Consider the following 270,215-nt stretch of genomic DNA (forward strand, 5'->3'; position numbering starts at 1 on the left):
TCCTGACCTCGGGTGCTGTCTATGTGGAGTTTGCATGTTCTCCCTGTGACCAGGTGGGTTTCCTCCAGGTGCTCCGGTTTCCTCCCACATCCCATAGATGTGCAGGTCGGTAGGTTAATTGGCCGCTGTAAATTGCCCCTAGTGTGTGGGTGGGGGGGTAAAATCTGGGGGGAGTTGATGGGAACGTGAGGAGAATAGAAAATGGGCTTAATGTAGGATTGGTGTAAATGGCTGGTTGATGGTCAGCAGAAACAGTGGGCTGAAGGGCCTGTTTCCATGCTGCATGACTATAAATTGAACAATGCACAAATTTTAGAAATCCTTCTCTTAAGCCACCTCTAATTATCCCCAGCTGGGACCCGAATAGTTTAGAAAGGTTTAGTGCAACTTTCTTGCTTTTGGATTTGATGCCTCTGTTAAATAAAAAAATATTGCAAAGCCTACACTGACCATCAGCTACAGTCCACCCTTAGTTCATTAAAGAGGGAAACTGCACTCAGCAGAGAGAAGAATTTTTGCTCGGTTGAGCGGATGAGGTGCTGAGGTTTCTGGTTCAGAGCTGCTGCTGTTGACCGGGTTCTGTCCTCGTTTACAGGCTGATGTTGCTGAGCTGCAGCTGAAATTGGAGAAACATCAGATCACTCTCAAGGAAGCACAAAGAGGTACCACGTCCACACCTTGTTCTGTAATGAATAAAAGAAATCCAAGGCCAAAGATTAATGGAAAAAAATCTGATGTATCAGAAAATGGGTAGATCCTCAAACTCTTGAATCAATGTGACCTGTTATTTGTCCAAACATTTTGAAACTTAGAACCACTCTGACATTTTGAAACTTCGCAGTCATTTTTTGACATTTATGTGCGTAATATCACACAGGCTACTTAATATTCATGCTTTACGCTGATTGTTATGTAAGAGATGGGAGTAGGAGTGGGACATTTGATCCTTTGAGCTTGCTCTACCATTCACCAAGATATCTTTCTATCTATCTACCTATTTATTTATTTATTTATCAGTCACATGTACATCGAAGCACAGAGTGAAATGTGTCTTTTTATGTTACTGAGAATGTGCTGAGAGCAGCCCGCAAGCGTCTCCACTCTTCCGACGCCAACATAGCACGCCCACAGCTCCTAACCTGTACGTCTTTGGAATGTAGGAGGAAACCGGAGCATCTGGAGGAAACCCACGCAGACATGGGGAGAACGTACAAACTCCTTACAGACAGCGGCCGGAATTGAACCCAGGTCGCTGGTGCTGTAATAGTGTTACGCTAACCACTACACTACCATGCCACCCTAACGGCCGGATAATGGCCAGTCTTTGACTTCAAGGCCATTTCCCTGCCCTGTCCAGATAATATTCAGAAATTTATCAACCTCAGTTTTGAATGAAGTCCCCATGAAAACAGGAATCCAAGGGCTCACCACACCCTGAGTGAAGAAAGTTCATGGTCAGCTGCTTACTGAGGAAGGAATGTCACCCGAGAGGCAGAGAATTTCCTGCCACTTGTCACAAAGTGACAAGGGATTAGGGACCAGCAGAATGGGAGAGTTTCACAAAACAGTTCCAGAAAAGATTGTATAGTCTCCCCCCACCCCCCCCACACCCCAATTCATTTTCTATGTAAACTAGGAAGACCTGCAAATCTTTTTCATTAATTCCATCTTTCAAAAAAAAGAAGCACTTCACTGTGTGTTTCGATGTACATGTGACTAATAAACATACCAATGGAAAATAGGAGGTGTTAGATTGTCCCCATGTCATACATGCCAATTGAAATTGCTATCCATTGATCCTATTGGTCCAGGCAGATTATGAGCCATGAGGTGTACTTCCCCCGTGAGCTATACTGTAAGGAGCAAAGTTAAATTTGGAGACACAACAGGCTGCAGATTCTGGAATCTAGAGCAACAATCTGCCAGAGGAACTCAGCGGATCTGTGGAGGGAAAGGAATCGTTAATGTTTCAGATGAAACCCTGCATCAGTACTGAGAGTGGAGAGGGGAGACGGCCAGTATAAAGACGAGAGGGGGAGTGTTTGATCTGTTGTGTTTCTGGGCAGTGGTGACCTGCAGGACATAGGGACAGCAATGGTGATGCTGCTGAATATCAGGTAGATGTGGTTGGACTCTTACTTATTGGAGATAGTCATTGCCTAGAATTTGTGGGACATAACTGTTGCTGTGTATCAGCCCTTGCTGCATGCAGGCAACGGCTGCTTCATTTACTGAGGAGTTGCAAATGAAATTGAACATTCTGCGATCATCAAAGAAGATCTAACTTCATCAAACAGGGAAGGTCATTGGTGAAGCAGCTGAATGTGGTTGGGCTGAAGACACTGCCCTGAGGAACTCCTGTCATCATGTTCTGAGGCTGGAGTGTCTACTGATTGTGTGTGAGTCCATGCACCTTGCTGACAGAGGTTAGACAGAGGCCAGCAGGTGATTGGTGGACCGAGGAGGGGTGAAGGATGACGGGCAGATGGAGCCAGGTAGGGGAGGGGTTGGATTTGGGAGACGGGCAGCTGGGGGATAGCTGGAGGGAGATAAGAGAAGGGCAGATGGGAGCCGAGAGGGAGGAGGGGAGGGTGACAGTGGAGACAGGTAGGCAGTTGATAAGCAGGAACACAAAGGCTACCACTATCAGCAAGGAAGGTGATAATGGGGAGAGGTATATGGCAGATGGAACCAGGACTAGGTTGGGGGGGGGGGGAGGAGCTGGTGGGTAAAATGAGTGGGTAGTGGGTGGATGGAACTGGGAGGGGGAGGGGAAAAATGGGTGATGGGGGCAAGACAGGGCAATGGGACAACAGTGAGAGGACTAGAGGAGGATCGGAAGGGGGGTGTGGGGGAGGAACCTACTGGATACAACTTGTATCATGCCTTCAGTGGTGTCACAGCAGAAGGTCCTTATTCCTGTAGTGGGATCATCCTGTGCTTGTGACTGTATACCAGAGAAAGGACTTTAACGTGAAGGTAAAGGATTTAGGGAAGCCATCCCACTGAATCATTTTATTAAAGGAATTCAACAGGTTTCTGGTGGGTCTCCACATTCATATAATTTACCCCTGATACTCTGAGACAGGAAATTGTCATGGCAACCCAGGAGGCAGAGTGAGTGAATACGTGATGATGATGTGACAAAGTAATTTGCCTCTCACCTGATGTTTCTGTAGAACTTCTTGAGATACAAGTCCAGCAGCTGGACAAGGTTCGAAGGACTCACCACCTGGAGAGGAGGAGACTGAGAGAATACCATCAGACGCAGATAAGGCAGCTCTTGGTAAGGATACACTGGTTCCAGCGGTGAGAGGTTTCTATCGTGGGCCGTGCCAGTCATAGACAGCATTCTGTACAGCACCTAGTCAAAAGCTTTTTGAAGATCCTGATGCACCACCACATCGGAAGAAGATGGAGGGCATCTAAATCTAAAGGGCAGAGGTACAAGGGGAGATGTCGGAGGTTCAGAGGGCGGTCTAAGGGGGACATTTTGCACACAAGGGGGCAGTTGGAATCCGGAATGCACTGCCTGAGGGGGTGGTGGAGGCAGAGACTCTCACAGGGTTTAAGAAACATCTAGACAAGTAGTTGAATCACCACAGTATAGAAGGCTATGGACCTGGTAGTGTAAATGGGGTTAGTATGGACAGGTGCAGCAGTTGGCATGGATGTGCTGGGAGAAACGGCCTGTTTCTATGCTGGATGACTCAATGACTCTATGACTAAACCCTCGGAGAGGATCTAGGAGAGACTCATCAGAATGGTATTGTTGAAGAAACAGGCCATAGAGTCCTAGGGTTCTACAGCACAGAAACAGGCCCTCTGGTGCATCTTTCCGTGCCAACTAAGTTGCCTGCCTGAGCTAGTCCCATTTGAAGTTGACCCACATCCCTCTAAACCCTTCCTATCCATGTACCTGTCCAAATGTCTTTTAAATGTTGTAATTGTTCCTGCCTCTACCACTTCCTCTGGCAGCTCGTTCCATAAACCCACCACCTTCTTTGTGAAAAACCTGCCCCGCAGATCCCCTTGAAATCTTTCCCCTTTCACCTTAAACCTATGCCCTCTGGTTTTGGACAACCCTACCCTGGGGAAAAGACTGTGAACATCCACCTTATCTATGTCCCTCATGATTCTGTAAACCTCTGTAAGGTCACCCCTCAGTCTCCTTCACTCCAGCGCCAGCGACCCGGGTTCGATTCTGGCCACTGCCTGTAAGGAGTTTGTACGTTCTCCCCGTGTCTGCGTGGGTTTCCTCCGGGTGTTCTGGTTTCCTCCCACATTCCGAAGACGTACAGGTTAGAAAGTTGTGGGCATGCTATGTTGGCGCCGGAAGCGTGGTGATGCTTGCGGGCTGCCCTCAGAACACTTTATGCAAAAGGTGCATTTCACTGTGTGTCTCAATGTACATGTGACTAATAAATAAATCTTATCTTAAATCATATTTATTTAAAAATTCATTTACAGGGTATGGGCAAAACTAGCAGGTCAGGCATTTATTGCCCTTGAGAAGGGAGTGGTGAGACACCTATTTGAACCGCTGTTGACCTTCTTGTGAAGGTGCTCCCACAGTCCCCTTGGGAAGATAGTTCCCAGATTTCAATCCAGTGATGATGCAAAACTGGCAATGTATTTCTCAGTCAGAGTGTTGGGTGCCTTGGAGGGGTGCCTGTGGATGGTGGTGTTCCAATGCACCTGCAGTTCTTGGTGGTAGAGTTTGCAGGTCTGGGAGGTGCTATCAGAGTAATTGCAGTGTGTTTTGTAGACGGTACACACTACAGCAACTGGATGCTGGTGAGGGAGGGACTGAACATTTAGGATGGTGAATGGGGTGCCAGTCAAGCGGGTTGCTCTGTACTGGATGTTATAGAGTCATAGAGCACAGCATGGATACAGACCCTTCTGCCCATCGAGTCCCTACCAACCATCGGTCTCCCATGTTCCTGAGAGTTGTTGGTGCTGAGGTGGAGGGGATTCCATCACACACCTGCGCTCTGCCTTGGGAATGGGGGAACAGCCTTGGGGAGGGTCTCAGTTTTTTTTAAACTGCCCTCATGTGAGTTTTGAAAACCTAGGTGGGGAAAAGCTGTCTCCAGTGGCAGAAGGTAGAGGTGCCAGTTGGTGAAGCAACCATAGACAATCTGTACTCTTCGAGTAGTGCTGGGGGCTTTTATACCTGTGGACGGGGCTTTGTTTAATGTCTCATTTGAGGAACAGGAATGAGAGGTTTGTCTGTTTATGACAGACAATGGAAATTAGGTCCATAGTCTTTGGGGTTTAGAAGAACGAGGGGTGATCTTGTTGAAATCTATAAGATCCTGAGGGGGCTTGATGTTGAGATGTTCCCACAAGTGGGAGAGTCTCGAATGAGAAGACGTGGTTACAAGGTTTGGGCGTGGTCATTTAAACCTAGGTGTGTAGGAACTTTTCGCAGAGATACCTTTATTAGTCACATGTACATTGAAACACACAGTGAAATGCATCCTCTGCGTAGAGTGTTCTGGGGGCAGCCCGCAAGTGTCGCCACGCTTCTGGCGCCAACATAGCATGCCCACAACTTCCTAACCCTTATGTCTTTGGAATGTGGGAGGAAACTGGAGCACCCGGAGGAAACCCAAGCAGACACACTGGGAGAACGCACAAACTCCTTACAGACAGTGGCCGGAATTGAACCCGGGTCGCTGGCGCTGTAATAGCGTTACGCTAACCGCTACACTACCGTGTCTGCCCAGGCTGGTGAATCTCTGCGATTCTCTGCCCTTTGGTGCTGGGGAGGCTGGATCACCGGGGGAATTTAAAGAGGACGTAGATAAAGTTTTGGAAGGTCAGGGAACTGATGGCGATGGGGAACTGGCACAGAGGAGGGGATGAGGCCTGGGGCAGATCAGCCTTGAATGTTAAATGGTGGGTCAGGATCGAGAGGCCGAGTGGCCTACTCCTGCTCCTGTTTTCTCTTGTACCTGTGCAGCATCCCCTCTGCGCCCCACCGGAGTATGGATACACACTCGGTACTTACTTGAACCCTAACCAGGTGGAGGGAAGACACCAACTGAACCTGATCCTCTCACGGTTTCCTAGCACTTCCAAACTTTGAAGAAGGAAGCCATTTGGCCCATCAAGTCTGTGCTGCCTCTCAGAGCCTTCCCATCAGTCCCATTCACCCACACATTTCCCTCTCTCATGTCAACTCCCACACGCTTCTCCAATCGCTCACCTACACACTGGGGACAATTTACAGTGGCCAATTAACCTACCAACCCGCACGTCTTTGGGATGAGGGATGAAACCCAGGTTCGATCCTGATCTCCGGCGCTGTTTGTGTGCACACAGATAGCGCCAGAGGTCAGGATCGAACCTGGGTCATTGGAGCTGTGAGGCAGCAGCTCTGGTGGCTGTGCCACCGGGGTTCAGATCCTGCATTGAAGTAAGCACTAAGATCCAGGGTGGCACTCTGCTGCAGTACTGAGGGAGTGCAGCACTATCAAATGTGGTGTCGTTTGGACGAGATATTAAACTGAGGGCATGCTTGCCCTTTTGCATAAATATGGACATTTCCATGGCACTGTTAGAAGTTCTCCGAATGTCTGGGCTAACATTTATCCCCTAAACAATATAAAAATGAAACTATCTGCTCATTATTGTTTGCGGAATCTTCCTGTGCAGGCTGGCTTTTTTTAAAAAAACTTACTTCAAAAAGTGTTTCATTGCCTGTAGGAAAGTTTTCAGTTGACCAAAGACCCAAGATCTTGAGTCTAGGCTCAAAATGGGGGTCGCATTGTATGTGAATGCAAGGGTTTACACTTAAAGGAAGAGTATAAGCTAATTAAAATGTTTCACAAGAACACTGAGTTTCCTCCCTAGGGTCCTGAAGCAGGAATCTGGGAGGAAGCGGACTGGATGAGTGAGAAGGAGGGATACGGTGATGCTGAGTCAGACCATGACTCCACAAATAAGGTGCAGTGCCTGTTTTCTCTTACAATTGATATGTCGGATGTATAATTACTCTTTTTTTGGACAGGCTGTTAGTCACTGCCTACATGGTCTAATTTCTAAGTGATGTTGAATGCAGCTCTTGTTGATACCCGGTCAACATGAACCAGGGAAACTGGGAATCCTAGAGTGAGGATTAGTTCTATTTTGATTCTGGTGGCTGTGGGTTAAACACCAGCAAACCAGGTGAACTTGGTTTCAATTTTTACATTGTACCCTACTTAGGAATTACATAGAAATAGGCCATTTGACCCAACCATTCCATGCTGGCAGTTATACTCCACTCAACCTTATTTCTGTCTTTCATTATCTAAATCCATTCCCCTCTCCCTCATCAGCTTATCCACTCTCCCCTGAAATGCATTTGTGCTATTTGCCCGTGGTAGTCACTTCTAAATGCTCACCAATGCTTAGATGAAGAAGTTTCTAGTGAATTCTCTCCTGGAGTACTTGGTGACCATCTTATTTTGGTGGCTTCTGGTTCTGCTGGTCCCCACAAGTGGAAGGACTTTCTCAGCATCCATGCTAACAAAACCATTCATCATTGCAAAGACCTCCGTTAGGCCACCCCATGCCCGCTTTTCTCAAGCTCCATTTGGTTCACCCTTTCACTGCTTTGCGTAACACTCTTACTTCTCAAAGTCAAAGTCAAGTTTATTGTCATATGCACAAGGACATGTATACACAGGGGCAATGAAAAACTTACTTGCAGCATCATCACAGGCATATAGCACATTGCTACCTTATCTGGGATCTCCTTGTCCTCTTTTTGTAACATAAGATAAGATTTCTTTATTAGTCACATGTACATCGAAACACACAGTGAAATGCATCTTTTGTGTAGAGTGTTCTGGAGGGCGGCCGGCAAGTGTCACCGCGCTTCCGGCGCCAACATAGCACGCCCATGACTTCCTAACCTGTACGTCTTTGGGATGTGGGAGGAAATCAGAATACCCAGAGGAAACCCAGACAGACACGGGGAGAACATACAAACTGCTTACAGACAGCAGCGGGAATTGAACCTGGGTCGCTGGTGCTGTAATAGTGTCACGCTAACCTCTACAGATCAGAACTGTACCCAGTACTCCAGGTGTGGTCTAACCAAGGTTTAAACAGCACTCTTCCTTACAAGGAATAAATCCTAGTGCTTGGTTTGTGTTCTTTATGTCCTTGTCAACTTATGGCACAACTTTTAGTGATGTGTTCCTCCACCCTAGGTAAACCCACATCTGTAAAGTAATAACTGATCTCTATTGTTCCAACAAACACATCGCACCTCCCATGTATCTGCACTGAACTTCATAATTTACCCATTCGGCAGGTTTATTCACCTCCTCCAGTTGTGGTCCTCCCCCATATAAACCTCTGCTCCTCCCCCTACAATTTGCTCTCAGATTTAGAGCCCGTGTTTGTGGTTCCACAGTCTAAACTGTGAATTGTGACCAGTGGTTGTGCCGGCATGGATATTTTTAATTCCTTCACCCACTGTGAACAGAAAACTTCCATGTGATTGGACATCAGGGCCTTGGTTTCATGTGTGATTAGAGTAATGATTCTAAAGGCTCACAATCACTTATCCCCCAGTTCCCATGCACACTGGGTGCCACTTCTCTTGTTTCCTCTTACGACCAGCAAAGGAACTCTATCCCCACATCCACAGTGACAGCCAGAAGGACTATAGCTTTAACGGAGATATCGGATGAAGGGGATTGCATTAACAGATTGGTTCCAATGGTTTTCAGTCCTGCTCTACGGCAGATGCAATAACTCCAACCATTGGTGTTGATGTTGGCATCAACCATTGACCTTAACACCAACCATTGACACTCATGTTGGCATCAACCATTGACGTTGTCGTCCACCATTGGTGTTGACGTTAATGTCAACCATTGGCGTTGACATTAATCATTGGCTTTGACATCGTTGTCAACCATTGGCATTGATGTTAACGTCAACCATTTGTGTTGACATTGACATCAAACATTGGAGTTGATGTTGGCGTCAGACGTTGACGTTGGCGTCAACCATTAACGTTGCTTGCATAGGTGTGACATCAGACTGGAATGTTACTTATAAACTGCTTTGATCTGGTCCAGGAGCCTGAAATGCAACAAAACGCAGGCAGATCCTTGTGTCATGGAGGCTCTGGTCACTCCTCCTGTGCACTGATCCCAGAAGCTGAAGAGATTGCCCATGAGGAATTGTTGCAGTTGGAAACAGAAGACTCGATGCTATTGGTCTCTGGAGCCATAGGCGAGTGTGCCAAGTTTGCTCAGCTGTTGCACAGTCAAGACAGTGTCAATGGATAACTGTATGACTTGAGTTCAAGTGTTATGCCTTGGAACTGTTGGCCAGTGTAAATTACTCCTTAATGTAGGATAATGGCAAAAAAAATCGAAGGGAAGGGTTAATGGGCAGAGAGAAAGCATAGTTAAGGGGTATAGGGAAATAAGGAGTGGGGGGAATTCCTCCCCTGTGGGCTAGCATAGACCTGATGGGCTGCATGCTCTCCTTTTGTGCCATTAGGGATATAACATGAGAAGATAATCAATTGGCAATGCAGAAATCCTCCAGTGTTTCATTCCTCACTGGGACCCCAAGGGCCAGTGTCTCCCTTACTCTAGCTCAGCCTGGTTTCAGTACATTTTTCTCTTAAATAATCTCCAGCACTCACATTAACCCCTTCCTGTCTGATCAATTACACAGACTCTACAGCACAGCGAGAGAGAGAGAGAGAGAGAGAGAGAGACCTTTGATAAAACTGGTCCACGTCAGTGGTTATATTACCTATGAGTATCCTTCACCATCTTCTTCACAAGTGCCTCAAGTTTCCCTATCACTACCTCAACTTTACGTCTCCAAATGCAGCCAGCTCTGTGGAAACAAGTGTGATATAGATTGGCCTGTTAGTAGTTTCTTAAATTTACACCCCTTATTCTGGACAAACATTGCTCGAATTTTATTGCATTCCTGCATAGTTTTAAACACCCCTGATGAACATCCTCTGTCATACCTTTACCAGAGAAAAGTGCCCAGCCAACCCAGGCATTCCCAGATACTAGGGTCTCTCGGTTAACACATTCTAAACTCTTGCTGCATGATCCCTGATGTACAGAGGCCAGAATTGTTCAGTTATAGTAGATTGTTCAGTTTTAGTAACCTGTACAGGAATGGTTTTTAACTAAACTAACTTCAATGTTTCATCAGATAAATGAACTAAGTTATCGTTATTTTGAAACATTCCTTTTAATTGTTGCTGAGATTAGCGAGTCAACAAATGTATTTTTTTCCACAGGAACACAGGAAAACAGCGAATCACAGTTTGGGTCAGGGGATGATGGTGTGGTCTTACAACCAATGGCAGAGCACGAGGTCGTGGATCCTGACCCAATGGCTGAGGGCGAGGTCATGGAGTCTGACCCAATGGCTGAGGGCAAGGTCATGGAGTCTAACCCAATGGCTGAGGGTGTGGTCTCAGGGTTTGATCCAATGGCTGAGGGTGAAAGATCTGAGTCCACCCAGAGCTCACCTTCTGGTCATATGCCCTGTCTTGATGTGTCTGCACTGGGAATAACTGACAAACTGTGTGACAAGAGCACTCAAGTAAATCTTCTTTCTTCTAATATTAGATTGGCAGGTGCCCCAGATAATTGACAGGTGCCCTGTATGATTGGCAGGTGCCTCGGATGATTGGCAGGTCCCCCAGTAGGGGCGAGTGAGTTGTGGGGGTATTGGCATGTTGCATGTTGCTCAGGCAGTCTCTCAGGATCTTTCACTGCTTCCCCTCCAGTTCTGAGGAGTAGAAATTGCCTATGCATGAATTTTTTTTAACTCTGTGAGAAGTTGCACATCAGCTGTCCCACAGTCTAGACAGAGTGAGGTTCTAGTCCAAGGGCGAGGAGTTCAAGATGATTGAAGACTCTGATATACAGACTGAACACGTATCTATGTGAAACACATGTGTGCAGTCTTTCCACTCCCTTGGCGATATGGCGACATCTCAGTCTATATCTACCAGAGGGTCATGTCAAATAGTGCTTTGTGGCATGATTCCACAGGACCACACGACAGCGACAGAGAGACATCAGCTCTTGGGGTAGCATGGAACTACTCACCGAGACTCCTGTTAGCCTGGCTCTGACCCATGAGACCACGTTTCACAAGAGCATTCCTTTCCACGGGAAGACTGTTTGAATGTGACCTGGGTCCTGCTGGATAAGCATGTGACAGATAGGAGGAATTTTAGGAATTGCCTGCAATCCAGCCACTGTTATAAGGTGCAGGGGACCTGTGGGTGGAGCAAGATTGTGACGTTTGTAGTCTCATGGGCCTCTCAGTGATCCCCAGCCCAGACACCTGGAGATACTCACTGGGGCAGCAGAGAAAATAGGGGCAGGAGTAGGCCACTCAGCCCCTCTAGCCTGTCCCCCCCCATTCAATATGATCATGGCTGATCTATGCTGGCCTTTTCTGTGTGACCTCATCTCCTCCTCTGTGCTAGTTCCCCACAACCCTCAATTCCTTGATCTTTCAAATATTTATCTATCTCCATCTTAAGTATATCTAATGATCTGATTTCCATCACCCTCAGGGGCAGAGAATTCCAGAGATTCACTACCATCTGAGAGAAGAGAGTTCTACACACCTCAATTTTAAATGACCGTCCCTTTTTCTCATCACCCCTTGTTTCTGACTCCCCCACTGGTGGAAACATCTCAACAGCTGCCTATTTAAGCACCTCTAAGATTTTCAGTGTTTGAGCCAGGTCTCTCCTCAATCTTCTAAACTCCAAAGAATACAGACACAAGCTGTCCAGCCTTCCTTGGTAGGACAACCCTCTCATCCCAGGAATGAGCCTAGTGGATCTCCTTCAGACTGTCGCCAATGGTCCTGCATCCACTTGTAGGTAAGGGGACCAAAACTGTGCCCAGTATTCCAGGCACGGCCTCACCAACACCCACTACAACTGTAACAACACCTTCTTATTCTTAAACGCCAACTCCTTCACAATAAAGGCCAACATGCCGTTTGCCTTCTTAACTACTTGTTGGACCTGGCTGCTAAACCTTTTGCACTAGGACGCCCAGATCCCTCTGAACTTCACTCATTTGCAGTCTTTCCCCATTTAGATAATAATCCACCTTTTGACTCCAGAGGTTAGAAATATCTAAAATAGGGTTGTTTTCTCTAGAGTGGCAGGGGCTGAGGGGAGACCTGATAGAAGTTTATAAAATTATATAGTTAGCCAGTGTCTTTTTTCCCCAAGGTTGAAACACCTAATACTAGAGGGCATGCATTTAAGGTGAGAGGGGGTAAGTTCAAAGGAGATGCGTGGGGCAAGTTTTTTTACACAGAGAGTGGTGGGTGCTTGGAATGTGCTGCCAGGGGTGGTGGTGGAGGCAGATACGATAGAGGTGTTTAAGAGTGTTGTAGATAGGCACATGAATATGCAGAGAATGGAGGGATATGAACCCATGTGCAGGCATGTGATTAGTTTAAGTAGGTGTCATTACCTCAATTAGTTCAGCATAATATCTGAAGAGCCTGTTCCTGAGCTGTGTTGTTCTATGTTCTATGTCATGGGTCTGTTAGTGTCATTTCCATGTACTGAGAACCAACTCTGTGGATCCATCTCCCCAACCAGCCACCGCATGTTTGTCTCAAAAAGTAGTTTCGTAATGGCACTTACCAGTTCAAAGCAAGCAATAAGGAAAGGGAAGATAGATTATGAAAGTAAGCTAGTACAAAATATAAAAACAGATAGTAGAAGTTTTTATAATTATATAAAGCGGAAAAGGGTGGTTAAAGTGAACGTAGGTCCCTTGAAAGTTGAGAAGGAGGATTTAATATTGGGTAATGTGGAAATGGCTGAGGCCTTGAATGACTATTTTATGTCAGTCTTCATGGTGGAGGACACGTCTAACGTGCCAAAGAGAGATGTTATGGACGCGATGGGAGGTGAGGACCTCGATACAATCGCTGTCACTAAAGAGGAAGTGATGAACAAACCAGTGGGCCTAAAGGTAAACAAATCCCCTGGTTCTGATGGGATGCATCCCGGGGTACTGAAAGAAATGGCCGAAGTTATAGTAGAGGCATTTGTGATAATTTACCAAAATTTTCTGGACTCTGGGCAGGTCCTGGCAGATTGGAAGACACCGAATGTCATGCCACTGTTTAAAAGAGGATGTAGGCAAAAGGCAGGTAACTCTAGGCCAATTGGCTTAACGTTTGTAGTTCAGAAAATGCTTGAAGCTATCATTAAGGAAGAAATAGCGAGATATTTGGATACAAGTGGTTCCATCAGGTAGACACAGCATGGATTCAGGAAGGGCAGATCTTATTTGACAAACTTACTGGAGTTCTTTGAGAATATAATGAGCGCAGTAGATAGAGGGGAACAGGAGGTTGTTGTATTCTTGGATTTCCAGAAGGCGTTCGATAAGGTGCCACATAAAAGACATCTATAAGATAAGGAAGCATGGAGTTGGGGTAATGCATTAGCATGGATAGAGGATTGGTTAACCAATAGAAGGCAGAGGGTTGGGATAAATGGGTGTTTCTCTGGTTGACAATCCGTGGGGAGGAGGTTATTCTGCAACTGTAGAGGGTACTGGTGAGGCCGCACCTGCAGTACTACGTGCAGTTCTGGTGTCCTTACTTGAGGAAAGATATACTGAGGAAGTTCACCAGGTTGATTCCAGAGATGAGGGGGTTAGCCTATGAGGAGAGATTGAGTCGCCTGGGACTATACTCGCTGGGATTCAGAAGAATGAGAAGGGATCTTATAGAAACATATAAAATGAAAGGGGTAAATAAGACAGAGGCAGGGAGGTTGTTTCCACTGGTAGGTGAGACTAGAACGAGGGGACATAGCCTCAAGATTAGGGGGAAAAGATTTAGGATGGAGATGAGGAGAAACTACTTTCCCAGAGAGTAGTGAACCTGTGGAATTCTCTGCCCAAGGAAGCAGTGGAGGCGACCTCATTAAATATATTTAACACACAGATAGATTTTTGCATGGAAGATGAATTAAACGTTATGGGGAAAAGGCAGATAGGTGGATCTGAGTCCACAGCCAAATCAGCCATGACCTTATTGAATGGTGGAGCAGGCTCGATGGGCTGGATGGCCTCCTCCTCTTCTTATTTCCCACGTTCTTAAACCCCCAGTGCTTGAGCATGGGGACAAAGTGGAAACAAACTAGACTTCAGAGGAAAGGTCCAGCAGACATTTACACTGCAGAGGGGGATTCCCTTTGGTGTCAGATGTGCATTTTAAATCTCAGTTTGATGTTTTTAATAATAAGGCTGATATTAATTAATTTAGTCTGAGTCTTTCTTGGGCTAATAATGAAATTCTTTTAAAAGCTTTTAGTGCATCTGAGATTTTAAATGGCTTTGACGATTTTTTAAAAAAAGATACTGTCATTAGCCTGGACGATGTGTCTTTAGGAGAGGTTGTCAAGTGGACGTCAATGTTTTAGTCCAAATGTATTCCTCTTGGGTTAAGTGCAGCAGACTTCCACCTAATATTAAGAACAGCTGCACGATAACATCTAATAGTCTGGAAAATCTGCCAGTCTGGCACACCAAAGTCCCGAGTGTGCTGGATTAATGGAGTTCTTCTGTAGAAAGGAGGGATGAGGGGAGTGGGAGGGATGGGTCATGATTCATCCACCTGTTAGGATTCTTTCCCATGGTGACCCTTGCAATAGCTCCTCCCACTGCAACCCTGGATGTTGCAAAGCACCGTGCATCCTGTGAAGTCTGTAGTCACTGGTGAGGTGCAGGTAAGGAGGCTTCCGGTTTGCACAAAGCAAAATCCCACAACAGCAACTTGACAATGACAAAATATAAACTCAAGTTTATAAAGTGCAAGACCCACGATGAGATAGATTTATCATGTAAATCAGTAATTACAGTTTTATACTGTTACCCAAGGTCTGTGTACCACATTGTGACACCCCTCCACTTCTATGTGATCTCTGCGTGTGTGATTTCTAAGGAAATTGGCATGACCCTGTTGACCCTCACCAATTTTTACAGGTGTATCATAGAAAGCATCCTACCCGGATGCATCACGGCTTGGTATGGCAAATGCTCTGCACAAGACTGCAAGAAATTGCAGAGATTTGTGCACGCAAACCAGCCTACCCTCCATGGACTCTGTCTACACTTCCCCCTGCCTCAGGAAAGCAGCCATCATAATTAAGGACCCCTGTCGGATAGAAGATACAAAAACTTGAGTACCCGTACCACCAGGCTCAAGAACAGCTTCTATCCCACTGTTATCAGACTCTTGAACAGACCCCCTCTCATACGCTAAAAACTGAACTCCTGATCTCCCAATCTACCTTGTCTTGGCCCTTGCACTTTATTTGTCTACTTGCACTGCACTTTCTCTGTAAATATAACGCTGATTCTGCATTCTGTTTTTCTTTTGTTCTACCTGGATGTTCTTATGTATGGAATGATCTGTCCAGATGGCACGTAAACACAAGCTTTTCACTGTATTTCAGTACATGTGAATAATAAACCAATGCCAGTATAGACAGTTTGATGTTCAGCAGTAAAATGGGGGGTCTTTACCCTTAATATTGACTATCCAACTGCCTCCACAGATGCTGCCTGACCCGCTGAGTTTATCCAGCGGTTTGATTTTTGGTGTTGCGCAGTGCTGAGAGACTCACTGCAGTTACTCTTGTTTCCCTGCAGTGTCCTGAAGGGGGCAGTGTTGAGAGCTGGGAGTCACTGGGCTCACCCAGAGGATCCCATCATGGTGAGTGCAAACACGGGACTCTGGGTGATTTGCACAGAGAAAGACTTACATTTGTATAGTTCCTTTACTATCCTGAAGTACTTTACAGCCAATGAAGCATTTTGGGTTTAATTACTGTTATAATCTAGGAATTGTGGTAACCAAATTGCACAGAGGGATCCCACAAATGGAAATCTGATCATGACCATGGCTGGCACTGATTAATTCACAATTTCCAGAAGTTGGCTTGGGCCAATCACGTAATATGTTTGATTCAGTCTTGGGACGCCACAGGCAAAGCCGTCAGCGTTTCCTGTACCTGATGCACCCTGACCTTGAATATTTACCACCACTAAACCTCCTCAGGGGCAGACTGGGGAAAGACAGGAGGCTTCTTTCCCTCGTGCCTTGGTGGGGTTGGGTGACGATCCATCAGCTTCATGGTCTCTTTCACCAATATTATCTTCCAACAGAATTCACTGTCCTCTGGTGTGACATTGCAACCCTCACATTTGGATGTCTAGTCTGTCCACACGGTCAGTGGCCTCCTGAGATGTTGTGGAGAAATGGGATGTCTCCTGCAGCAGATCAGAAAGGGCAGGTTGCTGTGATATGTCCCACGAGCAGATCATCTTCTCTGAGTGATTTTGAAGCTAAGACACGGGAAAGTGTCTTGGTTTAATGTCTCCTCCTAAATACGGCACCTCTTCCAACAGTGGAAAGTCGGTCTTGACTTTTGGGTTCTCTGGAGTGAGACTTGAACCCACAACTTTCTGAATCAATGCAGGAGTGGTACTCACAGAGCCAGGCAGAGCAATTGTTCATCTGTTTAATCCAGGGAGGCTCACCCCTCTTGGTGTCTATCATTTCAATCCAGGCTCTGAAGTTCGAGCAACATCCTCCAGCTCCGATCTAAAGGTCTCCCTCAGGAACCATCAGATGGTGAACCAGTTCACGGAGACCTTGCACAGAATGCTTCTCCAGAAAGGTACTGTCCCCGATTCCTATCTGTTGCTGCAACTTCTAGATGTTCAGACTGAGGAGGATTTCCACTGAGTTTATAGGCAGCAGGCCCGAGAAGGTGGACGGACTCAAGATCTCCCCTTATTTCAATCAATGGTGGCACCAAAAATTGGTGCAAATTCACGAAAATGGTGCTGGGCCTCAGGCTGAGAAAAGGTAATGGCATAAACTTGGCTTCTACACCTGGAGTTTAGAAAACTAAAGACTGGTTTGATCAGTGACTGAAGGGCTCAAAGTGCAGCTCACAGGAAAATTCTTTTGCAGGAGAATTAACATCATAAAATTAGAGGCAGTTAGGAGGAAACCTGGTTTGCTCACAGAAAGTATAAAGAGAATTTGGAGTCTCTCCCTCAGTGGCTGCTGGGGAACTTTCACCACTGAGATTGATGGGTTTTTGTTGGTGAGAGATGGTTCGTACATTCTCCCTGTGACTGGGTGGGTTTCCTCTGGGTGCTCCGGTTTCCCCCACATCCCAAAGACATGTGGTTTGATAGGTTAATTGGCTGCTGTAAATTGCCCTCACTGTGTAGGTGAGGGGTGGAATCTGGGGGGAGTTGGTGGGAATGTGGGGAGAATAAAATGGGTTAGTGTAGGATTAGTGCAAGTGGCTTGTTGGTGGTTGGGCGGATTCGGTGGACTGTATCTCTCTAAGTACTTGTGGTCATGGGCAAAAGGGAAAAACAGAGGAAAGGAGACACAAAAAATTCTGCAGATGCTGGAATCTGGAGTAATGTTCAATAAGTGCTGGAGGAACTCAGCAGGTCAGGCAGCATCCATGGAGGGAAATAAACAGGCGAAGTTTTGGGCCGAGACCCTTCATCAGGACTGGAAAGGAAGAGGGCAGGAGCCAGAATAAGAAAGTGGGGGGAGGAGCACACGCAGGCAGGGGACAGGTGAGATCAGGTGAGTGGTGAGTCCAGGTGAGGGGGAAGCGGGAGGGGGAAGAAGATGTAATAAGCCGAGAGGTGTCAGAGGAAAGGATGTAATAAGCTGACAGGGGAAAGGAACTGGTAGTTAGGGAGGGCGTCCCAGGAATATCAGCTTGAGCTGGATTGTAATGTGATTACATGTAATGTGCAGAACTGTTGGCTGCAGCTAGTTGGACCTCAACACGTGTACTGAGTCCTGTGGTAAAGTGTCCAAGTATCTGTCTATTGGTATGTGTACAAAACCTGTGTTATTACTACTCTACTGAACATCAGTAAGATCTGATTCCTGTATCCCAATCAAGAGATTAAACGGCTTCCATATGCACTGCCCACAAAATGTTCTGAAGGTATCGTGGAAGGATACATGTCCTCGATGCCCAACACTTGTCAGACTTGACTGCACTTCATGTTGGTCATATTCACCAAGTGAACAATGGGAGAATTCCCAAAGACATTTTCCAAAGAGAATTAATCTCAGGGAAAGGGTCAACTAGGCACCTGCATCCGTGTGTCAATGACATCTGTAAGAGCAATCATAAGATTCTAAACATCAACACGGACAACAGAACACAATGGAACCACAAACTCTGCATAGACCAAAAAAGAGAGAAGCAAAGACTACATGCAGAGGAAAACAGAGCCTACAGGAAGAACAGACACAAATATGGCTGAGTCCACCTTCAAGTAAAGCAGATACCATAGTAATCCCCACTCCAACCAGACCAGGCGCTGCTCTCCAGCAGTCTGAAGACACTTTCTAGGGATCAGATCCATAGTCTACCTGAGGGACCCTTGTGGGAAGAGGTGCTGTGTTGTCACAGCCAATACTGGGAGCTCACACTGGCAATGAGGAAGGGGCTCTAGGCAGGAAAGTGCAAAGGTGGCACAGGAGTCCCACGAACTGATCCAGAGGGCATCTGCCTACATTGGGACTGGCATCTCATTGGCAGAGATGGACGATTTTGGAGGCAGTAGTGAAAGTGATGTCCATTGGCTATGGATTTCTGTTAGACCACAGTAATGCACAGAGGGCGTAATTAAAGGATTCTCTGTTCAGTCTGGCTTTTGACTGTATAACAATGTATAAGCTGCTTTTCCATGGATCTTTGTGTGTGTGAAGTGTCCATCTCCCCGACCCTGCTCCCTTAACACTGGACGAGGTGAATTAGGCTGTGGACCTCCACAGATCTCTGGTGTTTTATGTCCCAGGGAAGCACTTGGGTGCAGCACTTTCTAAATGACTCAGCCAGTTCCATTATGGGCGCAGCTCTCCCCATCATCGAGGACATCTACAAGAGGCGATATCACAGGAAGGTGACATCCATCATCAGAGACCCCCACCATCCAGGTCCTGATGAAGGGTCTCGGCCCGAAACGTCGACTGTTCATTTCCCTCCATAGATGCTGCCTGACCTGCTGAGTTCCTCCAGTGTTTTGTGTTCGTTGCTCCAGATTTCCAGCATCTGAAGTCTCTCTTGTCTCACCATCCGGGCCATGCCTTCTTCCCAATGCTGCCATGAGGCAGGAGGTACAGGAGCCTGAAGACCCACACCTCAAGGTTCAACAACAGCTTCTTCCCCACTGCTGTCAGGTTCTTGAACCGACCTGAAAAAGCCGAACACTGCCCTGGGCTATGCTTCTTTTCCTCTCTCAACTTTCACTAATGCTGTTATGTCTACTTTGTCATGCAAGTTAAGTATAATTCATGTTAATTTAAGTCTGTGTTAACTTACATTTGTTGTGTTTGTAATGTACTGTGCTGCTGCTGCAAAAGGCTAACTTTCATGCCATTTATACCCTAGGTATGTGTCCCTTTGACAATAAACTTGAACTTGAAGGCACCTAACCACAGAGCATCAAGGCAAAATAGGAGTAATACTCAGAGCAACCATCAGATGGAGGCAGAGATCCAATATTTATGAATTACTTCACCTTTTAAGAAAGCACCGTATATCCAGCGTCACTGTCAGCCAAGCGAGGTCTTGGTACTGGGGTGGAGAGCAGTAGTTGGGGTGGGTTGTGATGGTAGATTGAAGCACAAACGTAAGTCATTGGCTTATCTGTAGGACATCCCAGTTCCTTGGTGCAGTGGGAAGACCACAGTGTGCCCAGTAGTGTGCTCCCAGGACAGTGTGGACCACCCTTCCCCAGATGATGTGATTCCGTGTATGCCTGGTGAGGGAATCGCGTCAGGGATTGTAAAGGTGCTGCAATTCCCAGTGGAATTTCTGGAATAATCCAAAACAACCTGGAAAATGGCAACACTGTTTCACACCAGAGGAACTCATTGATTTTCATTGGCATTAAAAACTATAGGAAACTCTGCTATAATGTGTGTTTCCAAAACACGAATTGGTTATAATGTGATTGATAGATTAGGGACTCTTTGGGAAAACCTGTTTAAAATCTGTGCTTTGAAGGCAATTTCAGCCTGTTCTGCTGTAACACAACTTTCTATAACACAAGCAATAAACAATCTGCTGGAGGAACTCAGCGGGTCGGGCAGCATCTGTGGAGGGAAGTGGACAGTCGATGTTTCAGGTCGAGACCCTTCATCTGGACTGATCCGGATTTTAGCATCTGCAGTCTCTTGTGTCTCCATTTCTATAATGCAAAGTTTCTTAGGAATATGACTATAATTTTATAGCAGAACTGCCTGTAGTGTAGGCAGGTAAATGCTAACTTGTTTAATGGTTTTAGATTTGTGCTAATCAAGGGTACTGAGGAATCTGGAGTTAAGGTGTGTGGATTAAGAAAGATACAAACCAGCCAAGATCTAATTGAAGGATAGCACAGGCAGAAGGGCTGAATGTCCTCCTACTGCTCCTATGTTCATTATGGTTGCTCTGTAGAATCAATGTCTAAATGCTACACTTTTCAGGAAGAGAGTATATCAGGGTTTTGTGTGAGGAAGGCAGACTTTTCCGTCCCCACTGCTCAACCTGACAGTGGCCTGGAGTCTCCTCACGAGTTGAGATGTTGATGTTATTACAGGGCTGCACAGCTTGGCCCAACTGTTGGAGGTTCCGGACTCCTGTAACCCTGAAGGACTCCTGGAGATGCATAATTGTCTGCCGATTGTGACAGGGCAGTGCGATGCCCTTCTTCATGGAGTGGTTGCTGGTAAGGGATCAACCCACTTCTGTAAAGAGAATAAATGACAGAATATTTCCATCGCGAGTTGATTACTGTTTCACTATTTATTCTGCTGCCTCAAAGAAAGAAACTATGAAAGGAAGATCTTGAGTTTGTCTTCTAATCTGCACTGGTTCCAGTTACCTGTCTCTCCAACGCTCGCTGACCTTCAATATCCCCAGCACCCCACTTCTTCCTCCAACATCAGCTGAATTCTAAAACTCTGCTCTTCACATCCCTCTGTGATCTCACCCCTCCCTTTCTCTGGAAACTCCAGTCCTCTGACTTGCCTCTGGTCCTCCGATTTGCCATCATGATCATCCCCACATTTAACCCCTCCACCATTAGCAGGTGGACCTAATGTTGCTGTAAACACTCAGCAGGTGAGGCAGCATCTGTGGAGAGAGAAACAGTTGATGTTTGAAGTCTGAGACCCTTCAACAAAACTAGGAAAGAGAGTAAACCAGTTAGTTTTCAGCAGTAGGGAAGCTAGGGGAGGGTTAGGTTGTACTATGGGAATATCTCTGATAGGGTGAGACCAACTGAGAAACCATTATGCTCCTTGTTCTGTCTTATGTTTTGCTAATAGCAGGGTTGTGGGACATGCCCAGCAGGTCAGACTGTACTAATAGAAAGAGAAAGACTGAGCCAAAGTGATGATGGGCAGAAATAGCTGACTCTGATAGAAAGAAAGAATGATTTACGTAAAGTTGGAGAATCTGATATTGAGTCCAGAAGGCTGCAATGTATCCAGACAGAAGGTGAGGTGCTGTTCCTCAAGCTTGTGTTGGGGCCTCATTGTGACAGTGCAGGAGGTCACAAAGATCAAAGAGGGAGTGGGATGGAGAATTAAAGTTATCTACGGTTTGTTATAGTTTCTTGCAGTCAATCTTGGGCCAGTTCTCCTCTCAGCCATCATGACAATATGTCAATCAATAAGTTTGCTTCGGAGATAAAAACAAATTTGCAGTTGGAAGTACCGTTCAGAACCTCTGAATTTCTCAAAGTGCTTGTTGTACCCGCATTCTAGCCTTTTATGACTCATACACTAGGACATCCTGGATCCACTGCACCTCAGAGCTCTGCATCTCTCACCATTTAGATAATGTGCTTCTTTTTTTATCTTACCAATCAACACGGCCAATTTCACGTGTTCACACATTGTACTCCATTTGCCAGATCTTTGTCCACTCACTATAATACTTTGTGGCTTCCTTCTATCCTCTTTATAACTTACTTTCTTACCTATTTTGGTGTCCTTGGCAAACTTAGCAACAATACAGTATCTTCATCCAAGTTATTTATATAAGTTGTTTGAAGTTGAGTCCCCAACACTGGTTCCTGTGGCGCACCACTTGTTTCTGTCTGCCGACAACATTAACAGTAACTGGTGCTTATTGTAAAACGTGATACTATCTCCCAGCCAGAATGGAGGTGATTGGCTTGAAAATAAACCAGTCACTGCTGTAAGGAACTGTGGTTGGTGTTATGTAAGTTATTGCTGTGTACCTATCCTCTACTTATTTAAATTTGCCGGAAAAACAACTCATCTGTTTGAAGGAATCTTTGCTGATGTGGTGCTCGTGATTCGAGAGACTCTGAAATGCTCTCCACCCCCTCCATTTTCAACTCATTGGTTAGTGCAGTGGCATCAGTACTCATTCTGATTCTAACACACCATTTCCATTCCGTGTAGCTTTCTCTGAGCTTCTAGCATCTCCTGTCAGTCCGGGAGCTCTGGAGCGCGAACGCGATCTGACATCACTTGAAGAGGTGGTACCAGAAGTGAGACCATCCTCCAAACTCACAGCCCCGTGAGTATCAAGCACAGCTTCTTCTCATTACATAAGGGCCGTAGAAGTCTGTAACAAAAATCATTTGAATTACATATTTTTTTTAGTGTCTTTCATTGCTTTGTTGATCATTGTTGTCAAGTTTCACCTGAAGCTGTTCCCCTCTTGTATTCTGATGACTAGTACCTAAAACTTTCTACATCAGCCAATGATGTATGTGTTAGAGACATGGTATGCCTTGTCATGTGGTATAAATCTCCCAGCTGAGTTTACCTTGTCTAAACAGAGCATTTAGAACTGAAATACAGCCACAATCAATGGAAAATCCCCACTGGTCCATCTAAAACACTCACACAAGTATGTGGTCATATCTCCAAAAATTGTACTATTTATTCTACAGTAAATACAGTTGGGACATGCCTTTCATTCTACCATCAGTTCAATATATTCCCTTACAGTGCATCAAATGCTATTCACGTTTTCTCCTTAAACAATGCACTCATGAAGCGTTTGAGAGGCTGTTACACAGGACCAGCCCCTCAGAGTCTGGTAGTAGATGGGCCCAAGACTATGGTCCTTCCCCATAAAGCCTTTGCGTTGGTTGCACCAAGCTTCAGTGTATCCCTCAGCACGTACTCCTGCCCCCTACGATGTCCCTGGCAGCAGCGTTCCCTCATGGACACCTCGCTGTGCTGGAAGACCAAGAGGTTTTGGGCAGTCCCGAGTGCATCTGTCACCAAGTTGATGATCTTTCAGCAGCGGTTGATACTTGTCTCGGTGTGTGCCCCTGGGAACAGCACCTAGTTCAGAGAGTCCTCTGTTACGCAGCTGCTTGGGGTGAACCGAGACATCCTTCTCCAGACCTTTTCGGTAAATGTGCAGTCCGCGGAGAGATGGACAATCATCTCATTGTACCACATCCACCTCGAGGGCAGTGTGTGTTGGGAGTGAGACTCCAACCTTGCAGGAAGGATCTGACAGGGAGGGCCCCTCCCACTACCGGCCAAGCGAGGTCTTGGTGTTTTTTGGTGAGTTCTGGCAATGCGATATTCTTCCAAATGGCATTGACAGTCTACTTGGGAAGCTATCCTACAGGATACATGGTGTCCTTCTCCTGAAGGGACATTCTGAGCTGACCAACACCTTCTGGACATGGTCAGCTCAAAGGTCATCACATGGGATAACATGATCTTTTGGGAAAGGCAAACCACCAGAATTCACAACATTGGTCGACTACATGTGGTGGGAACTAATGTACGAGTCCATTGGCCCTGTACAGGGCCTGAATAGTGTCATAGAGCACAGAAACAGGTCCTTCAGCCCAACTGCCAACTAAGATGCCCATCTAAGCTGGTCCAATTTGCCTGCATTTGACCCATATCCCTCTAAACCTTTCCTATCCATGTACCTGTCCAAGTATCTTTTAAATGTTGTTATTGTACCTGCCTCAATCACTTCCTCTGGCAGCTCGTTCCATATACGCACTGCCCTCTGGGTGACGAAGTTTCACCTTGGGTCCCTTTTAAATCTTTCTCTTCTCACCTTAAACCTATGCCCTCTTGGTTTTGATTCCCTTTCCCTGGGAAAAAAGGCTGTGTGCATTCGTCTTATCTCTGCCCCTCAGTATTTTATACACCTCTATAAGGTCACCCCCTCAGCCTCCTACACGCCAAGGAATAAAGTCCTAGCCCGTCCAACCTCTCCCTATAACTCAGTCCCTTGAGTCCCTATAACTCGTACATCTTCTCTGCACTCTTTCCAGCTTAATGACATCTTTCCTATAACAAGGTAACCACAACTGGACACAGTACTCCAGGCAACGCCAATGTCTTGCACAACTGCAATGTAACATCCCAACTCCTACAGTCAGTGAGCTGACTGAAGGCCAGTGTGCCAAATGCCTTCTTCACCATCCTGTCTATCTGTGACGCCACAGAATGAGGTGACTTGTACAAGCTGGAACAGAGTAAAGGCAGACAAATGATAGTAAAGTGCAAGTAAATGATTAAATCCACCAATAAGGCAACTCTCAACACTGGCCTTTGTCACTCGGCTCCAGTTTAGAGACCAAACAGTAACCAGTTCCAGCAGGCATTGTGTCTCCAACTGCAGGTCATGTTAATGATCAATAACAAGAGGGTCACACATGGAATGTGCTGGAATTTGCAGAAGGTAAACTCTGCCCCTCTTCTCTTTGGTTATGTCAATGGAAGTTGGATAAACAACCACAGGGAAGCCGGCGTTAGGGACAGTGAGAGCAATCCAGATTTCTTCCATTTAGGAAAACCCCCTGAACTCTCCAGGTGGTCTTTGTACATCAGGAATTCTTCCACAACTCCGGGAGGTAGCTCCAGCGGGGGAGCTGAGTGTGGGAGTATCTGTGGAGAGAATCACAAGAAAGGGCTCTCCCGCATGTTCAAGCCATGCAAGGCTGCTTTAGTGATACCTCTTCACTTGTTAACTCAACTTTGGAAGCATCAAGTAATTAACAGCATTCAGTGGCAACTTTTGGAAGCAAGTTCTGAATAAAAGTCCTGAATTTAACTCTGCTTATTTTAACTTTGCTATATACCAGGTAAAAAAGTAAAGGATATTGATAAGTTATTTCGTATATCTTGGTCTTTGATTTAAATAAATAAAATCCTACATTTTGGTGAATAAATCATAGAGTCATAGAAACATACAGCATGGAAACAGGCCCACTGAGTCCATATTGACCAACCACCACTCATTTACACTAATCCTACATTGGTATTGGTATTGGTTTATTATTGCCACTTGTACCGAGGTACAGTGAAAAACTTGTCTTGCATACCGATCGTACAGGTCAATTCATTACACAGTGCAGTTACACTGAGGTAGTACAGGTAAAAACAATAACAGTACAGAGTAAAGTGTCACAGCTACAGAGAAGATGCAGTGCAAAAAGGTGCAAGGTCACAACAAGGTAGATCGTGAGGTCAGAGTCCATCTCATTGTATAAGGGAACTGTTCAATAGTCTTATCACGGTGGGGTAGAAGCTGTCCTTAAGTCTGGTGGTACGTGCCCTCAGGCTCCTGTATCTTCTACTGGATGGAAGAGGAGAGAAGAGAGAATGTCCCAGGTGGGTGGGGTCTTTGATTATGCTGGCTGCTTCACCAAGACAACGAGAGGTAAAGACAGAGTCCAAGGAGGGGAGGCTGGTGTCTGTGACGCGCTGGGCTGTGTCCACAAATGTCTGCAGTTCCTTGCCGTCCTGGGCAGAGCAGTTGCCGTACCAAGCCATGATACATCCAGATAGGATGCTTTCTGTGGTGCATCTGTAAAAGTTGGTGAGAGTCAAAGGAGAGTCAAAGCCTCCTGAGGAAGTAGATGCATTGGCGAGCTTTCTTGACCGTGGCATCTACATTTTATTCTCCCTGCCATCTCATCAACTCCCCCCAGATTCTACCATTCACCTACACACTAGGGGCCATTTACAATGGCCAATTAACTAACCAACCTCTATGTCTTTGGAAGTAGGAGCACCCAGGGGAAACCCACACCCAGTCACAGCAAGAATGTGCAAACTCCACATAGACAGCACTGGAGATCAGGATCGAACCCTGGTCTCTGGTGCTGTGAGCCAGTGGCTCTGCCGACTGCATCAAAATATTTCTGTTCTAGTGGAGTTATGCACTTGTGCAAGCCTCCGGTGTAAGGAAGAGAGCCAAGTGATACCACAGTCAGAGAAACTGATCAAAACACTGAGGTTCTGCCACATGTAGTCATGAATGGCAGTGAGCAATTAACAACTAACGGAGGGAGGAGGACCCAAGGATAACCCTGTCCTCAATGGTGGTAGGGCCAGCATGTGAAGCACTCCCAATGCATTTGGTTAAAGTGCTGTGTGCTATCAAGTGGCATTCACAGCAGGTCAAAGGGTAGGTGCCTTGCAGTCAGTGTTTCACCTGACACCCCAAAGCCATTCCTCAATCAACAAGGCATGAGCCAGGAGTGCAATGAGATACTCTCCACTTGGTCAGTGCAGCACCAACAACTCTCAGGAAGCTCACCACCATCCAGGACGTATCAGCCTGCTTGACTGGTACCTCATCAGCTACCCAAAACATTCACTCCTGCCACCACTGGCACTCCACTGGTAATGTGTCCCATCTGCAAAATGCCCTGCAGTTAATTGCCTTGGTTCCACTGATGGCACCTCCCAGACACCAGATGTCTACCACCATGGAGGACTAAGGCAGCAGGCACACATGAACCCCATCACCTGCAGATTCCACTCCAAGTCGCACACAATCCGGATTTGGAAATATGCTGCCATTCCGCTATGTTGTTGGGTCTAACTCTGGAAATTCCTACTCTTTACTGTGGAGCACCTTTACCAGAACATAGGAATCGGGAGCAGGAGCAGGCCAAATTGCTCATTGAACCTGCTCCACCATTCATCAAGTTCACCGCTGATCTTCTACCTTCACACCAGTTTCCTGCACTATCCCCTTATTCCTTGATTCCCTCAGTGCCCTGAAACTTTCAATCCATCATTTTGAATAGTTTATTGTAATGTGTCCCATTACCATAAACTATAAACGGTGCTCCAGAGTAGAGGAGTGCAAAGGTTCACCACCCTCTTTGTGAAGAAACTTCTCCTCACCTCAGTCCCCTATGGCCTACCCTTTATTCTCAAATTGTGCCCCTAGTCCTAGACACCTCTACCACAGGAACATCCTCCCTGTGCCTAGCCTGTCAAGCTCTTAAAGAATTCTGTAAATTTCTCCTCTCATTCCTTTAAAAGAATACAATCCCAGTGTACTTAATCTCTCCTCAGACAGCAAACCTGCCATCCCTGGAACCAGTCTAGTGAAACTTCACTGCACTCCCTCTAAGGCAGGTACATCCTTTATTAGATAAGGAGACTAAACTACACAATTCTCCAGGTGCAGTCTCATCAAGGCCTTGTACAAATGCAATAAGATTTCTTTAATCCTGTAATTGAACCCTCTTGTGACAAAGACAAATATACCATTTGTCCTAATCGCTTGCTGCACTTGTGTGGCAGCCTTCTTGTGACTACGTACAAGAACACACTGATCCTTTTGTACATCAAGCTACACAATCTCTTCACTACTTAACAAATACTCTGTACGCTAAAGTGGATGACCTCTTATTTTTCCACATTACATCCCATCTACCATGTTCTTGCTGACTCACTCAGCTTGTCCACATCTCTCCCAAAACCTCTTGACATCCTCCTCTGTAGTCGCAGTCCCGCCTGGTTCAATATCATCAGCAGACTTGGAAATACTAAGAAAGGTTCCAGTGAAGAAGCCTCATCACCACCTTCCTAAGGACAAGTGAGGACAGGAAATAAATTCTGGCCATAGCAGCAGTGCCCACATCTGGGAAAGTGAACAACTAAAAAAGACTTTCAGCTGAAATGTTTATTTGCATTAGTCACGAATGCAGAAGTTCTTTTCAGGGAACTAATCATAAACCATTTATCTTGATATCTCAGCAATTATCTTCTCAAATTCCCTGAATGAAAATGTTAATCCACCACTAGAATGTGTACCCTAGTGTTCTGATCCTCTGTAAAGGTAGAACTTATTCAACAAGATCAAATTTGCAGGACATGGTGTTACCAAAACTGTATTCTCCCTTGAAACAATAAAAACAGAGCCGTTCTCCAAACCCTCACCCAGTTCACAATTCCATGTCTTTAATTATGCCTTAACTCATTTACATAGCACTTTCTTACGCTCTCAGACTATCCCAGCAGCTAATCGAATTTTGAAGCACATTCTCTTTTGCTTTGAAGACAACAGCTACTTCGATATGGTGAGGTCTCACAGACAAGGAAAGAGATGACAGCCCCAGAGCAGCTCTGCTGGTGTATTGTTATGGATGAATGTTGGACAAAATACAGGGAGAACTCTCCTATCTCTTCAGAAAGTACTGCCATGGAACTTTTTACTTTTACCTAACCTGGCTTTCAGTTTTAATGTGCCGTCCAAACAGTCAGGTGGACTTTACTCCTGTTGACCTAAGCGTTAAAACCCCTTAGTGCTAAACATTACAATTCACTTCCCCAGCTCTTCCGAAGTAAGTGACTGTAGCTCTTTCTGTTCTAATGAGTATGTTTCCTACAACCAATAGGTTCCTGAACCATCAATCCTTGAACTGACCTGCACGACCCTAATCCTACCTCAGCAATGGAACACTATGGACCACCTCTTGCACTACCATGGACTTGTCTTTGATTGTGGTTATTTTTTGCACTAATGTCTTGTTTTACACAGTTTTTTCTTGACTGTCTTGTATAATATATGTATAAATTATGTTCTGTGTGTTGTCTGAAGCTATGTGCTTGTGATGCTGCTGCAAGCAAGTTTTTCATTGTACCCGTACCTCACCGTACTTGTGCACATGGCAATAAACTCAACTTGACTTGTGCCCTGTGTCTCATAGGCTCCATCAAGGACAGAACAAGCAACACGTGGACACAGAAGAAAAAACAGCAGATGCTGGAAATACTCAGCAGGTCAGGTAGCATCTCTGGAGAGAGAAACGGTTAATGTTTCAGATCCGGGACCCTATGTCAGAACTGAGAAAGGAGAAATAGTCTGGATGGCAGAGAAGGAGGGAGGGAGGGAGGGAGGGAGGGCAAGGAAACACAGGTGTCCGTGACAGGGTGAAATAACGGGACAGTTAAGGAACAGTTAAGGTAAGGTAAAGCTTCTGGGCAGCCAGATCATAGAAAAAAAAAATAGAAAAAGAATGGCAGACTAAAATGGCCATTTCTCACAAAGAAGGAGCAACCTACCTAAGAATTCAATACTCAGGGTCACTCAAGTGACTGAGTGCTGATGCTGAGTGTTGAGAAGACCATGTTGTGAACACTAGTTTGGAAGCAGTGCAAGTCAATCGCTGATTCACCTGGAAAGACCGTATTTGCACAGGAAGATTCCGTATGGTGGGAAGTGGAAGGTGGGCATGGAAGAACAGACCAGGGAGTCGCCTTTGAAATGCTGAAAGGGGAGGGGAAGGGAATATGTGTCTGGTGGTGGAATCTTGCTGGAGCTGGCGGAAACTGCGGAGGATGATCCACTGACTGTGGAGGCTGGTGGGGTGGAAGGTGAGGACCGGGGGAACTCAGTTCTTGTTCTGGAGGAGTGATGTGAAACCCAGCTGGGAACAGGGAGAGGATAAAATAAGGAGGGTGGTGGCAAAATCACATTAATGCATCTACTTCAAATCAGCAAACCAAGGTTAATGGATCACCACAGAAACAGCGACCTTTGAAATTTCTTCACGTCGAGACTGGCAGGGCTAGCGTTGTCTAATAGTCCTTGAGAAGTAGATGGTGGACCAGCATCTTGAACCACTGCAGTCCTTCCGATCCAGACCTTTATGCTGGTTGGACAGGGAAAGGATTTAAACCCAACGATAGTAGTGAAACATTTCCATGTTAGGATGAGACATGACCTGGAGTACAATCTGCCGGTGGTGGTGTTCCCTTGTCCTGGCTGGGAAGAGCTTGCATGTTGCAATGTGCATGTTGTAGATGGTACACACTGCAGCCACGGTTTAGGGTGGTGGATGGTATGCTTATCAAGTGGACTGCTTTATCCTGGATGGTGAGAAACAAAGGACCGCAGATGCTGGAACCGAGATGAAAAAACAACAAGATGCTGGTGGAGCTCAGCAGACCAGGCAGCATCCGTGGAGAAAAGCAGACGGCCAACGTTTCGGGTCGGGACTCGCCAGAGAGCAGAGGAGATCACAGAGGGGGAGCAGTGAGAGAGGGACTCACGAAACTCCTGTCGAAGAGAGGAAGAAAACTTCTTCAAAGTGGGAATCCTTGGAGAGACTTCACAGTGGAGCAGTAATACTAGAGAAACAAAGAACTGCAGATGCTGGAATCTAGATGAAAAAGCAACAAGATGCTGGAGGAACTTAGTAGGTCAGGTAGCATCCATGGAGAAAAGCAGACTGGACTGGTCCTGAAGAAGGGTCCTGACCTGAAACGTTGACCATCTTGTTGTTTTTTGTCCTGGATGGTGTTGGGTTGTTGGAGTTACATACATTCAAGCAAGTGGAGAGTATTCTCTCGTACCCCTGACTTGTGCTTTGCAGACAGTGGAAGAGCTTTGGGAAGTCAGGGGGTGAGTTGCTCAAAGCAGGATACCTGCCTCTGTCCTGCTCTAATGGCCACAGTATTTGCGTTTGATCACGGGATACAAGAGACTGCAGATGCTGGAATCTGGAGCAACAAACAATCTGCTGGAGGAGCGCAATGGGTCTAGCAGGAATTGTTGACTTTTTGGGTCAAAACCCTGCATCAGTACTGAGAGTGGAGAGGGGAGACGGCCAGTATAAAGACGAGAGGGGGAGTGTTTGATCTGTTGTGTTTCTGGGCAGTGGTGACCTGCAGGACATAGGGACAGCAATGGTGATGCTGCTGAATATCAGGTAGATGTGGTTGGACTCTTACTTATTGGAGATAGTCATTGCCTAGAATTTGTGGGACATAACTGTTGCTGTGTATCAGCCCTTGCTGCATGCAGGCAACGGCTGCTTCATTTACTGAGGAGTTGCAAATGAAATTGAACATTCTGCGATCATCAAAGAAGATCTAACTTCATCAAACAGGGAAGGTCATTGTTGAAGCAGCTGAATGTGGTTGGGCTGAAGACACTGCCCTGAGGAACTCCTGTCATCATGTTCTGAGGCTGGAGTGTCTACTGATTGTGTGTTAGTCCATGCACGTTGCTGACTACAACGTGCTTAGACCCCCAAAAGTGTTCTGAGGGCTTGTTGGGCTTTAGATGCACAATCAGTAAAGTGGCTGTAAGGTCTCCAAATATGATAAAGCTGAAATCAGGAGCAGCAAAGAAAAGCCTTGCTTAGCGGGCAGGGAGGCCCTTTGGAAGTGGAGTAAAGTAGTGAGTGTGACAGCCTTCTAACACACGCTCAGCCTCAGAAGTGCCATCACTGGGACTTCCAGCAGCAAGAAGGAATCATTACATTTGCAGGTCAGGGTGAAGTGCAATTTACAGCGGAATGGGGGAGATAGAAACAAAATATGTAGGAAATGCTCAGCAGGCTGGGCGGCGTCAATAGAGGGAGAGAAAGTTCAGGTGAATGATCTTTCATTGGAACAGCTGAGAGGTCATTGATCTGAGATGTAAACCCTGTTTCTCTTCCCACAGATGCTGCCTGACCTGCTAAGTATCTCCAGCATTTTTTGCTTTTAGTTCAGATGTCCACATCCCCGCTGTTGTGGCTGATGGTGCCCGTCACCACTCACTGACCTTGATTTTTTGGGCTTGGAATCCCACCATTGCATCAACTAACAAAACCAGCACTTACCACATTGGAAGGAGTTGAGCCAGGAGACAAACAGAAACAACTTGCATAGACTGGGAATCAAAGGCACCAAATTTGGAGTGAAATCAGGAAACATTCTTTATTCCAGGGGTCATGGAAATCAGGAACACTCGCTCCCAAAATGCTGTGAATAACAGAGGTCATCTGTAATTTTCAGAAATGAGATGTTTGTTGGATGTGTGTTACTCATTACAGCACAAAAGGTGGCCATTCAGACCATCATGCCTATACTAGCTCCTGTCAGGACAATGCTGTCATTCCCACTCCCCCCTTGTACCAGGGTAAGTAATCCCTCTCACACCCGTTCGTCAACTCTGCTTTGATTCCTTTGCACTCAGCTGCTCTAGAGGTAACCTCCAGTGGCCAAGTAACCTACCATTGCATTTTTGGGATGTGGTAGGTAACCAGAGCACCCAGGGGAAACACACCCAGGGGAGAACATGCAAACTCTACACTGGCAGTATCTGAGGTCAGAATCGAACACAGGTTGCTGGAGCTGTGAGGCAGCAGCACTACCCGCTGAACCACCAATCTTGCAGGGTTAGTGGATAAATAGGGTAGAAGTGCAAACATAGAGTCAATGGGCTGAAGGGCCTCCCCTCGCATAATAATTCTTCAATTGAACATTAGAATAGGTTCTAGAGGTTGAAAGGTTTCCTCCTGTTTCCTTCTTGGATCTCAATGGGTGTGCACTACTTCAGTGAGTGATTGGGGGAGATGTTTAGCGCACTGCTCCTCATCCTTTGTGTTTGTTTTTCCTCATTGCAGGAGGAACAGAGACACCACCATTCCACACCAGAGAACTTTGGACCCACTCACAACTTCCCTGACCACACCACCGTTTTCTTTACTCGGCTGGACCTGGAGCGGAATCTGAAGGCTCTGCGTCAGGGCCTGGTTTGTGGCCGACTCCCAAAAAACACTTACGAGGTGAGCGGGGATTGACAACTCTTCTTGATGCCAGGTGGTCCAGCAGGCAGACTAGGAAAGGAGCCCGACCAAATCTACAGCCATCTACGGTGAACGGAAATCTAAAAGCCTGCAGACTCTGGAAATCTGAAATTAAAAAGATAATGCTGAAAACACTCGGCGGGTTAGGCAGCATCTGTGGAAAGAGGAATAGAGTTCATGGAGTAACACACACAAAATACTGGAGGAACTCAGCAGGTCAGGCAGCATCTATGGAGGAGAATGAACTGTCGACGTTTTGGGTCAAGATCCTTCATCTGGACTGATGAAGGGTCTCAGTCCCAAACGTCAACTGTTCATTTCCCTCCATAGATGCTGCCTGACCTGCTGAGTTCCTACAGCATTTTGTGTGTGTTGCACCAGATTTCCAGCATCTGCAGAATCTCTTGTGTCATAGAGTTAATGGTACATGTCAGGTCTGATGAGGGGCACTGACCTGGAACATTAGTTCAGTACCTCATGGGTGCTCAGTTTAGGTCCCAGAGGAGACACAAGTGACTGCAGATCTTGGAATCTGGAGCAACAACCAATCTTCTGGAGGAACTCAGCAGGTCGGGCAGCATCTGGGGGACAGAAAGGAATTGTTGGTGTTTTGGGTTGAAACCCTGTATCAGCTCTGCATCAGTCCTGATGCAGGATTTTGACCTGAAATGTCGACAACTCCTTTCCTCCCACAGATGCTGCTCAACCCGCTGAGTTCCTCCAGCAGACTGGTTGTTGGTTTGAGGTCCCACATCTGTTCTGACTCCAAATAAAACCCTGCAGTTGCTGAAGATCTGAAATCAAAACAGAAAATGCTGAAAACATTCAGCAGGTCAGGCAGCATCTGTGGAAACAGCAGGTCTCGAACCTGCAATGCTATTTCTGGTCCTCTCTCCACAGATACTGCTTGATCTACTGGGTGTTTCCAGCATTTTGTTTTTATTTGTACATCTACAGTTGCTTTTGTTTACAAATGGGCCCCAAAGCAAACAGGCCCAGGTATTCTGTAATGTCTACTCCAGGGCCAATAATGTCCCAGATGCATATTATTGCAATGGCCCCATTCTGCTCCGGCAGCCCTGTGCAGGACAGAAAACACTGTGGGGCACACGGTGGGGCTAGGTTTGTATGACATTACACACTGCACGTCTGCAGTTTACTTAAATATCTCGAGTAAAAGGAAAAGTCACAATTTTACATCAGAATAATGCTCAATCCCATTAATGTAAAAAAAAGAACGAAAATGTTTAAAGCGATTGGTGAGGTGCCCTGGTTTGACATGTTTTCCCTGAGTGCAGTGCCACAGATAGAGCTGTTTCTCTGCTGCTTTGAATTATGGGATAGGCTACCCTCCATAACCCAGTCATTAGCAGAGTGAATGCAGCCAGGAGCTGTGTTCTGCTCCGGTTGTGGATACAATGTAGGCTTCCATTATTTTCAGCCACTGACCTACATCTTCATGACCCAAGGAGAACTGGCCACGGCTGTAAGTTCGTGTCTGTAATAGGACGGGGACAGTTGTTTCCTGATGGTATCAATGTCACTGGGTCACAATACGCATATTCATAGAATGGACCCAGTAGCCTCACGAGAGGCCTGGGATGCGAGGGGCTTTTCAAAAGCTTAGTACCCTGGAAAATTCGAACTATTGCGTCTCCTGTGGATGGGCAGGGTTGAAATCCTTCCCTCTGTCCCTTAAGTACTTTTAATTCATTTGATGTAGATATCACTGGCCATTTCCATTGCCCTCCTTACATCACTGCAGTTGTTCTGGTGAAGGTACTCTCATAAGAGCTAAAAGCAATTTCTCCCTGTTGGAGAAATTCAGCAAGTCAAGCAGCATCTATGGAGGCAAAGGGATAGTTGACTTTTGGAATTGGTTTATTACTGTCACATGTACCGAGGTACAGTGAAAAACTTGTCTTGCATACCATTCGTACAGATCAGTTCATTACATAGTGCATTGAGGTAGTACAAGGTAAAATAATAACAGAGATCAGAATAAAGTGTCACAGCTATAGAGAAAGTGCAGTGCAGGCAGACAATAACGTGCAAGGTCATAACAAGGTAGATTGTGAGGTCAAGAGCCCATTTTATTGTACTAGGGAACTGTTCAATAGTTTTATAATGGCAGGATAGAAGCTGTCCTTGAGCCTGGTGGTACGTGCTGTCAGACTTTTGTATCTATTGCCTGATGGGAGGGGGAGAAGAGAGAATGTCCGGGGTGGGTGGTGTCTTTGATTATGCTGCCTGATTTACCAAGGCAGTGAGAAGTGTAGACAGGGTCCATGGAGGGGAGGCTGGTTTTCATGATGTGCTGAACTGTGTCCATAACTCTCTGCAGTTTCTTGCGGTCCTGGGCAGAGCAGTTGCCATACCAACCAGTGTTGCATCCGGATAGGATGCTGTCTTTGGTGCACTAATAAAAGTTAGTGAGGGTCGACAGGGACATGCAAAATTTCTTTAGCCTCCTAAGGAAGTAGAGGCGCTGGTGAGCTTTCTTTGTTGTGTTGTCTATGTGGTTGGACCAGGACAGGCTATTGGTGATGTTCACTCCTAGGAACTCGAAGCTCTCAATCCTCTTGACCTCAGCATCATTGATGTGGACAGGAGCACGTGCACTGCCCCCCCTTCCTGAAGTCAATGTCCAGCTCTTTTCAGGATGAGACCCTGCATCAGGACTGAGAGTATAAAGGGGAGATAGCCAGTATAAAGAGGTGAGAGGGAGGGGTGAGGCAGGGACTGGCAGACGACAGGTGGAACCAGGTGAGGAGGGAGATGATGAGCAAATGCAGCCAGGAGAGGGAGGGGTGGAGTCTGAAGACAGTGGCTGGCGGGTGATAGGTAGAGACAGATGAGGAGAGAAAAATGTGGGTAGATGGAGCCAGGTGGGGGGCAGGGTGGGGGTAACCTACACTCCCTGTGCTCCTTTCTCTCTTCTTCTGGTTCTCCCCTAGGTCTGTCACTCATCACCAAGTTTCATTCCACTCCCCCTCTTGCTTCTATCTGCCAATCACCCACATACTATACCTTCTGGGTCTCCTATCCCCTCCCACAACTGACTCCATCTACCCATCATCCCTCCCTTAATCTGGTTCCATTTATCACCTTCCCTATTTATCAGATCTTCAGCCTCTTGTACTTCCACTTATCACCTTCCAGCCTTTGTTGCTACCTCCAGGTTACAACATCTGCGACCTCTTGTGTCTCTCACAACACCTTGGGTTCCAGGATTTAGACCCAGTGACGGTGGAGGAACGACAACATATTTCAGAGTCAGAATGGTGTGTGACTTAGAGGGGAATCTGTAGGTGGCAGTGTTCCAGGATAGCTGCTGTTGTGACTGACTAAACTGAGCCACATGGAAGATGTAACTGGGAGATATAGAAATCTTTATTCACACAGTAGATCTTCTGGAGAGAGAGTCAAAGAGAATCTCACTCTCCTTACAATGTTTTATACTGTTTAAACACAAAGATAACAATAAATGATTAACTACAGTTTCAATGGCTATAATCATCTACTTTAACATTTTGAATATAGTCAGGTAACTTTGCAGAATTACATAGTTACAATGGTAACACATCCCAACTAGCAGAATCCTTTTGAATATTCAACAGCAATACACAAAAAGTGCTGGAGGAACTCAGCAGGTCAGGCAGCATCCATGGAGGGAAATAAACAGTCGACATTTCGGGCCAAGACCCTTCATCAGGAATACGAATATGAATTTGAATATTCAATACCAGTGTCTGTTCTGTAGGCTTCAAATTCCAGACACCCAAAATATACTCCTTTTGCCACTGTGTTGAGGGATGACTCCCTGAATATACAACTAGACAGAATATTAAGTGACAAAACAGACCTGTCCTGAACTGTGCATTAAGTAGCCTTTAACATGCTTTAATACAGGAGATGGTCACTTTTTAAAAAAATTTTTTTAAATTTTATTTACAGCGTGGTAACAGGCCCTTCCGGCCCAAGGAGTCCACGCCACCCATTTTAAACCCATATTAACCTACCCATACGTCTTTGGAATGTGGGAGGAAACCAGAGCACCCGGAGGAAACCCATGCAGACATGGGGAGAACGTACAAACTCCTTACAGACTGCGACGGGAATCGAACCCCGATCGCTGGCGCTATAATAGCATCACGCTAACCACTACGCTACCGTGCCACTTAACGCCTTCCCTGATCTCATCCTGAAGTTTTCAATGAGCACCAATTAAATCAACATTCATCTATTGTCTTCCCCGCATGGTTTCAATGGTACAGAATCAGAATGTCCCACACCTAATGATTGGTTTCAATCGCCTTAATGTATTAGTTGAAGGTAAATTGTGAACAGGTTTTATTTCCTGAAGACTGGTTCTCATTTTAATTAATCCATAGTTATGCTATCCATAATTTTATAACTCCAGAATAATCCCTAACACCTGCTGCCTTTTTCCTTCCTAGTGATAAATGTTGTGGGTTGGAGAGAGGCTACAAAGAAGTGTTGTTGAATAGCTACACGGCACCCACAGCAGCCATAGTGCACTGGTGATGAAGTGAATGAATGTTTAAAGTCATAGATGGGGTGCCAGTGAAATGTCCTGGACAGCTTTGACCTCCCTTTCTGTTCTCATCACAATCTTTCCTCTCCTTTCCCCATAAATTCCGCCCCTGGCCCTGCCAACACTGATTTCAGAATGTTGCTGCAGTGATGGAGAGCTACGCGGAACTGCAGCAAGAGCGATTGTCTAGCCTGGTGAAGAGTTACAGCAGCTTTGTGAGGAGCTGGGAGGCTGTGAGGAGGACCAGTGTAGGGGAACCACACCGTCGGCCTGTGGTGACAAAGATGGAAGGCCTACAAAGGCAGGTGAGAAGCTTGTTGCGGCTGAAAACTTGAGGCAGAACTTCACTTCAAGTTCTACCAGAATATCACAATGTAAAATCAGAACCTGTAAAGTGAAAACATTATTGAGAACATTTCAAAAATCCCAGCATCCAACGAGGGAGAAATATTTAATGGAGCTTAGAACCTGAGTTCCGTCCCAGACAGTATTCATTCAGGTTATTTATAGCATATATTATAGAAAAGTTTCCAACTCTCCAGATTTGTCTTACAGTCTCAAGCAATTAATTTTTGTCTCTTGGATGTCGCAGTGAGCACCTTGGAGAAATCACTGTAGAATTTAAAAAAGGATTTTTTAAATTTTCATCGAACACTTTTACATGATTGTCATAAAGATATTGGAGATGGGTACACAGGCTGATTAATTAGGTGAGGCAGGAAGTTAGCTGACAAAATCTAAAACAACAATTATCAATTAACAATAAACATTCTTCAACTGAATGAACAGGGCGAATGAACAGTGTTAATGCAACAAGGTTTCATGTGTGGCTTTTGCCTTATTTAAGTGTGATTGTTATTTTCTTTCTAATTGATCTGTGGTCCTGCAGCAGCCTTCTCCTTCGCCTCCCTCTGCTGCCTGAGTCACATGTCTGCTCACACAAATCCTCTCACTTGCCACTACCCCTGATGATCACTTTAGCCAAGGCTTAAGACATGGGCTTTGCTACCTGACTGACTTATTTACACCAGTGAATATTTTGTATTATTGTACCCTGGTTCAATTCCGGCCACTGTCTGTAAGGAGTTTGTACATTCTCCCCGTGTCTGCGTGGGTTTCCTCCGGGTGCTCAGGTTTCCTCCCACATTCCAAAGACGTACGGGTTAGGAAGTTGTGGGCATGCTAAGTTGGCACCGGAAGCGTGGTGACACTTGCGGCTGCCCCCAGAACACTACGCAAGAGATGCATTTCACTGTGTGTTTCGATGTACATGTGACTAATAAAGATATCTTATCCCTTATCTTATAATAATTCAATTTATTCCAATGCATGTTTTGTCAGCTATTAAACAAAACTGTTGCTAACTGTAGGACATCTTATGATGTGAAGCCCGCATTAAGATTTTAAAATCCCCCATTTTAATCCCTTCCTGGCCTTGTTCCTCTTTTCCTCTATAACCAATAACACTCCTCCTCTCCTGCTACATCCTGGCACCACCTCCACCCCTCCACACTCCACCCCACCTGAGCTCTACTGCTCCTCTGCTCCTGGCCTTGTGTGTACTTCCCTTTTCCCATTCTCCCCATCAGCCGCACAGCTTTCTGGTGGATGATCTGTGGTGAGAATTTAAACTGTAAAGCAAAAAGAGGATATACCAAGCACTCAGTAATATTGATAAACATATGGTATATATGACAACATCAAAGTAATCAGAAAATATAATGAACCTATTTCAATATGAGAGGCTGGATACCTGTCACTGTAAACAAAGTTTGTTCCTTCTCAAACTATCCCAGAGGTTGTCAGTTCTTTTCCTGGACATTTGATCCCTACCCACTTGTGTCTCCATGCTTCCCAACAAATCTTTTAGTATGGCAACTTCTTAATATGCTTCCATTTCGCTATGTTAGAGGTGCTGTTTCAGTTGCATGTTTATAAGTTCCAAGCTACCACTGTATCTAGGTACATATAGTAGGGCCCTTGTATTGGACAGAGAGCCCTTAATCTTCCTGATGATAGGTCAATGTGTTGGAATAAATGCTGCACCAGAACAAGTTTGGGATTATAAATTAACAGATAACATTACTTGAATTTAAACAGGTATCCTTTCAGTTGTCACAAACAGTTCTGCACAGATTCTTAGCATTAGCAGTCTTTGAACTGTGATTATGTTCCGCATGGAGACTGCTCTCTTCAGCCCTTCTGTTAGCCTTAGGCTCTTTGACTGAAAACGGTATAAATATCTAATGCTTACATCCTTTCAATAAAGAGAATGAGGTAACTGCTTCTCTAATACTAGGGTCTAGAAGGTACTGTACATTATAGAATTGTTCAGTAAATAACAATGAGCCGTATTGTCAGTTGCCCAGGAAGTTGGACTCAATCTACTTGTAGTAACATGAAACTGAGCAGAGCAGCAACCTCTCTCAGTAGGTTGACGTTAGTATGATTGAAAAGGCCTAATTTCCCAACACAGTTAAAGCAGTTGATTTACTCCTCAGAGAGCACAGTGCTGGCGCAAGGTGAACACCATGTACTCAGAGCGGAGGCTGCAGCTAGCAGCGGTACTGACCACTACACTGAAACAAGTGGAAGCACAGTCGGGCATTTTCTTGATCAAGCCAGTCATCTCATGGAAGAGAAGGTAAATTGAGAGTTAATCCCGGGACACCAGGTCCATTTAATAAGGATCGGAGGGAAGAGATGGAGCGGTGTACTGAAGGTTAAGCCTAGAGCTGCTACCCTTTAACTAGCTCTGTGTAAGTCTTGGCAACATGCTCTCTATCTGAAGGCTCTTTGGGAGATGGTGCCCGGTGTGCTTCTGGGGTTAAGATACTGGACCTAGCAGTGTAGGACCATTGATTCAGGTACATGTGTACAAATCCCACCACAGCAGCTGGGGAGTTTAAAATGAAGTAGTAAAATAAATGTGTAATTTTTAAAAAAATGCAGTCTCAGAAATAGTGACCAAGAACTGTTGTAAAAATTCATGTGGTTCATTAATAACCTCCAGGGAAGGATGTCTGCTGCTTGTACCTGGTCTGGCCTATCCAGACCCTCCAATGTGGTTGACTCTTGACTGCTCTGGGATTGTCAGGAATAGACAGTCAAATGCTGGCATTACTGGCATCCCATGAATGAACGAAATAAAAGCAATCAATAATACAAACAAATATGTGGAGTAAAAAAGTGATAGCTCAAATCAAACCTCTCAATATTTCAGCACACAGAGACAGACACCAGTTATCCCAAAGTTTAGTTCCTTCTCAAAACTTCTCCCAGGCTTTTTCTTGTGTTTTTCCCATCAGAAACTTGTTAGAAATATTTTTTTTTCAAAATCCTTCACAGCTATATTCTAGTGGAAGACTTCAAAGAATTCGGGAGGAACTTGGAGCAGCTGGAATGTGGTACTCGCTATCACCTAGAGTGGTTCTGGTGAATAGGGTTGATCCATTTATGGTGACTGTGAACGAGAATGGAATTGTTGGACATGCTGATGGTGTTAGGTGAAGTCAGGGTGCATCATCATTGTCCTCGGGGGCCCAGTGACTTGTTAGGCTGGACATTTTATGTAAACTAAAAGAACAATAGTTAACATGGTGCATGGTGGTGTAGCGGTTAGGGTAATGCTATTACAGCGCCAGCGACCCAGGTTCAATTCCTGCCACTGTCTGTAAGGAGTTTGTACGTTCTCCCTGTGTGTCTGCATGGGTCTCCTCCGGGTGCTCCAGTTTTCTCCCACATTCCAAAGATGCACAGGTTAGGAGCTGTGGGCATGCTACGTTGGCGCCAGAAGAGTGGTGACACTTCTGGGCTGCCCCCAACACATTCTCAATAACGCAAAAAGATGCATTTCACCAGGAATATGGAAATTTTTTTTACTTGAAGTGAATCTTGTTTCCCAATCTTGCTTTTGGTTTTAGATTGGACTCTACAAGTAAGATCGGCACATGCAGGAAGAACTCGATAAGGAAAGGACGGCCAAGTAGATTGGCCTCAATGTGTTCCCATGCTGCTGTCGGGCTGATGGGAAGTGAACAGATCTTGGGACAGGTACAGAGTTGATGGAGGTGTAGGGGAGAACTATATACAGTGAGGTTTCCCCATTCTGACTCTATATATCACTAATGTTCCTTTAAATAATATTTTCAGAGCAAGCCTTGCATTTATATAGCATCGTTCATGACCTTGGGATATATCAACGTGCTTTGGTTAACGTAGTGTTTCTGAAAGATAGCCAATTTGTGCACAGCAACCTCCCATTAGCAGAAATATTTGGCATAATGATCTGTTTTCAGTTCATTGAAGAAATAAGAAAACTGAAGCAAACAGAAACTGAAGTAGCCATGTACACAATGTAGCTACAAGAGCAGGTCGGAGGCTAGGAATGCTGCAGCAGCAAGCCCACCTTCTAACTCGCCAAAGCCTGCCCACCAGCTACGAGGCTCAAGTCAGGAGTGTGATGGAACACTCTCCACTTGCCTAAATTAGTGCAGCTTCAACAACACTCAGGAAGCTCAATACTATAAAGGACATAGCAGGCCATCCACAACCATTCATACTCACTCCACCCACCGACACACAGTAGCAGCAGTTTGTACCATCTACAGGAGGCACTGCAGCAACTCACCAACACTCAGTAGACAGCACCTTCCTAACCTACGACCACTACCAGCTCAAAGGACAAAGGCAGCAAAGGCACGGGGAACACCACCACCTGGAAGTTGCCCTCCCAAGCCACACATCATCCTGACTTGGAAATATATTGTCATTCCTTTACCATCGCTGGGTCAAAACTCTGGAGCTCTCTCCCTTACAGCATTGTGGGAATACCCACATCTCAAGGACTGCAGCGGTTCAGGAAGGCAGCTCACCACCACCTTCTCAAGGGCAACTAAGTTTGGGCAATTAAATGCTAGCTCAGTCTGTGAAGCCCACGTCCCTTGAATGAATATAAAAGAAAGGGAATCTTTAAAGGTGGAAGGGGCAGAGGAGTGCTTTTTTTAAAGAAATAGTACATTGAAATCATGATTTTATTAATATCTGGAATACGCTACCCAAGGGCGTGGTTGAGATAGGTTCTCTCACAACATTTAGGAAACATCTGGACAAGCACTTGAATCGCATAGAAGGCCATGGACCAAATGTGGGTAAATGGGGCTAGTACAGGCAAGTACAATGGTTAGGATGGATATGGTGGGCCAAAGGGCCTGTTTATGTGCTGTATGACTCTATGAGAGAACAGCTCCTGCCTTTCACATCTACCTGACAGAGCAGGTGGCTCTTTGGTTTAATGTCCCATCCAAAAGAAGGTACCAGAAGGGTGAGGCTGGATTCCGTGCTCAAGTCTCTAGAATGAGACTTGAACCCACAATCTTTGGCTGATTGGCCCTCATGGGAACCAACTCCTTGTGCCAAACAGACTTTGGATGATTGACTTTTCCCTGCACTCTCAACTGAGGAAACCTTGATGGGATGCACAAAGCAGCTCCCTGAGGTGAGGCTGTCCCTGAAACTCACCAGCGGTAGATCTCTTAGAGAAAGGGCCCTGAACGATGGATTCCTTGTAGGTCCATCTGGGGGAGTGGCAGGACAATGGCAAAGCAAGGACAAAGTACCTCAGGGTTAACTGATGCTTATGAGTTACTTTGTTTGCTGTGTACTGTAAAATTCAGATATTCTGCTATCGGAACATTCGGAGATCCCAATGGTTCAACATCTGGCTCACCAGATGATATTTGACACACTCCCTTCCAACTCACCGTTACCCTCTTTCTCATACTCACAGATTATCAGGGTCCAGTTCCTGCATTCACTTTCCATTCGCTGGGGCCCTTGTTCCATGCACTGGGGCTTCAGTTCCCACACACCCTTTCAACTCATTGTGATCCTAGTTCCCACACTCTCTCAACCGGAAAGTTTATTATAATACTGTGTAGCAACTTTTAAAAAAAAGTGAGTTCAAAGTATTTTGGGGTATGAATAGGAATAACATCCAGTAGTCAGGAAATCTACTAGTGCAGCATCACCAAAGTCCCGCGCGGTGCCGGATTATTGGAATTTTTCTCTCGTTTGTTTCCTCCAATTTCCATGTTGGACTTAGCCATTTTATGAGGGGCAGTGCACTCCAGTGGTCTGAAATGACCTGTATCATGGGGGCACCCAAGGGAGCCTCCAGCACGGGTGTTGCCCTCAGCTGCCAGCTTCAGGCCTTCGACCTTGTGCTGGGGTATTTTCCTAACAAGAGTTCCTAAATCATTCTCCCAGAGTAGTGATCCAGTGCCTCAGCATCTCATTCCAAATGAAAAACACAATGATGCTGGAGGAACTCAGCAGACCAGGCAGCATCCGTGGAGAAAAGCAGGCGGTCAATGTTTCGGGTCAGGACCCTTCTTCAGGACCTCATTCTGAAGCTGGGAGTTCCCACCTGACAGTAAAAGGTCTGGTAACCCAACTCCTTGTCACTGAAGGAAGGTGTCACCTGTACAGGTGCAGGTCCATCAGTCAGTGGGTAGTGCCTACTTGCTGAAGGATTAGGTACGCCAGACTCCTTCGGATTAGGATTTCTGAGACTACCAAATGATCTCAATTGGATGGTTTGAGGAAGTGAATTTTGAGGGGGAGAAGAGGGATGGAGAGAACAGGGAAAGATTGAAGATGCAGAGTAAGGAAAGATGATGCATCCAGAATCCCAAAAGAGCAGAGAGTAGATTTTGAAGAGCGGGCTTTATTGGGTTGTCAAAGTTCACCCGTGGTCTGTAATGAATCTGACAACAGCAGAACCAAAGAACTTATGATAAATGTTTTATTAGTTTTCGCTAGCGGGAGTGAGGGATACAGAGAAAGAGTAAACAGTGTAACTGTAGCTCTGTACTGATACCCACTCAAAGAAGACTTGGTTACAGCGTATCTTTATACTCATTTTCATGGGAAAGCTAGGTGGGAAGTTACACTTACACAGGCAATTGTTTACATCAAGTTTTTAGCATAACAAGATATGTCTAAAAAACTACTTCTTTCCCACTTACACCTGGCATTAAAACTAGACAAAACTAATATCACCCCATGCCTGAGATCATTCTTTACTCTGGGAAGCCACTGACAATGAGAAGCATACCATTAACCCTTACATTGCCAGTCGTTAACCCTTGCATTCTCAGCTATCTTTCACAAGGTTAACATGCAGAGTGTGCTATTCCTTTCCCAGCCACTCCGTACTGTGAGTAAAGTTTGCAGTGAAAAGGGCTGGCATGAGAGTGAGACTCGCTCACAGCCTCTGGAGAGGTCAGAGACCACAGGCAAGACCTGCCCCGCCACAACACCACGGCTTCCCGAGATGGACACGAGGGTTTTCTGTGTAACCAGTGCCAAGTAAGTGGAGCTGAAAGGTACACGCTCTACAGCAGGCTGGCTTGTGTTCACATTCATGTCTGTGCGATGTATGTACAGTCACATAGATGATTTCCTTGCATTCAAATTCCCCAGGAATATTTATTTAAGTTCCCTCGCTGCCACAGGAAGATTCAACTTTGTACCTCCAGGCAAGGAATCCAGGCTTCTGCCGATCAATGCAGTAACTTGACCACTGTGCGGCCACCCCTGTGTCAATGCTGGTGATTAATGAATATTGGTTGAGATGCTTGAAACCTCTTGTGCTGTCCTTCAAAGAGTGCTTGGGATCCTTTACAATCTGCCAATGATCTCATCTGAAAGACAGCCACCCATCCCTCCCACACTGCAAATAGACATGGATCTTTCCAGGAGGTACATATTTCCTGGTCCCTCTTTTTCCCTAAATCCAGAGTTCAAATGCTTCAACTCAAGCCTGAAATTCCTGGCCTTGTCATAACCCTAAGAGCCCCAACCCAGCCTCTCTACAGCACTCACAGACAGACACAGCTGTCACACTGGGCTGAACCGCGTATAAACAGGCAGCCCGATCAACTGAATCAAAAATAGGCAGTGATGCAAGGTGGGCTGCTCTCTCCCTCATTTTATACCATCGAGCACACTCTAATTCTGCTCTACTGGTGCACGAGCTGCCAAGTTCATCCTGAGCTGCACCCCTGTCCATTGGTGGAGCCAGTTTAAGAGGAGTAATAACAGATTACATTGGAAAACCGAGTGTTTTATTCCATTTGTGCATTTCACAACAAGGATCTGTGAGTCTGGTTATACCAAAGCAGTGAAATCAGTTGTCAATCCAAAAAAAAATGAAATCAATCATCATCAGCAAAGTGTGAAATTGATCGTCACTCCAATAGAATATACAGTAACTCTGATAATCTGGCATCCTCTGGACTGTTGGTGTGGGGCTGGCAGACGAGTAGATTACTCTCATTAATACCCTAGCACACTTTTAATTCACTTTTTTTTAGATGTTAGACAGTAGTATAATAAATTTTCCAGTGAACTGGATGATTTTCAAGGGGCCTAGGTGAGTTTAAAAAGAATGCAGGAATGGGGCCCCAGTGAGTTTAAGAGGAGATGACTGAGGGCTGGAGCCAGGTCTTGCAGACCTAGCTTCAGACCACCTTCTTAGTCTCCCAGCACAGTGAGATGTCCGTAAGGGAAAGCTGCCGACTGGCACATTCCAGGCTGCAGGAGTACGTGCTGAGGGGCGCACTGAAGCTGGGTGCAGCCAATGCAAAGTCTCTGAGAGGAAGGACCACAGTCTGGGCTCTTTCCACTACCACACATGGAGGGGTGGCGTTGGGTGGGGAAGCCCCTTGAACAATGAAAGGGATATCACCTCAGGGCGCCACGTGAATGGCAATGGTGCTATGTTTTTCTTCTTCTAGGTTCACACTAATTAATGTAATGACCATGAATGTAGAAGTTCTTTGCACTGTTTCTTCCTTTGTATGTATTTTTATTATGGATAAAGTCTATTTTTGAAATTAAAAAAAACTTCTTCACCTGAGGCTTCACCGCTGCCAGAGATGTTCTGGTGTTCATCTTCACACGGGTAGAAATAAATTCTGGATGGAAGTCTTGGTTTTGCTACAGGTGAAATGTTCATAGAAAAGTTTTTGCTGGACATCTTTTAAGCATGTCGAAAGATGGGTCCTGGTGAGTTTAAGGGGAGCGCAGAAACCAGGGCTCTGGTGATTTTGAAGGTAGCACAGAAACCAGAACTAGGTGAGTCAGATAGTGGACCACTGGGATTTCTGAACAACAGTACAGTGGATTATTGGAGTTTTACTGCATATCGAGGATAAAGCCTGCTGTACAGGAAGCATGATGAAAAACACTATGATGCTGGAGGAATTCAGCAGGCCAGGCAGCATCCGTGGAGGACAGCAAGCCATCAATGTTTTGGGTCAGGACCCTTCTTCAGGACTGAAGATAAGAAAAGGGGAAGCCCAATATATAGGGAGGAGTAACAGAGCAGTGATAGGTGGACAAAAGAGGGGAGGTGGGGTGGGGACAAGGTGGTGACAGGTAGATGCAGGTTAGAGATAGTGATAGGCAGGTGTGGGGGAGGAGGGGAGAGCAGATCCACCGGGGGATGGGTCAAAGGTAAGGAGAGAGAGGAAAAAAAAGGTAAAAGTAGAGGCTAGGAAAGGGAAGAAGAAAAATGGTTGGGGGGGGGGGTGTTGTGGGGATTACTTAAAGTGGGAGAATTCAATGTTCATGCCGTCAGGCTGCAAGGTTCCAAGAAATGAGGTGCTGTTCCTCACGGGGGGGGGGGGGGGGGTGGGGGGGGGGGGTGGAGCTGTGAGAGAGACTCACAAACCTCCCGTTGAAGGGAGGAAGAAAACTTCTTCAAAGTGGTACACAGAGGGGGAGCAGTGAGGGAGGGGCTCGAAGCAGTTCTCCAAGTAAGTGAAAACCAAAGAAAAACTGCAGATGCTGGAAATCTGAAATAAAATCAGAAAATGTTGGAAATGTTCAGAAGGTCAGACAGCATCAGTGGAAATACGAACAGCGTTAACACTTCAGGTCCAGGACCCTTCTGAGATTGGACAAAGTCTTCTGGATCTGAAATGTAACTCTGTTTCTCATTCCACTGATGCTGCCTGACTTGCAGAGCATTTCCAGCATTTTCTGATTTGTTTTTACCCAAGTTAATGCACAGTTTAGAAATGTTGTGAATTGTGAGGGAGACAGAAAACACAAGTGGAAATGGGGAGCCATGTGATAAATTGGAATTGGTTTATTATTGTCACTTGTGCCGAGGTACAGTGAAAAACTTGTCTTGCATACCGATCGTACAGATCAATTCATTACACAGTGCATTGAGGTAATACAAGGTAAAATAATACAGAATGCAGAGTAAAGTGTCACAGCTACAGAGAAAGTGCAGTGCAGGTAGACAATAAGGTGCAAGGTCATAATGAGGTAGATTGTGAGATCAAGAGTCCATCTTATCGCACTAGGGAACTGTTTAATAGTCTTATAACAATGGGGTAGAAGCTGTCATTGAGCCTGGTGGTACATGCTTTCAGGCTTTTTATCCTCTGCCTGATGGGAGGAGGGAGAAGAGAGAATGTCCAGGGTTGGTCGGGTCTTTGATTATGTTTGCTGCTTTACTGAGGCAGTGAGGAGTATCCATGGAGGGGAGGCTGGTTTCCATGATGTGCTGAGCTGTGTCCACAATCTCTGCAGTTTCTTGCAGTCCCGGGCAGAGCAGTTGCCATACCAAGCCGTGATGCATCCAGATAGGATGCTTTCTATGGTGCATCGATATTAAATTTAATGCTGAAAGATGCAGCAATGAAAAGCAAAATAATACCAAAATGATATAGAGGTCACAATACCAAAATGATATAGTAATCAAGAGATCTGGGGTCATTTGCACAGAAATCTTTGGAATGGGGTTGGATTGAGAAGTCTAAAAAGCACAAGGGATCCTGAGATTTATAAATAATGGCATAAGAATACATAAGCAAATAAGTCATGATGAACCTTGTGTTCAGTCTGGGCAGCACTCACTAAGAACGATGTGAAGACCTTCGGGAGTATGCAGAAGAGATTTACAAATGATTCCAAAAAAGAAGAACTTTAGACTTGTTCTCTTGGGTTGGGAGAGGATCTGATAAAGGAATTTGAAACCAGGAAGGGTACAATCAGATTAGCTAGAGAGAAGTTGTTCAGGGACATAGAATGAAAGCAAAATAACCAAGAGAAATCTTTTTTAATGAATAAGTGGTTAGAGTCTGGAATGGAATGATAGGAGGAGTAGATGATGGAGATTCAACAGTGGCTATCAAAAGAGAGCAGGATAAGGAATGAATTAATGGGGCTCTGGGAAGTGGATGGGAAAGTGTGACTAGCCAGATTGCTCTTATATACAGCTGGGGCAACACAGTGGCGCAATCCTGACTTCAGGTGCTGTCTGTGTGGAGTTTGCACACTCTCCTGGGTTTCCTCTGAGTGCTCCGGTTTCCTCCCACATCCCAAAGATGTGCGGGTTGGCAGGTTAATTGGCCACAGTAAATTGCCCTTAGTGCGTAGGTGAGGGGTGGAATCTGGGGAGAGTTGAGGAGAATGGGGAGAGAATAAAAAAAGCGTTTAATGTAAGATTGGTGTGGTTGATGACCGGTGCAGACTCGGTGGGTTGAAGTGCCTGTTGCCATGCTGTGTCTCTCTATGACTCAATGACAATTTGATGATATAGCCAAATCTTTGGGAAAAAGACATTTAGCTCATTGAATATACTGACTTAAAATTGACCAAGAATTGACCAAAATTTCCTGTCTCTGTTCCCCCCCCCCCCCCCACCCCCAACCCATGCCAGGAAGAACTATGGGAGTAACATCCAGTCGTCAGGAAGTCTACCAGTCCAACGTCACCAAAGTCCCACGGGGTGCCGGACTATTGGGACTTTTAAAACTGACAGCAAGCTGTGAAAGGAGTCACACAAACAGGACTTACCCAAGGGCACAATTTATGTGGTTTCTTCACAGACTTCTTATGATGTGACTGCAGAATTTTCAAGTCAACAAGTAAGTGTTCACTTGAGTCAGAACAACAAAGTTGACGACGAGGACTAATTTAATCAAGCAATTCCTGGTATCAGAAGCTTATTTGGAAACGGTTGGTATCAGCAAGTAGCAGGGATTTGTGTCAATCAGTTGTCACAGGTGTAAGTTTTGAATTATAGAAGTGGTACTTGGGGGGGGGGGCAAACCTTCAGAACACGCAAGGAAACTGCAGATTAATTCCCTGTACAGATGGGAATGAGCTTCTTGGGTGATTGCCAAGGTGAACTCTGAACAGAGTCTGAATTAGAGAAAAGTACATGTGAGCTGCAGTTACAGTTTAAGAGTTAGAGCTATGTTACGTCATTAGAGTACGGTGGTCAAATCAGTGCATAATGATTTATAATAATATAGCATGTAATTTTGTGTTGTTTGTAATATTCTGTCATTATTTGTAATGCTTTATGTTTTATTAGTTGCAGTGTTTAAACAGTTTTAATAAACTTCTAAAAGAGTTCAGGGTGCCTGCTCTATGAATCTTAACTGGGTTTACCCCACCTGGATGGGCTCAGGATAACAAACAATAGGTATAAGGAACAACTTATTAATGGGACAAATGGCCTCCTTTGCTATAGTGAGCCTCAGGAAGGTTTAACATTAACTACTGAAATGAACAACGGCGGCAGTTTCACTCATTTATTCCCCTGTTCCTGTTGTTGGAGAGTTGCATATATAATCTGTGGAAAGAGGGAATGAATCCCAGTGCTCAGAAGGTAGGAACCATTTTCTGTGTCAACAAACCATCCCCCACCACCATCTTTCTCCACTGGAATCATAGCTTGAACAACTGAGTAAAAAATCTCTGCTTTCAGCCATCTGGTTACAATGACTGACTGACTACAAATCAAGGTCCCCAGTGGATTTCACGGTTCAGATATTAGCAACAATAAGTGTCCTTACCAGGCTAGTTTAAGTGCTGCGCCTAGATGTTAAATCATTAGACTCCCTGGTCTGTATTGCACTGTTTAAATTTTTAAATGACAAGCTGTTTATATCACTTTGTGATTTTGTATAATGCTGCTGGTCTGAAGTGTGAAAAGTTTACCAACATTGTGAAGATCAGGCTGCTGTGAAACAGCTCAGTTGCCTGAGATAAAGCAGCCAAGGATTGTCATAACCCCTGTTCCACCGAATCTCAATTCTCTTTGAAAAGATCCTGATGTGCAATAAGGCCCTTAGTTTATACAGCTTGAAGTGAAATTTCAAATAATTGTAACTATGTCTGAAAATTGCATTTTGAATTGTATTCAATCAGCCAGTGAATTCTGTACAGTGAAACCTCTCAGTCACCAACTGTTATGGTACGTAATGTACTCACTGGGTGAAGCAGACAGTGCCATATGGATCAGATCGTTAGTATTCAGTTCCCTGTTCCGCACATCTCCGCAGTAACACTGCTGACAATGGGAAATCTAGGCTATTGGGAAGCCCTATTGATTTCCTTATTGTGGCTTTTTATTGAACTTCCATCTTCAACCCTACCTGGGTAGCCAGCCCATTTATCTGTCTGTGAAATCAGGACCTGTTTGCTTCTGTGCTTTTGCTGTCTGCATTTATTCACAATCTATTCCATGAATTGTATAATCCAGCAAAATGTCAGCAAGTTTCAACAGGCTTGTTGAATAATTTTCCACCAACACCGAACCTTAAACACTATTAATTGGTTTCTTAGATTGATAAAGGTTTAGTTGAAAAGTGTTTTTTTTAAATTTTGAAAGACGGAGGGAAATCCAAAGAGAGGGCCAGTTGAAGGTACTGTCTCCATACAGACTTCTGGTGTCCAATTTCTCTGCTGTCTATGCAGGAAGCCACTCCAATCGCCACTTACTATAACAATTTGATGAACTTGGATTATGTTTGAAACCTCAGTACATGGGGTGTCTGCGCTGCAGCACTGGGAAATGGCACCATTTGGATTCACGCCCATGGCCTTCCACACTTTGAGTGGAGAGCTGCCAGGCAATAGCTTTCCCAGCAGGATGTTGGGAATAATTCCAAGGAATGTGGATCTGCTGCCAGACAACAGGACAGAATGAGGGGCGGTCAGGGAGCAGGGAAACCCTCTCTTCCACCATGGACAAGGATTACAGAGTGAAAGCCTGCACTCATTCTCTCCCTGCAAGAAGACCAGCAAACATTCATTGTGATTACACTGTTCTTGCACCAAATGTTCAATGGCTAGTATTCCTGAGTATTAAATTCTGCTTTGCCACTGTTCATTGATACTGTTTCTGTTGTTTTTGTAGATCCTATAGTTACAGATGCTTCATATATCAAAACAAAAATTCTGTTTTTACCATATGCCACCCCCCCCCACCCCCAGAGTAATTCAACTGGAACTGAGGATCGAGATGTGGGTGGAAAGGGTTGGAGAGGGATGAATTTGAATCCAGAGGAGGAATGCATGTGGGTGGGTGAGCATCCACATAATAAGGAGACCAGAACTTCCTAATGTGCTTGAACCAAGACTGTAAATACATGTAAGGTAACTTCTCTTCAGCCAGCTCAGTAGTGCAGGGAGTAAAGCTGCTGCCTCACTGCTCCAGCACCTTGGGTTCTACTCTGATTCTGTCTGGAGTTTGCACATTCTCCCACGTGGGGTTTCTCTTGGTGCTCTGGCTTTCTCTGACATGCCAAAGACGCGTGTGTTGGTAGGTTAATTGGCCGCTATAAATCGCTCCTGGTGTGTAGGTGGGTGGTAAAATTGATGGGAATGCAGGGAGAATAGGTTACAGGGATAATTAGTGAGGGAACAGGATGAGCTCTGTGAGCTGGCAGAGACTCAATAGGCCAACCAGAAGGAAGAAAACATAGAAATATGGATGCTTAGTGATAAGTGGGCAGTGCTTGCTGTATGTTGTTTACCATCTATCCACAGACTTTTGTAGGTTCTTTGAGAAGCAGCTGGAACGTTTACAGCAGGGTGCTCAGTCTGAGCAGAAAAAAGCAATACTGCGTCTCCTTATCCAGTCCTCACTGAAGCATGCCGAGGGTCAACTGGAATATTTCAATTCATTGTGGAATTATGATGAGAAATGAAGAGGAAAAGAAAAGTGGGGTTGAGAGAGAGAGGAGGAAAACAATGCAAAAGTAATAACATTTAAATTTATTTAAAAAAAATCTGAAACAATAAGTAAATTCAGAAGGAATGAGTATAAAAGTGCAGTAAAGCTCTAATAATCTGGCACCCTCAGGACTTTGGTGGTGCTGGACTGGTAGATTTTTCAGATCCTTGTATGTTATTTGTCATGGAGTTACGCAGCACAGAAACACTCCCGTCACCCCAACTCGTCCATGCTGACTGAGCTAGTCCCATTTGCCTGTATTTGGCCCATAAACCTTTCCTGTCCATGAAACTGTCCAAATGTCTTTTACATGTTGTAACTGTACCCGTCTCTCCCACTTCCTCTGGCAGCTCGTTCCATACACCCACCACCCTCTGTGTGGAAAAACTTGCCCCTCAGGTCCCCTTTAAATCTTTCCTCTCTCATCTAAAACCTATGCCCTCTAGTTTTAGACTCCCCTACGCTGGGGAAAAAGACTGCGACCCTCCACCTTATCTATGCCCCTCATGATTTTAATACCTCTGTAAGGTTACCCCGCAGCCTCCTATGCTCTGGGGGAAAAAAACCCCTAGCCTATCAAGTATCTACTTGTAACTCGAGCCCTCCAGTCCTGGTAACATCCTTGCTGATTTCTGCACCCTTTCCAGCTTAATGACATGCTTCCTATAACTGGGCGACCAGGACTGCGCACAACACTCCAAGTGCGGTTTTGTATTAATACCCCACTATTAATCTATTTTTTTAGCTGTTACACGGCATAATGTTTTCCAGTGAACCAGGTTAAGTTTAAAGGGAGTGTGAGGACCAGGGCCTTAGTGGCTGGAAAGGGAGCATGGCAAACAACATGTGGTGAGTCAGATGCCAGACTACTGGATATCTGAATAGTTGGATAGCGGATTATTGGAGTTGTATATCTGTAATTAATCAATGCCTGAGCGGTTGGTTCACACCAATTACAACCTACGATGTTATTTAAAATTCACACAGCTGAATGTATTAAGCCCTATTTTATTTGACCACTTTACTCGTTAGTCAGTGTGTAAGACTAGCAACTTTACATTTTTCCAATGCCGGAGTGCTGAAGATCTAGGTACGGCATGCTGTGAAGAAGCTGTTCCAGCATTTAACAGTGAGTGTTCGGATGCTGGAAGATGCTGTCTGCTTTACCCTAAATTAGTACCGAGCACAGGTAGCCTCTCCATGATTATCCAAGCAAAATCAAGGCCAATATATTTTAGAAAAAATTTCAGACACTTGCAAAGGATTTTGTTTTTGGCATGTGGTGCCTCAGGAGTGAGGGATGTTACATTGGCAGAATGAGTACAATTCTGTGTGGGTTATCACGTAGGTGGAGTTTAATGCAAAAGACTGAAAATTCATCTTGAATTTAATGGTGACTGCAGCTTTAATTTACACTTCTGACTATTGTTTTCAGAGGTTGCATTATCATCCTGACACATGCCATGCTGCCTACCTGAAATTACTCAGTCGTGATTCAGGTACTCACTTTGAGCAGAACAGCAAAAGCTTTTGCTTCATTGGAAAGGAAAGTGAACATGTTATTCCGGATCGTGATTACCTCTATTAGGTAGCGTGGGTGTAAAGTGATTTCAAAAGTAATTTAACCTAATGTAGCGCATTCGATTCCTTTCAACAATGCTGGCGATTTGGTGGGGGGGGGGGGGGGATATTACGTCAAACCCTGTCTGCAGATTGGAGTGAGCTTTCCCATATTAATGGCTTTAGGTTCTGAAAATAGTGGGGAACAGTAGCGTGGTCGTCATGTTGTCAGACTTGTAAACTACACCTCCGGTCAATGTTCCAGAGATTTTTGAGTTCAAGTCTCACCACAGCATTTGAAGAATAATCTGAACTTTTAAAAAAATGCTTTCAATAATTTGCTCATTCTTGTGAAGGATCTCCAACTGGAAATGTTAACTCCATTTCTTTTTCCACATATGTTCCCTGAACTGCTGAATTTTTCCAGCATTTTCTGTTTTTGTTTTAATAATTGTAGTGTGTGTAATAGTTGGTCCTGAACAATAATTCCTGCTTTAAGCCTGTCCCACCTTTAAGGATTGTGTCATATGACTAACTGCTTTCCGGTTTGCTACAATATGTGGAGGAAGATAACCTTGAACAAAATACATTGTCGGAGATCCTTGTGTATTGTGTAAGAAACTGTACACTGCTATAGATTTCATTAGAGATAAAACACCACATTCTACATGGGCAATGAGGATAGTGCGGCACAGTGACAAAATCACTGAGGACATTGAGCGACTGATGCAAGCCTGAAGTCCAGAGGAGCACAAGGAACAAGCGATAATGTCTATGAATAAAGAGACAAGTGAAAGACAGAACAAAATGGTAGTTCAGTCCCAGACAGGATTACAATACAGCATGGGAGCACCACCATTCAAATCATGGGGTCATAGTAACAGATAGGTACAGCATGGAAACAGGCCCTTCGGCCCATTGAGTCTGTGCCAACCATCAACCACCCATTTACACTAATCCTACCCTAACCCACTTGATTCTCCCCACATTCCCATCACCTACCCCCAGATTCTACCACTCACCTACACACTAGGAGCAACTTACAGCGGCCAATAAACCTGCCAAACCGCATATCTCCTGGGATGTGGGAGGAAACCGGAGCACCCGGGGGAAACCCACACCGTTACAGGAAGAAAGTGCAAACCCCAAACAGACAGCGCTCGAGGTCAGGATTGGACCCAGGTCATGTGGTGCATGTATGGAGATGGTCTTCGAGGTGAATGACAGGGTGAGGCTGAAAATGTTCAGAATGAGATCAAATGTGAATGCAAGAAGATGATCCAGGTGGTGGAAATAAGGAATGATACTCATGAGATGTTGGTGAAATTATTTCCCATTTAATGAACCACAGAAAAGCAGCCAAATCATTTCAGCCCAGTGACATCAGAGATTGTGAAGAGCTGTAGGTTTGAAACCAGTAATCAGACGTCAAGGGAGATTAATATTTATATAGTTGTTCTAAAAATAACTTTGGTATATTCCTGGATATGGCATTCTGTGAGTGTGGATCAACCGATGAGCACATCCAGTCCAAGTTATTAACCTCGCTGAAGCTAATGAATGGGCACACAAGATAGCTACATCTGTGGAAGTGGCCTCTAAACCTGTAAAGGAATTTTGGCTGGCACACAATGTTACTGCAACTGTGGTATGCAGACCAAAGATAGGAGCTTGGGCATCAAGTCTGGCTCCTGTGGGTCAGGCAGCAAGCCCTGCTCCTGTTGCTGGGGGGAATCACTCAGCTCAGTGTATCACATCAGGGCAGCAGAATTTTTTAGTTGCAAAAAGCAAGGGTACATAGGGCCAAAGAGGGTACAGCAAGCCGGAGCAACAGCCCTCAAGCACAGTTCCAAGGAAGTGAAACATTTACAGTAAGAAACACACGTTTGTTTTCACATAATATTGAATAGGAGCAACATTGTGAGAAGTGCATTTTAGATATCATATACACCACTCGTGATTAAAAAAAAAGTAGCAATTCCAAAATTATGATTAATAACCAAGAATCAGTATGAATAGTGATGCAATTTGCTAATTGCTTCATTGTAAGATAAGATATTTATTTATCAGTCACATGTACATCGAAACACAGAGTGAAATGCGTCTTTTTGCGTTACTGAGAATGTGCTGGGGGGGCAGCCCGCAAGTGTCGCCACTCTTCCGGCACCAACATAGCATGCCCACATATCCTAACCCGTACGTCTTTGGAATGTGGGAGGAAACCGGAGCACCTGGAGGAAACCCACACAGACACATGGGGAGAACGTACAAACTCCTTACAGACAGCGGCGGGAATTGAACCGGGGTCGCTGGCGCTGTAATAGCGTTATGCTAACCGCAGCACTGAATGAAGGAACTGCTTCGTTCAACACAGAAAAAGCTGCAAACACTCAGCAGGTCATGCAGCATCTGTGGAAAGAGAAACAGAGGTAATGTTTCAGGTTGGAGACCCTTAGTCAAAGATATTGCCTGTTCTAATGAAGAGTCTTCGACCTGAAACATTCTCTTTCCACAGATGCTGCCTGATTTGCTGAGTGTTTCCAGCTTTTTTTGTTATTTCAGATTTCCAGCATCTGCAGGTTTTTTGATTTTCATGATGGTACCCAAGCCAAACAAGTCTTTTCAGCTCTGTGAAGATTATAAAGTGACTCTTTGAAGAGTGGTAGGTAACAAACAGTATCTTCTGCCCCCATCGCAAGATTTATATTGCAAATTGGCAGGGGCAGTATGTTTGATATGTCACGTGCCTACGTCTAGTTTAATGTAGAAATGATGAAGAAAGCCAATGCAAATTGACAACTAACACCTACAGGGGCTTGCACTTGTACACCAAGCTACCCAACATGCATATTAATCATCAGAAATGTTCCCAATCATTATGGATAAGATGCTGCAGGGTTCCAGCATGGCCAAAGCCATCAGAATAACATTATAATTGCAACTGTTAAGGAAGAGGAAAACCTTTGGATACCTGAAGAAGTGTTTAGAAGACTTCATCGGCATAATGTCAAGCTTAAAGAAAGAAGATGTGCTTTCCTGTAGAAAGAAGTGAATAATTTATGTTCCTAAGAAGACAGAAATGTCTGCCGCCGGTTGAAGAGAAAGTGGGGCCATGATCAGTTTCAGAAAACCATAAATGTGGCTGAGCTCTAGTCAGTTCTGGGCATGATCCAATCCTACATGAGATTTCTACCTCACTTTGCCACAGTGTGACTCGTCTTATCAACTGTTAAAGATTGAACCATGGTGGTGAGGAAAAGGACAGCCAAGGACTTATTATTGGTGCAAGAAAAACCTCAGACAGTGAATCCTTTAGCATTACACCCGTTGTGTGCTAAAATTTGCTGGCGATGCTTCTTACTAAGGAGTAGGGCAGTGGTCAGCTAGATCTTGGTCAGTAGTCTTGAGAAGCCTATTATTTGAGTCACACAAGATGAAAATAAAAATGTTTGGATGAAGAGGAGTCATTGGAAGTTGTAAAGTTTCACCACAAATTTGCGGTGAGAAGACCATTCATACCAGTAATGAACAATGATCCCTTGTTGCCTGTTCTGGAACTAAAATCTGCTATTCCCGTGAGGGCAGCACCAAGAGGTGAGCCATTCTACTGTCTCTACACAACTATGACATTGAGTACAGAACATACAAACAAAAGTCTGCAGCAGACAGCTTGCCAAGTAAGTACCTTATGAAGAAGCAAATATAGAAAGCATATGTTATATTCTACAGGTGGTAGAAGACATTTTCCCCATGACAACAGTGGAGATAGCTGGAGCTAGCATAAAGACCTGACTTTGATGGAAGTGTATAAACACACGTTAAATGCATGGACTATTCAGAAACTGGATTCAACGAAGGCATTTCATCAAAGATGATAAGAATTGTACACCAATCAAAAATGCATAAAAGGGGACACAGAATACCGACTGATGGAATTGTAAAGCGGGACTATGGAAGAATTCCATGCAGAGTGTTTCGTTATAATGAATATGAAGGCAATGGCTAGAAGTTTTGTCTATTGGAATGACATATACCTAAGTAGATGTAAGAGTCTGCCAGGATTGCAGAACACAACCTCTTAAAGTAACACTCCAGGCATGGAAGTTGTCCACAAGGCAATTCCAACAGGTCTATATTAATTATTATGGAAAAGGGGTGAATACTATTTAGTATTTATCAACAGTCATTCAGAGTGGCTAAAATCATTCCTCTCAACAGGATGCATACACTGTCTTCCAGAAGAGGTCATGACAGACAACGGTCCACAGCTTAGATTGGTTCAGTTTGAAAACTTCTGCAGAGCAAGGAATAATGCACAGGTTTACTTCTCCAGCTTTGAAAAGGGAAATGTGTCAGGTCCAGAATCCCTTGTCATAAACATGAAATTTGGATCCCTCAGCAAAATAGTTGACAGATATGTTTCAATCAAGTCCACTCTTATTCTTTTAAACTCCAGCAGATACAAGCCTAGCCTGTCTAACCCCTCCTCCTAAGACAACCCACACAGTCTATAACCGGAGTCCAGGCACCGGTCCCTGTAAATCACAGCTTGCTGACCTGAGAATGACCAACTTATTCTCACTTTTTTCTTCAATTTTCTTTGCAACTAACAATACAACTGTTAGCGAATTATTTGCTGTACCCACAGCCTAGTCTTTTGCACTTCACGAAACAGGACACTTAGATCCCTTCTTTCTCCAACCAAATGGACTATTTCACACTTTGCCACTCTGCATTTCATTTGCCAGATCTCTGCCTCTGCTTCATATCGCCTTGTAGCCTCACCATGCCCTCAACGGCAATTATATTTTTTTATGTGAGGAGACCAAAACTTTGTCAACCAAACACGACAACTTTTTTGGCCATCAGAGGACCTCCTTTATATTGATGGAAAGCCTCATGTTGTTAAGCCAAAAGTCCTTAATAAAAGATTCTGGTTTGTAAACTTCATTTCTTAACATCAAAGTTATAATCTAGAAACATAGAACACTACAACACAGAACACAGGCCAATCGGACCTTCTAGTCTGTGCCGAAACTTTATTCTGCTAGTCACATTTACCTGCACCCAGTCCATAACCCTCCAGACCTCTCCTGCCCATGTATCTATCCAATTTATTCTTAAAACTTAAGAGTGAGCCCGCATTACCATCAGATGGCAGCCCGTTCCACACTCCCACCACTCTCCCTAAACCTTTCCCCTTTCACCCCAAAACCATGTCCTCTCATACTTATCTCTCCTAACCTAGGTGGAAAGAGTCGACTTGCATTTACCCTGCCTGTACCCAACATAATTTTGGAAACAGAGATGAGATGAGATGTCTTTATTAGTCATACATACATTGAAACACACATTGAAATGCATCTTTTGTGTAGAATATTCTGGAGGCAGCCCGCAAGTGTCGCCACGCTTCCAGCACCAACATAGCATGCCCACAACTTCCTAACCCGTACGCCTTTGGAATGTGGGAGGAAACTGGAGCACCCAGAGGAAACCCACGCAGACACAGGGAGAACGTACAAACTCCTGACAGACAGCGGCCGGAATTGAACCCAGGTCGCTGGCGCTGTAACAGCGTTGCGCTAACCGCTACACCACCGCACCTGCCCAAATCTCCCCTTATTCTTCTACACTCCAAGGAATAAAGTCCTAACCTGTTCAATCTTTCCCTGTAACTGAACTCCTGAAGACCCGCAACATGTGTAGTAAATCTGCTCTGCACTCTTTCAATCTTACTGATATCCTTCCTATAGTTAGGTGACCAGAACAGCACACAAGATCTATGGAATCCCCCACTATATTCCCACCTATGGAATAAATATCTATGGAATAATAAATATCTATGGAATAAGAATAGTTATAACCTATGGAATAAAGTTATAACATATGGAATAATAAATATCTATGGAATAATAATAGTTATGACCTATGGAATAAATATCTATAGAATAAAATTATAATCTATGGAATAAATATAAATTATAAGGAAGGGAAACCTGGAAGCTCCATTGACAACCAAGGCAAGGCGGTCTTGTGACGTCATAAGGTGCAGTGACGTCACGAGCACGGAGGTCACTGATCCGGAAGCGGTCGCGTCCCGGCGGTCGGTGATGCAGAGCCACTTCCGGTTTGGCTTCTTAGGTTTTTCCTTTTCTTCCGGAGGAGGGAAAAAATACACAGAAACAGCGGAGGGAGAGGGAGCAGCGGAGGGAGAGGGAGCGGCGGAGGGAGAGGAGTCCCCACCGTCCCGGCCACACAGTCCCGGCACACGGTGAGAGCCCGCCTGTCACAGCCCCGGCCCACCCGGGGAGGCCGACCCGCCGGGAATGGGGGGCGGGCGGGCGTGGAGGGACACGGGATGGAGGGAGAGGGGTCGGGGAGGGAGGAGGAGGAGGAGGAGAGGGGGGTCGGGGGAGGAGAGTGAGGAGGAGGAGAGGGGTCGGGGGGAGGAGGAGGAGGAGGAGGAGAGGGGGGGTCGGGGGAGGAGGAGGAGGAGAGAGGGGTCGGGGAGGAGGAGGAGGAGGAGAGGAGAGGGGTCGGGGGAGGAGGAGGAGGAGGAGGAGAGGGGTCGGGGGAGGAGGAGGAGGAGGAGGAGAGGGGGTCGGGGAGGAGGAGGAGGAGAGAGGGGTCGGCGGAGGAGGAGGAGGAGGAGAGGGGGGGTCGGGGGAGGAGGAGGAGGAGAGGGGGTCGGGGGAGGAGGAGGAGGAGGAGGAGAGGGGGGTCGGGGAGGAGGAGGAGGAGAGAGGGGGGGGGAGGAGGAGGAGGAGGAGGAGAGGGGTCGGGGGAGGAGGAGGAGGGGGAGGAGGAGAGGGGGGTCGGGGGGAGGAGGAGGAGGAGAGGGGTCGGGGGAGGAGGAGGGGAGGAGGAGAGGGGGGTCGGGGGAGGAGGAGGAGGAGAGAGGGGTCGGGGAGGAGGAGGAGGAGGAGAGAGGGGGTCGGGAGGAGGAGAGGAGAGAGGGGTCGGAGGAGGAGGAGAGGGTCGGAGGAGGAGAGGGTAGGAGGAGGAGGAGGAGAGGGGTCGCGAGGAGGAGGAGAGAGGGGTCGCAGGAGGAGGAGGAGAGAGGGGTCGGAGGAGGAGGAGAGGATCGGAGGAGGGGAGGAGGAGAGGAGGGGAGGGAGGAGGAGAGGAGAGAGGGGTCGGGGGAGGAGGAGGAGGAGAGAGGGGTCGGGGAGGAGGAGGAGGAGAGAGGGGTCGGGGAGGAGGAGGAGGAGAGAGAGGGGTCGGGGGAGGAGGAGGAGGAGGAGAGAGGGGTCGGGAGGAGGAGGAGGAGAGAGGGGTCGGGGGAGGAGGAGGAGAGAGGGGTCGGGGGAGGAGGAGGAGAGAGGGGTCGGGGGAGGAGGAGGAGAGAGGGGTCGGGGGAGGAGGAGGAGAGGGGGGCGGGGGAGGAGGAGGAGAGAGGGGTCGGGGGGAGGAGGAGGAGGAGAGAGGGGTCGGGGGAGGAGGAGGAGGAGAGAGGGGTCGGGGAGGAGGAGAGAGGGGTCGGGGGAGGAGGAGGAGGAGAGAGGGGTCGGGGGAGGAGGAGGAGGAGGAGAGAGGGGTCGGGGGAGGAGGAGGAGGAGGAGAGAGGGGTCGGGGGAGGAGGAGGAGGAGGAGAGAGGGGTCGGGGGAGGAGGAGGAGGAGGAGAGAGGGGTCGGGGGAGGAGGAGGAGGAGGAGAGAGGGGTCGGGGGAGGAGGAGGAGGAGAGAGGGGTCGGGGGAGGAGGAGGAGGAGAGAGGGGTCGGGGGAGGAGGAGAGAGGGGTCGGGGAGGAGGAGGAGGAGAGAGGGGTCGGGGGAGGAGGAGGAGAGAGGGTCGGGGAGGAGGAGGAGGAGAGAGGGGTCGGGGGAGGAGGAGGAGGAGAGGGGTCGGGGGAGGAGGAGGAGGAGAGGGGTGGGGGAGGAGGAGGAGAGAGGGGTCGGGGGAGGAGGAGGAGAGAGGGGTCGGGGGAGGAGGAGGAGAGAGGGTCGGAGGAGGAGGAGAGAGGGGTCGGGGGAGGAGGGGAGAGAGGGGTCGGGGGAGGAGGAGGAGAGAGGGGTCAGGGGAGGAGAGAGGGGTCGGAGGAGGAGGAGGAGGAGAGAGGGGTCGGGGGAGGAGGAGGAGGAGAGAGGGGTCGGGAGGAGGAGGAGAGAGGGGTCGGGGGAGGAGGAGGAGAGAGGGGTCAGGGGAGGAGAGAGGGGTCGGAGGAGGAGGAGGAGGAGAGAGGGGTCGGGGGAGGAGGAGGAGGAGAGAGGGGTCGGGGAGGAGGAGGAGGAGAGAGGGGTCGGGGGAGGAGGAGGAGGAGAGAGGGGTCGGGGGAGGAGGAGGAGGAGAGGGGTCGGGGGAGGAGGAGGAGGAGAGAGGGGTCGGGGAGGAGGAGGAGGAGAGAGGGGTCGGGGGAGGAGGAGGAGGAGAGAGGGGTCGGGGGAGGAGGAGGAGGAGAGAGGGGTCGGGGGAGGAGGAGGAGAGAGGGGTCGGGGGAGGAGGAGGAGGAGAGAGGGGTCGGGGGAGGAGGAGGAGGAGAGAGGGGTCGGGGGAGGAGGAGGAGGAGAGAGGGGTCGGGGGAGGAGGAGGAGGAGAGAGGGGTGGGGAGGAGGAGGAGGAGAGAGGGGTCGGGGGAGGAGGAGGAGGAGAGAGGGGTCGGGGGAGGAGGAGGAGAGAGGGGTCGGGGGAGGAGGAGGAGGAGAGAGGGGTCGGGGGAGGAGGAGGAGGAGAGAGGGTCGGGGGAGGAGGAGGAGGAGAGAGGGGTCGGGGGAGGAGGAGGAGGAGAGAGGGGTCGGGGGAGGAGGAGGAGGAGAGAGGGGTCGGGGGAGGAGGAGGAGGAGAGAGGGGTCGGGGGAGGAGGAGGAGGAGAGAGGGGTCGGGGGAGGAGGAGGAGGAGAGAGGGGTCGGGGGAGGAGGAGGAGGAGAGAGGGGTCGGGGGAGGAGGAGGAGGAGAGAGGGGTCGGGGAGGAGGAGGAGGAGAGAGGGGTCGGGGGAGGAGGAGGAGGAGAGGGGGTCGGGGGAGGAGGAGGAGGAGAGAGGGGTCGGGGGAGGAGGAGGAGGAGAGAGGGGTCGGGGGAGGAGGAGGAGGAGAGAGGGGTCGGGGGAGGAGGAGGAGGAGAGAGGGGTCGGGGGAGGAGGAGGAGAGAGGGGTCGGGGGAGGAGGAGGAGGAGAGAGGGGTCGGGGGAGGAGGAGGAGGAGGAGGGGGTCGGGGGAGGAGGAGGAGAGAGGGGTCGGGGGAGGAGGAGGAGAGAGGGGTCGGGGGAGGAGGAGGAGGAGAGAGGGGTCGGGGGAGGAGGAGGAGGAGAGAGGGGTCGGGGGAGGAGGAGGAGGAGAGAGGGTCGGGGGAGGAGGAGGAGGAGAGAGGGGTCGGGGGAGGAGGAGGAGGAGAGAGGGGTCGGGGGAGGAGGAGGAGGAGAGAGGGGTCGGGGGAGGAGGAGGAGGAGAGAGGGGGGGGAGGAGGAGGAGGAGAGGGGTCGGGGAGGAGGAGGAGGAGAGAGGGGTCGGGGGAGGAGGAGGAGGAGAGAGGGGTCGGGGGAGGAGGAGGAGAGAGGGGTCGGGGAGGAGGAGGAGGAGAGAGGGGTCGGGGGAGGAGGAGAGAGGGTCGGAGGAGGAGAGGAGGGGAGAGAGGGGTCGGGGAGGAGGAGGAGGAGAGAGGGGTCGGGGGAGGAGGAGGAGGAGAGAGGGTCGGGGGAGGAGGAGGAGGAGAGAGGGGTCGGGGGAGGAGGAGGAGAGGAGAGGGTCGGGGGAGGAGGAGGAGGAGAGAGGGTCGGGGGAGGAGGAGAGAGGGGTCGGGGAGGAGGAGGAGAGAGGGGTCGGGGGAGGAGGAGGAGAGAGGGGTCGGGGGAGGAGGAGGAGGAGAGAGGGGTCGGGGGAGGAGGAGGAGGAGAGAGGGGTCGGGGGAGGAGGAGGAGAGAGAGGGGTCGGGGGAGGAGGAGGAGGAGAGAGGGGTCGGGGGAGGAGGAGGAGGAGAGAGGGGTCGGGGGAGGAGGAGGAGGAGAGAGGGGTCGGGGGAGGAGGAGGAGAGAGGGGTCGGGAGGAGGAGGAGGAGAGAGGGGTCGGTGGAGGAGGAGAGAGGGGTGGGGAGGAGGAGGAGAGAGGGGTCGGGGAGGGAGGAGGAGAGAGGGGTCGGAGGAGGAGGAGGAGAGAGGGGTCGGAGGAGGAGGAGGAGGAGAGGGGTCGGAGGAGGAGGAGGAGGAGGAGAGGGGTCGGAGGAGGAGAGAGGGGTCGGAGGAGGAGAGGAGAGAGGGTCGGAGGAGGAGGAGAGAGGGGTCGGAGGAGGAGGAGGAGGAGAGAGGGGTCGGGGGAGGAGGAGGAGAGAGGGGTCGGAGGAGGAGGAGGAGGGTCGGAGGAGGAGGAGAGGAGGAGGGTGGGGAGGAGGAGAGTGGTCGGAGGAGGAGGGAGGTGGTCGGGGGAGGAGGAGGAGCGAGGGGTCGGCGGAGGAGGAGAGGGGTCGGAGGAGGAGGGGGAGGGGTCGGGGGAGGGAGGAGGAGGGAGGGTCGGAGGAGGAGGAGGAGAGGGGTCGGGGGAGGAGGGAGGAGGTGGGGAGAGGGGTGGGGGGGGGAGGAGTGAGGGTCGGGCGGGGGAGGGGAGGGGAGAGAGGGTCGGGAGAGGGGTCGAGGAGGGAGGAGAGAGGGGTCGGGGAGGAGGAGGAGGAGAGAGGGGCCGGATGAGGAGGAGAGAGGGGTCGGAGGAGGAGGAGGAGAGAGGGGTCGGAGGAGGAGGAGGAGAGAGGGGTCGGAGGAGGAGGAGGAGAGAGGGGTCGGAGGAGGAGGAGGAGAGAGGGGTCGGAGGAGGAGGAGGAGAGAGGGGTCGGAGGAGGAGGAGGAGAGAGGGTCGGAGGAGGGGAGAGGGGTCGCGGGAGGAGGAGGAGGAGAGAGGGGTCGGGGGAGGTGGAGGAGGTCAGAGGGTCGAGGAGGAGGAGAGGGGTCTGGGGAGGAGGAGGAGGAGAGGGGTCGGGGGAGGAGGAGAGGGGTCGGGGGAGTAGGATGAGGAGAGAGGGGTCGGGGGAGGAGGAGGAGGAGGAGAGAGGGGTCGGGGGAGGAGGAGAGAGGGGTCGGGGGAGGAGGAGGAGGAGAGAGGGGTCGGGGAGGAGGAGAGATGGGTCGGTGGAGGAGGAGGAGGAGGAGAGAGGGGTCGGGGGAGGAGGAGGAGGAGAGGGGTCGGGGGAGGAGGAGGAGGAGAGGGGTCGGGGGAGGAGGAGGAGGAGAGGGGTCGGAGGAGGAGGAGGAGAGAGGGGTCGGGGGAGGTGGAGGAGAGAGGGGTCGGGGGAGGTGGAGGACGAGAGGAGGAGGAGGAGGAGAGAGGGGCCGGAGGAGGAGGAGGAGGAGGAGAGAGGGGCCGGAGGAGGAGGAGGAGAGAGGGGTCGGGGGAGAGAGGGGTCGGAGGAGGAGGAGGAGGAGAGAGGGGTCCGGGGAGGAGGAGGAGGAGAGAGGGTCGGGGGAGGAGGAGGAGAGAGGGGGAGGAGGAGAGAGGGGTCTGGGGAGGACGAGGAGGAGGAGAGAGAGGTCTGGGGAGGAGGAGGAGGAGAGAGGTGTCGTGGGAGGAGGAGGAGGAGGAGAGGGTCGTGGGAGGAGGAGGAAGAGGAGAGAGGGGTCGGGGGAGGAGGAGGAGGAGAGGGGTCTGGGGAGGAGGAGGAGGAGAGAGGGGTCTGGGGAGGAGGAGGAGGAGAGAGGGGTCGGCGGGAGGAGGAGGAGGAGAGAGGGGTCGGCGGAGGAGGAGGAGGAGAGAGGGGTCGGGGAGGAGGAGGAGGAGAGGGGGGTCGGGAGGAGGAGGAGAGAGGGGTCTTGGGAGGAGGAGGAGGAGCAGAGGGGTCGGGGAGGAGGAGGAGGAGAGAGGGGTCGGAGGAGGAGGAGGAGGAGAGAGGGGTCGGGGAGGAGGAGGAGGAGAGAGGGGTCGGGGAGGAGGAGGAGAGAGGGGTCGGGGGAGGAGGAGGAGGAGGAGGAGAGAGGGCGAGGAGGAGGAGGAGGACGAGAGAGGGCCCGGGGGAGGAGGACGAGGAGGAGAGAGGGGTCCGGGGAGGAGGAGGCGAGAGGGGTCGGAGGAGGAGAGAGGGTTTGGAACTGGAGGAGGAGGAGAGAGAGTTCGGGGGAGAAGGAGGAGGAGAGAGCGGTCTGGGGAGTTGGAGGAGAAGAGAGGGGTCGAGGGAGGAGAAGGAGGAGAGAGGGTTCGGGGAGCAGAGCAGGAGGAGAGGTGGGTCGGGGGAGGAGGAGGAGGAGAGAGGGGTAAGGGGAGTAGGAGGAGAGAGGGGTCGGGGAAGGAGAGGAGTAGGATAGATGGGTCGGGGGAGGAGAGGAGGAGGAGAGAGGGGTAGGGGAAGGAGAGGAGGAGGAGAGAGGTGAGGAGGAGGAGAGGTGTCGGGGAGGAGGAGGAGTGAGGGGTCGGGTGGGAGGAGGAGAGAGGGGTCGGGGAGGAGGAGGAGAGGGGTCGGGGTGGAGGAGAGAGGGGTCGGGGAGGAGGGGGAGTAGACGGGTCGGGGAGGAGGGGGAGGAGAGAGGGGTCGCGGCAGGAGGGGTTGATTGGTGTCGGTGGAGGAGGAGAGAGGGGTCGCGGGAGGAGGAGGAGATAAGGGTAGGGGAGGAGTTGGGGAGACAGGTGTCAGAGGAGGAAGGGGAGAGTGACGGGGGAGGAGGCTGAGAGGAGTCGGGGAGGAGGACGAGTGAGGGGTCTTGTGGGAGAAGAGGGGGAGATAGGGGTTTGGGGGAGGTGAGGGGGTGAGAGCTGGAGTGAGGGGTGGGGGGAGGAGAGTGGGGTTGCGGGGAGGAGTGGGGAGAGGGGTCGGGGGAGGAAAGGGTGAGAGGTGGTGTGGGAGAGAGGGGTCTGGGGAGGCGGATGAGGATGGGGAGGGAGGGGTCGGGAGGAGGATGGAGGGGGAGGGGTCGGAGTGAAGAGCATGGGGTGGGAGGGGTCGAGGGGAGGCGGAGAGGGAGGGGTCGCTGGGTGGAGGAGGTGGAGGGAGGGGTCGTGGGAGGAGGAGGGGGAGGGAGTGGTTTTGGGTAGGAAGAGGAGGAGGAGGAGGTAGCGGTCCGTGGTAGGAGGAGGGAGGGGTCAGGGGAAGGAGGGGGATGGAGGAGTCCGGGGGAGGAGGAGGACGGGGAGAGAGGGTGGGGGAGGGGGGGGAGGAGGAGGAGGATGAGGAGGGGGTGGCCCGGGGGAGGGAGGGGTAGGGAGCGGGAGGAGGGGAGAGAGAGGTCATGGGGAGGAGGGGGTGAGGCGTCTGGAGCAAAGTGGGAGGAGGAGGCGGTGAGAGAGGTCATTGAAACAAGTTGGTGATTGAGCAGTGCAGATGGACAGATTGGAGTCTTCATGGGGAGCTAAGTGAGGCTGGCATTTTGTGGATTGGGAAGGGTTCTGATGGGTGAGAGGAGATTGGTTGGGGCTGCTGGAGTCAGCACTATGTGAGCGAATTGGCTGATGTGGGAGAGAGCAGGTGGCACGTGGGTGGGGGAGCGGCCTAGGAATAGGGAAGGAAAGTGGTTGGAAACACGATGAGCGTTCAAGTTGGGGAGCATCTGGTATGAGGATGGTAATCTTGAAGCAATGCAAGTAGTTGTCTCACAATGCAGCTTCTTTCAAAACGGCTGCATTGGATGTTCATGGGTATGAATTGCGATGTTTAAAGATCAATGTTTGAAAGTGGAGCATTAAAGTGATTTGTAGCCATTTCAGGAAATGTGAAAAGTATGAATTGAGCTATTTCATGTGCTTTGATTCTATTATTTTACTGAGGCTGGGGGGCTGATTTGTTGCAGGGTTCCCACTGTTCTTGCCTTTTGGACGTGGGTGTTGGAGAGTGGGCTGTCCTTTGGTGCTAGCTGCATTGGCACTTAACTGGCAGCACTGAGGGTAGGTTTTCTTCACATTTCTAGTCCTTAGCTCTCAGCCAATGGTTTGTCGAGATGGTTAGGGGATATAGAGAGTATGGAACAGCGGTGGGGGTGGGGTGCAATGTGTGGTGGAGCCTTTCATTTAAGGTTTTCTCTGATTGAAACACAAAGCAAAATTCTTTTTCAAGGTGAACCCCTTCAGAATTTGAAATGTACAGCGTAAAATTCCTTATAGTGATCCAGAAGGAGGCCATGCTGTCCAATGGGTTCATGCCAGCTCCCACAGGAGCAATCGCATTAGTCCTGAACCCCCTCTATCTCTCTGTACTGTAGAGCTCATTTTCTCTCATACATGACCATTAATTTCCCTTTGATTCATTTTGCTGTTAACCCATGCCAAGAGATAGTTTACACAGCCAGTTAACCTACCAGCACGTCTCTGAGATGTGGGAGGGAAGTGGAGCGCCCAGGGGAAACCCATCTGGTTATGGAAAAAACATGCAAACTTCAATCAGATTGAATCTGAAACAGTGAGATCGCAGTACTAACCACTCTGCTCCCTGTGCCATCCAAATTACTAAGCTTGAGTAGATAGATTTTTGTGGGAAGTTCGATTAAATGCTTGAGGCAACAAGAAATTGAAGGTTCTGAAGGGTTTAGATGGAGAAAGTTGAGAAGTGAACATGGATACTAGAATAGACCAGTTGAGCTGAATGGCCTTTCTTTTTAGGACATTCTGTTGAGTCAGGGGTTTTAGCAGCTAAATATAGTGAGATAAAAATTGTAAATTGAGGTTTCCAAAAAAAAATCTATTACCATTTCCATTCAATTCTTCTTGAGAAGATTCTTGCCAAGTGTTTGTGGTGTGATGTGGAAGGCAGTTGATTGCTAGAGTTATAAATTGAGTTTTGATTAATTGCTCATAATTCATTTCTCTCTCAACTTTTGGACCTGACTGCCCCACCTTACATTTTCTTTGATAATTTATATGTGTTCTAATCAAGATTTGCGGGCAGAAATGGAAGATGGAACATGATTTAATAATCACAAGGATATTTTGCATTCTTCCTGAGGATTTAATTATAGTTGTTTGTAGGCCTTTCTGTCACTCCACTTGCCTGGCTTGATCAGGGCAAGTTCTTTAATTTCCTATTGCTTGAGATTAAAGTCTGGTTGGTGGTAGATTATATGACATTACTAGCATTGACAGAACAAAGGCAAATGGGTGGAAGAGAGACAGATCAGCCATGATCTATTGAATACAGGAGGGAGACTGACTTGTAACTTACCTGTGTTCCCCAGGATTTTGAGCTCAACCTGAATTTACATTGTACTTCTAAATTAGGGAGGCTTGAGGTGTTCAGATATGAGGCAAATATCTGTTGAATCAAATTGAGGAATGACAGGAGTAGATTTGAAGGATGTTGAGAGAATTTCATGGCATGGGACTTGGTGCTGCTTGCACACCCAGTAAATTGTAGTCTCAAATGGAGCATGGTGATAGAGGACTAGCAGCTTAGGGCAGATCGGATTTAAAGGCAGTCTAAAGAGGGGGAAAGGCAAGCCTGCAGATGGGTGACTAGGAGCTGTCGTGTGCAAGTGGCTGCCCAACTACGTTTTAAACAGACTGGTGATTAGGTTGATTAGGTGGTTGAAAGTGTTAGAGTGAGAAGTAAGGGAGATGAGAAAGGGATCTGTCCCTTGGATCGATTAAAGTCAAATTCTGTTTGATAGCTCTCTGAAAAACTTTTAGCTAAAACTGTTGTAAAAAAATGTATGTAGTACATGCTGCTTATCAGAAGCCATGGAGATAACACAGTGCTACTTGTTGCTGTGGATCTGTCTCTAGCTTACTGTTGTCAATGCTGAACCACTTCACTTAAAGCCAGGAGTTCTCTGGAATGCATTCGTATTTTAGTTCAACATTAATTATACATTTGTGAAGTTCCGAGTGATCCCTACCCAGAGCACTAGTCCCTGTGGTGACCTCAAACTGGCATTTCTCTGGTCTGTACCTTGACTTGCTCCACAGTGTAGACCAACAATGGATCTATTTAAAACAGCACATTGGCCAAAGTTAGCATGTTCATTTTACCAAAGTCAGAGTTTTCTTCAAGTTAGTTGGATTCAAAAATTTATTTGCCAGCTTTTTTGGAAGAACTTCAGGTTGAAGGTATTCCTAGGTGGTTGGTGAGTTGCATGGCACAGTTTTGTGTGATCTGGTGGGCAGAATGGCTGTGCCACAAAATGGAGTTGGTATGATGCAGTTTAGCATGATTTGCTTATGTTTGCTCTGCATTTGGTTTGTGTGGGATGGGCTTTGTATAAATCTGTGACTTGTTTCTATAATTGTTACTCTGAAGTTGGTATAGAGTCATACAGCACAGAAATGGGCCCTTTGGCCCAACGCATCCATGCTGACCAAGGTGCCTTCCTGAGCTAGTACCATTTACCTGTGTTTGGCCTATATCCCTCTAAACCTTTCCAATCAATGTACCTGTCTAAATGCGGCAGGATGGAGTTGGGTGGTGCACATTGCTGTGACTTGACGACCAATATCCCACACTCGGTTTGTGGTAGCTGTGTGGTGAAGGTTGTGGTGATTTATTCATGTCACTATTACACTGTGGGATTTATGCAATAATGGTGGGGTTTCTAATAGTTGAATACCTTTGGTCACTGTCTGCCTTTAGACTTCTGAGTTTCAGGACGTTTCCTGTGAGAAGGAAGCATGCAGATATAAACCTCCAGTATAAACTAGAAACTGTATTTGTCCTCTAGGTTTCTCACAGAAGTGGCCAGGAGATTCATCTTGACTTGTGGAAAACTCCAGGATAATCAAGTAAAGCTTATTTTAATTGTATAGGACATGGAGTATTGCTTACAGTTTTGGTCTCCTTACCTAAGAAAGGATGTACTTGCCATAGAAGAAGGGCAGCAAAGGTTCACTAGACTGGTTCCAGAGATGGCAGGTTTGTACTATGCGAAGAGAGTGAGTAGACTGTGTCCGCATTCTCTAGTATTTAGTAAAATAAGAGATGTCATTGAAGCAGGAGGTACAGTGGTGCAGCAGTTAGTGGGTGTGTGGGTTTCCTCTGGGTGTTCTTTCCTTCCTTATCCTAAAGGTGCACTGGTAAGTTAATTGACTACTGTAAATAAAGCCCTGGTATCGGTGGATGGAAGGAGAATGAGTGTAGGTAGGAGGCAGTGGGGAGGGAGAGGAAGAGTTAATGGGCACGTGTGACGGACTGGATACAGGGAAAATATGTGCATGAAATGGATCGATGGGAGTACTCTGAGAGCTAGCATAGACTCAATCTTCTGAATGGCCACCTCCTCTATCAAATGTAGATATGAGAAGCATGCAATTCTTAAAGAGCTTGATGCAGGAAAGATGTTTCTCCCAGCTGAGGAGTTTGGGACCAGGGGGCACAGTCTCAGAATAAAGGGGTAGATCATTTTGGATTGTGGTGAGCCTTTGGAACTCTACCCAAGGGGATGTGGAGGCTCCGTTGTTGTGTTCATTCAAAACACAGATCAATGGATTTCTCGATATTAAAGGAATCAATTATTACGGGAATAGTTCAGGAAAGTGACACTGAGGTAGATTGGTCGTGATCTGAACGAATGGCAGAGCAGTCTCGAAGGGTCCCGTGACCTAATTGTATTCCATATGATCTTGACAACACAGTGGTATCGTTGTTTCTCTCAGTGGAAATAATGCCTAACTTAGGGTTATGGCCTAACCTCTGACGTGGTGCATGTCACTATTAACATGTCTGTTGTATGAGGGACCACCAATGTACAGGATGGTTGCATTTAACAAAGCTGCGACTGCTCCTTTGAAGGTGCTTAAAATGTTGTGGACAAGGAAGTACTTGAATTTCAGAAAGCTTTTGACAAGGTTCCAGTTAATAGCTGAAATAAAATGTCACAGGAAGGTTCAAATGTAGTGCAAGATTGGACTTTGGTTTAAAAACAGGAAACTGAGAACATAAGTAGGTGCCCGAGAGATCAATTACAGGATCCTCTATTTATTATTGACCCAGCAGCAGTGACTCTGCTATTGGATACAAAATCTTCCTAGTTTACTGTTGATACTAAGAGAAGCTAAAGCAGAAATACCCTCCAGTCAACTTTTGTTACCCTGAGCATTCATTCCAGTCTATATACCTTGAGTGCTTGGTTCCACGTGCTGGTCTGTGAGTGTTCCCTCTCTTCAACAGATCGTTTCTTCTTTAGGTAGACTGATGCAAGTCTGTGGTTTCTTCTACAGTTGGTGTTGATTGAATCCAGTAAAGAATGTAAAGTATGCTCATTGCCATAAATACCTAGGAGAGGCAACTTCTGAACTATAGATCAGATACTTGAAAGGTTACAGTATTTGCCTTGGTTGGCTATACTGTTAGTACTGAAACAAGGAATGATCTGGTAGTAATGCCCATAACTGAGGGGGAAGGTTTAAAGGAGACGTGTGGGGCAAATATTTTACACAGTGTGGTAGGTGCCTGAAACAGGCTGCCAGGGGTAGCAATGGAACCAGAAACGATAGTGGCGTTTAAGAGGCTTTTAGATAGACGCATGAATATGTAGGGGATGGAGGGTTATGGATATTGTGCAGGCAGAAGAGGTTTAGTTTAATTTGGCATTGTGTTTGGCTTAGATGTTGTGGGCCAAAGGGCCTTTTTCCTGTGCTGTACCACTCCTTGTTCTATGATCACTTGGAATATTTGGAGAGGTATGATATGATTAGGAATAGTCAGCATGGCTTTGTCAAGGGCAGGTCCTGCCTTATGAGCCTGATTGAACTTTTTGAGGATGTGACTAAACACATTGAAGGAAGAGCAGTAGATGTAGTGTATGTGGATTTCAGTAAGGCATTTGATAAGGTACCCCATGCAAGCCTTATTGAGAAAGTAAGGAGGCATGGGATCCGAGGGGACATTGTGGATCCAGAACTGGCTGGCCCACAGAAGGCAAAGAGGGTTGTTGACGGGTCATATTCTGCATGGAGGTCGGTGACCAGTGGTGTACCTCAGGGATCTGTTCTGGGACCCTTACTCTTTGCGATTTTTATAAACGACCTGGATGAGGAAGTGGAGGGATGGGTTAGTAAGTTTGCTGATGACACAAAGGTTGGAGGTATTGTGGATAGTGTGGTCGGCTGTCAGAGGTTACAGTGGGACATGGATAGGATGCAAAACTGGGCTGAGAAGTGGCAGATGGAGTTCAACCCAGATAAGTGTGAAGTGGTTCATTTTGGTAGGTCAAATATGATGGAAGAATATAGTATTAATGGTAAGACTCTTGGCAGTGTGGAGGACCAGAGGGATCTTGGGGTCCGAGTCCATAGGATGCTCAAAGCAGCTGCACAGGTTGACTTTGTGGTTAAGAAGGCATACGGTGTATTGTCCTTCATCAATCGTGGAATTGAATTTAGGAGCCGAGAGGTAATGTTGCAGCTATATAGGACCCTGGTCAGACCCCACTTGGAGTACTGTGCTCAGTTCTGGTCACCTCACTACAGGAAGGATGTGGAAGCCGTAGAGAGGGTGCAGAGGAGATTTACAAGGATGTTGCCTGGATTGGGGAGCAAACAGGTTGAGTGAACGTGGCTTTTTCTCCTTGGAGCGATGGAGGGTGAGAGGTGACTTGATAGAGGTGTATAAGATGATGAGAGGCATTGATCATGTGGATAGTCAAAGGCTTTTTCCCAGGGCTGAAGTGGTTGCCACAAGAGGACACAAGTTTAAGGTGCTGCGGAGTAGGTACAGAGATGTCAGGGGTACGTTTTTTACTCAGAGTGGTGAGTGTGTGGAATGGGCTGCTGGCAACGGTGGTGGAGGCGGATACGATAGGGTCTTTTAGGAGACTTTTGGATAGGTACATGGAGCTTAGAAGAATAGAGGGCTATGGGTAAGCCAAGTAATTTCTAAGGTAGGGACATGTTCGGCACAACTTTGTGGGCCGAAGGGCCTGTATGTGCTGTAGGTTTTCTATGTTCTGTCACCATATGGTGGGCTTACCAATTATGCCACACTGTGGAGGCCATTGACTTAGCTCCTTGCATAGCTTCAGTGAGCCCTTCAGTTGCCTGTCAGTCTTCTGAAATAATGCATGTCCTGTTAGGGGCATTACATCGAGTAAGGTCTTGGAAGAGAATTCTGTACCCTCCTTAGATGAGACGTCCTCACTAGAAGGACAGATGGATCTTTTGTGACAGATTTTAATGTCTCTCCTGTGTCCAACATTACTGTCATGTCTTGAGGTCTTCAATATTGTAAACAGCAGGTTGCAGAATCCTGGTGAGAGTGAGGGGAAGTGTCATAATTCATTCAGAATGAATTATTATATTCTAAATTAATCCAAAACAGGCAAGTGTAAGAGGAAAGTGCTGATAACGAGAAAACACATGTTAAGCACCGGACACTTTACTGAAAGATTTGTAGTCATTATAATACGAGCACCAGACCTCGTGCTGAGAGAGACTGCGGTCAACAAACTGATGTGAGAATGCTGCTGATGAAGTCACTTGCATTACTTTCTGAGCACGAAGCAAAGTGATGGATCTACTCAGTAATCGCCCGTGTGTGTTGCATGCAGCTTGTTGGGAAGCACTTTCATCTCAGGTTAGTTACGGGTTTGAATCACGCTCCAGAGAATCAAGCAAAGGCTGACACTTCAATACTGAGGGAACACGGCAGATCAGATACATGGTCTTTGAGAGGACACTGAAGACCTGTTTCTCCTCTTATATCAATGTGAATGATCGTACTGCATTGTTTTGAAAAGAACAGGGGAATTCTTTATTGGTCAGTATTCATTCCTTGACCAAAATCAACAAAACAGATTATCCAATTACATTTTTGTTTTCTTCCTCTCGTTGCTGCTGATTTTCAGTTATTTTATGTTTAAAGTGGTTTACATTCATATTTAATTAAGTGTTTATTTAAAATGTGATTGCACAAATTTTAAGGCATTGTCACCAGAAAAGTGAAATGAATTTCTTGCTTCAAATGTGAAAATGTAATAATCATTTAGAAAGGACTTGTATATTAAATCTTCATGATTTAGAAAAGGTTGTCTCTCTATGCCTTACAAAGCTGCTGACATCTGGTTAATAATCTAACCTATGTAAACCTGATTTTCTAACTGAATATTTTCATAAATTAATGTGAAACTGCACCAGTAGTTCTAATTTTTTTCAAACACGGTGTATCATGTATAAAAGGAGTGGATGTGAAAGCTCATTAATGTAAGATGTTTTAGTTTAAAAATTTGGTGAGCCCTTAATTCCTTACCCCCTGCCATCACCTTGAGGATAAATGCCATGTAATTTTGTGTAAACAGTGGTCAGTGTATTGGAGTAGTCTCCTAATAGTGAAGGTAAAAATGTGGAATTGTTTAAATATTAAAAGCTATGAAAGGGGAATTTTTGACTTTGCTCTTTGTAATTATTTAAGATAAGAAAAGGTGTGCAGTTCTGGTCATCTACCTACAGGAAAGTTATCAATAAGCTTGAAAGAGTGCAGGGAAAATTTACAAGGATGTTGCCGGGACTTGAGGACCTGAGTTATAGGGAAAGGTTGAGTAGGTTAAGACTTTATTCACTGGAGCACAGGAGAATGAGGGGAGATCTTGTAGAGGAATACAAAACTCTGAGGGGTATAGATAAGGTGAATGCATGCAGGCTTTTTTTCCCTTAAGTTTGGGTGAGACTAGAACTTAGAGGACATAGGTTTAGGGTGAAAGGTGAAATATTTAAGGGGAAACTTCTTCACTCAGAAGGTGGTGCGAGTGTAAAAAGAGATACCAGTGGAAATGGTAGATGTGGGTTCAATTGTAACATTTAAGAGAAGTTTGGATAGGTACATGGATGGGAGGGGTTTGGAGGAATATGGTCCAGGCACAGGTAGATAGGACTAGGCAGAAGATCAGGTGGCATGGACTAGATGGGTCAAAGGGCCTGTTTCTGTGCTGTAGTGCTCTGACTTTATAAATGTAAACCAGGCTCTGATTGCATAGCTCGTGCCTCAGCCTGCTGATGTTGCACGGTGGGTGTGTGCCCAGTGTGAGGAGCAGCTCTAATTATTGTTATTGGTTTATTATTGTCACTTGCACTGTGGTACAGTGAAAAACGTGTCTTGCATACCGAACGTACAGGTCAATTCATTACACAGTGCAGTTACATTGGGTCAGTACTTAGTGCATTGATGTAGTACAGGTTAAAAACAATAACAGTACAGAGTAAAGTGTCACAGCTACAGAGAAAGTGCAGTGCAATAAGGTGCAAGGTCACAACAAGGTAGGTCATGAGGTCAGAGTCCATCTCATCCTATAAGGGAACCATTCAATAGTCTTATCACAGTGGGGTAGAAGCTGTCCTTAAGTCTGGTGGCACGTGCCCTCAGGCTCCTGTATCTTCTACCTGATGGTAGAGGAGAGAAGAGCGAATGTCCCGGGTGGGTGGGGTCTTTGATTATGCTGGCTGCTTCACCAAGATAGCGAGAGGTAAAGACAGAGTCCAAGGAGGGGAGGCTGGTGTCTGTGATGCGCTGGGCTGTGTCCACAACTCTTTGCAGTTTCTTGTGGTCCTAGGCAGAGCAGTTGCTGTACCAAGCCATGATACATCCAGATAGGATGTTTTCTATGGTGCATCGATAAAAGTTGGTGAGAGTCAAAGGGGACATACTGAATTTCTTTAGCCTCCTGAGGAAGTAGAGGCACTGGCGAGATTTCTTGGCCGTGGCATCAACGTGATTTGACCAGGACAGGCTGTTGGTGATGTTTACTCCCAGGAACTTGAAGCTCTTTGTCGTTGTGTTCTTCTAAGTGAAGTTCCCTTGATGTGGTATTTGTATCCAGTAAATGGCTGTAATAGCTTTAGTTGATTTGGAAGCTGAGCATGGTCTTGTGTCTGTTATTGCAGGATGGGCAGTTAGTCATTCATGAAACAGACTGTGCTTCAAGACCGTGTCTGTCTACGTATTTTGCAGACAGTTGTCTGTTGTCTGACAGGTGTCTGTTGTAGCAGTAGGGAATGTATTGCAGGTGTGCTCATATCTCATTTCCCTTCCTTGTTAAAATGCATTGTGCTTTCCCTGTAATTTCACTGTCATTTTGATTTAAATGGGAACCAAGATGCAGCAGGCATTTTATCATGACAATTTGCCGTTGAAACTGCTGAGGCAAAGGAAGAATGAAACATAGAAATTTTATTTGTTTTAGGTCCGTAAAATTTTCAGTGTTGTCTACCCTTTAATACTCGGTTCATTACTGCTGAGGTTTCATTCATTAAAGAAGGCATCAGATGAAAATTACAGATTCACAAACACTTCCTTCAACTTTTGAGTGTTTTGCGGCCTGAATTTTTTATGTTTATTGAGCTGAGGAATGTTGGCGCACAGAATGTTTTTTTCTCGCTTTGATCACTGCGTTAGGAATGGAGAACAAAGCCTGCTTACTCTGCCCCCTGGTAACATCTGTCAGCCACAATTTCAGGATTGAGTGTGAATTTTTCCACTTCCCACACCAGTCATTTGGCTGCCCTTTATTGAGCAAGACTTGTCAGTTTCTGTTGGTTGTGAAGAATTGTGTACCAGGTTGAAAGAACTAAAACTAACCACAGGGAGATTTCCCATCTTGTATTTGCTGCTGTTGTCCTTGCATGCCTTTGCCTGCAGACTTGTCTCCTTCACTACTCTCCTTGCTGATGCCCCATCTTTCTCTTAAGATCATTCAGCACTCTGCTGCCTGTATCCGAACTTGCACCAAGATCTGGTCACCCCCCACCTGCTGACTTGCATTGGTTCCACATTGTCTGTTTTCAAATTCTCATTCTTATATCTAAGTACCACAGAAACTGGTCAATAAAGTGATTATAAGTGCATGCAGGTTGTTTTCCTTTATTTATTGAGAGCTAGAACATAAGGGCACGGAGGTTATGTTTGGATTGTATGCAATGCTTGTTAGGGCATAGCTCAAGTATTATATACGGTTCTTGTCACCTTACAGGAAAGATTTGAATGCACTGGAGAGGAGATTTAAGAGGACATTGCCAGGACTGAAAGGCTTGAGTTAAGAGGAGAGACTGGATAGGCTGTGGAGCGGAGGAGGCTGAGGGGTGAGCTTGTAGAGGTCTACAAAATCGTGAGGGACATCGATAAGGGGGATGGTCACAGTCTTTTTCCCAGAGTAGGGAAGTCTAAAACTAGAGGGCATAGGTTTTAAGGTGAGAGGGGAAAAGGTTTAAAGGTGACCTGCAAGCCAAGCTTTTCGTTCTGGATATATGGAACAAGTTGCCAGAGGAAGTGGTAGAGGCAGGTACAATTACAACATTTAAAAGACATTTGGGTAGTTTCATGGATAGGAAAGATTTAGAGGGATAAGGGCCAAATGCAGGCAAATTGGACTAGCATAGGAAGGCACCTTAGTTGGCATTGGACAAATTGGACTTAAGGGCCTTTCTCTATGCTGTATCACTCAATGTCTCTATGGGCCCAGCACACATGTAATCACAAAGAAGGCGTGCCAGCACCTCCAGTTTCTTAGAAGCTTAAGGAGATTTGACATGACACCAAATATTCTAACAAACTTCTATAGATGCACCATTGAAAGTATCCTGACCGGTTGCATCGAAGCTTAGTAAGGCAATTCCAATGCACAGGTACACAAAAGGCTGCAGAGAGTAATGGACACAGCCCATCGTGGGCATAGCCCTCCCCACCATTGATAGCATCTACAGAAGATGCTGCCTCAAGAAGGTGGCATCTATCATCAAAGATTCCCACCATCTGGACCGTGCCCCCTTCTCACTGCGGCTGCCCCCAAAACACTATGCAAAAAAAGATGCATTTCACTGTGTGTTTTGATGTACATGTGACTAATAAAGATATCTTATCACTGCTACCGTCAGGTAGGAGGTACAGAAGCCTGAAGTCCCACACCACCAGGTTCAGGAACAGCTACTTTCCTACAGCCATCAAGTTCTTGATCTGACCTGCACAACCCTAACCCTACCTCAGCAACGGAACACTACGGACCACCTCTTGCATGACCATGGACTTGTCTCTGATTGTCTTTTTTTTGCACTGTCTTGCTTTTGCACAGTTTTGTTTTCTCTCACTTCACTGTCTTGTATATTCTGTGTGTTGTCTGTACCTATTGAACTTGACTAGAAAATCATAGATATGAAGGGAGTTTGGATAGGCTGGTCTTGACTTCTTTGCAGTGGAGGATGCTGAGAGGAGACTCAGTTGAGGAATATAAAATCATGAGGGGCCTAGATGGCACTTAGAAGGACCAGCTTCCCTTGGGTGAGGGAGCAAAAGTTCAGAGGGATGGACTCAAAATAGTTGGTTGAAGGATTGGAAGTGTGGTCAGGGATTTTCACCTAGAGGGTTGTAGTGGTCGTGAGCACTCTGCCCGAATGTGTGTGGAGAAAGAAGCCATTGCTATATTTAAAAAGTACCTGTATATGTACTTTAAGAAATGTGATTGGCCGATTAAGTGCTGGGATGTGGGAATAGATTGGTTAGCTCTTTCTGAACATTACAAACATGATCGGCCAAATGACCATCTTGTGTGTTGTTAGTTTTCCAAGATTTGAGGAGAGGTAGTCTTTGGCAAGACCAGTATTTATTGCTTAGTCCTGGTCAAGATTGAGCTGAACCATTGCAGTCCTTCTGGTAAAGGTGCTCTCACAGTTACATAGGCTGTTTGAGAATTTGGTTCAAGCAACCTTGAAGAATGGTGTGTGACTTGAAGGAAAATCTGCAGTTGCTGGTATTCCTATATGCCTGTTGCTCTTGTCTTTCTTGGAGTGGTTGAGTTTGCAGGAATGTAAGAGTAGCCTAAACAAGTAACTGCAGTGCGTTTTGCAGATGAGTAGTAAGGGGTTGGGGGTGGGGGTAAGGGTTACGGGGTGAAGGCAGGAGAATGGGGTTGGAAAAAAACAAGGTGGCCATGATTGAATGGCGATGCAGACTCGATGTGCTGAATAGCCTGATCCTGCCCCTATATCTTGTCTTTTGAAACCCAAGCGAGCTTTAGAAATGCTTTGGGCGGTACCTGGGAAGTCAGTCAAGTAGGCTGCTTTTTCCTGGCTGATTTTAACTCTGAGTGAAAGCAAATGGAGTGTATTGCATCACATTCCAGACTTGTCATTGTAGATGGAGGAATGAACTTGGAGTGTCAGAAGATAGGCTATTTGTCGCAGGATACCCAGTCTCTGACCTGTTGCTGTTAGCCGCAGTATTTTTTATGGCTGGTCCAGTGGTTCCTGATCAGTGGTATTGGGAACAGCAATGTTAATGGTGTTGAGTTTCAAGGATAGGTGTTTGGACTGCCTTGTTGGAGATTGTCATTGTCTGGCACTTAAGGTGATGCATATATTTTTGCCACTTATTGGCCTGTGTCTAAATGTTGTCTTGGTCTTGTACAGGATAGAGTATCTGTTTCAGGTATCAGGCTTGTGATCAACATGGCCTGTCCAACAGAGCTAATGCGTGTACTTAGGATTTCAATGGGCGTTAGACCAAGAGCAGACAATTGCATTTGTTTGCTTCTCCTTCTGTGTTGGTGGTACATTCCTAGTGCCTTGAGATGCCTGCTGCAGGTGGTCCAAGATTCAGAAGTATATAGGAAGACAGGGATCACTGCTGTCTGATAGATGGAGTTTTCTGGCAAGCTTGAGGTCTTGATCTTCAAACACTCTTCAGTTGTTGAAAGGTTGTGGCTGGGTTATTTGACCACCAACACCCACATGATTTCAACCATTGTCACACATTTCCCCTGAGGAGCATGGTTTTCAGTTTCATCTTGGCTCCTTGAAGCCACACTGGTCAAAAGCTTCCAAGGGCATTCACTCTCACCTAGCCTCTGCAATGCACCTATTTTGTCCACGTTTGGGTCGAGATTGTGATGAAGACTGGAGCCAAGTGATCCTGGTGAAACCTAAGTTGGTATCAGTGAGCACTGTAATACAACTAAATTGTTAGCACTTAGCAATTCAGTGATATATCCATCAAGAAACAGAAAGCTGGAAGGACTTGGAGGCTCAAGCAGCATCTGTGGAGGCAAAAGGTGCATGTCATCGTTTTGGGTGAAGAGGACTGATGGAATGTCTTGACCCAAAACGTCGACTTAAACCTTTTGCCTCCACAGATGCTACTTGAGCCGCTAAGTTCTTCCGGGTTACTTAACTAGGCGATTGTCATGTAGATTCCAGTATGGTAACTCTACAGGAACAGCTTGGTTAGTAATATGGCTTGTTCTGGAATGTAGATTTTCAGCATTACGTCATGGTCTTTGCTGTATCTAGTGCTCTCATCTGTTTCTTAAAATGTGGAGAGAGTTGAATTGGCTTAAAACCAGCTTCTGTGATGGTGGGGACCTCAGCAAGAAACTGAGGAGGAGTATTCTGGCCGAATGAAGTTGGAAATGCGTTGCCCTTCTTTGGTCCTTGCACATTAGGCCCTGTCTTCATTTGAGGATGGAGATGTTTTGCTCCCACTGGATGTTTAATTGTCCAGCATCTTTCACAGCTAGATGTTTCAGGCCTCTAGAGCTGTGATCTGATCTGTTGATTGTGAATCACTTTATCTATTGCTTGCTGATTTTGGTGATCAGCATGCAGTAATGCTCTGTTGCAGTCTTGCTATGTTGGCTTTAAGTATGACTGGTGCTGTTCTGGGCATACCTTTCCATACTCCTTATTGAACCAGGATAGATCCCCTATTTTGATGGTGATTGGTAAACTGGGGGATATATCAGATCATGACCTTGCTGCTGGTCCACAGTGCCTCATGGATGCCCAGCCTGGAGATGTCAGGTCAGTTCTGAGTCTATCACTTGAGCACAGTGTTAGTACAAACAATGCAATGAAATGTCTCCTCAGCGTTGTTGTGTGAAATGGTCCTTTTCAGCCTTAAGGATGAAGGATTCTGGACACGAGCTTTGGATATCAAAACTAGTTTAATCACAAAGGCAAACACAGGGACAGAATGGATGGGAACAGATACACACTCACACGCAGGAGGCCGTGAACGTGAGGGGGAATCGCAACTAGGATAAGACACACTGACACACACACACACACACACACACACACACACACACACACACACACACACACACACACACACACACACACTGACACACACACACACACACACACACACACACACTGACACACACACACACACACACACACACTGATACACACAGACACACAATAATAATGTACAACTTCAGGATATAATACTTCAATGCTTGATCCACACTATCATTGGCCCTTAACGCTCCCTGAGTCTGAGTGAAATGCTCCCAAACCACGTGGTGATGTACTCTTACCAGTGATCTCTGCAGCATTGTCTCACTACTCCTGGGGTTGTCAAAGAGGAAGGGCTAGGGGATTGTAACCCTTTTTATGGTGCTAGGAGACTGGGTGGAGCCTCACTGAGTGATTTAAACGGGCCAGTGGTTTGGGGGTCAAGGACAAAGGTGCCTGCCACAGCCAATGGTCAGGCAAGTTCAGAGACAAAAGGTACTCTCACACCTGAGGAGTGGGTGGAGCCGCACCTTGATTGACAGTGGTATCACTTCCGATCCAAGGAGCAATGCTGTCCTCCGACCAGCGGGGGTCAGTGTTGTTACTGTCACGTGACAGCCATGTGCTATCTCCCTACAAGCGTGAAGACAGGACTTTGTCACTACGCTATGCAGTGGATACTCCTGTCGCTCCTGTCATGGACAGATGCACTTTCACCAGGCAGATTAGTGGGGAAGTGGTTGAGTAGATTCGTCCCTTGCTGGCTTATTCATCCCCAGCCACAGACTCGATCTTGCAGCTGTGTCTGACTTGATCGGATCAGTCAATGGTGATGCTACTAAGCTAATCTCCATGATGGACAGGAGACTTCAGTGTCTGGTTTTTGCCCTTGCTACTTGCTGTGCTTTTTCCAAGTGTTGCTCAACATGTGCAACACAGAGGATATAATTAGAAAGAGGTGTCCTCCCCATGTTTGGCTTAGTGCTGTGGAACCGCATGAGGTCTGGAGCGAATGTTGAGAATTCCCAGGCCATTCCCTGCGTACCACTCACTGCATCCTTGTTTTATCTGTTTTCTGTTTTAACATAATGGTGCAGATCCACCTGGTTTTCTGGGCTATTTCTGAGCACAGCTCTGCACCTGCTTACGTAATATTAGTGAACCAGGTGGAACCAGCCTGGTAGTTTTTACTCCTATCTGCTTTTTGACGAACAGGCGAGAGGACATTTTAGGGATGGACCACAAATGTCATCTTTGCCGTCAATGTTACATCATGTGAATAAATAGGTATCAAAATTGAGAATTCAAATCCCACTTTGAAATTTCAGTATATCTGCTGGGTTCTTCACAAGTTGTCTTCAGGTGATGGAACCTGTTTATTCCTACTGACCTTCCACAAGATAATTACTTCCTTCAATCTTATTTCATTTTTTGCATAGCATCCTATAATTTCCTTCCGTTCCCATTTATAGCATTAACGTTGATTGTAAATGCTTGGATTAATTTAATTTTTCTGGCAGCCCATTCTGCACAATGAGAGGTGTGTAGGTTCTACCTGGCAGCATTGCCCATTTCACTATTTTTTTTAAAAATAAAACACTCTTGCACTTGTCAATCTGCTTTACTGAAATCCTCAATCGCATGAGTACTAACTGTCCCTGTGAATTCGTGTGTGAAGGAGATGCAATTATCAGTGAATATTGAGCAAAGCATTAAAGTTAGAGGGGTTGTGATAGTTTTTTTAAAAGTTTTCCCCTCAAGATGTGCAATAATGTACGTGGTGAAGTCATTTTGCATGATTATATGGCTTGTGTGTACGTCATTCCCCATGAGATGTATTGCTGGGTCTCCCCCATAGGAAAGTGTAAACATGTCTTGAGCACATCCTGGCTACTCGGTGGTTCTTCAAACTGTTCAGTTCCAACTATCTTTATTTTAGCACTGAGGTGTTTGGGAATAGATTGGAAATGGAAAACCCTGGATATCTGAGAGGCATTGGAGAAACATCCGGCCCGAGTTGATTACTGTCATCTGGTGGCCAGACAGTTCTGATGCTGTGATGGATGAGCTCGTGTGGTGATTCCCCTGTAAGCAGCTTTTTGGACCAGCTGAAACCTAACCCGGGCCTTTGGAGACCACGACACCAGTTTCAGAAGTGAAAGTAGAGCAGCTGCACTCTCGGGAGAGATGACAGTCGAGCATCTCTGCTTACACCGGGACTCTACAAATATTCTCTATTATTATACTATTGTGCCAGGCGTGATCACTACCCAGGAGGAATGCTGTAAGGATGCTCTGTAAAGTGCTCAAACGTTACTGGGAAGTGCAGGGGAATAGTCCAGAGGTTATTTTTCCCCACCCTTTTTCACCTTTACTTGTTTCTCTTTGCTTCTTGATCAGTCAGACCCTTGTTCACTCCCATTTTATGCCCCCTCATTCCCACCCTTCTTCCCCCCGCCCCAATTCTTCCTTTGGAGCCTCCCTCTCTCCTCGAGGAGGGTCCACCACAGCCCTCCTTCCCTTTGGAGGGTCCACCATAGCCCTTGAGGGGTCCTCCATCCCTCCATCCCTCCTCCCCTTTAGATCCACCTGCTCCACACCCTCCTTTATAACAGGGTCCTTCCAGTTAAGAACTTCCTTGTTTTTGTGCTGTTTATAAATTCAGGATTTCCATTTGCATTTTTCTTATTGAAATAGTCCTATCAATGTTGTCACTTTCAAAGATTTGTGTGTGTAAACCCCTGGGTCTCCACTGTTTTTACACATCCTTTAAAAGACAGAGGAATGCAATATCTTCAAAGGCTTGGAACAAATAAGCTGGAAGGGTATTAGAGGCAGGTAAATTTAACAAGGGATTGGATGTGTATTTGAAAAGGAAAAATAAACATGACTATATGAATGGAGGAGTGTTGTGGACTGTTGGATAACGCTTGTGTGTGTTGTAGGCTGAATGGCCACTGTCTGTACTTTAGGTTTCTGTGATCTTATTGCTAAGTTTTGCCACTTTTGGTTTGAATTTGGAGAATGTATTTAGTATAAAAATGGCAGTATATATCAAGGCTTTTGAGTAAATTTTAAAATTAGACTTTATATTCAAAGCTTTGTGGCCAGTTGAATGTTGTAAGATGTTTTGGGACTTGAACAAGAACTGGGGTTTTATTTACCCATCTTAACTTTGTACTACTGAGCAGTCACTTAGTCCTATAAGTAACCTTTATTTTTAGTGCTTTTAGTGTTTTTAGCACTTTTCTTAATTTTGCTGTCCTTTGGTTTTAGTAAGAAATTTCAATTCTGATTTGGTTAGTTGAAATCTAAACTGATTTGCCACCTCTGTTGAAAAATCAATAAAAAATCTGAAATAAAATTTAAATGCTGAAAATACTCAGCAGATCAAGCAGCACCTGTGGAGAGAGGGGGAGAGTTAATGTAGTACAATTCATGGACTGCTGAAGGGTCATTGACCTGAAATGTTAACTCGTCCTCTCTCCACAGATGCCTGATCTGCTGAGTATTTCCAGCACTTTGCTTTTTAGACAACCTTCCTGTGTTTAGTTATGCAACCCAGGGCAGATGAAGGATATATTAGGTGCTTATCTTAGAACAGTAACTCAAACTATTCTCCTTTGTTCTGGTTTCTTTTGGTGAAGAAAATCTGCTGTCTTTACCCTGGGCTATATGTGACCTCAGGTCGTCAATGTGGTTGACTCTCCAATGCCCTCTGAAATGTCGCAGCTGGCCCTGCCAGTAGGACCCAGAATCCCTAAAAATGAATAATTTGAAGGAAAAATGAACTCTCAAGAAATGGTGGAATCATTCAGGAAGCAACTGGGTGTGCGATGGGAGGCACCGGTGTAATTCTGAAAGAATGAATTTGGATGGGAGGGGTAGCCTTCTCATCTGTAATTTCTATGTGAATATTTTTGTTTCTGCTAAGGATAGAGAGGTGGTGTTATTTATATGGAACTTTGCTTTTGCAAAAAGCAAAAAAGGAGCTGCAGATGGTGGAAATCTAAAATGAAAACAGAAATTGCTGGGAATGCTTGGTAGATGGAGAGAGAAACGCTTCATTTTTCAGATTGATCACTCTCTTCCTTTGTGTTTGAATTGCATTTTTCTTATTTGAATATACTATTATCTTTTTATAATGGCCACAAAGTAACGTCAAGGCAAGACTAATTACAACGCATTCCTTTGCCCCAGAAATAGAACAGAGTTGATGCATTAATGTTCTGTAAGTTAATGTTCATCTATACTGTCATATATACTATATATATGTCATATATATACACACCATACTGTCATATATACTGTCATCTATACTATCTATATTGCAGGTTGCTGTAGCTGTCATCACCTGAAATAACATGGGTCACCATTTTAAGTGTTACTGCTTGGAGCAAAGAGTGTTGTTTCTGCATCAGGTTAGAGATTGTTTGTGTTTTGTGGCACTGGAAGCTTTATATATTGGTGGAAGCTTGGAGTCTTTCTTCTGCACTGCTGTTCATTACTAGTTTGACACCATCTCCCTCATCTCCTTGCAGATTGTTTTGACCCGTGTTTTTCATCCAAGATCACAGTCCGTGGCTTTGATTGGCATGTAGCCTGCAGTGTATAGCAATTTTCTGCAGTACTGTCTGCGTCTCCAACTAGCCTTGTGATGTGGGGCATGCCATTCATAGGGAAAGAGGTATTTCAAGGGCAATGAAGTCCAGTATCTGTATACCTAACCATCTGTCCCATGTCTCGATGCTCATTGTTCTGACCTCAAATTCCTCCTTTATGGGTCTTGTTAAATTTCCGCTGGAATAATTCACCAGTTTATCAATATGAAGCTAGAGTATATAGACACTGTCAAAGAGCTAATTTGCAGCCTTCTCTGTGAGGTTGTCTTGCAGATACCAGACAGATTCCCATGTGAGAATCGTGAGTCAATTCTAAAGATACTTGCTAACTTTTGGGTGATGGCCAAGTATGTTACCGATGCTGTCAAAGTTAGATGTTGTCAAGGCAGCTGAACTGTATGGAAGAAATATAGTAGCTAATGAGAGTTTCAGATTAACCACTGGGCTTTTCCAAAGTGCTCAGCTGGCAGCTGTATCCACTTTATAATGTGAGTGTTAAGTATGACGCTGGGGCGTGATGCACCTGGACATGCCTACAGTTTGCTTGCCTGTGTGTGTATGTCCCTTTCCTTGGAATTCTATTCTCAAGTTCTCCCCCACCACCTCCACCCTCCCCCCCCCACCTTTACAGTAAAGCCCTTTGACCAAATGTTATGTCTCTAAAAAATCAAACTAGTTTAGGATATGTTTTTCTCAACACCTCTGACATATTGTGATTTAGCGATGAAAGAGCAATGCATGTTGCAGCTCTGGTGGTAGTAATGTTCATTTCAGGCATCACCCTTGGTCAAAAGGACATGGGTTTGAATCCCACTCTTGGCTGATACTCTAGTGCAGTATTGCCTTTCATCTGAACTGTGGGGTTAACTGTCTACACTCATCGCCCCCCCAGTATTCGTAACCTTCCTCGACGCAGTGCTGTACCTCTCTTCTCCGTGGATTGTCACCTTGTCGTGGTGGAGAAGCTTGTGTGGTCCTGAGATCCCGAGAGTGATGCTGTCTGGAGTGATGCTCCTGGTAGTGTCACCCATGGCGGTGAGGTCGATGGTGAGGTCCCTGACAAAGAACAATCCAACCAAGACCTCAATGGTGGAACAGGCAGACGAAGTTATTTCGAACTCAAAGGCTGTGAAGGCGGATGAAGGCTGCAACAAATCCATCAGCTCCAATCATTGTGGTTTCCATTCCATTGGAATCAGTTGGTTGATTTGTGAAGTATCGTGTGCTTTTTGTAGTGCAACATCAAGTACACGTTAAACAAATACACGCTCAGGCGTCTTCGCTCTGTGGGCTACGATCAACGGAACGAAGACCATCATCCTCGACCTCGAGGGATAGCCACGACGCTGTACCTCACCTCCAACAAACGTCCCACTAGATTGGAGCTAATTTCCAGGGCTAATGGGAAACTGTTCAACCTATATCACTTTCACTCCAGACCCAAGGGCACCCAACTTAAGTCATCGAACTGCAAGATGCAGAGACTGCTCCTTGTCTGTGTGCATTTCGAAGGCTTCCTCCAAATCAGTTTTGACTCTTTCACTTAAGGGTCCAGGTGAATGGGCCTTGTATGTATCATTTGCAAAACAATGATCCACTGCAAAAGTACCCCTGCTATATAACACTACCCATAGAAAATGTGGATCACTTCACATACCTCTGGAGCGACCTCTCACCGAAGGCAGACGTTGGTGGAATTCACCAATGTTGTCATTGCACAAGCTAGCACTAAGGAAAAGACTGAAGATCAAGACCTCAAACCCAGGACAAAGTTCATGGTCTACTAGTCAGTCTCTATCCTCCTGTATACTTCTGAGATGTGGACTACCTATAGCAATAGAGTGACATCACCAATATTAGGAGGATATTGCATCTCAGCAATATCCTGCCAATCCACTGGCAAGATAAGTGAACCGCTCATCAACCTCTCCTAAGCCAGCATCACCAACACTGAGGCCATAACTATACTCAGTCGGCTCTGTTGGGCAATCCATGTTGGTCACTAGCCCTACACTAGACTCTTGAACCAGGACCTCTTCTCTACACTTGCAGCAAGAGATTGCCAGGTGGACAGAGGAAAAGATTCAAAGATATTCCCAAAGTCCCCTTGAAAAAAGTATAAAATTCTCACTGACTTGCATGATTATCAAGCCCATGACTCTTTAAAATGGAGAAGCAGCTTTGGGGATGGAATGATAACCTTGAGTTCCATATATCAGGAGTCAAAGTCAAGTTTATTGTCATGTGCACAAGTACATGTGTGCACAGGTGCAATGAAAAACTCGCAGCAGCATCACAGGTGCAGAGCATCAGATAGGCAGCGTTCACAAGAAAAACATAAATTAAACATAAATCATACACAATTTTTAGAAGAATTAATTCTACTCTGCCATTATGTTTCGGAATGGTCCATGAATCTATGAATACTAGCTCATCTAAGTCGGTGATCATAAATCTGAGAGAAACAAAGGACTGCAGCTGCTGGAATCTAGATGAAAAACACGATGAGCTTGGTGGTGTGGGGACTTCAGGCTTCTGTACCTCCTGCCTGATGGTAGCTGCGAGAAGATGGCAAGGCCTGGATGGTGGGGATCTTTGATGGATGTACAGAATCCTGGTATAAATGGTGAAAGGTGCTTTATTTGCCTTCCCTCCACATAAACCTCATCAGCCACCTTGATTACCCCAGAACTGTAGTCTTTGATCCTCAGGGACTGTCTGTGAAGAAGAAAGAGAAAGGAGGTGGGCTTTGTTATTTGGCTGAATGGTGAGGTGTTGTCTGCCCTCCTGGATGTAAAGATTCTTTCTCGCTCTTTGAAGAGAAGCAATGAAATCTAAAGGGAAAAAACTGCAGATGCTGAGAGGAAATGCTGGACACAGAGCTAATGTTTCATGTCAAATGTCCTTTTGTCAGAAGAGTCTTTGACCTGAAGTGTTAACTCTATTTCTCTTTCCACAGATGCTGTCTGACCTGCTGAGTCTTTCCATTATTTTTCCAGCAGGAGATTTCCCCCAGTTTCCTGGCCAAGATTTATCTATCAATTGATGTCACTAAAAGAGACTATTCTGCCATTTATTTCATTGCCATGCCTAAATTACTCAGCCGTGTTTCCCACGTAACAATAGTGTTGACACTCCATTAGCTTTTCAGCGGCTGTGAGATGTTTTGGGATTCCCTGAGGTCATGATTGCATTGTATGAGTATATCTCCTTGTGCTTTGTTCTTTGGCTGCTTCTCTCTTTGAGCAGCTGGAACATCAATTTATGTAATTGCTGTGGCTTTGGCCACAGAGGCTTTTATGTTGGGCTGTGTTATGATCATCATCTGACTTGTATACCTCTGTGGCCTCCCTGTACTTATAACTTTGGGACTAATTTTTCCTCTGCGTCATTTAAACATAACAGTAATTAAACAGTAAAAAGGTTGAAGCTAGTGACAACAATATAGCCATCCAGAGTTGAGATGGGTGGGCGATTCCCAAGATTGGTCTTTGCGTAGCAGTAAGCAACTGAGCTTGATTTCGTACACAGAATTTAAACTGTATCTATATATCTTCCAATGAGTCCTTGCTGTTATTGGCAGAAGTTTCTGTAGTTTTGGTTATATTTCTCCCATTCTCTTTTCTCTAAATTGACAGCTATTATGTCTGTCCTGACTCCAACTCACTGGGTGAATGCAGTGTTGTCAGTGGACACTCTTATTAACATGATACTACACTTAAGCATTTTACCTTTTATTTTCCAATAAAATAGTATTTGCATTTCTAGTTTAATTAAATTACCAAACCTTTCTTGATCTAGGGATTATGCGGAAGTTGGAGGAGAATTGTATTTATGTGGCATACATTTAGGAGAATTCTGACTGGTGTATCAAAGTATTCTTTCTGCAAAACTCAATCAGTATTATTCAGAAAGTCAAGACTTAGTTCAGCAAGACTCAATTTCAAAGTCAAAGTTGAATTTATTATCATATGTGTGCACAGGCGCAATGAAAAATTTGCAGCAGCATCACAGGCACGTAGCATCATATAAGCAGCATTCACAAGAAAAACAAATTGTACACAATTTTTACAAGAAAGAACACAATTAGAAGAAAAAAAAACAAAGTGCATTTTAGTGCAAAGTGTTCAAAGTGGTCATAGTGTTGCTAAACTGTAGTCGTTAGGATTTTGGTGATTGGCTCAAGAACCAAATGGTTGAAGGGAAGTAGCTGTTCTTGAACCTGGTGGTGTGGGACTTCAGACTTCGGATCTTTGATAGATATTGCCTTCTTGAGGCAGCACCAGTGTTGGGGAGGGATGTGCCGGTGATGTATTGGGCTGAGTCCACTACTCTCTGCAGCTTCTTGCATTCATGTGCATTTGAATTGCTGTACCAGGCCATGATGCAACCATCTGTAGAAGTTTGTTAGAGTGTTTGGTGATAAGAACAAAACAAAGTCCATTTTAGTGCAAAGTGGTTATAGTGTTGCAAAACTGTAGTGACTAGGGTTGTGCTGGTTTGTTCAAGAACCAATGGTTGAAGGGAAGTAGCTGTTCTTGAACCTGGTGGTGTGTGACTTCAGGCTTCTGTACCTCCTGCCCAATGGTAGCTGCGAGAAGATGGCACGGCCTGGATGGTGGGGATCTTTGATGATGGATGTTGCCGCCTTGAGGCAGCGCTTCCTGTAGTTACTACTGATGTGGGGGGCGCGGAGAATGTGCCCGTGTGTATTGGGCAAAGTCCACTACTCTCTGCAGCTTCTTGCATTCCTGCACACTCGAATTGCCTTATCAGACCATGATGCAACCAGTCAGGATACTTTCAACAATACATCTGTAGAAGTTTATGAAAGTGTTTGCTGACAAGCTGAACCTCCTTAACCTCCTAAGAAAGTAAAGAAGCTGTTGTGCTTTCCTTATGATTGCTCCGATGTGCTGGGCCCAGGACAGGTCACCTGATATGTTAACGCCCAGAAATTTAAAGCTTCTGACTTTCTCCACTGCCGATTGATTATTTTTCTTCCTCCCCCAAATGTAGACTAGTGCATGTTTTCCCTCCTTGCCCTTCCTGAAGTCAACAATCAGCTCTTTAGTTTTGCTGACATTGAGCAAGAGATTGCTCTTGTGGCACCACTCAGCCAGGTGAGGAGGTTGCATTTGGAAACATTCTATTTTGGCTCCAAAGCAGTTGTAAGATTTGGCAGGCGATGTACAAATAACATGCAGACAAGTGCAGGTGACTTTTAGTGTGCTGGTCGCATTGCTTGGATGCTAATGGGTTATCATTTAATTGGGCAAAGGTGGTTGGATAGCCGTACATTCCCACTCTAGAACTCTGCATATGATCAGTGAAGAGATCAAAACCAACTTCCTTAGGTTGAATAGTTTACTGATGTTCTGTTTTAGTTCACAAACAGATCATTTGGGTCCATTGCCAACTTGTTGTTGGAACTTATAGCCCCAATTTAGTCTGGTAGTGGCAGAAGTGTGGAGGGCTTGAGTTATAAGGAGAGGCTGGATAGACTAGGACATTTTCCCCTGGAGTGCAGGAGACTGAGGAGTGACTTTATAAAGTTTTATAAAAAAAAACCATGAGGGGCATGGATAATGTGAATAGGTCAAGTCTTTTCCCCAGAGTCGGGAGCCTAAAACAAGAGGGCATAGGTTTAAATGTGAGAGGAGAAAGATTTAAAAGGGATGGGGGGGTGGGGGGAGCAACTTTTTCACATGGAGGATTGTGCGATTATATAGAACAAGCTGCTAGAGGAAGTGGTAGAGGCAGGTACAATTATGACACTCAGAAGACATTTGGATAAGTACGTGGATAGGAAAGATTTATAGAGGGGTATGGGCCAATCACAGGCAAATGGGGCTTTTTTTAGTCAATTTGGTCAGCATGGACGAGTTGGGCTGAAGGGCCTGTTTCCATGCATTTTAGTTCTCTGATTCTATAAGTGGGAGGTGGAAAACTATATTTTTTCCCAATTGCTATCTGTATTTTGTTACCCTAAACTATTGCTCCACATTTGGCTGTTGTATCTTTACATGCTGTCCAAAAACAACACACATACTTGGGCTGCAAGATTGTATTGGTTCTGGTTTTAATCCTCTGAGTGCAATCAGCAAATTACTGAAGAAATTGAAGCAATGAAATCTGAGATGACTTTTTTAAAGACATGATCATTCTATTTATCAAAATTAATCCTTGGAATGTTGCAACTGGTATGAATCATGGTGTGTTTACTTAAGTGCACTACAGAAGAGAATGGATGTTCAGGTATTTCTAAGCATAATCTGCTGTTTCAAAATTTTGATGTTGAAGCTTGAATGAAAACATATTCAGTAAATACCAATGGGAAATCTGACAACAGCATAAGTGACAATGGAAAAATGGGAAGTCTAGTTCAAAACGGTGTAATCCAAAAACTTGAATTGAGCAGCATTAAATGAAGATTAAATGAAGATCATCTAATCCAATGCTACACCAGCACCTCATTTTGAGCTCTGTTGTGGGAAGACATCAGAATCAGGTTTATTATCACTGATGTATGTTGTGAAATTTGTTGTTTTGCGGCAGCAGTACAGTGCAAGACATAAAAAAATTACTATAAGTTACAAAAATTAAATAATTGCAAAAAAAAGTGCTAGGTGGACAGAAGAAAAGATTCAAGGGTGTGCTTAAAGCTCCCTTGGAAAATTGCAACATCCCCATTGACTCCTGCAAACCTCCTGGCCCATGACTGCTCAACATGGAGCAGGATCATTTGGGATGGTACTGAGGACTGAGTCCATGCATCAGCAACACACAAATCCTGTGTGAGCAGCAGAAGGTGCACACTGCCAGCCCACCTGCCTGTCAGTCTCCTCCTGTCCCGTCTGCAGAAAAGTCTGCAGTTCCATATTTTTCTCATTAGCCAACTGGGAACTCAAAACTGCAGTGGAAGCAAGTTGTCCTCGTCTCGATCCCAAGAGGCTGCATAGTAAGATTATTTCAGAGAAAATGGCTGTAAGGCATTTTGAGACATCCCAAGGTTGTGAAAGGTATATAAATGGAAAATCTTTTGCCATGTTGGGGAAACCCTCCATTTATCATTCAATGAAGAGCCCTCTCATTTTTTCATTAAATTTTACAAATATAGACAAGTTTGCTGCTTAGTATATCAGGTGTGGTTTGGGAAGTATCAATAGTTGCCGAGGCTTCAAGTGAGAAACTTTTGATTTACAGCTACTTTTTTTTAACCTAACAATTCTAACACATGCCCAACAAAGAGATTAGCTCTGTAGCAGCCTCTCTTTTACTGACATATTGGTAGAATATGGTCCTCTGTTCCCGATCTCCCATCCACGTAGGACAGGACTATCATTAGACGATCTGTGGCATTCCTGCTGTGAAGAGTGCCTCATTTTTCAGAGGCCATTAGCTGGCTTAAATTTGATTTGTATGGAGGTCATTGAAATACAGTGCAAGTTGTCAGACATTTGCAACATTGCATATTGGGCTTGTATCCATTACATTTTCTCAGAAATAGAACCCTTTATCACACTCCTTTTCTAAGTGTTCAATTCCTCTAAATTATAACTGGCAGTTGACACAGCAAAAGTACAAATCATATGATTTAAAGGAGTGTTGGCCAAGTTCATTTGAATGGCACCATCTTGGGCAGGGTTGTTGGATGTGACACAATGTATCCCACAGAAAGTCTCCACTCTCACTCAAAGGAAGATTGAAGTACTTTGGAAAATTATAAGTTAATGAGCATCTGGGGGAAAATTCACAGGTTCAATCATCTTAACTATGTGATGTGCAAAGCTAGCTTATTGTTTTCATCTCTACACTTTTCCAGTTAAAACAATTTTCTCAGGAAGAATTCATGGGTGGATCATTAGTTTGTGATGTGAAGTCTCCTTATGTAGATGTAGCTTTTATACCAACCAACATAGTGGCTGGTCCTATGGAGCAGAAGGGGTTTTATCATTTTTTATAACATTTACTGTTGCGGTTTGGGAGAGTGGTGTGGAAAGGTATGGTTGCCCACTAAGCGGATGCCAACTTGGAACTCAGAGGTGAAGTTTTGTTCTCGGTTGCTGGGGCAAGTAGGCGTTTGAAACCCTAACTGCTTCTATCCTTGTCCCAAAGCCTTGTCCCTGAACTGGCGCTAGACATTTGTTATTACAAATAAAAGTACCTCTTGGAATCCCTGAATTATTGCTGTACTGTCTCAAAACCTGCCACCTGATTGATGTTAATAGGGAACAACAATTACAAGATGCTTGACAATTGTCAGATAATTTGTTTGCATTGTGAATTTCCTGTGAGGGTGCAGTACAATGCAGAAGTAGGTAATTTGGCCCAGTCTTTACCTGGACGAGCACTTGAAGAGCTGTAATTTACAAGGCTATAAACCAATGGGTAGTGTGAGGAATCTAACTCTCTCCAATTTTGGCCATTATGGATACTGGGGCTGAATGGGCTCCTTCTGTGCCATAGATTTCTTTCTTTGATTTTCACTGATCCTCTCTGAACTAATACTGAATGTTGATATTGTTCCAATCTTTAACTCGTGTGAAATCCACACGCAGATCTCCTACATTGAACCTATGGTATCTTCTTAATTGGTATCTTAACGTATCTTTCCTCATCTAATCCTGTTGCTTTCTCCTCCTCCGTTCCTCTTGAGTAGGTCCATTCTTGTTGACCAAACTATGGCAGAATATTTCACATTCTAATCACTCTGGTAGCAAGTTTCTTCTGGATTCCCAATGAGATTTTGGATTTGTAAGAGTCTTGTGATAAGAGGTCTTATCGTGCTATTTCTCAATATTCTCCTTCCTGGAGAATAGAGGTCAAGACTTTTCAGTTCTTCCCGATTAATTTGCTTTCAATGAACCTGATAAATACTTCCTGGTGCAATTTAGATGTTAAAGCTTTAGCTCTGATAATGCCACAGGTGCTTTTCCAATGGGTATTGAAGCTTTAAGGCCCTGGTGTAATTACCGTTCATTTGTTTAATGAGAACTGACATGACTAAATAATAATAATAATTGGTCTGGGTGTACAAGTAATATGCAAATGTTATTCTATCAAGTTGAAATGTCCAAATAGAATGCCATAAATGTAGTTCTGATTTAATGGTGCATTTGGATAAAGGATTATGAATTGATTGAATTTGCTTTTAGTTTTCAGGATTTGTTTTTGTATCGCCAATGTGAATGAGATGCATCCATGAAGACAGAAGGAATTAATTTGTTTTCTGACAATAAGGGGATGGATGGCCATCGGATCTGAAGGCAGCCATGCTGTTCAATGACGGTCTTTGATTGCACTAAAGGACTCAGCATTGCCCACCATATTGGCAGCTTTAACACAAGTGCTCTGGACTTTCATCGTTCAGCCGTGACCTTCCTGCTGCTATGGAATCTAGTCGGACAAGCAGAGAGCGAGAGAAGGAGAAAGCTGAGGAACCCCGACGGTCTAGCAAACAGTCTGGACGGAGTCCGTATGGCACTCGCCCTGGCTCAAACCAGTCGTCAGGGGTTCTTATGGTTGGACCGAATTTTAGGGTTGGCAAGAAGATTGGATGTGGCAATTTTGGAGAACTTCGATTAGGTAGGAACTTCACTAAATGTCGAGGTATTTTCGGTTACTTAGTTTTATAATCAAGTGTATTTGTACTCATGGGCATGTACCGGATAAATAGGCTGCCTTTGGGATCCCAAGTCATTGGCTTGCTTAACTGTTTAATACAACCTGTTTTGACAGGAATTTCAAACAATTGTTGAAAGGGAATTTGCTCATGGATTTACTTTTATGCTCCTGGTCATTTCTATCTGGGAATTTTCTCTTTTAATTTTTCTCCCTCCTGTATTTTTTCTATGTTGCACATAACATCCATAACCAAGGAGAGGAATTAGAAATGATGGCTTCTGCCAGTGACACCCTTGGAAATGTCCGAACCTGGACTGGGTGACTTCTACATTGTTAGTCTACAAGCTGCTGTAACCCACCTTCATTCCTGTGATTCTCTCTATATGCATCTCTGTCCCATCGTGGGGGTAGAGCCTTGGCTAAAATCTCCAGAGCTTCCTCCCCAAACTCTTCCATGTATTTAAAAATGCCTTCTAAAACTTTAGCATTAGATTGCTCTTCCTTAATCTTTCCTATTTGGTCCCTGGTCCTATGTAACTACAAGAGTTATTCAAAGGCAAGTTTGAATACTTGCAATATGACTGCAGTGTCAGTTGTGGGTGACTGCCTGTACTTCGTCCTCTGAATCAAAAAGTTATGGGCTCATTCCACTTCTAAGATTATTCTTTTTCTGGGTAAGTTAACATAATGGCTAAATTGCTGGACAATCTGCTCATCCCATGAATGACTAATTAAAAACATTAGCTGTGATGGTGTGGAACTTGCAGTGCAAAAGAGAGGTCAGGGCATCTGAAAAGTACCTGGATAACTTGAAGATCTGTAACTTACAAGGCTGTAGACCAATAGCTAGTGTGAGGAATCTAACTTCATTATTGGCCTGCATGGACACAATGGGCTGAATGGACTCCTCCTGTGCCACACGTTTGTTTCTATGATTGATTTCCATTGATCCTCTCTGAAGTAATACTGAATGCTGACATTGTTCCAATCTCTGACTTGAAGTGAAATCCACACCTTGCAGATCTTTTGCATTGAATCTACAGTATCTTAGTATCATAGAACTGTACACCACAGACCTTCCTTGTCCACGCTGATGGTGATGCCTATCTACCTTAATCCCATTTGTCTGCGCTAGGACAGTATACTTCTAGGGCCTTCCTGTCTTAAGTATCTGGCCAAATGCCAAATGTTGTAATTGTATCTGCCCCTACCACCTCCTCTGGCAGCTCATTCCAGATACCCACCAACCTCTGTGGGATAAGGGGCGGAAACGCCTCTCAGACCTCCTTTAAATTTCTCCTCTCACTTTAAATCTGTGCCCTCCAGTTCTAGACTCGCTATCCTGGGAAAAAGATTCTGACTATCTATCCTATCTATTGCCCCTCATAATTGTATAAACCTCTATAAGATCATCCCTCACCCTCCTGTGTTCCTTGAGAATAAACCCAGCCTATCCAATTTCTTATAACTACAGCCCTCCATTCCAGGAAACTAGTGAATCTCTTCTGCACTCTCTCTGTTACTACCACATCCTTCCTGTAGTGTGGTGACCAGAATTATACGCAATACTGTAATATTCTTCTGGATCTCTTGATCATTCTTTACTGGGAAGTTAGGCTTGTGACCAATCTCTACTGCTGTGACCTACTGGTTGTTATTAGCAATGGTGTAAAAGCAAAAACTGAGTAGTTCCATCTGTGACGTGCTGCCTCTGTGGTGCTGCTCAAGTGTAATAATAATGCTGTATTGCTGTCTTCAACGTCTGTTGTATTCCACGCTTAAAAGGTGGTTCACTTCCCACGATCTCCAAATAACTTCTGTTAACTCACTTGTGGTGTTTTGCTGTGTTAAAGCCACTTTACAAATGGAACTTGTTGTTTTAACTGGACAATAAATACTGACCTGGTAACTTGTATTTTAAGAATGGATTAAAATGTTGATGCATTTTGAGGGGAAGCTTAACAAATGCACAAATGAGAAAGGAACAGAATTACTGAATGGTTGAGGTGGAAGCTGGTTGGCCAGTAGGTTGATTGGCCTGTTTCTATGTGGTGCATTCTCTTTAATTCTAAGCAAACATTATTACCTCACTCAAGTCTATAAAAATGCTTCATGAAAAGGTGGAGTTTTATTGACTCTTGTTCCTAGTAGTTAGTATACACTCAGTTGCTGAAGAGGGATGAAGATTTGGACCCTGAATAGTAATTAAGCAACACACCTAGTTTTTAAAAGCCATAAATAATTGAATGCTTGGATCAAGATTCAAACCAGCTGTCGTGTGTTATCTTGCTGCTGAATGCCAGCTCCCTTTTAGAATTTTTTTTCTCTACCCTTTGGCTTTGCTCCTGCCGTGACAACAAACCTGTTTTGGAGCTGCAGATTGTGTTTTCCATATGTTTTATGTGCATCCTGGAGGTTTTGTACAATCTTTGCATGCAGCTATGCAAGGTATAATTTGAGGTTATTGACAGTACAAAACAATGACTGTCAAATGAAAGTCTGTAATATGTAACCAAAGGCTCACCATTAGCATCATGCTGTGACGCTGTTGGAGCACTTCTGTGTTGGAAAGCTGGGGTTTAAGTCTTGCTCCAGATACTTGACTGTCAGTGTAGACTGTGTTTTCTAGTGTAGTGCTGAGCATGTGCAGCCTGGTCACAGGTGCTGTTATTCTGGGTGTGCTGTTAAAACAAAGTGAATTTTTAAAAAATTACTCTGGGAATTTTTTTGGGGGGGAAAAAATGCAGAAGAGTTGTATCTCTGCTCTGGCTGATAGTTAAATTAAATATTAGATTACAGTAAAAATCTGCTATCTGACCACTCAGAAGTTCTGATATTTGAGCATCTGGCTCACCAAGTAATGTTTTCTGTGCTTTCTTCAACTCACTGGAACCCCAGCCCCTGCACTCCCTTCTGCCTTGCCATTAGTTGGAGATATTAGATAAGATAATGTCAAATAATCTGGAAAATACTCTAGTTTGGCAGCATTTTACTGTACTTAGTGGTTATTACGTTGCACCTTGACAGCATAGTTTATGACAGCTTCCATCACTTAGCTATTGATCGAGAGTGGAGTGATTGGGTGGGGAGCGCCTAAGAGTTAATGAGGCATTCAGGATCTGGAGAAACAGAATATTTTCATCTCAACAAAACAAAGAAAAATGTTTTTTTTTGAAGTAGCTTGGCCAAAGATTTTTTTCAAAATGAAGTATTACCTTGTAAATCTGGTGCCTGAACCATGTAATTCTAACAGTGATAATACTTTGTGTTTGCCTGTACAATTTTGGCCCATGTTCTCTATTGCTCTGCTGAAGCTGGAGGCTCCTTCCTTGGGTACGGTTCTAAAGGCACTGATTATCAATGGGTGCTTATCCTTGTGTGAACGACAGTGATATTTAACAGTGTGGGGGCTTGGTGGAGGCAGAGATGGGGATAACACAGCTAGATAGTTTATCCAGGTTGTTAGTGAATAAAGAGAGGAAGCTGCCTGGTTGTTTTTTCTCATCCACAACTCTGTCCTCCCTTAAACCCACCTCCAGTCTTAAGGTACAGAAACAGGTTGTAGCACCATCAACATGGGCAAGGAGCTCAGCAGCATACGAGTGATGGAAGCAAATGGTGGAGAGGATATGGTGCAGGAAGCTCTGCTGTGAATGAATCAGAATGACAAGGTTGCTGGACAATGGACGAAAAGAGGCCTGGATTTGATGGCAGAAGGGCAAAAATATTTGTGGAGGCCCAAGGCAATAATCAAATGGAGGTTGCAGAAACATCACGAGAAATAAAATGAGACCTGAAAGAATACGGCATAAAAGGTTCCTATGTTTCTATTATGATTTGTTCCTTTTTCAACTTCAATGTCCTTTGCTGAACCACCAGTATCTTGCCTCGCCTAATTTTAAAAAAAAATCTAACGCAGGTAGTAATACTTTCTAAATCAGGTAAAAAGGCATGGTGAAAATGGGGAGACTGAGGCATACAAGCTTGGACTGTAGAGTCCTGAAATTTGTAACATTGACGTCTGATATAGGAGATGACATCCTAGAGTCATAGATACAGCACAGAAACAGGCCGTTCGTCCCACTGAGTCTGTACTGACCATCAATGACCATTCCTATATTAATCCCATTTATTTTCCCCACATTCTATCAACTGCCCCCAGATTCTCGCCCACCTACACACTTTACAGAGGCCAGTTAACCTATCAACCTTCAAGTCTGTTTTGTAGGAGGAAAGCCACTCAGTCAGAAAGGCCGTGCCAACTCTACGGAGACAGCACGTGGTCATGATTGAATCGGAGTGTCTGAGTGATTGCACCACTATGATGCTTCTAATTCAAGAATGCAAGGTCACTGAAGGAAAAGTTAGAGTTGGGAGTGGGAAACAGTGGCAAGAGGAGAGGCTGAAACTTTATTTCACTACAGAAACTAATTAAAATCCTTGGATGAAATCTGCAATGCTAACCCAGGCTGGCCTGTATGTGACTCCAGACCCACCAATGTGATTGACCCTTTGATATGGCCTGGCAAGCCCTTTAGTTCAAGGGCCAAAAGGATGGCCAATAAATTCTGGCCTAATCAGTGACTCCCAGATCTAGAAAATGAATAACAAAAAATCTTCCTCCCTGTTCTCTTCCCCCGTTGTGTCCTGCTAATAGTCATGTGGTAGCAGATGTAATATTATGTGGGCTGTGGGGTGTGATGAGCTGTAAGTTTTATTCACACATACGTGGTTGAATTGCAGTTAAATGGCACGTCATTCACTACATGGGGTGTATGCTGATTTGACAGAACTGGCATATAATGTGTTATATTTTATTTGCCCTCCCCCTTGTTCATTGACACAAGTGATAAATTAAATGCTGCCAGCATTAACTGTGGCTACCACCTCTCCATTAAGCAAGTGCTAACTGCGAGGGACAGTGTCAATGCTTTGTACAATGCAGAATCCTCCTAGCTGAAAACATTTGCAATCTTTGAAGAGCTGCAAGCTTGACACAGGCTGCATTTAAAGAGGCAACATCAGACATAAGCAGTAGGGTGCCTTTGTTATGTTATCGTAGCCGCTAATTTTTAGAGAGCGTTTGAACTATACTGTGAAAACTAGCCCCACACTAAGAGCCAGTAAAGTTTCTATTGTGTTTTATGGCAATCTATGGGAAGGCCTGGATAGAAAAGAACATTTAAAAAAAATCAATAAATATATACCAGACACGAGAGAGACTGCAGACGCCGGAAATCTGGAGCAACACACACGAGATACTGGAGGAACTCAGCAGGTCAGGCAGCATCTATGGAGGGAAATGAACAGTCAGTGTTTTGGGCCAAGATCCTTGAGTTCTGATGAAGGGTTTTGGCCCGGAATGTTTACTGTTGATTTCCCTCCGTAGAAGTTGCCTGACCTGCTGAGTTCCTCCAGCATTACGTGTGTGTTGCAATAAATATATACCACTTTTTTAAAATGGACTTTATATCAGCTATAAATATATCAGATATCCAGATGGAGGGTCTTGACCTGAACCATCAACTGTCCAATTCCCTCCACAGATGCTGCTCAACCCACTGAGTTCCTCCAGCATCTGCAGTCTCCTGTGTCTCTCCCTTATATCTATTACTATTGAAGTCATTATCTTGTGTGTGGGGGTGTCTGTGTGTCATGCAACACTAACCTGCAATTAAATTGTATAATGTAGAAAATGTCAAAAATGTTATGCTACTCTGAGGAAAACAGGGCCAAAGAAGGGACATCAAAAAGATATCATTGAAAGGATTGCTATTCGGCTCTAATTCCTTAACTGCCTGCCTTGGTATTTTGGGAAGGTGTGTCAGGGCCAGAGTTGCAAGCAGTGAAGATGACAATGCAGTCATCCTTTGTATTTTTGGGAGCAGCTTGTATGTTGTTTCTTCTAAGTAAGTTGCAATGGTCACGTAAGTATACTGAGTGTTTTTGGATTATAAGATTGGTTAAAATAGTTGCTACATATTTAACTAAATCACAGATTTCCATGCATGCAATCAGTGCTGTTGACTTTCCGAAAACCAACACCAAGAATCAACTGGAGTAAGGAGTGCAACGCAGTTTTTCAAGTAAACCTTCAGTAGCAGGAGGCTTTCTGGGCAGCATAGACTGAGGGTGGATTGTGTTCTCAATGCAACACTTTGTTGCAAATCAGTTTGCTGTTAGGTTGTTCAAAAATCAGATCTTCATTCCTTTCTCCCTTGTACACATCTGTTTTCCTCTTTTGAATGCTTCGCTGCTATTTGCTGTAATAGTTGCAGGAGAGAGTTTCACTTTTTTTGCTACACTTAAGACTTTTTCTTTTCACCTTTGGCATTGCTGCAAGTGTCACAACAGTCGAAACTTGAAGAATTGTGACAACTTTTCTCCAACGTGGAGGTCCTTTCACACAGTGCTTTCTAGGCACCTTAATACTTGTTTACTGTCTGCCTGAGTCTTGCAAATTGCAGGATGCCCTTTTAGATTCTGACAGTTGAAAATATTCTTTCTCAATGCCAGAACTTCTCCAAAATAAGTACCTGATGTTGTGTACCAGTGCAGCTGTCAAACTGCAGTACCTCTATCACAAAGTCACTGGCTGCCAGCAGCAACAATGATGAATGTGACTGTGAATAAACTCAAGTGTCATGGTTTCCACGTTTAGTGAAGAATGTCCATTTAAAAAGCTGTCTAAAAAAACAAATCCCTCTTTTGACAAAAATATAAATCAGAGATAAAAGTGCATGACAGGTTAGTCACACTTGTAAACAAGAATGGATGATATGTTGGGTGCATTCTAATCCTTTTTGACTAGCCGAGAAGGTTGTTGGTCATTCAGCTACCTGGACGCGTTTCTGACATTGAGTTAGAAACTGGTTATTCTCTGCCTTGTCTCCAGCTTGACTTGTGATTCTTAAAGCCCTTGCCAACAAAGAATAATTTCAGTTTTGAAATTTTTGATGTCCCTAGTGTCAACAGCTTTTTGAGACAAAGGATTCCAGAGTTTCATTACTCTAGGTGACTGCCTATTGGTTCATGAATGTTTTTCAGGGCACCTCTAATCTACCTGTTAATACACTCTGACCTAGCAAGTCACTCCAAGGAAGCCCATCACAGTCCTAGGGCAAGCAGGGCTTGGCTGTAAATACTAACTCAACTGTTTAGAGTATCCTATCAGTTGATTTCAGATAAAATTGTACATAAGCTTATTTTATTGTGTGCTGTCTTGTGTGGTACATGCATGTCCAATTTTCACTTATTTACATTTGGTCTATTGTCTAATACCAGAGGGAATGCATTTAAGGTGAGGGGGGTAAGTTCAAAGGAGATGTGTGGAGCAGATTTTTTTTACACAGGGTGGTGGGTGCCTGGAATGTGCTGCCAGAGGTGGTGGTGGAGGCAGATACAACAGAGGTGTTTAAGAGGCTCTTAGATAGGCACACGAATGTGCAGAGAACGGAGGGACATGGACGTTGTGTAGGCAGAAGGGATTAGTTTAGTTGAGTGTTTAATTGTTAGTTTAATTGCTAGTTTAATTTGGCACAACATTCTGGGCTGAAGGGCCTGTTCCTGTGCTGTACTGTTCTATTTTCTACTGAAGTGCTAACAAAATTGGCTATTACAGTTTGTGTGGATTCATACCTGCATAATGAGCTAAGTGACTGGAAAGACACTTCCCTTTGTGGAAGCTTCTGGCTTGGTCTTCTGTTGGAATGGGTACACATATGTTTCACAGATGTCTTAGTTGCAGAGTTAACGGCCGTGGATGTGACCAAATGAAGCAGAGGATACAGGGCTGGTGAAAGGAAAGGATTGACTTTAATCAGAATGTGTTCAATCAGAGACACTAACCAATGAAAAACATGAGGCCAACTAGTGTGTACGCGTTCAAAGAAAAATCAAGCTTTGAGTGATGTAATCGACAATTGAAATTTGCTGATAACAGGGAATTCCTTCATTTCCTTGCGTTGTCGAAAGTAGTATGAAATGGAAAGATGCAGAGCTGTGCCTCTTATTGTGATGTAACATTAATCAGGCTGCTCCTAGCACTGTATCCAGGCAGATAAATAATCACTGCTTTTGTTTGTCTTTGTAGCAATTTCAATGTATTTAAAAAAAATGATTTAATTCCCCTTTTATTTCTCTATGCTTCTAAAGAGAAAATACAACAATTTTTACAGGAGAGAATACATAATAGATTCAAATTTTGGCTTGCAAACAGAAAATGCTAGAATTATGCGAGGCTGGGTAGGCACTGTCCGTAAAAGAGAAAAAGAGCCAAGGTTACCATAAACAGTAATGTGGTGCTAGCTAGGGCAATGGTAGGCCAAGGTACTAGGGTAACTTGCATTTCACTTTCAAATGGGGAATCACACAGTATAAAAGAGATCAGTTGGCCCCTTGTACCTGTACCCGATGTCTTAAGAATCCAGAATGCTTCTGAATGTTTTTGGAGTGTCTGTTGACAACTCTTGCCAGCCAAAGACAGGACAACCATTGATTGCGAAGTAATGAATGGAAGCAATATGAAATTTCAGAGAAATACAGGGAGTGGAGGATAGTTATGTGCTTCAATTCAATCTCTGTTGCAGCCCTCTAGTCACCAGGCTTAATTGACAGTGTGATGACCTAATTACCCCCTTTGTCTCGAATACCGTTACCAGTATTAGCGGCCTTTGTAAAATCAACTCATTCCTGTGACTTTGGTTATTTATGCATGTAATTTCTGCTGTCCTTTCTATAACAGTGGTCTTGGACGTTTTATGTCACCTCAGGACAGTCTGTGTAAGCAGAGTATCAGGTGCAGCGATTTAATGTCTCAACCATAAGAGTGCCTCTGACATTGCAGCACTTGCTCCATGATTCATTGAAGCAGCAGCAGCAGCTTACATTATGCTATTGTGTATGGAGCTTGGATGAGCGGTGCCGGAGTCTGAGGCAAGATGTACTATTGAGCGAAAGCCTATTACCCAGATCAAAATCAGTTCCTGCTCATGATATTGATATCTACACTAAGCACAAACATCATCCTTGCCATTATAAGCTTAAGTCCGTGATCCAGAGGTGAAAGGGCAATATGCTAATTTACTGCAACCTTTCGTTTACTCTCTCGTGTATTGAATGAGAACTGTTGTGAAATTGTGCCCGAGCTTGTGATGCCTTGCATGCAGAGCTGAGTAATATAAAAATCCAAATGAATTATTTTCTCCTTGTTGACAGCTCCTCCCCTTGATATCGATTGAAGTTGCTATAACTTCCATGTGCATTGATTGCCCCCTAGTTACTGCCATTGTGTATCAGCCTTTGAAGTGAGCGATGGACTACTTCACCTTGGAGGTTTGTGGAGGGACTGTTGTCAAGTGTTCACGTTCTACACTTCCAGCAGGGATCACTGGAAACTTTTTTCTACGAAATCAATTGAAGCCCTCTCCTGCAGTATTTTCAACAAAGGCTTGACAGATGAAACATTATCATCTTCTTGGGAACCAGTGGAATTTTTTCTATTTTCAATCTCTTATTTCCATTCCAATAATGAGGTAGCTATGGTGTAAAGAGCACAAAATCTAGGCTATCACACTGGTGCTGCACTGAGGGAACAGTGGTGTGATCAGAGTGTAGTCATTTAGATGAAGTATTAAACTGGAGCCCTGTCTGTCTTGCTGGATGAATGAAAAATTATACTGTTATACTCTGAAGAACCGCAAAGGAGATCTTCCCCAATATCACGGCCAATTTTTTCTCCATGACCAACATTACTAAGATGCCTACTTTGGTCATGATCACATTCCTTTTTGTGGCAGAGTCCTAAGTGGCCACTATATTTCCTCCATTACATTTGGTTCCATCTCCAGAGTACTCAAGGGCATCCGGAAACCTTGAAAAATGCAATATAAATGCCAGACTACAAAGAAATGGAGTGTTGGAAATTATATTGCCTTGAAAATAGCAGGTATTGACATTGCTGTTTTGAGCTTCTGTTGATGCATATTTGCTTGTTGTTTAAAGTTTAGATCAAAAAGTGGTTGGATGAAACAGAATTAATTAAGGATTTGGAAACAGCAAATACTGAAGAACTGGGTGCACCTGAGTAGATCTATGCTTAAGGTTGAAGCAAGTTGCTCAATTTAGCCAATGGTGCTAAACTTGAAGTGGGTTTGGGTGATATAACCAATAGATTACTGAAGGTCCTAAACAATATCTGTAAGTAGTCAGGGCAACAGCAGATCAAGTTTGGTGCAGACATATTAAAGGTATTGGTATTGGTTTATTATTTGTCACTTGTACCAAGGTACAGTGAAAAACTTGTCTTGCATACTGTTTGTACAGATCAATTCATTACAGTGCATTGAGGTAGTACAGGGTAAAACCAATAACAGAATACAGGGTAAACTGTCACAGCTGCAGGGAAGTATTCCTCACTGAATGGAACAATCGGGTAGCGATTGGTCTTTACCTCAGTAGGAGTCGGACTGAAAGATATTTGGGAATGTTGGACATACCTCAAACCACGGGTTTGGTTTTTAAGTTGCTGCTCAGTCACTACTGAGCAACAACTTTTTAAAAAAAAACGTTAATGCTATTGCTAACTCAGTGAGGTTGCAGTATCGTCAGACTGTATCTTGAATCTGGTGCCACAGTGGCCAGAACCGAAGAAAAGACCCTAGAAGTTGAGCAACAAATGGTTAGCTCCCAGAGGTAGTGGGTTGTGTTTTGTGGAAAATTGTTAAAGTCTAGTGTATTCCACTTAAACCTCACCGTGAGCCCACAGAATGTTAAACCATGACTTTTCCACAGAGGCATCTAAATAGAAACTGCGGGAAAATGAGTTCAGGCTGCTGTCAGAGAGCTCTATGAAGTGAGTGGTTTTCCGGTGGTTGGATAGTTCTGGAGGTGTTCATGATGCTGTAGGGCAGTGAAGAGGTGATGAAACTAGAGAATATGGTAGGTTGTTCAGTGGCTTCCATCCAGTCAAGAACTGTCCTACTTTAGTGACTGTTGTAGTGAAAGCATGAAGGCCATGATAATACAAGATTACTTATTGTTTTGTGTGAAAACGTGAAATGTCAGTATCCTTGACCACTTTTGTAGATGAGCAGTGAATGGGACATGAGTATCTGTCACTAATCTTTTTAAGAAAGAAGACATTTACCTTCATGCAGCCGTGTTTCTTCAGAAAATTAAAAGGCATTATTTTCAAGTTCAGCCATGTGTAGTAGGTACTGTTCTTTGTAGTTGGGATGGTTATAGATGTGGAAGCAGAGAAGTAGGCTAATTTTAATGAGGAAGGAAGCAAATGCCACCTTAAGATGAAATGTCATTCACTTGATGGTTTCAGAACTTGCACCTGATTGATTCAGACCTTGACATGATGGATGGAAGCAGTTCACGGTATGTGACCAACTCAAGAGTGCTCCTTAAGGAAGGAGAGAGTGATGAGGAACCACAAACCTGTTAGGCTAACTTTATTTGTAGGGAAATGCTGGAATTTATAACAGAGTGCAACAAAACACCTAGAAAAGAACAATGGGATGGAGAAGAGTTGACATGGATTAATGAAAGGGAAATCTGGTTTAACGGATCTATTGGAGTTCTTTGTTATGAGTAGAATAGATAAAGGAATGATTGGTGGAGGTGGTACTTTTGGATTTTCAGAAGGCTTTCAATAGCATGTCACATGGGTGAACAGGTTAGAGCACATGGGATGCTGGCATGGATAAGAATTGATTCACAGAAAAAAAAGCAGAGTGGGAGTAAACATGTTTTTCCAGCTTGACAGGTTCTGACTATTGGCGTACTGTCGGGATCATTGCTTGGCCACTCTATTCACAGTTCATGGCAGTGATTTAGCCAAGGGGACCTATTGTCACGATTTCCAAGTTCACTGCCGATACAAAACTTGGCAGGAGGGTAAGTAGGGAGGAAGATGCCAGGAGGTTTCGAAGATGTATGCAGGCAAAGTGAGTTGCAGTTTACAGCATAGCTACAGCTTTGTTTTCTTTGCTAGGTGTGCCATTAACTGGGATTAAAGGCTATAATTTTAAGTTAGTAACCCAAATATAATGGCACTTAATTTGAAACTAAAATTTGATGGCATTATTTATTACTTTGGTAACTTAAAAATGAGGAACTGTAGTTATTTTCTGGGGCCTTCACTTGGTAAATGGATTTGAAAGGGACCTGGGGGCGCAATTTCTTCAGGCAGAAGGTGGTGAGTATATTGAACGAGCTGCCAGGGAAAGTAGTTGAGGCAGGTACATTAACAACATTCAAAGACATTTGGACAGGTGCATGGATTGGAAAGGTTTAGAGAGAGATGGGCAAAACATGGGCAAGTGGGAGTAGCTTAGGGGGGCTCCTTGGTTGGCTCGGACGAGTTGGGCTGAAGGGCGTGTTTCTGTGCTGTGTTACTCTGACTCCAATCGATTCATAGAGTTATACAGCATGGAAGCAAGTCCTTTGACCCAACTCATCCACGCTGATCAAGGTGCCTATCTGCAAAAATCCCATTTGCCCCATCACCCGCTAAACATTTCCTATCCATGTACCTGTCCAAATGTCTTCTAAAAGTCGTAATTATACCTCCCTTTACCACCACTTTGGCAGCTCATTCCATATACCTGCCACCCTCTGAATAGATAGTTCAGGAAGGAAAAAAGTCATTTGTTTATTCTGGCTATACAAAATCTCTGTTCTAATAGCCACAGACTTTGGTTGCAGGTGACTGGGAATGTAATTTGGCTGCTGTTTGATTACTGGCACGTGCAGATGTAATATGCTGGGTTAATAAAAAAATATTGAGACTTGTATTGTACTGTGGATTACAGTATCTTAATGGTGTTTCAATACTGGCTTCTGGAACCAGTTTTCTGTGCATGTTGGCTAGCTTTATTGGCGAGGACTTCAGGATGTTGTGTCGACTTTTTTAATACCAGTATATTGACATTGGAGTATATTAGAGTTGATTGTGGTACCATAAATGGACTGTTGATGAGCTTACTTGCCTTAAAGATGATGGTTGTAGTAGATGTAATTGCTCTGCACTCATTTGATTGTTATTAATGTTGAATGGCACTGTTCACCAATGTGTTAGCATGATCAAGCACGAGTGATTAGCCATTGTTCCACTGTCATAGAGTCATACAGCATGGAAACAGGCCCTTCGGAAACTGGCCCATGCCAACCAAAATTCCCATCTAAGCTAGTTCCATTTGCCTGTGTTTAGCCCATATCCCTCTAAACCTTTCCTATCCATCTACCTGTCCAATCACCTCTTCAATTTTGGTAATGTACCTACCTCAACCACTTACTCTGCTAGCTTATTCCATATACTGATCACCCTCTGGGTGAAAAAGTTGCCCCTCAGGTTCCTATTAAATCTCTCCCCTCTCACTTTAAACCTGTGCCCTCTAGTTCTTGATTCCCCAACCCTGGGCAACAGACTGTGTGCACATTCACTCTATCTATCCCCCTCATGATTTTATACGCCTCTATAAGATCACCCCTCATTCTCTTGTGCTTCAATGACAAAAGTCCCAACCTGTTCAACCTTTCTCCCTAACCCAGTCCCTCTAGTCTTGGCAACATCCTTTTCTGCACTCTTTCCAGCTTAATGGCATCTTTCCTATAGCAGGGTGACCAAAACGGAACACAGTATTCCAAATGCGACCTCACCAACATCTTGTACAACTGCAACGTAACATCCCACTTCTATACTCAGTGCCCCAACTGATGGAGGCCAGCATGCCAAAAGCCACCTCCACCACCCTGTCTACCTGTGATGCCACTTTCAGGGAACCATGTACTTGTACTCCTGGGTCCCTCTGTTCTACAGCGCTCCCCAGGGTCCTGCCGTCTACTGTGAAAGTCCTACCCTCATTTGTCTTCCCAAAATGCAACACCTCAGACTTATTGGAGTACAAGGGAAATACAATCGGTTCTATTCTGACATCAACCTAATTTCATGTTCTTGGGTTGAACTCTGATCAATCTGGAGTTGCCTGAAACCAATATATTCTTGGAAGTAATATCAGTGAAAGCCAACAATTAGCTTGCATCGATACTAAATGGGTAGCTACATCCCTAAATGGGCCCATTTCAGGCTGGGAAGATGCAGTTAGTGGAGTGTCCCCAAGGATCAGTCCTTGGCCCTCAACTCTTTACTATCTATATAATGACTTGAGGAGGGGAACAGAGGGCAAGGTATCTGAGTTTGCTGATGACCTGAAAATAGCTGGGAAGTTGTCCTGGACGAGGATATTTGGACTCTGCCACAGGATGTAGATAGGTTGAGTGAGTGGGTGGAACTTGGCAATTGGAATTTAATGTGGGGAAAATGTGAGGTCGTCATTTTGGTAAGGGGAGTCAAAAGACAGATCTTCTAAGATAAGAAGAACTAAATTGAAGAGATTGCAAATGAGTACAGAGGGATCCAGGTGCTCTTGTACATGAAACACAAAAGGTTAGCATGCAGGTGTAGCAAGTAGTTGGGAAGGCAAATAGCAAATTGGTATTTATTGCCAAGGGGTTTGGGGTTTAGAAATAGATTAACAATTGTACATGACACTGGTGAGAGTACTGTGCACCTAGAGAACTGTGCAATTTTGGTCCCCTTATTAAAGAAAGGATGTACTGTCATTGGAGGCAGGGCTGAAGATATTGTGGGTTAATCACTGGGCTGAGAGTGTTGTCCTATCACAAGTGGCTAGAAAAAAGTTAGAGCTGTATTATTTGGAGTTTAAAAAAAATGAGGGGCGATCTTATTGAAGTATACAGGATCTTAAAGGTACATGACGGGGTCGATGTTGAGATGCTTCTACTAGCGAGGGAGTCTTGAATGAAGGGAGACGGTCATATAATGTAAAACTGAGGAATTTCTTCTCTGAGGGTGGTGAATCTCTGGAATTCCCCATACGGATGTGGAGGCTGGATCAGTGGAGGTACTGAAAGGGGAGGTAAATTTTTGAAAGATCAAGGAAATGAGGACAGTGTGGTAGTAGCACAGAACAGCTCAGTCATGATCATATTGAATGGTGGTGCAGTCATGAAGGGTTAGCTGGTTTAGCCTTGCTGCAATATTTTCTAGTGTTCTTGTGTACAATGTCTGATTTGATGATCATTAGATGCTCAGTACTGGATGACAACAACTTGCTGAAGATGCATTGGAAGTCTTTGCTGCTGTTTCTCCAAATAATTTAAACCAATTTCAATATGGCACTGAGTTTAAGTCACCACATCTATGTAAAATCTAAGTTTGAACATCTGTTCCTCTAAATACTAAGCATGAATTTTAATATATTAGTTGTGACAGCTGACCAAATGTTTGGTTGTGTTGTAGCTGCCAATCTGTTTGTAAGGTGTAATATCATTTATAAAAGCACTTTTTGTTAATCCCAAATATTATGGATTAATCAGGGGTAATGGAATTTTGTGGATAGTAGGCATTATTACAAATGAGAACAAGTCTTCAAAACAAACCTGTTGAAATGCAAAGTACCAGCACTGATCAGTTTTTAAATTAAAAGGACAGCTTTGCAAACAAACAGTACTGTCTATGGAGCACAGGTTACTGGCTCACAGCAGGAGGCTGGCTGCTCAAGAGATGTGGTTTTAAACTGACATGACCATGAGACATTCTTGTATGCGTTAGCCAAATGTGAGACAATGGGGTATGTTAAGTGGTGTACATCAAACCAGGCATCAGATGCCTTCGGCTAGATTATTTTGCCTCAGTGTGACTGAGATCAAGGAGGCAAAGCAGTGCCTGCATCAAAATCATTTGGCATCCCGGCTGCTGACTTGGTGTAGATAGTGGTTATCACACCACAAAAAGATGGGCCAGGCAATAATTTGAGCATATTGTGTAGAAGTAGAATGAGGTTATGACATGGAGGTATTTTTGTAACATTGATGTATAATGCCAGGAGTTCACAACTGTAATCTCTCACAATTTTAGTTTTTAATCCTTGGTCAGGTTGTCAATTGGAGGGCAGCTGTTGACGAGGAATGTGAATCTCCAGGGACAAATATCTCTCCCCCAACACCCCCCTACCCATGTTCCTGTGTTTTTATTTAACTCACTGGAGCTGAAATGACCAGTATCCTAGAAATATTCAGCAATAGTAATGGCATGTGGGCGAGATGATGATTTGGAGAAGTAAAACAAAAAGTAGGCATATCATTCACTCTCTTCTGTGTGAACTAGATTAAGTAAGAAAGCACTTTTAGATGTTTATCAAAGGGCATGATTGCTGCAGTAATTTGAGGATGTTGCGAGAATAATTTGAAGCTTTGGGACAAATCCAGCTCTGTGGTATGGCCTTGTGCTCGTGGTTTATGTATTGAAATTTAGACGTTAGCTGCTGGGGCTTGGTGTGGAGATCAGCTGCCTTTTCCTTTGGCATAAGGGTCAAAAGCTCCACTGCTTGAAGCGGGGTGGCTTTGGCTAACAACCCAAAAAAAAATGCCATGTGCTTGCTCTCTCGGATAGAGATTTCCTATTTATTCATTTTTCAGGATCTGGGCATTATAAGCAAGGCCATTCCTAATTACACTTGAAGTGGTGATGAACCACCACCTTGAACTACTGCAGTCTATTTGCTGAAAGTATTTCCACAATATTTATGGTTGGATATGCCAGGATTTAGACCCAGTGTCATTGAAGGAATGGCAGTGTATTTCCAAGTTGGAATGCTGTGTGATTTAGAGGGGAACAGACGGGTGATGGTGTTCCCCATGAACATGTCCCCCTTGGTGGTGGGGACTGTAGGTTTGGGAGGTGTTGTTGGAATAACCTAACCGCATAACTACAGTGCATCTTGTAGATAATGCTCACTGGGTGCAGTGTGTACTGGTGATGGAGGAGATTAATGTTTAGGATGGTTGATAGGGAGCCGATCAAGCAGGTTGCTTTGTCTTGGATGCTGTTGAGCTTCAGAGTTGTTTGAGCCATATTCATTCAGGCAGATGGAGAGTATTCCATCAAACCCCTTGACTTGTACCTTGTAGATAGTGGAAAGACCCAGGATGCCAAGAAATGAGTCATTCTCAGCAGAGTTTTATGGTTGATGTTCTAAAACAAAGTTATTTTGGAAAGAAAACACAACAAAAACACAATGGGGACGTGGGGGTATAGACCAAAGAAAAAGAGTTGGATACAAAGCTCCCTCTACACTGAACCATCAAACATTCCCAAGGCCGGGACATAAAGGAACCAGGGTCCTGTTGAGTTTCTAATCAATGATGGCCCGTGATTTGTAGGTAGAAATGTACCTGGTGATAGTACTGCCATTGAATGTCAAGGATAGGTGGTTGGGCTCCTCTCTTGGAGATGGTCATTACCTTTTGTGGTGCGATTTTTACTTGCCATTTATCAGCCTAAGTCTGAAAGTTGTCTAGGACATGTTGCATGCAGGTGTGAACTGCTGTATGCAGGGCCTCTCTGTGCTCCTGAGGCATGATCTCAAGGCTTTCAATACCACCTTCACTTTCCCTCCTGTTATTTGAGTGGTCGTGGGCCAGACAGGTCATGAATAAATTTACCTTTGCTCCATTTGTCCAAACCATTGTATAAATTGTAAAAAAGTTGAGGTCCTAGCACCGATCCCTTTGACACAGTACTTGTTACAGTATTTTCTTTAATAATAGCAAAAGCCGGACTTGTTTCAATATTTATTGGTTGGCCTGCAGTTTCAAACCAGTCCCATTCAGCCCATATCCATTGGGCCATGTGTTTTCCAAGCCTCAAAACTAGGTCTCTTACTTTTGTTCATTCTTTCTCTGTGTGTCAACCTTCTGATCTTAGGAAGAAAGGTCAAGCTTTGAGTTGTTGTTCACCTCAGTGATGAGACTTTGGGGTCTGCCCATCCATAAGTAAGTCTGTTTGCAGATACTGCCATCTGTCCAAGTGAAGGCACACCAAATATGCTATAAGGCACTTGTTCTATGGTATGTTGTAGGAAATTAATCAGTCAGCATTATGTTCAGAGACACATTGCCATAGGGTTAGGCTGTTCAGGCTCTCTAACCTACTTGACCATTCAATTATGTCAAGGTAATCTATCTCCCTTTGATCCAATTCCTTGATACTTGTGTGAAGTGGTGTTTCCTGGTTTCACTTCTAAATGACCAATTCTAGTCACTTCTGGAGTTCTCACTTGTCCAGCAATGGAGAGGTCTTTATTCGGTGTGTTTATCTACCATTTAATTAAGTGCTGGAGCTCATGAGGTATTGGGCATCTTGCCCACACAATTTCGACCAGTGCAGCTTTAAAGGTCACCCTGCAGTTTGACTCCAGGAACTCTGTCACTTGGCTCTGAATATTTAGGTTGGATAAGCAGGCGTTCACCAGTTCCCAGTCATCCTACCAAAGTTTGAATTTGATTGTTCTCACCACCACTAAAACTCTTGAGTCAACTGAACCCAAGCTTCTCCAATCAGTTCATGTGCATTGCTGGTGTCAGATCTCACTTTATTACATCCAGATGGCTTCAGAATAGTTTGTTTTAGTTAAAGATGCAGCAGAATATGTTGTCTTTACTCATTATTCCAAAGAAAAAGTACAGTAATTTGAAATCTACATGCATTTGATTCTGTGGTTGCAAAACAGCTATTTGACTAGCTGTCAAACCAGTGCAAAATGAATTGTCTTTGGTTTTGTACAACATAAATAGCTAAGGTTCAAGCAGGAGGTTCTTTTACTAAATTGCAGGTGACACTGATTCAGGCTGTTGATCAGAATATCATTTGAGATAAAGGTGCTTTTGTCTTCAAGTAAATGATTGGTGTACTTAAATATTTGAAAACCAGCTGAATGTGTATTTAACAGCCCATTAATGCTTACTGGGATCTTCATGGCATATTCATGAATGTCTGACGATATTGCCTTCAAAATAATAAGGCTTTTACGGTGGAGTGGCCTGTTTTTTCCATTTCGAATGTTGCACACACAGACTTGTTTTTGCAAGTCTCATTTCCCTCTCAATTTTCCTTAATGTCTTTGGGTCAGGAAGTTGGACACGATGATAATGTCAGGGTTGCAAGAGCACAATGGTGTCATGTCCTGAATGCAACAAAATCCTTGGCAAGACTGTTGCAATCCAAGCTTTGGCATTGTCAGAGACCATTAGCCACACACACACACACACACACACACACACACACACACACACACACACACACACACACACACACACACACACACACACACACACACACACACACACACACACACACACACACACACACACACACCCCATCTGTGTGATGTAACTAGCTGATCCACAGGGTTTGAGCTTTGTGCAAGATTCCTCCTGCTATGTTGATGATGTTGTGATAGCTTGTTCCAAAAAAAAATCCCCAAAATTTATCTAAATCTTTTTTTTAAACCACATAAATTTCCAACTTGGAGACTCAATGTTTTGCGTGTGGGATGTTAGACACTGCAGGATTTATTTGAGTAGCATTTATGGTGAAATCAGCTAAATAGATGTAAAATTTGAAAAAGAAACACTCATCCATATCTTGGGTGGGGATATGATGGCTTGTCCTGTCAGATGAGCAAATTGACAGTGAAGTGGGTGAAAGAACATTTTCGGTATGGTTAATGTGAAAACCTGTATTTCAATAGTAACCTGTGGCTTCAGAGTCCAAGCAGTCTTTTACAACCAATAAATTAGTTTAATTGCAGTTAATGTTGACAAGAAAAACATAGCAAGAACTCGCAAACCATGAATAATGACCAGCGTTTTTCCATTTGGTGCTGGTTTGTCGAGGCTTGTTTGCAAGGATAGCCAGGGGCATGTTTTTTTAAATGTCTATAGGGCCATGGGATGGATGTTTAAAATTCACCACCACAGGCTAATCAAACCTCATTTAAAACTGGACCTCTGACAATGCAGCACTTTGTTAGTATTGCAGGGTAGTGTTACCTTGATGATGTGCTCAAGGTTGATGAAATGCTGCCATGTGCAATTTAATTGATTCCAATTGCAATATTTTGATACAAAAGGCTTTAAGTTGTAATCGTCCTTTTGATATTTGTGAAGTAATGAGACTCAAAGGAGGATTGCATTGCAAAACTGAACTACAGTGTGTTTTTGTTCAATGGTTTTACCTTGCATTGCTTTCTATCTGTACATTATAGTGTTTGCAATATACTTTGTGCATACTAGGTACTGGTATTGACTATACGGACTGCTGTAATTGTTGATGGTCATCTCACATTGTCTAACGATATGCATCTGCAGAAATTTTCCATTATGCATTCCTTCAGCAGCATCCAGCAGATACATAGATTCAATAACGTCATTGACTGTAGGCGAGAAAGAGTATAGAAATCGTGGACAAATGTTGTTTCAGTCTCAGCTACTTATAATTATTTCCAGAATCAATAATTTGCAAAAAGTTCTTGAAAAATGCAAGGAGGCTTTTGGAGCATAGACCACCTAGGCTGAATTTTTGGCAGCATCTGTGGAGGCAGAGGGAAGGTCAATGTTTCAGGTCAAGACCCTGCATCAGAACTGAGAGTGTAGAGGGAAGATGGCCAATATAGAGAGGTGAGAAGGAGGGGTGAGGATTGGTGGAACCAGGGGAGGAAGGAGATGATGGGCAGCTGGAGCCAGGTGGGAGGATGGGGAGGGGTGGAGTTGGGAGAGAGCAGCGGGTGAGTGATGTATAGAAACGGGGGGGGGCAGATGGAGCTAGACTGGGGGGAAGGGGAGATGGGGACCGGAAAGTGATGTGGTGACAAGAGTCCGCAGATGCTGGAAGTAAAGGAGGTTATTAGTGGAACCAGATTGGGGAGGGATGATGGGCAGACGGAACCAGTAGTGGGAGGGGATTGGAGACCCAGTAGGTAAAGTGTGTGCGTGATTGGCAAATGGAAGCAGTTGAGGGAGGGGATCAAGACAGGATGACAAGGGGCTAGAGGGGATAAGGTTTGGAAAGAATAAGGGGTGAGAGAACATAGGTGGATCAGAAGGAGAGCGAACCAGGGAGTCACAGAAAGAGTGTGGTCCCTGCAGAAAGAAGGGGGTGTGGGTTACCTGAAATTGGAAAATTCGGTGTTCATGCCGTCAAGTTGTAGACTATCAGATGGAATAGGTGGTGTCATGACTCCATATTGCCTTCCAGCCTGTGTCTCTGCCTCCACCCTCCCATTCCCCCCAACCTGGCTCCATCTGCCTCCCCCCTCCCCCTCTCTTAACTGTTTCCGTATGTCACCTACTAGCTGCTGCCTCCCAACTCCACCCTTCCCCACCCCCCCTCCTTCACCCCCACCACCTGATTCCAGCTGCCCATCATGTCCTTCCTCCCCTGGTTCCATCTATCCCAGCTCACCCCTCCCTCTCACCTCTTTATACTGGCTATCTTCCCTCTACACTCTCAGTTCTGGTGCAGGGTCTCAACCTGAAACGTCAACTGTCCCGCTGCCTCCACAGATGCTGCCTAACCTGCTGAGTTCTCCAGCAGGCTGGTTTATGCTCTGGAAATTGTCTTTTATTCGATTAATGCTCCTATTGGGACATTGCAAGGATCCCCCTCTATCTAACCCATGTTAATGTCATGCTTTTAGATGCATGACTGAAGACCCTCATGAGGATTTTATATCTATTTGAAGGTGTCAGACTGTTTAATTCTATTGTCATTCATGAATTAAAAAAATTGCTTAAATTTTTTCAGCTGGGTACTGTAACATGGGGTTAATAGGAATCTGTAGTTATTTATTGATTTGGATATTGCAAATTCTCTGGATAAGGTAAATAGAAATTTAGTTTTTTGTTGATTCATCTAGAGCTTATAAAGAAGAAAAGGAGCTCTTCCCCCTCATCTCCTCTTCCCCTCCTAACCCACACAGGACACACACGCTATCTCTTAACTGGTTCATAAATCAATTAAATATTGCAGTTTTTGATTTAACAAGAACTGACACACTCCCATTGACACCAAATCTGGGTAACTGAGACTAATATTGTCATTGTCGGTATTGTTCATTCATGCACAGCATGACTGGGCTCCATCTGCCCATCATTGCCCTCCTCATCTGGTTCCATCTGTTGCCTGCCAGCCCTTGTCTGACAAAGGGTCACGGATCCGAAACATTCACTGTTTCTCTTTCCGCAGATCCTGCCTGACCTGTTGAGTTTTACCAGAAGTTTTGGTTTTGTTTTGGATTTCCAGCAGCTATAGTTTTTTTTTGACTTACCATTTCATCTTATCTTTCTCTGTGTGATGATGTTGGCCTGGATTTTGCTGGTAAGTGTCAGGATTTCCAAAGGGGTGCCAGCATGTACCCATTTAAGTGGCAGCAAATCCAGAGCCTTCACAGAAATGCAGAGGTTTGGAGGTTCCTAAACAATGCTTGGTGGCATATCTGTCAATATGCTTCACTGGTTAGACCTGGCTCTGGGTCTAGGGAACACCATTGACTGGGGATTGTAGGGTTGCAAAGAAGGATAGAAAAGGGAAGGCAAGTTCCTTTTCCATTTTTCAAAAAGCAATTTTGGTTTTCTTTAATGTTGTTAATTATTAGACTTCTGATGCTTTTAGCTATTAGTTTTTAATTGTTTTGAAAAGTTTTAAATGATTTCATTTTTACTACTTATAAGTGTTTTTTGCATTCAGAAATGCATTAAAGACCCTCACAGCTTTGCTGTTAGGACTTTTGGAAGTGGGATTTCTCCATTATGCCTTTCAACAGACTTTAAGATGTTTCAGTGGGAGACGAAACACCAACGAAAGCTTCACGCATAAATTTTTCAAGGACTGATCAGTTTATAAACCTTTATGAAGAATGCAGAGATTAGATTATAAAATTATCATGGGAATGATGAGAGCTAATTTCTAGTTTATGATAGTGTCCTGCATCATTGGATCTCACAATGATTCCATGCTTTTGTGATAAAAGAAAAAAGATCGAATAAGTTCAGAAGGTCCAACTTTCTAAATTATTTTGAGAGATCACTTCTCTGGACAATGGTTGCTGGTTTTTTTTTTCACCATGCAGTTGTAATCTGCTTGAATTAATCTGCAGGATAAAGTTTCTTTCATATTGCCTATCAAGCACTTAAAGGTCAGGTGCAGATGTAACATTCTTCTGCATTGCCTTAATAGCATTGCACCCAAGTTAGGAGAGATCCTGATATGCCAATGGTGTGATGTTTCCTCCTCCCACACCAACCCCTCTGTGTCTGCGGGAAAACTGATACAGCTTAGAATCCCAGTTAATGCCTCTTGTGGATTGCGCAGCTGTATCACAATAATCAGGTTATTCTGGCTAGATCCCTTGATCTTACCGATGCGCGGACACCTTGCATGTCATCATTGTGGTATTATGCCCCTCAGGTCAAAGTAGTAGTCATTCATGATTCATGTCCACATGTTCCCAAACATGAATACCTTGTACACCATAGATGTGTAAAGAACTGCCACAACTGTAGCAGTAGCTTGTATGAAAGGTTCATTTGTTGACTGAGGACACAACTTTTTTTTGTTTCAAAGGAGGTCTAGGGATCTTTATACTTAAAGCAAACAGCTAGACCCGAGATAAAGGAAGGATGTGTGTCATGACTTAACATCATGGTAATGCAGCATCCTCTCAGTCCTGTACTGGTTTATAGGATCTGTTATCTAGTGCTGACTAGGGCTAGAACCCACAAGCTTCTAATTCTGTGTTGCAGATTCAGGCAATATCAATGAGACAAAATAGTCCCTCTTGTCCTAGGGATGAGCACTAGTTTTACTGGGTTTTTTTTAAGTTGCATTCTTTTTAATATATCAGCTCTTTTTTGTGGTTGAGTTGAATGTAGGGAAGTGTATGTCTTGTGTATCTGAAAAGAATCTGAAAATTTTTAATTTTTTTCTTTCAGGTAAAAATCTCTATACGAATGAGTATGTAGCAATCAAACTGGTAAGTGCACTTTTCTCTAATGAACATTTTGGGATGCATTTTATGGTGCAAGGCAGACATTGGTAGTTGGGGGATTTAAATTAATTTGTATGTTGCTGTTAGGTTAACATGGGGTCTCGTGGGTTTTTTGTTTAGTAATCTCATTAATGCATCCTGTCAAAATGTAGTGTTTTGCATTTCAAAGTGCTCTCTGCAGTGAAATACCTTAAAGATATTTGCCATGATTTTAAAAATGTGTATTTAACTTGTTTGTGTTTATCCTTATTTTTGGTAATCCACAACTTTCTGTCTTAGTTTTGTAAAAAAAAATTTGGTAAAAAAATTGCAGTGGTCTCTTTACAGCATTTACTTTTCTCTGCTAGTGTACAATATCTGACTGTTAAGGAGCACTGTGGGCTCACACTGAAAGAATGTGTTTATGCTGTACTCATCTCGCACCCTGACCATTTTGCGTAATTCCTGCAGAGTCAGCCAAGGGCATGCCCAAGTAGTGAATGTTATTGCCATTCTTGAGCAGGATATCAACACTTCTCTATTGTTATAGAGTCATACAGCACAGAGACCCACCCTTTGGCTCACCAAGTCTGCACCAACCATCAAGCACCCATTTACACTAATCACACTTTTATTCTTCCCTTGTCCCCGTCAGTTCCACCCAGATTTTATCACTCACCTACACACTGGGGCTGATTTACAGTTAACCTACCAACCTGAATATCTTTGGGATGTGGGAGGAACCCAGAGCACCTGAAGGAAATGTGCACGGTTACAGGGAGAACATGCAAACTCCACCCAGACAGTACCGGATGTTAGGATTGAACTGGGTCACTGGAGCTGCAAGGCACTAGTTCTTCTAGCTGCCCCACCAGGTGTGTGAGCAGTTAGCTGGCCGTGTGGTTAGGTCAGTTATACGTAGCATCGTCTTTGAATGTGACTACAGGCAGTCCCCGGGTTATGTAAGGGTTGCCTTCCTGAGAACTCTCCGAAAGCCAAATTTCTCCACAAATCAGAAACATCCATTTTCTATAGTAACCCAAGTAATATCGCTCTACACACACTTGCTAAAATTTAATTTCTTTGAATATCCACCCTAACACCATCCATAATTAAACTAATGGAATATAATTATTCAATCAATAATGAATGCCATGAAACATATTATTAGCTTGAAAAATGCTTTAAAAAATGTATGGGAGAATTTGCGTAAAGTTGAATTTCTGTTAGTCAGGTGATTCGTAACTCGGGGAGTCCCTGTACTTGAGGATTTGTTACAGAAGGCATAGAGAACTTCTAAATCACTTGTTTTAAAAGAAGAGTTGTTAGAAAGCCTTTCCCTTTACTTGATGATAATCTGCTTTCCTATTTTGTGGGGTGAATCAAAATGCTGTGCATTGTCCTTATGGAGTGCTTTGGACAGTTGGCTCCTTGTCAGAAGGGACAAGTTTCCCTTAGAAGACAGATGCACTGAAAGACCATGTAGTGAAAATGTTTAAATGAGGGAAAAGGTAGTTTCACAGCCATGGTATTATTTTCAAAGTGCACTCACTGTTATTAGCTGAACAGATTTAGTACCCAGTCTTTCAGGAAAGGGTTCAGAAGCTTCAACTAAGATAACAAAAATAAAAAGGAAACACTCAGCAGGCCATCCAGTGACTGTGGAGAGAGAAACAGACGATGTTTTAGGTCAATGTCATTTCTTCAGAACTGAGGAAAATTTGAATCAAACCTGATTTATGTTGCAGAGGATGGGCAGGAGTGGGAAGAACAGAGGGAATGTCTGATAGCGTGGAGACCAAGGGAGACCGACACCAGTAGTGGCCGTAGCTGCTGCGAGTAGGTGGTGAAAGCTTGCTAATCACAGATGATTGGGCTGGAAGGGATGCAGGTCGAAGGAGATGGTTGACAACAGTTGAAGAAAGAGGGAAAAAAATTATGGGAGCTGTAAGATACAAAACATTGCAGATGCTGCAGTGAAAACAATGTTTGAAGTACTTGCAGGTCAGGCAGCACCTGTGGAGAGAGAAATGCTGAGTTAACAGCACAGTTTGATCTTTTATAATCAGCAAAAGGCAACCGACAACTCTGTTCTTCATAAAGTGCCATGGAATTTTTCCTTGTCTGTCAGTCCCTTGGGGGAGTCAAAGACAATTTGCTTCTACTCCAGTTCTGAGGATACGTGTGTACAAAGTCTTTAAATGTGGGATGGCCGATGCATTGCCGGAATGAAGTTGTGGTCTGGTGGAAAGGGGTTCAAGGTGCATGGACTTAGTCCACAGACCTAGGTAGACACACAATCTCGCCTTCACACATTCACCTGTGCACTTGGATACAAAAGCACACACACTTGTCCAGATCTCCTTCCTCAACAACCTCACCCCACTCTTCCAGCCCCCTCCCCTAATTGCCTTTTCATCTCTTTTCCTACAGATGACTTCATCTTCTCCTTCACCCACCAACCCCTCTCAGCATCCTCCTCCTACTTGCACGTGAGCAAACACATGCAGACTAGGCAAGGGGATTTTCTACTATTGCAGGCTTCCCCAGACTGCAGATACTTGCAGACTACACCATGTAACCCAGGAGCAATCCACTAATTGTCGTTCCCTTTTCATAACTCAAAGGGTAGTTCATGAATCCCTTTTACTTGGTTACATGCTAGTCTTGGGTAACCTGAGGGACAATCCAGTAATTTCACTTAGTTCCAATTAGTACCCTCCAGGCAGAATCACTTATAACAGTATCACTTGTGTTCTTTTCAACACTACATCAGTATCAATATATAAGGTGTTCTCTTTAAAATTGTTTTCTCATTGATCAGGCCTGAGTGTGTTGTCACAAAGGAAGTTTATTACTTGAGCACCAAAATACAGAAAATATATGGCTATACAGTAACCTCATACAAACTGCTTCCTTGGAGATGCAAGCTGATCAGGCTTGACTTCTGAATGGTTGGATGTTGTACAACATCAGGAGCCAAGTCCAGTGCACTATTCATAAATAACAGTCTTGTCTGATTGAGAAGGGGACTGGGACTGTGACACACTAACGTTTAATGCATTTCAACACATCCATTGAAGCATCATTATAAACATTGGACATCTTGTCAAGATGTTGGGAGTCTACCAACAGCTGGGAAAAAAAAGTCTTTTCTACAACTCTAAAGAGAGAAAGTGAAAAGGAGAATAAAACTTTTGAAGTTAAATGGCAGTATAGTTTAAACTTGCTCTTCACATGAAGGATAACCACAGGCAGCAAATTGCGAGAGAATACATTCTATGTGTCTTCATTTGCTTAGTTAGGTGAACCTAATCCATGTTTTTTGTTGGAACGTTGACTCTTATGTTAAAACTAACAAAACCTAATAATAATTAGAATGTAACAATTTCCACACTTCTGAGACAATATATGACTGACTAGTACAAAATGCAACTGCAATATTACTTCTGACCATTAAAAGTAACCTTTAATTATTCTGCTAGTTCTCCAGGGGAGGAACACTGTTCCATTAGTAATAATAAGGGGCAAAGCTGCAATAACAGATTGAGAGAGAAATTTATAAACCACTCAGAAATTCGCTAGCAAGATGTTCAAACTTAAGGAATTTAAATAAACTAGCATTAAAAATGAATTAACAGCAAAGCAAAATTATGAAGTGATAAAAGAAATTGTGGACACCCGGCAGCCAATTAGTTTGAACCATCAGATATTACTCAGCTAAGATGAGCTACAAGTAATGATCAAAATGTTATATTTAACCGTCTTGGGGAGAATTTCCACAGCTGGATTCAGTAAATGAACCCCCACCCCCCACCCCTCCAGCTCTTTCTCCACCACATTGACACCTGCATCAGTGCTGCTGCTTATGCAAAACTCATGTATTTCATCACCTTTGCCTTCGCCTTCCCCCTGTCCTCAAATTCACTTGGACCATCGCTGACACTTCTCCTTTTCTGGATCTCTGTCTTCATCTCAGGAGATAGACTTGCATCTTCTTTAACCCATAAACTCTCACAGCTACCTTGACTACACCTTCTCCCACCTTGCCTCCTGTAAGGATGCTATCCCATTTTCTCAATTTTTTCATCTCCGCTACATCTGTTCTCAAGATGAGGCTTTCCAGTCTAGAGTTTCTGAAATGTCATCTTCCTTCTGGAAACGTGGCTTCCCCTCTGCCATAGTTGATGGAGCCCTCACGCGCATTTCCTCCACTTCAAGTACATCTGCTCTGATAGCACTTCCGTTTCCCCTCGGGCGGAACAGCAATAGGGTTCCCTTTGCCCTCACCTTTCACCCTGTCTTCTGCCTTCATTGCTATGGAGAGGCCAAACACAAATTGGAAGAACCTTCTTGACTATTTTTGACTATTCTCCTTGACTATGTTGGAACCCAATAGTATGAATATTGAATTTTCCAATTTCAGGTAACCCACACCCCTGCTCTCCTCCCACACACACACTCACCTGACCACCTGGTTTTCTTCTCCCTTTGTCCCCCGTCTGGTTCCATCTACCAGCCTCAGTCCCGATCCCTCCCCCACTTGCTTCCATCTACCAATCATCCCCTCCCCATCAGGTTCCCCCTACCAGCCTCTATCCCAACCCCCTGTGTACTGCTACGTACTGCCAATCATTCCTCTTCCCTCTCAGTCCTGATGCAGGGCCTTGACTGAAACATTGACTTGCACCTTTTGCCTTCATGGATGCTGCTTGATCCGCGGAGTTCTTTCAGTGTCTGGTTTTTGTTCATAACGCCAACGCAGTTTTATTAGTGTAAATGGATGCTTTTTTAAATGGGTCCTTTGTGATTTTTTTTTCATTATTGGTAAAACTGAAAAAAATCCAACCTAATTCCTGTGAATCTTTGTCACGTGATTCTGTGCTGTTGTGTAGGTCTCACTGGACCAAGCGTATGGTGTACAAGGAAATCTATGGTAGCCTGCAATAATGTCTGCTGCATTTGTTTTGTTTTAGGAACCTATCAAGTCACGAGCGCCACAGCTTCATTTAGAATACAGGTTTTACAAACAACTCGGGAGCACAGGTAATGTGAGACTGCATGGAGGGAAATATTGGTGCATTCTTTAAAGGTATAAACAGTGGTGAAATGCATTAGCAAGTGATCGGATGAGCAGATAAAGACAATGCATTCTTGAATGACCTTCCAAAAAAACACTAGTTTGTTTTTAAATCTTAAGCCTGTGCAACTTCTTAGAACTACAGGGATGTAGTGGACACACAGTGGGCAAGTGATTAGTAACCCGGAAGCCTGGTTCAATAATGCAGAGATGAGAGATCAGATCCTATTGTGGAAACTATGGAATTAAATTCAATTTAAGGAAAACAGTTTAAAAATAGTTTTAGTTATAGTGACACTGAAGTTATTAGATTGTCATAAAATCCCATTAGGATGCTTCTTGACCATTCTGGATTATATGGCCTAACACCTACAGCAATGTGACTGACTAATAACTGTGCACTGAAATGGCCTGTCGAGCCAGACTGCTCTGTCAAAGAAGAAGCACCATAAACAGGACAGACCACCTGACATTGACCTCAGCACTGAATTTAGATAAGGCAAAGTTCAGATAATGCAGTCAGTCGACCTTGCAAAGTCCTCCTAGTGATCAGTTGAGGATTGGTGTTTGGTTGAGGAGAGACTAGTCAAACTACAGCCTGACGGGGTTGTACTGATGGTATCAAAGCACAGACAATTTGTCAGCTCTATCACAGTCCTTTCCCACTGTTGCAGTAGTGAGGCGGTGTGCATACAGGTGAGTGGGAGTAGCCCCAGGAGTCCTTAACATCAACTCCAAACCACATCAGGTCAAATGTGAGAAAAGATGCTTCCTGCAGATTACCACCTCCGTTCTCCTCGTAGCTGATGAGGCAGCGCTCTTCCATGTTCAACTACGCTGGGAAGAGGCACTGATAGTAACAAGGGTGAAGCATGTACTCAGTGGGAAGATTCAGTCTCCATCATTGCAAGTGGCTTGGCAGCAACATTACTGATTGAACAGATTAGGTCCTGAAGGATAGATCTGCCAGATCGGATCTCCAGTGGCAGTGACCAAACTAACTAGTGACCATTACACACTCCTTGTGGAGGCAAAGTCCCGTCTTCACTCTGAGGCCATCCTCCATAAATGGGAGTGACTCAACTGATCAGTAACTCAAAACGTGAGACGTTGTGTACAATCAGCAAGATCAGACGTGTACGCCGCCACAAGTTATTGCCTTATGTCCTGCCATATGCCTCGTTCTACCATTAAAGTCAAGCCAGTGCATCAACTCTAGTTCAATGAGAAGAGTAAGCTGGGAGTAGCACCAACCATCCTAAAATGAAGTGTCAGCCTGCCGAAGCTGCAACACAAGATGATGTGTGCTAAACAACGAGCATTGGAGTTCAGTGATCTCACGGCAACAGATCAAATAAAAGCTCTGCAGTCCTACCACATGTATTCATGAATGGTGGTGAACAATTAGCCAACAGGAGGAGACGACTCCCAGAACAACCCCACCCTCAATGATGAACAGACCCAGCACTGTGATTGTTAGATAAAAGGCTGAAGCATCAGCAAATGTGTTCAGCCAGAACTGTGGCGTAGTGGATTTACTTTGCATCATATCAAGAAGTAGTGTAGCAGTTAGCACGACGCTATTACAGTGCCAGCGATCGGGGTTCAATTCCCATCGCTGTCTGTAAGGAGTTTGTACGTTCTCCCGTGTCTGCATGGGTTTCCTCTGGGTGCTCCAGTTTCTTCCCACATTGCAAAGACGAACGGGTAGGTTAATTTGGGTTTAAAACGGGCGGCGCAGACTCGGGCTGGAAGGGCCTGTTACCACGCTGTAAGTAAAATTTAAATTTTAAAAAAAATTTAAATTTAAAACTGGACCGCAAAATCTCCGGGACTAGACAACATCGTAGCTGTAGCTTTGAAGACTTGCGCTCCAGAACAAGCTGGTGCTAAAGCTGAGCTGTTCCCTGCCATCCACTTGACAACCTGTTAAATTGCCCAAGCATGTCCTATCCATGAAAAGCAGGGCAATCAAATCCAGCCAGTTACTGCCCAATTGGTCTACTTTCAGCCATTAGTAATGTCATGGATGGTATAATCAACTCTGCCAATAATCTGCTCACTGTTGCATGGTTTGGATTTCACCAGGATGTCTCTGCTTCAGACCTCAGTCTTTTCCTAAAGCCAATCAGAGTTGAAGTCTGAAGGTGCATTGAAAGTCACTGACTGTCCTTGCCAAAGTCGATCAAATAATGTTTTAATGTCATCAAGGAGCTCTGGTAAAACTGAAGGTAGAAATGTGTACCAAAGGGAAAACACTCCAATATTTGGAGTCATGTTGTGGCTATTAGAGCCATAGCTGTACAGCGCAGAAATAGACCCTTTGTTTTTGGAGGTCGTCAGTCCCAGGGCTTTGTTGAATGAGTTCCTCAGGGCAGTGTTCTATGCCCAGCCACCTTCAGTTGCCTCATCAACGACTGACCTTTCAGTCATGAAGTCAGAAATTGGTGAGTGTACAATGTTCAATTCCATTCGCAGCTCCCCAGCAAATGAAACAGTTTGTGCCTCCATGCATCAAGACCTGGACAGCCTTCAGGCACAGGCTGATGTGTGACAAGGAACACATGCTGCAAAAGTGCCTGACAATGACCACTTCCAGCATGAGAGTCTGACTGCCCATCAATGGCATTATCACCGAGTCTCTGACTGTCAAAGTTTCAGTTATCACCATTGACTAGAAATGCAACTGGCCCAGCCAAAATACAGTGGATACAAGAGCAGGTCAGAGACCAGGTATTCTGCAGTGAAGTGGTTCACCACCTGATGCTCCAAAACCTTTCCACCATTTAGAAGGTACAAGTCAAGAATATGAAGGAATTCTTTTCTACTTGTCTGGATGAGTGCAGCTCCAACAGCACTTGGAAAGATTGACACCATCCAGGACACAGCAGCCTACTTGATTGCTACCCTGCTCACCATCTTAAGCATTTCATTCCCTCTACCACTGGCCACTGTGGCTGTAGAACACCGTGCAGTTACAGGCAGCCCAGTGTTACAGGAGGGGTTGCGCCTCTAGAAAACAGGCCAAGTCGCGATTTTTGAAGCCTTGTCACCTGCGCATGCGTTAAAAAATGCGAGTTGAAAAAAATGTTGATTTATTTACTTCTTCACTCAAATCCCGTGAATCTTATTCTGTATCTCAGATTTTTGGGTAGCAATTTGTGAATTATGTAAGGGCGAATTTCTGTAACCCAAATGGCTATAACGCGGGGGGTTGCCTGTACTGTCATCTCATCTACCCTCTTGTATTATTCTGATTCTGTAACCTCTATAACGAAGAATAACCAGGGCAGCAAGTGCTTGCGATGCCACCACCTGCAGGGTCTCATCCAAATGACACTTCGTACCGACTTGGAATCGCACCACTGTTCCTTCAATGTTGTTTGCTCCAATTCCTGCAGCTCCCTACCAAAGAGCATTGTGGTAGAATCTTCACCATTACTAGAAGAGCTGCAATGGTTCAAGAAGGTGGCTCTCTGCCACCTTCTAAAGGGTAATTGGCCTAATTAAATGCTGCCTTCTCAGTGACACCCGCATCCCAAAAATAAATGAGTAATGGGTGTCTCTCTTGTGTCGCTGACATTTTTAAATTGGCACTGCATGCAAGTTTTTTTTTCTCTCAAATGTTAGTTACATCACAATGTTCTTTTTAAAAAAAAACACAAATTGCTGAAAATACTACACTTGCGACTCATTATTAAACCATTTAAAGCTTTGGCTGCACTTTCAGGGCAAAAGTCTTACTTGGATAATTTAGCAGTTATCTGAGTAAGTTGTAAACAGGTCACAACATTTCATGAAGAGGCCTATTTATCATCTGAAACCATTAGATCTAAATAGGTAGGCTTGAATAAGGGGAAATAAAATCCTACATCTCAATGATGGAGCCCACTGGGCATAATTATATTTAATGTGTATTTATATGCAACATCTCAAATGCCAAGGTCTCAACTGCAAGTCTTCAGTGCCAGGACATAATGTATACCAGTACCATATATGCCTGAATTCTAAAAGTTGCTTCTTTTTTTATGAGTGGTATTGTTTGATGAGAGAGGTTCATGGTGAATGTGCAAAAAATATTACTAGTTGGAACCTTCCTTAACATTTTTGTATTTCCAGAGAATATTAATATGATACTGATCCCACAGAATTGAGGTGCAGTTTCTAATGCCAATAAATCAATTTCTTAGCCACGTTTGAATTGTTTCCGATGGAAAATTGTCTCTGTAATCTCATAACCCAATTTATCGAGTCAGTGTTTCACAGATGGTGCAAATCAATTTGGCTTTCAACATGTAGTACCTGAGGCATTGCCCAAAGAGGGATAATGTGTTTCCATCATTTCCTGGATCAAATGGGATGACCCCATTTCTTGTATGGAGGTAACCCCAGAATGTCCAAACTGATATTCAAAACTGGCAACACTACTTTTTTTTAAACACAAGGGAGGATGTTATACAAGCTTAGATAGAATTTTACATTTTTATCTGTCTTGTTGGTTGTGCACTTTCAGTATGGACAGACACCGCTCTTCTGGTGAAAAATGAAACAGATAAAAACTGGAGGTCTATTATGTATGGATTTTGCTTTAAAAAGCCATTTTATGTTGAGGAAATACACATCACTGACCAATAATGAAAGGGGTGGGGCACAAAGTTGCTGACTTCCTGAACAGTACATTGGACCAACTGAATGGGTAGGTAAGTAAGTTATGAAGAGGATATAAGAAAGCAACAAAGAACAATAGATCTGAATGGGCAAAAACCTGGAAAATGGAGTGTAATGGGGGAAAAATGTGAAATTGTCCATTTTGCCTGGAAAAATAAAAAGAATATGTAATCAAAATGATGAGGGATTGTAGAGTGCTTGTGCATGATTCTCAGAAGTCTAGTACTGTATGCAGGTGCTGCATTTAGTTCCAAAAAAATAATGGAATGTTATTGTTTATTGGTAGGGGACTTGAATTCAAAAGCAAGGAGGTTCAGCTTCAGTTATATAGGGCATTAGTGTGACAACATCAGGAGTGCTGTGTACAGTATTGGTCATCTTTCTGCATTCTGTGTACTACCTTAGTGCACCATTGTAATGAAATGATCTGTATGGATGGCATGCAAAACAATCTTTTCACTGTACCTCGGTACATGTGACCATAATAAATCAATTCAAGAATGTAAGTGTGTTAGTTTCAGTTTGGGGAAGATTTACCAGACTATACCTGGAATGAGCAAGTTTCTTCATAAGGTTAGATAGACTAGGCTTGAATCCATTAATTTAGAAAAATGAGGGGAGATTTAATTGAAGCATAAAAAATGTTTACTCCTGTGGGGGAATGAATTAGAGCTCAATGTTTAAAATAATGTCACCCATTTGACACAGAAGGTGAAATTTTTGTATTTAGAGTCAGGAGCCTTTAGACCTCCCATTCTCAAAGAACAGTGGAAGCAGAATAAATATTTTTTTTAAGGCAGAGGTTGCTTCTTGATCAGTAAAGGGGTTGAAAACTCACCACAAGAAGAAGGGAACGTGGAGTTGAGGTTACAATCATGATCAAGCTTGAGGAACAAAGTGGCCTTCTCCTCTCCATTATGTGCAATGGTTGCTTGTGTGTGCTGTAATTGAGAGAGTTGGATGTAAGCAATAGTTTGTACATCCTGCTGGAACATTTAGAATCCTGTGGGCTTGGAGTGAATAAGAGCTTTGATTAGAGCGATAATCATGAGAGTCAAGGTGATGGTAAAGGACAAATGTGGTTGTCAGATGTATTCTAGCTGTGCAGTGCAAACTGAAGAAACAATGGTGCTAGATGATAGATCTACTTTTTAATGAACTGGACATTTTCACTGACCTTGGGTCAAACATTCTTTGCTGTCAATTTGTAACATTCATACGCAAAACTTAGGCATTTTGTATGAAAAAGGATTCCCCATCCATACTTGTCAGAGAATTTCATTCTTGTTATGGCATTAAGGTTTAAAAAGCTGAACTGAAGATCTGTATGAAGGTTTGGAATGTGTTCTGAGATCCACTGCAGCTGAGTCTGTACTCCTATCAGGATCTGATTTCCATTCTCCCACTGAAGTCTACCCAATGACTTCATTTTCTCTTATGAAAAAGATTAAAATGATGTGTTTGTTATACTTTTAATCCTTGATCTACATGGCATTCAAAGTTGGGAGCAAGTCCTTCCCATTTCATTTTGCCTGTCCTTTCCACCAGTAAGTTTTGTGCTTTGATGATTAACCCCTCGTGTGCATTGATTGTTGTCAAAAATGAGCTCTCATCAGTCTTTAGCTCTCGTTCGCATTTTCATAGTGCGTAGGAAAATTCAGTGCGTGCTTAGTCAATACCCTTATTGTTTGGTCGACATTTACCAGCAGAGAGCTAAGGATGCAAACCAAGTCTTCCTTGAAACTTGTACTCAGTGTACTTAATGATTGCTTCACCAACTGGGCCTCAGGCATTGCAGTGTGAACAGCTCAGGAATATTCAGCCCTACAACGAGAACAGATTTTAAAAAATTAGTTCAATTCAGAAGTATCCTGCATCATTTTTTGTAATGTTCAAAAAGTAAGCGATTTAAGCACCACCCAACATAACAAGAAAGGAATTTCTTTTTTTTTGTTTTTTTTTCCTCTTTTTAATACCTGGGTTTCTGACCTGGAGATGGTGTAATCTTTGATCATCAGGAAATGCTAACGTGTTAAGAAAATGTCTGAATATATTATACTCATCTGTTGATCAAACTGGAGAATTATAACCTTAAATATCAAACGTCTATTCAGCTTAAAGTTTATGGTAAATGTGTGGTTTAGGAATTGTGTATTTCATGAAATGAACTTTTAAATTTGTGGTAGTTTTTGGTATCTGAATTTTCTCAATAACTCACTTCACCCACTATTGTACTGAGATTTGTCTGTGCCCTTTCATTTTATTATAAGCTGACACTTGATGATAGATCCCAAGATAAAGTACTGCAGTCAATGTCGTCAGTACAGTGTGCAAATTGTATTGACCCAGTTTAAATAAAAACTGTTTTAAGAATACTATTACATCAACTAGGTTTTGAGTGTTTTGGTAGAAATCCTGTAGATAATAGCCATTTTCATAGAATACCGTGAAAACTTGCATTCACAGACAACATTGAGGACAAATGTTAGTGTGTTCTCTTTCGCAGTTCTGATGAAGGGTCTTTAACCTGAAATGTTAACTGTTTCTTTTTACACAGATTGTTGCCGACCTGCTGAGTTCCTGTTTTCATTTCAGATTTCAAGCATCTGCAATTTTTTGATTTTTCATTATGTGGAGAGAGGGGTATTGAAATCTCATTTAATAGCTTCCATCTCTTCAATTCATATCTATTCGTGAAACTCCTTAGATATTTCTAGGCAAGCATTGAATATTTATACACTGTACAGCATACAAGCATAGTGAGGTAAATGTTTGTTTGATCTGTTTGTGGGCGTTGGTTGATAGACATTACAATTCCCTTTAAATAGTGACATTGTTCTTTCCACCTGAACTGCAAACAGATCCTCACTGTAACAAGAGGTTAAAAAAAACATGTATTGATGAGGGCAGTGCAGTTGATGTAGTCAACATGGACTTCTGTAAGACCTTAGACAAGGTCCCACATGGGAGACCTGTCCAAAAGGTTAGAGCCCTTGGGATCCAGAACTAATTAGAAAATCAGATCTATAATTGCAATAGAAGGCAAAGGGTGATGGTGGAGGGTTGTTTTTGTGATTTGGAAGCCTGTGACTAGAGGTGTACCACAGGGAACAGTGCTGAAACACTTACTCTGTTATATACATTAACAATTTGGATATTTGTACAGAAGTTATGATTAGTAAGTTTGCAGGTGACATTAAAATTGGTAGTGTTGTTGCTAACGAGGAGGATCGTCACATACTATAGGATGATATTGATCAGTTAGTAAGGTGGGCAGAGCCACGGCAGATAGGATTTAATTCTGATGTATGAGGTGATGCATGTGGTGAGGCCAAGTAGGGACAGGACACAATGAATGCCAGGACCTTGGGGCATAATGAGGAACAAAGGATCTTGGTGTACAAGTCCAAGGATCCATGAAAGTGACAGCAGTGGTGAAGAAGGCAAATGGGATACTTGCCTTCATTAGCCAGGTCATAGAATATAAAAGCAGGGAGGTTATGGTACAACTTTATAAAATATAGGTTAGGCCACATCTGAAGAATGTTGTACAGTTCTGGTCACCACACTTTAGGAAGTACGTGATTGCATTTGAGGGTGCAGAAGGGGTTCACCAGGATGTGGAGAGGGTGCAGAAGGGGTTCACCAGGACATGGAGAGGGTGCAGAAGGGGTTCACCAGGACATGGAGAGGATGCAGAAGGGGTTCACCAGGATGTTGCCTGGGATGGAGTATTTCAGTTTTGAGAAGAGACTGGATAGGCTGGTTTTGTTTTCCTCTGAGGGGAGACCGGTGTACAACATTATCTGGGGTATAGAGAGGATAGATAGTAGTAAACTTTTCCCCATAGCAGAAATATCAAGAACTAGAAGACAGGTTTAGGGTATGGGGTAAAAGGTAAAAGGTTTAGAGGGGATCTGAGGAAGAATGTTTTTCACCCAGGGGCAGGGTGGAATCTGGAATACACCGCCTGAGGAGGAGTTGGAAACGGGTGCACTCATAACATACAAGTAGTACCTAGATGAGCACTTGAATTACCAAAGCATAGAAGACCGTGGAGCAAGCACTGGTAAATAGGATTAGTGTAGAGAAGTACTTGATGGTTGGCATGGATACGGTACACTGAAGGGTCTGTTTCTATACTGAATGACCCTATAACATCAAAAAAGATGACACATCCAACAGTGCAGCATTCCCTCAGTGCTCTATTGGAATTACCCTCATGGATTAAATTCATTTGGGGTAGAGTTTCAACTCGCAGACTTTGAGTCAACTGATACTGTTGATGGGTATTCCCAGCGAGCTGGGTCTGGTACTGTTAACGTGTGCACTATTGAGCATTGGCTGACTCTATTAACGAGTGCTGCTATTGAGCCAAGCCTGACACTACTGACGATTACTGTGATTTTAACAAGCCTCCGTTATTGATGAGTAGCATCGTAGCATGTGCTATCCCATTCGTTTATCACCCCTGTGCTTACTGATTTATAGTTGGCACCTGATCCAACCACACCTTCACTTTAATATTTCCAGCCCTGTTTTTGAGCATGGTTTAGCTCTTTCATATCTCCGTTAAACTCTTTGTGCTCCTTCAGACTGGTGCTCTTGTACACACCCAGCTTTCAAGCCACCTTCATTGCCAGTCTTGCCTTCAACTGGCAGCACCCCTAAATCGTGGCATTCTCTCATTAATTCCTCCTTTAAACTCTGCTCTCCTTTATGACTATCCTCAAAACCTGTCCATTGCCCGTGCTGTTAGTCACCTATCTTCAAACCTCTTTGGTTGGTGTCAAATTCCTTTTGCTAGTAGTCCTACGAACCTGCTGTAGAAGTGTAGGTTGTTTTCTTAACTTCTGTATTTGTTGGCAGCCGCTTCCTGTGTGAATGCTGCTGCCATTGCTACTTGATCCTCAATGCTGTTCACACTGGAGGGCTATTAATACAGCCTTATCACAAAATTAGCTTTGTAGTGAATGAGCCAAGAGGCTTTCGTATTTTAAATTACTTTATCAACAATTACGCTACGTCACTGACAGCTGTATTTTGGGGCTTTGTACTAGACCAGAAAATCCTAAATTAAAACCGTTCATTTAAGCAAAGTATTAAATTCATCCTAAATTCCTCGCATTCACACGTCCTTGGGCTTAAAATTGGTTTAATGATGAATAAGTGGGAAAAAAAAATGTCCTTTAAATACATCTGGAACTCTGTTTGTTCAATAATAACCTGTACTTGGGGAAATATTTGTACATGTTTGGCAATAGGTTTACTTTTTACAATGTTCTGGCTTTCAAGGATTCTCAGAGTCTAAGGCCACCATTCTGCTTCATTCAACATTTTGTGGATGAAGTTCAAGTCCTCTCAGACCCTCCATCCAGATGAAGGGTCTTGACCTGAAACTGTCCATTTCCCTCCATAAATGCTGCCTGACCTGCTGAGTTCCTCCACCGCTTTGTGTGTTGATCCAGATTCCAGCACCTGCAGTCTCCTGTGTCTCCAAAGAATTTGCAAGGTTGGGCGTCATAGAATCATAGAGTTAAACAGCACAGAAGCAGGCTCAACTCATCCATACTGACCAAGATGTTTATCCAAGCTAGTCCCAATTGCCTGTGTTTGGCACATATTCCTCTAAACCTTTTCTATCCATGTAACACTCTAAATGCCTTTTAAGCATTGTAATTGTACCCGCCTCTACAGCTTCCTCTGGCAGCTTGTTCCATATACCCACACCCTCTATGTGAAAAAGTTTCCCCTCAGGTCCCTTTTAAATCTTTCCACTCTCACTTTAAATCTATGTCCTCTAGTTTTAGCCTCCCCTACCCTGGGAAAAAGACTGTGACCATCCACCTTCTCTACGCCCCTTGTGATTTTATATACCTCTATGAGGTCACCTGCCAGCTTCCAGCCTCTCCTTATAACTCTCCTATATGGACTTTAATTCCTTTGACAAGGTCTCGCATGGGAGGCTGAGCTGGAAGGCTAGATTGTAGGGGATTCAGGGGGAGTTAGTGAGGTGGATTTAGCATTAGCTCAATGATAGGAAGCAGAGGGTGATGGTTGAAGGTCGATTCTCCGACTGGAGGCCTGTGACCAGTGGGGTGCCCCAGGGGTTAGTTATCCAAATCACTTACTTACATAATGAATATGAATGTACATGGCACGATTAGCAAGTTTGCTGATAATACTAAATTAGGGGGTCTTGTTGATAGTGAAGCAGGTTACAATTAATTGCAAAGAAGTCTTGACAGGGAGATAGGCTGAGGCATGGCAAATGGATTTCAACAGATTATTGTGAGGTGATGCATTTTGGACATTCTAACCAGGGTAAGATGTACAGTGAATGGCAGGGCTCTGACGTGTGTTGTGGTACAGAGGGACCAGGGAGTACAAGTGCATAGTTCGCTGAAAGTGGCTGCGCAAGTAGACAGGGTGGTGAAGGAGGCCTTCATCAGTCAGGGCATTGAGTTTAGCAGCAGGGACATTATGTTGCAGTTATACAAGTCATTGGTGAGGCTGCACTTGGAGTATTGTACACAGTTTTGGTCACCCTGTTACAGGAAAGACATTGTCAAGCTGGAGAGGGTGCAGAAGAGATTTACGAGATGCTACCTGGACTAGAGGGCCTGAGTTATAGGGAGAGGTTGGCCACGCTGGATCTTTATTCCTTGCAGCATAGGAGAATGAGGGATGACCTCATAGAAGCTTGTAAAATCAGGAGGGGTAAGGTGAGTGGTCATGGTCTTTTCCCCAGGGTTGCGGAGTCCAAAACTTGAGGGTACAGATACAAGATAAGAGGGGTGAGATTTAAAAAAAACCTGAGAGGTAACTTCTTTACACAGAGGGTAGTGAGTACTTGGAATGAGCTGCCGGAGGAAGTGGTTGAGGTGGGTACAACTGCAATATTTAAGAGGCATTTGGATAGGTACATGGAAGGGAGGGGCTTGGAGGGTTTATGGGCCAAACGCAGGGAACTGGGACTAGCAGGGAGGATGCTGTGGTTGGCATGGACCAGTTGAGCCGAAGGGTCTGTTTCCGTGCTGTATTTCTCTGTGACTCTAACTCGAGCCCTCCGTCCCAGTTACATCCTCGTGAATATTTACAGCACCTTTTCCAGTGCGCTACCTGATTATGTATTCCAGTTTGATTTTGTTTTTGGAGCTGTGGGATTTTGCCCATCCTGGCTATAGAAATGAACCATTTAGAAATCGACCTTTTCAAGTGAAGCTTAAACTGCTCTTGAAGGCAATCAGCCCCGCTGGTGTTGAACACTGGGCAGCTTGCCTTGCCAGTTCCCTTTGAGGTTATACAGTGCTCTCCTTAGACTTCTCATTGAAGTAAATGTATGCCTTTGTAGATCTGCACAGAGGACTTCAGGGTACAGATTTGAAGACACTCTTGATGTATTGTTTGGTAGATCTAGTTGGACAGAAGTTTCAGTCAGAGGCTAAGCCATACCTCCAGCTTAGCCAGCTGTCAAAGTTCTTTAAAGAATCTTTCTGATATTCATAAACTGTCAAAATCTATTGCAACTATTAAAGACTAAATGCTATTAATAATTTATTAAAAATGTAATTAAAAGCTTTAAGGTAAAAATCAATTTAGAAAAATATTCTAAAAATGCCAGCACTTGCTTTAGTATCTTAAATAGATGCTCCCCTCCATTGAAAGGAATGGCCAAGTTTCCCTTGAGCCATGTTTCAACATAAATGGTGGGGGAATCTTCATTGGAGATTCCACATTGCATTGTAGTTTGGAAAAATATTCCAGATAGCTGCCAGCAACTTTAGCACTTGTAAGGAATCCTGAAGCTGCTTTTTAGTTGCAGAGGGAATGTCTGCAGTTACAAAAGTAATTGTTGAAACTTCGCTGAGTAGTCCCAGTCAATTTGTTACTCTCTATTTAGCCTTAGTTATGATGGCTTCAGAACATAAGTATTCTCTTCCATCCTAGAACCTCGTACATTAATAAATATTTCAAGAAAATCTATGCTTGATGATGGGCTCCAGCAGATAAGTTAACTTGGGATTTGTGGTGACCATCTGCTATCAAAGCAGAATATATAACCAAATTAATATTTGGTATATTCAAATACAGGTCCAAAGGGTAGCACAGTGGCACAAAATTTATCACTTCTGCTTCAGCTCCAGGGACGCGGGTTTGATTCTGATCTTGGGTACTATCTGTGTCAATTTTGCACGTTCTCCCTGGGACTGTATGGGTTCCCTCCCCAGGTGCTCCAATTTCCTCTCTCATCGCAAAACTGTGCTGGTAGGTTAACTAGTTTCAGTAAATTACCCCCTAGTGTATGTAAGTGACAAAAGAATCTAAGGGGAGTTGATGGGGGTGTGAGAGGGAGGGTTGGAGGGAAATGGAACTGATGGGGGTTGCTGTCCTGAGGGTTGGCATGGATCCGATGGGCTCAATGGCCTCGTTGTAATAAGTGTAATAATGTGTTGCAATAAGTAAGTTTTTTTCTTCCTCCTTTTGCAGTTGTTATACTGGAAACAATGTGGAATGGTTAATTCACTCTTTATTTTTAAATTATTTAAGAGATTCTTGCAAAGCGACACACACTTAACTCATAGTCACTGTTGATCTCCCTCTGGTTCTTAACCTTGTGTTTATTACTCCAAGTGTCTTCTCTGTCCTTAATGAGTGTGAGTTCCTTTGAGCTCATTTTGGATCTGGAAATTCTTGTTCAAAATGTGCATAAGCATCACCTCCTGTGTCATCAATCCCCATTAGTGCTTCTATTATTGCATCAGTATTTTTCAAATTTATCTGAAAATATAGATGCAAACCTCAGATCCCATTCAGTCAACTACCCAAAATTCCACTTAAATGGTGCAGAAATAGCACCTTAATGTAGGTCTTTATTTAGTATCACTAAATACTGCTTGCATATGATGTACTGTTAATAGTTTAAGTAAACACATCCGGCAGATAGTAGATTGTGAAACTGCTGAACCAATTTTAGTAGACTTTTGTTTGCTCTATCTCCTACATCGTTATGCGTGTATTATGGATGTCAAAGCATCTTGAGTATAAAGAATACCATGATGCTACAAAAAAACAGAACTCTGGAAGAACCCAGCAGGTCAATCAGCATCTGTGGAGGCAAGAGGTGTAAGTTAGCGTTTTGGGTTGAGATGCTGCATCAGGATGCTGGTGCTGTAGAATTAGCAATCTGACACCCATTCATAAACTTTCCTTTTAGTGAAAAGGAAACAGTCCTGTCTCTGAGTTCGGAGAATAACTTCTCATAGTTACCTTCCAAGTTTGGGGGTTCTAACCATGTAATCTCTCTCTGCATGAGACTTTGGGTAATTTCCAGTTTGAAAACCACTGTACTGAAGGGCTTCCTGTGGAAGAAATGCATAGCAAAGCCTAAGGGACATGTTAGTGCATTACTCATACCCTCCAGGTCGGTCATTACTTGTACTTGCTGAACCTCTGAATTCCTCCTCCCCATTATTCCATGGTCCACTGCTCTCTCCAGCTGGATTTCTCCTCCTTCAGCCCATTGCCTCTTCTACCTATCATGTCTCAGCTTCTTACTTCTCCCCCCTCTCCCACCCCAACCCTCCTACCTTTCCCCTATCACCTGGACTCTCCTCTCACCTGCCTGCCTGTGGTCCTCCCCTTCCTCCAACCTTATTTCCAGCTTCTGCCCTCTTCCTTTTCAGTCCCGATGAAGGGTCTCGACCCGAAACGTCGACTGTTTATTTCTCTCCATAGATGCTGCCTGACCTGCTGAGTTCCTCCAGCATTTTGTGTCTGTTGCTCCAGATTCCAGCATCTGCAGAATCTCTTGTGTCTCCACATGTGTAGTTGTGATGTGCTGTTTGCAAGGTATGCCACTGCCTATGTTATTGAAGTTGAAATGGTGTGTAGCACTATTTTGCAAATTGGCATAGGTAGCACTTGACCTTCAAAATGACTGTGAGCAGTTTGTTTGTTGTGTTGTATAAGAACTAGCCAGTTCTGAAACAAGATGAACGAGCTGTGACTTTAAGAAGAAATGCAAGGGACTGCAGATGCTGGAATCTGGAGCAAAAAAACAAACTGCTGGAGGAACTGAGCAGATCAGGCAGCATCTGTAGAGGGACATGAACATTTCAGGTCAAGTCCTCTCATCTGGACCTTTTGTTTTTAGCTGTAACTCTTTTTCACTCTCCACATTTGCTGCATTACCTGCTGAACATTTGCAATGTTCTCTTATAGTTCAGATTTCAAGCAACTGCAGCGGTTTGTGCCTCTCAGTTCCTGCACTTTTTCTCTCCTGTTCTCATTCATTTTCTGTTTTTGTCACCTCCAGCCAGATCAGCTGTGATAAATAAGCAAGCATCACCCTCTCTGACCCAGCACTGCCGCAACCACTTGTGTCATTCTGTGTCTCTTGATACATCTTTTGCTCTCTCAACCCTACCCCCACCTCCATCCCCCTGCAACTTAATACAGGTATGACTTCCAGCTTTTCTTAGTTTTGATGCAAGTTCTGCGACCCAAAACTTTAATTCCACAATGCTGCCTGAACTGCTGAATATTTACAGTATTATTTTAAACTCAGATTTCCATTATCTCCAGTGTTTTTGCTTTTTGACCTTTCTATTATTGGCAGTCATGTATTCACTTATCAAAATTAAAGATGTGCAAGAGACCAGAATTATAGATGTGAGTTCTTTGGCATCAGAATTTTGGGGAATTATTCCTGAGACGGGCATGGCCCTTTTCTGCTTATAAATGTTTGTGTCGTGACTCAACAGGAGTAAGTTACTTGCAAGAATATTTCAAAAGGTCGTTCAGTTTAGCATCTTTCAAGCTGTGTGCCTGAGGGTTTGTAATTTGGGCTCTGGATATCAACAGATGCTTCTGTTCAAAAAGCCATCAGGGAAAACCACAGGAAGTACTTCGGACTGAAGTGATAGGCACCTGTTATCAGTACAATCTAAGTATCAATGGCAAATGATTTTACATTAGTCTCCCTGGCTTTAGTACCATTCTCAATGAATAAGTATGCATTATCACATGCACCTGTCATAGAGAGTCATAGTTGTACATGGTGGTAAGATATAACCATGTTAGCAGCATATCTCTTGCAGTCTTGCTCCCTTCTCTGTACTTACAATGTTGCTGTGTCCCTCTTCTTGGACTATTTCTCCTGGGTTTTTAGTCATACAGTATGGATGTAGGCCATTCAGCCCACCATGTCTACCTGAACTGTGGGCACCCGTCTGTATTAATCCCATTTTCCAGCACTTGGCCTGCAACTTTTAATGCCCAGGTGATTCAAACGCTTAGCTCGACACCTCACAAATGTTGGTCATAACTCTGCTTCCGCCACTCTCTCAGGCAGTGCATTCTGGGTACTCCCCACTCTCTGAGTGGGAAAAGGTCCCCCTCAAATCCCCTCTAAATCTCTTGCCTGTCATCCTAAATCTGTCCTCTAGTTTTATTCACCTTTGATAAGTGGAAAAGATTCTTGCAATCTACTTTATCTATGCCCTTCATAATTTGTATACCTCAATCATGTCCCCGCTTAATCTCCTCTGCTCCAGGGAGAATAGACCCAGTGTCTCCTCATAACTAAAACGCTGCGTTCCGGGCAACATCCTGGTGAATCTCCTCTGCACTCTGTACGTTTTTGAAGTGAAACTGGGAGAAGGACAGTCCATGAGAGCAAGATCTCTGAACATGCTGTTTCTCCACTCGATGCCATGACATGGGTAAACAGCTCAGAAGTATGATCCAGCATACTGATGGAACACACCCCATGTTTATATTATTATTTCTGAAAAAGAGTTTATTTCTTTCTAATGCTGAATTATTTTGACTCACAACTTGTAATATCCTTTGCATCCCTATAATAAAATTAATATCATTTGGGCAGTTTAAATTGATCAGTCCCACGATTCTGCTTAAAAATGCCGTATAGAAAGTTGCTGCTAAATTTGTATCCAGTTAAGTTGGAAATATGGTCATAATATTTGTGGAATGAAAAGATGCATCTGTGCAACTTCATTGGTTGATGGGTGTCTTCCAAAGCTCCACAAATTTCCGTGAGTGAATGTTCATGTAATATTGAATAACTGAACTGTTCTACCAGTCATCAGGAACAGAACACAGTCAAATGCACTGAGTGTTAATAATTTCTATACTGACCTTTCAAACCACACAGTAATCTTTTTGTTTTCCTTCCGGAAATTTAATCCGTACACTGATCCCTGCCCCACGTCACTCGCTTCTGAAAAGTCTTCTCAGTGACAAAGACACAGAACTTCTTGAATTCAATATGTACTCAGAAGCGTATGGATTGCGTGAGAAGGCGTAAATGGAATTTCTAAGAGATCCTGGAGTTGGATGGATTGCTGATTATTGTAAATGCCACATTAAAATAGAAGGGATTCCAAATACATTAACATGTAACTAATGAAGGGAGTACTGTATAAAATGTAGTTTCTGAACTCGCAAATGGCATTTTATTATCAACTGCTGCTTGTTAAATAGGCTTCTCGCCTTTGCTGCTGGGCATTACTCCTACCGATCCAGCAGTATTTTAGTTGCCTGGTGGATTTCTCTGTACTTGCTCTCAAACCAAGAGTTATCTCCTGCCAATGATACCTCTGAGGTCTGATGCCTGGCCATGGTTTTACAGAAGTCACTTATGTTATCTCACTCATGTTTTTTTTTTGTTTCTAAATACCCCCAAGGTATTTACTGAGCCTTAAAAAGATGCAAAGCCAACAAATAAGGTATTAAAGGCCTTGGTCAGCAAGAATTCTTCTAAGCAGGGAAGCATGGGCTTTGGCTGGGGAATTTTAGAAGAGGAGTTCTTGAACATGATGCTTGTGGAGCTAGACTACAGCGGCTGGTGGGGAACGACAGTGGGTTGGTGAGAAGGATGCTCGAGAGACCAGAGACCGATCTGGGCAATGCCTTGAAGAGATTTATGTAATTGAATATGAATTTAAAATTTCAGCTAATAAGAGAAGGAGCCAATGCTGGTCAAGGGGTAATGAATGAGTGCACGGTTACATACAACAGGGTTGACCAGAAGAGATTAGGTGATGTATAGAGGAGAAAGGATGAGAGACAGGCCAGGAAAGCATTAGGTGAGCTGGGTATGAAAATCACATCGATAAACGTTTCATTAGCGCTCAGGTTGAGTTGGGGTTGATAGTCTAAGTTATGGAAATCTTTATAATGGTAAGGATACATGGGCTACTAAAGCAAACAGTGCATTTGGCACAAGTCAGTGGCTGGGTAAGAGGTTGGAATCAGTAACTAGGTCACATGGTTTGGAATAGAGTGGTTACTTTACTCGAGGATATTGCAGCCTGTCAGAAATTCATATGAACAGTCTGAAGGGGTAGAGAGGCAGGTGGAGGATTAGAGGGGGCCGTAGGGTTGTATGGTCAGCGGAGTAGACCAGCATTTGTACCAGTAATGACCTCTAGTCATCCCAAAGTGCTTTACAGCTAAGGAATTACTTTTTTGAATTTTAATGTGTGAAACCTAACTCCAAGTCTTCAGATGCTGTTGCAAAGGGACAGCAGATGGGTGAGGAAGAGGATGGCCCAGGGATGGTAGTATCATGAAGGTATGAAAGGTTTAATATGTAAATTAATTTGAGAATCTAAAATGTGAAATACTATTTATGGCATGCAAACACTTAACCATTACTGAATTTAATGGACAAACCTTTCGATGCTTGGATAACACAAATCAGCAGCTTGCACTTAAAGTAGTAAAACATCTCTGGTACAGCACAGCACTGTCACCAGATGTTGGGCCATGTAACGTATTGAGGTATGTACTACAAGCTTGGTCAAGGAGGCAAGTTATCAGAATCAGGTTTATTATCACTGACATATGTCATGAAATTTGTTGTTTTGCAGCAGCAGTACAGCACAAGACAAAGATAAAAATTATGATAAGTTACAAAAATAATAATGCAAAGGGGGAATAATGAGGTAGTGTTCATGGACCGTTCAGAAATCTGACGCAAAGCATCTTAGGAGGAAAGAGAGCGATGGGTAGAGAGGAGGAGAGGTTTAGGGAAGGAGTGCTGAATACATGACTGGGAAAGGGGAAGAAGCCAGATCTGGGGGTTGCAGATTAAATTGTCATTGCTTCATTCCAAAGTGTGCTGAGCAACAATTGTAAGCAGCTGGTTGATACTAGATCTCTCACCATGATGATGTAGCGCAACAGAGCAATGGAGAAAGTTGCATCTTTCAATATTTTAATTCGGTATTACTTGTTTATGTCTTATCCAGTTAACTTTTAAAGTCTCTGCAATTATTGGCAAATTATTATTGTTTGAGTGTGTAATAACAGTAATTTTGAGATTTGGGTGATATTCCAACTCATGAGTGAAATTTGTCTGTTAAATTTCAGGATTGAGTTGTACTTTTCTTCCATTTAGCTTCAAACTATTCATGTAAATCTGTCAGTGCTTACAAGGTCACTTAAGCAGTTAATAAATAAAATTACAAATGATTGATGTCTTTACTTAATTAAGCATAATTTTCTTTAAACTTAATTGCTTTATCCTATGGCCCTGGGGTTTAGCTGGGCAGTGCTTGTGTAACAGTGAGACAGGAGTACAAGGTACTGATACTGAATCCAGCTATGCTAAAGCTGTGTATGGTGAGTAAGTGTGCAATACGGAGGATGAGACATTATTAATCATTTTGCAGCCTGAATATGTCAGGACTGTAGGCTGCAGCAGTTGCGTTGCTCTGGCATTCAATCACTAAGACCTTGTGGTTAGCCGAAAACTAAATTACTTTCTTAGCACACAGTCTGCTACTTGGAAGGTCCTATTCCTGCAGGAGACTTATTGGGAAACTTGCTGGATGTTTCCTTCCCAGTTCTTGTACTCTGCCATTCTTAGCCTTTTCACCCGTGTCTGCTTCTGTCCCCAGTGTAGCTTCTTGTTGTTTCTTCCTTCCTTTGGAGACCTGTCCTGTTCTTTTGGCGGCACCTGGCAAACTTGGTTTTGTGCTTGCTGTCCATGCTTAGTTCTTGCCTCATGATAACCCAGCTCAACTCCAGTTACAAAGCTCTATGTGCCTTGAGCCTTTAGTTCTTCCACTGGTTTCTTGTATGTCATGCAGATGTCATTTCCAGAAAACTGGGTTGCAGATGGCTATTGATCATGTCAGTAAGCATTTTTTTGTTAAATGTGAGCACTACAGGGCCATAACATCCAACCCACTATTTATGGACATCGATGTAGAGTGTTCTGCTTGGTGAACCCAACAGAGTTCAACAATCTACCCTTGTGGTATGTCCCATACTAGTCTCAGCAACGTGCGGCACGATAGCGTAGCAGTTAGCTTCACGCTATTACAGCGCCAATGATCAGGGTTCAATTCCCACCGCTGTCTGTAAGGAGTTTGTACGTTCACCCTGTGACTGCGTGGGTTTCCTCCGGGTGCTCCGGTTTCCTCCCACATTCCAAAGACGTAGGGGTTAGTAGGTTAACATGGGTGTAATTGGGCGACGTGGGCTCGTTGGGCCAGAAGGGCCTGTAGCCGTGCTGTATAAATAGAACAAAAAAACGTGTGGGGACAATGTCGGCATCAACAATGCATCTCCCAAAACTAGTTCTTCAACCTCACAGGAAAGGCCTGGTCACCATCGTTATTTTAAGAATAAAAATACACTGGGCTAAACATAACTAGGGCTTATTTTTATTGATGAGGTCTAGGAAACAGAAGATGCCAACAACTTGAAATAAGTCAAAGCTGCTAACAATAAGTGTGTGTGCTGAGAAAAGTAAATCCTATTTAGTGGAGGTGGGGGAGAGGGGAATTGTATCAAGTCATTTATTTTAGACGGTTTCTCTCATCCTTGCACCTGATTCAGTTTCAGTTTACTAAGTTGTCTGGCTATCCATTTCAAACAGGAATGCTGCAGAGTGCAGGGCAGAATATCATTTTGTCGAAATCTATAACAGTAAGAACATAACTGAAAGACTGAGCCAATATATAATGGGCAGGTTAAAGAATGGAGAGATAAGTTTCAAAAAATACCCTAACCAATGATTGTTCTGTATGAGCACTCATGATGATCTGGCTTAAATGATGTTTTGTACTAATGAGCGATATACTTGCCAACTTTTAAATATTTCCCCCCTATAATTCTTGAGAGGGAGCCCTAGGTACAAGCTTCCCTCTCAAAGAACGGTATCAGAGTATATTTTCAGAACATTTTCACTTTATTATAAATGAAGATATAAAGTAAAATAAATCATGTAGTTCATAAATGTTTGACTTTGTTTTTATCTTAGTTAGATACCTGCTATTTAAGATTATAAATACTTGGGTATTAATCTATGAAATTTTTTATGGGACTTGGCGGGGTAAGTGTGAAGTTGATGTTTCCCTTGGCTTGGGGGGGGTGGGGGTGGGAGTAGGATGTGTCTAATTCCGGGGCTCCAAGCCTTATAGAAGGGGGTCAGCCATTCAGGAGGAGGATGAGAGCAAATTTCTTGAGGGTGGTGAATCTTTGCAGTTCTTGAACCAAGAAGCAGTGGAGGCTCAGTACGTACATGCTGAGATACTAAAAGAATCAAGGTTTATGGAATTATTGCAGCAAACTAGTGCTGAGGTAACAACAAAATAATCATACAAGATCTTATTGAACAGTGGAGCAGGCATAAGGGACCAAATAGCCTATTCCAGCTTTTTTTTTTAAAACATTTAACTTAATAAATCTAAGTTTTGTAGTTCTTGATTAAGAATTATACCACCGTCGTGGAAATAGAATGTTCCAAGGTATGACATTAAGCCAGGTTGTTAGTGTAATTTCACCATCCCCCCTCGCTGTCACCCCCAGACCCACCACAGAACCCCAGGCTGAACTGAAGACTCTGCTCCGTCCCAGGGTCTCGTTTAGTCAGAGGGCCGCCTGCCAGTCGGAGGTCCAGGCCCACTGAAAGATGTCAGCAGAACCTGGGTTCCTGCCAGCAGAGATTGCCCGTCACTGCAAAGGCTGGGAAATTCATCGCTCCCGGCGAGGGGCAGGCAAGCGGCTCATCAAGGGTCACCATCTCAGCGTCGGTGAGCAACTCCGCCAGCAGTCTCCCGACCCAAAAAGGTAGCAAATGCCTGACTTTGATGGGTTGGATGTCTTGGCCTGTTACATATTTAGTAGGTTGTTTTAATATGCAGCAAAAGCATAGCTGTTTACTGATGGAGGCATCAGCCAAGTCCTGCTACCCACGAAGGATCCTGCGCAAACAGCTGATATAATAGTCAGCTTTCATGAATCCTGAATGCACAGGGATGCTGGAAGATTGCTGACATGTTCCAGCCTGTTTACACAACCAGCAGCAGTGTCACCAGGACTGTGTGCACTTCAACAGTTCACTGGAGGCTAATTTGAAATGATGCTTCACTTAGAATTAATCACTCCTTTCACTCCAGCAAGGCTTCAATTTTCAATGCAACATGCCAGGCAGCCTGTTAGACACCCAGTGTTGTTTGACCCCAGTCACAGATAGTGACAGATGCAGGAACGTTTGTATCTATCATTCTGTTTGATTGCCAGTTCTAAGCCTGGGTATTGCTCTTATGTTATGGAGCCATCAGTAAAGGTTATCCCCTCCATTTTCTCTTAAGGCTGGCATATGATGGATGGTGTTTATGTCCTGTTGGAGGTAAATGAGAAGTCTTTGCCTCATTCCTGATTCCCAGTGCTCCTGGCAGCTATGGAAAGCAGACTGATCGTGGCGTTTCCTGCAAATTCAACTATGTCTGATGATGTCTAATTACTGATGAATATAGGCAGCGGCGATTCTAGTAACTCTAATTGCAGACTGCAGGAAGAGAGAGTGCTTCTGGCAACAATAGAGGATCAGATAGCTTGTGAGCACAGTTCATTGAGGCACTTCAAATCAGTTTTATTTTCACATTGTTGTACAAATGTGGCTGTCAATGATGCGTGCTAATGGAATCAATGAACACCCTGCTATACTTGGAGGAATAACATAGTCACAGTTCACTTGGGTTAAAGGTGCAGGGGAATGGCCACTTGGCAACTTCTGCTGTAAAAACCATTTATGGATATTTGGTGAGGACAGGCAACAGTTTTGAAGATAGCTTTGGCCAAATTAGCTTCAAAACCTTGAGGTTTAGACTCTTGCGTGAGTCATACCCAGCAGAATTTGGTCCCACCTGTCACTGCAACCTCAGGAATTAAGGCACCAGAAGAAAAGGAAACATTAGGGAGGTTAGAATACAAGTGCTTTTCCCTGAATGTATCTAAACTTCAGCCAAAATCCTTCTGTATCACTGTGTCCCCCACAAACACTGTACAGAGAAATTGTGAGAACATCTCAAAATGGATGTAAATGAGTTTTAAAATTAAAATCTTCTGGAAAACTAAACAACTAAATGTTAAAATAATTTGAGAAGATTACTTTGTGCCCACTGGCGATTCAAGGCAAGCTGGATCCACCATTTGAATCTGGCATTATTGAGAGTTCACAACACAGGAAGCAATTTGGCCTGTCGAGTTTCTGTTGGTGACCAATGTTAATTCATTATGACCAGTGGTATCCTCATTGAATGACCTCCCTATCATATTCAACGTTGTCCTCCTCCATCTCAATCTTCCACTTTTTTTTCTTACACGTCTTATCCTATTTACATTTACGTATACATTTTTGATGTTAATTGGCTTGTGTTTAATCAGGTTGTTGCAAGGTAACCCATTCGTGTATCTCAGCAGGAAAATTTGAAACTCAGGCCAACAAAATAGAATACATAACTCAAATTATTGATTATGTTCACACCAAAGCAATACCTACAATGTGGTGGTTAAGAATCTGAATTTTTAAAGCTAACTGCATGTTAGGATAAATTTTCCTGGTATAACCTCTTCATTGTTTAGCACACTTGGAAGTACAATTCCTTCAAAAGTCCATTTGGTTTTTGGTAAACAATCTTTTGTTTTTCTTTCAGCTGAAGGAATTCCTCAGGTTTATTACTTTGGACCATGTAGTAAATATAATGCCATGGTACTGGAGCTGCTTGGACCAAGTCTGGAGGACCTCTTTGACATATGTGACCGAGCGTTCACACTGAAAACTGTGCTAATGATTGCCATTCAGCTGGTGAGTGTGATTCAAGTAATTCACGAAATCTCTTGTTCCCAGACCACACCAGAATTTAACACTTTCAATTTTAGATGTGGTTTAAATGTGAGATTTCATCTGTGGTAACGATGGAATAAGACATTGTGTCTGGTGTAGAGGTGTGTGTGTTCCAATGCTTTCAAAAAAAAATTCTGTTTGCAAAGTGAAGTGTCTTGTTTCAAGATTGTGTGTTTATTTACAATAAGGTTGTGAATCGGGGTTCTGGGACCATCACAGTTAAGCCTCTTCCCTGAAGAATAGCACTGGGGCAGTTGCAATTCCTGAGTCTCATTATTTCAAGAGGCTGCAGATGCTGGAATCTGGAGCAACAAACAATCTGCTGGAGGAACTCAGTGGGTTGAGCAGCATCTGTAGGAGGAAAAGAATTGTCATTCAGGGTCTTGGCCCAAAATGTTGGCAGTTCCTCCCCACAGACGCTACTTGACTTGCTGAGTTCCTCCGGCAGATTGCTTCTTGCCCTCATTATCGTGATGTTGACTTCTGAGAGCTGGTCAGATTGGCATGGAGGGTGGGCGCAGAAAACACTGGTGAGTGTTGGAGTTTGAAGGCGATGGGGAAGAGTAAGCAATGGTATGGCTACAGGCTGCCTGTCACCTGTCAAACTAAATGTGGGTTTGTGCTGTGACTAACTGGGGAAATGTCGTTGAGAGTGTGGTGGACTAGTTACTGTAGTACATACAAGATTTTCCTCATTTGGGCGAGTAAAATTATAAGCAGACTTTCTTTGAATAATAACATACATCACCCTATCGAGGTGAAGAGACGTGATTGTAAGAAATAAATTTTAAGCAGGAGATCTCAACTGCAAGGGGAAGTGCTGTCTGTACCCATTTCACTATCATGCAAGAGGTTTCTGCCCCCCACCGATCTTATTGCTGTGTTGTGCAGAGCAACTGGGAAAGGAAATTAGTTACAGATCTGGTCTTCTGATATCTAGCATCCAAGTGATCGTATTATTTACCGTGTAGAGGAAATCTATATCTGCAATTGAAAGATAAGAAGTGGCATTCCTTTGCAACAAGCTTTGCAGAAAATTATCAGCTGAACAAGACACATTATGTACATGAGATTTAGTTAATTTAATGAGGGATTCTTTAGAGCCAATACCAGTTATGCAAAAAGTTGAAAGTCTCAAAAGGGAAAAGATTTGCTCTGTGATAAGTGAAAATCGATAAGAGTTAGGCAGTGGTTAATTCTTATCCTGAGATACTGTTGGTATTTGCTGATAAAGGAGTTTTAAGCTTATGCACTAGGGAGCATAATTAGCTGCCACTACTTTATTTATGTCTGTGAAATTTGAACTTGGGAACATCTGTGACAACACCAAGCCAAGTGTTCTGTGAACTGCTCTGCTATCATCACTTTTGGGTGAGGAATTCAATATGCATTCAAAGTCAAGGACTTGCTTTTAGATCAGCCTTAATAACAAATGTGAAAGAGCTTTTCCATTGCTTCTGCAACTGATGATGGTCACCACACTGACGCTGATTGCTGCAATGATATTGGTACCCATGTCTAGGGTGGTGTTCTTTTGGGACAATCTTTTACATCTCAGATCAACCTTCCTTGACATTGCAGCTTGTTACATAGGAACATAACTTTATTCTACATGGAACATTCTTATTTTAAGTCTTATTTTTAATATTATTAGCAGTGTATTATAGATTTTTTTGATAAGATAAGATATCTTTATTAGTCACATGTACATCGAAACACACAGTGAAATGCATCTTTTTGCATAGTGGGCAGCCCGCAAGTGTCGCCACACTTCCGGCGCCGGCATAGCATGTCCACAACTTCCTAACCTGTACACCTTTGGAATGTGGGAGGAAACCGGAGCACCCGGAGGAAACCCACGCAGACACGGGGAGAAGGTACAAACTCCTTACAGACAGTGGCCGGATTTGAACCCGGGTCACTGGCGCTGTAAAGCGTTACGCTAACCGCTACACTACAGTGCCTATTTTTCTATATTTTTGCATTATTTTGAGCAGGTTAACAACGTTATCAAAAATAATATAGGGGAAACTTTGCACAAGTAAACACCAAAATTACTTAATTTTGATTTCCTCATAAGCAAGACTCAACTCACTCATTGGCTCAGTGTCGGCTTGGCTCTTATGGTACCACTGTTGTTTGACTTATAAGACCAAACCGCACACTGCAGCAGATCATTGCTTGCAACATGCTGCATCTTTTCTGGGTCATCAAAGTTTCCCTATCTACAAGTTGTCAACACCCATGGCAATAACCTAGCCCCATGGTGACACTTACCAGTGGGAGGCTTAAAAGCTATTGCTAATTGTGCAAAAGATTTGGGAATTCTTCCGCAACGATTGAGCCAATTATGACACCATTTTGATTCTCCTTGTCCATGCTGCCCAGAAGTCTTTTATTACTTGAAAGCTCCATTGGCCAAAGTAATACTCCATTCATTAAGAATCTGTGGCATTGTTTGCAAAAGATCAGGGAGTTTCCCCTCATTATTCCTCCCTCAACCAATAGGTCAGCTAATTGCTGTTTATGAAATCTTGCAAAATCTTCAAAAGGTAACTGTACTTCAGTGTTTGTTTAGATGTACAATATTTAAAGTATATAAATGTAAAACAATTTTTACATCATTCTTAGGATAAAAGTCTTATGTCACATTTTCCAAGCTTACTGCTTGAACTGGAGGTATAACAATGTTTAATTGTTGTTTCTTTTTTTATAACTGCATGGAGCTGTAAATGATTGCTACAAGTAACTGTCATATTTGGCCTGACTAATCCTTTAACTATCTTTGAACTTTTGGAGTTTTTAAACTCGCTTCACTTTATGAGCAGATTCTTTTGAGACTTCATGCACCGCACTTGAATGCACAAATCGTAAGGGATTGGAAAAGATCTGTCCAACCTACCTGACACACGAAGCTGTGATACCAAAACTCAGGTTTTCATTGTATCCAGGCTGGGGTGAGTGTACAGAGGCCTATTAAAGTCATAGAGCTGTACAGCACAGAAACGGGCCCTTCAGTACACCTTATCCATGCCGGCTGTCATGTCTGTCCTCGCTAATTCCATTTGCGTGCATTAAGCTTGTATCCTTTTACTTCTTTCCTATCCAAGTATCTGTCCAAATGTCATCTACCACTGCCTCTGGCAGCTCATTCCATATATCCACCACCCTCTGTTTGAAAGATCCCCTTTAAATCTTTCCCTTCTCACTTTAAACCTATGCCCTCTTGTTTTAGATTCCCCTACCCTGGGAAAAGACTGGTACTCTCTCTCCTATCTATGCCCCTCAAGGTCATCCCTCAGCCTCCTTCACTCCAGGGAAAACGGTCCTTGCCTATCCAATCTCTCCTTATAGCTCAAGCCCTCTAATCCAGGCAACATCCTTGTGAATCTTTTCTGCGCTCTCTCTAGACTGATCACATTCTTACCATAGTGTGGCAACCAGAACTGTTCACAATACCCCATTTGTAGTCTAACCAATGTCTTGTGCAACTAACATGATGTCCCAAGTCTTGTACTCAGTGCCACGGCCAATGAAGGCAAGCATGCCATATGCTGCCTTCACCACCCTGCCTGCCTGCGTCACCACTTTCAGGGAGCTATATACTTGTACCCTTAAGTGCCTCTATTCTACAACACTCCCCTGGGCCCTGCCTTCACTGTGTATGTCCTGGATGGGTTTAACTTATCACACTTGTCTGAGTTTTTCACACCTGTGTGGCAAAACTTACCCTGTAGATCTCCTTTAAACTTCTCCCCGTTCACTTTAAACCTATGCCTTCTAGTTTTAGACTCCTCTGCCCTGGGAGAGAGGCTGTGACCATTCACCTCATCTATGCCCCTCATAATTTTATAAATCTCTAGAAGGTCACCCCTCAGCCTCCTATGCTTCAGTGAGAACAAATCCAGCCTATTCAATCTCTCCTTGCAACTAAAGCTCTCCGTTCCAGGTAACATCCTGGTGAATCTCTACTGCACTCTTTCTAATGCTACCAAATCCTCTCTATAGTATGGTGACCAGAACTGTATACAATCCTTCAGATACAGCCTAACCAATGATTTGTACTGATGCAACATGATGTCCCTACGCTCGTACTCAATGCACTGGCCTATGAAGGCAAGCATGCCAAATGCATTCCTCCCTAACCTATCTACCTGTGTTGCTGTTTTCAGGGAATTATGAACTTGTCCCAAGGTCTTTCTGTACATAAACATTCCTAAGGTTCCTGCCATTTACTGCATATGTCCTGTTATTAGATGTCCCAAAGTGCATGAACTCTCACTTGTCGACATTAAGTTCCATCTGCCACTGGTCCTTCCAACTTTCCAGCTAGTCTATGTACCTCTGTATTCTTAGATAACCACCTTCACTATCTACTACATTAATTTTCATGTCGTCAGCAAACTTACTAATCAGACCACCTACGTTCTTAATTAAGTCATTTATATATATATGACTAACAACAAAGGTTCCAGCCCCTGATCTCTGTGTTACACCACTGGTTACAGACTTGCCATCAGAAAAACAATCCTCCACCAATACTCTTCCTCTAATCACCAAGCCAATCTTTGATCCATATTGCCTACACACCTCCGATCCCATGTACTTTAACATACTAGGTCAGCGTACTGCACTGGACCATATCAAAAGCCTTGCTAAAGTCCATGTATACCACGTCTATCACTCTGTCTTCATCAGTTTTCTTAGTTATCTCCAAAAATTGTTAGATTCATGAGATAATATTTCCCCTGCACAAAGTCATGTTGTCTCCTAATTGCTACCTGCCATTCCAAGTGATCATATATCCTGTCCCTTAGAATTTTTTCCAATAATTTCCCTACTACTGACGTGAGGAGCGATTGCCTGTAGTTTCCTGGCTTATCCCTACTGTCCTTTGTGAATAAGGGAACAACATTTGCCATTCCATCAGTGTTCCAGCAACCTCCTCCCTTTCTTCTCGTGGCATCTTGGAATAGATCCTGTCAGGTCCTGGGGATTTATCCACCTTAATGTGTGCCAATATCTTTAACACTTCCTCCTTCCTGATACAAACGTGTTTCAGAATCTCAGTGTACCCCTCCACTAACTCTCCCTCCTCTTCGTAGTGCTTCCTGGTGAATACCGAAGAGAAGTATTCATTTGGGACTTTACTCATACCCCCGGCTCCACACACAGACTTCCCTGTTTGTCCCTGAAGAGCCCTGCTCCCTCCCTAGCTGCCCTCTTGCTTCTAATATACATACGAAAGGTGTTGGGATTCTCCTTAATCCTGCGTGACAAGGCATCTTAATGTCCCCTTTTCACCCTCCTGACAAAGTTCTCTCCTAAATCCCGTACAAACTTCAAAGAATTTATCTGACACCAAATGCCTTTACCTGACATACACTTCCCTTTTCCTGATCAAACCTTCAATTTCTTTTGTTAACCAAGCTTCCCTAATCTTGCCATTTTTGGATTTACCCCTGCAGGGACAGGCTGACTCTGAACTCTTAATTGCCTTTAAATGCTCTCATTCATCACATGTTTTTCCCTCTAGCAGCTGCTCCCAATCAACCTTTATCAGGTCCTGTCTTATACTGTTGGAATCGGCCCTCCCCTACTTTAAGACCCAAACTCTAGGACCAACCTTATCTTTATCCACGACTACCTTGAAACTTGATGAATTACGGTCACTGTTCTTAATGGGTTCCTCCTCAGACACTCTCACCACTTGCCCATACTCATTCCCTAGGATAAGATTGAGTACAGCCCCTTCCCTAGTAGGACTCTATATATACTGCTTCAAAAAAAACTCCATCCCATCTATGCCCCTTACACTAAGGCAATCCCAGTCAATATTGGGTAAGTTAAAATTTTCCCATTACCACTACCCCATTGCTTTTACACCCAACTGTGATTTGTGTTCATCTCTGTTCTTATTCCCTCTGACTGTTGGGAGGCCTATAACTCCATCCAAGCAATTCTTATTTCTAAGTTCTACCCATTTAGCCTCACTGACCGAACCCTCCAGGATATCCTACCTGAGTACTACTAAATGCGCTTGCTGGTCAGCAATGTAATGCCCCTCCCCTTTTGTACCCCCCCCCCCCCCCCCGTCACGCCTGAAACTTCTATATCCCAAAATATTGAGCTGCCAGTCCTGCCCTTCCCTCAACCACACTTCCATGATTGCAGTAATATCATCATACCATCTGCTGATCCACACTCTCAGCTCATCCATCTGACCCAGAGGCTCCTTGCATTCAAGTAAATGCAGTTACACCTGTCACCCTTCTCGTGCTTTTTCCCACCTGTCTCTGTCCTCTCTGCCCACTGGACTTGTCTGTTCTAATTTCTACACCTGCTGCACTGTCATTCTGGGTCCTACCCCCGTCTCACTAGATTTAACTCTCCCGAGTAGCACGAGCAAACCTCCCTGCAAGGATATTGGATCCCCCCCTGTTTGGGTGCAACATGTTCTTGTACAGGTCACCCCTGCCCCAGAAGTAATGGTGATGATCCAAATACCTGAAGCTACATATTAAACTGTCTTCCGATTTCTATACTCACTAGCACGTGGCACAGGGAGTAATCCTGAGATTACAATCCTAGAGGTCCTACTTTTTCAGCTTTCTACATTAACTCCCTAAGTTCTCTTTGCAGGACTCCCATCTCTTTTCTTGCCTGTTGTAAGTACCATTATGAAATATGACCTCTCACTGCCTTTTCAGAATGTCCTGCATCCACTCTGAGACATCCTTGACCTGGCACCAGGGAGGCAACACACTATCCTGGTCTCACTTGCGGCCATAAGAACGCCCGTCAGTCCCGCTGGCTATCAAGTCCCCTGTCACTACTGCTCGTCTAGACTTTGTCCTTCCCTGATGTACAACAGAGCCAGTCATGGTGCCACTGGTTTGCCTGCTGTTTTCCCCTCAGAGGCCATTTCACCTCCCCCCACCACCCAACGGTATCCAAAGTGGTATACCTGTTTTGGGTAAACCGCTTTCAGTTCCACCATCTCTGCCACATCTGTTCTAGTTATGAGGCTTTCCATTCCAGGACAAAGTGCTACACCTGTCCCTACACCTCTTCCCTCACTGCTGTTTAGGGTCCTAAACAGTCCTTTCAGGTGAGGCAGCACTTCACCTGCGCATCTAGCTGTGTCACTTATTGCATCCGGCACTCCCGGTGCGGCCTCCTCTACATCGGTGAGGTCCGACGCAGATCGGGTGACCGCTTCGTCGAGCACCTTCACTCTGTCCGCCCCAACAGCTAAGATCTCCTGGTGGGCAGCCTCTTCAGTTGCACTTCCCATTCCCACACTGACATTACTGTACACGGCCTCCTCTACTGCCACAATGAAGCCAGACGCAGGTCGGAGGAGCAACACCTCGTATTCCGCCTTGGTAGTCTCCAACCTGACAGCATCAACGTCAATTTCTCTGACTTCCGGTAACGTCTCCCCTCTGTTTTCCTTCACCCCCTCCCCCCCACCTTGTTTTCCCTCATTGCTGTGGCCCCCTCGCCCTTTCCCCTCCCCTGCCCTCCTCCCCTTTATTCCATGATCTACTGTCCTCTCTTATCAGATTCCTCCTCCTTCAGCCCTTTGCCTCTTCCACCTATCACCTCCCAGCTTCTCACATCATTCCCTTTTACCCTCCTCCCCTACCCCCACCTACCTGCCTTCCACCTCTCACCTGGACTCACCTATCACCTGCCAGCTTGTGCTCCTCCCCCTCCCCTTTAATTCTGTCTTCTGCCCTCTTTCCAGTCCTGATGAAGGGTCTCAGCCCGAAACGTCGACTGTTCATTTCCATCCGTAGATGCTGCCTGACCCGCTGAGTTCCTTCAGCATTTTGTGTGTGTTAATACTTGTTTGGGGAATTGCCACAGGGATTGCTGCATTGCCTGCCCGTCCCTCTTGGAGTGAGGTTTAACCAATCTACTCTCTGGCTGAACCCATAGTGTGACCACCTGCCTGAAGCTCTTATCTGCCTCCTGTATGCTCCTCAGTGAATCCAACGTAGTTTGAGAGGAGCTGCAGCTGGACACAGTTCTTGTAGACATAGTTGTCAGGAACATTTGATTTCTCCCTGATCTCCCATATCTCACAGGGGGAGCATACCACTCTTGACTGTCATTACTATCCTTTCAGTAACTAGTAGGGTAAAAGAAAAGCAAAGACCTTCCTTGCCTTACCACCTTTGTCGCTCAGCCACTCTCATCAAAGCTTCTGTATTTTCATGTCAACCATGGCACTTTGACCTCAAAACAGCAAAATGAATGAGTGTGGGAAATCGTTTTTCCAAACACCATGGGTGATCAAAACTAACCCACCTTAGGGATTGCTTAATACATCCACTCTGGTTCAACTGGCCAGCATTCATTGAATGAAGAAAACTTATGTAGTGGTATTAAGATCCCATACCAAGATAGGCTATTGTCAGAGATTTACAATACAGTGGAGTTTGCAGGAAGATTCATAAATTAGTTGAAAACAGTATCAGGATAAGCACTTCACTGGTGTGTTACTACAATTTGACTTTTCCTGCAGCATTTCAGTATTAAATAATCAGGAGAGTCTTGTTTGTCAGCATGGGCAAGAAAAAGTGATAATTTTTGGAACATGCAGACATTTATTGTATAAAATGCCAAATTGGAATGCGCAGTCAAGGTTCTCAGATATACAATTCAATTATGATTCTTATTAACTTGCATCCTGCCAGCTTTGAATATTGATCTGTTGCTCTGATGTTTTCCTTTCTTCACAGTTTCTGTTTGAACCCGATCTCTGAATTTATTTCAAGCAATAACCTCTATAGCAAGCAGGAGATGAATTTCTTCTTATTTAGATGGTAATGAAAATTTGACAAATTGAAACACAGTGGGGTAATCTGTAATGATGTCCCTGACAGCACAATGATTAGTTTGTTCCAGTTCAGATTCAATTAAGCATTTGCGCAAATCCTTCCTTAGCATCCTTTTCAAGTACAGATGAATGGAGGCATGTGTTTTTAATCGTGTCAGGAACACAAGTGAGATTAGTTTTGTTGTGGTTCTGCTTGGAACTTAACCATTGCCTTCAAAATACAGAAGCAAAATACTGTTGAAGTTGTAAACCTTAAAATAAGACAGAGAACTCTATGATCTAAGACTCGGGCAACATCATTGGGGAGAGGGTTAATGGCTCAACACTGACCTTTCATCAGAACCACTCAAAATCTTGACACCCTCTTTTAAGCTCTGTATTGACTGTGGAACCTGTGCCAGTTGCCCTACCTTGGTTCACCATCTTCCATTTGAGTTTTCAATTAAAATTAGCCCCATTTGGGCATGATTGAGTTAGATAGTGTAATGTTCTTCTTCTAGAGAATGAGTGGAGATAGCTACCGGTTCAAGCAGTGAATACTGGTTCATTCAATTCCCTTAGGCCACAGCTGAGCCTTTTTCTGATGGGGCCAGGGATCATAAGAACACCCTGCTATTCAGTGAAATGCACTTTACTGGAATAGTTTTGATCCAGGGTCATTGGAGAGTAAGTTCTCAGATTTTTCTCTTTTAATTAAGCTAAGAATTAATAACTCTGAATGAACATAGAGGTTATTATAATCTTTGGACATAATTTTGTTTGGAAATGGGTGGGATCTCTAGACATTGATTCTTTGGAGTCCTGCCAGAGTCATGAAGAAAGATTGACAAAACACTGGAAACTCGGAGCGGTTGCATGTGTTAAGAGTCTAAAGAAAAGTTTGACGCCGTTGGTGGGACCAGTTAGATTACAGGCAGAGTAAGAAAAGTTTCACTTTCTGTTTCCAGGCCCAAAGTGGTGTACTCTTAACTCCCCACATTGAATTTCTGTTATCTCAATTTTTGTCTGTCTTTACCTCTCAGAAATTTCCTGCCTTATTCCTAACAAAGTTGGATTAAGAAACACTCTATTCCATCATCTAAATCATTTATATGAGTTATAAAGTGGTGCAGATTGGAAGATACTACTTGTCATATATTGTCAAGCTGGGAATGTTCCCCTTATCCTCATTGTGTCTCTAACCTCGATCCAGTTACAGACCCACCAATACAATTTCATTTTACTTGTACATAATCCCATCATATGTCCCCTTGAGCTCCATGCAGACAACTTATCCACCATCTGGTGCCTGCCATTGAATAGCTAACACCACTTGCACCTCCTCACCCATGATTCATTCTTTGCTGCTTCATTCCTATACCTCCTGATGATGATGCTTCAGCACATGCTTTCCTGTGCTAGTACTTGGAAAAAGTTGGTGCTAAGTGATGTGGATATGCTATCAGTATCATGTTGTTCTTCTAGTTCTGTGAAAGCAAAGGACAAAAAGCCAAATGTTGGTTCAGTCATTCACCTTGCAGTGCTCCATTCGTTGCCTGATACTGTCTGCTACTCAAGCTATGTGATGGACAGTCATTAGAACCATATAATGATTCGTGAGTGTGATGTGCTCAGGTGCAGCTTAAGAGTCTTGGAGAAATACGGCACCAAAACAGATTTTTCAGCCCACCTAGGCTGCACCGACTGTGAACCACATTCAGCTCAGTGTGGTCCTCTTATAGGATGTCAACACCAGCATTTCCAGCAGTTAAAAACCTGTTCTGCGCACAATAATATTGACGTATTGAACACTGTCAGTACCATCTAACTACAAAGTTTGACGTGCACTGCAATTCATTGAAAAGGCAATGCCCTGCTAAACTGACTGGAAAGTAATTGTTATCTAAACTCTTGTTTTGAACTGGTTTTGAGCACTTAATTGTTGCAATGGATGCATAAAAAAATCTTGACATTTCATGTCCCTAGTTCTGAGAGGAGTAAACAAAAGCAAAACTAATATAGCCCTTTATATGGCTTCCGGAAGTCTGAAAGTGCTTTACAAAAAATAATTATGGAAGTATAATCACACATTTATGCACTGCATGCTCTCAAAACCATAATATGATTAATGACCAGGTCATCATTTTTAGGTGTATTGTCTAAAGGAGAAATGTTGGTCAGGACACCAGGAAGAACTCCCTTCTCTTCAAACAGTATTGTGATAGTTGCATCCACCTGAAGGGGAAGGCAGGTCCTTGGTTTAGCACCATTTCCTAGAGAGCAACACTCCCTCAATGTTGACCCTAAGTGCAATTGTATGTAATCAAATCCCTGGAGTGTGGCTTCAATTCACAATCAACTTGGCCAAGAGTCACTACAGTAGAGCCAAGGTTAACACCTGTGATATGTTGATACTGCATTTCATCAAGCGAATGCAGGACTGACCTTCTTAAGTGATTTGGTGGCTGATGTTTGTCTTGCAGATTAATAGTCCTAACTAAATTCTAGATTTATAGAGGCTTGCAATCATCTAGAGATTGTGCTTTCTCTGGCAATAGCTGCATTTCTCTGAATGTTAACCAGGCTAGAGAGGGTGAATTAAACATTCTGTAAATTGTTTTCCTCTATCTCATGACCTCCAACACTTAGCTGTCAAGTGATCTTTATTTCCTCTTCCATTGCTCCACAGTATCATGGAGTGAGTGACCAGCTGCCCTGGGACGACCTATTGCTGTGGTTTATGTCCACCTAGTACAGGTTTGGTGGCTGCTGCTCATGTTCTGTCGAATGCTATTGGAATATGCACTGAATCAGAAGGGATGAAACCCACAATAGCCTGGTTCACTCATTCACTAAAAGGCAAGAGAGCATGGCTAGTGTTCACTTAACCTTGCCTTTCATTACAAGGTCACCCCTTTCATTAGGCAAGAATCTTTGTACCAAATTTATGCTCGATGCAATTACAGACCAACTGATTTGGGTAAACATCCATTTGCAAATCCTTTGCCATTGGGCAGCACTACTTCCAACAACTGAACCTAAGCTGGTAGCCAGAAGCTGGTTTGCACTGTATTATGACAGTGTACTTTGCATTGAAACTTGCTCTGAATGGCTATTAACCCATCCCACCTCCTGAAAAGGAGAACTTGTATTTATATAATGCTATTCACAATCTCGGAACATCACAAAATGCAGTGTAGCCACTGTTGTAATGTGAGAAACACACCAATTGATTTTAAAACAGCAAGCTTCCATGAAAAGCAATAAAATAATTGATAATGATTGAGGGATAAATGTTGCTAGGATACCAGAGACAACTCCACTGCGTCTCTTCATAATAGTCACATGGTATTGTTTACAACAACCTGAAAGGAAAGAGAGAATGTGAACTTAACAGCAAGTCCATAAGATAGTATCTCTGACAGTACAGCACCGGTGTGGCAGCCTAGATATTAGAATCATAGAGAGATACAGAACTGATCATCAAGTACCCACCCTTACCCTAACTCATTTTATTCTCCCACATTCTCATCAACTCTTTCCCAGATTCTACACTCACCTACACATTAGGGGCAATCTGCAGTGTCTGATTAACCTTCCGACCTGCGTGGTTTTAGAATGCAAGAGGAAGCCAGGGAACCCACCTGGTCACAGGGAGGACGTGCAGACTCCAAACAGCCAGCATCGGAGGCCAGGATTGAACCTGGGTTTCTGGAGCTGTGTTAGGCAGCAGCTGCACTACTGTGCCATCCTTGTGCTCAAGTGAACTTGTAACCTAACCCTGATTAAGTGCTAGCAACCGATTCCCAAGTTGGTATAATAGTATCACGAGCATATGTACATAAGGAAGCAAAAAGGTGAGTGCTACTAATTTGCTGAATCAAGGTGATTTTGAGGATGCTAGATATCATCACTTAGCTTTAGGGATGTTTGGTATGGTCCCTCACCTAATAAGATTCTGTCCTACTGAAAACTAAATCAACACCTTTTAAAAAGGGGAAGTGAAAAAGTGTCCAAAAAAGAAAACTTTGAAGAATGGGGAATTAAGTGAATTGCTCTGAGCACTGGCAATTGTGCCAAATGACTTAGTTTCTGATTTAAAGTTCTATGACTGTGTTGATTTACTATGCCTGATAATTGTAATCGTTCTCTCATTTATTGTCTTCTGGTGTGTGTTTAGGCTAGACTGTAGTATACAATCCAGGGCACATTCATCTTTAAGAGTAGGTACATAGATTTCTAAAACAAAAATTAGTAATAATCATTGAGTTTCTACCTGTGTCAGCTGTTGAGGGCAGAACTTATTTTGCTCCAAGTTCAAGCACTCTGGTACTCAGATATGGCAATACCTTTTAAGAAATACTGCATTTTCGACTTTACTGTTTTTCACTTGTATGGCCTAATATTTGAACTCAGAATTCAGTTGTTTAACTTGCTATTTCAATTCTCACATGTGGGTTTCTCAATTACTACTTAACGTTGCATAGTAAAGTTGTAGTTTAGTTCCTATCTGCAAACTTCCTGTTGAGTCTGAAGGAGAGGACAAATGGGCAAAAAAGTAAGATGGGGCAATGTTCCTTGTCATTAACATGTCTCGTCTCTTTCCACAGCTTAACCGAATGGAGTATGTCCACTCAAAGAGCTTAATCTACAGAGACGTCAAGCCGGAAAACTTTCTAATTGGAAGGCAAGGCAATAAAAAGGATCACATAATCCATATAATAGACTTTGGTTTAGCCAAGGAGTATATTGATCCTGATACCAAAAAGCACATCCCCTACAGGGAGCACAAGAGCTTAACTGGCACGGCAAGATATATGTCTATCAACACTCACCTGGGAAAAGGTCTGTTATGTCGCCTGAGCTGAATTTTGTTTGGATGGGGCTTCTGATGTATTATACTGTGGAATGCTGTATTGTCTTAATTACATGAGATATAAACACTTCACAGAATGTGGAGTAAATAGAAGAATAAAAGATAGCATATGAAAGTAAAATGTAATCTTTGCAGTTTAAATAAATGGTGTAGCAATTTAAATAACAGCGAAGAACACTTATCTAATCTAACCCATTTAATTGAGTTTGGAATGTTTGGGTATTTTATTATGAACAAACAGCTTTGTATGTAAACCAAGATTTTTTTTAGAGCTCCTATCTATTTAATTTCCAGTGATGGGATTTGAACATGTTCATTGCAAAATACAAAATAACCCATCCAGGTTTTCTGCAGATGACCCTTGTTATGATCTACTGAATGCAATTACTTTGAATTATTCGCCACTCTTGTTTTGTTCTTTGCCTGTCATCTTTGCTTGTGAACAATAGCAGAGATAGAAGTAGACTTGCTGCTGGGATTGGTTGCTCCAAATGATAAATGCTGCAATTTCTTTCTTTACCCTCCCCTCAAATTTCAAAAGGAACAGACATTTATTTCTTTCCAAGAAGTGGCAAATTTCTAGTCTTTGCCACTCTGTGGTGGGCAAGAATTACTCGGGTCACTTTCCCTGTAGTTTTTACTCCTCTGCTCACACCACTTATCCTGCTGCTGGCCATGTTATACAAACTGTGTACCATTCAATCCACTACCAGTGGTAAATTCAGTTGTGTTGTACCTCGGTGCGGTACAACCATGTGTTGTATACTATCTCTACACTATAATGCTTTGTAGTGTATCTCTACACTATAATGCTTTGCTTTAAAAACTTTCAGAGCTGAGCTATATCTTGCTAATGTTGTTGATTACATTTTTTTAGGTGAAATGTTGAACATGCATTGCGCAGCCAATGGGAGCATGTTGGAGAGTTAAGTATTCCTCCACATTTACTATAATGGCCTTCTCTCTGGGGAAGATCATTTGAAGAGCATTCAACAAATGCTTTACAAAAACAATTTTACCTTCCCAAGCCAGTCTTCACTTCCCTTATTCATAATGGTTGCTGACTCTGGTCAAATCCAGCATGTAGGTTTTGTGTCTTCCTAATTTTCCTAGCCCAGAGTGGTGTTTTGTCAGACTTTGTGTGAGCTTTTTGTGCTGCTCACCAGGACAATGGCTCTTGGAATTAACCCTGCAGCATTATTACCTGTGCTTTTTAATGTATAAACACAGCTGTGTTCATTTTTGGGATAGATCCTTTTTAAAAGCACTGGTTATTACAGGCATTGAAATTTAGCCAGACGGAAGGGATGAGCATCATTGAAGACTGTCTTCTGCTCATATCGTACAACTTAGATCTAGCACTGCATGGTGTAAAATGTTCACTTTGAGGCCTCTGGTTGAGTGCTCACAATTCAATCTGTCATTACTCCTGGCTTTTGAGCTGTAGCTGCCCCAACTGATCAGAGCTCATCAAATATTTAAGGTCTCAGTACATGATCCTACTATCAGCTAGTTAGTTTCTGAATTGGCATGAATGCTGCATTACTGTGAAGTGCCTCAGCAAAATGCCACTTTGACTGCAGTGGTTGCGTTTGTAGCCACCTCCCTCACATTGATTCTAGCTAATGAAATCCGGCTCCATGGAAAGATTTGCCTTGATTTATTTTCTCTCATTTATTAATGTTTGAAATCTGGGCATCACTGGCAAGGCAAGGACTTATTGCCACAAAGGAAAATCTGTTTCTCTTTGCACAGATGCTGACCTGAGTGTTCCCAGCATTTTCTGTTTTAGTTTTGGCATTTATTGCCTATCTGCAGTTCCCCTTGAGAAGGTAATGACAAGTGTGAACTGCTGCAGTCTTTCTGGTGAAGATATTCCCATGGCGGCGTTGCGTAGGAAGTCCCAGGATTTAGACCCAGTGATATATTTCCAAGTCAGGATAGCGTGCAACCTGGAGAGTTGTGGTATTCTTGAGTGCCTGCTTCCCCTGGTCCTTGGCAGTAGAGACTGAGAGTTTGGAAGATGCTGTTGGAATAGCCCTGGCAAATAACTGTAGTGCATTTCGGAGGTTGTACACACTGTCAGTTGTGGAGAGAGTGAATGTCTTTCAAGTGAGCTGCTTTGCGCCAGACAGCACTGGGCTTGAAAGTTGTTGGAGCTGCACTTGTCCTGGTAAATATAGAGGAGATTCCATTGTGCTTCTGACTTTCACCTTAAAGATGGTGGAAATGGGTAGGTGAGTCACCTGCAAAAGAGTACCCAGCTTCTGACCTGCACTTGTAGCCATAATGTTTATGTGAGTGGCTCGTTTGAGTTTGAAGTCAACAGTGACTCCCTTGATGTTGATTGTGCGGAACTTAATGGTAGCGCCATTGACTATCAAGGGTGGTTGATCAGGCACTTGTTGGAGATGGTCATCGCCTGGCACTTGAATGGGTGCATATGTTGCTTGCCATTTATCAGCCCGTGCCTGACATTGTCTAGGTTTTGCTGCATGCAGGCATGGGCTGATTCCTTTGGTGAGTTGCGAATGGAAATGAACATTACATAGTCATCAGTGAAAATCCCCATTTTTGATCTTATGATGGAAGGAATGTCATTGATGAAGCAGCTGAAGATGGTTGGGCTTGGGGCACTGCCCTGAAGAGTTCCTGCAGTGATGTTGACTGCCAACAACCCCAACCACACCTGTCTTCCTTTGTGAGGTACGATTGCAACCACTGGAGTATTTTTCCTCTGCTCATTGACATCAGTTTTATTGTCCATCTGTATTTGCCTTTGAGAAGATGTGGCACCTTCTTGAACAGCAGCCATTCTCCTGGCGAAGTATCCCGCCGTGCTGTCGGGTAGGGAGTTCCAGCATTTATAATGGTTGCCAGTGAAGGACTCTACAGGTGGTGGTATTTCTATACACCTACAGCCCTCTTCCTCCTCTGTGCTGGAAGTGGTAGGTTTGGGAGCTGCTACTGCAGGTGGATGGCATGAATAATTAGGGTAGTTAATGGGGGTGCCAGTTAAGCAGGCCGTTTTGCCCTGGATAGTGTTGAGCTTCTTGTGGGTTGTTGGGGCTGCACTCATCCAGGCAAGTGGAGAGCATTCCATCAAGTTCCTGATGTGTGCTTTGTAGATGGTGGAGAGGTTCTAGGATGTCAGGAGGTGAGTATCTTACCACAGGATACCTGCCCTCTTACAGCTATTTCTGCACTTGTAGCTACAGTGGTTGGTCTAGGTTAGTTTCTGGTTAATGGTGACCTCCAGAATGGTGATGGTGAGAGACTGTTTTGAAGCAGTCATGTACATGCTGATGGAGTCTCCTGTCTTTACAATCAGCACTCTCAACTTTTCACATTTGACCTAATCTGCTTCAGTAGACTTTAAGTCTTGGATGATCACTGGGCAAAGAAAGCTTTAATTTCATGACTTCTGGATATCACATAAGTACAGAAGGGAAGCTCTCTTTACAGTGTGGTTACTTTTGGGGGCCAACTTGAACAAGTAATTCCCAGAAACAACAACGTGACTAGTTAGCTTATTTTACTGGTGCTGGTAAATAGAAATGTTGCTTAGAATACTCGGTAAGTAGCATCTTCAATGCTCACCCGCAAGGGCTTTAATTTAAAATGGAAGATGGAACTTTGCATTCATCTATCAGCAATGCAATAGAACATTATCTTAGTTTTTGCGTTCATCTCTAGAGTGGGAGCTGAATCCACAACCTTCTGACTCAACTAAGATAGGGCTGACCCGAATCTCTTGATACCTTTGCTGTTTTACTTTCTCTCTCTGATCTGAAGGCAAATCCACAAAATCTTATATTTGGTTCATAAATGGAATTACTTGCATTCTGTGGGGTTTCCTGGGTTTTCACTTATGATTGATTCGTTCCGTAAAAGTTGGGATAACCTGAAATGTCAAATGTTCCTTTCATGGAAACAAATCTCTTGAGGAAGCAAGTTGCGGAAGTGCTCAAGTATTTTAAGGTGTGACATCCAGTTAGAAACCAGTGGGCCTAATTGTAAACTTGCAGAATGCGATCTACTGCAACAAACTACTGTCCTGGAATCCCATGTCTTTAAAATAGAGCAAAATATAAGCTGCTGGAGGAACTCAGCAGTTCAGACAGCACTTCTAAAGGGAAATAGACAGCCAATGTTTTGGGTCGAGACTGTTCATCTGGACCGAAAGAGTAGAGGGGAGATAGCTGGTCTAAGGAGGGGAGGATTTGGGTGAGGAGGGTTGATGGGCAGATGAAGTCAGGTGGGGAAAGGAAGGGTGGAGATAACAACGGAGGCTGGGAGGTGATAAGTGGAGACAGCGAAGGGCTGCAGATGATGGGATTTGAAAGGAAAGGAAGGTGGAGCATGGAAACATGGAGCCAAATAAGGGAGAGATGGTGGGCAGAGGGGAACAGTTGGGCGGAGGGGATGGGGAGGACCCAGTGGGAAGAGTGTGTGGCTGATGAGCAGATGGAGTAGGCGGGCGAGGGAAAAGAAACATTGATAGGAGGTTGAGGTGTGTGAAAGGACCTGGGTAGATCAGAAGGAGGGAAGAAGGGACAGAGGGAAGGGACTTCTCTGCTTCCTTTGGTGGTATCACTAATATTCTAGTCTGCAGACAGTTAAAGAACTTCCTTCTCAAAAAAAAAACATCCCCGTGTTCCAAATGACCAAGCTGCAGAGCACCGTCATTTCAGTTACTGGTTTTAAGATTCTTCTGTTTAGGGGTGACTCTCAACAATCTGTTAATCTTCTTCAATTACCGATACTTAGTTTTGGTGGGGTGGGGAACATGGTGCAAAAGTCCCCCACCATTATCCATGTCTATGGGAATGATTATCAATAATTTTTAGATGGGCATTGGGTGGGAAGCTGGTGGGGTGTGAAATCATACAGTTGTCAGGAGTACTTTAATGGAGACGGGAGGGGTGATTGAAGGGTAACTGTTTGCAATTACGGATCCATTTTGAAACTGAATGGGATTATTAAAGTACTTCCACTCACAGATGTCTGTTTTATTTTGCTGATTAATTGTCAGCTTTCCAGAGAAACATTGCTATGATTGTAAAAGTGCATTTTATAAATGTACATTGAGGTGCACGGTATTCAGTTTAGGTTTCTAGTGCCTCATTTACACTTGATTAAGTTTGTCTCATTTCTAGCTCTGTATTAGAATGTTGAATGGTTTGTGATGCGTATCACATTATGCACATTTTTTTAATTACACTTCTCCCTCTTTAATGTGTAAGATCAACAGTAAAATTTGTTCTCGTTTTATCCTAGAGCAAAGCCGCAGGGATGACTTGGAGGCTTTAGGACACATGTTTATGTATTTTCTACGAGGCAGCCTCCCCTGGCAGGGATTAAAGGTGAGGGTAATGTGAGCCTTGCTGATTTCCGAATTATACCAATAATTCACCATCACTAATAAAGAATGGCTTGTAATCACTAACCAAACAGTTTTTTGAGGAGATTTGAATGTAAATGAAATTTTTGTGCATAACAAAATGTATCTGGTTAGAATCGCCCTCAGATGTCCCATAATTCTGTCGATTATCAGGTGTCCAGGAATAAGCACGAGAAGTACATTCGTCATGGTATTTAAACTGTGTTCTACCACAAAACAGAAGTTCAGCTTGAAAGATTAGTTTGTCTATGCATCACTGTCTGATGATTTACAGTAGATTGATTATTTTGTTTGAATGTTTGTAACAGCCATGACTGAGGACACAATCTTATAAATGGCTCAACATGTATTGTCTTTGAAGGATATTATAATTTTCTATTAATTGCTGGAAAACTCTAGAAGGTGTCTGATTCCATAATTCCTAACCATTCTTTTCTCAGGTACATATAAGGGTACAGCACAGGAACAGGCCCTTCAGACCAGGATGTTGTGCCAAACTAATTAAACTAGCAATTAAATGCCTAACTAAACTAATCCCTTTTGCCTACACAATGTCCACATCCCTCCATTCTCTGCACATTCATGTGCCTGTCTAAGAGTCTCTTAAAAGCCTCTATTGTATCTGTATCCACCACCACCCCTGGCAGCACATTCCAGGCACCCACCACTCTGTTTATATTAAAAAAAACTGCCCCACATATCTCCTTTGAATTTACCCCCCTCATCTTAAATATATTCCCTCTGGTATTAGACAGTAGACCAAATGTAAATTAGTGAAAATTGAACATGTGTGTACCACAGAAGACAGCACACAATAAAATAAGCTTATCTACAATTTTATTTGAAATCAACTGATAGGATACTCTAAACAGTTGAGTCAGTGTTCACAGTATTAATGATTCTGGTTTTGGTTCTGAGTTTGATTCAACATGTTAGGCTGACAAGTTATAATAAGCCCTGTCGTTACCCATGATGAAACAGAGCCAGTACAGAAAGATGGTGTTTGCCCCATTGTACTTATGCTGGCTCTTTGCTAACCCCAAACTAATTCCACTCCCTCCTCTCCATATGATCCCATATCTATCTTTCCAAAGAATGGAATACTCTCTACCACAAATGGTCACAGTGGCAAGATGTTTCATGTTTTTATATCTAGAACATGAAATGCTTCTGAATTTCAGAAGTGAAGTTGTTACTAATTTAGAAGAGCTTTTGCCTCGCTGTTTGACAATATTAAATAGACAGCATCTTTTGCCAAAGGCATTCCCTTTGACCCCTCTATCGCTTGCCAATGTTCTCTGCAAATTTAAATTGATTTGCTTTCACTCTTTCCCCATTCTGGATGAAGGGTCTCAACATGAAACATCAGCTGCCCATTTCCCTTCACAGACACTGCTTGACTTGCTGAATCCCTCCAAGCAGTTTGCTTTTTGTTATAACTTGATGTTTGGTACATAATTGATAAGCAAACAGGAATATCGGAACAGAGGCACATTTATAATTTTTGTATCTATAAGCAGAATTCATGAATCCACAAGGCTTATGCCTTGATGTATTGGCATTTCCTTGCTTGCTGCTTTTCTATCGTGATGTGGAAACATTTGGGTCCTGGAGATAAATCTGTCTTGGGTCATGTTATTTTTTTTTACAAACTATTGATTTAAGGTGAGTGTGTACAGTGTTATGAATCAACAATTGCATTGACAATGAATAGAGGAAGCAGTAATCTAAATATATTGCATAACACTGTCTAAATTATTGCTGATGTACTATTGCATGGATAAACTCCCTAGATAATAATGGAACAGTGCCCTGGCATTTCAGTAATAATAGAACTTACTGGGGTGTCTTTCCATATGTTTATGCACCTGTGTCCAGCCTTATTAGCAGTACCCTGCTTACCACTGTTTCTGACCATATGCTGCACTTGTATCAAGCCTCGTTGGCAATTGTGAGACTGAGTAATCTCCATTTGTTTATATTAGTGTTATCTGGAACCTGGCATCCTCACTTAATTCCAGTGAAGTTTGTAACCCCAGTTTAGCCATTATAGGAAAAAGAACATCTTTTCAGCAAAGTAGATGTTATAAATGGGTGTTCTGTGCATAATTTAAATTGTTTTCATCTGTCCAATTGTAAATTATTTGAGTGGTGAGATGGGAGGTGTATGATGTGAATGGAAACATTCACATGCAGTTTATATCTTAAGTTACATGTTAATGCTTGCTGGCAGCTAGTTCAGAACATTGATATTGTATTTGGAGCATTTTATGTTGCAGTTGTAAACTAATGGTAGAGCTTCCCCAGTGTTTTTTGAGGACAGAGTATCATTATCAAAGGGAGGAAGGAAGTTGTGGCCAAACAACACAGCTGCTTCCAACTCTTCTGTTTCCCAAGAACATGTATAATAAACCTTCCGTCTCTGAATGAGCTTCCTGGTTACAAAACCATAATGTTACACTTTTTATCAAGCTTTTGTTAACTTTTTCTGTTAAGGTTCCTGTATTACATTTACTACCAGGAATGCCAGTGTAAATGCTGCATTCTACCTCAAGCAGTCATGGTATTATGCTATCTAACTAGTTTTCACATGTTATAAGTCTAAAGGCAGTATTTGTATATTGAATGATTTCCCTGCATCTGGTTCAGTTAATCGCTGCCCTTTGAGTCTGTCATCTGAAGACTTCACTATTACTCAACTCCCCACGTTCAACACCATGGGAGATCAATTAGAGCACTTGAACTAGTTTCAGCACTGCTGGTACTTGGGTTTCTGGTTTTAAGACCGGGGGAAAAAATGAGTTTTATAGGAACTATAGTAAAGCTGCATTTGTGTTACCCATCCCTGAGCTCACTTCCTTCATCACAACCCCTACCAAACAGAACTGTGGGAATACTTTCAACAGAAGGACTGCAGTAATTCAAGAATGCCACTCACCACCACTACCTCAACAGTTCTGTTTGGTAGGGAGTTCCACGATTTAGACCCAGTGAAAGTGAAGGACCAGCAACATACTTCCAAGTTGGGAGGTGGTCCAGCTTGGAAGAGAGCAAGCAGATGATGGTATTCTCATATGCCTGCTACCTTTGTCCTTGGTGATAGAGGTTATGTCCCTTGGTTGGAGCTATTGTTGGAGTAACCTAAGTGAGTAACTGTAGTGTATTTTGTCAATGGTACACATTACAGCCACTGTATGCCAGTGGTAGAGGGCAGGAATGAATGGTGGATTGAATCCATTCAAGTGGACTGCTTTCTCCTGGATGGCACAAAGCTGTTGGAGCTGTACTCATCCAGGACTGTGTATTCACTAGATTTTTGAAGAGTGAAAGGGGATCTAATTGAAATTTCCAAAATTCTGACAAGCCCAGTTTCTGAACAGGATTTATGTGGCTGGTCCAGTTGAGTTTCTGGTCAGTGGTGATCCCCCAGGGATATTGACAGCGGGGACTCAGTAAAGGTAATGTCATTAAAAGTGGTTAGGGACGGCCATTTCCTGGCACGTTTGTTGCCTCTTAGTCCATGCCTGGAAGTTGCCTATATCTTGTGCATGTGGGCATGGGCTGCTTCATTCATTGAGAACATTGTCATCAGTAATCATTCCCACTTCTGACATGTGATAGGAGGAGGGTCACTGAGGAAGCAGCTGAAGGTGGCTGAGGAGGTCCTGCAGTAATATCGTGCTCCCTTTCTCGGGGCAGCACGTGGTAACTAGTGGGATACTCCAAGGATCAGTGCTTGGGCCCCAGCTGTTGGCAATGTACATCAATGATATGAATGAGGGAACTGAATGTAATGTTTCTAAGTTCGTCAATGACATAAATCTGGAAAGTTTTGTGAGGAGGGGACACACAGGCTCCAAGGCAATTTCAACAAGTTGAGTGACTGGTCAAATGCATGGCAGAAGTAGGATAATGTGGATAAATGTGAAGTTATCCACTCTGGTAGGAAAAAAACAAAAGCAGAATATTGCTGCGATGTATGGTGATGGACACAAGGACCTCGGTATCCTCGATCACCGGTCACTGAAAGTAAATGTGCAGAAACACCAAGCAGTTAAAGAAGCAAATGACATGCCCTTTGTTGCATGAGGTTTGGAGTACAGCAGCAAGGATTTCTTGCCACAGTTATACAGGGCCTTGGTGAGACCGCACCTGGAGTAATGTGCAGTTTTGGTGTCCTTACCTTGGAAAGGAAATATTTACCAAGTAGCAGGAGTGATGCAAAGGTTCGCCAGAATGATTTCTAGGATGGCAGGACTGTCGTATGGGGAGAAATTGGACTACGGCTGTATTTACTAGATTTTTGAAGAATGAGGGAGGATCTCATTGCAACATTAAAAAAATTCTGAGAGGGCTACACACCGGATGTGTGGAGGGTGCTTCCCCTGGCCAGTGGATCTAGAATGAGGAGCCAGTCTTCAGACACTGGCTAAGATATCTAGAGATGTGCAGCTGCTTAAGTCGGAGGGCGTGAAACCGTGGATTTCTCAACACGGAAGGCGGTGGAGACCAAGTTGCTGAATCTATTAAAGAAGGAAGTAGAACACAAAGCGTTGGCGGAATGGAGTGTGGATGGGAATATGGTATTGAGAGAGTATCAGGCAAGATCACATTGAATGGCCTACTCTTGATCCTGTTTCTAAGTTTTCTGTTGTGTAGATGCCAATGTTGTAACTGTATTGGAACAGCTTGACTGAAAGCACAATTGGTTCTGGAGTGATAGAGTAAGAGATATGCCAGGCGATAAGGTCACAGGATGTGGCAGTGGACATTTCTACTGCTGATAGTCCATGGTGCCTGATGGATGCCCAGTTCTGAGCTGTCAGATTTGCTCAATCCCATTCAGTGCATTTGTAATGCCACACAACACAGTGGAGGGTATCTCATCACACAATCCATTGCCATACTGCACCTGCAAGCCAAGCTTCTGAATTTCCCTCTGCCTAATTCTGTCCCTCTATGTGCCACACTCCACTGAACTTTGAGTTTAGTTACCGAAATTAAAAAAACATTGAGGTTTAAGGAAATACCACTGGCAAACTTCCCATTGCACATACAACCAGGGTGTTTTACTGACTGCACTATCAGTTATATTAAAAGTGAAGACTGTGGGTTCTGTTGGTAATGTCAGTCTGTCAGTTATCAACACTGCTCTGGATAAGCATAGCCGCTGAGGAATGAATGAGTCATAACCCATGCCGATCTGTTATTACCACCTTGCATCATGGAGCTATCCCAACCTCAGAAACCCAGCGTGTTTTCTCAACCCCATCCTTAAGGCAATGATTACTAATGGTTCATTAGCTACCTTATTTGAAGTAGAGTTCAATCAGAGCTAAGGAGAAAAGAAAACTGAGTCTGTAAAAGTTTTATATGTCTTAAAGCACTTTACAGACATTGAATAGTACTTGTTGCTGTTGAAAGGTAGGAAATAGAGCAGCTAATTTGCACACAAATGGGTCCTTTAAACAGCCAAATGGTGACCTGTTTTGGTGAAGCAGATTGGGAGAGCTCTCCTCTCCTTCAAAACAGGACATGGGATCTGTGTCCATTTGAGAGAGTAAGGACGGATCATTTTAACATCTCATCTGAAAGGTGGCACCTCCAACAGTGCTGTACTGTCAGTACTGCACTGATGCATCACCTATGTTTTTTTTATTTGCACTTTAAGCACTGTTGTGGAACTTGAACAAACAGTAATGGCAATGCAAGTTGTGCAGCTGTCGCACAGCTCCAGTGACCCGGCTTCAATCCCGACCTCCAATGCTGTCTGTGTGGAGTTTGCATGTTCTTCCTGTAACTCTGGATTTCCCCCTGGTGCTCCAGTTTCTCCCACATTCTAAATGATTGCAGTTTCATAGGTTAATTGAGAGAATCGGGGGTGTTAATGGGCATGTGAGAGTGGGAGAAATGGGATTGTTCTACGAGCTGGTGTAGACTTGATGGTCTGAATATCCTTCCATGATGTAAGGAAATGTAAAGCACCTTTTTAAACTCGGGTGAAGACCCCATAGACTGAGCCATGGTTGACACTGACCAAGAGACAGATCTACGGTGAAAAGTAAATGGGTTGAATCATTTCAGATGTACAACTGTAGCTAGACTAATGACAGGTCTTCTCCCTCATGACCACCCTCAATAATATTACTAGGTACAGTTTAAGAGAAACACTGTAAAAGATGGGGGACAAGCAAAAGAAAGGAATGTTTTGAAGAGACATGGTGTTGATCCCAGTGTGTGAATATTTAAGATGACACCTGTTAGATCAGTTTCGTATGCTTTTATTTTTGCTACTTGATAAATTTATTCAGGGAGGCTTCTTCAGAACTTCATGTTACAAGAGCATTTCATGCTTGAAGTCTATCTTAACTTCTACCATTACTCTGTCATAATTTTAATTTTGTTTCTATTTTCAACATCAGGTCGTAGTTGTACTTAAAATTAGTGTTAAAATAAATGTAGATAGTGAGCACCCTGTCAGCTCTTGTACTCTTTCCTCAAAGCCTGACCTGAGAGTGCAATAAGATTGCTCCCAGTTGCAATATCTATCAAAATAAGTCTTTCATATGTACACAAGCTTGCTTACCAAACCCTTGTGAGAGTTGCATATGACTGGTAAACACCAGCTGCTGAATGCCTTGAGCGTGGGCATGCAACACTTTAATTTATTACTTCAAATTGTCAGATTTATAATCCTCATTCCACATTCACAGTTCACCTGCCTTAGTTGGAACCCCACAGTGCAGTCATTTTCTATACTTGACCTGGTTGCTATGTGAAATCCTCTGAAACAAGTATAACTTTATTTTGGAAATTGTAAGCATTATATGATGCACATGCATGTAGAATATTGACTTCTAACATTTTTCTTTGCTAGATTCCTATATCAGTTCTGGGAGAGAACTGCTGGGCAGAGAGACTGCAATCAGTAAAGGTCATTTTGACCCTGCCTACTACTCCAAGTTATTAACTTAGAATCTCTTAGTACAGGGTCATTAAGTCCATTAACCCTACAGAAACACTGATATCCTAAATGAGTTGTGGTGAACTTAATTCCTTAACTAGAGTGCATGCAATAAATAAACCGCAGGAGTAAATGGGGAGAAAATAAGTGTGGGCGGTAACTTTGCCAAGGCGTTGTCTGAACTTTGTATTAGTGTGCAAATGTATCTCAAAGAAATTAAAATATTAATGAGCTTTCATCACCCAAACTCCCCTTCAAGTACTTAATTGTTTTCGTGTAAGAAGTTTTAAAATGTTGATTAGTTTGAGTGTGAGGACATTTTGGATGTGGGTTTTAGAAAGTTTTTGTGTGTGTGTGAGAGAGATGAGTATGCATTTAGATTGTCTGATTTCCACTTTGTCTTTTGACTTGAGGCAGTTTAACTTCAGAATTCTGTTGCTGTAGAAGTGTTAATTTGTGCTCCCTAAGTAGTTACATCAGGCAAATTAAGAATGGCAGCCTTGCCCTGCTGTTGTGTTGTATTGAAGTATATTAGTGACAAATAAGATTTCCCTGTAAATCAATTTGAATGGAATAATTGCACAGAGTTATGCAGCATGGTGGTGGGTCTTTCTGTCTGCTGAGTCCATGCCAACCATCAAGCGCCCATTTACACTAGTCCCATTTTACTCCCACATTCACATCAGTGTCCTCCAGATTCTGCCACTCATCTACACATGAGGAGCAATTTACAGCGGCCAGTTAATCTACCGATCCACATGTCTTTGGGAAGTGGGAACAAGCTGGAGCACCTGGGGAGAACCCACCCAGTAGCAGGGAGAATGGAGGTGAGGATTGAACAGGGGTCGCTGGAGCTATGAGGCAGCAGCTCGACTAGTTACACCACTGTGTCCTGAAAGGCTAGTCAAAAATGCACTGGAATACCTATCCTTCCTGCTTATTCCTCCATTTTAGTACAAGAAATGGGAAGTAAGATTTCAAGCATTGTGTATACTGGATCTGGGGAAGAATAGCAGACTACAGAGTTCATGCTGATCCTTGTACTGCTACATATTGACTCTAGGCAGGGTTGCTCAGCCAGGATGCTGGTGTACTGGAGAAAGGGTTAGAGTTGGTTTCAAGTTTGGCCTGTTAAGGAAGATATGAATTTATATGAAGCACCATTCATGGTCCCAAAGTGCTTTAGAGCCAATGAAGTACGTTATGTTCTGGTCACTCTTGAAATGTAGGGAGCAGAGCAAGTTGGCCAGATACTGAATGACCTGTCTCTATTGTACTTTTTCTGCAGTGCTACGATGTGCTTCCACTAACGGCAATGTGATAATGATCAGTTATGACTTTTGTAGTAAATGGAGAATTAAGTGTGAAAACTTATTTATTTTCTGGAGCAAATTGGGGAAAAAACATAGAAAACAGGAAGTGGCCATTCGCCCTTCAAACCTGCCACTTGTTGCCTTTTGTATCTAGAAACATTACTACTTCCTTAACTATATTCAGTGACTCCGCCTCTGTGACAGAGAAGTCCACAGGTTTACCCACGTCTGAGTGAAGAAATTTCTCCCTATTTCAGTCCGAAGTTTCTTGCCCCATATCCTGAGATTGTGACACCTCATTCAAGACAGCCAGCCAGAGGAAACATCCAGTCTCTGGCCCTGTCAGAATTTTGCATGTTTCAATAAGATCCACTCTCATTCTTCTAAACTCCAGTGAATACAGGCCTGGACCTTCCAACCTCTCTCCTCGTATAACAGTCCCTAGAATCTGTATGGTAACCATTGCTGCACTCTGCCTTTGATAAGTAAATCTTTTGTAGGTAAGCATTACCAAAACTACAAACGCTACTCCAGGTGTAGTCTCACCAAGGCTCCTGTACTCAAAACCCCTTGTAATGAAGGCCTACATACAATTTGTCACCTTTGACTCCTTGCTGCTTCTGCGCGTTTGCTTTCATTGACTGATGTACAAGGACACCCAGGTCACTTTGTTCATCAACATTTTCCAATTGTTCACCACATTAATAACACTCAACTTTTTCAGGATTTGCTGCCTTGGTGGATAACTTCACATTTATTCACATTATACCTTGTATTTACCTTGAATTTGCCCACTCACTCAACTGTCTAAATTGCTAAGTATACTTGTACAAGTGGATGTGTTATTACCCTCACATCTGACCAGTCTCCTTCAATGGAATACTTGGCTTGAATTGATTCACAGCAACAGGGAATGCTTCCATCTAAAAGGAAAATACTGCAGATGCTAGAAATCTGAAACGAAACAGAAAATGCTGGAATGCACAACAAGTTGGGTAGCATCTTTGAAGAGAGGTGCAGGGTTAACATTCCCCATCAATGACCTTTCAAGAGAGCTGGGAGAAGTTACAGATGAAGCAAACCTTAAGCTGCAAAGCAAGGGGAAGGGATGGGGAGAAGAAAATGTAAGGTATGTGATGGGGTAGGGGGCAGGAGAGATTAAATGGTGAGCTGGTGGAACCAGCAGAAAGAGGACGGTAAAGGTGAGTAAGTAACGAAAGGAGTATCTGAAGGCCTTACAAACTGGAGAAGAATAATATCTGAAATTACTAGAAATATGAGATACAAGGCTGGTTTGGCTAGTTATCTAACGTCATCTGATGTGTATTGCAATTTTTAACAGTTTGAGCTATAATGGTGCAGAATTCAGCTTCCCTGAGCCTCATTGAAGGAACTAGGAAGGACTGATAAACTTCCCAGGTCAAAAGGGTTGAATTCAGTAGATTGTGATACCTGTAAACACTGTCGTCAATGATTTTGCTTCCATTCCCCCCAAGATACCCATTGGTTAGGTTGTTCTTCTGGCCTTTAGGATTATCTGAGCTTGAATGTACGAAGGTTTAGGATTTGTTTGCCCAAACAATGTTCATTACTATTCTAATACAGTTTTGCCTTAGAGAGGTGTAAGAGCATACGTCTCTTATTCCATAGCCTCCAAAAGCAGTACATTTCCTTTCAATTTGTCTGTGCAACTTCACCTTCAAAAAAAAAGCACTCTGTATATTTGCACATAGGTAATGTCTAACCCACAACCAACCCAAATTCCAACCAGTAAATATGTTTGCACTACTGATGTTTTGCTGCACATAATGTCCTGATCAGTACTTATCTGTATATTCAATCTTTGCCCAATGGGTTTCCCCTAATATCACTGGATTAATTTCTTATTCAACTTTGTCCAGTTTAGTTTTCCAGGTTTTCATCATTACTGCCAGAAAATCGTATGAACATTATATGGTTAAATTGACTCTTTTTGGTTGCAGGCAGACACGCTGAAAGAACGCTATCAGAAAATTGGGGACACAAAGCGCAACACTCCTATTGAAGTTCTCTGTGAGAACTTCCCAGGTACGTTTTACAAGGGCTTCATTCACCACCTGCGTAACTTGTAGATGCTCACTCCTGGTTTACCACAAATTGCTGTGTCTTTTCAGATTCTTCAAATGACAGTACTTGTAAAAAGAATCTAAGTATAATTTGATGCATTTCTTTATTTTTTTCCCCTCTTTAATAAAAGTTTTCTGGTTCAATCCTCAGTACTACACTGCTCTGATTGCGTTATGACTTAACATAAAGTACTAGTGATGGGCCAGACCGTGCTTGACCTGGTCTGTGCCATTTTTCATAATACCGACCACAGAAACAGAAAGTAGAAGTAGGCCATTCAGCCCTGCTACACCATTCAACACACTTGTGGCTGATCATGCATTTCAGCATCCTGTTCCTACTTTTTCCCCATGTCCCTTGATCTCGTTAGCATTAAGAAATGTATTTTCCTTCTCCTTACATATAATTAATGACGATCTCCACAGCCTTGTGTCATAGAAAATTCACCTCCTGGGTGAAGAAATTTCTCCTGATCTCGGTTGTAAATAGTGTACACTGTATCATGAGGTTATGGCCCCTGCTTCTGGACCCTAGCTATCAGGAACATCCTCCCAGTATCCAATCTGTCTAGTCCTGTTAGCATTTTGTAGGTTTCCATGAGATCCACTCTCATTCTTCAGTACTGCAGCGAATGTAGGCCTTACCGACCTCGCATCAGTCCTGCTATCCCAGGGATCGGTCTGGTTAACCTTTGTTGTATTATCGAACACAGCAAAAACATCCTTCCTCAGATCGGGAGACCAGAACTGCGCGCACAACTCCAGATGGGGTCTCACCAAGGCCCAGGAGAGCTTCAGCAAAACATCCTGTACTCAAATCCTCCTTTGGTGAAGACCAACATACCACATACTTCCTGACTGCTTGCTACACCTGAATGCATGCTTGCTTTCAGTCACTGGTGTTAAGGACACCCAGTTCTCATCCCGCCTTCCCTTTTCTCAATCTTTTCATCATTCAGATAATCTGTTTTTAGAGCCAAAATGATAGTCTTGCATTTGTCCACATTCTGCTATATATTTGCCCACTCTCCCTACTTGCCTAAGTCATATTGGAGGCTCTTTGGATCATTCTCACTACTAGTGTTCTCCCCCAGCTTTGTGTTATTTGCAAATAGCTGGCGTGAAGCTAAGGGGACAGGTAAGAAGTGTATCCAGACCTTGTCTGAGTTCTGGCCCTGGTCTTTGCTGAGACACTGGGTCTGCAGGGGTCAGGAGGTCAGACACTGGGTGAAGAGGAGCACGATTGTGGTCATTGAATCACCGATGTTGAAACACTAATTTTAAAAAAACACTTGGCACTCTCTCTGGTTTGAACTTTAAACTTGCTGCTCATTGACTACTTCAGGGCCATTAAAATCTCAGCTCCGATTCCTCTCTAAATCCAATTAGGGAAACGATTCTATGAGTGAGAGAGAGTGGTGCACTGTTCTACCACAACCGTTGACCACATCACTATGACCTATTTAGAGTGGCTGTTTATGCTCGTACCTGTGGAAGAAAATTGTAAATTTGAAGCTGAAAGGAATAGAGATCTTGACTGCTGGAAGGAACTTTTTGGACAATCTGCTGGTAGATTTGCAGTTCCTTTTTTTTTGACTGATTTGGAATCACTGGGTCGTGTAAATACAATGGAGAACAATATTTCATATAAACGTTGTCATTTTGCACTGTTAGTAGCACCCTTTGGCAAACTGATAATTCATTTGTTGAGTTGCTCTGCAATAATTACGATATAACTCTATTCAGTAGCTGTAGACAGTAAATCTATTCAGTAGCTGTAGACAGAACTGTGCTCTCAGTCCCAGTACCATGCAGTATTTCTCTCGCTCAGTTGGATTTCAGCCCAGTTCTTAAGGAGAACACTGTTCCCACCAAGTCCTTTAGGTCATTATCCCCTATGTATTTCATCTCTGCAATGAGGCAGCTGTTTGGTCATCCAGGTATTATGTCTTGAGACGGCGCCTACTGAATGAGGGTTATATGCCACGTAATTACTTGAGTATCTCTATTCATACAAACCAATAAAAAAAACTTTCCCTTTTCTTTACCCACCTCTGTCAAACCACCGACTCAACAATGCCATGGTTAAAAGTTGGAGGAGATGGAGTTATTTCCTTGCAAACTCAGAACAGCATTTCATTTAATTGCTAAAAAGGCACTTCCTTAATTTTGAGTTCAACAGCTTCAGATAGTCCCTATTGCACTTTCAGACAGCTGGTAATAACAGCAATGGACATGTACACCCCCTTTTGGACCCTCTCATTGTTTTAGTTGTGTTCTAATACCACCACCTTTTTGTCTTGAATCAATTAATTGCTCCTGATCTCCAGCTGAAAACAGGTTTTATAGTTTGCTCCATACCCCACTTCTCAATTTTTTCTAGCCTTGTGCTTATCAGGTATTAAATTTCAAGTTCTAGTTGTCATGAAAGATCATTGACCTGAAACATTGCCATGCCCTCTCCATGGGGCTGCTTTTTATCAATGTTTTCTATTCTAATTTTTGATTGATTTGTCTTGTTTTCTTTGCAGAGGAGATGGCAACATACCTCCGCTATGTGAGGAGATTAGACTTCTTCGAGAAACCAGACTACCAGTATTTACGTACACTATTCACGGATCTTTTTGAAAGCAAGGGCTATGCATTTGATTATGCATATGACTGGGTAGGCAGGCAAATAGTAAGTATCACAGCCCATATCATAATCCTGTAAATGGAGCATTAAACCCTTTTGGATAAAATATCATGGATATGTGGATTGATTAACCTCACAGGAACAAAATGTGTAATTTTTGAGATGTGTGGTGTTCGTGGTAAAGCAGCAATTTTTGAATTGAAATGAAAATTTACTCTTCATGACGATGAGTTGTTCAAAAATGCTTTACACATGAAATTAGTATTAATGTCAGGAAAGATGTGCAGTGTGCCACCCTGTCCCACAGATAGCTCTGAGGTACCTGACTAGATAATCAGTTTTTCAATGGTATCGATGGGAGATTAAATATGGGTAGAACACTTGGGGCAACTCCACTGCCCCATCTCTGAATAGTTCAATGGGATGTGACAGGAAGGTGTGAAGGTATTTGACTTGTGACTCCAGTAAAAAGACTTAGCTCTAAATTGCAATTAAGAGCAAGAAATGTACCTACAGATGATACCCAAAACTAGGTTAACTGGACAAAATTATAGATCAGGGTTATAAATAGTTGGAAACAAATAAGTAAATATGTTAAATTATGATGCATGCGGCAGGGCCGGTGATATGAAAACCACAGAAAAAAGCTGCAGATGCTGTAAATCTGAAATAAAAAACAAAATGCTAGAAACTCTCAGCAGGTCAGGCAGCATCTGTGGAAAGAGAAACAGAAGTTTTGAGTCTGCGATCCTTAGTCGGAAAAGGGAAAGGGAGAAATGCAAGTTAGTTTTCAATTGCATGCCCATACCACCACCTTTCTGTCTTGCATCTTCATCCCATTTGTCAATTAATCACTCTCACTCTCCAGCTGAAAGGGGCATTTTCTTTTGCTGCATGCCCCCTTCTCCATTTTCTGTAACTGAGCCAACATGATATAAAAACAGAAAATGGAAAATGCTGGAAAAATGAAGTAGGTCAGGCAGCAGCTGTGGAAAGAGAAACAGTAAAGTCGAAGTCAAATTTATTGTCAGATGCACAAGTCCATGTGTGCACAGGTACAACGAGAAACTTACTTGCAGCAGCATCACAGGCACATAGCATCATATAAGCAGCAGACACAAGAAAAACATAAATTAAACCTAAATTATACATTGTTTTTACAAGAAAGAACACAACTAGAACAAACAAAAATTAAAGCCTATTTTATTGCACAGTGATAGAAGTCATAGTGTTGCTAAACTGTAGAGATTAGGGTTGTGCCGGTTGGTTCAAGAACCGAATGGTTGAAGGGAAGTAGCTGTTCTTGAACCTGTGGTGTGGGACTTCAGGCTTCTGTACCTCCTGCCTGATGGTAGCTGCGAGAAGATAGCATGGCCCGGATGAAGGACCCTTCATCAGACCTGAGGGAGAAACAAATTAATCTAAGCTGCATCGGCTGTGTTGCTGATGTGCTTCTGGCACAGTGGGACATGTTCAGCAGACCAGACTATACACAGAGGAAAGGGGAAAAAAGATGCAAGCGAAGATTGTTCTCGTGTAAACAGGAAGAAAGAGCATGTTATCTAAAGTTAGACAATTCAATAAGGAGTCGGGAAGGCTGCAATCTGTCCAGGTGGAAGTTGAGGTGTTGTTCCTTGAGCTTGCAATAAGTCTTTTAACAGTGGAGGAGGCCACAGGCAGAAATATCAGAGGAGTTGGATGGTGAATTAAAGTGGCAGGAAACAAGAACCACAAGATCACCCCTGCAGACTGAGTGTAGGTGCTCCACAAAGCGATCACCCAGTGTGCATTTAGTTTCCTCAGTGGAGCGGAGGCCACATTACAAACGACGAATGCAGTAACTAGATTGGAAGAAGCACAAGTGAATCGCTGCTTCACTTGGAGTGATACTTGGGTCACTGGATGGTGGGAAAGGAATAGGTCAAACGATGTGTTACACTGTCTGTGGTTGCACAGAAAAGTGCCATACGACAGGGAGTGGTAGATGGGGATGGAAGTGTGCAGACAAGGGATTCGTGAAGAGAACAATCCCTGCAAAATGCTGAAAGGGGAATGAGGGGAATGTGTGTCTGGTGGTGGAATTGGAAGGGCTTGTTTCCTTGCTGTATGACTTGACTTTATGGATGAAGAAACATTTGGATGTGCACTGGAAACACTGTGACCTTCAGGGCTACGGACCTGGTGCTCGAAGATAGGATTAGGCAGGGTGGCTCTATTTCAACTGATATGGACACAGGCAGTCTCCTGTTTTGTAAATATTCTATAAACCTTTATTCAGAACTGACTGCCGCAATTATTTTATTCATTGAAGTTTGTTGTCTTGAATGACAATGGACTTAAATTGCTGTGTTCGTAAATAAAGTGAAACTAAATTGAACTAAACCAAGTTAAAATTGTTAAACTTGTGAAATAATAAGATGCCCAAACTAATCAAGTTAAATAGATAAAAACTATGCAAAAGGGTAATTTATATTGATGGAAACAAAATGTTAAGAGGGGGAATAGGGTTCAGGAAGCAGAGAATTCCAGAGCATAGGATTAAATTGCAGGACCAGGCAGGGAGGTCAAAGCTGGACCGTTGGAGCAGGAAGCTCTGCAAAATTGGGACATTAGATCAGTGGCAATTTCAGAGAAATCTTTGTTATATATGGGCGCTTCTGAAGGAAGAAGCATATCTATAATTAGTAAGCATTGGTGTGGTCCAATAAAGGAGAACTTTGGACAAGCTAGCTTTTGGATAGCAGAAGTTGGTACTCAACTAAGAGAGCATTGGAATGATCACCTGATGATAGCAATGGCCATTGGACTACTCGGGACTGATGGTGATAGTGAAAGGATGACTTCAGTAGCAGATGGATTTGCCCGCACCTGGAAATAGATGAGGGGGACGAAGGCAGTGAGCTAGGGCATGTGGGGTTGGCTTGTTGAGGAGGAAAGCTGTGGAAAGAACATCAACTGGTTTTTGTTTGGGGTCAGAATCCTTTCGAAGTAGTTATACCTGTGCATCAAAGCTATCTGATCAGCTGCGTAATTGGACTGGTAGATGAATGATGAGGGCTGTGGAGCTGAAAGGAAAAGAAATGAGGTGGATCCTGATGAGATTTGGGCACATTATTCAGGAGTCATGAGGAAAATGCAAGGGTTTTAAGCGTCTGTGAAAGCTTTTAATTTCTTGATGATATGTCACGAGGGCAGATAAGAGTCAATAACATTTGTTGTTCTGGGGCTGTGTATAAGCAGGATTATATGGCAGATATTCCTCCCTAAAGGACATTCGGGTAAATATCACCATGACTGATGCTAGCTTTTTAAATCCAGTTTTAATTTGGTAATTAAATTTAAATTCCCCAGCTGCTATCTTGGTTTTAAGCTTGGAATTACTAGCCCAGTAATGTACCTATTCTGCTGTTCATATTCCCTGAAGCATCAGATGTGAAATCAGGTTTTATAACATGGCTGGGTAACATGCCGGAATAAACAGGTGCCGTTTTACCGTGCAAAAATTGGAAAGTACTGGACACTGAACACCAGCCTTCAGAATGGGAGACTACAGACTGAGCAGGCTATTTCTGTGTTAAGTGGTTTACTGCGCCTTACACTTCCCAATGAAGACTATGCACCCACACACACCACACGTGTGCTTAAGGTAGGCTAAAGAAAAGCTGCTTTATTCAGGTACACTCCTGAAGATGACATTTGCTATTAAGCCTCTAGCCATTCTGCAACGTTAATATTGGGTGCTAAGGCCTTTCAGTAAAGTCTGTATCAATCCCAAGATCAACAACATAAACAACTTGCTCATAATTTAATTAAAATTTGAGTAGGTCTGGAATTAGCAGCTACAGACTGCAAATTAAGGTCAGGTTGAAGACAGCACGTGTTTTTAATAATTGAAACCTGACTGTAACCGGATGTTTGAAATCGGCACAGTTTGATACAGTGCCTTTGATATTAATCTATTGCTAACATCAAAAAGGAGCAAATCAGAATATTTAACCTATTTGCTGCTTCAGAAGGAATGAGGAGAAGGTAATTGTTTTGCAGATGCTGGGAATTTAAAGCCCAAGTTCATTTTGGGAATGTTGTTCAAGTGGCAGTGCTTTGAAGTGTTTGATTAATTCAGACCCTGCAACCTGCATTGGATCAGCAAAAGTAATTGCATGCACGAGATAAAGAAGATGAATGCTCATTCACTTGCTGCAAGGTGGTAGAAAGTGTGGTTTAGGCCTCCATGATTCTTAATGCAATAAGTTCCTAAACTTAACCCAGATGCATTTAGTGCAAGCCAGAACTCTTCAAGTGAAGAGGGTTGGCAGGGGAATATTACAGGTTGAGTCGTTGTGGTGTAATTGTAGCAATTCATTTAGGTGCAAAGTTAACATGGAATTGTGTAGAATTTGGGGTATGGAAGTGGGTCATTTGTTCCCACAATGCCAAATGATTACAATCACATTCTGGGTAAGGGAGCTTTTTCTTGGATTTATTAGTGACCATCTTCTATTTATGGCCCCAAAACTTGTACAAGCCTTTTTAAACAAGTGTTTTTAAAGCCTGTCTTTTTCTGAAACACCACACATATTTAACTGGGGAGATCACCTGTCCAGTCACTATCCTTCTGCCAGGACTTGCCCATGTTTCTCCAGCAAAACCCCAAAGTCCAGCACAGGCCTGAGCTAGCAGCGGCATCTTCCACCCTAGATGGTGCTGGTGAGCTCCCAGTGGAGTTCAACAAGGCAGCAGGACCTTCTACAGACTACCCTGCTCGTGAGCTGGCAAATCCATCTGTTGAACCTGCAGCATATTAAACCTTGCCCCCACAGAAATGACAATGATGAATTGGCCTTTACATTTGACTGAAGTTAGTCATTTTTGTATTGGTTTATTATTGGTATTGGTTTATTGTCACATCATGTACCAAGATACAGTGGAAAAACTTGTTTGCATGCCATCCAGACAGATCATGCCATACATAATTATACTGAGGTAGTAAAAAGAATACAGAATGCAGAATATAGTGTTGTAGTAACAGAGCAAGTGCAGTGCAGGTAGACAAGTGCCAGGGCCACGACGAGGTAGATTGGGAGTTCAAGAGTTCATCTTTTAGCATATGAGTAGTCAGTTCAAGAGTCTGATGACAGCGGGATGGAAGCTGTCCATGAGTCTGGTACGTGCTCTCAAGCTTTTGTATCTTCTGCCCAACGGGAGAGGGGAGAAGAGAGAATGATCAGGGTGGGAAGGCTGATTAATTATAGTATGTTAACTGCTTTCCCGAGGCAGCGGGAAGTGTAGGCAGAGTCATGGAGGGGAGGCTGGTTTGTGTGATGGACTGGGCTGCGTTCACAATTCTCTGCAATCCTTGCAGTCTTGGGCAGAGCAGTTGTATTTTTTAAGTATTTATTTGAGTTTCTTTAACATTTTAATTTCCTTAAAAGTATTTTTATTTTTTTAAATAGCCTCCATCTAGTTGACATTTGTAAGTTTTCAATTTCATTGCCACTTTGACAAGGAGTGGGGCTTTAACAGTTGTCAAAGCTACTCTGAGTGCAGTTCATCTCCCGGCAGCAGACTGCCCTGGGCAATGGTGGAAAACAGTGCTGTCTAAGGGCAGGTGAACGGCAATCTTGTCAGCAGGAGGTCTGCCCCATTATGTTGTAGCTCTGGCAGAAACGTGAGCATATTATTCCTTGGTTGCCCTATGTCATTTGTTTGTTTTGACTGCCTGAAACAGCCAGTAAAATACCTGAAATAAAAACTGAATAATGGAAGCACTGAGCAATTCAACCAGCATCAGTCAGAGGAAGAAGCAGACTCAACATTTTGGATCAAGATTCCGTTTGATCTGAGAGCTTCCAGTATTTCTGATTTTTGTTTTAGATTTCTAGCATCTGCCGTCCTCCTATGCAACAGCAAAAATAAAGCTGAATTGATTATTACAAGTCATAAGAACAGAAGCACAATGCTTAAAAGACAGCAGTCTCCAGGGAAAGGAGAAGCTTTCATGACGTTTGGATCCAGGATTTATCATCCCCTTTGCAGTTCTGGTTATAAAAAGGTGCAGGGTGATGCCACATCCACACTAGACCACCTCATAAATTTCAAAGCTCTCGCTGGCAAACTTTTGTCTTGTTGCTGCCGGTCTTAAATGTGGCTCTGCTGGCAAGTCTACCTCGTGATGCAGCACCGGAGATCATAAAAGATACCCGCACTGCCACCTGCTTTCTCTCTCAGTATGTTGCAGGTTTTATGGACGTACTTTTCTCTAATATGGAGATGGCTAAAAATCCTGCCCTCCCCCGCCCATGGCTTTCAAATGCAGAGATTATATGGTTTGTTCAGAAATGCGAGTGCCAGTCTCTTTTTGGATTAAGAATTTCTCAAAATGGTTTGAGAAGGGATTGAGGTTCTCTGAAATAATGTAAATGGAGTGTAATCCCCTGGATGTTTTTGATTTGAACGAGCTCTGACTGTCATAGAAGGTAGAACTTAGCTGGCTTCCTAGGATAGAACAGGAAGCTGTGTGCATACAGATACTGATGGGTGTTTAGATTTAGGACCTCTTGATTCTTAAGACAATAAAAAGTTTTATTATAAATGTATTTGTGATAAGGCAGGAATAGTAAAGAGAACACAATATCCATGATGGATCGGAAGCCGGGAGAGACTAAATGATTGTGGGGCAGCAGGTAGTACAGATTCCTCACAGCTCCAGTGACCTGGGTTCAATCCAGACTTACAGTGCTGTCTGTGTGGAGTTTGCACATTCCCCTGGGTGCTCCAGTTTCCTTCTACATCCCAAAGATGTGTGGGTTGGGCCACTTAAATTGCCCCAAGTGGGAGAATTGGAAAGAGTTGGTGGGTATGAGAGAGAATGGGCTACAGAGAAATAAGGGGATAGGATTGCTCTGAGAGCTTGGAATAGAGTAAAAAAAATGTTTTTAAAATATAGATACACACTATAAGATATTAGATATTTATTATTCACATGTACATCGAAACACACAGTGAAATGCATCATTTGCGTCACTGAGAATGTGCTGGGGGCGGCCCGCAAGTGTCGCCACGCTTCTGGCGCCAACACAGCATGCCCACAACTTCCTAACTGGTACGTCTTTGGAAATGTGGGAGGAAACTGGAGCACCCGGAGGAAACTCTTGCAGACACGGGGAGAACGTACAACCAGCAGTGGGAATTGAACCTGGGTCGCTGGCGCTGTAATAGCGTTACGCTAACCGTTACACTACCGTGCCGCTCCAATGGCATGTAGTGAATGACAAATGGAACATCTGGAGGAGATGCAAAAAGGAAAGATGTTGCTTTTGAAGAAATTTTGTGAGCAGTTAACGTCACTTCTGCCTCTGGAACACAAATAGCAGTAAATGGAAGCTCTTGAGACTCATCCTGTCACCTTTGGTGTGTCCTTCAGAAGTGATGCAGCCAAAGTGAGGGCGAGTGAGAAGGAATTGGTAGTTATGAGCCCAATCACTTGCAGCATGTAAATTAAAGATTGCATCTGCTCAAAAGAGACCTTTGTGCGTGGTCAAAGTGAGTCATAGAAATCATGGTGGTGTCTGTATTTGATCCACAGCCCACACCGGTCGGATCCAGTCACGCAGAGCATGGAGTAAGCAGAGAAAGCCACGTACACCGGGAGAAAGCTACACAGCAGCAGCCACTTCGAAACCAGGTCAGTACCAGGGTTACACATGTGTTCCACATTTTGCATGTTAATTATTTGCCCAGAGGATCATTACTCCTTTGACTCTTTGGCTTCTGCCTGTCAGGGGGCAGTGGCCAATGAACATTTGGAATTACCTAATAGACCGATCACATGAAGCAACTGTTCGAAGATGTTATCCACCTTCCTAGTGTCAGGGCTCTTTTTATGAAAGGGAGGACTGTGTTTTGATTAAGAATTCTCCATGTTTAAGTGATAAAAATGAAGTATTACAATCCCTTGGAATTGTAATTTTGCCCTTTGATTTTCCCACCAATCCTATAGGATCTATTAATTCTAAGCTTGCTCCAAGTTTTGCTTGGCCAGTGACAGCAACAGAGGCGGGAAAATGGGGTGAGTCAGTCTAATTTCAGGCCCTTGGCATCAGGGTGGTGTTATCCAAAGGAGATCGGGTATCGCTTCTGTACGCAGCTGGCAGTAACTCTCACCCCTACGACATGGATTCAGACAGTGTACACTGATTCACCTGTTTCCTGATCAAGCCATTTTTTGACACTGTCTGAGCTGGTCATGAGTGGAGTGCTTCTCTGGAGAGTTGGAATGGCTGATCTCCTTGCCATTCTAGTGCAGGTGAAATCCACAAAAACAAGCCTCGGTTTTGTCAATGATCCTGAATGGAACGACAGTGGTTATCTGACCAATGCAAAATTTCATGTGTATGAACAGATTAATCTCTTAAGTTGCTATGGTGTATTATTAGGTATGTTGGTGATCACAGGTATCTGGAGTGCATTACAATTGGCTCAAAATTTCAAGCACCTGCCATACACCTTCACTCCAATCTTTTCATTGCGCACCTCTTTTGGCTTCCTTTGCGCATTTTATTTGTGTAGTGTTTTTGTCATCCCCTTCGCTGACTAGAATCATGGAACATTTGTTCTGCTGGCAGATCAGAGGCTCATTCATTGCTTTTTCAGGCATTATTGATGCTGCCTGTGCACCCATTGATGGAAGTGGTGTGACATTTATCAGCGTTAGATTTGGGATGGGGTCAATTCCCCATAAGCTTCACCAGTACCACCACCACAATTCCAGGTTCCCCTTCTATTCTTGGGGATCTACTGTATCTCTATATAGTTCCACAGCATAAAATTGTCATCCCTGTTAGTCACTTAATATTTTGTTTAAAGCAGATTCCTTCTAGTTTTCTTTACAGAATACAATGGCAAACCTGTGTGTTATGGCATACCTAAGGACTACACCATTCATGCTTTGCTAACCAGTTTACTAATCACAAATGACTAACTTTTTGTTTCATTGCTTTGCTTGGGCCTGCTGTGCTGCATGGACCCCCATTTGTCACCCCCTTCCCCCTCTGTTATAATCAATGAGTAGACAGGAGCAGCTGATCGCAGAGGAGCATGGGAAATTCAGCCCAATCGGCAGCAAAATCCTTCATACCTGACCTCACAACTGGCGTCTGACAGACACGGGGGCTCTGTCCAGGTATAAAATATTCTCGCATGATTCATTGTCAGGTGGAGATTTGCCATTCAGGATAAATCTGATGTACAGTGCTGTGTGCTCCCAGTGCATAGTTCAGGACTGTCCTAAACTTATGCTGCATGTTTCTGGTGGTGAGAGTGGGGACAGACCTTCCAGAAAATTGTAAATTACTGTTCTGGGACAGCCAGGCTGATACCACAAATGTAGAGTCTTGCTGTCTTTTCCTTACCAGCGTACTGTGTGAACAGAGGAATGTATCATTTCTGAGGTGCTCTACATTGGTTTATTATTGTCACATGTACTGAGGTACAGTGAAGAACTTTGTTTTGCCTGCCATCCCTACAGATCTTTTCATCACATCAGTGCATTGAGGTAGTACAAGGGAAAAACAATAACAGAATGCAGAATAAAGTGTTACATTTGCAGAGAGAGTGCAGTGCAGACAATAAGGTGCAATGTTGAGGTAGATCGTGAGGGCGAGAGTCCATCTTATTTTACTAGGGGACTGTTCAGTAGTCTCATAACAGCAGGATAGAAGCTGTCCTTGAGCCTGATCATTTGATGAAGTCCTCCTCTTGAAGTTTAGTCATTATATAATGTAGGAATTACAGGAGTCAAATTTCACACATGACAATCAGCAAAGCCATAATAACCAAATGATGGTTGAAACGTGAAGATTTGCCGAGACACAAGGATAGCTTGTTGGTCAACTTGAGCCAGGGCATCTCTTGTATCAACCTGACTAGGCAGACAGGGCTTCAGTTTAATGTCTCACCCAAAAGATAGAACTCTGACCGGTGCCAACCAAGATTTTGTTCTTCAAACTGGAACTAGAACCCATGGCCATCTGACTCAGAAGTGATGGCTGACTGCTGCAAGTGTTTCCCTCTGGTGCAGAGATAGGTGTGGTGAGAGAGTAACTAAAGTAGTGAAAGGAGAATGATCTGGTAAAGAGGAATCAGTCCTTCAAAAGGAAAGGTATATAGTGCAAGAAAGAAGTCGTCTAACTGCTTGAAGGTAAGTTTATCCTGAAACGTTTGCAGTTTACTAATAACCGTAATGCTTAACTGCTTCATATGGCACAAATCAATCACACACCAGTCTTTATGTTGATGCACCAAAACCACAGCTCTGCCTTCTTGCTTTTTATTCCTAAAAATGCACATTCTTTAAATGAAAAAGGCTCAGAGTTCTGACAAGTTATTAGTGTGTAAGATGGAAGTTCAGACTTTGGGAATTCACCATCTTCCAAGACTTGCTGTGAAAAGTAAAAGTGATGGCTCCACTGAGAGCTAGCAGAGTAATTCTTGGATCACTGGTCTGCTTAACTGTTCAAGTACTTTGGTCCCCACCGTGCCTGCACTTTACTGGCACCCCCATTGTTAGCTTTTCAGAGCAGGATTGCAGTAGGACCCCATGCCATATGTTCTTGAGCACCACGAGTTCAATAAGCCAATTCCCATACCTAGTGAACAACTAACGAGACCTACTGCTAAAGGAATGGCATTCAAAGGTTTTCATAACAAAGTCCCTGGACAGCTCACATTCCCTAAAAACAAGATAGTATCCCGCATAAGAGTGGCTATCCTAAAATAGGTCTGGGAATTAACCTAAATTTAATACTTAGGATTCTCCACAATGTCAGATATTTTATTTTATTCGGACAGTAGATATCCTCTTGAGACCAGTTTTATTTGCTTTTTAAGAGCTTTTTTTTTGATCGTCTTGATCTTAATGTAAGAAGAAACCCTGAGTGTAGTTCCCTTGGGAATATTGTTCATGTTAAAGAACCTGTATTTATAGAGTGACTTTTGCATGCTTGGATCACTCCAAAGGGCATCGTAGCCATTAAGTATTTTCGAAATATAGGCTGTATTGTAATGAGGAAAAGCAGCAGCAGAATTTCACAAAGTAAAGCACCCACAAACCGTAATTTCATGATGACAGAGATTTATTTTTCTAAATGTTGGTTGAGATTAAGATCAGCAGGGCCAATGCTAGTTTGAAAGTGTGCCACATTATAAATTATATTCCTCTGACAGAGGGCAGGTGTTGTCTTCAGCTGAGCAGTGCTCCCACAAGAGTGTATTGAAACCATGCTTAATTTCCAGCCTACATCAGGTTGATGAGCCAAGCTGACATCTGCAGGACACATAATGTATGTGTGGGGTATACCACAGGTGCACAGAACAATGATCTTCCTGTACATCGATGATAAAGTGCAGAAATTAATTAACAGCTGATGGAAATTAGTTTTCTATTTCCCCTCTTTAAAGGAAGGAAGTGGTGGGTTTCCAAATATCAGCTGTGGATCCAATATCGACAATATTTACCTGCCACCATGGATGATAGCAGTGAAAGCAAACCCTTGACCAAAATTAACCTGCCTCTTTGTGCCCATAAAGGAATAGAGCATTAGGAGTTAATTTGACTAAATAACAACTAGATTAGCATAGAGAATATGAACTTTATGTAAGTATTGGAATTATTTTGTATATTGTTTCCTTGGATTTCTTTTGCTTTGAAAGGTGGGGATATAATAGGTCAACATGTCTGGGGTGACGTCAGCCCATGCGTTTTAGCTGCTGATTCATCCCTTCTACTAGTCAAACGGGACCAATGTGGCAAAAATCCAGACATGTAAGATCAGTTTTCAGAAGCAGTTCTATATTACTGTATCTCTGCTCAGTCTAGACAGGTTATTCACAGAAACGTGTTAATTTTCTGCTATTACCATTGTTGAATATTTGCAATTACCTTTAGGCTGGAGTCTGGCAATGATTTTTATATTTGTGACTTTAATTGTGTATTATCTTGGAAATTGATAGGATGAGGTGTAAGCAGGGGCACAGGGTTGTGGTTAATAGGAAGAAAGATGGGGAATAAAAGTGAGGACATAACAGCTACAAATTAAGTCACGATAGTGTTGCTCTTCCACTATGAATGCTTTGATCTGTAACCATATATATTTGTACCAATCCATTTTGACAGGTGGTTAGCTCAACCAATGGCGAGCTTAACATCGACGATCCAACGGTGGCACACTCCAGTGCACCAATTGCAACTCAACCAGAGGTGGAACCTTCAGAAGATACCAAGTATGTGCCCTCTGATGCATTGCGAACCCTTGTGTTTGGTGAATGCTCCGCCTTGCACAATCCATTACCTATCAGTAGTTGTAGTATTAATATCCATACACTCGACTTTCAACTATTGAACAGAACTCCCAGTGGACATAAGAGAGTCAACAGTGAGTGGACTTTTTTTTGTCCTTGGGCAGATTCAATTGTCCATAAGAAATTTGAAAATTTCACACATTATCATTTGTGGTGGATCGTGACAGTGTGGAGCATTCACCCTCGAAATGTATCTGGCTGACTACATGCACGGCAGAATGTAATTCTCGTGGATGGAACAGCAGTATCCCATAATCCTTTTAACCCTTTCACTGTCTCATATTGTGCTTTTCCCATCAGTTAATTTGAATGATAACTCTCAACTAGTGTTAGGTGCTTGTCCAGACCGTAAGGTTTGGATGTCGATTCTGTAACCCAGACGGAATGGGGGTTAGGATAACTAAAGGTTCTTTTACCTTAACGTTAAAACTTTTCATCTCAGACTTTCGGAAGTCTAATTTTCATCATAAAATTCTGGCAGAATTAGCTGCAGTAGTCTAAGGAGTCGAAGGCAACCGCCTTAAGCAGCTGAATAACAAAGAACACCTCCAAAGGTTCCAGACCTACTCCGTCACCATTGTCCAAGTCTGTCTCTGCCATCTTCACCATGGATGTCGAATCCCTGTGCACCTCTATCCCCTCTCAGAAAGGCCTTAGGGCTCTCGTTTCTTTCTAGAACATGGATCCAACCAGTTCCCCTCTATAATGCTCTCCTCCACCTGGCAGAACTTGTGCTTACCCTTAACAACTTCTCTTTTGACTCCTCCCACTTTCTACAAATCAAAGATGGAGCCATGGTCCCCTGCTGTGCCTGCCTTTTCGTTAGCTATGTGGAGCCGTCTTTGTTCCAAACCTACTCTGGCACCATTCCCCAACTCTTTCTCCACCCTACTCCACTGAGAACATCTCTCACAAAATCAGTGTTTGGTTGGTAAAATGCCCCATTGAATTGGGCCCTTATTCTTCAAATGATGGAGCTCAGCTGTTGTGTTGGGGCTAGAAAACCATTCATTTTACTAACAAATAGTATAAGAGTTCAAGAAATGATTTAAGTCATTGACATCTGCAGTGATCTACTAGATTATGTTTGATTCAAGCAGTAAAAGTATTTATTATTCAATTATTGTCTATCATTGTGTATGGAGGCAAGAAGCAACATCACATAAATGTTGGTGTGTGCCAGTGAAAGGGTTAATGATTCCTGCATTTCCATCATTTTTTCCTGGTATGCTTTCATCCAAGTATAATTGGAACTTTCTGGACATACCTGTTCCTTGTAGGAGATTGTGTTGTCTACGCTACAGTTGCCCTTCTTGACATGATTGCTCCTTATCAGATCATGTTTGCCTTTGACAATCTGCATTTTAAGCTGTTTTGTTATATACTTCACCAGTACCCTCTTTCCTGTTCTCCTACTCACTTCCCAGCTGTCGGGGGATATGATTGGAGTTTGACCAGTGAGTGTTACATTAGTTGTAGAGATGTACATATTTTACCATATCAAAGGAATTCTGCTGTAAAATAAAAAGGGATGGACAGTACAGTGAAGTTCAGGAGAAGGTTACCATGACAATGCTGTTTTACACTTTAAGAAAATAGTTACAATTTGGGGAAAAATGTTAAAACTGAAAATACTGGAAACACTCAGCAGGTCAGGCAGCATCTATTGAATGTGAGTTAACGTTCCAGGTTGCCATCTCCAACGAATGGTCTTCAACCTGAAACATTAACCCTGCTTCCCCTTCCATGTACACCACCTGACCTGCAGTGCTTCGAGCATCTGTTTTTATTTCAGATTTCCAGCATCTGCAGTTTTGCGTATTTTTACTTTGCAATTTGAAAGCATCCATTTGAAATGAACTCGGTTCAAGTTCTTTGGGTTTCTGATCAGTGCTTGGTGATCTCTGGTTAGAAGAGCTCTAAGCCTATAAAATGTAATTGAACTGCTGCATGTTAATCTGTTTTTGTGCATCATGCTGTGGGAGGTGAGGGAAGAGATTGCGGAGCCTCTGACGATGATCTTTGCATTGTCGATGGAGATGGGAGAGGTTCCTGAAGATTGGAGGGTTGCGGATGTTGTTCCCTTATTCAAGAAAGGGAGTAGGGATAGCCCAGGGATTTATAGACCGGTGAGTCTTACCTCAGTGGTTGGTAAGCTAATGGAGAAGATCCTGAGAGGCAGGATTTATGAACATTTGGGGAGGTATAATATGATGAGGAATAGTCAGCATGGCTTTGTCAAGGGCAGGTCCTGCCTTACGAGCCTGATTGAATTTTTTGAGGATGTGACTAAACACATCGATGAAGAGAGAGCAGTAAATGTAGTGTATATGGATTTCAGCAAGGCGTTTGCATGGGGTACCTTATCAAGGCTTATTGAGAAAGTAAGGAGGCATGGGATCCAAGGGGACATTGCAGAGTGGATCCAGAACTGGCTGGCCCACAGAAGGCAAAGAGTGGTTGTTGAAGGGTCGTATTCTGCATGGAGGTCGGTGACCAGTGGTGTACCTCAGGGATCTGTAGTGGGACCCTTGCTCTTTGTGATTTTTATAAACGACCTGGATGAGGAAGTGGAGGGGTGGGTTAGTAAGTTTGCGGATGACACAAAGGTTGGGGGTGTTGTGGATAGTTTGGAGGGCTGTCAGAGGTTACAGAGGGACATAGATAGGATGCAAAGTTGGGCTGAGAAGTGGCAGATGCAGTTCAACCCAGATAAGTGTGAAGTGGTTCATTTTGGTAGGTCAAATATGATGGCAGAATATAGTATTAATGGTAGGACTCTTGGCAGTGTGGAGGATCAGAGGGATCTTGGGGTCCGAGTCCATAGGACGCTCAAAGCGGCTATGCAGGTTGACCCTGTGGTTAAGAAGGCATATGGTGTATTGTCCTTCATCAATCGGGGAATTGAATTTAGGAGCCGAGAGGTATTGTTGCAGCTATATAGGGCCCTGGTCAGACCCCACTTGGAGTACTGTGCTCACTTCAGGTCACCTCACTACAGGAAGGATGTGGAAGCCATAGAAAGGGTGCAGAGGAGATTTACAAGGATGCTGCCTGGAATGTGGAGCATGCCTTATGAAAGCAGGTTGAGGAAACTCAGCCTTTTCTCCTTGGAGTGACGGAGGATGAGGGGGGACCTGATAGAGATATATAAGATGATGAGAGGTATTGATCGAGTAGATAGACGCTTTTCCCCAGGGCTGAAATGGTGGCCACAAGAGGACATAGGTTTAAGGTGCTGGGGAGTAAGTATAGAGGAGGTGTCAGGGGTAAGCTTTTCTTACTCAGAGCGGTGAGTGCGTGGAATGGGCTGCCGTCAACGGTGGTGGAGGCGGATACAATAGGGTCTTTCAAGAGACTTTTGGATAGGTACATGGAGCTGAGAAAAAGAGGGTTATGGGTAAGCCTAGTAATTTCTAGGGTAGGGACATGTTCGGCACAACTTTGTGGGCTGAAGGGCCTGAATTGTGCTGTAGGTTTTCTATGTTCTAGTTTCTGATGCCAGTGTATACTGGATTAATAGCCAAGGTGCTTACCTTCCACATTCAGGACAGCAGCCTTGGAATTGCCAAGGCAAGAGCACAATTCAGATTAAGGGCCTCCTGGATCAGATGATTTGATGGACTCAGGTTCCTTTGCAGATTGTACATTATTAGAAGGAATTTTTGAATTTTTGTAATTTCTTTCCATTACGCTGGTGAAAATTTGCCAGTTAATAGGGAGTATTTCATTTATCATCCTGTCAGGAATGTTCAGTAGTGAAATGAAAAATTGAACTTTAAAAAGCTAATTTGTTGACGTTCTCTCTTAAGAGTGGGTAAAGCATTTGAAGGAGAAATCAGAGTGTAGCTAGTTAATCAAAGTAGCCTCTGCCATGAATCTCAGTGCAATATCACCATGTGACCAGCTTCATTCATTTTCCAGGGTTGGACAACATTTCATGTTTCTCGTGTTCGGGAATTTTGTTGAGTTGAATCCCTTTGCTTCCCCTGTGCTTCCCTTACTTATTTGCTGTTCGCTTCCCTCATTCCATCTGGCAATTTATTCCCTGCTCTCCTCCTCAGCCCTCTTGCCCCACAGCTACTTTCACCCTCTTCCCCCCTCTGTCACTCATGTGCATGATGAGCCTAACAGCAGGGCTTTCTCCTTGGATTAATCTGTTGTCTTTTCTCTTTAAACTCTGTAGCTGCATCAAAGTGCTCAACATGTGGTGAGTCCCTCTCGTTGGTCAGGGAAAGAGGGAGCAGACCAAACTAGAATGATATAAACAGAAAAGTTTCAACCAATCCACTTGGGTGATTGCGGTTTGAGCCAGTGATTTCCTTTTAGGGCCCAATCACCGTGTAAATGTGACCAGGTTTATTAACCTGCCCTTCTAAATTTATGGTTCATCCTGCATCAACAACAGAAGGGAAGTCTATCATTTGAACTTTAATAATTTCAGATTTAAGTAGGTTCGAGATCTTTTGAGATAAAGCAGTTTTCTTGTCTCTGTAAAACAAGTCTTTGTCCAGATCCCGATTCACCTTCCAATCTTGTAATTGGAGACTAATGCAAAGTTAAGTTTGTGGTAATCATTTGTGTGTAGCTTCCTACCCAGTTCCTTGAGAGAGGATTCGCTATGACAGCCCTTTACTCATGAAAATGAGACTTTAAATTGCTCTGTTGAATCTAATGATCACAAAACTGCCCCCAAAATGCTTTTAGTCAATATTGCTCTCAAATAACACATGATTAAGAACCATAAGACTGCAGTAAAGTTTCTAAAGCCTTCAGACTACATTTTCTGAGATTGGGCATGGCTGTGTGAGGATTCTGATTTGCATCTCCTCTTTCCAGTATCAACATTGTTTTGCTTTTTGTGTAGTAGACGTTCTCCCAGCTGTTCCCACCTACGTTGGCATAAAGTCTCTAATCGTGAAGCAGAAAAATTATTGGACTATGACTTTAATTTTAAAAAGAAGTCATGCTTGACTTTGGACACCTGGATCCTAACAGTTTTTAATAATACTTATGCTGGAATTGAAAGTTTTGATCTGCTTGCTTATGAGAATATCTATGTTATATGTTTGTTATTTTTGTATGTCAATAGTTAGATGACCAGAATCTGTAAAACACTTTACAGGAAGCAAATATTTCACCCACTTCTGTATGTAGGGCATTTATGTGCACAAGCAATGTACATGGGTTTATAGACTGTCTGATCCAGTACTGAAGTCTGTTTGTAACACGTATGTTAGAGCGATTATATTAGAAGTAAAAAAGCTTTGCACAGTACAGTAAAGGTGCTGCAATCTTTAAAAGCTAGACTCAAGTGGCACAGTTTTGAAGTACTGGTGTGCTTGGTATTGTGGAGCAAAGATGATACCATTCACTATGTCACTAACTTGAGCTAAAATGTTGGCAAGGAAAGCAGAGATGAGGGAGTCTGGAGTAATCCTTGATGCTTCCTGGTTACTGCCCAGCTTGGTCCTGAGCAATGAATCGACTATCTATCTATCCATCCCTCAGCAGCAGTTGAGTGTGAAGGCAAGAGGTAATTAGGACGTGGGGTGGAGAAGTAGCATATGGGAGAAAAGCTTGCATACAGAAGAAAAATAGTGCTGCCTTGACTGATTTAGAAATTATGTCATTGCTTCTGAACCATATACATTATTTGAGTTATCATAGAATATATTTGATCTTATGACAGTGTTTTGCAAAACACCACCCAAAAAAGGAATTGAGTGAAATTCTAGAGCCTCTGCCAGATTTATGTTGGTTGCTTTACTTGGGATTATATTTCAGGACTCTGCAGCTTTGAAATTGTTGAATATTTGGTTCTCTGGATCGATGCAGCTCTGAGAGACGGCTCTCCATTCCAATCTATGTAAAAGAAGCCAGCACACCCACAGCAATGGATTCTTTTCCCTTCCTCACAATAGTACCTTGTGAAAGTCACGGAGTCATAGACTTGTACACCATGGAAACAGGCCCTTTGGCCCATCTTGTCCATGCCGACCAAGATGTCTATCCAAGCTAGTCCCACTTGCCTGCATTTGGCCCATATCCCTCTAAACCTTTCCTATCTAGGTACCTGTCTGAATGTCTTTTAGATGTAATTGTACCCACCTCTACAGCTTACTACTGTGGTTGAGAGAGCTCACACCCGCATCTCTGCCATTTCCTGCTCCTCTGTTCTCACCCACACCCCTCCCAGACCCACCCCTCCCAGGTCCCCCCTCGTCCTCACATTTCATCCCACCAGCCTACGTATCCAACACATCATTCTCTGCCACTTCCACCCATCTCCAACGGGACCCCACCACCAAGCATATCTTCCCCTCTCTACCCCTTACAGCCTTTAGTAGGAACCGCTCTCTCTGTGACTCCCTAGTTCACTCCTCCTTCCCCACTCATCCCGCTCCCACCCTGGAAACTTTCCACTGCCCCCGCCACAGGTGTAACACCTGCCCCTACACCATAAACTCTATCCAGGGATCCCAACAGTCCTTTCAGGTGAGACAGAAATTCACCTGCACCTCCCCTAATATCATCTACTGCATTTGGTGCTCCAAGTGTGGCCTCCTCTACATTGCTGAGACCAAATGCAGACTAGAACCATAGAACCATACAGCACAAAACAGGGCCTTCGGCCCACCATGTTGTGCCATCCATCAAACCACCCTCACACTACCTAACCCCTTCCTCCCGCATAACCCCCCCCATCCCACACTCCTCCATATGCCTATCCAACAAGCTCTTGAACCTGTTCAATGTATCTGCCTCCACCACCACCCCAGGCAGTGCATTCCATGCACCAACCACTCTCTGGGTGAAAAACCTCCCCCTGACATCTCCCCTGAACCTCCCACCCATAACCTTAAAGCCATGACCTCTCGTCTTGAGCATTGGTGCCCTGGGAAGGAGGTGCTGACTGTCTACTCTATCTATTCCTCTCAGTATTTTATATACCTCTTATCATGTCTCCTCTCATCCTCCTCCTTTCCAGTGAATAAAGCCCTAGCACCTTAAGCCTCTCCTCATATTCAATACTCTCCAATCCAGGCAGCATCCTGGTAAATCTCCTCTGCACCCTCTCCAACGCCTCCACATCCTTCCTATAATGAGGCGACCAGAACTGAACACAGTACTCTAAATGTGGCCTAACTAGAGTTTTATAAAGCTGCATCATCACCTCGCGGCTCTTAAACTCAATCCCGCGACTTATGAAAGCCGACATCCCATTGGCCTTCTTAACTGCTCTTTCCACCTGTGAGGCAACTTTCGATGAACTGTGAATATGAACCCCCAGATCCCTCTGCTCCTCCACACTGCCAAGTACCTTGCCATTTACCCTGTCCTCTGCCCTGGAGTTTGTCCTTCCAAAGTGTACCACCTCACACTTCTCCGGATTGAACTCCATCTGCCACTTGTCAGCCCAGCTCTGCATCCTATCAATATCCCTCTGTGTAAGCTCCGACAGCCCTCCACACTATCCACAACACCGCCGATCTTAGTGTTGTCTGCAAACTTACTAACCCAGTCTTCCACCCCCTCATCTAAGTCATCTATAAATATCACAAAAAGTTGACCGTTTTGTAGAACACCTGCGCTCCGTCAGTAACCACGATCTGCATCTCCCCATTGTCGGTCACTTCAACTCCCCTTCCCACTCCATCACTGATATGTCGGTCCTCGGCCTCCTCCACTGTAGGGAAAAGTCCAAATGCAAACTGGAGGAACAGCACCTCATTTTCCGTCTTGGGACCTTGCAGCCTAATGGCATGAACATTCAATTCTCCCACTTTAAGTAATCCCCTCAACCCCTCCCACATCCCCCCCCCACCATGCCTCTTTTCTTCCCCTTCCTAGCCTCTCTTTTCTTTTTTTCTCTCCTTCTCCCCTTCTCTCCTCTCCTCCCCTCCCCTCCCCCCCCCCCCCATACTGCCTGCCTTCACACCTTTGACCCATCCCCCAGTGGATCTGCTCTCCCCTCCTCCCCCGCACCTGCCTATCACTATTTCTTATCTGCATCCACCTATCACCGCCGTGTGCCCACCCCACCTCCCCTTTTTGTCCACCTATCACTGCTCTGTTTCTCCCCCCCATATAATGGGCTTCCCCTTTCCATATCTTCAGTCCTGAAGAAGGGTCCTGACCCAAAATGTTGACCATCTGCTTTTCTCCACGGATGCTGCCTGGCCTGCTGACTTCCTCCAGCATCCTTTTTTTTCATCAGGAAGACTCTTCAGTCTTGATCTCATTCTGCTTCCTGACCACTGACTGTCCTCACCCCATCCTTCCTAGTCGTATTACGGCATACCCAGACTTTTCAAGTTCTTCTGTGCTTTGTTTCACTGTTAAGCTTCTCATTGTATTCACCACCCCAACAGATGGTATATCCTACTCCCAGATGAAACTTCTGCAGACGGTTGTTAATTTAACTGTTTCAATGTTCAGCTTGCTGGCTTTCCATCTTCTACCCTCTGCCATGTGTATCTGATCTGCTCCACTAATCCAGAGAATCCCATCTTCTCCATTCTTGGAATTTTAAAATTCTGAATCATCTTTTCATTTCTCAAATGAGAGTCTGTATTTAGAACACAAATCTCTCCAGCCCGAAAGTGCTGATCCTCTTTCTGTTTAACATCATACACCCAAAACTTTCAGATTGAAACCTCACTGTGAAACTTGCCTGAAATGTGTGTGACTCAGGCAAACTTTTGTTGTTGCCTATTCTTAGTCATGCAGAAAAGATGGTGCTGGTCCTCCTAGAGGTGGCCTGGCTTTCCAGGCAACCTTGGTGGCCATTTGAAGTGTCAACTTGTGGCCCAGACTGAGTGGAGGAGTGGCTTTTTAAAGGTCGTCGCTAAAGCAATTTGGATTTTTATGACAATTAGCAGCTTTTATGTTAAATTGATCTCATTCCAGTCTTAATGAGGTTTGCTGTTTCCAGAGTCCATGGTGTGATTTTTTTGAGCTCAACATCTGGAATGCTAATCCATTGCCGAAACCACTATGCAAGATTGGAATAATTCATTCTGGTTTGCAGAAATAATTTTGTCTGTTGCTTCTCGTTGAATTACCGAAGAGAAAAATTAATAAAGTCTTCAGCAAATACTTTTCTTAAATCACTGTGCAATGAAGCATTTCTTTAACAAGATGAGATAGATGACCACACGAGTGCTGCATGCTACTATTGAGAAGATGTGGTTGCACAGGGCAGGGTGCAGAGGAGATTTGCAAGAAGGTTGCCTGACTGGAAAAAATTAACTGTGAGGAAAGATCAGATAGATGGTGGTTTTCTTTTGCAACAGGACAGGGGATTACTTAAAGTGAGAGAATTTGATGTTCATGCTGTAAGGTTCCAAGATGGAAAATGAGGTACTCTTCCTCCAGTTTGCATTTGGACTTCTCCCGGCGGTGGAGGAGACTGAGGACTGATACATCAGTGATGGAGTGGGAAGGGGAGTTGAAGTGACTGCCAACAGGGAGGTGCAGATCACGGTTACAGACAGAACGTAGGTATTCTACGAAACGGTCATCTAGTCTGCGTTTGGTCTCGCCAATGTAGAGGAAGGCCACACTTGGAGCACCGAATGCAGTAGATAATATTAGGGGAGATGCAGGTAAATCTCTCTATCATCTGAAAGGACTGTTGGAATGGCATAGGAGAAGCATTCACTACTTTTAATACCTGGATGTGTGCTGACCTGCAGCACTATGGACCAGATGCAGGATTAAATAGGACAGCTCCTTTCAATCTGATATGTTCATATTGGCTGAATGTCCTATTTTGTCATAAACTTTCCATGATTTGATAGATGAGTCGAGCTGTTTTCTTTATCTGTAATTGTTGATCTTGCTACTGGTTCTCCCTGATGTTTTTGCTTTACAGTGTACAGATTGTTGACTTGATTTATCCAGATTAAAATTCATCTGTGCCCTATCTGATGCATTTAATTAGCCCAGTTACATGAGAATTCTTTTCACACCAGGCTATTTAGTTTGCTATCATCAGATTTTGTAGAATATTCATTCTCCATATTCAGCATGAATAGTTAAGATATAGGTCCAGGAGGACGCAGAATTTCATCAATCGCTACCCTTTGTCATTTCTATCACAATGTTGCTTCACAACCCACATGCAACTGACTTTTTTTTTACACAATAAGTTCACACCCCACAAATCCTGTGAAAAGTTAATAATTAAGTGCTTTTTTGCTGTGCCAGTGTTGCTGATTCTCACCAACATTTGACTTTTAATCAGGTATCAGTTACTCTTATCAACATACTCCATTCTGTGCACTGGTGCTGTTTAAAAATGAATTTGAATTAAAGGGATGCAAGCATTTGTGTGTTCACTGTACAACTAGCTGGTAAATTTCTCTGCTCCAGCTGGCTAAGAGCGAGCTGCAAATCAAACAGGCACCAGTGGTACTTTGATTTTAAGTCTTTTGTACACATGGTATAATTTTAATTCATTAACTTTAGTAGTATCACTGATCACTTTCCATGAAAGTATCAGTGCAAGTTTAATTCCTTGAGCATGTTTATAATGATTAGTTGAGTTCCACTTTAATCATAGAATTGTAACAGAATTCAATAAACTATAATGGAGGATTTCACCACAACAAATGTAAGAGTTAATAACAGAAATCTAATACCAAGATCAAGCTACCCAGATGCAACATTTGAAATCTACTGTGGTTTGGTACACTGATGTGATTTTAATCTATTTAGACTTGAATAGGACCAGTCCACTGACTACCCTAGATGAACTAATTTTCCCCTGAATGACTAGTGACTTCATTTGTTGGTCGTACCATTTCAAAGATGAACTAAGCTTGCCTTATGTATTTGCAACTTGCCATTTGTAAATAAAACCTGCACAGAACAGTCTAAGAAAGGGCCTGTTGAATTTCTAGGCAATTGCCATTATTAGTCTGATGACATCTAACTCCAGTCCCTAATAGTGCATCAATACTTAGACATCAGTTTCTCTAGTGAACTGCTGATGAGTATGTTTCTCAAATAAAAACAAGCAAGCAACTTAGTAGTATGTAGACAAAGCTTAGTCAATGCTTGCAGGTCAAGAGACATAGGAAGTTGAGGATTCCCTAAAGAGTAAATGCAATTAGCAAAGCCTATTCCACTGGTAATGAGATACTTTTCAGATGTTTACTTCAGTGGTAATTAAATACTTTCCAAATGGTCTTCTCTCCCACTTGGGAGAAAGGTCATCTTCTCTATTGTGCATTATATTATTGAGCTTTAATACTTGTGAAAGAACGACAATATGCCAAGGAAGTGTGATTTGAAATCTTATACTCCAATTGATCAAAAATGCTGTGTCTTGTAAATTTTAAAATAGATTTTTCTGTCAGCTACACTGTTTGTATTCGGGTGACTAGTTCAAAGGAAATAATTAGTATCTGCCTTTTATAATTTTACAAATTCACCAAGCTTCCTGCTTTCTCTAACAGATTAAGGTAGCTATCCTCACTATTTCAGCTGGGAACTCCAAATAGATCTGGTAGCTACCTTAATCTGTTAGAGAAAGCAGGAAGCTTGGTGAATTTGTGAAGCTTAAAGCTTTTAATCTCGACTTTGGCTTCAGTGCTACATAAAGCCTCGCTCAGCACCCTCACAGAATATTGTAGGGGAGAGCTAAAAACACAAATGACACACATATTGAAGATCTCGAGCCACAGCAGAGGATGCTGGAGAAATGCAGTTGGCATCCATGGAAAGAAAAAAGTAGTTTCCATGCTTCCTTGGAACTGGAAAAAATATCAAGCATTTCAATAATTGGAGCAAAGGAGAAAAATAGTTGTGTAACTAGAAAGGTAGATGAGATGATGGGAGAAATGAGAGAAAACTCAGAGCAGTCTGAATAGCTGAGGCTGTGGACTTAAATAAATCTGGAATTGAATAGAAGTTAAAACAGGAAGTGGGATAACAGAATAATGACCAGGCCTAGCAGAGGGGCAGACATCTCCCAGTCTGGTGTTCTGAGTAAGTGAGCTAGACCCTAATGTGAAAATTACTTTGAGTTTGCCAGCAAATCTACAGAACTGTTAGAAGCACCAGCACTAAAGTTCAGTCATCATCTTGAAATGGATGAGCCATCACTTGGTGCCCAAGGTTGCTGCTGTGTTGTGGGTGCGGGGTCATTGCCTGTCACAGATTCTATGGCTTGCATGATCCCAACGTGACTCCTCCAAGTGTTTGTGTGTCTCATGGGTCAAATTTGTGAGAAGCAAAAAATGTGAAGGAAGCCAGGCAGCACCTGGGAAAGGAGCACACCGGTGCTGGCATTAGACCCTCTCCAACTCAAAGGAGGATTTTTTAAGCTGCTACCTGACCTGCTAAGTGCTTCTAGCATTTTCAGTATTCTGTTTGATTTCCAGCATTTTCACAGTATTTTCCTTTTCCTTTTGAAAATCTTTGTCCATTCTGATGTTTTAAAAAAAACTCGCAGTTACATGCTGTATACAGGGTCCAGCAGAGTGGTGACCCTTGTGCACTACATTCAGAATAAGCAGCACCTGCTTTGCTATCTGTGTAATGCTGGGCACAGAAAACTCAGAAGCTCTAGGTACTAGGCTAGATGTTCTGACTCAATCTGAATAGTTCTGACTCACATGCACTGTGAAGATCAGTGTACATACAAAAACAAATAATATAAATTATAATCTGTAGTGTATTTAAAGCCTTCCATGCAGTATGCGGTCAGATTTTACACAAGTCATCTCTCACTCAAACATGCCACAGAAGTCCTACTTATACAGGTGACCCCCATGCTATGCGAGAGGGAGGGGTTGTGTTCCTAGAAAACAGTCCGTGTTGCGATTTTCCGTAACGCAAAGCCACATCGTCAGGCATCAAGAAACGCACAATGAAAAATTAATGTTGTGTTTAGATATTTACTTTTTATTCCACAAATTCTATAAGAGCAAATTTTACTTCCTATCTCAAATTTACGGGTAGTGATTTGTGAATTCTGTAAGGGCAAATTTCTGTAACCTGAGCAGCTGTAATGCGGGGCTCGCCTGTATACAAAAATATTTTGGTGATATATTGCGTAAAGCACTGGCATTGTTCCATTTCAGTGCAGGCGCTGTGTGCTGTATTTAATTTATTTAGGTGCTAGAATTCCTGTGTGCAGAATGATTTGGATGACAACAAAATGTACCTGGGATTATTGAGTTACATTGCATTGCTGGGTTAGGCACTGTGTATAGGTGAATGAGACAGCAGTGGATGAGATTAATTGGTGATAATGGTAAAGCCTGTACATGGTTTGTTTTCCATACTGATCTGAGAAAAGTGGATGGTGAGAAAGATACCAAAGCCACACTTGCATACCTCCACACTCACTCCAAACATTAAAACACTGGGCATGCAAATATGAAAGCATTAATTGACCCTCAAGGAATAGCAAGGAAAGATAATTACATACCAGTGCAGGAAGGAATAAAAGTTTTTCAGTTGGGTTTCCAGTAGAAATGGTGACTGGACAGTTCAGGTCAACAATTCACTTTGCATCTTTCACCACAATCCCAGGGCTCCATTTGGAAGTACAAATGGGTGGGTGACGCCAGCTAATCTGAGCTGGTGGGTGGAGGGAGTGGGAGGGTGTTGGTGGAACCTATCTCCAGCTCTTTGCCCAATCTGTTTCTTCATGCAAGATTATGAGTGAGCTGTTCCAGGGAGAGAAATCCAGGATGACCTTTATCCCGTCTTTACTGCTAGTCAGATGTACCATTCATCAGAAATCCCAGAGCAGTAGTCATGGGCAGGCAGTCTGATCGCCCTTTAGCATGGGCAGGCAGTCTGATCGCCCTTTAGTCACCACAACCTGCAAGGATTGTGATAGTTAAAAGTTTGGCTGCCTGAAATGTTAAAATTCATTCTTAAGGTGTGTGCACTGCTGGCAAACTTGACACGTCCCCATTTACTAGTTAAGAAACTTATTGTGAGACTGGACTACTGCACAAGTCAGTCCAGGTAAAGGTAGAAGGTGTCCTTCCCTCAAGTATATTAGTGAGCTGGTTGTTTCTTACCCCTTTTCACCAACCTAAAAGCCAATTGGTTACTTTTACTGACACCACATTTTGATTGACAGATTTTCTAAAAGCGAATTTATATTCTCAAAATATGGCTTTGCAATCATTGGCCCAGAACTTGCTAGGAAATGCCAGCAGTTCCCTGAAGTGGCAGTGTTTCTTCACGTAACTGCCACCATCAGGATTCTCCAACGCTCTGGCCAAAGATTCCCTGACTGTTCTCCAACATTGGACTCTGTGGGCAGTCCAGCAGTGGAGAGTGAACTTGAACCAATTCCCCAGCATTTATACCAGGGCTGTATCTGCTCACTGAGCTCTGAGTCAATTCATTTCAGTGGAGACTAACAGCTTTGAGGTAAGTATGAGGTAATCTCCATTTAAGCAGGGAGTTTAGCTACACCAGCTGTTTCTTCAGATGTTGTGTGTGTTGGGCAAGTTCTGGACTCTCAGTGTGAAGGTGTTACGTTGCTCAAGGTGCCATCACCATGTGGGGCCTTGCCATTTCTGATTAGGACAAGTCTGCAGGTACAGGTCCTCCCCAGGTTATGAACACCTGACTTACTGACACCCCATACATGCGAGTGAGAGTCTGTGAGGGATGGATTTACCGGCTGCTGCAAGACAGCAGGCACCTTCTGCTGGGTGTGAATGGAATGGGGCATATCTGCATGCTTTTTCTCTCTCGCGCTCTCTCTTTCCCCTGACCACACAAACCCCCCCCCCCCCCACCCGAGCTGCAACCATCGGGGGCTGGGTGGAGCCGAACAGAGCCGGGAGCACTGAGCAGACTCACTGAGTCAGTGAGGCTGGCTGGCGGCCACACTTCCCGCGCCTGCTTGCTCTCCCGTTTCTGTGATCCTCTCCCACACACCGTGGTTGTTCATTTTCAACTTACAAACAGTTTGGGTTATGAACAGTTCTCAGAAATGGAGCCCTGTCGTAACCTGGGGAGAACCTGTACTTCACAATAGCAGGTCAGCAGTCATAAGTGTGTACTTAGGCTATCGGTGGGGATGGGCAGCTAGCTGCTGGAAGCATCTTCAGGCCTATTTCCATGAGTTGGAAGCTCCAGTGAGGTGATCACACTCCATCATAAGCTGCATGTTTTACTACCCAAGTCCTTGTGACTAGTTCAGTGGTAACTGAAGCAGAAATAAGCTTTAACGGTTAAACTTTAACGGTTCAGTGATAACTAAGTGCCACCCGAGGGCCGTGTGTTTAGAGATTGTATGTATGTGTTTTCACACTCAGACCACTTTGAAGGGCTTGTAATTCATTATCGGATCCCTTTAGTTATGACATGGGTTGTAGACTGGTGTTCAGCTTGCTTGTGGAACTGCAGTGCTTTGGTTAACTGTATAAACTTCAGGCTTCAGGTATTTCTATTGATTGATTTTTGTCTCCCTCCATGCCCAGGTGCTGCTGTTTTTTCAAGAGGAAAAGGAAGAAGAGTACAAATAGACATAAATGACTGCAGCTCTCCAGGGACTGCGAGGCTCTGCTTGCATGTTCAGCTCCCTTCATTTCAGACGAAAATGCCACCTGACTGGTTGAGAAGCTTCAGACTGATGACCTTTGTTTTGTTTTGTTTTTGTCTGTGCCTACATGTCCTCCGACTGGGAAAGGAATCCGTCTCTTTCAACACTCAGGCTCAATTGCACTTCTTCACATGATCGACTTCCCCCCACCACCCCCCCACCCCCCCCCCCCCCCCACCCCATGTGGGAGATAGCCCAGGCACCCAATCCCGGGCTTTTTCTTTTCCTGTTTTCCTGACGGCGGAGAGGTGGGGGAAGGGGAGAACCCCAGCAGGTTTGTCCCGCCACGAACCAAGAGGCAAGAGACTTGCGGGCACAAACAGACTCTGTGCAGAGACTCCCACCTGGAGCAAGAGAAGATAGCCAAAGTGACAATGGCAGCACAGTTGGAAATAGGTGCATTTGTTGCAAAAAAAAATGGTTGTTCTATTTTGTGATGTAGCATACAAGCTGTGAGAAACTTACAATCTATGTTTTTTTTCTTTTTGCCAAGCCTTCATCTCATGCCCTTCCCTCCCCATCCACCCAACTATTAAGCCTTTTCTTGACCTTGTTTGGATCTTTCCAGGTGCCGCCAGATGTGTTTTGTGCATGCCGTCTGAAATCATTTTTAAGAGGAAGAGGTAGGCTCTTTTGCTTTAAGGTGCACTTAACGTAGGAGCGGGTGTGTGTGCGTGTCGTTGCGTGTGTGCGCGTGTTTTGTCACTGGTATCTGATATCGATCAAAGATCAAACCCATCGCGGACGATGAACACACATTATCTGCCGCAGTAATTTACAAGCCAGTACTGCCACTTTTAAATGTGTTTTTAGTTGAAATTTTGACGTTTATATCCAAAGAGCTGTGTTTCTGTGGAAACAATACAAAGTGGAACAGCATTAATTCCCCTGAGATTTTTATTTATTTTTAAGTGGGACGTCTACAAATGTCACGAGCCTTCAATGAGCATCTGATTTTAAGGACTGCTGCAAATCGGTTGCCAAAGTGAATGAACAGCTCATTACTTATGTTTTAGGTAGTTTCACTGGATTTAAAAGACAAGTAGGTATTAGCACTGCAGAGAAGGTGTTTTCTCAAGGAACGCACCCTTCTCACCTCAGCCAGGTAGACTTTAAGCTTTTCCATGTCCATCTCCCTCCTTGTGGTAAACGTACAATTGGTCTTAATCTTTCTAGGGTCCTGTAGAGTAGCTTTCTTTTGATAACATGCAGGTACCATCCTGAAACAAATGAACTTATTGGGATAGTGGGAGCAGACTTTTCCAGTGATCTGACAGGAGGTGTGTGTGTGGGTGGGGTGGGAGGGGGCAGGGGGGGTTGTTAAACAGAGGATTTACCCTCTGGTCTATTCTGAAATTTAGATTCTTAAGCATAACTCCGTACCTGCTGGCCAGTGACTGCGGGGGATTTTTTTGCTTAAGGCAGCTGTATCCTCAGGAAGCCGCAAAGTGCCTGTGGCTTTACTCACCACCCTCGTACTGCCGTGCCACAAGGTTGGCCCAGCGTCGAGTTCTAAAGGCGTGCGTATGGAAACTGACCAATTGCCAGAAACGGTCCTCTTGGTTTACAAGGGGTTTAAAAACAAAATAATAAAAGTTCAGTTGATGCTTAACACTGATGCAAATTGAGCATTGTGATATTGCCATAACGTGGAGCCATTCGGTGGGCCTTGGCACAGTTTCCAAGATTAACCATGCCACAACAAGGGACTTGAGCTGTGTACAATTCCATAGTTTCCATAGTGATGTGAATTCAACCAAAGTACTTCCAAAATGCAGTGAGCGTATCAAAATAAAGTTTGGATAGTCCTGGCCATTAGTATGTGATTCATTGGAGTGTAACATGTTGTAATTATTAGCTGTAACATCCTTAAGCTCTTGTTTCTCCCTCTGCGGTTGAAATGATGCAATATTGCTTTGAGGGTCAGCACACTTCAGAGATCCAAATGAGCATGCTGAGGTATGAAATGACCCTAAAGAAAGACCTGTAGGTGGGACATCTATAGTTGCAATTCTGCATACATGACTTGTGAGGGTAAATATCTGTGTTGACCGGGGACAGAAGCAGGCTTTGCACCAGGAATCAGAATTCTTGAATTACACAAAAAAGTCCTCTCTTAAAAAGAAATGTCTGGGTGCATGTTCTAAGTCTGCCTAACACTTTAACCCGCAATCTCCTATTGTATGTAGGACACAACAATAAGCCAAACATTCCACAGCATTGGGAAGAAAAGGCTGGCATTGGTCATCTTATGTTGCCATACGCATCCTTGAATTTGTCCTGGAGTTTAGATTTAGTAGACAGAAGCACAGGACTGTGCTCAGGGTCAGGCGCGAAGCAATCTAAAGTAACATTCTCAAGAGATGTATAACTATTCGAATGTCCTTTAGTGGACCCATCATGCAAAAATGTTAACACTTATCTGTTGAATATTCTGCTCTCTTTAACACTGAACAGGCTGCTGGCTTTAATGACCAGACTGTGCAGCAACTCTGGTTTAATTGATTCTTGGAAAGTAATTATTTTTAATTGACCGTTATTGTGTGGGTGGTGGGGTAAGGAAATACAGCTTTTTAGAGACCAGGGTCACAATGTTCTGAACTAAACTGTTTACAAAAGCGGTCAGTTTTTTTCTAGCCGGTAACACATACACTTAGTGACTTTTCCATTTGTGAAATCTCCACAAGTTGGAGAGTCAATTAACAACAACTGGCTCCAGTCAATAGTTTGCACTGCATAATACTCCCAAGCTGTTCTGATATAGACAGTTCCGATTTAGCTTATCCAACTTTTTATCTAGGGATGCTACCGGGCTGTCAAGTTAGCTTGTTAATGCAGTTGTATCCATACCATTCTGTTTACCTAATGGGAACAAACTACTCGTTAATTCAGAATTGCATAACTTGAATTTTGTTAGAGCAAATTTTATTTGAATAAAATTGTCTTCTGTGTAGTTTTATTTATATTGCTTAATTCAAACCATTGTTAGTACAACTTTCTTTTCAACCAAAATGCAACTTTAAAGTAGGATGAGTAGACCATACTTTAGTTTGAATGCTCTGGGCACCTTGCACCTGCATCATTTCTACTTCATCATTTTTGTGCTGTATAACAGAGAAATGGGGCGAAAAGCTAAGTTGGGAAACAATGTTAAATACAATCCTCAATGACAGGAAAGAAAAGTACTTGACATTGAACTTGTACAGGTGATGTAAATTTATGCATTCAGTCACAGAGCTGTGGAGAGAGGTCACATTCTGGGGTCTCAGAAACAATCCTAAGAGCTTGATTCTCCACAGTCCCTGATATCTCTGTGGAGTGTGACGCCCTAAATTGGCAGAGGGATTTTCTTTATGTTTTGTTAGGGGTGAGCTGTGGATTGGCCCTGCTGGAAGTTCTCTACCACCACTTGTTACTATAGTCAGATTACAAGGCACCATAATGACCTCCCCTGCAATACAGAGAGATGAACGATCTATGCTATCCAGGAGGCAGCACTGTAAGAATCAAAAAGAACAATAGCGCAATGTCATTACCAGCAACCCAATTTTCACACCCTTTAACTAGGATACCTTTCCTTTGATCTTACTCATCCAAATTTTATTTAAGAAGATTTGTTGAAAATATTTATCGGCTTTATATTTTACCTTTGCATCTCAAAAAAAAAGATGTTTCCCTTTTAAAGTGTTTGCACTTTCCCAGGAGCTTCTGTATTGGATTTACATGGTACAATGGAGGTGAACGGTGGCTAAGATTCAAAAATAGACATGCTCTATTTGACTTCCAGGGGTCATAATGTTTCCTGATGATTTCCACATGGCTAAAAGTAAATAGTGTTAAAATTGATGCCTGCTGAAACAGCTTGTAAACTATCTTTTGAAAATATAAATTACTAAATTCTTTCAAAACGGTGACATTCTGGAAATGGAAAATGTCATGAAATGTACAGCCCAGGAGAAAGCACTGGCATTTATCTCTTAAAGGGACAGAGCAAAACAGTTCCACTGAGTAGCATTGGTGTCTACCTTGATTATTCTCTTTGGCTGTTAAGTGATTTTTTTTTGTCTGTGTGCGCATGCTAATGGCTATGGGTTTCACCATGGCAAAGGCATAGGGCTACCAGGTTTGAGTTTTAGTTTAGCAGCTCAGTGGTTCAATAAAGATCCACCAGATGTTCTTGAAATGTGGTTACTTGGGACTGTCCTTCCATCAGTGCTGTGAGAACTCGTACTAGAGCATAATTGTACAATAAGTGTTTATCAATGGTGCAGCCTTTAATATCAGGAAGAAGTTACTTCCAAACTTGCCCTGAGCCTCCTACAAGTTACAGCTGTTGGGTGCAATAATATTTAGACTTCATTACAAATCTGTGTACCTCAGTTTCAGCTTTTATCTTCCCTCCAACACTCCTCCCTCCCTCTCAATGGTTGCTTAGTCAGGACTAGGTTCCATTAAGTATAGTCCTTTTTTGTTTCGAAAGCGACCAAAGCCAGTGAGTACGACCTGGTTGCTTGGATGGGAAAGCAATTATTCGACAAACGTGATGGACCAGGATTAACTCTTGATGGGATTCCCTTTATCTTTGGTTGTATTCTGGATAGTGTGAGTAAAAGCTGTGTTTTTACTCTTTGGTGTTGTAATAATACATCTCAGGATCGCTACCTGAGTACGAATTTCTAAATAAAATTCATAGAGTTCAAGACTAATCATCACACAAAAAAAATTAAGTATTTATTTTTGGTTTGCATTCTTTTGTAAGTGTTGCCCCCTCTGCTGTTTGTTCTGTATGTGCACAATGAGGTATCAAGAGTTTGCCTACAGTTTTGGGTTTGTGAAGTATATGAAATGCAACCATAGAAATCTGTTTTTTAAATGAATGGCTGACTGTATTTTTTCTCTTTCTCACTCCACTATCCCCTTCTCTATCTTTAATTTTTTTTTCAAGATTTGGACTGACCTCATAAACCTGCTGTGAAACTCAAACTTGTAAAGGTTTCACTTTCTAAATCGTGTCCACACACAAGCTCCAAGTAATAGCCTTCGATCTCTCAGCCTCTGGCAAATTCTATCATTCTTGCATTTCCTTTTGAAGGATCTCACAACAGCAAGTTGATGCTTTGGTGATTTTTTTTCCCCTGAATTCTGCATAACTTGCTCTCTTTTCATTCACTGTTGAGACATCTGTATCTGAAACACAGATAATGTTGCTTCAAGATGCATTGAACTGAGTTCTACAGTTTATCTCTGAGCTGAAAGAAAAAGTCCAAGTACTTAAAGATTTCTTTTGCTTTGTTTATTGGTCAAAATGTTGCCTCTTGCCAGGGATTTTATTCATGGTTTTACCTGGATTCTGCCAATCTAAACCAGTTGGTGCATGCATAAACAGCTCTTCCTCCCCTTATAGCCAAACAGATTAACAGTACACCCGCCCCAGTACAGTTCTCAATGCATTCAATTCCTCTCTTTCTGAGGATCAGTTTTTGATTTAGTGAGTCATCAGGATAAAAACTGTACAGCTGATGGTTATAGTGAATATGCAAAAATGTGCTCCCTTATTAAACTGCTTCAACACTCAAACACATTTGAATTTAGTGTTCTATTAAGTACATTGCCATCCTACACTGTAAAGAAAACAATGTTAAAGGATTTAACTGCTCTCTGCACAGTTTTTACACCTGGTGTCAGTCCCGAGTCTCCTTTCTTGGACAAAACAAGGACCAGCTGAATAAAGTTGCCCCCTAACTTTGCATGCGTGCCCTCACTTCAATATGGGGAAACCTCATAGCTGCTGGGCTAGTGTTGATTTCCTACACTAGCCATTCCCCCAGAGACTCTTCTAAATAAGATTATTAGTTGGTGCTCACACAAGTTTTGCGCATTCTGCTTCAAGGAGATGCCAATGAGTGACTGAAATGCCCATTAAACTCAAACTCTTTCGAGCATTGGTTTGGGCTGATTTCAAGCCACACTCCATAACATAAAAGAGCAGTAAGATTGATCTGTGCGACAGTAAGCTGGTTCAGTGCATCCCAAACCTTCCTTACCTCATCTTGGGTAAATCAGCCAGAGTGCCCTGAGAAGTAGTTTTGCCCCAGACTATGAGGATGTGACTGCAAGTAGATTCAGCAAAATCCCCAAAATCATACCCCACTCCACATCCTTTGTACAGATCTTGCAGTTCAAAGCTGAACTTAATTTTCACCAAATGGTTGACACAAAAATGGTCTCCTTTTGAAAGTATAGTGTCAAATCATAAATGCTGTCACAACATTAAAGTACAATAAAACTACTAATAAATGATAATCAGGTGTACTTAAGCCTGGCATTAGTTGGTGCAGTATTTGCAGTGTACCCTCTGCCATTAACTTTGACCCAATACAGCAGATCCAATGCTTAAACTAAAATTTGATCTTTATGATAGCAAGTTATTGCATTTAGGAGCTGTGTGTTGCTACCTGGGGCAAATAAAAACAATCCAGTTCAGGCACCATTATTCCAGAAATTTGGAGAACCGTACAACTAAGCTGCTGGCCCTCCTCCAGCCCATTGCAGCTGCTGCCTTGGCTGCTGAGCCTGTTGTTCAAATGAATGATGAGACATTTATTGGAGCAGAGCAGACGTTGACGGCCAATAAGTCGGTGGTGAGGAGTAGGACTTGGTCTAATTTTAAACAGTATATTTTACACCCCAAAAAGATGTCACTTACTCAGAGAACAATATCTTCGTGAAGGCTGCAGGAAACAAATTACATCTCCTGATAAAAACAAGGCAGTATTTCTCAATGCAGAGATTGAATAATAGTTGAGTTCAAATTATGTACATAGTCTCAGCAGAGTGAGCATCATGTCTGACTGACAGGGAAATTAGCCAATCACCTGCACTCTGCCTTGCTGCAGCATTGTCACTATATGCAGCCTTATTTTGGAGAGGCTTTTACTGAGCTTCAGAGTTTGCAATCTGTTACTGCATAGCTGATCCCACCTTTCCTCAGGATTCAGTACCTTTCTTGGAGCTAATTAATAGAATAAGGTTTGAAATTTCAGATCAAGACACTTTTTTAAAAAAAGGTAGTTAACTTCCTAAATAGCAGGTCAGGTTCCTAAGAGCAGGGCTGATTGACCTGAGGCTCCACTCGCCACCAGTGCTTGGTGCTGAGCAAAATCCACACATCTGGGCTTATTTAAGAGAATGCAGTATACTTTTGGTGCCTGCCGGCTATTCCTATCTGAGCGATGGCCAATTATTGTTCAACACTTGCTCCTGCTGCTAGAGAAGTGGTGAATAAACTTGGGACCAGATGTTGCAATCAATGACCATGAATGTGTAAATGTTTTACTTCTGTTTGGCTCTACATTGATCTATAAGACACGTCTCATTGGTTTGTAAGTTTTGTTTGTTATTGCAGTGACATTGGGATGGGGGGGAGAGCTGAAACCGGTTTTAAACCCCTGCAGGGTAAGAGCTTATCACCATCATGCTGGGAGATTCTCTTGGCACATGCACCCTACACAAATGGACTAAGAATCCAATTTTATAATTTTCAAGCATCCTCCCCTCCCAAACAGCAGGATGTTATTTGCATGCCGATAGTTGCTGATCCCAGGTCCAGGAACGGTAGCCTGTAGTGTCATCGTGCCAAATACCTTCACAGGCAAGGTTTGATAGGTCGGGAGATGAAAAAGCAGAGGAATCCCCTTAAGTCTTAAAGTTGATCTTGCAAAGACATTTTAAAGAACTTTGTGACTTCCCTTTCTACCATCTCCCAAGAGTGAAATTAAAGGATAAATCTCCACTGAATTGCAGCATACTTAATTATTAGTCATGTGTGCACTTAATACATCATCCCCATTGGAGGAACAAACAATCTGCTGGAGGAACTCAGAGGGTCGGGGATCATCTGCTGGAGGAAAGTTGTCAGTGTTTTGGGTCAAAACTCCGCGTCAGGATACAGTCCAATGTTGATGCAGGGTTTCAATCCGAAATGTCGGCAATTCCCTTCCTCCCACAGATGCTGCTCGACCCGCTGAGTTCCTCCAGCAGATCATTTGTTGCTTCAGATTCCAGCGTCTGCGGTCTCTTGTGACTTCATCACCATTTATTGCTGTGATTTATGTCGTCTTATCCTCTCCTTGGAGCAGGCATTTTGAGGATCCATGTCTGATGTCCCACTAATACTCCAACCTGAGGAAACCCCCCCACCCCCAAACCTTATGATGGTCTGCCACGAGGTATTTAAAAGGCCGCCGCAAGTTTTCTGAAGTTACAAAGCTGTAGTAATGAGGGCATTCAAGCTAACCCTGTGTGGGTTTTGTACAACAAACTACATTTTCAAATGCATTCAGGATTCACTAGCATATTTGCATTCTTCAGTTCCCTGGAATTTCCAAAATTAAGTGACAAGCATAATATGCTGAATTAATTTCCTCAGCTAATTGTTCGGAAGCTGACTGCTCGCTTTACTTGAAGTCCCTTTTAACCTGTTTTTTAACTGTAGGGTGATGAAGGTGACGTCTCTGCAACCATCCAGGATGTCGCCACTTCCAGCACCTCGCCCAGTCTGCTTGCCTTCACCGAACTATGAATGTTGTGGTCAGATAGTATAGTGTCCACAGCGGAGGCAGTATTGCAGGTTAGAGTTTACACACCTGAGGTTTCTTTTTGTATTGTTAGTAAAACGATCATCCAAAAGAATGTAAAACCCTCCCTAACCCAAAAGATAGCTCGGCTGACAGGAACTGTGACATCAAAGGAAAATCAGAAGTAACAGCTAAAGCTTATTCAAATCAGCATTTGTACCGGAAATTCTTGATTGTCAAGAGCCTGTTCTGTTTGAAGTGGGAGTGCTCTTACTTTGTAATATTTTATTGATGTCAGTGCTCTGTGATGCAGATTGAAAGCTCAAATGTCTTTACAACTCCAAAATGATTCTACACAAGAGCAGGAACTGCTGGAAGCAGTCATCAGGTCAGAGAGATCATTGCGGGAAGAGAGTGATTATATCAGTCCAATTGCAGCTACCTGCACTTCTGCTTCTCTCTTGAATGAGGCTGCCTGATGAAAGTTTCTAGCATTTCATGATTTTTCTTTAATTTCAGAATTCCAGCAGCTGCAGTATTTTGCTTTTGTGACAAGTCTGCTTAATGACCTTTACCACTACTTGACATCCTGCATGTTTAGCATTACCAGCTGTCCTGCCTGGGGAGTGACAGTCCGTGTTAGAAGTTTGTCTCTGGAATGCACCTCACAGAACACCTTCTTTAATAAACCTACTTTGCATCCATTTCTAGGTTTTAGCCAAGGAGGAGAACTGCATGTGTTTCTGATTGCAATGTTTCTTTATCTGAGGCTCACGTGCAGGAACTTACATTATTTCACCGGGCATAGAATATTTTTTCCTCTGATCTCAGTTTGTTGATTGGCACTGTCTTCGGTACTGTGATGTAAGGTGAGGTCTGAAACCCAGTCAGGCTCGACTTTGCCAGTTTCCTTACGTTTGTTTTCTTTGCCCCTTTCAGTTTGGACAGGACCTTCTGTATGTTTGGAAGTAGAAACTGCAAGGTTGCACAGTCTTATCATTGTACTGTAGAAATGTTCTATTGTAAAATTCCAATTAAAACTGACATTATTTCTACAGCACTTTTGAGTTTTGTGGTGGTGTACCTAATGCTGATCGGCAGCAATGTGCTGGGTTGAGCTTTTAATTGCTTTTCTTCGACTTAAGATGCTCCATGTTACTGTAAGTTTAGCTGTGTTACCAGGAACTGAGGGTTCCCAAAGATTTTGCTGGTGCCTTCAGCTGGGACATGAGATGATGAGGAAGGAAATTGGGAGACAGAATGCCTTCCCCCTTATGCCATTACAGCGCCAGTTCTTCCGATCTCTTAAAGAGATTGGAAAGTCCTTTCTTTCCCCGTCCCCTTTTGTAATTCCCTTTTTATTTTCCCTTCTAGTGCATGTGTGACAAGCTAATAGCAGTTAGCGTAACGCTTTACAGCGCCAGCGACCCGGGTTCAATTCCCACTGCTGTCTGTAAGGAGCTTGCACGTTCTCCCTGTGTCTTCGTGGGTTTCCTCCGGGTGCTCTGGTTTCCTCCCACATTCCAAAGACGTACGGGTTAGGAAGGTTGGCACCGGAAGCGTGGTGACACTTGCGGGCTGTCCCCAGAACAATCTACGCAAAAGATGCATTTCACTGTGTGTTTTGATGTACATGTGACTAATAAAAAAATCTTAAGATCTTAAAATCAAAGCACAAACATTTGTCCTTTCACATGCCAGAGCTCAAAGTCCCATTGAATTTCACCTGTGCACAGACAGAAGTCCTGGTACTCGAACTCCTAGTTCCTTCTGCTAAATCATGATTTTCATGTATTTGTCAGACCGTACACATCATCGTGGATTTCACAGGGACAGTGTCCCACTATGAGCTTTGCCTCCTGTTTCCTCAGCCTTGGATGTCTGAGATATACCCGTTTGGTGGATAATCTCCCAAATCCCAGGGCAGTCCTCAGTTCAGCAGTGCCCTCTTAAAGCTAAACTAATTGCAAAAGTTAGTTTTTTAAAATGGTAATTATGAGGGCTGTCCCATTTTATTTTCTGCTGAATCCTTTATACTTCTACTTCAACTTGAGTTACTGAGAACTTGTGATATTTCTCCCAGGGTTGGTGATGACATGGTGGCAGGTTTTATTTAGTTTCTTTTGGAACATAATCAAAGAGCTTGGAAATTTGAGTGCAGCTCCCACAGAGACCAAGAAGATAATGACCGGTTAAACTGTCTGGGTGATGTTACCTGAGAGGGACTGGTCAGGGATTCCCCAGCACAATTTGAGAACACCTGACAGGTTTTTAGGTCCACTTGTGAGTACAGAAGGGGCCTCAAATTGATGTTTCTATGAAAGGTGACACCTCAGACGGTTCAGCACTCCCTTGTATCTACTTTGAGTGTGAGCCTATACTTTGTGTTTCACCAGAGACTTGAGCACAAACTTTCTTATCTGTAGGCAGCATTAGTTATTATTTCTGCAGTCAACATGAACAATGGAGTTTGAGTTCTGAGTAGGGTTTGTTCAGCTGCTCTTATTGGATCTTATTCGATGAATCCTGATCTAGAAGACCCAGAGTAGCTGGCAGGTTTTTGTCCAGCTGTTCTTTGGGACACTCATTACAGGCCATTGGTGATTACTCCAACATTGATACCAAATTCTCAACAGCTGCCTGCAATTCAGAAATGGTTCCAACGTGGCATTCACACCAGATGGACACCTGAACCCCCTGAAGAAAGCTGTAGGTTGACAAGTCAGGGATGAGCACCAGTATAGATCTTTCTTTTTCAATCTTTTTATTAGTTTTCAAATTAATACAGATTAATATATAACATCAATGTTTGTACACGTAATACAAAGAGATCAGGAGAACAATCATGGCATAGATAATCATAAAAAACAATAAAGTATATAAAAATAACTGTAGATCCAACAATCTCTTAGTGAATGAATATAATATAAAAGGAAAGAAAAAGATTTATTATAAAATATAAAAGAATAGAAAAAAAAATCCCCAAAACAATAAGAAAAATTATAACCAGTATATCAAACCAAACTAAGCTAAGGAAAAAAAAAATTCAAAAAAAAAACAAAAAACAAAAAAGAACTGGACTAAAATTTCTCAGTAGCAACAGAGCAATATTATGTCGTCAACTCCATTCCTCTAAGTTGAAAGGTTATTACAGGGGGATCTATATCATGTGAAAATATTGAATAAATGGACTCCAAACTTCCTCAAATTTAAGCGAAGGATCAACAGTACCACTCCTAATTTTTTCCAAGTTTAAACATGATATAGTTTGAGAGAACCATTGAAAAGTAGTAGGGGGTATTGGATCCTTCCATTTAAGCAAAATGGATCATTTGGCCATTAAGGTAACAAAGGCAATCATACGGTTAGTGGAGGCAGATAGATGGCCAGACTCTATCCTTGGTAATCCAAAAATTGCAGTGATAGGGTGAGGTTGTAAATCAATACATTTGAAATAATGTTAAAATGCCTTTCCAATATTTTTCCAAAAGAGGACAGGACCAAAACATATGTGTCAAAGAAGCCACATTCGATTTACATCTGTCACATATAGGATTTATATGTTGATAAAAACGAGCTACCTTATCTTTTGACATATGGGTCCTGTGAACTACCTTAAACTGTATTAAAGAATGTCTGGCACACATTGAAAATGTATAAAATAAATGAAGAATTTTCTTCCAAGTCTCTGTCGGTAAAGATGTCTGGAGTTCATTTTCCTATTCATTCTTAATTTTGTCCAGTGGTTCTGAACGAATTTTCATAATTAGATCATAGATTATTGCTATCAAGCCCTTCTGACAAGGATTAAAACCAGAATTTTTTTCCATAATTTCAGTTTTGTAAGGTGTGGGAAAAGAGGGTATAGTAGCTTTTAAAAAATGTCTAATTTGCAAATATCGAAAAAAGTGTGATCTAGGCAAATTGTATTTGTTAGACAATTGTTCAAAGGATGAAAAACAATTATCAATGAATAGATCACAAAAACATACTGTTCCCCTCCTTTTCCGTATGGAAAACGCTGAATCAACTCTGGGTGGATGAAAGAAATAATTACATTGAATGGGACTTGATAGATTAAATTTATTCAATCCAAAAAATTTACAAAATTGAAACCACATTCGTATTGTATGTTTAACAATTGGGTTAATCATATGTTTACTTAATTTGGTAAGTGCAAAAGGGAGTGAAGCTCCTAAAATAGAAACTAATGAAAATTCAAGTACTGATTGGGACTCAAGGTGTACCCAATTGGGGCGTTGAATTGCATCTGAATCTTGTATCCAAAAAATTAAATATCTAATATTGATTGCCCAATATAAATCTTGTATTCAAAAATGTTGCTACAAATGAGGCAAAAGTAGAAGAAAGGATTGGATATAAAACACAGCAGTTACGAATAATGTCTGCAAACCATTTCAATAATTTGAATTTAATATTGCTTTAAGTCATTCCAATACAACCATGCCATGTGAATTTAAGGAGTATACTTATAACAAAGATTAAATGTATTTACTGAAACACTGGTAACTATAAGGTGAGATGATCAAAATCCAGTTCGGTTGTGATTTGGCAAGTTCGAACGTTGACCTTTGGTAGACTTTGGTAACTGCTGAAGGGCAGGCATGGTAGTGTAGCGGTTAGCGTAACGCTATTACAGCGTCAGCGACCCAGGTTCAATTTCCAACGCTGTCTGTAAGGAGTTTGTATGTTCTCCCCATGTCTGCGTGGGTTTCCTCTGAGTGCTCCGGTTTCCTCCCACATTCCACAGACGTACGGGTTAGGAAGTTGTGGGCGTGCTATGTTGGTGCCGGAAGCGTGGCGACACTTGCGGGCTGCCCCCAGAACACTCTACACAAAGATGCATTTCACTGTGTGTTTCGATGTACATGTGACCAATAAAGATATCTCTCAGAATGAGAAGCAGCAGCTTTGGAAAGAGCTTCCTTGGAGCAAAGGATGGGATCAAACCCCTTCCCCCAACACCACAACCACCTTCTTCCCCCTTCCCCATTAGGTAGGGCAGTTGCTTCTACATATTTTGCAACAACAAAATACTCAATTGAAAGGTATCCCACGGTTGGGAGGATATAGAACCATAGAACACTACAGCATAGAAAACAGGCCATTCGGCCCTTCTAGTCTGTGCCGAAAATTTAGTCAGCTAGTCCCATTGACCTGCAGCCAGTCCATAACCCTCCAGACCTCTCCCGTCCATGTATCTATCCAACTCATTCTTAAAACTTAAGTGAGCCCACATTTACCATGTCAGATGGAAGCCCGTTCCACACTCCCACCGCTCTCTGAGTGAAGAATTTCCCCCTAATGTTCCCCCAAACCTTTCCCTTTTCACCCTAAAGCCATGTCCTCTCCTACTTCTCTCTCCTAATCTAGGTGGAAAAAGCCTACTCGCATTTACTCTGTCTATACCCCTCATAATTTTGTAAACCTCTAGCAAATCTCCCCTCATTCTTCTACGCTCCAAGGAATAAAGTCCTAACCTGTTCAACCCTTCCCTGTAACTCAACTCCTGAAGACCCAGCAACATTCTAGTAAATCTCCTCTGCACTCTTTCAATCTTACTGATATCCTTCCTATAGTTAGGTGACCAGAACTGCACACAATACTCCAAATTTGGCCTCACTAATGTCTCATACAACCTCACCATAACATCCCAACTCCTATACTCAATACTTTGATTGATTTATGAAAGCCAGGATGCCAAAAGCCTTCTTTACAACCCTGTCTACCTGTGACACCACTTTCAGGGAATTATGTATCCGAACTCCCAGATCCCATTGTTCCTCCGCACTCCTCAGTGCCCTACTGTTTACTGTGAATGTCCCACTTTGATTTGTCCTTCCAAAATGCAACACCTCACACTTGTCTACATTAACTTCTGTCCGCCAGTTTCTGGCCCACTCTTCCAGTTGGTCCAGATCCCTCTGCAAGTTTTGAAAGCCTTCCTCGCTGTCCACAACGCCTCCAATCTTAGCGTCATCAGTAAACTTGCTGATCCAATTTACCACATTATCATCTAGATCATTGATATATACAACAAACAACAATGGCCCCAGCACAGATCCCTGAGGCACACCACTAGTCACAGGCCTCCAGTCTGAGAGACAATCATCCACTATATCACAATAGTTTGGACCCACAACTCTTGCCCTGATAGGCCCATTGTTTCCGCCTTCTCTTGCCCGTCTGAACTTATCTCCTCATACCTGGATTCTATCCCATCTCCCCTTGTCCAGCCCTGATACAGGGTCTCGACCCGAAAAGTTGACTGTCCATTTCCCCCCATGGACGCTGCTTGACCCGCTGAGTTCCTCCAGCAGATTGGTCGTTGCTCCAGATTCCGGCATCGGCAGTCTCTAGTGTCTCCTCACTGTTCTACCAACTCAGCTGCACAAAGGACTAGGAATAAACCTTCTCCAAATGGTTTCCTTTCCCTTACTTTCCTGGGCTTTACTGACACAACTTGCAAGTAACTGAGTTCTGATTCCCTCGGGAGCTCAGGGTTGGTACAGCTGTGCCGGTGGTGAAGCCCGGACACTGTAGAACATCTGGGTTAAGGGCTACTGATCCAGACCAACGCTCAGGCACAGTCACACCACCACCAACAGTAATGCAGCAAATGAAAGCAACACACCTGCAGAAACAAGGACCAGACCAAAAAGGGCCATTAAACCACCTCAGAGACCGATTGAAAGCTGCTGAGTGGACAAAGGTTCTTGGCAGGTTTATAAGGACAAAGTATTGTGTTTGTTTTTCTTTACGTAGTTAGAATAAAGAACGACAGTTCCCAGTCGGCAATGCAAGGGGTCACATGGGGAACAGGAAGTGGCTGTAAAAAGAGACGGAAAGCAAACCAGTGTGGTGTTGGTTAATAAAATGTTCAGATGTTAAACCCACGCGAAGTTTGTCTCTTAATGAAGAACAAACATAACTCTTTAGTCCACGGTCCCCTCTGTTGAGCCTGTCCCCAGTGCCAAATGCTCTATCCAGGTCTGTAAAGGAAGGGGCAAAGCTAGTGCTGGGGGTCCAGATGGTGGTGCCCCCTGCACAGACCCCAGGGCACCAGTTTGTGGAGGCTCCAACGCAGGTCGTAGCAAGTGTGCTCCTCCAGACGCTGAGCAGCGTGAAGTCCCGGGTGGTTAATGGGTGGCACTTGAGCAAAAGCGAGGTGGTGCAGCGGCAGATGCCCAGGATCGGTGGCTCCCACCCCTCAAGGCGCCGGGTGACACAGGCGAAGGGGGTGGGTGGTGTGCAACGGCCAGTAGGAGGTGAGGACTCCTGAGAGAGCAGCACGGGGCGGGCAGGCCCCTGCACGGTGCAGCCAAGCTGCCGTTGGGTGTCATCCCACAGTGGCTGCGGGGCAGGCGGGGAGCCGCTGGAGTTGTGCCCCATCTCATGTCGGGACGTCCCGCCAGCCTTCGACACCTCCCTCCTGGTTTTGTACCCCACTGCTGAGCCCCACACACACCCTGCCATTGTCCCAGTCACAAAGCCCCTGGACATGGATCCCGTGGGTGGGTTTGTGGGGGGTCTGATCCTGGATAAATTATCGGGGTTTGATCCCCGCCACCTGATCTGTCTGCAACATTGACACTTGCTCAGTAACCTCGATGTCCTTGCAGAAGTTCAAACCGCCTTTGGAGATGCAAAGCGACCCCAGATGCTGGAATCTGGAGCAACACACAATCTGCTGCTATTGGTATTGGTTTATTATTGTCACTTGTACCGAGGTACAGTGAGAGACTTGTCTTGCATACCGATTGTACAGGTCAATTCATTACACAGTGTAGTAACTAACATTGGGTTAGTGCAGAGTGCATTGATGTAGTACAGGTAAAAACAATAACAGTACAGAGTAAAGTGTCACAGCTACAGAGAAAGTGCAGTGCAATAAGGTGCAAGGTCACAAGGTAGATCGTGAGGTCAGAGTCCATCTCATCATATGTCTTATCACAGTGGGGTAGAAGCTGTCCTTGAGTATGGTGGTACGTGCCCTCAGGCTCCTGTACCTTCTACTGGGTTGGTGGGGTGGAGGAACTCAGCGGCTCTGCAGGGAGGGGAGAGGAACCAGGAATCCTGATCCAGGGTTTTAACGATTCTTTTCCCCCTCCACGGATGCTGCTCGGCCCCCTGTTCCTTGCTGGTTTGCTCCAGACTGCCTCCGGAGTCGGGTCCCTGCACTGAGGGCACTCAGAGGCTGCTGATGGGGAGGGGGAGATGGGGGTGGGCTTGTGATAAAATCGGGGCTTTGCTTTCTAGAGGCAGCATTCTCCCTGAAAGCAGAATTTGGTTCCCTTTTCCCACTCTGTGCTGCGTTCCCCTCGCACGGTCATCGTCGGAGGGTCGGGAATTCATCCAGAGGCAAAAAGAGAAGCGATGCTGCCCCATTTCCTGCCTCTGCTCAGTCTGTCCGGACCCAGTTCCTCCAGTCTGCCAACTTCTCCACTGGTGGAACTCAAGGCACCAGTGAGTGAGCTAGCGCCAGTCTCCTCACCTCTTCCTCTGACCCTCAACTCTCACACCAAACTTCCACAGCCCCAGTCTTCACCAGGGACCATGGTCAGGTCCCGTTTCCCTGACTGCCTCAGTAAGGACCATGGAGACACCAGAGGCTGCAGATGCTGGAATCTGGAGCAACACACAATCTGCTGCAGGAACTCAGCGGGTCGAGCAGCAGTGTGCGGGGAAGTGGACAGCGGACGTTTTGGGTTGTTCTCCAGTCTGGTCTGAACTGGACACTACGTGTTGAGAAATTAACTTACCAAACATCTTTCCAAAATTTATAGAGAGCACTTAATCGAACAGTTCGAGTGTAAGCGTTTGGAAGGAACATTGACGAGTTCAGGTTTGGGAATGTACAGTATAACCGCAGCCGCGAGTTTACTCAACAGCTTCATTCTCAATCCGTTGCAAATTCTGCAGACACTGGTTAATGAAGAGCAAATGGCAGGAGCCGGGTTCGGGTGAGAAGCGGCTTTACCCCTTCAGGGTCCCCGTCCCAACCGAGGAGAACGTCTGGGGACAAGACAACGTTTGGGGAAGAGTTGTGTCCCCATCCTGGACCGGACAGTTGTCTCCCTCCTTCCCCCACTCGAGAGGAGCCTTTGGCGCATCTGCAGGGCACCCGCGACCTGCTGGTTTCCCGGGACGGCGGGCGCACAGAGGGATGGGGGGGGGGGGGGCAGGACAGAGACTGGGTGGTGTTGGGGACTGTGCCATTGCAGAGCTTGGGGGGGGGGGGCGTGGCGAAAGGCTGCGGCAAATTCCCTTCCCCTGCCGGTGTCCAGGGCTGAAGACCCATGGTGGGTGCCAGGGGGTAGAGCCGCTCATCTGATGAAACCACCACCAATGAATCCAACCAGAGTTGGCAGCTCTGCACTGGAGCGTTCGGACCCAAGTACAACAGCATAGAGATCGGCCCTTCGGCCCAACTTGGCCACACTCCCCGTGATGCCCACCTACTGCAATCCCATTAGCCTGCATTAGGCCCATATCCCTCTGAACCTTTACTATCCATATACCTGTCCCAATGTAATTGTACCCGCCTCTACCACTTCCTCTGGCAGCTCGTCCCATATACCCACCACCCTCTGTAGGGAAAAAACTGCCCCTCAAGTCCCTTTTAAATCCTTCCCCTCTCACCTTAAACCTGTGCGCACTGGTTTTAGAGTCCCCTATCTACCTTATCTATTCCCCTGATAATTAGATAAACCTACAAGGTCACTCAGCGTCCTACGTTGGAGAGAGAACAAACACAGCCTGTCCAATCTCTCCTTGTAACTCCAGCACCTCATTCCAGTCAATGTCCTGGTGAGTGTCCTCTGCACTCTCTCTAAAGCTACCACATTCTTCCCATGGTGCGGTGCCAGACTGCACAGTGTGGCAAGCTTCTCAATAACTTGAGAGTTAAACATTTGCTGTGTCGAGAGTCCCAAATTTAATTCCCCTGCTAACACACTAGACCCTCCCGTCCTTTGAAACCATTGTAGTTTTGGGTCCAAACCATTTCGTGTAATGATGATCACTCCACAAATTCTGCAGCTATTAACCAGGATTATAAATTTCTCCCCAAGAGGGAAACAACACTGGTTAGTTTGAAGTCCCCATCCCTCGCAAATAACAATGCAACGTAAACTGGAGTGTTGGAATGCAAGTATCACGTAAATTCAATAAAATAGAATAATTTGCAGCACGGTCTATGTAAAGGGACACAGCTGCCTTTGGGAGACCCGACAGGGAGCTTCAGGGCTCACTGGGGGACTACTCAAACACCCTCCAAAATGCACATGGTGTCCTTAAGCTACCAGTGGGCACATTGTGCAGCTTGTGGCTCGTGGGATACTCGTTCAACGGAGACTGCAGACACCACTCGTGCTCTGTGACTGAGGTACCAGTCTGGACATGGCTGCCTTGGCTCTAGAAGCTTCAGGCAGGCCTTTCCCAGAGTTTTCAGAGGGACTACATCCTACCTGGACCTCTTTGATGAACAAGGCATTTAGAGGCTCTGTCTTCTTCCCTGTCCTGACCTAAATATGTGAAATCCTGTAGGAAAACCTTCAGCTTCTCTCTCCATGGAGGTCAAGGGCACTTATGTCTGGCATCTTCCTCACCAAGCAGCCACATTACCATTAACTGCAGCACCAGAGAGGTGTCCTTGCCACTGTCTATTCCTAGAGGAATGACTTCATCTCCTTGGATTTCAGTGAGGACTAGGTGGTACCTCATTGACAGAGTTCTGCCTCCCCACCAGTGCAGACAGTCCTCCACCACCAAGAACTACCATCAATAATCCGTACCTGTTCCTGAACAGGAAAGATTTTCACCGACTCTGTGGTTGGATAGCTGTGGATCATCAGATTTTCCTGTTGGGAGTTCTATGTTCTATGACCAGACAGCTTCCACTGCCAATATCCAAGAGGACGGGTCCTGGGGGTACCTATCAGGTACACATTGTATTCCACACCACACATCCAAAGGCAAGAGGCGATGCTGGAGGAAGAGCAGCAAGAAGACCTGGAGCCAGGGGAACAAGGCAGAGTCTGCAGACCTGCAGGAAGGCTCCCAGCAACAGCCTCATCTCCCACCAGAGGATGGAAGCATTGGCCACAGGCGCAAGAAGACACAGAGACAATTCACATAACAAGCCAGCCATCTCACAGTCCCTAGTCCAAAGTGACCTGCTAACACTCCAGTTTACCAGCACCCATGGATGATACATGGTAATCCCTCAACCCCTTCATTGCAGGACTGCCTGCACACACAACACATCAATGAATGAATCCCTGATCCAATCATTGAAATAACTCAGTACAACTTCTTTCACTGGGGTGCAGCTAACCCCGACTTTTCTTGAAGTCACAAAATTGATTTCAAATGGCAGCTGGAGTCAACAGGAGCTGCCTTCTTACAGTGAGGCTGGCTGTTTTCTTCCAATGCCTATCCCTCCCCACTAGCAGATAGGACATTGCTCCAACCCTTTAATCGCACTGATGAGAATGGCAGTCTCCTCCTCAATCGATGGGCTCCTCTCGCTCCTCCCCGTCTCCCGCGCTGCACCTGATATTGACCAGTGTGCTTAGAAGAGATTAAGTCTTTCTCAGATAAGTATGCAGCAAATTGTCAGTAGCTGCATTCAATGGAGGCCAACACCATCCTTAGAGTAAGTTTGGCTAATTTCCCAATTGTTTGCAGGGGGTTTGACTGGGCATCGGTCCTTAACACACCAAAAGGGAAATCCCACATCAAGGCACTAGTGCTCCTGGTACTAGTTTTTCGCTTAGTTCTACTTCATCAGATTTTTCTACAAAAGGTTCGGTTTCTCAGTGACCTCACTCCCTCCAGCAGGTGTTTCACCTGGGAAGTTCCTTCACTACATTCTGCATAAGGAGGAGAATCTAGGATTTGAGGGCACAGCCTCAGAAATAAAGGGATATTCCTTTTAAAACTGAGATGAGGAAGAATTTCTTCAGGTAGTGAATCTATGGAATTCATTGGCACAGCACAGTGGAGGCCAAGTCATTGGGGTGCATTTAAGGCAGAGATTGTTAGGTTCTTGATTGGTGAGGGGGTTAAAGGTAACAGGAAGAAGGCAGGAGAATGGGGTTGAAAAGGATTGAATGGCAAAACAGCAGGACAGGCCAAGTGGCCTAATTCTATTCTTACATCTTATGGTAACCAGTAACAGTTGTGATTTCACAGGACTGCAGAACACCAGTGTGCATTGTATCAGAGCAGTCAGATTCCATAACTGACCTTCAATAGCCCACAGTCTTTGATCAATGCTGGCCATACTTCAGTCATTAGGCACACACGAACAATGGCCCACCCAGAGGTGATGGACAACATCACGTGAACTGTAATCACAACACTTTTTCCACAGTGCATCAATGTGTGAGCATTAACCTGTTGATGCATTTATTGGTAAAAACGTTAAGACAAGCAGAGTGTTGATCAATGAGTGCTCTCCATCCTGGTTCCAACTGGTTAAGTAAACATTAATGAGATGTGTTTATTTGTATTTTCTCCTTACATTGCTGTTTTTGCCTCCATTATAGGCATTCAGACATCAGTCTTGGTTCAAGTCAATGCCTTCACACTGACATCAGTGATGTTGTGAATTAAATGCAGTTTCATTAATTCACAAAGGCCAATGAGATTATAAGCAAAATGAAACTTTCACTCCAGATGCATCAAGACAAACATCTCAAAACTGACAAAACTAAAGTTTATTTTAAAATACTGTCAACTCTACATACATGCAAATGTATATTTTTCCATTTTTAAAATATTTTGCCAGTTCATCATATTAACCAGAGTTATAATTTTGCACCAAAAAAAATCAGAAATATGACCAGATTAAAGTTTATTATTCCCACAAAATACTGCATCTGACTACCCCGTGTCCCTCTGCATTGCTAGAAGTAGGTTTACCACATGTAGACAACAGGGGTTTACGCAGCTCACCCAGGCAAAGGGGAGACTAAGCAACTGGTAGTGCAAATTGGAAATTTGGAACGGTACCTCGGATAATGTACCAAATTCTGGCAGTGCCTGTGCTCCTGACCCATGCTGTTGGCAGATGAGACTCCTCCCCTACAGCAGGTTTGGTCAAACTACCCAGGTATTTCTTTGCAGCAAGACTTCTCGAATTAGGCTGCTGTGACCACCTGACGGGATGACTGCCCACTGAATGGGTGTAGTCAGGTCATGGGAGCAGGGGAAATGTGCTCCAGAGTCACACCTTTACACTGGATAGTTACGGAAGGGAGGTGTTAACAGCTGGTGGAGGTGATGGGGAAGAAAACCCAAAGGCACTCTCGTTACAAAAGTGACATTTGTCATTTCATGACATGGAAAAAACTCACCACGTTTAGGGACCGTGTGGAGTTACACCCCAAAACAGAAGAGAAACTTTTAATTACTTACCATGGGTCATGGCTGAGGGGGTTAGTTCCACACGCGTCATGTTTAGACTGGCAGCAGCACCCAGTGCTTAGTTTATACCAGAGTCAGATTTTACAAAATTTAATTTTTGTACTTTGCCCTTGCTAACCAATTGTAAGGGGAAATAGGCAGCAGATCCAAGAGCACAACCAAAATAAAGGAAGGGGCGCGGATGGAGAGATATGGGAACAAAGTAACCGTCTAATACCGGAGACCCAAAATTAAGAGAGAAAATGTTGGAAATACTCAGCAGGTCGGGCAGCTACGAGGGGAGAGAAACAAGTTATTATTTCAGGCTGATGACCTTTCACCAGATTCGTTCACCATTTGACCTAGAATGTCAACTCCACTGCTGCTGCTGCCTAGTGATGCTCCCAGCTGCTTTTTGTAACCATGGGCATAGGAAAGTAGACACTGAGCTAAGAAACAGGATGCTGTTTGTGTGTTTCAATGTTAGAACCAACAAAACAAGTGGAAGGAGATTGTACTCTGTCTTCAGCTCGCCCCAGGCAATTACAAGAACATTACAGCTGAGCTCAGAACCTCAAGCTTCAGTCAGAGAGATGGCTAAGCTCCTTGCTGTCAATGATCCTCTGTGGAGACGTGGGTTGTGAGCTAGTTTCAGTCTCCACTAAATAGCTTTGCCAGCCGCTCATACATCCAGTCTTGCCCCCGGGATGTGCCGATCTGAGTGAGGTACACGGTGGGGAAAGAGCGAATGGAGGATGGCTCCCACACATGCAGAAGTCACAAACCTCATAAGATTTGGTGTTGGGATGGGGACGAAGATTTGAAGGGGTGGTAGGGAAAGGAGGGCCGGGATACAAGTAACTGGACCTACAGCATCCAAAATGCTCAATGTTTAAACTTCTAAAACCCAAGGGCCTGAAGCTCCCAGTTCCTGAAGCACAGAACAAGCAAGATTGCCAGTGCCACAACCCAACACCGGCTCTCTGCAGGCTGTGCTGCGAACATTTTTCATTATTCCAGCAATTAAACTTACTTTGCTTACTTTGTTTGGCAAACTCAAAGTGACGCAGCCATAAAGAACCTGGATGCTGGGAACCCCCACTCCGGTAGAAATGGTCGTTACCCAACTGGGCAACTGTGGGGCACTCAAACCTGGGAGGATTGTAGGTGGATCCCACACAAACCGACTCAGTGTAGAAGCCCGTGTTTTAGCTCCTCGTTCCAAGTGGAGAGACATCTGCCACCTGCTGGAAAGCACAAAGGCGACAGCCAGCACTGAGCTCCACTCTAAACCAAATCCCCAGAGCGCCTTTTAATTTACTATTGCTGTACCTCCGTAGTGAAAGTGAAGTTTAAGAATAGAGACAGTTACAGCTCACCCCTCGGGCATCCTGATGTACGATCTATCCTTCCCAGCCCTCCACTTGAATTCTCTTCTTCCAACTCTGACCAAGGGCCTTGGACCTTGAACGTTAACTGGTTCTCTTTCCACAGCCGCTGTTTTCTCTATTTTTATTTCAGATTTCCAGCTGTTTCTCGATCTTCAGAGACTTACAAATTTTTGTCAGGGTTAAGGGTTTCGGTGGATATGGGGACTGATCAGCTGCTCTCAGAATGGATGACAAAGCAGGTTTGAGTAGGGGAATGGCATACACGTTATCCTGTGCTCCACAAGTGGGGCCAAGACCATAGAATGAACCACAGGGCTCAGAAAACAAATGCACAATACTAGATGGGATAGACAGTGGGGAATCCGACCCAGTGACTGTCTCCAGCACACTGCATTTAATCGTGGTGAGAGACTGCGATGGAGGAGGTGGCAGCAGTAATATTCACACATTTTACCAACCACTACCCATGTGGATGCCTGATGTTCATCAACGGAGGCTTATAATTCTTTCCTCCATCTCACTTACAGGGTCACAAGCATTTTCTTGCTTATTGTTGGTACGGCAATGTGTTGCATAGAACAAGATTTGACTGCATTTAATAAAATTGCCAAATTAAATGTAAATCAACACAGTGATAACCTTTAACATTCAAAACCAAATTAGAATTCAACTTCCAATTGTACTTGGGTGCAAGCTCCTGTCTCCACACACCAGGAGGTTGGAGCGGAGTTAAGAGCACCATCAGTTCTAGAGAGTTTGCACTGGACTCTCCGACACTGCCTGCATCGCGTTACGACTTCTGCAAGCGTCTCTACACAACTGCAGTAACACAATCTGTTCTGTGACAGGTGCCCCAATGGAGAAGGGGAAGGAACCTGCTACTGCTATTGGCACTTTACTCAAGCCACGTGTAATATAGGCAACTCGGTGGACATTTAGCCGTGCCCTTCTGCATACTACATAGTTAGGGTTCCATTAGCTGCTGTGTCCACTAGTACAAACGCACCCAGAACTTTCACTTGACAGGACCAACAGGTACTGGGCGATTGGCTCAGAAGAGTTGGAGTAGGTTGCCAGCCGGGACACAATGACTTTCACCAACTCGCACCTCTCACACACTGTAAATAATGCAGGGCAGTTGTCTGAAGTCTGTCCAGCCCGCGCGCACGACCAGGGCATGGATGGCGTCTTAGGGTATCCGAAGTTGATCAAACTAAACGGCGTCCGATTCCTCATTGGACTGTTTTACCCCCTCTCCCCGAGATCCTTGAAATTTGAAAACATTTATCCTTTCATCACCTCACACGAGGCAGAAAGAAACAACAGGAAAAAAAACCACGCACACACCAAACCCACTCACAGTCATTACTAAGGCCACCGTTCCCAGGTCGGGGATCCCAAGCAGGGCCACACTGCTCACTTCTGGTGCTGGTGTTGGGACCAGGCGGGAGACGGTCTTCGCAGAGTTTGCGTATTTCTGTTTGTCTTTGCTGTGAAAGGAACACAAAAGAGAGTGAAAGATGGAATTAAAGGTGGGTCAGATCAACTGAGAAACCCATTCAAAATTGATCCTTCAGGAAGGCACCCTTGTGGAGTTAATCAGAAAGTCGAGGATGTGATTAACGCACCAAGTAAACACAAGCTTTCCCACTCCTTGCTGGTGAGTGGTGGGTGCGGGTACGGTTATGGATTTAAAAGGCATTTGGACAGGTACATGGATAGGAAAGGTTTAGAGGGATATGGCCAAATGCAGGTGAATGGGACTAGCTCAGGTAGACAACTTGGTCAGCATGGACGAGTTGGGCTGAAGGGCCTGTTTCTGTGCTGAATGTTCCACTCAGAGTTAATTTTTCCAATGTAAAAGTTTCTAAATGCATTGTCCCCTTATCTGTTCTCTCTGCAACATCCTTCCAAGTGACATCAGATGTAAGCAATGGCCTTTATGTAAAGAAACCTGATACTCATGCAGAGTCTGGCCAGTCCATGATTTCACTCCACACCAGTAAGGTGGTCTCCTAACTAGCATCAGGAGTACTGAGCAAGCTATAGTAAAACGCCAATAATCTGGCAAACTCAGGACATTGGTGGTGCTGAACAAGCAGATCTGGATGTTATGGATGGATGTTAATCCTGTTACTACCCCAACACTTTAAGTCATTACATGGGTTTATAATACATTTCCCAGTGAATCCTGTAAGTTTAAAGAAAGTGCAGGAACTAGGGCCCTGGCAAGTCAGAAGGGAGTGTGGCAGACATCACCTGGTGAGCCAGACACTGAACCATTGAGATTTCAGAATGGTCAGTACAGCCAATTATCAGAGTTTTACCGTCTTCAGCTTTATCAGGTGGAGGACCTCTCACCACCTTCTAAAGGCAAGTTATTGTCGCTAGGCATTAAATATGCTTACTGACGCATGAGAAGGACTAATAGAACAATCACTGCCTCTTCCATTCAGTTTTAAACCTGTGTGCAAGGAAAGGAGCAGTTGGTTCAACCTCCTTATTTCCCTCCAACAGTGGATGTGTTACAGATGGCGTTGGTGACCTTGCAGTGTTGTGAACATTGGACACAAACCCCTCCCTGAGCACTTGGCAGTGCAGTCTACTCACGTGCCCACAGCTTCTGCAGCCTGTGCACTGAAGCATTTACCAGCTGATGCAAGTTAGTTTAAATTTAAACCTGATCCTGTAAGGTCGCTGTCCTGTGGCTCAACAACCTGTAGACAGTGCTTCTTGTTTACACAGGATGCATGGAAGTAAATAAAGAGGAGGCACTCAGCTCCTCAGTCCTGTTCCTGCTGTTCAATATGACCACGGCTGATCTGCCCAGGCCTCATCTCCTCTCTGTGCCAGATCCCCAATGTCCTCAATTCCCCAATCTTTCAAAACTTTATCTACTTCCTCTTTAAATACCCCCAATAATCCAGGCTCCACAAAACCAAAGGTAGAGAATTACAGAGATTCTACACTCTCTTAAGATAAGATAACATGATATCTTTATTAGTCACATGCATTTCACTATGTGTTTCAATGTACATCTTTTGTGTAGCATTCTGGGGGCAGCCCGCAAGTGTCGCCACGCTTCCGGCGCCAACGTAGCACGCCCACAACTTCCTAACCCATACGTCTTTGGAATGTGGGAGGAAACTGGAGGAAACCCACAGTCACAGGGAGAACATACAAACTCCTTACAGACAGTGGCCGGAATTGAACCCGGGTCGCTGGCGCTGTAATAGTGTTACACTAACTGCTACACTACCGTGCCTTCAAGTAGTTCCTACACACCTCAAATATAAATGACCAACCCTTAATCATGTAACAATGTCCCCTCATTAGAGATTCTCCCACCAGTGGAAATATCTCAACACCTACTTGTCATGTCCTCTCAAGATCTTGCATATTTCAATAAGATCACCCCTCATTCTTCTAAACTCCAGTATATATAGATTTAATTTACTTAGCCACTTGCGATAGGACAACCCACTCTTCCCAAGATTAGATTGGTGAACCTACTCTGGACTTCCTCCAATGCTAGTGTATCCTTTTAAATATCAATTAAATCCAAGCCCAACACATGAAGTACACGTTGCCAGGTACAAGGTTAGCACCGCCCCTGCATGCCTTTATAACCCAGGAAGACGTGGACCACTTCCCATTTGCAGAAGCCACCTTTCACCAAAGGCAGGCATCAGCGAGGAAATTCACCACCACCTTCACTGTGCCAGGACAGCTCTTAAAGGAAAAAAAAGAGTTCCTGAAGATCGAGACCTCAGACCTGGCATAAAATTCACAGTGTGCCAAGCAACAGCGATCTCTGTCCTCCTATATGCCTCTCAGAGCTGAACTAATCTACAGCAAGCATCTCGAGGCACTGGAAAAATCCCAAAGCTGTCTCAGCAAAATCTGCTAAATTCAGGAAGGATAAGTGAAGCAACCTCAATGTCCTATTCCAGTCCAACACCCTGAGCATCGAGGCCCTTGTTAATCTCAGTCAGATATTTGGCAAATCGGGATTTTTTTGCATATTCTGACACCACACTCCCAAGACAGACACTCTATTCCACAAGGTGGATGGGGAAAAAGATTCAAAGATGCTGACAAAGTGACATACTTACTGACCCTGGGAACCTCAAACCCATGACCTGTGGAAGGAACATCCAGGACAGTATTGAGGGCCTCAAGGCCACGCATCAGGAGTACAGAAAAGCCCTGAATAAGCAGCAGAAGGAATGCCCCACCTCACAAACTACCCACCCACCTGTCCCATCAACTACCTCCTGCCCAGTATGTGAACAAGTCTGTGGCTCCCACATTACTCACTCAGAGCCCACAAAACCAGAGTGGGAGCAAGTCATCCTCGATCCCGAGGGGCTGCCTTAGAAGTTATAGACACATTAAATGTAGATCCAGCCTCTCCCAATACCTGTGGACTTGCCCTTCACCACGCTGGGTCAAGGGACAGGGAGTAAACACGAGGGGGGGAACAATTTCTAGACATGAACCTTAGAACTGAGAGGCATTGGGATTTAGAGATCAAGAAAATATACAAGATGGAGCCTTCCAATGAAACGGGAGATAGTATGTAGAAAGTTAAATGGTTTAATTGGTAGCTTAAAGTCTACTAACAAAGTGAAGTAACTTTGGATCCCAGTGCAGGGTTTGAGAAAGTTATTCTGGAGGAGTGAATGAATCCTGATCCCTGGCCTCCTCACCAGCTTTGTGAGTTGGGGATGTCAAGATCGCAGGACACCTACCGACTCATCCGCACTTGGCTCCGACAGCCTTGGCCTCCTTCCCAGTGGCTGGTGTGGGATCCCTTTGTCATCATGGCTCCGCAGGCAGCACACGGCTTCCCATTGCTGTAGGGCTGGAAACACATACACTTCATGAGTCGGGATATAAAACAGCCCTGCCACCTTCCAGTCTGGATACACACACACAAAACCCAATATCATCTGTAATTTAGTCTTACTGGGTCATAACCCACATTGAGACATTATCACCAGCTGACAAACAAGGTCCAAAATACATTGACCAATTATTCTGTATATTTCTACTTCTGACTCCAAGGGGGGAAAAAAAATGGCTTGCATTTTGGATATGTGCCCCATATATTCTGTGTTATTACAGCAATAACACACGAAGACCAGTACCAAGGGAAGGCAGCGGCCAAACTGCACAGAAGCAAACATCAAAGGATGAAGGGACCAGTGGTTTGACATGCCGGTTATGGATTAAATCTTGTCCAGGGCACTAGGGAGAGCACCACTGCTCTTCAAAACAATACCAGGGATCTTTTACGTCTGCATTAGGGGACAGAGGGGGCTTCAAGCTAGTGTCACATCTGTAAAATGGCACCTCTGACAATGAAGTATTCCTGAAGTAATTCACCGGAATTATATACCAAGGTTTTGGTGCTCAGGTACCCGAAATGTAACTTGAATCCACAGCCCTCTGGTTCAGTAGTAAAAATAGCACTAACTAAGCTATATTGGACACACTTGTTTAATCTGTACCCTCTACATCACTTACTGAAATCAGGTGGTAACCCACATGCTCACAGCACAACTGTTGCAGTCTGAAGGAGAAAACACAGCACCAAATGCTTAGGAGATGCTTGGAACACCATTACCTACAATCTTCTCCATGACACATACCACCAATTATCTTGGAAATATATTGCCTTCATTATCGTCATCTAAACCCCAGAGCTCCCTAACATCACTGCGGGGGCACCTTCACCACACTCACTACAGTAGCTCATCACTACTGTCAGTTTTTTTCATGCTTTCTTTCAACATAGCAGGACATCATTCAGCCCAGCAAGTAAAGGCCACCTTTGAGTAATCCCATCAACTTCCCTCCCCCATTTTCTTTCATGTGCCCACTGACTTCATCCATTGAGGGGTGGACAATAAACACCGAGCTTCCCCTCATTATTGACATCCTGTGGGAGAAAATTTTTTTTTTTTTTTTAAAAAGCTCCCTTTGCAATTTCTTTTTTCAATCTTTTTATTAAATTTCAAATTAATACACATAGCAACAGTGATTATACACATGGTGCAGCGAGACCGGGATTACAATAACAGTTGACATATACAAACACAGGGAGTAAAATATATAATCTGAATTTCCCAATCTCTTACTAAGTGAACATGATACAAAAGGATTTGAAAAGAAATTTGATTATATGGAAAGAGAACCCCAAAATTAAAAAAATAATAAACAAAAGCTTCAAAAAAAAAAGGCTGGACTGTTATTTCTTCGGTTAAAAAAACATTATTATGTCGTTAGCTCCGCTCCTCTATATTCAAATAAAAGGTTATTGAAAGGGATTTGAAAAAGGTCTGCTTACATCATATGGAAACACTGAATAAATGGACTCCAAATTTCCTCAAATTTAAGCGAAAGATCAACAGTAGCACTCCTAATTTTTTCTAAGTTTAAACACGTTATAGTTTGAGAAAACTATTGAAGTGTGGTAGGAGGTATAGGGTCCTTCCATTTAAATAGGAAGGATCTCTTGGCCATTAATGTAACAAATGCAATCATGCAAGAAGCTGAAGCAGATAATTGGCTGGAATCTATCATTGGTAACCCAAAAGTTGCAGTAATAGGATGAGGTTGTAGATCAATATTCAATACAATTGAACTAATATTAAAAATGTCTTTCCAATATTTTTCCAAAAGAGGGCAGGACCAAAACATGTGTGTCAGGGAAGCCACCTCCGAATTACCTCTGTCACATATAGGATTTATATTGTGATAAAAACGGTCTAACTTATCCTTAGATATATGGGTCCTGTGAACCACCTTAAACTGTATCAAAGAATGTCTAGCACACATTGAAGATGTTACTCCCTTTCCAGTCCTCGCCTGGGATATCCTTTGCTGTGACTAACACATTACGGGGTACTCACTGTTTGACTTTCAGATCATGCAAGGCTACTTTGACACAGCCGTTCTCACCTGTTCCTTTGCGCAGAACCCACAGATCATCCGAGTGGCCATCTCCATTACGTGGTCTTGGTTGTCATCGTGACACAAGTCACATGGGTAGGCTTTCCCACAACACTGAAATCTGAAAGAACCCACCAAAGAGGAACAACTCTTACAACAATGCAAAAGCAGAGATACATACATCATCACAGGGATATTGTAATTTTGCCTAATGCACCTGTGTCAATTCCCTCTCTGGAAGAGGGGAGAATTTAACACAATGTAAAATAATGGACCTCTATTCTGGGTGGATTTGTGCCCATCGGAAAGGGAATTCAGATCCTCAAACACTTTCCCTTTCAGCAAGGAGAATGGGTCTTAATCTTATCGGTTGATTTGAGCCCAAGTCCTGCGGGTGAAAGGACCTTGCTCCAACTGACTACACAGTCCACATTCAGCCAAACTTCTGATTGCAGTGAAATGACTGGTGCAGTATCAGGCTCCAAGAAAAAAAATGTAAAGTCAATGAGTTAACAGACAACATGACACAATGTGTGCACCAAAACAAAATCAGTTTAGGTTTACAACATTTCCTGAACACATTATTTATAACTTGGCTTACATCTACAACGCAAATCCTTGGCAACACCCTTCTGTGAAACAGTCAACAGAATTGCTCAGTCACAAAAGAAAATCCCCATAATATTGATACAATTTTCAAAATAAGTGCTCAACACAACAATACAAACACCATGGGATTCCGAGCATGTACCCACAACATTGCAAAGCTCAAGAAACAAATTATAAAAAGCAATTGTCTGTAGTGGTGCTTCTATCACTGACAGGTCTCATTAACATTACATGCAGGCAATTAAATCAAACTGCAGAAGACAAAAAATTAAATATCATGGGTTAACTTCTCAATTATGTACTGGAATGGTGCCTAGGAATTGATATCATTATCAGAATAAAAAATATTGAAGTAGGAGCGAAAAGCAGACCATCTAATTCAATCACTTGTAAAAATTGGAAGTGGAAATTAATAGATTTGATGTTCAATAAAGTCATTAGTTCAACATCCAACTTTGTCCTGTAACTGAATGATAGACCAGCTCCACTGCAGGAGTAGACCAGCTCCATATGGTTTCACCATCCTTCTCGCAGGGAACCCCTTGCCCAGATGACCATCTCCCCGAAAGAGTGAACACCTTTTGCAGTGTACAAGAATTCACTTAAATAAGCCTGATGCAGCAACAGCCAGGTCATCCCTATTACGGTGGTGTGTGATTTGTGCTGTGAGGGAGAAACGAGGGGGGGAGCTTTGAAAAGAGAAGTGGATGGACATTTGAAAAGGAAAACGAGCAAGGTTATGAGGTAGGAGCAGGGTAGTGGGACTATTTGGACATCTCTGTCACAGGGATGATGATCTCTGAACTCAACTATCCCCTGCCTGCGTGTGCTCCTCCCCCTACCCCCACCTTCTTATTCCGGCTTCTGCCCTCTTCCTTTCCAGTCCTGATGAAGGGTCTCAGCCCAAAACGTTGACTGTTTATTTCCCTCCAAAGATGCTGCCTGACCTGCTGAGTTCCTCCAGTACTTTTCGTGTATTGCTCCAGATTCCAGCATCTGCAGAATTTCTTGTGTCTCCATGATGATCTGAAAGGTTACCTTCTGTGCTCTAAACTTCGATGGGACTCAAATTGGTGTCAAATGGCATCATCAGAATATAAAGTACCTGTTTACATCAGTATCACTCACACCTATCAGCCAATAATTTCCACATCTACTGGTGTCCTAATATTCTAGCTGATGAGTATGGTGAGATTTCCCCGCAAAGAGACATTTCACTGTACTTGCTCTACCTCAACAACAGGCTTGTATCCACAACAATCGTAGAAGCAGCCAGCTGTGTAGACCAGAGTACAACACAACTCCAGCTCCCTTTGACTCAATAGAACTGTATAGCACAAAAACAGGCCCTTTTGGCCCACCTCGTCCATGCCGACTGTGATGGCGATCTACACTAATCCCACTTGCCTGTATTAGGCCTGTACCCGTCTCCACCTTTCCTATCCCAAGTGCCTTTTAAACATCATTATTGTATTTGCCTTCACCGCCTCCTCTGGGAGCTTGTTCAAGATAACCATCACCCTCCTGCATGTGAAAAACTTGCCCCACAGATCTCCTTTAAATTTCTCTGCTCTCACCTTAAACCTGCACCTTCTAGAGCTATACTCCCCTACCCTGGGAAAAAGACTATCCTATCTATGCCCTTCATAATTTTATAAATTTCTACAAGGTCACCCATTAGACTCCTCCGTTCCAGTGAGAACAAATCCAACCTATCCAGTCTCTCCTTATAACTACAGCCCTCCAATTTCAGGCAACACTCTGGTGAATCTCTTCTGCATTGTCTATTGCTAACATGTCCTCCCTACAGTATGGCGACCAGAGTACACAACATTCGTAAGTGCAATCTAACCAATGTCTTGTACAACTACAACATGATGTCCCAACTCATAATGCCCCAGCCTACGATGATAAGCATGTCAAATGTTTTTCATAGTCCCTCTCCACCTGTGTTGCCATTTTCAGGGAGCTATGATCTTGTACCCCATGGTCTCTCTGTACATCAATGCTCCTAAGGTCCCCGTCATTTACTCTATATGTCCTACTAGGATAACTATTTTAATTTAACTAATTTATATATCAGAAACAAGAAAGGTCCCAGCACCGATCCTGCGGTACACCATGTTACAGATTTCCAGTCAGAAAAACACCCATCCACCACTACCCTCTGCCTCTTATTACAAGCCAATTTTTGATCCAGTTTGCCACAGATCACCCGTGACTGAACCTTCTGAACCAGCCTACCATTTGGGACATTGTCAAAAGCCTTACTAAAAGCCATATAAACATGTCTACTGATGTGCCATCATTAATTTTAATTACCTAGTCAAAAAACCCTCTGATTTATGAGACACGATTTCCCCTGCACAAACCATGCCAATTCCTCCTAATTGGTCCCTGCCTTTCCAAGTGAACTTAAACTCCATCCCTCAGTACCTTCTCCAACAACTTCCCTACCACTAATGCAAGGCTCACCAGTCTGTAGTTTTCAGGTTATTTCTCATGCCCCATTTGAAGAAGGGGACAATATTAGCTATCCTCCAATCTTCTGGCACCTCACCCATGGCTAATGAAGATGCAAAAAATATCTGTCAGCGTGCCAGAAACCTTCTCTGTGGCTTCCCTTGGCATCCTGGAATAGATCCCGTCAGTTCCTGGGGATTTATCCACCTTGATGTGCACCAATATTTCTAACGCTTCCTCCTTCCTGATAGACATGCTCCAGAATAGCAGTGTACTCCTCCCTTAATTCTCCAGCCTCCACGTACATTTCCCTGGTAAATACCAATGAGAAGTATTCATGTCCCCAGCTCCACACACAGATTATCCCTTTGTTCTCTGCGGGGGCCTACTCTTTCCTTAGCTACTCTCTTGCTTCCAATATACTTAATTAGGTTTGCTTGTGTGCTTGAACAATCGATTTTCCCCTGCAAACAGTACCTTAGTGACAGGATTGTGATATGGTTATCTGTAGAGGACCACCAGAAAAATATTAAAACTACAGGCAGTGATTATTTACAGATGACTGTAGAGTACTGTCCAGTTAGATACAAGAAAGGGAGCATTCAGTCCCCAGATAGAAATAGATCACAAGTCATCTCCCTCTAAACCATCTTGGCTCCCTGACCCTAATACCCTTCTTACCCCTCCAGAATTTCCAGCTGGCCCCCAGTTCAGGCAGTATTTTGGTGGAGCTCCAGTACTGTTAGTGTAAAACACACACAAAGTGCTGGAGGAACTCAGCGGGTCAGGCAGCCATGGAGGGAAATAAACAGTCGACATTTCGGGCCGAGATCCTTCGTCAGGACTGGAAAGGAAGAGGGCAGAAGCCAGAATAAGAAGGTGAGGGGAGGGGGGAGACGCACAGGCTGGCAGGTGATAGGCAAGTCCAGGTAAGGGGGGGGGGGGGGGGTTGGGGGGAGAAGGCTGGGCGAGGGGGGAAGATGCAAGAAGCTGAGAGGTGATGGGTAAAAAAGGCAAAGGGCTGAAGGAGAAGGAATCCGGTAGGAGAGGGCAGTGGACCAGGGAATAAAGGGAAGGAGGTAGGGAACAGATGGGCAGGTTATGAAGGTGGGAGAGGGGAAAGAGAAGGGGTAGGGGACCATAGGAAGTTAGAGAAATCGATGTTGAGGTCGTCAGGTTGGAGACTACCAAAGCAGAATATGAGGTGTTGTTCCTCTAACCTGCATCTGGCCTCAACATAGCAGTACAGGAGGCTGTGGACAGACATCCCAGTATGGAAGTGGGATGTAGAACAGAAGTGGATAGCCACCGGGAGATCCTGGCTTTTGTGGCAGACTGAGTGAAGGTGCTCGACAAAGCACTCATCCAATCTGCGTCGTGTCTCACCGATATAGAGGAGGCTGCACCAGGAGCGCCGGATGCAATACATGACACCCTCAGATTCACAGGTGAAGCGCTGCCTCACCTGGAAGGACTCTCTCGGGCCCTGAATGGTGGTGAGGGAGGTGTAGGGACGGGTGTAGCACTTAATGCAGTTGCAGGGATAAGTGCTGGAAAGGTCATCAGTGGGGAGGGACGAGTGGACGAGGGAGCCGCAGAGGGAGCAATCCCTGCAGAAAGCGGAGGGAGGGGAAGATATGCCTGGTGGTGGGATCCCATTGGAGGTGGCGGAAGTTGCAGAAAATGATGCATCAGACGTGCAGGCTCGTGGGGTGGTAGGTGAGGACAAGGGGAACCTCGTCACGTCGGGGAGAGGATGGGGCGAGGGCAGACATGCAGGAAATGGAGATGTGGGTGAGGGCAGCATTGGTGATGGTGGAAGGGAAACCCCAGTTACTGAAGGAGGACACTTCAGATGTCCTGGAATGGAAAGCCTCATCATGGGGACAGATGCGGTAGAGGCAGAGGAACTGGGAGAAGGGGATGGATTCCTTGCAGGTGACAGAGTGGGTAGTCAAGGTAACTGTGGGAGTCAGTGGGTTTGTAAAAGATGTCTGTGGTGAATTTGTCTCCGGAGAGATCCAGAAAGGGGAGAGAGGTGTCAGAGATGGAGCAAGTAAATCTGAGGGCAGGGTGGAAGTTGGAGGCAAAATTGACGAAATTGACAAGCTCAGCACGGGTGCAGGAAGCAGCCCCAATGCAGTCGTCAATGCAGCGGGGAAAGAGTTGGGGAGCGTTACCATTCTAGGCTTGGAATATGAACTTGGAATAGCCAGCAAAATGGCAGGCATAGCTGGGGCCCATGCGAGTGCCCATGGCTACACCTTTGGCTTGGAGGAAGTGGGAGGAGCCTATAAAGAAGTCGTTGAGGGTGAGTACCAGTTCCGCCAGATGGAGGAGGGTGGTGGAGGGGAACTGGTTGGGTTTGCTGTCGAGAAAGAAATGGAGAGCTTTAAGGCCTTCCTGATGGGAGACGGAAGTGTACAGGGACTCAATGCCCATAATGAAAATGAGGGCTCCCTTACTGATGACCCCATCTCCCTGCTTAAGCCCTCTTCCTCCTCTTGGTCACCTCGCCCTGGCCTGCTGCCACTCCGGATCTCTTCATCTCTAACTGCCAACGGATATTACCCATCTCAACTCCTGTTACCGATTCCAACCTCACCCCCTCTGAACACACTGCCCCCCACTCGCTCAGTACTAATCCTAATCTTACCATCAAACCCACAAACCTGTTGTAGCCTGGCAGACTGACCTTTACATTGCTAAGACCAGACATCAACTCTCAGATACCTCTTATTTATCCCTCAACCTGAACCCCACCAAGGAGCATCAGGCCATTGTTGCCCCCACTATCACTGACATTACCGCCAGAGAACTCCCCTCTACAGCCTCCAACGTCATAGATACCCTACCCCACACCGCCCGTTTCTACCTCCTATAACAAGATCCACCAACCCAACTGCTGCGGTAGGCCTATTGTTTCTGCCTGCTCCTGCCCCACTGAACTCATGTTCTCATATCTTGACTCCATTTTGTCCCCCTTGGCCCAGTCTCTTCCCACCTAAGCCCGTGACACTCCGTATGCCCTCCATCACTTACAACTTTCAGTTCCCCAGCCTCAACTGCCTCATTTTCACCATGGACGTCGAGTTCATAGCCCAGTTCCATCGCCTCCGCCGCATCTGTTCCCATGATGAGGATTTCCGTTCCAGGACGTCTGAGATGTCCTCCTTTTTCAATAAATGGTGTTTCCCTTCCACCACCAACAATCCTGCCCTCACCCGCATCTCCTCCATTTCCCGCACGTCTGCCCTCACCCCATCACCACCCATCCCCCCGACATAACAGGGACAGGGTTCCCCTTGTCCTCACCTACCACCACAAAAGCCTCCACATCCAACACATAATTCTCTGCAACTTCCACCACCTCCAACAGGATCCCACCACCAGGTACATCTTCCCCTCACCCCCTCTCTCCACTTTCTGTAGGGAATCGCTCTCTCTGCGACTCCCTTGCTCACTCATCCCTCTCCACCGATGAGCCTCCCAGCATTTATCCTTACAACCACACTAAGTGCTACACCTGTCCCTACACCTCCTCCCTCACCACCATTCAAGGCCCTAGACAGTCCTTCCAGGTGAGGCAGCACTTCACCCGTGAATCCGAGGGTGTCATTTGTTGCATCTGGTGCAGCCTCCTCTACATCGGCGAGACCCGACGCAGATTGGGTGACCGCTTCGTCGAGCACCTTCACTCCGTCCACCGCAAAAAGCAAGGATCTCCCAGTGACCACCCACTTCAATTCTACATCCCACTCCCATACTGACGTGTCTATCCATGGCTTCCTCTGCTGCCACGTTGAGGCCCCAGATGCAGGTTGGAGGAACAACACCTCATATTCTGCATTGGTAGTCTCCAACCTGATAGCATCAACATTGATTTTTCTAACTTCTGATAAACCCTCCCCTCTTCTCCCCCCAACTTTTGTTCCTCACTCCTCCCCACCCCCATCTTCCCTCATTCCCGTTGCCCCCTCACCCCTTCTCCCACCTTCATGACCTGACCATCTATTCCCCAACCTCCTTCTCTTTATTCCATAGTCCACTGCCCTCTCCTACCGGATTCCTTCTTCTTTAGCCCTTTGCCTCTTTTACCCATCACCTCTCAGCTTCTCACATCTCCCCCCTCCCCCACCCACCTACCTTCCCCCCTCACCTGCCAGCCTGTGCTCCTCCCCCACCCTCCTTTTTCCGGCTTCTGCCCTCCTCCTTTCTCCGGCTTCTGCCCTCCTCCTTTCCAGTCCCGATGAAGGGCCTTGGCCCGAAACGTCAACTGTTTATTTCCCTCCATAGGTGCTGCCTGACCTGCTGAGCTCCTCCAGCATTGTGTGTGTGTGTGTGTGTGTGTGTGTGTGTGTGTGTCTCTCTCTCTCTCTCTCTAGATTCCAGCATCTGCAGAACCTTGTGCCATTGTTTGTGTGAAGTAGTGATTGTTAGCATCACTGTGTTCAACATATCAGTAATCTTAAGACCTTGTTCTGGACTCCCACGCCAATGGAAACACTTTCTCTCTTTCTACTGCAACAGTCTTTCTTTAATCACCTTGCTTACTTTGCCCAATAATCTTCTACACTAAGGACGCACAAGCCAAATTAATATGAAACCTTATTTAAAGGATTATTTTGGTGAAATCAATGTTGCACTCCACCCAAGACCAGTGCATCTATCTGATGTTGACGTCCAGGATGCTCACAGTTATCCAGTTAGGGTAGGTTGTGTGGAAGGAAGGGACAATGTAAAGATAAAGGAACATTAAAAAAAACTCGGAAGCTGGAACAATTGCAAACTAAGTACAAAGAAAGCAATAAAGTAGCTTTAATATGATAAAACATCCCACAGTGACTACAGAAGTGGAGACACCGGAGGAGGTATTAGAATAAGCAATGAAAAGCTTGGCCAGAGGAAGCTTTTAAAGAAGAGTAGAGTGTAAGGGTGGTTTATGGAGGGAACTCCAGAGCTTAGGGGCTTAGCAGCTGAAAAATGTTGTTTAACTGGGTCGGCAAGTACAGAAACAATGGGAGACAGGGGTGCAGCAAATTAGGATACAGGTAGCTGAGTTTTGGATGACTTCAAATTTATGGTGGATAAAACAAGGACAACCTGCTGGGAGTCAAGCCTACAGGCATCAAAAATCTTGAATGGAGAGCTTAAAACACAAGAAATAGGAACAGGAGTAGACCATGTGGTTCAGCGAGACTGCTCCATCTTTCAATAACATCATGGACAATCTGATCTTTGGCCTCAGCTTCAGTCTCCTGCGAGATTGCCCCATAACATTCTATTCCCCTCCAGCCCAAAAACAGTTATCTCTGCCTTAATTCTACCTAATGATGTAATCCCTACAGCTCTACGGGGTACATAACTTCAAAAGAAGTTCCTCCTCATCTTATACAAGTCTTCTAGCTCTAGACTGTCAAATACACAAACTACGAGAACAAGGAGGAGACAGTCAAGAAAGAGAATTATTCGCTCTAACTGGGATCCTGAAGGGGGAAACATCCTCACAGTACCTACCGTCAGAATTTTATACAAGATTATTTCTCATTCTTCTAAATTCAAGAGAATGCAGACCCATCCTACTCTATATTTCCTCACTGAATTACTTCTTCAGTCCAGGAATCACTCTAGTGAATCTCTGCCTTGCAAGCATACCTTCTGTAAATAAGCAGACTAAAACTGTATATAGTACTGCAAACGTGGTCCCATACATACACTATATAGCTGCAGCAAGATATCCTCACTCCTGTACTCTGTTCCCCTTGCAATAAAGGTAGATGTTCCATCTGCCTTCTTTACCAGTACTGCAGGCTAACCACTTGTGTTTCTAAACATTGAAACAAAAAAATACAGCACTGGAACAGGTCCTTCAGCCCCTGATTTCTGCACCAACCACGATGCCAAACTAAATTAATCCCACCTGCCTGCACATGGTTCATATCTCTTAGTTCCCTGCTTCTTCCCGAGGACACACAGACCTCTCGAATCAACATATAATAGTCTCACAGAAAAACATTATTTAAATGCTACTCTTCTTACTAATGTGGCTACCTTCCCATTTTACATCTCTACTCCACCTGCTAAAAGTGAGACACGGCAGGGTTGGAATCAGGTGGAGATGGAGAAACAACTTTCTTATCTGTCCCAAAAACTGAATTTAAAGCGTACCCTTACCTGAGCCAGCGACAACTCTTCTTGTAATGGCTGCAAGTGCCAAACTCTGGCAGGGGTTTACCAAGCTGAATAGTAAGTCCTTCAGGCCGCCTCTTCTGATGCTGACGAACTGAATTTTTATTGTCTTCAGCAATAAATAAAACCAAGTAACTGGTCACTGGATGGTTTAAGTAAGAGACAGCTACTATCAAATATATAAACTACAAGAAAAAGGAGACAGTTCAGAGAGAGAATGCGTCTCTCAAACTGGGACACTACCTGCACTCTTCCATTGTTTGGTATTAAGAAAACCCTTATTCAGTTCTTATTTGTTTGATTAAGCAAATGTACATTCAGTGTATCAGTTCACAGGCTATTTCTTAATTAAGTTATACATGCACAGGAGGCACACTTGCTAGTTAGGTAGCCTAAAATTTCTTTGGTTTATAAGTGAAATTGTCAATACCCATCAGGAAAGAAGAGTCCCAGCTTCTTTGTTCTTGTGCAGTGAGAAGGCCAAGGGGTGACCCAGAATAGGTTATGAAAGGTTTTAATAGGATAAGGAGAGAAGGAGAGAGAAAGAAAGACCAAATCTAGAGACCATCAAAACAAGGTATTGAGTTGTAAATCACAAAGGGAATTCAAAAGAAATTTATTTTCTGAAGAGGGTGGTAAGAATGTGGAATCTGTTAATTCGACCTTTGGGGAAGTAGTTGAAGTGAATGTATTCTTTAAGGGAATGGAGGAAAAAGGGATTCAATGTTCTACTGATAGATTTGGATGAGGAAGGATAGGAGGAGGATAGAAAAAAAGCATTAAAAGGGGTGTGGATAACTTAGGCTGAATACTCCATATGCCCCATGCTTTATAAATCCAGACCTATATATCAAATCTGTTTCTTTGTATCAGCTCTCCTTGTTCCCAATGAAGGCAGGTATATTTAGGAATCATCACCTATTTCATCCTGTGACTGGATGTTCATCTGGTAAAACTGGACTTCATCCACCAAAACTTTGAGTTTGCAATGACAGTGCAAGCAGTTTAGTTCCTTGTACTGGCCATAGGATAGACCCTGGATAACAAGAGATAAAGGTTATGAATTGTAGTCACTCAATAGGTTAACAATTTCTGTAGGAGACTCTCAATTCTTTTATGTACAAATATTGATCACAAGACAAGGGAGCAGAAGTAGGCCATTTGGCCCATCAAGTCTGCTCCAAAGAAAAGGGAAAAAAGAAAAAGAAATGAGAAATTTGGGGGGGGGGGGGGGGGGGGCAAAAAAAACCACACTATTCTAACCCCAATTTCCAGCCTTATCCCCATATCCCTTGATACCCCAACTATTTAGATATCTATCTCTTCTTTAAACACCTCCAATGATCTGGCCTCCACTGCTGTACGTGGCAAGGAATTCCACAAATTCACCACCATCTGGCTAAAGAAATTTCTCCTCATCTCTGTTTTAAACCTGTACCTTCTAATTCTAAGATTGTGCCCTCTGGTCCTTGACTCACCCACCAAGGGAAGCAGCCTAGCCACATCTACTCTGTCCAGTCCTTCCAACATTTTAAATGTCTCTATGAGGTCCCCTTTCATTCTTCTGTACTCCAGTGAGTACAGTCCAAGAGCCAACAAACGCTCATCATACACAAGCTCTTTCATTCCGGGAATCATCCTCGTAAAGCTCCTCTGAACCCTCTCCAACATCAGCACATCTTTCCTAAGATATGGGGCCCAAAACTGTGCACAGTATTCCAAATGAGGCCTCACTAGTGCCCCGTAGAGCCTCATCAACACTTCCTTACTTTTATACACTATACTTCTCGAAATGAATGCCAACATAGCATTCGCTTTCTTTACCACCGATCCGACCTGGTGGTTAACCTTTAAGGTAACCTGCACGAGTACCCTCAAGTCCCTTTGTACTTCTGTACTTTGAATTTTCTCTCCTTCTGGATAATAATCTGCCCGTTTATTTCTGTTTCCAAAGTGGACAACTGCACATTTCTCAACATTGAATCTCATCTGCCATTTCCTTGCCCATTCTCCTAAGCTATCTTGGTCTCTCTGCAACCTTCCTGTCTCCTCAATACTCTCTACTCCTCCACCTATCTTGGTGTCATCCGCAAACAGCCACAAAACCATTTACTCCATCATCCAAATCGTTAATGTACAAGGTAAAAAGAAGCAGCCCCAACACTGACCCCTGCAGAACACCACTAGTAACCAGTAGCCAACCAGAACGAGATCCTTTCATTCCCACCCTTTACTTCCTGCCAACCAGCCAATGTTCCACCCATTCTGTTATCCTACCTGTAATTCCATGACCTCTCATCTTATTAATCAGTCTCTTAAGCGGCACCTTGAAGGCCTTTTGAAAGTCTAAATACACAACATCTACCGCCTCTCCCTTATCCACCCTACCTGTGATTTCTTCAAAAAACTCCAATAGGTTGGTCAGGCAGGATCTTCCCTTCACAAAACCATGTTGGCTAGGACCTATCTTGCCTTGCACCTCTAGGTATTCCATAACCTCATCCTTGAGGATCGATTCCAATAACTTTCCCACCACTGACGTCAAACTAATAGGTCTGTAATTTCCTTTATGCTGCCTCCCACCTTCCTTATACAGCAGAACTACATTTGCGACCCTCCAGTCCTCTGGAACCGTGCCGGAGTCTATCGATTCCTGGAAAATTATCACCAATGCCTCTGCTATCTCTAAAGCCACCTCCTTCAGAACCCGGGGATGCTCCTCATCCGGTCCGGGAGACTTATCAGTCTTTAGCCCATTTAGTTTTCCTAGCACCTTCTCTCTAGTAATCTTAACTGAACTCAGTTCCATTCCGTGAGACCCCTGACTAACCGGTATATTGCTGATGTCCTCCAGTGAAAACCGATGCAAAATACTCATTTAGTTCTTCTGCCATCTCTATCACCCGTTATGATCTCTCCCGCACTGTTATCAATTGGTCCTATATCAACCTGTGTCTGTCTTTTACTCCTTATATATTTAAAAAACTTAGTATCCTTTTGAATGTTATCTGCCAACTTCCTTTCATAATTCATCTTTTCTTTCCTAATGAGTTTCTTTCTGCAGGTTTTTAAAAGTTTCCCAGTCTTCTGTTTTCCCACTAATTTTTGTTTCCTTGTATGCCCTCCCTTTTGCTTTTATTTTAGCCTTCACCTCTCTCGTTATCCACATTTGTGCCTTTTTTCCATTCAAAACCTTTTTTCTTGGAATATATCTATGCTGCATTTTCCTTATTTCTTGTAGAAATTCCTTCCATTTCTGCTCCGCCGTCCCTCCAGCTAGCTTACTCTTCCAATCAATTTGGGCCAACTCCTCTCTCATACCACTGTAATTTCCTTTGTTCCACTGAAATATCAATACACCAGTTATCAGCTTCTCTTTCTCAAATTTGAAACTGAACTCAAATCACATTGTGATCACTAGTTCCCACTGGTTCCTTTACCTTTAGTTCCCTAATCACCTCCGGTTCATTACACAGCACCCAATCCAAAACAGCTGATCCCCTGGTGGGCTCATCAACAAATTGCTCCAAAAAACTGTCCTGTAGACATTCCCCAAACTCACTCTCCTGAGATCTACTACCTTGCTGGATTTCCCAGTCCACCTTCATGTTAAAATCCCCCATAATTATCTTCACGTTGTCACTCTGGCACGCTTTTTCTATTTCAAACTGCAACTTATGGTCCACTTCCTGACTGCTATTAGGGGGCCTATATATAACTGCTACTATTGTCCTTTTACCCTTGCTATTTCTTAGCTCCACCCATAAGGATTCCGCCTCTTCTGACCCAATGTCCTTCCTTTCTATTGATTTTATATCATTACTAATCATCATGGCCACACCTTCCCCTCTGCCTACCCGCCTATCCTTCCTATACACTGTGTACTCCTGGACATTCAGTTCCCAATCACATCCGTCATAAAGCCATGACTTGGTGATTGCCACAATTGCTTTAACTTTACAGTGCAAAATTCAATAACTGAATGTGTTAGAGGGGAAAATTATGCCAGAAATGTTCTCTTTCAAATTACATTGCAGATTTTAAGATTATATTTGCCATTTCCTTGAGATAAGGCATGAAGTGACATCATGATCCTCACGTGTGGAAGATCCTTCCCTTTCTTTTCCTTGCTATCTAACACAATCTTCCAGGCAAAATGCCAAAGATAGGAAATAAACACAGAAAAGCCTGGAGATACACTAAAGTTTAAAATCAGCATCAGAATGAGAAATGTGGATGAAGCCCTTTTACTAGAACCCTCTGATCCAATTGCTGTAATCTGAAGCCAAAGACACTGATGAGCTAACATCACATGTACAACATCACCTAGATGCTTAAAACCTCTTGGATTCTCTGGTCATTAAAGGTGCCGAGTGTAATATTGTTCTTCCAATGACATATATACAAGGTCCATCTCAACTAACCTTTTATGTTGCAGGAACAAAAGAGCAACTGGAATCTCAACAGGTCAGATACTTAAAATGGCTCTTGTTCTACTCACCTGCAGAGTGCCCTCCTTGGAGCAGTTTAGACAGCCCACAACAAAGTGACTGTCCTGTAAAATCAAGTCCACAGGGGCACATTGATGCAGGTCCAGGTAACCCAAGACATCCGAATTCTCATGGAGTACACTGGGTTGGAACGCTACACTGATGTCTGTGTTACATTTTTCACAGCTTGCAGAAGAAGAGTGCTTTTGGGACACAGTCAGATCTGCAGTTACTTTGCACCTTTGAAAAGAAATTGAACAATGGTCAGTTCTACAAGAGCTATTCACTGGGAGTGCTAAATGCTAAAACCCTGCGGAATCTTTTCTGCTAGTTTGCTTTTGACTCAATTAAAAGATCAAAAATAACAACTAAGGCAACCTGACCCCAGTGAGTGACAGATTTTCAGTAGATGATACCCATGACTGCATCCCAAATCATAAGAGAACAACATCAGGGAGGATAGTGCAGTCAATGGAGAGGCAAGGAAACTCATCCAGGAGTAATTCAACACATTGATCACAGAAGTAACTGAAAAGCAAAAACTATAGCTGGAAATTCAAAATTAAAACAGAAAATGCTAGAAATACTCAAGAGCATCCGTAGAGAGAAAATCAGAGGGAACATTTCAGGCTATTGACTTTCCATTATAACGTCACACCAATCTCAAATCTGATTCTCCAGCAGCCTTTGAAACTCTCTAGTTTAAACAGTGCTGTACTAAGTGCTGGAGTATGTTATTTGATACGTGGTAACAGGGTCCCATTAAAATCCATGTTGCAGCATGGATTTCTAAAAAAAATAGCACTTGACAGATCTATTGGGTTTTTTTTAAAAGCTGTAGATAAGGGGGAAATCAGTGGATGTAGAAGAATTGGATTTTCATAAAGCATTCAATGAAGTGTTACATATGAGGTTATTAAATTAAGGCTCATGGGATTGGGACTATTATGTTAGCAGAGCTGGCTGACAGAACACAGAGCACAAATAAAGAGTTTTTTTCCAGTTCAGCAGCCTGTAATCAACACAAGGACCAGTGTTTAGTTTCAGTTACTTGTAATCTTTACAAACATGATGTTTCATTTCCTTCCCCCACCCCCAAAGATGTATGCAGTTTGATGAGGGGGAAAATATAGAAGAAATATGAAGTTACCCACTTTGGTAGGAAAAACAGAAAAGCAAAATGCCTTATGAGACAGACTGAGAAATGTTTGAATTATGGCAATTGCTCTCTGTGCAAAATAATCTTTCCCCTGCCACATATTATAAAACACCTATGATGCTGGAGGAACTCAGCAGGCCAGGCAGCATCCGTGGAGAAAAGCAGGCGGTCAACGTTTCGGGTCAGGATCCTACTTGCCTTAGAGCAATTTCTGAGAAAGGGACTTGCCCTGTGAGAGACCGAGCAGAGTTGATCAGATGTTCCTTCAATTATAAAAGAGAAAAACTTACTGCAACATAAAAATCTTACGGAACTTAATAAATTAGATGCTGGGATGATGTTTTACCATACTAGGGTACCAGAACTAAGGATCATGGTATCAGAATAAAGGCCCAGTGATTTCAAACTGAGGCAAATCATCAGAAGTCTCTCCCTGGACAGCTGCGGATTCTCTGTTCTCTAGTATATTCAAGTCTGAGCAATAGATTTTTGGAATTAAAGAGATTCAATGAATTGAGATAATTCAAGAAAGCAAGGTAGAAGATCAGTTGTGATCTTGCTGAGATGCAGAATTGCTTGAATCAAAGAAAATTTATGACAAGGAAGGAGGAAGGAAGCCACTTGACCCATCGGGTCAACGCTGCTAAAATAAGCTGCCTACCCAATATCACCTTCGAGCACCAACCACTTAGATCTGCAGGTCAAGGCTCTTCAAGTACACGTAAAAAGTGTGACGAGGATTTATGCTTCTACCACCTATTCAGGCAAGAGTTCCAGCCCTCCAGCAACCTCTGTTGAAAAATTCTTTCCTCGCCTTCTCTCCAATCCTTCTCCAATTTCCAAATGCCACCTCAGCCCTTAATAATTCTCCCCTTGGCCTCCTCTGCTCCTCTGTATAGCCAGCCTATACAATCTTCTTTTGTTGCTGAAGTTCTCCAATCCTAGTAACATTCTCATGAATCTCCTCTGGTCACATGGTGACCAGAAATGTGTGTACACAAGCTGTGGCACAACTAGTGTTGTATACAGTTCTAGTGTAACCTCCTTGCTCTTATATCCTGAGCATCAGCTATTAGAGGAAGCACGCATTCTTAAATTACACAAGTCTAGATAGAGTCATAGAACACAGAAACGAGGCCCTTCAGCCCAACTGGTCTGTGCTGATTAAGGCATCCATCTAAGCCAGTCCCATTTGCCTGTGTTTGGCCCATATCCTTCCAAAACTTTCCTATCCATGTACCTGTCCAAATGTCTTTTAATGATTTATATTCCTCTTTTTTTAAAGATAAAACATAATATAGAAGTTTCTATGTTATATTAATTTCATTTGTGTTGCATTTGTGACTATGCTTCAAAAATATTTCACTAGCTACAAACTGCATTTTTCTCTAATTATATGTCTTTTTTTTAGAAATAAATACAGGATCCTCAGCTTTATTAATAGAGACATTATGTTAATGCTTTTACAATATATTAAAAAAAAATTGCTGATTTAGGCTTCTACATCATTGTCTGAAATTCTGAGCAGCACACTGAAGAAGGATTTCTGGCAGGAAGGAGGTGTAATGGAGAGGTATCAGGGATTAGGCACTTTAATCGTGTGGATAGTCTGAAGAAGCTGGGATTGTACTCCTTATAGCAGAGAGGATTAAAAGAAGAAGATTTAAATATTCAAAATTAGGAAGGATTTTGATAAGTGAATAGGAACTGCTTCCGCCAGTGATCAGACGATATAGACTTAAAATAATTGGCAGGAAGAACCAGCGAGGAGATGAGGGGATTTTTCCTGCTAAGTTGTTGTGACTTGGAATGAACTACCTTTCACACTGGAATTTGATAAACACTTGAAGATTGTTTTATCAGGATTTGGGAAAAGATGCATTTGGTTGCCCTTGCACAATGGGTCAAATGGTCTTCTGTACCATACAATCGTGTGCCTCGACGGCTGGCTGCCTGAATGCACTTTCACACCACTATCGCTCATCATACCTGACGCACTTCAGTGACAGAGTGATCTTCTGAGCTGCCAGTGTTGCTGTCGCTTCTCCCAGCTGAAAGCCAAGAAATCGCACTGCTGTTCCCTTAGGCAGGCCCTTGCTGTTAGAATCTATCGGCAGCTGCCCACTCCCATTGCCAGCTGGGAGGGGTTTATGCCTGCGAGGTGCATCAGTCCTTGAACACCCATCAACCTCCTCACCAGAGCTGACTTCACTGCCCGTGCCACTCATTTCTGGACTTTCTGATTCTGCGAACTTGGCCTGCTGAAGCTGCTGCGACAATCCCTTGACAGGATCTACGTTCTGAGGGCACGAAGACCCTTCTGTTGTCTGCAAAGCTCGTGCATCTGGTAGGCATGGCTTAAGTTCCTGGAAGGGTATAAAACATATCCCTGATTTCTCGGTGTCCAATTCCCTCTTTATCTGGAAGAGGAAAGAAATTGAAAGTTAGTTGCAATTTAAAAAAAATACACAATATTGATTATCCTCAACAATAATTCACACAACCTCCTAAACAAAGAGAGGGATATGCAAGAGAGAACAGAACACAGGGTTACAAGTGGGGGAATGGGATTGCTCAGAGCTGGCATAGATTTGATGGACCAAATGGCCTCCTCCTATGACATATGGAAATATGAGCAATAAACATGGAGAAATATCATCTTGGATTTATACATTACCATTATAAGAATGTCTTACAATGCTTTATAGCCAGTGAAGAGGTTTGAAATGCTTTAATGTACATTGGGGTTGAATGTTTTCCATTTTAATTGATAATAACCAAATAAAAACATCCAAAGACTACTTAAAAAGTTTTCAGTTTACTGATAAAACTCTGCATTGGAAATACAACATTACCACATATTTTGCTTTCAAGAACAAAGCTTTTAGAATATAGAAATGGTGCACAGATAACTAGTTTGTTTGTGAACAGAATGCTCCAGATAATGATGTGACTGGATAACTGAGGTGTGGTGGTGCTGGGGCTGGGGCAAGAAAACCACTATAATGAAACCAATGGATGACTTTGAATGTGCATTTATTGTCATAGCCAACTTAGCTGCAAATTATGATCACACAAAGTTGTTGCATATGTCCAACGTTGTCTGTAATAACCAGAAACACCCAATTTTAACAAGTGGAAAAAATACCCTCCCCATCCCAAACAGCACCAAGAGCACACAAAAAATTCAAAGCCCCACTATACAAAATGCTGTTGTTAATTTGTGCCCAGCAAGCTCCTGTCAGAAGGTAGCCCATTTTGGTGGGGTTGGGTAATGCATGAACATTGGCCAGGGGCAGGGGACAACTCCCCAGCTCTTCTGCCTCTTCTAAAAGATTGCATTCCCAACGGCATACCACTCCTTCAGTGTTACATTGAATATCAATCTAGTTTGGTGCTCAGGCCTTAGTAATGGGACAAACTCTCAGCCTTTAACTCAAGAAGCAACAGTGGTATTGACTGAAACATAGTTGATATTTAAAGATATTAATAAAACTGAACTAGTAATGAATTGATAAAAATATTCTTTCGGATGGCCTGATAACCCCTCTCAAATCAGTTCATCTACAACTCTCACCACTGGCATTGCAGCAAACAAGTAGAAGAGACAGAAGACATGACTTTAGTTGATTATATTGCAGCATATAGTCCAAGTATAACTTACTCTGCAGAATTCCTTTCATTGTCCAGTTGGAAAAACACCACTTAACCAAGGAACAATCTGACGGCAGGGAATAGCCTATTCTGACACAGTGACACACTCTGAGAATAGACTGACCTGCAAGTGCTTTACTTCTTTTCCCCCTCGTGTTTTCTCAAGTACCTTGCTTTGTTCCCATCAGACATAAAATTTTACTGAACAGGGTGACACGGTCTTACCTTTCTGGCTCCCTCTATGAACAGCTTCTCCAGGTTGCGATCTAGCCACCGCAGGTAAGGACGAAACAGCAGCTCTAACTTTCCCGTCAGCCTGTTGGTGGCATGCTTGGCCTGAAGCCACTCCTCTGAAGCGCTACACACGTGCCTGAGGTGGAGAGGATGGAATATGGCCTTGTGAAATTACTGAACAATCCTCAAAACCAGGACTTAGAGAGAAAATAAACAACCATCTGAGAAATGAAGAACAAAGTAAAACTCCATTAATTCAGCACACTCGGGACTTTGTTGATGCCAGACTGGTAGATTTGAGATTATTGAATGTTATCCCTATAAATACCCTAACATACTTTTAGTTCCTTTTTGTTTTAAGATGTTACACAATAGTGCAAATTTTCTAACGAACCCAGTGAGTTTCAAGGCGAGCCAGGTGCCAAACCTTTTATACTTCCAAATAATCAGAAAGTGGATTATCAGACTTTTACTGTATAAGCTCCATTTGGTTCACTTTTCTGCCAGTGGAAGAAAGGGGTTGGGATGAGAATTTATTTTGCTTTTGTCGTTTATCCTTTTAGTAAGTTTTTGCCTTTTAGTTTGCGATAAGGATCTTGCTGCTCTTCCAACAGCTGATGTGCATCATATTCTAGGAAATGTTTCCTCACTGATTTTTATTGACCTACCGCTCTGCTGCATAATAAAACAAAGCCACTAAAGCCGTCAGTGATACAAATGGCACTGGGCTACAATGATGCAGAATCCCTTACACCTTACCCAGTAGCTGCTACTTCTATACACACTCCACTGAAAGTATACCTGTCTTTAGATATCGTTAGATAAAATGGAGTAAAAAGAATTGATGCATAATTCCCATATAGAAACTACAGATACTGAGCAACACAAGTAGGAGCATGAATAGGCCACCTGGCCCTTCAAACCTACCCTGCCATTCAATATGATCGTAGCTGACCTACCCTGGGGCTCATCCCCTTTTCCGTGTCAGTAGCCCATTGCCCTTGATTCCCCAATCTTTCAAAAATGCATCTTCCTCATCCTTGAGTACTTCTAATGATCTGGCCTCTATAACCCTCTGAGGTAGAGAACCTCCAGTTGTTATTCTCAGCAAGTATGAGATGCACTTTGACTTCTTCAGCACTCACAGAGAATCAAGTAATGGTCAGAAAGGTTCCGAGAGCGACGCGGTCAAAAAGGTAGGCAACTCTGGGCCAATCACACTGGACACTACTGACTGGGAACTGGGCTCTGGCAGAGCAAAGCTGAGGAAAAGGAGAAAAATCACTCAACAACAAGGTCTTTGCTATAATGCCAGACACACAAAGAAGTTACTGTTCAAATATCCTTCAACATGCAACAAATTCTCCACCTTTCCCTTCTCTGTTCCTAGCTCCCACCCACACTTCGTATCAACTTAGAGCTTCAATTGTCAGTGAGGATTTTAAAACAGGCTGGTTAATGACCAGACACCACTGGGGGAAAGAGACAACTACAGAAGAAAAATAAAATGTCACTATTAAATCAGGAGAAAAATACAAGTTATGTTCCCGATACTACAATCTGAAGTTTGATACTTAGATTACATGAAAAGACCAACAGCCTTCTCGCAGTCCTGGAAAATGATTTGAATATCCAATGCTGATGCCCAAACCTCCCAACTGGGAATGTGGAAATGTAAACATTGTCCAAGTTTGGCAATATGAGTAGTTCATTCTATTTCCAGGAAAGAGAACAAGAGCTGTGCCACTCTCACCGTTTGCAATTCTAATCACAACCTTAAATCCAGCCTGAAATGTACATTGATCAGAGAATAAGAAAATGATTCACACGTTCAATTCTTCAATAAATAGCACTGACAGAAGAATAAAGCTCACACTTCTTCAAGGTACTAAGACTGCAGAGCTAAAATACAAATGAATTTTTAAAAAAAATCCAGATACTGAAAATCTCAAATGAAAACAAAAATTGCTGGAACTACTAGGCAAGTAAGGCAGCATCTGTGGAAAGAGAAACATAGCCAACATTTCAGCCTGACGGGGGTCTTGGAACCGAAATGTTAACTCTATCTCTTTTCACAGATGCTGCCTGACCTACTGAGTGTTTCCAGCTTTTACTATTTTTACTTAAGTTAAAGCATAGGATCACTTTGGATTATTGCTAAAATCTCAGAAGATGGAATGGACCAGGACAGGTGCAGGGGTCTTGACCTAAAACAGTGACATACTTCTTTTGACTCCACTGATACTGCTCGACCCACTGAGTTCTTCCAGTTCTTTTTGGTCCAGATTCCTGCATTTTTTGTCTACATATAAACGCAAGTTCTTTCTTCTTTAAGTTGTGATGAGATGCGATAGGCTCCAGCAGTCATGAAAATAAAGATTTTACAGTCAAAATAAACAAGATCCTTCATCTTTGGAAAGCACGGGCTGCTTTCCAAAGATGAAGGACCTAGTTTATTCTGAAGCATTAGGTTCTTCAGTCTAAGCCTAAAACCAAGAAGATAAACCATTTCCAATAGTTCAATGTTTTACCATCGTTTCTCCTTACCTTCCCATAGACGCTGGCAGATCTTGATCCTCAGGGATATCCAAAGTGAAGACCTAAGAGAAAGATGAAGAGGCTTGAGTAACATACTACTGTATTTGAGATGGGAGAAAGGGAGGGTAAGTAATGCAGGCTTCGTAGATTCATTCTCAATAAGGTGGAAACTGTAGGTAGAGGCCAGAATTACACTTCTCTCAATGTTTAGGATGTACATGGAGTGCAGAAGGTGGAACAGAGCGAACCCCTGCTGACAGTTCCATTGGAACATAATGCAACCCCTCAGAAACATAACCCATCACTTGGTGCGTTTCCATTTCAGTTCCTGTATTATGTGCGGTTGTGGACCCTCTCATTGAGAAAAGTGGCTAGATGCAGATAGATCACCACGAACAAGATCAGCACTGAGCTTATTGACTGGCGGAATAAGGTTTGTCTTATTTACATTCTTCCAAAAATAATCCACAATATGTTTGTCATAGATTGCTGTGGTCAGCCACAACTTGCATTTAATGTAATATAATGCCCTAAAGCATGTCGTAACATACGTAGCTCCTGACTGTGAAAGCCTGCATTATGTGGCATTGGGAATATTACCCCTTACCTCCAAAGGATAATCGTCTGGGAAGCAAATCTGAATGTCTATCTCCTTCAAATCAAAAGGCTGTAAGAGAGGAAGAAAATTAGAATCAACATTGCAACGTCAGGGGCTGGCTGTGGAAAGCAAAAAAAAATCAACACTACGCAGTTCATTCACAGAATAACTAAGGGCTGTTTAAGAAGAGTGAGGGGTGGGGAGGGGTTGAATATCATCCTGAAGCAGGTTAATGGGGGAAAGAAATCAGAAATTAAAGGCAGTCACATAGGATGCGAACAATGACTACCCAGATTGGTCCTGGTATTGCAGACTTATCCGGGTTAGGGGGACCAGTGGGCACAGGATTTGATGGCAATGCACACTTCTAATGGCCTGGTCCAAAGTCCTGAAAGAAGGCACTTTATAATGAGGGCTGAAGTGGGTCACTATCTTCTCAAGCTGGGGACTGACATTAAATATTGGCCTTGCCAGTCATATTCCACAAGCAAATGAAAAGTCAAAGTTAAAGATGATTTTAGTGTCATATGCACTAGTAGGCACAGGTGCAATGAAAAACTGACCTACAACAGCTTCACAGGCACATTCCATAAGGCACATACCACAAGAGAAACATAAATTATACAAAAAAAAAGTAAAGAAAGCTTTCAGGCACTACCCCAGTAATAGCTGACCAGAAAGGGGTTTAAGGGGGAGCTTTTTTTTCCTTGAGTAGAAAGACAGTGCCATTAAAGGCACATGACCAATATTCAGAAAAGGAGAATTACTTAGCCTAAGTAGGCAGAGGTCAAGTTGTCTTTCTCTGTACCCTGCTACTGAAACCAGCCCTGACTGTTATCAAGTGACCTCAGGCAATGCACCTGGTCGTGATACTCTCCACAGTTTCAAAGTCTAGAAATATTTACTATCTATGATTAAGAGAGGCCACTCAATTGGAGATTGCAGCAAGTTAGTTGCATAGTACTCTGCAAGTGACTGCCCTCAGAAATACAAGCACTAATAATTGGATTAGGGGAAAGACTTGGTAGCTTTTACTATCATTAAGAGGAGAGAACCATTCAGCCTTTCCAAGCCCGTCACACCATCCAATGAGATCGGGGTGATCTGTGCCTTAAAGCCATTCCCTTACACACCCATTTCCCACCATACTCTCAGCTGATCTAAAATCCTACAATCTTGCTCTTATAGCTTCAAGTGACCACATTTTGTAGAGAACTTCTGCTACTTTGTGTAAAAAGAGCTTCCTAATTTCCTCAGGTAAATTACAGAGCTCTAACTTTAAAAATTGCTACATTGATTCCATCCATCTACCCTTTAAATCCTTTAACATAAATTTAACTTATGCTCTGAAATTTTAATGAATTTGCACTCCACAAGTCCAATACATCTTCTCTACAATGCAATGCACAAATTAAATAATGCTCTCCAGATGGGTGATAAAAACCAAAGTGCTGGAAATACCCAGCAGGTCAGGCAGCATTTTACGGAGAGAGAGAACAGAATCAGTGTTTCAGGTCAATGACACCTTGTCAGATCTGAAGAACTGAGAAAACAAGTGTTGACTTTAAATGTTAACTGTTTCTCATCCACAGATTCCATCTGTCCTGCTGAAAATTCCCAGCACTTTCCATTTTTATTTCAGAACTCCAGCACCTGCATTTTCTTTTTAAATTTTCAATTAGTCTGGATGGGCTATGACCAAGAGTCTACAAGTGAAGCATCTCTTCCTTCCCATACATTCCAGTCTCACCTCTGAACGTCATATCCCAGTCTTAAGGTTGGACCTTAAGAGGAAAGGGTTGCATGGCTTCAAAGAAACATCAGGGAGTTGTGTCTAATCCTATTTATTTACCAAAAAGTTAGAACAGAAACAATGGAGCAATGGCCCATTTCTATGATTACTGAAGTCAACATTTAAGGGCAAGATGGACAAGTACAGAGGAAAACGGGAATAATGGACAGAGTGCCACAAAATAGGTGGAAGAATGTCTGTGCTGTACACTCAGTATAACACTAGTTATTCTAAGCTGCAGGAGGATTTCCAATTTGCTCATTCTGACAACAAGGTTTCACTTTGGACCACTCCATGGTAAGACTCCAGGACTTACCCAGTCTGGATCTGTAGGCTCTACCACAATGCGGTAGAAAGTCTGCTTCCCATCCTCACTCTCCTGAATGATGAGCTGGTCCTTTGGGAAGCGTTTCAACAGCTGACTGATCTCAGTCTCTCGGAGTTGCCGGGCAACCTCTTGGGTCAACTCGGTGAGCTTTACTTCATCCTTGACCACAGCAGGCCGGGGGACGGGCGGTCGAATGAGTGGCCCTGGCGGTCTTAGACTGACCCGAGCGGGCTCGGAATCCACAGGGTCCCTCAACGCAGGCAACTTCTCAGGGTGCCAAAACCGGCACCGTTCTTCCATCACGCAGTAGCCAGACAGATAGTAACGACATGGCCTCTTCGCTCTATCTCTGGGACCAATCATCTTGGGCGTTCCAAACCGGGTTCGCCCCTGTGTAGCAGGATCCTCAGCAAACCTGACCGGGCCACTGTCTGCAGGACATTCTGCACCACTCTGGCACTGAGAGATATTTTCAGCAGCACCGCTGCTCTGGCTTTCAGGCACACTTGGAGCAATCCGTGGCTCCAGATGCTCATGCAGAAATCGACACCTTCGGCCAAACTGACAGTACTTTCCACGAGAATAAAAGCGACAAACAGGCGGGTATGGATTCATGCTTCTGGGTTTCAACTGAGAGGTGCCAAGGGTCCTGGTCTTTTCTGCCACATCACCGGTGTGAGACAGAGCCTCGGACGCTGGGCTGTGACCTACCTCCATTGCTTCCAGGTTCTGTGGACAGAAACAGCAGCCGGAGTCAATGAGGAAATACCTGTAACACAGACTAAAAGCAAGCATGCTAGATTCGTGCTTGGACAGTGTCTGATTTGATGCCCTCAGATTTTCTGACTTTCTCATCAACCTGAAACATTTACTTGTTTCCCTCTCTGCAGATACTTCCTGATCTGCTGAGTATTTCCAGCATTTTATTCTAATCCCAACATGAGAGGGAGGATAAACTTATTTACATGATGCCTCAACAATCTGATCTACAGGTTAATATTGCAGGATAATGTTTGGATTTAAAAACTCTGGGGAACAAGTAAAAAAACTGCAAGATTTCCCATTTTTTTCTTCTATTTTTGTACACACTCCTCATAAGGGAACAAGAACTTGTAGAAGGACTCCAAGACTGATCAAATGATGATAATATTTATAAAGTGGATTTCCTGGATCTCCTAATCGATACAACGAACCCCAGCCACTGCACTGTCTGGAAATGGAATTCAAACTTAGCTTCAGATTCAGGTGGGAATGTCTACAACTCTATTGCAATTATAAATTACAGAGAACATTATAAAAGCTTCTGCCTCTCACAATTGCATAAAGATTCCTGCAAGCAGGAATGTTGCTCTGGATTAATTAAATATGCACTTGAAGTTGAAGGTGGTCAGTGGAGTTACCATACATCCCACATATGCCTTTTTGCACATTGCCCTAGCTTCACCAAACCGTGTGCACACATGCACATATACTTTATAGCAAGGTTTACAGGATTAGCAATAAGGAAACACAAAATCCAATTACAGCAACCCTCCCATTGCCAGCATTTAAAGTTCAGTACTTTGTGTAGGTGCATTTCCGTAAAGAACAGCAAAAGCAACCCATTTTACATTTACTCAGTAATTTGATTACAATTTTTAAAAACAAAACACCTGCAGCATAAGCAGCATCTTTCTAATTTAGCAGCTAATAAGAGGGTAATTAACCACATACATACCCTGTTTCTCCCAAGCACACATTTACAAAGAAGCATTATCCACGACATTGACAGATAAACTGAATATTTATTTACAAATGTTCAAGGTCACCAAAGCTTTAAACCACATCAAGGTTTCCTAATTCATAATGTCAAAACATCCAGTTTTAGCATTTGGCCACATCAAGGGGCCACGTTTTTGTGCTGTGCGGTAAGAATATCTAGTCACAGCAATTAAAACTTGGAATCTAGAGACTTAACCATCATTCAGCTGAAGAAAATCCGACGGATGCCAGAAACCATTGAAAGTCTGGCCCTGAAAAAGGAAAGCAAAAAGCTGCAGACACTGGAAACCTGAAATACCAACAAGTGCTGTAAATGCTCAGTAGGCCAAACAGCATCACAGAGGCAGAAACAAGGTTAAGATCAATGAAACCAGCACCTCTACTTCCTCAGGAGGCTAAAGAAATTTAGCATGTCCCCTATGACGCTCACAATTTTTATCCATCCACTATATCCATCCATCCATATATCCATCCATCACGGCTCAGTATGGCAACTGCTCTGTGACCACAAGAAATAGTTGTGGACATAGCTCAGCACAACACAGAAACCAGCCTCCCCTCCATGGACTGTCTACACTTCTCACTGCCTTGGTAAAGCAGCCAACATAATCAAAGACCCCACTGACCATGGACATTTTCTCTTCTCTCGCTCCCATCAAGCAATAGATACAAAAGCCTAACAGCACATATCACCAGGCTCAAGAACAGCTATTGAATGTTCCCCTAGTGCAATAAAGTGGACTCTTGACCTCACAATCTACCTCGTTATGGACTTGCACCTTATTGTCTGCCTACACTACACTTTCTCTGTAACACTTTATTCTGCATTCTGTTATTGTTTTCCCTTGTACTACCTCAATGCACCGTTGTAATGAAATGATCTGTATGGATGGCTTAAAAAATAAAGTTTTTCACTGTATTTCAGTACATGTGACAACAAAAAAAATCAATGTATTTATACTTTTCAACAAATCATTGACGAGAAACATTTAATCTGTCTCGCTCCTCAGATGCTGCCTAACCCGAGTTTTCCCAGGATTTTGTTTTCAGTACCGTTGTATCATCTTATAGATTATGCTGATTAAATCTTTGTTTCAGTATACTCTAGCCAAAAATAAACATTTAAAGCTAAAACTTCTGTAAACTTTCATTATGTCCGGGCAGAGGAAGCGCAATCGCGCAAATCCTTGAGACCAGCAACAAATAGCAGAAACAAAAACCTGGAAGCTCTCAGATCCAGTAGATGAGGGGAGAATCTGGGCACCTCATCTTCTGCTGCCCGACCTGTTGAATGCTTCAGCACTCTTGGGTGACAAGTGACCAGGTAAGACCCCACCCACCCAGGTCATTCTCTCTTCTCTCCTCTTCCATCAGGTAGAAGATACAGGAGCCTGAGGGTACGTACCACCAGACTTAAGGACAGCTTCTGCCCCACTGTGATAAGACTATTGAACAGTTCCCTTATACAGTGAGATGGACTGACCTCACGATCTACCTTATTGTGACCTTGCACCTTATTGCACTGCACTTTCTCTGTAGCTGTGACACTTTACTCTGTACTGTTATTGTTTTTACCTGTACTACCTCAATGCACTCTGTACTGACTCAATGTAACTGCACTGTGTAATGAATTGATCTGTACGATCGGTATGCAAGACAAGTTTTTCACTGTACCTCGGTAGGAGTGACAATAATAAACCAATTCCACACACCCACCGCCTTGCCCTGCCTAGAACCCAGGAGGAGATGCCCCCAGCAGGGCATGAGCTGGACCCGAGGGAAGGCTGCAGCAGGCGAGGGGTGGGGACCTGTGAGGCTCGGCTGTCCCGTCGGGGCCAGTCACGGGGACGGGACTCTCGGCCCCTCGGGGCCTCCCGCTCCTCCCCCCGACTCCACCGCCCCAAACCCCGCTGCCGATTCCGTCCAAACGGGCGGCACTCGCACGGCAGCTCCCGCCCTTTTTCTCACCCTCCGACCCGGGATTTCAAGCCACTCCCTCGCACTGCGGGCGGAGCCGCCATTTACCTGCTTACAGCCGGAGCCACAAAACCAACGGACCAGCTCCCGCCACAATCCCTTCCCCCGGACTAATCGCCCTGGCGCCGACTGCGCCTGCGCGGCACTGGTAAAGGGGGGGCTAACGCTCCCTCCCGGCAGCAACTGCGCCTGCGTGTCACTACGGGCGGACCGTCGGCAGCAACTGCGCCTGCGCGGCACTGGGGTGCCGGCGATAGCTACTACGCTTGCGCAGCACCGGGACTGAGTTCCTGAAATGCGCATGCGTGGCAATCGGTTGGGCCGGCGATGCCCACGTGGTTACTGTATCAATTGCTGAAGTTAAACTTAAGTTTCTTGTCTTAGACACACATACCCAGGGAATAAATGCCGTGGCATTTAGCTTGTTGCAGCAGCAGCAGCATAGTACATTACAAACATAAATTAACATAGACTTAAACTAACCCAAATTACTTGCACAACAAAATAAACTAAAAATAAATGTTATAACATCAGTGCAAAACCATCATCGTCGTTTCTCCAATCTTGTGTATGGTGACAGGTAAATGTTGCGTCCAGGTGTGGAGATTGAATGGAAATTCAATTAGATGATCCGTCTAATTGGTTACTGCTGAGGTTCATGCTCCATGTAAGTCTCCTCAATAACAATTTACACTTTAAATCATTAAACAGTGATTGTTCCTCAGACAGAATTTTCTCATGAAGTGTCTCCGTCTTGAAATATTAACTCTGCTTCTCTCCCTATAGCTGCTACCTGATCTGCTGAGTGTTTCCAGCATCTTCTGTTTTTATTTCGGATTTCCAGTGTCTGCTTTTTTTGATTCACAGAATATTTTTAACGCCTGGGCGCATTTGAAGCTGTTGGTGCCAGGGTGATTAGTCCGGGGGAAGGCTTGGTGCCGTTCACAACTTGAAGGACAATACACTGTCCAGCCAATAAAGCAGTTTTTAAAGTGTTGTGATGGGTGCAAACACAACAGGTGAACTGTACACTGCAAGATCCCAGAAGCAACAATGTGATTGTCATCATCTGGTTTCTTTCAGTAAAGTTGTTTCAGCAATACAATGATTGATGGAGGGGCAGGTGGAGGGGCAGGTAGTGTTGAGGAAGCAGGGAGTCTGCAGAAGGACTTGGACAGGCAGGGAGAATGGGCAAAGAAGTGCCAAATGGAATACTGCGTAGGGAAGTGTATAAGGTAAGATAACTTTATTAGTCACATGTACATCGAAACACACAGTGAAATACATCTTTTTGTGTAGTGTTCTGAGTACAGCCTGCAAGTGTTGCCACACTTCCAGCACCAACATGGCATGCCCACAACTTCCTAACCCGTACATCTTTGGAACGTGCGAGGAAACTCACACAGACACGGGGAGAACGTACAAACTCCTAACAGACAGTGGCCGGATTTGAACCTGGGTCGCTGGCACTGTAAAGCGTTACACTAACTGCTACACTTTGGTAGAGGGAATAAAGGCATAGACTATTTTCTAAACAGGGAGATAATTCAGAAATCAGAGGTGCAAAGGGACTTGGGAGTCCTAGTGCAGGATTCCCTCAAGGTTACCTTGCAGGTTGAGTCAGTAGTAAGGAAAGCTAATGCAATGTTGGCATTCATTTTGAGAGGACTACAATATAAAAGGAAGGGTGTAGTGCTGAGGCTTTATAAGGCATTGGTCAGACCACGTTTGGAGTATTGTGAAAACTTTTGGGCCCAATATCTAAGGAAGGATGCACTGGCTTTGGAGAGGGTCCAGAGGAAGGTTACAGGAATGATCCCGGGAATGACAGGGTTAATGTATGAGGAGCGTTTGATGGCTCTGGGCCTGTACCTGATGGCTCAGGCTCTGGAGTTTAGAAGGATGAGGGGTGGGGAGGGGGGGATCTCTTTGAAACCTACCTAATATTGAAAGGTCTGGATAGAGTGGACGTGGAGAGGATGTTTCCAGTAGTGGGAGAGTCTAGGACCAGAGGACACAGCCTCAAAATAAAAGGACATCCCTTTAGAACAGAGATGAGGAGGAATTTCTTGAGCCAGAGGGCAGCGTATCTGTGGAATTCATTGCCACAGATGGCTGTGGAGGCCGTCACTGGGTGTATTTAAAGTGGACATTGATAGATTCTTGATTAGTAGGGGTGTCAAAGGTCATGGGGAGAAGGCAGGAGAATGGGGTTGAGGGGGAAAAATAAATCAGCCATGATCGAATGGCAGAGCAGACTTGATGGGCCGAATGGCCTAATTCTGTTCCTATTGTCTTATGGTCAATTGCTTTATCTCTTAAATTTTTCCATTTCTACTGAGGTGTCATAGACCTGAAACGTTACCTTAGTTTCTCTCCCTACCGATGCTGCCTGACCTGCTGAGTATTTCCAGAATTCCCTCTTTTAATCACTGTTTCTTGGTGTGAGGGGAAATTCTGTTTTGTGTGCCTTGAAATACTGAGCTGAGACAGTCACAGAGACCAACTTCAAACAACCTGGCAATCACACAGCAACACCATACAGTCAAAGGATGTCTGTTTGCAGTTCTGATGAAGGGTCTTCAACCTGAAACATTAACTGGTTTCTCTTTCCACAGACGCTGCCTGACCTGCTGAGTTAGAACAGAACATAGAAAACCTACAGCACAATTCAGGCCCTTCGGCCCACAAAGCTGTGCCGAACATGTCCCTACCTTAGAAATTATTAGGCTTACCCATTTTTCTAAGCTCCATGTACATATCCAAAAGTCTCTTAAAAGACCCTATCGCATCCACCTCCACCACTGTTGCCGGCAGCCCATTCCATGCACTCACCACTCTCTGAGTGAAAAAGCTTACCCCTGACATCTCCTCTGCACCTACTCCCCAGCACCTTAAACCTGTATCCTCTTGTGGCAACCATTTCAGCCCTGAGTTCTTCCAGCAGTTTTATATTTATAGCTTTAGATTAAAAATTCAGGACAGGTCT

At 43.9% G+C, this 270,215-nt stretch overlaps 3 protein-coding genes across 21 annotated transcripts; 2 read left to right on the plus strand and 1 right to left on the minus strand.

The window, feature by feature from the left end:
* Positions 1-10,350: 10,350 nt before the first annotated feature.
* Positions 10,351-49,783, plus strand: LOC127585162 (uncharacterized). The gene is made up of 11 exons (XM_052042377.1): positions 10,351-10,492; positions 16,631-16,741; positions 20,700-20,828; positions 22,537-22,654; positions 29,079-29,151; positions 32,769-32,930; positions 37,644-37,814; positions 40,011-40,153; positions 41,433-41,562; positions 44,717-44,880; positions 49,253-49,783. The coding sequence occupies exons 1-11, from the start codon at positions 10,351-10,353 to the stop codon at positions 49,362-49,364; spliced, it is 1,455 nt and encodes a 484-aa protein (XP_051898337.1). The 3' UTR covers positions 49,365-49,783.
* Positions 49,784-60,322: 10,539 nt separating this feature from the next.
* Positions 60,323-218,709, plus strand: LOC127585359 (casein kinase I-like). 19 transcript variants are annotated; one of them, XR_007958504.1, is made up of 17 exons: positions 60,323-60,392; positions 67,811-67,904; positions 95,716-96,145; positions 120,047-120,087; positions 125,058-125,127; positions 148,807-148,958; positions 150,743-150,874; positions 162,438-162,672; positions 167,984-168,069; positions 178,367-178,451; positions 181,021-181,169; positions 188,710-188,808; positions 190,195-190,305; positions 193,297-193,403; positions 197,668-197,691; positions 208,952-209,696; positions 217,568-218,709. XR_007958504.1 is itself a non-coding variant. In XM_052042792.1 (16 exons), the coding sequence occupies exons 3-16, from the start codon at positions 95,950-95,952 to the stop codon at positions 209,004-209,006; spliced, it is 1,542 nt and encodes a 513-aa protein (XP_051898752.1). In that variant the 5' UTR covers positions 60,323-60,392; positions 67,811-67,904; positions 95,716-95,949; the 3' UTR covers positions 209,007-210,347. The 19 variants fall into 19 exon arrangements, 18 of the variants coding, with proteins under 18 accessions (XP_051898752.1, XP_051898759.1, XP_051898760.1 ...); XM_052042792.1 differs by lacking the exon at positions 217,568-218,709 and having other exon boundaries at positions 208,952-210,347; XM_052042799.1 differs by lacking the exons at positions 197,668-197,691; positions 217,568-218,709 and having other exon boundaries at positions 208,952-210,347.
* Positions 218,710-230,374: 11,665 nt separating this feature from the next.
* si:dkey-24l11.2 (uncharacterized protein LOC100034462 homolog) lies at positions 230,375-267,395 on the minus strand. Its single transcript, XM_052042540.1, has 12 exons — positions 267,275-267,395; positions 263,477-264,217; positions 261,378-261,437; positions 260,780-260,832; positions 258,224-258,368; positions 256,334-256,764; positions 253,197-253,425; positions 249,614-249,731; positions 248,681-248,804; positions 239,444-239,555; positions 237,229-237,341; positions 230,375-233,964 (listed from the first exon to the last, which is right to left on the minus strand). The coding sequence occupies exons 2-12, from the start codon at positions 264,203-264,205 to the stop codon at positions 233,775-233,777; spliced, it is 2,304 nt and encodes a 767-aa protein (XP_051898500.1). The 5' UTR covers positions 264,206-264,217; positions 267,275-267,395; the 3' UTR covers positions 230,375-233,774.
* Positions 267,396-270,215: the final 2,820 nt, after the last annotated feature.

This window comes from Pristis pectinata, chromosome 32 (assembly GCF_009764475.1).
Source record: "Pristis pectinata isolate sPriPec2 chromosome 32, sPriPec2.1.pri, whole genome shotgun sequence".
Classification (NCBI taxonomy): domain Eukaryota; kingdom Metazoa; phylum Chordata; class Chondrichthyes; order Rhinopristiformes; family Pristidae; genus Pristis; species Pristis pectinata.

What these genes read in the sequence shown, in the direction of transcription:
- LOC127585162 (XM_052042377.1), top strand. Translation starts at nt 10,351, where the DNA reads ATGGCAGAGCACGAGGTCGTGGATCCTGACCCAATGGCTGAGGGCGAG. An exon ending in GTTTGATCCAATGGCTGAGG is followed by an intron (nt 10,493 to 16,630) that starts GTGAAAGATCTG and finishes ATTTCAATCCAG; the next exon opens with GCTCTGAAGTTCGAGCAACA. An exon ending in CAGAATGCTTCTCCAGAAAG is followed by an intron (nt 16,742 to 20,699) that starts GTACTGTCCCCG and finishes ATGTTATTACAG; the next exon opens with GGCTGCACAGCTTGGCCCAA.
- LOC127585359 (XM_052042792.1), top strand. Translation starts at nt 95,950, where the DNA reads ATGGAATCTAGTCGGACAAGCAGAGAGCGAGAGAAGGAGAAAGCTGAG. An exon ending in AGTATGTAGCAATCAAACTG is followed by an intron (nt 120,088 to 125,057) that starts GTAAGTGCACTT and finishes GTTTTGTTTTAG; the next exon opens with GAACCTATCAAGTCACGAGC. An exon ending in GAACCTTCAGAAGATACCAA is followed by an intron (nt 193,404 to 197,667) that starts GTATGTGCCCTC and finishes TAAACTCTGTAG; the next exon opens with CTGCATCAAAGTGCTCAACA.
- si:dkey-24l11.2 (XM_052042540.1), bottom strand. Translation starts at nt 264,205, where the DNA reads ATGGAGGTAGGTCACAGCCCAGCGTCCGAGGCTCTGTCTCACACCGGT. An exon ending in TCATAGAGGGAGCCAGAAAG is followed by an intron (nt 256,765 to 258,223) that starts GTAAGACCGTGT and finishes TTCCTCTTCCAG; the next exon opens with ATAAAGAGGGAATTGGACAC. An exon ending in CCAAGGAGGGCACTCTGCAG is followed by an intron (nt 249,732 to 253,196) that starts GTGAGTAGAACA and finishes CTTGTTATCCAG; the next exon opens with GGTCTATCCTATGGCCAGTA.